The sequence below is a fragment of the Lonchura striata genome, chromosome 2, assembly GCF_050655825.1.
Source record: "Lonchura striata isolate lonStrDom1 chromosome 2, ASM5065582v1, whole genome shotgun sequence".
Lineage (NCBI taxonomy): Eukaryota > Metazoa > Chordata > Aves > Passeriformes > Estrildidae > Lonchura > Lonchura striata.
In genome coordinates, this window is record NC_140704.1 from 15,236,537 (window position 1) to 15,524,894 (window position 288,358).

The 288,358-nt window shown below is 41.6% G+C and overlaps 2 protein-coding genes and 2 long non-coding RNA genes across 50 annotated transcripts in view; 1 reads left to right on the forward strand and 3 right to left on the reverse strand.

Moving 5' to 3' along the window:
* Positions 1-2,102: 2,102 nt before the first annotated feature.
* SVIL (supervillin) lies at positions 2,103-135,143 on the reverse strand. 43 transcript variants are annotated; one of them, XM_085564401.1, is made up of 43 exons: positions 135,004-135,117; positions 129,260-129,400; positions 107,118-107,192; positions 67,267-67,333; positions 62,111-62,202; positions 57,281-57,338; positions 57,006-57,157; positions 55,924-56,590; positions 50,810-50,893; positions 47,954-48,838; positions 47,451-47,621; positions 46,801-46,835; positions 45,642-45,703; positions 45,148-45,287; positions 44,296-44,391; positions 42,814-43,066; positions 41,337-41,360; positions 39,864-40,317; positions 38,083-38,302; positions 32,667-32,796; positions 28,556-28,633; positions 27,868-27,936; positions 22,204-22,354; positions 18,329-18,412; positions 18,160-18,246; positions 16,928-17,105; positions 16,534-16,706; positions 15,506-15,661; positions 14,614-14,750; positions 13,950-14,097; positions 13,681-13,826; positions 12,687-12,862; positions 12,442-12,586; positions 11,669-11,945; positions 9,888-10,039; positions 8,597-8,702; positions 7,570-7,777; positions 6,629-6,762; positions 5,814-5,969; positions 5,268-5,411; positions 4,445-4,566; positions 3,511-3,666; positions 2,103-3,384 (listed from the first exon to the last, which is right to left on the reverse strand). In XM_085564401.1, exons 6-43 carry the CDS (start codon positions 57,286-57,288, stop codon positions 3,298-3,300), a joined length of 6,651 nt encoding a protein of 2,216 aa, XP_085420527.1. In that variant the 5' UTR covers positions 57,289-57,338; positions 62,111-62,202; positions 67,267-67,333; positions 107,118-107,192; positions 129,260-129,400; positions 135,004-135,117; the 3' UTR covers positions 2,103-3,297. The 43 variants fall into 43 exon arrangements, with proteins under 43 accessions (XP_085420527.1, XP_085420520.1, XP_085420512.1 ...); XM_085564394.1 differs by having other exon boundaries at positions 129,319-129,400; positions 135,004-135,058; XM_085564386.1 differs by lacking the exon at positions 129,260-129,400 and having other exon boundaries at positions 135,004-135,143.
* Positions 135,144-184,756: 49,613 nt separating this feature from the next.
* On the reverse strand, positions 184,757-202,631 carry LOC146768125 (uncharacterized). The gene is made up of 3 exons (XR_014950758.1): positions 200,745-202,631; positions 198,178-198,344; positions 184,757-196,707 (listed from the first exon to the last, which is right to left on the reverse strand). It is a non-coding gene; the product is annotated as an uncharacterized LOC146768125 (long non-coding RNA).
* A 20,269-nt stretch (positions 202,632-222,900) lies between these two features.
* On the forward strand, positions 222,901-242,618 carry LOC146768126 (uncharacterized). The gene is made up of 2 exons (XR_014950768.1): positions 222,901-223,042; positions 226,842-242,618. It is a non-coding gene; the product is annotated as an uncharacterized LOC146768126 (long non-coding RNA).
* Positions 231,196-288,358, reverse strand: part of JCAD (junctional cadherin 5 associated) — a 60,038-nt gene continuing 2,875 nt past the window's right edge. The window contains exons 1-4 of one of the 5 annotated variants that reach the window (XM_021543018.3): positions 260,008-260,128; positions 247,081-247,442; positions 237,067-240,722; positions 231,196-233,056 (exon numbers count right to left, since the gene is read on the reverse strand). In XM_021543018.3, coding sequence (XP_021398693.2) covers positions 233,022-233,056; positions 237,067-240,722; positions 247,081-247,382 — 3,993 coding nt within the window. In that variant the 5' untranslated portion in view covers positions 247,383-247,442; positions 260,008-260,128 and the 3' untranslated portion in view covers positions 231,196-233,021. Of the gene's footprint in view, positions 233,057-235,322; positions 240,723-247,080; positions 247,443-260,007; positions 260,129-274,061; positions 274,261-288,358 lie in introns of those variants that run through there. The other 4 variants (XM_085564633.1, XM_085564613.1, XM_077788757.2 and 1 more) reach the window with 4 other exon arrangements.

The window sequence follows — 288,358 nt, forward strand, 5'->3', positions numbered from 1 at the left end:
CAAGCAGAGTTGTGGGGAGCTTGTCCCACCAGTTGAAACCTCTATCCCAGCAGGGCTGTGCAACCACTGGGACTCACCACAGCAGCCTGCCACTGCCCCTTTTCACAAAAGCACCACAGGCTTTCAGAGAAGCTCAGAATCAGCTTTCACCAGTTCTGCACATGGGTCCACAGCTGGGAGACTGGTGGGAGTGGTGGACAGAAGAACCTTCTCCCAAACAATTAAGTATTAGTTCTGTTTTTTTCTCATTTTACCCATCTTTGGTTTTCTTTCCTCTTCTGGCTGCTGCATACAGGTAGCAGATTTTTCAGACATAATATTTTATTTGCCGTTTTGGCATACTGATGTATTCACATTTCCAGCCCATTTCACTGCTAACAAATCCTTATGTGGGTAGGAATAATTGTGTAATCAAGTAACAATAGTTTTAAGAGTTGGGATGGAGCAGTTTAAAACCATAGGAAATAGCCTGAAAGCTATGGGACTGACAGAAAACACAGAATGCCATGTTCAATGTACTATCTTTTTCATGTGCAGACTCCCTATACCAGAAACTTTGCCTAAACATGGAGTTCTTGGGTGTCTATTTCAAACAAGCAGAGAACACTAGACAACCCAGGCAAGCAAGCAAATGAACCCTGTCTCCTTATTCACACAAGACATGTTTTAGCTCTATTTCCTGTGCAGGGCTCTAAAACCAGTAAATGGTGTTGCTGTAGTGGATAGGGAAGGTAGCAGAAAGTTAAAGCATAATCTACAGGTCTGTCTAAGGCCTTACACTGATTTGCTTTTTGCTGTCAGCTTCACATTTCAGGAAAGCATTTTGGTAAGTAACAAGTATATAATGGATAATAAAGTATTTTCTGCATAACCTTAAAGCTTTCCTAGGCAATGTTATAAGCAAAGCACCCAGACTGAAAGTTGGGTTCTGTGTCCTGGCTCGTGGAACTGGACCATTAGATACAAAATAGTGTAAAATGTACAGGAACTCTGAGATCTGACAACAGTGAATTGTTTCAGTGCCTGCAGCCCTCTTGCTGGCTCTTCTTGTCTTTCAGCTGAGATTCTAAAGGCTTAAGAGGTGGGTGAATGTTGCCCTTCAGCAGCACTTGAAGGACTGACAATGTTTTCAAGAAACAAAAGCAAATGATACTACCCTGCCAGAGGAAAAACAAGGTCAATCATGCTATGCAAATCAGCTCTCTCTTGGAGAGAAAAATCAAAACAGAGGAACCTGCTACCCTCATGGTACAGACTGTACATGAATAATCAAAACCTAATACCTGCTTGATTTTATCACCAGGGAGGGTGAAAGAGGAAAATATATGGGTGCAAAAATGCTTAGATGAATACTGCAGTGACTTTAGAAACCTCTCAATACTTGAAAAATAAACTTGTCGCTATAAAGCCCTGCATTTTCAAACTAACAGTGTATCACATGCAGAAGGCAGCTGAGGATCTCTGAGGAACTGGCATCTAAACAGCTTTTTGCTGGCACATGTATAAGAAGCATTTTGGCTCTGAATACTGTACCTAACATTTTTTTGGTTTATTTCATTTCAGTTCTTGACAGAAACCCATACATGAAAGGAAATACTCCAGTGCTGAAAATTCACCTGTAATATCTCATGTCAGGTGAATAGTAGTTGTGTATTTCTACGTTTTTAATTCATTTACTTAAAGGCTTGGTTACGACTTACCGACTCATCTGTCAAAACAAGATTCACTTTAACTATGGAGCAATACTTATAGCAGATCTTGCAGAAATCCACACCTCACACATTCAAAAATCCCACTTCAAGTCCCTTGGCCTAGGAGAATGACAAGAGGCAGCAACAGGCACCACCCCAAGAAAAGCTAAAACCCGAGGTACCATGAGCAGCTCTAAATGGTTGCAGGACAGAAGGAAAGCTAACAGGAATGAAAATGTGAAACCCACTAGGATACCAGAGGAGAACCACACAACTTATTATAGAAATGCCACATGCCTGAAAAAAATTTCAAACCATAAGCAAATATTTACTCAAAGATTCTATTCAATGTCCTAATTAACTGAGTAAAAACAATTTTATCTTCAGTGCTTATTGAAAGAATAGACACAATTCTCATTTTAAATTCAAATTTTACTCCCAATTGCACAAAGGTTGAAAAGATTTTTTCAAATTTTGAAAACCAGCATAATAATTTTGGTTTTGTATACAAAACAGGGAAATTCAAAGAATACAGAATTGTGTGACTGACATGTTCCAACAATCAGCATTAAAGTTTTATCCAACTTTATCTCATACATTGATTGTTTTCTACATTATTTGCTTCTCAAATTATAACTCTGTACAATACCCACAGACATCAAAGGTTAAAATATTTTGAGAAAATACTATGTTATGGAAGGTTCTAATGCTAGTACAGGTTACAGTACAAATTAATGACAAGTCAGAGTATCGCTAAGAGTTTATTCAGAAGCTTTTACTTTTGGTTCTTATATCACAAAAGACATGTTCAATGTTTACAACAAGGATTAGAAACTGAGATGTTTTTATTTCTACTGTTATAAAAGTAACATAGAAGACCGTTCTAAGCCATCTTCAAAATGCAGACCAATCTTTTTTTTGTATATAAACTGTACACAAAAAACAAGGCACTATACATTTTTGGATAATAAAGTATAAAGGTTGATTCGCATAGTTTCTCAAGAAATCCATGCTATAAATACAAACGCTTTGTTCGGTTTAGCACCTGAAGCAGCACTGAGAACAATCATTAACTATTGCAAAGAGAAACTTTTCAGAATGCAAAGGAGATACATATTGGTGGTATAGCTAATTCAGTACAAGCAACTGCCATCCAGCTACTTTTCTGTAGTTTTGACATGGAAGTCTTGAAAGTGAATACATATTGCATTGTTAAATACATGTTCTATGTGTTTATATAAATATAAATTCTTTGTAATCCACAAACTAACAAAATAACACTTTACAAAGAGAACTTCTTTAAAAACAAAAATGGCAAGTATTGGATATAGCCAAAGGACACCTGCAGCAGTAGCTCAATTAACTACTGTTTAAGTGCATAGGAGAACAGAGCTTAAACACATCACTTTTAAGAGTCAAAATTTAATTCTTTTCAAAGAGTTCTCTTGGCCTTTTATTATAATATTACACACCTCCAGATAGGTAGTCACTAATAACTTTGGATTATTTTTATTTGCTCTGTAAATAAATGTAAGGTACAATTCTTCTAAAGGACATAGAAAGTGAGAGTGGACATCCCTTTAGTGCTCACTTCCATAAACACAGCTTAGAAAAGTCCTTTTGCCTTCTTCAGGTTAACTTGCTTCCAAGATGGCAGTGCATTGTACTCCTCTCTTGTCATCTCTAATGCAACCTGCATTTAAAATGAAAGGATGTACTGTTATCAAAAACAACTGATGAGTAGCACAACCAGAAAATTACTGTCTTGCATGGTTAGGCATAGATGCAGAGAGTAACAGTGCACCTATTCTCTCCTTACCTCAAAGTCCTCATCTGAAAGGTAAATTTCAAGCTTCAGTGGGTCAACTCCCTCAGGCAGAGGCCTAGCTAAGAGATCTGCTAATGGATACACTGTTTTACACAGCTTGGCCAGCACGTCCTCCACAAGTATTATCTGATTGGAAACATCAGCATCCTGAAAGGAGAAAACAGAGAACAGGATCACAATGCTGAAAGCATCAGCTGTGCTCATGGCCATCTGCATGGGATAACCTGCCCTGCCTGAGCACAAAGCTGTATGTCCAGGTGTGCACAGAGGCCAATAGATCTGTCCTACAACAATTCCACAGCAGAAGGACATCCTGTACTCCCAAAATCTCAGTTGAAGGCTGACATCTGTGTTTAGTCATGAAGCCAGCATTTTCTACAAAAGATGGCTGCAGAAGACTTACAAAACATAAAATGTCATTTGCTTTGAGATGCCCCTTGATTGAAAGCTTTTAAAGCAGCCACATGTGATTAGGCTGTGACTCTGAATCCCAGGTGAGGAAGTCAGTAATGAAGTCCTTGGAGCCAGCTTTGAAACGTGTTGTGCTCCCCTGCACTTCGAATCTGGGGAACAGACCAGAAATGTACATGGCTTCATGACTGAAACAGCTATTCTGTTAAGCTCAAACTCCAGCACATCTCTTTCTAGGAGATGATTCAGGTAACACTTTCCTTCTGTTTTTCACAAAAAAAAGAGTATGAGAAGTTACAAGAAAAATAAGAAAGCAATGCCTCTGATATACACACTCCCAGTCAGAATTTAGCTGTGGTGTTGGGATTTTTTGCCCCTGTGCAGGCTCCTGAACTGTGTTTCTAAGTTTATCCTCTGGATCTTAGGGCTTGACAGTGGAAACAACCAATGATATTGACAACACAAGACACAATTACTAGCAATAGGAAACAGATTATCCAATGAAAATATTTACCATTTCCGTGATCTCTGCGATGTCTTCCCTGTGCTCCCAACTTGGGAACATATTAGTGAATGTCAGAGGCTCTAGGCCAGCATGAATTAAATAGGATTTTGGGGGCTTCTTTACATTTTTTCCTAAAAACAGTCAAAATACAAAAAAAAGGAGGGAGAAATTACAGAAGGTACAGTATTTTGCAATCTCACCCACTCTTCAATGTTACTTCCTAAGGGTATTTAATTTTTCTGAAATGCTGAAGCAGCTTAAGACAGAAAGAATAAATTTTCCAGAATTTATTTTTAATTAATATGGGAACTTTTAACATGTTTTCCAGTATTGTTACACCTGTCTTTTATTGTATCTGACTGCAAAGATTAAAACATATATGCTGAAAATCCCCAACAGCTACTTCTAACCCAATGCCTTTCTTGTCTTACAAAAGCAGACTTAGAATAGAGTAAGCAGAGTGTGATGGTCAGAAATTAGCCAAATTCAGGTAAACGAAACCTTCTGGTATGCTCAGCAGAAGTGTCCTGCCAACAACCAACTAAGCTTAAGCTTGGAGGCTAAAGTGAGAATATTTAAACTGTTAACTTGTGATTCTGAGGTGCAACACAATAAATAAAGCCTTTCCACTGAGAGCGGAGTCAGTAGAGTATATCTCGGCAATTTGGCAACAACGCTGCTACTAGACAAATGGTTTGCTAAGAAAGAGTGAGGAATGTATCTTCAAATAAGCTGTTTTTATTGATAACATTGGGGGAGCACCTTTGAGCTCAGGATACAAGTGTGGACAGGTGTGACACACTCAGAGCAGCTGGGCACAGCAGTCTGTTACCTTTGCAGTACCGGAGCACTGTCTCCATGGCGCATTTCCTGTCTGTCGCCCACCTGATTCGAGCTGATCCAGTGATTTTGTTCTCCACAGGCCACCAGCCTTGCCACAGGTACACTTCACGGTGATTGTCAACAAGGAAGAGTGCTACACAATCAGAAAATAACGAATCCATAATTAGCTACTTACTAGTTTTTGTAATCCTGTGAACAGCCCCAGTCTTACATGCTTGTCAGTATCACAACAGGATCATTTCACATTTTACCAATCCCTTTGTTAATTATCCAGCTAAACTTCAGCTGGACTTTGATTCTCTGATATAAACAATGTATTTTTACAGCAAGCTTCTGGCATACATACATACACTTGATTATTTCTCAGCATCTTCATCATGGAAAAATTACTATTATTGCTTAGTACTGTATAAGCATCACATGCACGCATTTTCCTGAGATATCAAGTAAAAAGTGTTTACAATTACTGAGACACTGCCCAATTCAAGATACAGTCATCTGTTTTCTTGTTACTTAAATATTTTAAAGCACATACCTGGCTGTGGGGCAGTGTAAAGATCCTCTTGCAAGAATGGCATGGAATTGATGACAGTAGGGTCTCTTGAAGGGTAAACATACTCAGTGGCTGAGAATTCTCCTGATGAACTACTGAGGCTGAACAGGCGGGGTGTGAAATTAAACTTTCCAGGATCTTTAAAGAATAAAAATTAAGAAGAGTCACAACAAAAAATGTTAGACTTAATTGTAAAAACTAACAGTACACTTTAAAATTGACTGTCATTTTTTTGGGTTTTGAGAAATGAGGAAAGACAACCAGATGTCTTGAGGAACTAGCAACAGCTGTAAAGAAGTGGAGCTGAGTGGCTGGCTGCCATCAGTCTGAATCTGATCCTGTTTAGTTACTATCAGCCATTTCATAACCCGCTGTTTTGCAGCTTAAGTGAAGCAAGCTCATCACAGAGTTAGCTGACAAATTTTCCACTTGGTAAATCAATTCCCCTGCTACCTTTGTTGGCAGTTTCAAAGCAAAGGCTGGATGGGAAATGTGAGCAGAACTGCCTCTTAAATCCCTTCAGAAGAGAAGCAAAATATATTATAACAGTGTTAACTATTGCTCTGTGCTGCCTGAATACAGAGGGGCAGCAGAAGCGGGGGAGAACAAAATGAAACACTTGGTTTTCCAGTACGTTTCTTCTAGAACAGTATTACTTAACTGAGTGAGACTTTGGGAAGCAATTCTCTGAAGAACTCAACTACCAAAAAATTCTTTGGAAACTTCACATTAAATCTGACAACACCGTAGGCTAGTAGAGTAAAACACGAGTGCCAAATCCAGGAAGGCAGGTCTACCTTGCAACATGCAGTCATAGGCCTTCCGATCTCTCCTCCCCAGCGCGTCCCAGAATCCCAAGGGCTCTGACCCTTCATCACATTCATGAATCGTCACCTTGCTGCTGCTGTGCAGCCCTGCCTCCAGCGGACACCTACCAGACACAAAGGAAGAGTGAACCCTTATTGCTCCTGCCCCAAACACAGCTAACACAAACCTGCTGGCCACTCGCATTAGTGGACCCCAAAAGTATCCTACAGGCTTGTTGTACACTTCATGCCAACACAGGCACCTTGAAAAATTATCAGAAAACAAGACAGGGAATTTCAACAGCTATTCTTGTAGCATTTGGATCCCATTCCCAGAGTGAAGGAGATTCTCACCTGAGTTCTCAGTAAGGATTGTCACTGCCTGCTTTTGTAATAGCTGCTGCCCTCCTTGCATGCTTTCCCAAGTTAATTTCCTCTTCCTTCCTGAATTCTAGTCCTCCTATAAAATGCACTTTAATTTGCTATTCAGATGTTTAGCATCTCACTCGAAATGGAAAATGACTTTGTTTTAACTGTAATTAGTACAGTAGGAGGAAGATGGGTGCCCCATCCCTGTAAGTGTTCAAGGCCTGGCTGGATGGGGCTTTGAGCAATCTGGTCTAGTGGAAGGTATCTCTGCCCATGGCAGGGGGATTGGAGTTATATGATCTTTAAGGTCCCTTCCAATTTAAACCATTCTACGAGTCTATTAATAAATGCATTTGGCCTCCAGTGAAAGCAGTTACAGACAGGATATGAGTTTTCTCCACTCTACCAAACCAACCCTCACTCCTCCTCCTGACCAAACATGCACATGCTGCATTTGTACTTAGAGGACAGCTTTATTTATTTCAAATTTTCTTTGAGTAAGACTATTTCAAGTAAATTGGTAGTCTATATAATCATCTCCAACATACAGATCAGACACTCACTGTTCTTTTATTTTATTGGCTGCTGTTCTTCCTACATCCTTGGTGTGAGACTGTGCTTTGCAGCCATGCCACAGGTAGATGAGAGCTTTGTTGATATTGAGGACAATCATGGATGTTCTGGAACGCAGGCTGCTGCAGTGACATGCTACTTCAAGTAAGTTTCCTTCATTGGGAACTTCTCCTCGCACGCAATAAAGCCTCCAATCACCTGGAGCAGACAGGAACAGTGCAGCACTATTATAAAATCACATGGGACTGAAAATTCAAAACCTCTGCTCTGGAACAACTGTTCTCATACTGGATGAATTTCACCTACTGCATGCCTACATTGTGACAGAATGAACTAGCTAAGCACCACATTTGGCTAGCATTACTTCAGAAACCCTGTGCAGAAAAGATGCCTCCTAAAACCCTGCTAAAAGAGTACAAGTATCAAGCTTAACAGAGTAGAAGAGTCAAATTCTGCTGTTTCATATGGTGAGGAAGGGAAACAAATACAGTAGTCCTCCTATTCAGCTCCTCTTCCCCCCTGGACCTCAGGAACATAAGGTCACAGTCAAGTGAAAACGGGAGCATCTCCAAGCTACACTTCCACTGAAATTCTCCTACCTCAATAACCGCATTCAATGAATACGTGACAAAATGCAATGATAGGGTATTAAAACCTTAGAGCTTTCTTTGGAGCAGAAGAACTGCTCATAAAAACACTTTTCTTCCCCAGACTAGGTAGAAAATAACATACTTTAAAGCAACTGGGCACTTGGCATAAGTAAAACCAAACTAAAAAAAACCTGTATGTACATCAATACAATCAAGTATTCAACATGCTCTAGGGAGACAAAATCCATTCTCTGCCCAAAGAAGAAAAAGGCTACCTTGAAACAAAGCATTGCAAAGTTGTCTCAAGAGTTTCATGGCATTCATTTTTCTTTCCTACAGAGTAGGGTAGTTGAGACTGAATGCAAAGCCCTCCACAACAGCTAAAAAAGGATTTTGGGGCAGAAACTCTTAACTAACAATAATTTACTTTGTGCATTTTCTTCTTCCTCTTCCCTTCTTCCAGCATGCACAATCATCCCTCCTTGGAAACACTGCAAGAAGCATGGTGGTTCTTTCCCTTGAAGCACTTGTACCTGGAAATTGAAAGCACCACTCTTCATTAAAAAAATAAAGCAAGTATACAGACTCAGGAAAGCTGGTCTCTATGGATTATTAAAAATTATATAGTTATGGCCACCCACAAAGATGGCTTTCCTTCTACTTTACAACTGCTGACTATTATTTAAATTACCATACATCAGCATGCAATGGGTTCCATATGTGGCCTGTATATTAAAAGAAACCTCTAGCTGGAATCAAACAATTGAGTTTCAAAGGATAATGGAATACCAAATGAACTTTAATTTAAACTGGTTTAAACTAACAATTTTTTGAATTTTATGAATATTTACAGAACCTGTCCTCCTTGACTGATGTTCACTAAAATCATTATGGAGACAACATAGGAACTGAAGTAGGTTCAAAAATTGCTATAAAACTGGTTTCTATGATAATATGTATGTTCTTTGCTCACTAAACATTGCATTTGGAGTATGAAACTGATATAGCCAATTCCTAAATCAGCTATGTTGCAGAGACTCACACTCTTGATCAAGGGCCCTTATATTTCTCCTCTATGAACTTCTGTCTTGCTGGTCATTTCTATGCTCCTATTAAAAAACTAATTAAAGCAGGATCAAGGTACAGAAACTAACTTTAAACCACCCATCTTGTATGTTGGTAACATTGAAGCCCATTGAACAGCAAAGCCTAAGTCTGCCTAAAGACAAAGTAAATTAGCCTGTCCTCTCAGCTTCAAACTGCATTTGCTAGAATTTATGCAAACAATGCAATGAATATGTAATTAAAGAGGAAGCAAATTGAAAATTTCCAAAGTATTTTTTTGCCTTGGCCTGCAGAAAGTGCTTCTCCTTAGCACTAGGAAGAAAGTCCTGCTGTCCAAACATGTACTTGAAAGAATGGCATGAATCTGTGTAACTGTACTTCACCTATTCCTGCAGGGAAGGGAGAAAATACCTTCTCCTTCAGCCTTTTTCAGAAATATCCTTAGAAGCAGCATTTGGGAATGACAATCCATAAAGGAGCTTACGTGTCTCTAGCAATTGGAATAATGTCAAAAGTAATTTTAAGGTCTGACAACTTGTAATGGCAAGAACACACTTATAGAAAGGGAGGAGGCAAAAAAGATAATTCCTGTTTGCTGTTCATGACTATCCAGACAGGCAAATCTTACCAGGTCTGCCATCTAGGAAGCTCACCTGTGCTCCTCTCTCTTCATCAAGTTCCACTGTCATGAGTGCTGATGTTCCTTTCTCACTCACTGTGGAGTGCCTTCCTTGCCAAAAGAAATACACACATTTTTCTTTTCCAACAGCCCGTACTTGTTGCTCTCCTTTTTGTCTGCTTCCAACTGTGAAACAGAGAGCACATGCTGAAGAAAGTATTCTGGCTCTAGGTTTAAACAGCACATGGGTTCACCTCATCTGCCAGCTCAGCATTATCCCATCCAGAACAGGAAAGAAAAAATGTGCAATTGGAGGAACATTAGGTCTCCGAGCCAGAGCATCCCCATGCAGAGCTGGCATTGTTTCCTCAGGTGGATGTAAGCCCACAGGCAGAGATGTTGACTGAAGAAAGGGATGTAGAAAGACCTGGTACTATCTGGAGAAAAATAACTGACAGCATTTGAGCCAATTTGCATGTGAAATGGCATGTCTTGTAATATTACCAGAAGAGTGCATTATGGCTGATTTTCCACATTACACACTGTTCTTTGGCAGCAGGAGAGTAGCTGGTTTTTTTTGTTTTTCTTAAGAGTTGTTATTTAGTTGTTATGATAAGGAAATAATATTTACAACAAGTGACATTCACAACACATCCACTTACAGAATATTGCACTTTTTACAGTGAATAGGGAATGAACAGTTAGAATTAAATTAAAGATTTTAAAAACCCCAAGAGTTTTAAAACATATTAAAAAAAAAAAAAAGTTAAAACATCTGCCTTGATTCCAGCAGTGCTGAGCAGCATCCAACTGAAACACTTAGGAGAAAGCATCCTGTTTTTTTCAAGTTGAGAATATTCAAAACACTATTCATTTTAAAATTTATGGGTTTCATTCTTATCTATAGATTCAGCCCATAAAAATACTGCCTCTTACATAAAAATTTATTCTGTTTTGGAGTGATGGAATATGTTTTCATCCGTTTGGATTAGAAGTCTGTTTATAGTTCAGTACTAGTGTAACCCACTTCTCCCAAGACTTACAAGCTTTTGTATTTTTCTTGGATTTGCCAGTATCTGATCTCAACGATCCTAAGACCTACCTACATTTTTTTGGCTAAAAGCCTGAAGCTGTATAACTGTCATGGTGCTTTCAACTGACTTTAATAAACTGCTATTTAGAACAATCAGTTTTAGACTATTTGTTTTTAACTTACCACAAAAACCACCTATTCTTAGTTCAGTGCCAGAAGGGGGAGTTCCAATGGCCTTATGGAGCTGACTGATTCTCAGGCTTTGCCTGCTGCTCTCAGAACACTGCTGAGCCTCAAATCCAGATCAAAGGGTTTCCAGTAATAGCAAAAGGGATATCAAGGGCAATGACCTGGCAAGAGCTTTTCCTGTCATTGTTATTGATCTCCATAACCACCAAAGCCTACCTCTCTTGCAAGACATTCAGACCAGTGCCAGTAGTTCAGATGCCTAATTATGTTAGTGTTAAGCTGTGGGCATAATTCTGGCTTAGTGAACTGTCCTGTGAACATGTACTCCACCAATGGTGGGTAAAAGCAGAGATGGACAGCATTACATCTGGTGTATCAAAAGTAACTACAATTTCTTTATTTTCTACTGCTTTCTTTTAAACAAAATATGAAACTTTACATTTCAATGACTTAGAGGGGCTAAATTAGCATCCCTAACTTTTCAAACTGTCTCATATCTATGGAAATCTAGGTCTGGATCTCACCACTAACAGCAGGAGTTTTAGCTGCACTCCTGCATGTTTCAGCAGGAAGAAATGGAATTGTTCACTAACCTGTAGTGCTCACCATGTACTTCCACTTCACCACATATGTGTCTCCCTCGTGGAACTGCCCTATGCTTTGCTTAGGCAGTCTACTATAATCGAATTCCAGGATGTGCCAGACATCCACAGAGGCAGTGATAATTTCAAACTGCCTCCCATCTTCTCCTTCTACCAGTCCATAACCCCGGCCAATATTCATTCCATCCAAGACCGTGCCCACAGTTGTTTGAGGCACAGCTACCATTCGCATGACATCATACGGTTTAGAGTCTGATCTGGATTCTTCCTGTCAGAAAACACAGAGAAGAGATTTCTCTGAGCACAGCATTTTTTTCTTCTTGCCCCACAATTCCAGTCAAACATTTTGACTCCTGCATATTTCAGTACTTGAGTATCGTGTCATCATTTGAAGCCATGTCAATGCCACCTCAGCAGTATTCATTGAGCTGCCTGGATAATAGTAATAATAGTAATAGTAATAGTAATAGTAATAGTAATAGTAATAGTAATAATAATAATAATAATAATAACAACAACAACAACAACAACAACTACCACCATTATCATATAAACAACATATAACATATCATTATATTATCATCTATAAATAATAATAATATAAAATAACTCTGTGGGTTCACTGTAGGAGGTGATGTTCTGACCCCTAGGTCAAAGCCCACAATATAAAAAATGTGCTCTTGATCCCTGAGCACAAGCTTCCCTGGCTGCCATCCCAACTAAGTCATCTAGTTTGAAATACCTAGCATGCTTATTATATGCACCTTCTGGTGAAGGGATTCACTAGAATTCTTCTCATTGAGTTTCTTCAGTTCCGTCCAATCAAGAAATTTTTCTTTGAACAATATTGTCTCATTATGTTCTGTGAGTCTGCCAAATACAGCCCAGTCTGGGCGCCCTTGTCCCTTTCTGTGCAATGGAACAAAAGATATAGAATCAAATTAAACACTGTGAAAAGAGGGCAAGAAAACGATGTATCTGCAATTAGACTAAATTTGAGTTACAATACCTGGGTATGAGGGGATTGCATTCTCCGGGGTCCAGAGGATTTATATCACAATTGGAGTAGTCAAAGGTGCCATTCCACAAGTGTTTTGCCAGCTGGAATGCCACTTTTCTTTGTGCCAAAGTAACTTCTTTTCCATGCCATACATACACTTCACTGCCAAAATCAAACACCAGCACCTAAAATCAAAACCAAACAACAAAATAATCCATCTACCATTAGGTTAGGTGATACCCTGATCCTCCAGTTTCCTTGTGCTGAACAGAAACTACTCCAAATATGAGTTTCTTCAGTGACACTAACAAGTAGCACTGCAATGCAAGTAAGGAGAGGCCAATGGTCTGCATTGTGATGTCCAGCTTCTGAGGATGACTGGAAGCAAACAGGGGGGATGCTGTAAGGTGTATCATTAGATAGCTGAAGTCACTAGCAGATCAGAGAGCTCTTACTGCTACAAATCTGGTTCTGTGGCATGACTGATAGCTATCCAGTTTCAGCAGCTTTCTCTGACATTTAGACCTATGCCTTGTCCTACTGCCAGGGAAGGCTGACAGAACACAAAGGCAAAAAGGCAGTGACTTCAACACTTTCAAGAAAATGCATCATGTCCTCATTTTAGAAGTCTGTTCTCATTCTGACTTAGATGGGTGCAATGGTTGTTGGAAGAAGAAAAGTCAGCTAGGGATAGAAATAAAAGCAAGCTTTATTTTGTTTTGTTTTTCCCAAGTGTTACTTGTTTTGCACTTCATTACTCTGGGGTAAGCCACTGTTGACAAAAAAAGATTTACACATCCTAAAATGGTATTTTACTTTGAAGATAATGTGAACTAATTTCTTGAGACCTTGCAGCACACTCTAGACAGCAATGCAGAAGCCTTTCAGAAACACAGAGGATCCAGCTTTCAGCGATCCTCTCCACAAGCATTTGCAGTTACTGCAAGTCATTAGCAGCTGCATGTTCCTGCACCTACCAGAGGAGCAGTAAATGGCACAATACCTCTTTTGGTTGTAGCAGGGTACATTTTGGCACCTTTCCCCAGTAGTCATCCTCAGGAATGAGTTTATCCTCTACGAGGCGGTAAATGCAATTTGTTTCTATTATTGCGGCTTCATACATTTCATCTTCTTCAGGACTTCCAGCAGCTTAAGGGAAAGATTGTCAAAAATAACAAAAAAATTAACCTCCAATTATCTTTACTAAAGAGAACCAACTCTACTATTTCATTGTGGTAGAGCATCAGATACTGTAACTATAACAATGCTTACACTGGTAATTTGTCTGTCCACCAAGGAGTTTCCAGAAGTCTTTGGCTGCGTGGGTATGGGTATTTATTCCTTCTTCTATAGTCTGTATATAAGAAGCTCTACAGCCAAGTTCCCTCTTTGTCTGAATTAAAGTTGCAAGTTCTGAAGCCTAAGAGATTAACAGTTATCTGAACAGGATTGCTTAAGTCTTTGGAATACTTGTGCAATATTCTTGCTCAGAGAGAAGGCAAATGAGAAATAATACAGCAAATAGCAGAATAAACTATTATTATTTATTGCACTAAATAAACAGACATTAGAAGAAATGTTACAGAAATGCATTCATTCTTTCATTTGCCTTAAAGCAAGACTGCTCTCAGTGGACATAGGAATGAAAAGGACATCCTGCAATTCAGACTATTTTTTTTTTTAGTTCAGTCTGTATCCTGAGGATATCCTTTTTTCTCTTGCAGCTTCACAAACTATACACTCCTTCACAAATATCAGCTTTCATTCAGTGCATGACCTAAAACATATTTTCAGGAATCCTGCGTATCTCCCTGTCACGGACTATCAGTTACATGCCACTTTTTGAGAAAATTGGCACTAAGGCTCAATTTTATCAGACATATATGGCAAAGGTTCTAAAAATAAATAATAAATAAAACCTCACAACAGTACTGACCTTTGCTTTTTCTATGACATTTGCAAACTCTCCTACCCACAAGAAACACAAATGTGGAGTTAACAACAGGAAACAGTCTCCACTGTTCAGTGATGAGGCTCTTGGTTCAACTAATCTTGTTTGAACATGTCTTCTTCCTAAAGAGAAAACAAAGCTAATTATATTCCTTCAACCACTACTATCAAATGCCACGATCTAATTTGTTTTGAATGAAACACAAACAATCCCAGCACATGTAGCAAAATATGTGGAAACAGACTGTTTAAGAATAATTAAAAGACTACTACTGTGGAAAAAAAGTTTACTCACAGAAAACAAAATAAATGTTGTCTCCTATCAACTAATATTTCTATTATTTCCTGTTCTTGCTTTAACAACTCTGTGTCCTTCTGAAAAGAAATGAATTAAGTAAATGGCAGACAGCAGCAAAATCCCAGAACCTTTTACATTTGCTTAAGTGAAGTCATAGCACAATTTCTGTAGGCAATAAAAAGTTTTAAGAATTTAAGAATTTTAAGAATTTTTCTTCCCAAAACCTAGCTATTTTCAGAATCAGATATGTTACTATGCCCTTAAGGGTAAGTAGAGCAAGAACACTGTCATGTCATTTCCAAATTATATTGAGCACTGGAAGAACGGGACAATTAAAAAATTTTACTGGGGTAGCCAGAATATGGGAAATATTCTATTTTCTCTTTGGGAAACACACACCAGTGGACCAATGTTTGTAAGGTTTAACTTTTTTTACACAATTACCACTTATTTTTTCAGGTTTTGGACATAAATCCTGAAGATTTAGAACAAGTTAAACATCTAAATGTGGTAGCAACTCTCACATGTTACATTCAGCCTATTATTTATGGAAAGTAAAAGCAGTTCCAGCATAGCATACCTTTAATTTGCAGGAGCATTAGCTTCTTGTATGGCACAGCACTGTTGTTAGAGTTTTGCTCTGTTAGATTAACACTCCGCAGGCTAATGTTGCTGAAGTTCTCTTTGCTTGCCAGGCCAGCAAGGGCTACTTCTGAGAAATTTGAATTCGTAGACACTTGTACATAAAAAGAAATTGGAGGAAAAGACAGACATAAACAATAACAAAATTATAATTAAAAATTTGATTGTTGCATTAAGAAAATAATTTCTGCCCATTATTTCTAGTTTCTTTTTTTGTCTATAGCAACTAAAGACAAGACAAGATACTTTGTGAATTTCAGGGAAATTCTTCTCATGAGATGGCAACAAAGTATTACATATATAGCTAGCCTTTTCATCAATACAATTAATAGTTAAAGATGATCTTTCTTTACTCAAATGTAGTAAGTAAAACTTGTACCCCAAAATGTAAGAGTGGCTGGATAAATCTTTGAATAAATTTTATAATTATGCTTTTGCTATCTATCTGGTTGTCAGGAGAAAGCAACTTCACAAGTAAAACACCATGTAAACCCTGCCACAAAGCACTGATCCTTTATAGAAATTAATCATAAGGAGTCAAGAAGGCTAATTCCACTTTCTAAGAGAAAATAAAGACCCAAAATTGAGGCCATTGTATCTGACCAAAAATTCATCTACACTTGCCAACTCTCACCCCAGCATGATGAAATTGGATCTGCTTTCCTTGATCTCCTGTGCTCACCCTGCAGGCATCATAGCTCTCTCTCTCTGCACAAGGTCACTGTGCTAAAAATAAATAATTAAATCTATGTACAAGAGGTGGCTATAGGTAGCTTTCCCTGAGGAAATCACACATGCCCTTCTCTCCAGGCCTCCTAGACAGTCTACATTTCACCTTATACCTCAATCAATTTATTGCCACTCAGAGAATACATTCCCTTCCTTCGGTTCTGTTTTTTACATTGGGATTTTTTTTTAATTAAAAAGGCAAGATGGTGTCTTGTTCAAATCATCCTGCTAGCTTACTTTTTTCTACTTTCATTCGCTTTGACTCCATGAAGGCAACATTCAGTCTTTGTTCAGTATATTCATGAAGAATATCTTGTCTTGCTGCAAGCATTTTCAGGGGGTTTCTTGAGGACTGGACTCTGCGCGTGGGCCTAACTGCACGTTTGTGCTCTGCTACAGAAGATGTCAACCTGAAAAACAAGTACTGTTTATAAACATCAGGTAATTTTTCTAGGCAGAATCATCTAATGACAAGAAATCAGGATCAGTTCCTCAATTCAGGCAGGAGCATGATTTCAGAAGAAATGGACATGCCCAGTACTAAGATACCTAAAAGACGATTCAGAGCTGAACATTTTGAACACTGCCCTTGTGTCTGCATTCAAAACAATGGGGAAAAAGTAATTCTTACTTTGGTGCATAAGGATCAAAGATAGCATCAAAGTCCTCATCAAGGTCCAAAGGCACTGAGGAGGAAGGGAAATCCACATGGCGATAAAATTTGGAAAATGTTTCATCATCATCCAGCTTCATCACCTCTTTCACAGATCTTCCTGTAACTGTCAGCACTGTCTCTTGCATCCCAGAAACTGCAGGAAAAAAACACCTCACCCAATAAATAACCATACTAGATTTTCTAACTCTAGAAAAGAAAAACATGGCTTGCTTGGTAGTTGCCTGAGTAAATTTTTTCTTCGGTGTGGTGGTGGTATTTTGGTTTTTCTTGGTGTTTTTTTGTGCTGCTTTTTTAAATTGATGGTAGAAAAGTGTGTTGATAAAGAATATTACAACAGTGTAACTGCTACTCATATGCAATAATCATACGAAATAGTAGAGAAATAAGGATAAAGGAAAACTTGGATGCTATAATTGAGTTTCTAGAGTATGGTGATGCAAGCATTTTAAGGTTTTGTATATTTTATCTTGCCTCCAGCTGTGTAATTGCTGCCTTTGAAAAGATCTAGAATCACAAGGGGAAAAGTCACTACTTCAGACTAGTCAGTGTGGCACAGTCATTATCCTACGCTGCTGCCTCCTGTACTGAAATGTGAAAACTTTTGTTTATGATATCCGTTACACTACAAATTATATAAAGATGTAATAAAGATTTTTGTCTTTCAAATGGAGGACAGACATATGAGATGGAAACAGCAGACAACTCTAGAGAGCTTCGTAAATAGCCAATGGGCTGTACAGGGAAGCTGATGAGCTGCTACAGAGAGTCAATTTTCAAAAAAGCAGGAAAGGGAATAAACTGTGCTTGGGAGCAGCTTAGTATCCTATTTTGATTTTAATAGGACTCAACTACATTTAAAGATGTTTCACTGTATATGGCAATGTGGTTCAGACTGGCTGTGTGCTCTTAGGAAATTATGCTCTACAAAAGGATGTGTACATTGTTTCTAGAGAATTAAGAAAGTTATTTAGGCATCTGTGATTTATTCTACTGTACACTTGAAATTGTGAAAGGCTTTTCTTAAAATTTAGCAAAGACTGAATCACAAAAATAAAATTATCAGCAACTGCAGTCTGAGCAAAGAAATATTCAGTTTCTGCTACCAGATATTTTAACTAAGGGGCGCTTCAATCAATTTCCTGAAGTCAGAGAGCAGATACACTGCCACCCTTCGTAACTCTACCAACCTTTGTTATTCAACCTTCCCAAGAATGACTCCAACTTGTCAAGCTTCATATCTGATTCCAGCTGCATATCAGGCCTGGCTTCAATTTCTAAGCAAACCAGAAAGTAAAACCTGTTAATTGACAGGAAGAAAATAAACCTGAACATATTTCAGCCATTTTTATTCCTTACCTTCCAAGGGCTTTGTAACTGGAGTGGTGGACTTTTGCCGGAAAGGGGATGCTACTGGTGTTAGTGCACTTGGAGAAGCCAGGCCTGCACAGGGACACAGAACATAGAAAATGCAGCCATGAGTCAGCCTGTGTTTCCAACAGTGACAATAGAGAAGCTCTTTGGGGAAAGCAGATGAGTCTGGCTATTTCCTAGAGGCCAGCACACTTCCCCAGCCTCCCCAGCCATTGTATTAGAGATGGCAAAGTGTTGGAAAGGATGGATAAATATAATGGTCTGGCAAAAGATTTACAATAGTACAGCCAGGATAAAAACAATCCCCCCTCCTGGCTGGACAATACCCTTACCTACAAATAAGTCCAAAAGTCAAATAGACTGTTACACCTCAACCCCCAAAATGTATGGTTCATCCCACACCTGTAACCCTCCCCTGAAACATCAAGTACCTGTAACCCCATTGGCCCAAGTCTTGTTCCAGCCCACCTTGAAGCCCCCTGATAAGGGGTCTCTGAGGGGCTGGACGCCCTCTTGGATCTTCCCCTCCTCTTGGAACCTCCCCTCTCCTAGAGCATCCTCTCTACCCCGTCTCTCCCCTCCCTCATCCTCTCAAGCCTCGCCACGTGCTGCATCTGGCAGCTCCAAGCAAGACCTTTCTCCATCCCTAATAAACCTGATATCCTAAGAGCAGCCTTCAGAGATCTCTCGTCTCCATTCATCCAAACCGTCCTGGAGCCCAGCGTTCCCCACAGCAAAGGGGCCTGCCTGCTCCTTTAATCAACAGTAGCCTCAAAAACCCACCCATTTACAAGAAAAAAGCTTCATTTCCAAGTGTCTCTTAGCAAGCTGTCAGAATCTGAGGTATTGATGATTCTGAGATTGTAGAAAGTCTCTGTCTTTCTGCCCCGTTGCCCAAGAAGTCATAATTCGTCTGTGCTGGTTTCAAGGTTGTTTATTCTGTTTATCTCTAACATGTTCTGCTGCCCTGCTGCAGATCTGTCCTGCAGGGCAGCGTGTGGGGCTCTGCCCTCAGTGGGATGTTACAAACATTAAATACCAGAAACTCCCTGAGCTGGATTTACAATAACGTGCCAATATCTGTCACCTACGTTGGACAGTGTGTCCCCAGCCTAAACCAACAGAAAAATGCCAACACCACAGTGAGACATGGAGGGCATGAAGAAGGAGAAAAAGGACAAGACACACCCAATTTCCTCCATCTTGTCCCCTTTAGACCCCTAATCTAGAATCCTAAAATTTTACTTTTGCACCCATGCCACACTTAATTATTACTTATATCAAACACTCCGAGCTTGTAATTCATCCTGTAAGATTGAAAACTCTTTTCCATGGACAGAGATCACAGACAGTGTCTCTGGGGGCTCTGTCCAGGGGGGTTCCTGACCCCTGCCAGGGTCCCAGGGCAGCCAGGGCAGCCAAAGGGAAGCCCTGGATTCCCACAGCAAGATAACACAAGATATAGGCTTTCTCTGGAATACAATAATTTTGCTCCAAGATAGCAGCAGTTCATTCACTCTACATTTTAGCTTCCAGGGGTACCACAAGCTACATTTTAAGCATTTAAATACATGGAAGTGTTCTGAACAAAAAGATACGTTTAGCAGGGAAGTAACCATGATCACCTCTACCACCCGCTTACCCCCTTTTTAAAATTTAAGCACATCTCTATTAATAGATGTAACAGGATGTATCTGATTTGTGAATGCTGTCCCTGGATTTCCCAGGCCCCTTTGGGTTTTTAAGAATACATGGAAATTGAAGTAGAAATGGAAGTTAGAGTCTCCACCGTATCAAGCACTACCCTCTCCTTTTGTTATACTCTCCTCCATCCTTTTCAGTAACTATCATAAAGCAATTCATTCTGGACCCAGTGGAAAAAATAAGGATGGATTTTTTAGCTTTAGTTTTTCATGTGAATCTACACTGCTCTAATAAGAGAACTGCACTCTATTGGAGTCCTAGATTTTATTAGGTAGAAAAGCATACTGACGCAAACAATTGCACCTATTAACTTTTGCTGCCTAGGCTTTCAGTAGATGGGGAAATAGACATTTACATGTTTCTCTATTATCTATTTTCCACTTAGCCATAGCTTACTAATTACTGAGCCATGTAAGTTTAAGCCTTTAGTTATTTTGATCAGATTAAACCAATATTGTGCTGGGAGAACATACACTAAACATGTTTCCAATACCTTTACTGCAAGTTGTAGCAACATAATTGTCATAATTGTTAAACTCCAAGTTAAATTTGTAATATAACTAGGTAGCTTTTCCACAAGCAATTTTTCCCCTGTTACCTAAGAGACTCAAAATTCCAGCAGGTTTTAAGTCAATGGGTAAAGCCTTCCTCGAGATACACTCAAGAGGACACAGCTCTTAAGCAGCTCTACCAGCACATAATCCACAAGACCACACTGACAACTGCTTAGGAAAGGATCATCTTCCAATTAGGACTGAATAATTTTCAGCCATAAGAAGTAATTAAAATACAGCATCTGTGCACATGCATATAACATGTGTAATAAAATATTATTTTGCATTGCTTTCTCATAATCTCTTAAATTAAAAACTCATAATAATTTATTCTTTCAGGATATAAACCAGTAGGCATGTAACTAAAATCCCACTTCAGCTACTTTTATTGATTTCATTGTCATTGCATCACCTTGCTTCTTCAAAAGAATCATCATAGCACCTAAAGAGATCCTTTCAAGATAATTGTTTTTCTTATTAGAAAGAGCAAATGCTACTACCTTCTTTTCCTGTCCAAAGACCAATCTATTTGCAAAAAAAAAAAAAAAAAAAAAAGGCAAAGAGCAGGTCTGTGGACAACTAAACAGCTTTACTTGGTGACCCTCCAAGAAGGGTTACTCTGTAAATAGTGACCAACTGTCATTTCTAGCAGCAAAATTATGTAAAATGTAAGCAGCAGCTAAGCAGCTAAAATATGTTACTAACAGAGGTAATTTCTAATACTGTTTATCTGTTTTTCTGCCAACAGATTATGGTTTGGATTGCAAGCAATTACTCCTGTTGCAGTATTGTGCTAGCCCTACAAGGTTTTTTTTTAATTCAAGGTTCATTGTTTTTGTGTTTAATAATCAAGTCCTTGTAACAACCCAAAACCTAGTACTCATTAAGCACAAAAGTTCAGTATAGGTGCCTTCCTCCCAAAGCTATCATCTTCCCAGGCATGCTGTGTGAACAGCTGCATTTCTACCATGTTCAGCCTTCAGAGACTCCTGTCCACTTCAGAAGAATGATTAGATCTGGAAACAGTGACTGAATTCAAGAGATCCCAAAAAAGTCAACATTGCTCCCTTGTCATTTCTCCTCTGTGGTTTTATGCAGAACCAGGGAATCTTCAGCCAAACATAACACTTCAAGCTGTTGTCCAAGACAGCATCCATAAAAACAATACTTGTTTGCTAAATATTCCCAGTGATCCAAGGAGTGGGGGAAATGCCAGCAACAGAAACAACTCGATTTCACAACTATTCTCTAGACAGTGCAGCTGGGCTTTCAAAGGAAGAGTAAGTAAGAAAGAATAATCCATCTATGCCCTGTAGGTTGCATTAAAAGGCAAACCAAGGAAAATCCCTGTTCAAGTCATAGATTTCCACCAGCTAGACACAGCCCAGTGATAAGTGGATGGCAGTGCAACAGTGCAGAATAAAATGGATCAACACTACACCCACAAGAAACTAAAGCCTCAGGACACAATATTCAGTTGACGATAAACAGTCTTCCTCTTGCTAAATACAGATGCTGTTTCTGCATAGCTTTAGTTTGACTTTATTTTGGCTAGACAGATGAGGGGCGTCTTATTTATATTGGGATTATTTAATCACTGACCTTTTTTTACCATTCGGCCAGCTACAGTGAACTGTGTGGAGTCATTGGCTGCTCCTTTACCCTTGGACTTCCAGGCTTCTTCTCGAGCTGTTATCAGGTGTTTCCTCTCCTCAATGGTCATTTGACTCTCCTGGTTATCTGTCATTCTTTGCTTTTTTGGGGAACAAAAGAAAGAAAGAAATGTTTAAAAAACCTGCTAGAGACATAGCTAAAGACTGGCTGAACATTTCAGCTGTCAGATGCAGAGGAAAGGGAGTGGGGAACAAGCTACTGAAGGGAAGTCACACACAGCTTAGTGACCCTGCAGTGCTTCACTGTCTTGCTGCTCCATTACACTGTGAGCACAAGGCTTTGGTCTGTACAAGGTCTGTGCTCTTTGACCTTTTCTTGAGGCTACCAGCCACGGCAGATGCCACTCCTCTAAGCAAAGCAAACTATTTACTCTGTGTATGAAATAATTTTCCATGATTCTTGTTCTTTTGAACCATGACTTGCTACACAAGTCAGAACACTACTGACTATGAGCAGATGTTTCCAAGTGTGCAGATCTGCAGGTGGCACAGGGCAAAACAGAGAAGTGATGTAACTTCAGTGGCTGATTCATAATCAGTCTCTTACAGTAACTCAGTTCTCCAGGCAGGACTATCCACCTCTCCAGAGGCTGCTTGTTTTAGTTCTAAAGTCAGCTTGCTCTACTAAATATTTTTCCAAGACTGATCATCTCTACTACACCCTCTTTTTTTTTTATTCCCCTAGCTCACCCTTAGCTTTCCTTTCTTGCTTTAGAGCTGGGCAGCCAACAGCTGGAGTGATTAGAGGGAGAAAGTGCAGTATCTCAGTGCCCTTCTCACACAGATGGATTGATGATGGTAGTTTAAGTAGGAAAGAAACTGAATTTACATACTCTGCTGCAGCTAGGTCAGGCCAAAGGACTATTCCTTTTACATAGCTATCTTTTAAAACTGTCAACAATTCAGGGATTATACTGCATAGTAGTCAAACATAGAAGTATTTTTAATGCATGGGACTGTCAGCTCTAGAATTACTTCCAAGTTGGTGCTATTCATAATTTTTCCTCACAACCTAGCTGCTAGAATTGAAAAAAAACAAATTAAAATCTCAAGCTTTAATACCACTCTAGGTCAGAGAACCACAGAAGGAAAATGCAAAAGTATGCACCACCTTGTGAACATAAACATTCTTCTCCTTTCAAGATACAAAGAAGATATTGTTATTTTTTATTTTCTTAAAAATCAATCAGACTAAGTAAATAAGTCATTTTATATAAAAAACAATTGTGACTGCAGTCTAATACAGAGACTTTGTAGCTTTCAGCATTTACCAGCATCAGTAGACATCAGCCAGAAAAATAAGACAAGCCAAGAAAAGGTCTGTACAAGGACTAGGACCATGAGAGTCCTCCACTACTTCCCTCTAGTTCCATATATTTCTGCAGTAAAAATTCCTCTCCATTTATCAGGAAGGAGAGCTGGACAGCCAGACAATAGGACTGCAAGCCATGATAATCAAGATTAAATACTCTGTTTTTTCCCTAGAACTCTGAAACGTTCAATAGAAATAACAACATACAAGTCTATTCAGTATAATTTCTTCATCTGTCAAAGTCTCTGAATGCTTTAAAGAAAAGCACTGAAGAAGTCTCTTTCATTTCTACCAGTCTCTACCCATTCCAGTGTCAGCACAGCCACTTCTGGGATGAAAAGTTGGTAGAAAATACCACAATATAGTAAAGGAGGCCTGGGCACAAAATTAATAAATACCTAATGAAGCCACAAGTAAAATTTAATACAAACCAAATATTTTTAACTTAGTAAGGATGCTGACCTCCATTACAATATGAGGTGAGGGAGAGTCGGAAAGAAGTAAAATAATATGGATTTGTGTTTTTAACCTTACAGGAGTCTTAATTTTTTATTTTGTCTCCAGCAAATACCTGGAATTTCAGAGTCTATACAGCTACTGAAAATTCTGAAGATGCAGACCTAGAAATATGTGTGTTAATCACTACACACATGAATTGCCAGAAAGATTGTCAGTAATTCTGGAGCTGTGTCAAAGGATAAAAGAAAACAGCTGTCAGACAGGAAGTGAAACAGACTTTTTTTCTTTTTCCTTTTATTTTTTTTTAATGATGGAATATTTCAAGCTGTTCCATTGGGCAAAGCACCTTTGGAGTTCCTAAGACTGGGTACATTTGTTATACAATGTGGAGAAATTCCATACTAGATCTCTTCCTAATGCATGAAGACTCCTACCTTAATCTATTAATGAACAAATGAACTAAAAAATTATAAACTAAATAGACACCAAACAATTCCCAATCAACTTAATTTCCCTTAACAGTGCTGCTGAAAACCAGAAGTATATGACATGATTAAATAAATAATAATTTTCTGTAACTAGAAAGCTAATATAAGCCAATGCAACTGTCAAAAAAAAATTCAGAAAAAAATATACCTGCTAGTTGGGAACAGTTTAGAAAGCTTTCAGAATTGCCACATGGAGCATTTGTGGAGGAATTAACCAGTCAATACACATTATAGTTGGGAGAAAATATGTTAAGAAAGCTAAAACTCAAGAAGCTTCTAAGTCCAAATTTTATTTCTAAGATAAAAAATTTAGAAATTATGATATGAAAGAAGAACCTAAATTTTGAAACTGTAAAAAAGTCAGCCCAAAAAATAGTATATCAAGAATAAATAAAAATAACATATAAAAACTTAGGAATAAAACAGCTCCAATGCATTTTTTTTAATATTAAAAGAGTGGTTACTTTCAACGAAATATTTTAATTTATTGTGTAAAATAGATGGACGTGTTCACTGATACCTTAGACAAAAAAGCTGGAAAATGAGATGCCCCAAAACACCAGAACAATTTTTTTTAAAAAGCCTTTGAAAATGGGAAAATAAATAGGATAAAAGCTCAAATGTGGACAATATTTAGAAGTAAAACTAAAGCATGTAGGAACAGGTCACACAAGCTGTGGGTTGTTCCAGACACCTGTGGAAAAGCTGTTGCAAAGACAATCAATGAAGAATCAAATAACCAGCTTGTAATTAATGCCATTCCACATGGCATTATGGAAAACAGGTTTAATCAAAATGGTAAGTTTGATGAGCTCAAGTATGATTAAATATATTAACACTGTTACCTCTGATTTCTTTAATATATTTGCGTTAATCACAGATGACATTCTGAGGCAGGTTTTTTTGAGCAATATAAAAATATCAGAGCAGCTTACAGGCTGCAAACTGGTAAACTGACCAAACAGGAAAGAACCATGCAGTGATCTGATTCATCCCAAATTTGAACAAAATGTTGTCATGAACACGGAAAATGAAGGATGTAGTCTTATCCCCTGAGAAGACCCACATGATGACACCAACATAGAGAAGAATGATGAAGATACAGATGGTTGAAAAAAAAACAAAAGAGGATACCAGAAAAGTCTGGTAAATCAAGACTTTAAGAGAAATGCTATTTGAAAAGGGAAAAAAACAAAACAAAAACAAAAACAAAAACCAAACCAACCCAGCCAATTAGGAATAGAGAAAAAGAAGAGAGGCAAAAACTGCCATGGAAAGTTGTTCAGAACAGTTAATCTGTCCTGGACTAACTCATCCATTTCCAGACTCCATGCTTCTACCCAGGATGCTGACAATTTTGAAAGGTTTCAAGAAAGGGCTGAATATTAAAAAAAAAAGATAAATCGACCTCAGATTATATCAGATAAGTATGTATTTTCACTGAAGAAAGGGTTAAGAGTTACATTTAACACAGCAAGAATAATAACATATGAAAAATTATTTAATATTGCCAAGAATTTTCTGTAGGCAGACAGTTTAGAATTAAGACTGCGTGTTTTTCTAAAAGATCCTGTTTTTAGTCTGGGAAGGATTTATAGACTCAATGCAAGAACAGTTAGGAAAAGGGATTACTTTCTCCTACAGCTTGGCTAGGCTGGATGATGATATTGGTCTTTTCTAGCACTGTAACACATTTCTTGAGGGTATGGCAGGCACTACCCTGTTTATGCTAAGGAAGGGGCCACATCTAGGCAGTGCTCCTACAATTTTCCAGTCCAAGCAGGGTCCCCTTTAGGTCACAAGAACTGAAAGTGGTCTGTTAGCATGCTGGTGTGCTGTTTGGTTTTGTTGTTGTTTTTTTTTTAAGAAACAAGATAATTCATGGTTTCTACGTAGAAGGTTAAGACTGCCCTTACCTTGAGGAGTCCGAACCAAGAATGAACACAAAAAATCTGGTTTTCAAAAGAGGGTTCTATTTAAAATGAATGCTATGAATTACACAAATTAAGGATTCAAGAAGTATCTATTTGTTTTTACATACAAGTAACTTCTCTAGTTTAAACTCCTAAGACAAAAAAGTATAAGGAGAATCCAACAGTTGTTCAAGTATGGTAAAACATCTCTGTGTTGTTTTCTTCTGCAACTTTATATGGGCCTCCATATAAGAGAACATGGAGGGAAAACCCCATGCAAATGTATGCCTTTCTAGTCAGAATAGCTTTGAGGAAAACAGAACACACTCAACTCCTGTTTGGTGCAAATAACAAAGTGATTAACTGTGCCAGAAAAAAACCCCAAACAAGTCTGCATGTACCTTGACACTGTGCTAGAAAGAAGCAGCTTGCTAAGAGAGAAGGATGCAGCTCACCAGAGCCATGGAAAATGAACACAATTTTTGCTGTTTTCCATTTAAGACAGATGAAATGAATAGCTCATTGAAGGGCCTCCTGTCATTACTGGAGGGTTATCATTAAGTTAGACTATACTGTTATCTTCTAGATACCTAAAGCTGGTGAACTCTGTCCCAACCAGATAATAGGTGATCTGAAGTAAATAAGCTATATTAAATCCACAGCTTATAGGAAAGAGGTAGCCCTAACAAATGTCAAAGTAGTCCAAAATTTAATGTTTAATTAAAAATCTCATAGTAAAATATAATATTCAGAAACAGCTTATGAAAGTGAATGTGGAAATGGTAAATATCAGTTGCCTAAATGTTTGTAATATATGCAGGAGCCTCTTTTGTATTCATCATCCCAATCCTTGAATTCACTGCCATTATCCATGCTGGTCAGAAAGCTGCCTGCATGCAGCACAGACTACAGAAAGGAAGAGCCCAATGGATTCCCTGTAGCACAGGAACCACAAGTGTGAGCTGGGAGGCAAGGGACAAGCAGGTGTATCATAGCAGAATTTGATTTACATAGATCTATTCAGATCTTCCAGTCTTGTGGTTTTCTGAAGCTTGTTCCTTTGCCCACTTCTGCCTTTGCATTTTTTACCTCTGATCATGTGAACCAGGTATGGCTTGCTCAGATCAAGGTCTAGTACTCTACTGCTCAAAGAGAACTTTATTATGTTGCTCTGGCTATAGAAAGTTCATATTTCTCACTATATATTAATTCTTCAAATTGTCTATGATGGAATTGCAGAGGTACAGACATGATGTTGAGGAACACTTCACAAGGAAGCTTCTCTAACATTTACTGGAGCAGCAGCAGAACTCTGTTCCCAAGCAAACACAAATTAGGAATGTGCATCATCAATCTGAGTGTAACCTTCTGTCGCACTCCTCCCTCCAAAAATTAAATAGAAATTTTATATAGCATTTCACCTTCCATCTCCAAGGATGACGGTCATCAGAAATCAGAGAGCTTGATTCTTTCAAACTAGTACTACAGACCTTAAAGGAAGAAAGAGATAAGCAGGAAGATAGGATAGTCAGAGAATAGAAGCAGGATGTGCCAAGGCAAAAATCCTTTACACAGGTACTAGAGAAAAGCACTGTGGGAAAGTCATCTTTCAACAAAAGCATTTTTTTATAGTCAGTAAGTTAGATGATGAAATCAGTTAGAAAATGAAGTCAGTAAGTTAGATGATGAAATATGTCTTACATTGTACATGCACATTACTTACAGGGAGGTCAGGGTACACAGCATTTTATTCTAAAGTAAATGCTATGTAGTTCCATAGTTCTCCTTTTATATACCCTTTTTAGCAACTTACAAGTTTTCAGTATTATAATGAATGCAATAATGTTTCCTTCCTTTACTTTCTCACCTATACAGTCTAAAACAGATATAGAACTTTTAGAAAAGCAACCATAAGAGAAATAGTAGCACAATGTATATTGAAGAAGAGTACACAGGATAGTGGCATAACATTATGTTTCTTTAAAGCTACTTTTACCGAACTGGTTAATCAGTTAAGAGGATTATTAATTTAATACATTAAGAAAAACACTGGTAAAATGTCCTTACTTGAAATTGTTGAGCATTTAAATTGTGCAGACTTTTGCTCACCTGATTAATAGGTAGAAAAGGATGAAATTTATGGAGAGCAGGTATAACAGGAGAATAAGTAGAAGCATATACAGGTCCCTATGGCAAGGACAGAAACAGAGCAAAGAAATTAGGAAAGAACTGGACTGCCAGGAATGGAAATAGGGGAGAAATAACTCCTCTTTCCCTTATTTCTTACTAAATCTTTTCATCTTCTAGAAATGTTTTCCCTGTTGGAAAGCAGAGATCAAAAATGCTGTCATAATACAACAGAATGTTTACCAAAGCAATTCCATGCAGGAATGATCCAAGTTAGTAACAATATCACTACAGCTCAACAGAGAACAAAACAGCACAGCTGGAAGATACACCTTTTGTATGCTGATAATTTTTACATGTCTCTGTTTTCATGCACCATTAAATTGATGAACCATGTCAACCACAATGTGAATAATTCTGCTGCAAGTTTAATCAGATGCTGCTAAACAGCAAATCATCTATTTTCTGGATGAAAGGAAAGAATGCTTGCTGAAACTGGGAGACTCAAAAGCCATCTGGAAGGATTTGCTAAGCCCAGAGTACTCAGTGAAGGTGAGTTCACCATTCTAAACGCAGCCTACAAATAAACCCTGCCCCAGAGCTGGGCTTACCCAGAGATGATTAGATATGGCTTTATCAGCTTTAATTCTTCTCCCTTTCTGTAGGTTAAAGCAAATGGGGAAATGGCACAGAGGATGGATAAATACAGCTTATTAGAGTGGCTTAAAATGAAGCCTAATAATTAGTTTCAGCTTTGATGAGAATGTGATATAAGCACTTGGTGGATGGCATATATGAAATGGATAAAACTATTACCACAGCAAAAGACTACCATTTTATTGCCTAAAAGTCACTTTTCAAGGGCTTACCCTCTCTACACTTTTACACACTTCACCTCTGAGTAATTCTGAAATGACTGTTCACCCCTAGCCTTTAACACCAGCGCTGAGCTTCAATTTAAACATAATGCAAGAATGAAGTGTTTCAAATGTCAGTCACTGCTTTAATGCAACTGCAATGCAGCTGGCAATCACATTAATCAGGGACTCTGTTAAAAATGGTTCACTATAAAACAGAAATTTTTATTCCAATAAATCTTCTTATGTTGATATAATGGAAAGATTTTGAAGTTAATTAATTTTTCTACTCATGAAGAAATTCAACAAACAACAATCCAGCCTAAGATGATAGAAACAAAGATACTAAATCCAAAATATTTTTCCCAAATAAAAGAGATTTTTGTTCCAGTAAGGCATTTATCCAGTAAGACAGTTGTTCCCCTGATGTTAGAGCTATTCTTTGAATTGTCCAAATATGTTTTACCATATATATAAATAATTTAAGAAGTCTTACAGCTTCCAAAAAATTCTCCTCTGGTGTGCAGCAATCATCAAAACAGATGCTGGACCTCCAAGTAAATCTCAGTTTCCCCCTTCATCTGTATCTGCTTGTGTTAATTCCTTAGTCTCTTTTTTTTTTTTTCCTGGTGAGGTTGCTCTGTCAGCTTTCCCAAGAATTTTATGGTGTTTTTCTACAGTTTAGTCTACACACAAATGACTGTAACATATTTGGATAAATATTTCACCATGTAGACACCAAGCAGAAGCATTTTGACTAGAAATGATCAAACAGCACTATTTAAAGTAGCTATTTTGTTAAGAGTATGAATCTTTCCACTTTTGTTGTTTATATGAAATCTAAATGTACTCTAATAATGTCTAATTTCTGCAGCTGTGCTTCAATAATCAAATCTCCAGAATTAAGATAACTTTTTAAGAGAGACACACACAGACACACACAAAAAAAACCCTAAAATGTGTCTGACTACCTTATTAGGAGCACTGTACTGCAACTAAAAATATCAGGCATTGTTTTGAACCAGCAGGGCATGAGAGAAGTTTACACGCCCTTGCTGTTGATGCCATGATGTTGATGACTGCCATGTGTGGAAATTGTCTAACTAGCTCAAAATTCAGTAATCAATACAATTCCTCTATTTTTACTGTAATCCAGCAACAGAAAACACTTAAGATTCTCAAAGTTCTACAGACTTCAATAGCACAGTGATTCATGGTCTTCAAAGGATAACAGCCACCATACAGATTGCTTATTAAAACCAGTATTTCTAGTTTTAAAGGCAGCTGACATGGTGTCTTGTAAGTAAAGATGTCACCTTAGTAAGGGTTTACATATTTCTCATGTGTGACATAATGAATCAGCATCCCAAACATCAATATGTTCATGGAATTGTGTATTTTACACACCCAAGTTTTCATCCATAGGCAGACATGAAAATGCTTTGATTTAGGCTCTAAATAGCCAAGAGCTAATAGGAACTATCAGAGTGGGTGACCCAGTGTCACAGAAACTTCCCCTGCTAGCAGTGTCACTTCAAAGCCTATATCCCTCAAGCACTTCATGCTCCCTTACTTGCTTTAAAAGCCTGACTCTGCTTGCTGAGTGAAGTTGCTGCACATGGTAACGCAGCAGGGAGGATATGGGTGCAGAGGGGTGAGAAGAGAGAACAAAGGGTTTGTCTCTGCCTAAATCTTGGCAGCTGTTTAAAGTTTTTTCTTGGCCCCACTGTCTTTAGCTGGAGTACATTTGTTATCTGATCTCAACAGTTGTCATTTTGGAGGCTACCCTGTTAAAAATGTGACCACAATTTTGATTTCCTCCCTGGAACTATTTTTGCTTTAGGACGTCTTTCAAAGTAGCAGCTGGATTTTTGAACAAGTCCACAGGGCAAAACCAAAACAAACCCCACAAACCAAACTGCAAAAAATGAGCTTTATTCTTTTCTGTCCAGTTAACACAACTGATGACCCACATGTTCAGGCACAGATTTATCCTCAATAATGACAAACTGTGTCCTTACTTGTAATGCATTGATGGAACAGGAGACTTTTTGTTACTGTTTAAAAAAAACTGCATACTCTTTTATATACTATTTAATAGAAGTAAACAACTAAATAATTGGATCCAATGATTTCTGTCCCCACTAGCAAATTTTGTAACATAAATTTTATTTTCACCTGTCATCTGTGAAGTACTCCTACAGAAATTAAAGGCTTTTGAGAGCCTATTTCATTTGACTCAGAATAGAAACAAGTCTCCACTAGTCCTGTACTTTGAGCCAGGGGACAGTTAATTTTGAAGCAAATCTCCTATTCATCCTCACTTTCTGCATTTTGGTTTACACTGCTTACTGCACAGACTTTTGCATGAAACCAAGCCCTGAAGTGCAGTCCAAGATTCCCATGCAACACCACTTCTGCTAGAGGCAGTCAGGCCACAGGACCAGGCTAAATTTAGTCTGAAACAAAATTTCACTGAACCAAAACAAGCAGGTATGACACAGGTAGCAGATTCTCAGCGGTAATTATTCCAATTTGCAGATCCACTCTTGCTGAGCAACCTAATTTACTCATGTATAGACATAATCAGAGTGTGCTAACAATATGGATCTCCCTTTCCTCTACACCTTTCTACCCATCTCCCTCTCCATTCACTACTTGTTGTAAGACAGATAAAATCTTGGTCCTGCCACTTCTGGCTCTCCACAAACAGCAAAGATCATGCAAGATAACCAAAAGCCAAATGGCTCATGAATACTCTAGTACCTGCATTACCTCAGTGGCTCTAGGATCCCAAATTACTGGTCAAAACCCCAGTGTATGCACAGAGATAAGAGTGTGTTAGGAATGTGACATTTTTGCAAACTCACCCGTACATAAGAAAACATCGGAACTAAGTATTAAGACAATTTCAATGTGGGGACATGGAAGGGGCAGGAGAAAGGGCTTAAATCATTGTACCTGTACATGCTGCAGAAGCCTTACAGACCCACTTACTAATTCATTATCTTCTGATGTGAAGACACTGTTAACACCATTATACATCCCAGGACAGTGAAGACCTCCTCATTAAATAATCTCTCACATTGGGGGAATTGTTTTTTAAACAAGCCTGACAACAAGAGGAGTAGCAGGAGCTAGCAACTAATATTAAGCATGCCTGTCTACTTTTATGCATCTTCAAAAAGCAAAAGCATTTCAAGCAAGATGTTTTTCCCAAAAAGGGACAGAGTTACCTTCTTCAACAGCTGCTCAACTTCTTGCATCTGTGCACTACGATCAGCAACAGGCACTTTTGCATACTCCTGCTTTTTGCTGAGCCTGCTCTTCCAATCTTCTTCACCACTCTTCTTCAGCAATGCCAACCTATAAGGAAAAACATGCCAACAGGCAGCTTTAACACAGTCCTTTCCATAATCCTCAAAAGATAACTTTATTGTTTCACTAATGCTGCATTCAAGATAATCTGAAATAGGTTTTCTAGCATTACCTAAGTTATTTACATTTCACACACATATACAAAGCTCACAAACAAACACCAAACCTTATATTGTACATGTTGAATAGCAATCATCTCTAAAAACAGACATCCAGACCTGAGACAGACACTCCAGTTAATTTGTGTAATCAATGGAAATTGCCAATACAGTCAAGGGAGACCAAGGTACAATACAGATCGTCCTAAAGTAGATGTATAAAAAGGCCAGATTAATAACTGATTTTTTCCCCCTCCACTCTCTCACTAAGGCACAGAAATTTAGTAGCTTGGCTATGGATACTTATCCTGTAGATGTCCAAAGTTAAGAATATGTATCCTACCTGTGGTCTTCATTGTACTCATCAAAAAATGCTTTAAAAATTATTTTCTTTAAAGCCCAAGAAGAAAAGGTCTGTTCTGCAGGCACACACCAATTAGGTCTCTTCAGGCACATCAAAGGACAACTCTGCAGTTCCTGCTTTCATTACAGCTCCAGGGGCTGAGGTTACTTATCAAATTCCCTGGGATCAACTTTCTATCTCTTTGCTTTGCCCAGGCATTGTCATGACACAAATCAGCAGCACCAATGCACTAATAACCTGGTGCTAACTACCCTACAGCTGTGAAATCTATCAGCAACATCCAACTTGTTTAAAGAAGGTCTTATATTTAAAATATGGATTACCATTAATTTCAATAAGTGGGATATTTTCACAGCACTGTTTCCTAATCTTGAGCAAAATTCTGACTGGCTTCAGTGGGGACAACATGTAGATTTGTTTTGCTAGAATTATATTTGTCCATACAAATCCCTACTTTTGGGGATAGCGGAAGTCAGTCAGGAATATAAGTTCTATACAGGCATGATGATTCTTCAGTTTAATTTCTTTGGAAGTCAACATTTATATGAGTTTTCTACCCTTCATAAATCATTCTTACTAATCCATAAAACGTGTATCTGCAGCACTTTTGCAAACAGTTGCATTGATCTACTAAATAATTTTTTCTTTTAATTAAGTCTTATGACACACCTTTCTCAAATCTACAGCATTTCAGTAAGAATTATACAAACCCTTAACCCTATTAATATTTGAACAGGCTGAGTAGTTAAACTTATTCTGACCACAAGATATAATCGAAGTTCTTTTACAGAGATGTGATTACAGTCACCCTCACAGCAAATCTTGTCTGGAAACTCTGAGGAGAAGGAAAGGGTAGAACCAAGGAAATCTAGCCAGGAGCCAAGTTTCAGGCAGCTGCCTCCTGCAAAAATCCTGGGGGTGCAGCCATGCTACTGACCTATTTGGGGATGATCAGTCCAGCCTAAGGCAGTCACTTGAGAAAAACTAAGAATGCAGAAAACAGTAAATCTACAGAATACAACGGCAGTAAGAATGTTAGTATCCAAGAAAGCAGTTATTTCTTCTCTTCCTGCCCAGGCAGGCAGTGCTGGCAGGCTTCATGTTGCCTGGTTGCTTCATACCTCACAGCACAGGATGAGTAGGGGTGAGAAGGACTCAGAATAAGGAGCTGAGGTCATGGTCATTGTTTGCAGAAAGGACAGAAGATTTCACTGCCCAGAACTAATCTTCTGGAGTGCGTCCATGCATGTGTAAAACTGTGGAGGAGACCAAGATGGGACTGAATTGCCACCATGCAAAGAGTTATCTTCAGTAGCTGTGTTCTCTCAAGTCAGTTTTGCTCAGAAATGATCTGTGATAATTGAAGCTGGAAGGCATATTGGTCAGCTTTAGTCTAAGCTGGGTTTGTTTTTAAAAATGTTTACAGCTACTCAGCATAGCAGGCAGGGGAAAAAAAGTGGTGTTTTTTGTTTTTTTTTTAAGCTAACATTATCGCAGGATATCTACTCTAGACCTTTGATCCAAACAGCCTGCTTGATCAGAGAGAGAAAAATCTATAATTCTAAGAATACTTCAGTGTCTTTGGAGATTTTGTTTTCTTCTCTGCCATAAGGATGGTTTCATAGTAGCCCTCCATTCTTCACTGGTATGTGTAATGAAACAACTGACTCCTACAAGTGAGAACACACATTTGCCTGTTTTGAGCAATGAAATCACCATTAAAAATAAACATGTATGGCCTGTATGCCAATAAAAACTTCACTGCTGTGTAAAACCTAAAGCCATGCATTTCTTTTGAACACTGGAAGTGGCAATAAAGTCAGACTGCCCTGACTCAGCAACAACTGAATGGGGGACACCTTTTCGTATGAATAAAGATGCAAGAACTACTGAATTGGTTCCTAAAAGTAAGCCCACCAGCTCAGCAGTACAGAACAGCTGATTCTTTGGAAAGTCTTAGAAAATAAGGTGAATATTAGACCTAATCCTTAGATTTGTTTATGGCCTGCTGCTTACTAGTTTCACTGAATACCTCTAGTTTTCTGCTTTTTATAAATAATGAACAATCATCCATTAGTCACTTTCACAGTTTAGACATACTGCTTTTACCTCCAAAAGTTCATTTTCCAATATGAAGAAAATAAGTTCTACTCTTTTCTTGAAAGAAAAAGCTTTTAGTGTATCTGCCATCCTTGACAGCTTGTTCTGCATCCTTCTTTCACCTGCTACTGAGATAGACTGTGTGACATCAAGACAGAATGATCCTCATCCCAGAGGTGTCAGGGTGGCCTCAAAGCAAAAGCTTTCAGAGCTGAAGACAAAATGCTGGATAGTGAATACTGAAGGGAAACAGAAGTGAGATCTGAACAATGGTTTTGCCTAAACAAAAAGAGTTGCATGAAAGGCCTTGACAAAAATCCTGGCAGAAAATGTCCAAAATGACACATCTTTCTTCTGAGGCAATATTTTAATATCTTAGTTGTTAGTTGTCTCCTTGAGCTAGAATAAACTGCACATAGGCTTGGTTTTCACATGTTCTCCTTTGGCTGCACTTGACTGGTTCTTTTTGGATAAATCATAAATCCTGGAGGGCAATATGAGATATGTAACTACAGAAAGGAAGTTGATTGTTAAAAGAGTGCATAAATTCAATATAGTGGGAACCAGACTGTGAAAGAAAGTGCTGCTCAGGCATCCATACATCAAAAAAGGTTGAAAACTATGTTTAGGCTATGTTTAGGCTAGATTTTTCCTGAGAAAGTGAGAATGATGGTAATAGGTTAACCAGAAATTAATCAGATGCAGCTTTTTAAAATGGTGATCATGGCATGCAGCTGACTTCTACAGTGGAGCTGACAGGATGGCCTTTGGTCTCAATAAAAGCACAGAGACAGAAGAAGAGAGTATAGGTGTCTTTCCTCCTTAAAAAAACCCATTATTTTCATTCTTCTATATAATATAGGCAATTCTGAAAATGCCAGCCATACATCCACTCTACGAGGATAGTATTATTTCAGTGAAGCAAGTCTTTGTGGAAAATCACTTTCATCCAGACCAGCAATCATGCATCCTGCCCAAATACTATTTCATGTGTGGAAAAGTTGTTCTTCCATAAGGTGAAAGAATGTCTGACACAGCCAGAAAAATCCACTGGATGGGAAGATGAAGTTAGTAAATGTAAAAGGAAAAAGAAATCCAAGTGTAATAGTTAATCTTTAGCAGAAATGTTCTTTGATGTTTATGAATACTTGGCATGAACTGCAGCCAAGAAAAGAAACAGTGGTTGTAGTCTTTTAATTCTGGGACAAGAAGGAGACTACTGTGGTATTTTGGAAGGCTAAAACATTTTGATACGAGCTCAGTCATTTACAGATGTTTGTGGAATCAGGGTATACAAACAAGACAGAAGGTATTTTCTTTTGTCAGCTCTGGGACTGAGTAGACAGTCTCAGATTCCTAATAAAAGCAGTTCCTGATTGTGTGACTGACAGGCTTCAGTTGCTGAAGAGTTCAACTCAGCTGGGGCATTAAAGTTAGGACTGAAACAGCTATTAAAATTTGTCTCTTCCTTCCAACCTCTTTTTCTCCACCAGGATCAGGGATGGTAGATCATTTACCACCTATAATCCAGAAGTTGCTGGTCTTAAACCTCATCTGCCAAGACAATTGACTTATTTAGAGGAGGGGGATGGGGAGGGGGATGAAAGTTGCTTTAAACAAAACAACAGTAAACTGAAAAGGGTTAAGTACAGCCTTCAAAAAGGGCACTAGGACTGCACAGCTGCTGCAGCTGCCCCTGCATCTCCTTGCTTAAAGGGGTTGATAGGGAGTGAGGATACTCTGTAAATGAGAATGACTCACATACCTCCTAGAAACACATGAATTTGAGAAACAAATTTTGGAATTATGTTTAAAAGAAAAGAAAATAGATTCAGATTGCCTAATATCACACTCCCCTCATTAAGTGAGGGAATACTTTTACACAATGAAAGTTTAATCAGGCAGCTATTTTCATTTATTGGTTCTGCTCTCATGCAGAAAAACTGAAACAAAGATAGGCCAAATAATTGTAATTCACTCACTGGACTGCTACCAGTTTGGGACTGAGTTTATACTCTCAAAGTTTTAACTAAGTTAGGAAAACCTTTTCAAGTACTATAGCAGCTATTGGCACTTCAATCCTGAACTCCCACTCTCTGCCCAAGTGCAGGACATAACATTTTGCCTCAGATCAGAGTGCTCTTGGGTTGGAAAAAGTATTTCTAGTACTCTTATAAACCTGTCCAACTTACTATCCTTTTTAAATCCCTACAGGAAGTTCTAAGAAGTCAAAATGGCAACCAAGTACTTCTGAAGTAGTGGGGGAATATCAGAGAGAGTCTATCTGTGACTCCTTCTAGTCAGCTTATACTCCTGTAGACCAACAAGAAATGGTTATTAAAATAAATCAGAATCACATTACACCTGTTGTATAACTGAAAGCAGAACCTGGAGAAGTAGATTGAGTATATAAGTGTAATTAGAACATGTACATTTTTCAGGTTTAATTTTCTGAAATATTAACTGATTATTCAGGTGGCTCTTTCAAAATCAGGTTTTTATGTTCTCTTGAATGATAATTCTCATTCACCAGCATCTGCTTTATAAGCATGTCAGGCAGATTAGCTGCATGTTTCTGCTGTTAGTAATAATAAAGCCTAATAATCACTACTTAGCTTTTTTAGAAACAGTTTTAAAGCTTCTTTTTATATCATCATCAATATAATAACTGTTTTTATAGGGATCATTAAAAAAAGAAAGAAATTTAAGTACCTTTCCTTAATTGACATAGTTTTGCTGGAATTATCAAGGACATCCTCAGCTGTTTGTGCTTTGCTCTCTCCCATGGAAAACATCTCACAGGAATTCTTATAAAATTTGCCTTCCAATTGTTCAGAGAGCTCCTGCAGTCTACAGGATGCTGCAGCTGCAGTTTGTGAAACTGTCCTCATGGCTGATGTGCTGGTGAGTTCAGAAGAAAGCTCAGCGTGGTCTGCCCATTCAAAAGAGAAGTGCTGAATTAGTTCTATTCTCAAAGACACTTTACATTACTAACACTGAAGAAGCAAATCTGTATTTTAAACATTCACATCACATACTATTCTAACAGGGAGAAACTTCTGGCTGAGCTAGAGCACAAAGATCAATTGTGCAGCATTACTTGCTGCAGGGACTAGCCATTTGTGACTGATGTTCACATGAAGCCACAGAACATCATGTTCATGTTCAACACACAGGTCTGAACTCCACATGGGTGAGGCACAACCTGCTGCTTCCCTCATCACACCTACAGGAAAACGAACAGATGAAAGTAACAGGGAACAAAGACCAGGGGAAGAGAAGCAGACAAAAGTTAAACAAGAAAATTAAATATTTGGTAAAGCAGTTTAATGCTTGAGTAGCATACCAGGACATTTAATAGCTTAATAGAGGTATTATTTTCTAGGAGGGTGTTGGGGGCTCTTTTGGGTTTGTTTTTCCAAGCTGCAATTAAACCACAGGAAAAAACTGCCCTGAAGAAAGATAAATGCACTACTACAGCTATCCTTAAAGAAATATAAGTGATCTTCATTTTTCTTTTTGAAAAGTTATAAGCACAACACCCCTCTGATATATGACTGCTCTTATTACATTCCAGTGTCCAATTCCCCTGCAGTCATCAAAGGCCAATTGGACAGAATGGATACTGCTTTAGAGGAATACAGGCAGAACTGTATCTTTCTATGCCTGTGTGAAAACCATTAAGTTCAAAATAAATTAACTTCACAAGATGAACACAAAAATGCTTTTAGTGCTACGGGGTAGTGCGATCCTGTCACCCATGCCAATAAAAAAGGAAAGGAATAAAACATCCTTCTAAATTCAGGACAATAGGATTTATGAAATTACATAAATCACTGTTTATTTCCAAAGTACTTTATTTAAAGATGGGCAAGTTTATTTTTTAAGTTTAAATTATGCCATGCATATAAAAATGTAATTGCTTTGAGAATTTCCTGGTTTGTATTTCATCACCACATCAAAGAGAAAATAATACTAGTTTTGGAAAATTAATTATCTGAAAATTATCCACTCCTAGTTATGTATGCACATATGTAGGTAATTCATAACTCTATATGCACAATAAGACAAAAAATAAAGGCAGATAATTGACTCAGAGCAGCAAGTTTAGTTTGTTCTAGATTTTGGAGGGTAGGGGCAAGGGCAAAACCAGAAAGAATATATCTTAGCTTCAGCAGGTAATACCACTTCTTTCAAAGTAAATAAATCTGAATAAAACTGAGCCATCTTTAAAGACTGAAAAATTTAAGGAATAATAAAAAAAACCCCTCTATTTGTAAAACTTAACACTTGACAGATACTTCTGTATTTCTAAGCAGTGTTAGAAAAAGGAAATGTAACCAGTCTTGATAAAGCTTGAAACACCATTTGCTGAATGAGACCACATCAACAGCAAGCAATTACCAGACCTCTTTGCCAAGTCTTGCTTTTCATAACACTTTCCAAATCCACCTTTTCTTCAAAGGCCTGGCCTTTTTTGTCTTCCCATTTACCTTGCATGGCAGTATCGATTTCCTTCTGTTCCAGAGGCTGAAAAAGTGCTTGTGAACCAAACAGTTCCAAGCTGCCCTTCCTGAGGAAGCTGTATGTTGTCTCTTTATGGTGATCTCCTGTTTTTTCAGGAACGGGATGTGTGGTTTCATCCTCAAAGGAGCTGTACTTTTTAATTTCATTAGCTTCATGGGCTAGAAACCTCTTTCTTTCTTCTTCCTGTTTCTTTGATGCTGTTCTGCTTTCTAGTGCTTCCATTGAGGGCTGCCACTGCTCTGACTTGTGTGTGTGTTTTCCTGACGAGTCCAAGCTTTCTGCTGCAGGGTGGAACCTCGCGGCAGCGCTGCCTCTCCCGGGCAGGTCCCCGAACAACGGAGCAAGGGCAGAGGCCATGGCTGAAATTGATGTTGCAACTGCAGATGACAGGGGAGCGATCTTTCCACTTTCATTCTGTACCTATGAAGGGGAAAAAAACAAACAAACAAAAAAATCCAAAGAAGCCAAATAGGACTTACAAGCTGTAAAATTATCAATTCCAAAAACCAGCCTTATCACAACAGTTCATCCAAGGTATGCTTCATGTAAATATTGTGCTCTACCAGTACAGACTAGAACAGGTAAGGAAAGCAACAATGCCTTTGTTATTTGTCTGCAGATGGGTTATTCCACCCAAGGTAAAAACAACTGCATGTGAACAGCAAGACCTTTAGTAACAAGGGGCGTGTGTGGAACATGCAACCTGACATCGTGTCAGGGCTCAGGACCTGCAGCAGTGTGGGAAGGAATTAGTTCAGGTTCCAGATGCCGGCTGACATGCCATGTGCCCAGGCTAATCATCTCTGCATCTCAGCAGGACTCATTAGCTTTGGCACAGCTCTGCTCTTACACAGCTCTGCAGCTCCCAGCTATGGTGACCACTCAGTGCCAGGGAGAGACAGTTCCGTGCTGTCCTAACCCAGGGCAGACATTCCTGATGCTCTCTCCACATAAATCACCTTCACGAAGAACTTCTTCAAATATAAACATTGGCTGTCATGAGCAAAGTATTTGAGCCTAAGAAGCACATTAAAAATACTTCCAAATGTATTCTGCCAGTCCCCATGGTGGAACAATTCTCTACTCTTCTAACATAATAATTTTGTGAAATTTTCCTAGATGCAGTTAAGATGCATTTTTTTTCTGAGCTTTCCTTTATCTTCTCCAAAGAACACAAAAGCTATGAAACAGAGTGACAAACATGCCTCATACACATCTAGTGAAGGTTTTTTTTTTGTTTTCTTAAACTGCATAGCTAGTGAACAGTGTGCAAAAGGACAAAAAAGATCACACCAGTAGGAGGAAATCAGCTCAGAACCTAAAATGTGCATGCAGATTCCACAAAGCACAGACAACAGTCATTCATTAAGCAAACTGGAAGGCAGAGCAAAGAATATGTTAGCTCAAAGATTCCAAAGCAAGATTAAGAAAATAGTTACCAGTTTATTTTTTTTCCATTGCATCTATCAGAATTAGAAATTTAAAGGAGATCAGAAAAGTGAATTCAGTTTTACCTACAAGATATTTCCATTTTCAAATATTCATTTTAGGAATATAACCTCTAGTTATCTATTTTGATAGCTCTCTTTTGCTTCTTCCTAGATAAACCATACCTGCATCTCAAAACCCCCCAACACACCAATGAACTGTTCACTGTAGAAAGTATTTTTGAAAATACACTCCCATTGAGCTTGCTTCAGAGTCAACTCTTAGATTTCATTTGCTAGGTTCACAAAGATGACACAACATGCTTCCTCTGATTTTCCTTGCTTGCTCTCTAAGTCTGATAAAGTAACATGACTCTCACTTTTTCCCCATCTGCTTCAGCCCTTTTCCATTCACTGGCCCCCAAACAAGTTAGTGACACAATCACTAAAGAGCCAAACTGTGGCAGTGATTGGCACGTGAGAAGTGAATGGAAAAAGGACTATGTAAGGTCTGGAAATCTTGCTTAAATAAATCTGCAAGCATTTATTACTACTTCATGTGCAACCGAAGTAGCCATAAAGTACAATTGTAATCTGTACAGCTTTGCACCAATATGTTTAGAGAAATCCTGCTTTCTCACTATCCTGTTATAAAATATGGAAAATGAATAATCATAAATGAAGCATATAGAAAGAAAATGGTAGGAACTTTCTAATATTCAGATTTATCCAAATACATAGAAATATGACATGCACAGGAGTTGTGCTTCACTGTTAAAGTGATTTTTTTCAAAGCTGTGATGCAAAGGGATTGCTGTTTCTGCTATTGTGAAGAGATCTAAAAGACCACTTCTGGGCCACTTTATGCTGAGGCTTTACTAAAAAGACATTCCTTTGCAGTTCCAATTAGATGAAGTATTCCAGAACAGGAAGCCAAATTTCACTGCACATTAAATAATTTCTCTTTGACTTCCTGAATTTCAAAAGTATTCTGCTTTTAGGGAAAAAATACAGATAAAAATCAATGCCTCCTCCCAGAGGAAAATGACAGACTATGTCCTTACTAATAATGAAAATATATTGTGCTTTCAGGAAAGAGCCTGAAAATTGCACATAACAAAACTCCAGAATGCCCTGAAAATACACCTAAAGCAAAATGATGTGTGTCTCAGTTTTTCAGCCTTTTGAACAGGAATTTACTTTTAGACAACATGTAATATTCTAGTGGAAGTGACACACACTGTGAAAGGTACAACTTGCACTAGGCAGGAAGTTACTCTCAAATTACTTAAAAAAAAAAAAAAAAGAAAACCATATCAAAAAATTTGAACACTTCAGGGAATGTTCAATGTCAGAAGACAGCCTCCTGACAAACGTTTTCCTCTGTGTGTAGCTCAGAGTAAAGGAAAGGCCAGCCTTTATGGTATCTTACATTGAAGCTTTTTTTCACCAATAAAAAGAAATGCAAAAGAGCTATGATGGCACTTACCTGCTCAACTTCTCCAAGAGTGACTGGCTGAGTCTGGTAACGAGCATTCATTCTCCTGTGCCTCAGATCTCCCCGATTCCTTGTGGAGATGGCCCTGGACACTGGTTGAGACAGTTTGTTAAACAAAGCCATCTTTTCTGCCAAGCTTAAGGTGGAAGAATCTGGTTCCTCAGACTGATCTTGCCCCATCGCCTCTTTGGCTGCTCTTATCTCCTCTTTAGCTAAAATTTTTTGGTGTGCTGATGCCTGCAAGCTGAAGAAGCAGAACTGGAAATCAGTTTTGGAGAAGCAATTGTGCAGTTTTAAAATCTCAACCTGATAGAAGCAGAAGATCTGCACGTGAAGCACAATAGCCAATGTAATGTAGCAGCCTAAGTGGGTATGCAGTGGTTCAACATTGGCATGATAAATGCTAATTCAACAGTCGAAGATTTAAAAAAAATGTTACATTTTCATTCATGAATTCACTTGATTAGGACACAACATTTTTTACGAGGGAACTCAAGATTGAAGAGAGATTTTACAGACAATCTCTTTATACAGAGCACAGAGCTATGGAGAGACATTTAAGATGCTTTCAAGGTCCTACAGTGCAATTTATATAAAGTTCAATTTTATTGAAAGCAATTTGTGGACCATATATGACAAAAGACATTTAAAAGACAGACTTAAACTCCAAGTTTGTGCTGCTTTTTAGTTAGAATAAATTGCAATGACTCTTCTAATCTGAAGTGGAATGGAATTCAGACTTTTGTTTTGAATGATCTGGGATAAATCAATAACAAAAATTAGTTTTGAAACACAGTCCATTGATTTTGAAGATTGACCAATGCTGAAGGCAGACATATTCATTCATAAAAGCTGTAACTGCATTTGTCTCTACAATAAAGTATTTTATTCACCTTTACTATAAAATATTTTATCATTCAACTTCTTTCACATTTATGGAATTAGTAGTATTCTCTAATTATTTTTTTTCTGCCATGGCCTCTGCTAAAATTCTCTCATTCAGAACAATATTCTGCAACTTTACCTATAGGTGGTGCAATTTCTTATATTTTCTTTAATTTTGCAAGCTAAAAAAATACATGTAGAGACAGACAAAGGACATGTACTGCTTGTGAAATCAAGCACTCAGCTGTGCTATTTTCATCTCAGGATGACATTACCATACAAAAAAATTACAAGAGCAAAAAGAATCCTGCTAGATTTGCTCACATGCATGTTAATTTCTTTCAGAAAAAGAATATGCTTCTACAACAGGTTAAGTGTGGTTAGAAGGGTCCTGAAAACAGACGCTTGACAAAAAAAAAAGCTGCATTGCTTTATCATGCAAACATAAATGAAGGTGATGAATGTTTTAAATATTCTTGAAACAAGTATTCACTTGACACATTGAAAAGGCATTCAAGACTTTAAAGATGCATCTGCTATTGAGGAATCTTGTGCTCCATGTAACATGCATGTTTACCCCCCCAGTACCTGGTAGGTTGTACAGTGCTCTTAACTACAGTGGGACTAGGTACTCTTGTCACTACTGTGTGGGTATTCACAGAACGTGAAGCAGGGGTAGTTTCACTTTAAAGAATTGCCAAGGAGGGAAAAGTCACAGGGAGAGAGAAGAAAAAAGCATTAAGAAAAGCAATACATTAAGTGTTAACTACAGAAAAGACCAAACCAAAACAAAACGGAAAAAAACCAAACAGCAATCATTTTTAATTAACTGAGTTATCTGCTGTGACATTTGCAAAATAATTCCAAATACTTTGAAAGTAAATAAAAACCTAGAGGAACAAACAGGCTGTCTCTTGAAGTTATTCTTAACCCATAAAGTAAGTTAAGAGCTGAACATTAGGTGAACATCCATTCAATTCACTGTTGCTTAATTTCCCTCCCAAAATGATTTTCCCTTTTTCAGGAAAACATCACGATATATGAGTACAGTGCAAGAAAAGCATTTCCAAAAAGTACCTTTGAGATTTCAGGGTGTTAAAAGTTTTCCCCAATACATATACATTTCATAAGAAATTGTGCAGAGTTCCCTCAGCTCTAACTATCTTATTCATTTGGGTTATGAAACAATGCTATGATTAATCTCGTTTACCTAATCCACAGGTTCCTAAACTTCCTGCCAAATTACAGTTCATACAAGTTATGCTTTACTAGTCCCTCTGCATTTGAAAAGGAATTTCAATATAGTTTCCCCTGTGGTTCTCAAGGCCCTTAGCAATAAATGTTTTCCTCGCTGCAAAGTTACAAGCGCCAGAGATATGGAGCTTATTCCCAGACTGGAAAGCAGGAGGCAGAGGCAGAGCCAAGGCATGCAGCACTTACGTGGCTGCAATGACCACCTCCTCGCTGGTGATGGGCTGTGTGTGAGACCTGTCCTGCAAGCGCCGCAGCCTTCTCTCCACTGCTGAACTTCTTGTAGGTGGTTTGGGAATATTTTTCATTTCAAATGATTTTTCCATTTCCTAATGGGACATATGTCATAATTAAAACCATGGAAGAAAAGTTCTGAAACAATACTTTATTCTTAGCTTCCTTGCATGCACAGCAGTGAAGTTCCCAAATGCCCATATCTAAATTAGAAGCAAGATGCAACCACACAGTATGCAACATGGAGTTAAAACTAACTACACACTTCTCTCTAAATGACATTCTTAAAACAGGCAATAGGTCTACTGTGTAGGTAGGGAATGAAGTAAAAAACAAAAGTTATGTAGCTTGAACTTGGTTAACTGCATTATACTTTATTCTAATGCACTTTGGGTTCCTGTATTTGAAATGTTTAATTCAACCTCCTGTTCAGAAAATGCAATACTCACTCTAAAAAGGAGTCTCTTTGCAGCTACACTTAGTTTGGCTCGGTCATCCAATTTTTCTTCATCTACACAAAGAGGAAAAAAAAGGACGCTGAACATAATAAATCAATCTCATATTAAGAGTAATATTTTTTTTAATATGAATGATTACAAGCCAGCAAATAAGCTGGCTGTTTCTCACATTAAACAAAAAACTTATTGTGAACCCAGCTGTGTAAACTTTACGTGTTTTTACATGAATTGCATCAAATGAGCAATACAGTCTGACATGTAGTCTGACATGATTTGCAAACAAAAGACTTGTCTTCAAGACAGTTCAAGTAATTTCAAACTATCTAAACAACATCTGATGATTAATCAAACTTATTGCATCAGTCTATGAAAACACATGGACTAAGAAAATAAAGACTGTCTTAAGGGTGAGTGAAGAGTACTGAACATCTATCTTGTACTAGCTGGCCATTCTGATTACCTTGTGTCCCCATTTCTCAGAGGCTAAATTGGTATCCTCAGGAGCTGAAATCAGCATCCTCCAGATACACGAGCCAGCATCTCAGAGCTGCAAGGAATATCAGCTTTCAAATAGCATAAGGCATTAGATCTAAATATAGCTACTCATGAGATTACCTACTTAATTTGTGCCAGACTTGCCAAGGGTGACAGAGGGAAACAGAAGCAAGATGGCAGACTGAATTCTGTAATTTAATAACCTGCAGTTGCAACTTCCTTAGCCAAAAAACATGTTAGTAACATCAGTTTCACATTATACTAAAGGCTTTGTTACTAAAGGCTTTGTTTAAATTATAAGTCCTAGACCAGTGATTAAAACTGACCAATGATTAATTTTTTCCCAACAACTATCTTATTTATTGTCTAAATTAGGATAAAATCCAACCCCAACTATATTGAAAAGTTTCAAGCCATTCTCCACTTGACTCCCATTTGAAGTTGGTATCCACAGACAGACTTTTGGAATGGAAATGAGTTTGAAATCAACTCTGTAGCAGATGTGGCCCAAGGAAATGAGGTATCTCAACTATATATCATAGGTAAAGATATTTTCAAGTGGATTTTGTTTGCATTATCAAACAGTTCTTCAGTTACAACAAAATAAAACACATCAGATCCCATTTCTTCCTTGGAAAACAGTACAGCAACATACCGTCAGCAGTTGGTATTTCTGCATACAAAATTGACCTAGTGAAAAATTATCAAACAGAGAAGAGTTAGCTGGAAACAAGACATCAGAAATTAAATTCAAATTCAGTCTGAAGTAGCAGGACCTCAAAGTCTTAAGAGTGGGAGAAATTATCTCTTTTTCAAGTTTCAGCAGTGTCCACTTGGGAACATCCTTTAATAAAGCATAAATGCAAGCAATTGCAGCCAAACTTAAATACAGTCAAGCAAAATGATTTCTAGTTCACCTTGTAATAGAAAACAAAAGTCTATTATTTGCTACCAACTTTTTAACATAAAATAGGTATCTTTGGTGGTTTACAAAGAGAGTAAATGATAAAGCAGAGTAGATGGAAAGGAAATCCTTTATATAAAGCTAAAAGTATTTAACATTCCAACCAGACAACTTTATGATGATTCATTGTTTACTATTTCAAATGGAAGGAACTTGCAACAAATTGGTTTTGTTGGGGGAGGGGTTTGGGTTTCATTTTGTAAGAAGCTACAACAAATTGTTTTTAAAGACAAACAATAACCTTGCAAAACGTTTATTCTAATATGTGAACAAATCTTTTTCCAACCTTGTTAATATCCACCTGCACCAGAATGCTACACATAAGCTTTGTACATGCCTACCTATCTGTCTCCTTTCGTTCTGCTGATGTTATAGGTTGAGTTTTAAATCTCTCAGAAGTCTTTCTATTTTCACCAGGAGTAAAATAGCGCCTTGCCTTTCGTGGCCCTCTTTCACGGTCCCCATTGGCAGACACAGTACTACCTGCTGCTGACATCTCAAACCGAGAGTCCCTTTCAAATTGCACGACAGAGAGCACATAGGAAAGAAAATAGGAGAGAGAAGTAAAACATAGATGTAAGCATCTCAACAACTCCCCAGAGATCACTCTGCATGCTCCTCCGGTTCCATGCGCAGACGAATACATTCCAGCTACCCCACATCACAACTCGCATTAGCAAGCAGAAGCACAAAAGCAGGATTCAAACCATCTCAGCCTCCAGTACACACTGGTGAGAGCTAAGCTGTGTGCTTTAAGTGCCGAAAGACAACTGCTGTTGAGTGGGTGTAATTTTGCCAAGGACGTGCAAGTTTCACACGAAAATACGAGTGAAATGTCACCTACAGTTCCGTTTTCTTGTTGGCATTAGCAGACTCCAGAAAGACATTACGGAGCTGGGCAACAGAGACTTTTGTGTCAACCATGCCAATCTCACCATTTGGTGGATTTGCTTCCATGCTCTCCTTACTTTTAAAAGGTTCTAACTTAGTAGTCACAGTATAGTCAGACATGGAGCGAGTCAGGACCTTATGCTTTGTTGACACTTTCCAAACGGGAGCCTTTGCCTTGTCAGGCTGCAATAGAGATCCGCTCTGTATGTACATAACAGCTTCACTCCTTTCTACGTTCTCAGGGGTCTTAAACTGCTGCTCAGGGGCCTGCCTCTTATTGCATTCCAACTCCCTCTGAACTTCTGAGTTAACTTTCGGCTTGCTTGCAAAGGAAGAACTCCCCACAGGGGTCTCCAATTCTCCTTCGCCAAAGAGGCCTTCGTGGTTCTTCCCTTGCTTGCGAATCTCAGATGGCAGAATGGGCCTTCTGCCTTTGGAAGCCTGTTCACCCTCCAAGGAATCTTCTTCAGCAGGTTTTGCTCCATAACCAGGTGCTTCCTTCTTTTCACTCTCAGATGCAGCGGCTGCTGAGGACTTTGCTCCGAGGCTGACGTTGTCCGTCGGGAGGAGGCTGCCAGCAGGGCTGTTTGCTGGTTCTTCTGCTGCCATCAGCTGAGCTGTGTGAGCAATGCCAGCAGGCTGAATATAGCCATGGATTGGCTGGCGCACGGAACTGATGGGCTGATTTATAACCCTATCAAAGGCAGACGTTTCTGTCTGAAGAGGCATGTAGTGGGCTGGCACTGGATGGGATTTTCTCTGAGATACTGTGTCTGTGACAAGTTCAGGGCTTCCACGAGCACTTTCCTCTTTCACCAATTTCTCTCTAACTTTTACTCTTTAAGAAAGAAAAAGGATTAAAGCTGTGAACAGCAATACCCAATCTGGAAAGGAACACAGACACCTACTGTGGGTACAGACAGCAACATTACAGTGAAATAAAAACCAATACATGAAAAAAATAAAGCAATCTTATGATGCAACCCCTTCCTCCCCCCAAGTCTTAGCAGTACACTGCTCAAAAACAGTCAAGTGATTCACGGGCCATGGACATGCATGACTCCTGAGAAGGTAACTGCAAGCTCTGGGAACATAGAGCATGTTCTCATAAGATCACAAGTATGTTTACCAAACAGCACATACCCATAGTCTCAAACAAACAAGATGATTAAAACTGCTTTTTATATTATCAGAGTGTTGGGTTCAGCCTGAAATTGCAGCTGTGTATGCAGTCAGATATTTGAAGATGTCTAAAACACTGGGAAGCTTACATCGTACCAAGACGATGTGCTGGGGAAAGGGATGAAAAAAACATGTTCTCTCCACCTAGCCCATCAGACATTTTGCCAGAGACTGGTTTACTTGTGGTTTTGTATATCATTTAAGACATCTGAAAAATCACATGTAGTGTAACCTGTTTCAGGAAGTGAATAAAAACATTGAAAGGGCAAGTCCTAAACCCAAAAGCAAAACTATGGCATGGCTGTTGCTCTTCAGAGAGCTTGCAGGGAAAAAGGGATTTAAAAACTTAAACAGGCATTCTGTTTTAAAATGTTTCATTACATTCTAACATGCCAAACTTGCAAAAAAACACTTGTTCCCAAAAGTTACCTTACTTCAGTGTGTTTTCTAGAAACACCTCTGGACTTGTGCAACATCCATGCAAAACAGAATTTTATTTAACCTTTCTAATTGGAATACAGCGGCACAGTGGGAGGCAAGCACGTGCAGCTGGGGGCAGCCTTCGCTCTGGGGCTATTGCTGCAGGTAAAGCTCTCCAGCACTTTCACAATCCTGCTAGGCTCAGACAGCTAACAGGGCTGCAGATAATGCACACAGTATTAAAAATGAAAGCCCTGTACTTCCTCTCCTCCCAAATGGGAATGAAAAAATAATTTTAGTTTTGAGGAAAGAGAGAGAGTCAAGCTAGCAAACTACTGTTCGAAAGTAAGTAATCCAGCTCAAAGTATGTGCAATTCCAGGCTTGCTACCAACAGACATTTTGGAGTTTAGATTATTAAGAAAAAAAGTAAGATTCAGGGGAAAAAAAGGCAAATTATCTAAGTGAATAATTCAGGATATTCGAAGTTATTTGAAACACCACTCTTTCTAATATTTTGGTGCTTCTTACCTCTGACGATTGATGCACTTGTGAGGGGAAAGCTGCTTAAGCACATAAATTGTGTTAAATCTGAAGAAGTATTCTTTGAACTACATGTACCAAGCATTCTCCAGAACATCCACACCGATGTTAGTACTGGGTTATAGGAATTACTTTAATCAGGAACATGAAAAACAGTCTTCCTGCAATGCTTTTCATGGTGGGCTCACTGTATATGTTACCAAACCAGGAGAAAGCAGCTGCCTGTAGCTTTGATCAAGATTATGTTTTACTGTTCCATGTAATTTTTTTTACTTCTCTTGTACCATCTCCTTTGGAAGTCAAGGAGGTACTTGTAGGGAATGCTGAGATGGAATGGTGTACAATATAAAAATACGCTGGTTTGCAGAGCAGAAAATGAGATAAAATAAGAAGTTATAAAATCTAGTGGAAGCCAGAATGATAGCAGCTGTGGAAGAAGCTTGGGGAATTTTTACTTCTTCATCATAATACCAATTATTTCTAAGTTAGAATAAAAGCAGATGCTTCAGAAAAGTTTCAACATTTATTCTCAAAAAAAAAAAATCCACTTTCTTACTTGCTGCTGTTAAAGGAAAATTAAGGGCAAATGTTAAACATAGATAGTAAAAGGAAAGAAAGGGGGGTTTGTAGTCTGATTGTTAGCCACACAGCTATGTTTTATGATACCTGGAGGGCCAGCTGATAAGTGAAGGTGTGTCCCCTTCCGAATCTTTCTGAAGAAACCATTCAGGTTTTGCTTTCCCTGCACTACTACAGAAAACAGAACTTCAGGTAATTTCTAAGATCTCAACACATGCTCCCATTATTTTTCCCAATCTCCCTTCCCCACTCCTTTTTATTTTTGACTCCTCAGTTGCAGAGGACGGTTCTAGAAAACAAAAGCAATGCACACTAATCCAATTCAAAGGTGATAAACTGGGGAAGAAATTATTATATAATCCCACAAACATATACAAAGTATGCTAAGTGGTAAAGATTCTGCAGTGGTAATTTACCAAGTACACATTGTCCAAAAATTGAGAAGTGTAAGCAACTACACAACCTTATTTTTGAATTTGCCATTGTGGGTCAGTTTGTGCAAGGACATCTGAAAAAGTTGTTGTCCTTTAATTTATGATTTAGACTGGTAAAGACTGCTGCAACCAAAACAAAGGAGCAATAGGAATTTAATGAAGTGAAAAATTCACATGGCTACATCATATTTCCTAAGAAATTCTCAGGAGCATCTGGAATCCCTCTGTCCTCTTGTAACCCTGCATCACAAAGCTTCAAAAACGCCCACTTGCTTAGCACAAGTCAAAGACTGTGTCACTGGGTGATTTGGAAAAGTAAAAACTTAAGGAAAAAAGTGACCCCTAATGTAATCTTGCCTTGACTTTATTCTGTTCAGATTTTAGATTTGAAAGCATAGAAATAAAGAAGAGCTTTTAAAAGCCTTGCAGCAGTGCAAGAAAGGGAGTTTGCAAGCTTTCTACAGAAAGTTTCTCAAATACTTTCCTAATGCTCACCTTCACCTACAATCCCCCAGCAAGAGTAAAACACATCAAGTACTTTTAACCTTGCTAGCACAGCCTGTCCTGCCACATTAACATTGACAAACTCAGTCCCCAGAGGTGACAAGCATCCAGGATGCTTTCCATTACTTTTAGCTACATCTGAAAGAACATCTCCATTGGAGAAAAGCCATTTGGGATAAAAACCCCAAATTAATCTCCAGGTCATATACTTCAATTTTTCTTAGCCACTCTTTTATGAAAAATACATGGGAAAGGTCAAATCAACAACTGTTCTGGAGATAACAGTGCATTTGATGCAAGTAAGTTTAAATTTTGGAACTCACCTATTGTTGTCACTGAATCCAAATCTATCTTAGAGCAGCAAACACCAACTATTGAAACACCTTCTGTTTTTCCAAATGTTTTGAATCCCTAACGGAACTGACCAAATAGGAGGCAAAACCTTTTCACAGAAGCTGACTAGAAGCAGCTAGCTGGAATTGTTTTGAAGCACAGGAACTTCCTTCTCTCTTAATGTGTACTTTGGCACATTTTTATAGTGGGCACGGCCCAAGCAGCAATTATTTGTACTTGATCATTCATCCTTTGAAGAGTGCAATCAGAAGAACGCAAGCCACGTTTTGAATTTAATCAGCCATTTCAGGAGCCCAATGCAGGCAATGTCAGATGATACCCTCTCAGTGATGGGTAACTGGATTAATTATTAAATCTTAGTACTGAAGCACAAAAACTTTCATATATATTCCAAAGCGAGCTGCATTTATTTTGCAATTTAAACTCAGGAAATTTAAATTTAACAAAACTAATTTTATAGCCTGTATATAATGTGGAAGTGATTTCAGAACAGCAGCCAGCTGAAAAACTGGAGTTAGCCTTTTTTGCTCTTTGCAAATGGCTTTATAGGAGACCACCACAGAGTAACTTTAAATGGACTGCACGGACACAATTACTTTTTACCACTCAGAATCAGGGACAAGAGTTTCAGAGAGGTTATTCTTACATCTCTGAATATCGTACCAGGGAGTGCACACTGACACTGAAAGTGTCAGGGGGATTAAAGAATGGGCTCTTTGCAACATGGCTTTTAAAATACCAGCTATTGCCTACATGTGTATCCAAACAAGAGACCAAATCCTAGATTTAAACTCTGGCTGCTCTAAGCACTACATCACATCTTAGTGGGTGCAGATGGTTTCTTTCAGAAGACAGACAGCAATTAGGGGAAATTTGTTTTATGCAAATACTGACGCAAGCCGATCCAGAAAAAAATATTAAATTAGAAATAATACAGTCAGTAATTTGTATTATATTTTTACTTACTCACAAAATCACAGAATAGTTTGAGTTGGATGGGACCTTTAAAGGTCATTTAGTCCAATCACTCTGCAATGAGCAGAGACACTTCAACTATGTCAGGTTGCTCAGGGTCCCACTCAACATCACCCTGAATGCTTCCAAGGGTGGGGCATCTACCTTCTCTCTGGACAACTTGTGCCAGTGTTCTACAAGCCTTCTTGTAAAAGTTTCTTCCTTATATCTAGTATCAATCTACCCCTGTTTTAGTTCAAAACCATTCCTCCTTGTGCTATCAGAAAAGAGTAATGTCCCCGTTAAAAAGTCTATCCCAATCTCATAATCACCTCCTCCAGCACTGAAAGGCTGAAATCAGATGTCCTTGGAGCCTTCTCTTTTCCAAGCTGAACAACCCCAGCTCTCTCAGCCTTTCCTCATATGAAAGGTGCTTCATCTCTCTGATTATTTTTGTGGCTCTCCCCTGGACTTGTTCTAACAGTCTGAGTCTTTCCTGCGCTGAGGATTACAGATACAGTATTCCAGGTGGGATCTCAAGAGAGTGAAGCAGAGGGGAAGAATCACCTCTCTCAACCTGCTGACCAAGTTCCTTTTGATGTTTAGCTTTCTGGGCTGCTGATGCACATTGCCAGCCCCTCATCCACCAGTTCCCCAAAGTTCTTCTTGGCAGAGCTGTTCTCAGTCTCTTCAACCCCCAGCCTCTACTGGTACTACCGGGGTTTGCCCCAGCCCAGGTGCAAGACTTTGCACTTGGCCTTACCATGAGACTTCTCAAGTCCCTCATGAGACTTCTCAAGCTTGTCCATGTCCCTCTGGGTGACTATCCCATCCTTCAGGAGTGTCAACCAAACCACTTGTCTTGGTGTCATCTGCAAAATTGCTGAGGGTGCACTCAACCCCCTTGTGTCATTGAGGAAGACATGAAATAACCCTGGTGCCCATACAGACCCCTTAAGGGACACCACTTGCTACTGATGTCCATCAGGACTCTGAGCTGTTGACCACTACTCCCTGGATGCAGTGGTCCAAACAATTCCTCATCTACTGAACAATCGATCCACAGCTCTTCTATTTGGAGAGAAAGATGCTGTGAGGGATTGTGTAGAAGGCCTTGCAGGAGCAGACAGTGACATCTGTAGCCTTTTCTTTGCCCACTTATGTAGTCAGTCAACCATAGAAGGCCTGTCCTTCAAGGCAGGCCTTGCCTTGAAGCTGTGCTGGCCATCTCGAATCACCTCCCTCTCCTCCATGTACCTTAGCACAGTTTCTGAGAGGATCTGTTCCATGATCTTCCCAGGCACAGAGGTGAGGCTGACAGGGCAGTAGTTTCCAGTATCCTCCTTTCTACACTTTTTAAAGATGGGTGCAATGTTTCCCTTTTTCCAGTCACTTGGGACTTCACCTGACTGCTCAGATATCATGGAGATATATCAGCCAATTCCCTCAACACTCCAGGATAAATCTAATTGGGTCCTGTAGCCTTATTTTTGTTCAGTTTCCTCAGGCAGTCAGGAACATGATTTTTTTTCTTATAGTGGGAGGGACTTTGCTTCCCCAGTCACCACCCTGCTGTCCACCCACTCATGAAATGTGGAAAGAGAGGTTGCCATTGAAGGCTGAGGCAAAAAAGTAATTGAGCCTTCTCCTCATCTGTTGTTATTAGTTTTGCTTTGACCTTCCCTATCCAACTAACATACCTGTAAAAGTCCTTGCCATGCTTTGCATCCCTTGCCAAATTCAGTTCCAGCTTGCCCCTCCTAACCTCATCTCTACACAGCTGAGTAAGAGCCCCTTTACTCTTCCCAAAACTCCTGTCTCTACTCACTACTATGCATTTGCTTCTTTAATAATCCAGATTGGTGTCTTTCTTTTTTTTCCTAATTTCTCACAATTGGAAACTGAAAAACTCTTGTGCTCTATGGAAAGCATAAATAGCTTACACCAAGCATAAAAAGTTTATACCCGTTACCTCAGTTTCTTAAAACAGTCAACACTACTTAGTATTATGCACATATATTTAAAATTAAGTTCTCATTTACATCATTTTTAGTTGCAACATTTTAAGTTAAGGTTTTACAGTTATTCTTTTCTATCTATCCATCTACCAAGAAATTAAAGACTCGCGCTTAGAGAAAATCATACTTTAAAAAAATTCTTAGTCATACACTGGTTTCAGTCAGCATAAGAATTTGACAGTATTTCTATACCACACTGAGAAATTGTAATGTAAATTTAGTGGAAACTAATTTTTTTTTTTCCTTTTGGAAGAATCTGGTAATTTACTCTTACCATAGTAAATTTGTCAAGTCCAAAGCAATTCAGCATAGAATTTTAACTTTGCCCTCTGCCCCTTCATGCACATATATATGTGATATCTGAAAAACTGACCACAGTTCAAAAAGATTTTTACACTTTCACATCAGGAAAACAAATCAACTATTATTTCAACTGCTCAAGACACTCTTCAGCTTTTAAGTTTGCAAACTGTTTTATTTTGACAGAAGCCATCATAAAGACAGTCAAATCTTCACTGAGAAACAGCTTGTCTCTACTTGGAAGGTCCCAGCCAACAATTACAAGATATAGAAGAAAGAAAGTTAAAGACTTGCTCTAACAAGTTATTAAAAAACCAAAAGACAAAACCCAAGGAGAGTTAAAACCATAATTCCTTCAATTCTAGTTTGTCCTCCCTACAAAGGGCCTAATTTTAGCAAAAATTCTATAAATATAAAGTGACAAGGACATAGCTAATTAGAGAAATAGCCACTTCCTTGTATCAGACACACACTGTGATACAATAAACCCAACTAATCCAGTCTGAGACATCTAAAGCAACTAAATACATTCTTCAAGGGCAATAAATACATTCTCATTAATACTGTAGACCCTGATGCAGAAGCTGATTAAGAGAAAGGGATCTACAGCAAAACAAAAAACAGAAATCACACTTACCTTTGTCTGCTGTTACTGTGCAAGGGCTGGTCATTCTGCAAGTGGGTCGGTGAGGCTGCCCGCTTTGGTGAAGGGAGGGACTCTCGGGGGGCTTGCTTTGGTGGCATTGGCACTTCGTTATAGCAGGAAGAGTCTCGACCAGAAAGTGAAAGGGAGACAGAACTATCCAAGGTTGCTGAAGGGTCAGAAGCCTGTCTAATGGCACTGTCATCTGCTTTTCTAACACCCTTTTCATTTGAGAGGTCATCTTTATCTTCACGGCTGGAGTACTCTTTGGAATCAGAAACTGAACTCTTTGATGCCTTTGTCTCAGTCCTGGAAAAATAGAGGGTGCCATAGTCCTTGTTTTCATCATCTTGCCTTTCACTTTTCACTCCCTTTCTTTCCACGTTGTCAGGATCTTTCCTTGCCCGTGTATATCTGGGTGAGTAGTCAGAATCCAAATCAGACTCAAGAGATAATCCATACTTTTCTGCCAGCTGGCGTCGCCTCTCTGCTTTGTACCTAGCTATTCTCTCTGCTTTTGACTCTAGTTCCTGGACATCCATGTTTGCTGTACTGTACAAGGGCTCTGTATTACCTCCTGTGGTTTCTGATCGGTATCTGGATGATCTGGGGTGTTTCTCTACAGAAGAATCTGAAGTTTCCTCCTCTTCATTTGATCTTCCTGTCAAAAGTGCAACACACATGAGCAAGTCCTTTCCAAAACTCCAAGTACCTTACCCACCTCTTGAACTGAGTGAACTAAAAGCTTTCTTACAAAAAGATTTTCTTACAAATCAAAGTGACTGCACAGACACATTATATTTTTGCACTTTTGTCTCCAAAAGCACATAAAAACAATTAAGAAATATGTATTAGGAATAATTCTTTAATAAGTAATAGTTCTCAATTCAAATAGTTAATTTAAAGCATTAAGAACAATCAACATTTTTCAAATAAGACAACTGGAGACTTAAAAGGCAAATTTTAAAAACCCCAACAACCTGACAGAGCTCTTCTGTAGAAGATCTCCTAGGCTGATAGTCTAGCAAACATGAAGGAATTCAGCAGTGCAAGATTGACTGCCATGTGCCACTTACCTAAGTGAGGGCTGTAAGGGTCAGTTGCACGCATATATCTTGGTGTATCTTCCTCTAGCAAACGGTGTGTGACTGATCCTGGGCAGTTTTGTAGAAGCATAGGTTGTGTATCATTTTCAATTCCCTCTAAGCGCCTAGCTATTCTTTCTTTTCTGAAAAATATGTGAAAAATGTGAAAACAGGCATCTTGAAGATTGGAGGGCAGAATTTCTACGAGGAGGTAACAAAACAAGCTGTGTGTTTTGTTTTACAGGCCAAACACTTTTTTCCTTTACCTTTTCATTTCCAAAAAATCTCGGTTGTTTGGTTCAAAGAGTTTCCTTAACTCTGAAACTGAGACAACAAAAGATTATGTAGCTTATAAAACAGTAAGTTTCAGAAACTTGCTAAAATGCTTTAGAATAAGAAGGAACAGTCAAATAAAGTTCAGCAGTTTGAAATAGCTTTTGTTAGGAAATGAGCATTTTCCTTGTTTTCCTAGTTTATTAAGTTTGTGATTTCAAAAGTGCATTAGGCACATAGGTGTGACCACCAAGTACTCCTCCCCTCCATGTACTTCCAGGCTAATCCCAAATCCACTATGCCATCCTAGCAGTTTTCAAGAGCTAGTATGTACTGGACAAGTTGTATTTTGATTAGCTGAGGTCAGGCTAGTAACCCATTTCAAAACCAGGTAGTATGGAAAGTCTTGTTACCCTGCCTACTCAAAGGTCAGGGACTGACTACGTTTAAAGAGAAACAGTAAGGAACAGGTCTCCTCTTCCTTACTTTCCTCTACACCCTTATATTGACTAAATCCAAAGAATCCCAGTGACTCATTGCTGAAGTGAAAATTACCATGCACCATCATGGTACTCTTGCATAGTTAATCACTTGCTACTTTGCTAACTTCCCTTGTAGTTTTAATTGGATATGCTTTCCTGCTCTTCCCCTGAACTCTTTGCTGGCATTAAGTGCCAGCAGACAGCTGCTTCAGTCCACAAAATAGTAGTGAACCAAGGGGAGGCACGATAGATGAAGTAATGCCTATATATACACACATATGTGCACGTGCAAACCACACTGGAGCAGTGAGTGCCACACAAGTAAGTGCAGTGTGACTTCTTACCACCAGCAAGAGAAATTGTCCAGGCTGCCCAGGGAAGCAGTGGACTGGGGTGGGGTGTGCCTAACACACAGACATGCACATCCACACACCCCCGTATTGTGGCCTTGGCAAATGTGGTGCTGAAAGCTGTGTGCACCTATTCTTGAGCCAATGCACCTCTGGGGTTCTAACCCTGTTGACCCAGGGATCAAAAGTTAAAGCAAGTGAAAGTCTATGCCTGATAAATTGGCAGAGATTGCCATCAAAAACACCTGATGAGTCAGGAGTGTCTAGCTGACATTGTTCCACTGCAGAGGTAAACATACCAGCTTATTTTTCTTGCTACCAGATCTCATTGCTCTAGATATTTAGATAAGTATTATTGCAACACCATCCTTTTAAAGGTCAGATGCAACTTTTCTGCCTTCCCTCTACTGCAAGAATTGAACATGCATGGCTTGGTCAAGGTTCCAGCTCAGCTGATTCATCCAGGAAGTTTGCTGTACTCAATACCAGCGCTCACACCTCATAGATACTGTTGACATTGACTGTCACATCAACCTTATGTGCTGAAAAGCCTGAAAGCAGAACTACAGATAAAATGTGCAGGATCAGCAAGAATTAACACATTCTGAGCCTGAACCAACACCAAAGCAAAGATGAGCCCTTATGTTGTGTTTTCACAGACTTTTCTCTCAATGCATGAACAATTTCCCCTGGTGCCCTGTCTACTCAAGCTGGGCTGGCAATGGAACTGTATTAAACAGAGAACTTACCCATTTGAAACCAGCCTTAATTTCAGATCCACACCAAAGAAAATGATTTCTCATAAAGACTTTGCTCTCATCTCCTCAAATCTACTGTTTAATTATATTCCACTAGCTATTAGAGTTTTTCTGTTCCATCTGTTGGGTATGTATATACAACACTGTCAAAACAAAACCCATAATTGTCTGTCTTCACACAAGTCAAAGGCCTCCAGAGCTCAGTTACTAAAATCACATTTAATCCAAATCCTGATCCTTTTTTTCCTCCTAGTCACCAATTTATACAGTAACCAAAACCATCATCAGAGAACAGGTCATTTACACAGCTTCAGTAAATCTCTAAAGCACAGCTTCATTTATTAGTGAAAGTCTTCTCTCCCCCCACCCCCAGAAAAGGAAACTTGACTATAAGTTGTCCACATACAAGAAATGTGGAACATCCAAAGAACTCCTAAAGCATTAGCTCAACACTCTCTTGCTACATGCTAGCTGAAGTTCCAGAGATTCTACTACCACTTTGCAGTCCTAAAAAGAGCACTGGTCTAATGAAAAATGTCTCCCAACACCTCCCCAAACAACATGGGACAAAAATAGCATGGACTACTCTATGCTGCCTTACACTTTTTCCAAGCTTGAGATTACAGAAGTAATTTCAGCTAGGTTGGCCAACATCTGCATAATTTTTTTGTGAAAGCAGTTCCAGCAATATTCTTCTTTTGGTAGGGAGGGAAAAAGAAGTACAAAAAATAAAAAGCAAAACCAAAAGAAGACAAAATGCAGAAAATCTTCTAGTGTAGTGGTTTCTTTTTGTAAAATAAAATATTTTACTTCAGAACATAAAAACCAATTGGAGACATTTCTCTCCCAAGGACACTGGTTGGCCCTTGCAAATTTAGGTGACCATTTCTCTTTTTTAGTTTACAACTTGAGTATGTTGGTGCCAGCTACCATTTGTCCATAGGATGTTTTCCTATGACCATCACAACAACATGACAGCGCTAAAAACCAGCAACACTTCTACCTAAAAGGTAGCACAAAAATCTGATTCAGCACACAAGAAAAGACTAAGAAGCTTAAAATAATTAATTTCACAGTAAAAGCTCCTTATCTAGATTACTTCATGGCAACACACTTTGTAAATACCATTGGTCAGTTAAGGGCAAAAGGAAGAACAGCCACATGTCAGAAACAGCTCTGAACTTGAGGCTTTATTTTAGGATATTGAGCAGGATGCTGTGGTACGATACCCTCTGAGGTAAACTGTCAAGAGGCATCTTAACTTTGGTAATTGTAGTCCTCAAAACAAAATTTACTGTGGAATACCCTTATTTAGGAAAAACAGTATTGCTCCCCACGTTGTCCTAGAATGAAAAAAAAAATACATTTGGAGCGCATCTTTTATTTTAAAAACTCCTTAAATTAAGGTGGAATATTTCTTATAGAAATATATATTCATAGAAATCTTTCAGCAACCTGCTACAGAATATAAACATGTTTATGCTGAAAGCCTTTTCGACAGCTGCAGAGGGGACATGTGAATAAAGTTGTAGCCATGTGACAGCAGTCTTCTTTTCACAATACAGAAGCTGCACAAACTCAATTAAGCCTTCCAAAAGTTTATAATAGAGGGGGAGCACGTACACTTATGAAGTCTGGATAGACATGGATCAAAAGGTTACCTGCCAGAGGATTAGTTGCTCAGAGATGGTAAATAGCCATTGCAAAACAGGTACCACACATTTTCATTTTGTGGAAAATTTAATAGAACAGCAAAGCCTACCAGCCTCATTCCTACTTCCTCCTCTCCACAACTGGAAAGGTGATGGTCTTAAAACTAGGCTGGAAAAACATTTATCTTCAGTTTATGCCAGCAAAGGTGTATTGACATGTTCAATGCCCAACTGCAGGCTTCAGTTAAGTCTCTATCAGTTGAAAAGTAAATATATTCCTTCAATTTCTCAACATATGCAAACCTGGATCAAAATTAGGCTCTAGAAAATAACCTGAATTTTCAAAAAGCCCTGGACTTTAAGTAGTCCCCTTGGAATGCAACCAAAAGCTCCCGCTGCTGTTTCTTAAGTCTGGTACAAATCAAATATGATGCCTTCATTATGAGAATATTTTTTTGAAAAATAGAACATCCTAGAATAGAAATTAGTTCACTGAGAAGCAACTTACAGATAAGGCTTCTCAAGTGAAGGCTCAGTTAAAAGTTGCTGGCCACATGGCTGTAAGGCTAAGTGTAAGGAATAATGAGGGACTATGGATTATTACTGTCTGGTGCTCTCAGAAGCCTGTATTTTATAAATGCACATCACTCTATTCCAACATTTTGCCAACAGTGTTTTTTTTCTGAACATCTGTAATGACTATAATTAAAAGCAAGCATGCTTAAATAGCACTTAAATGTTATGCTGGAAGAAGTGTTCCTTTCTAGAGGAACTCTGCAAAAAATGACATTAAAAGAGCAAGCCAGTTCCTTTATGTTAGAATTAGTGCATTTAGTCTTGTAGCTTTGTAGCTTGTCTGAAAAGAGTAAATACCACCAGAACATAGACACACACAATTTTAATCCAAGTTCTGACATCCACAACATCCTTGAATGAAAGCAACATCTTTGTGCCAGTCGCACATAGTTCTTCAGTCAAACGTCACCCTTTGGAGGTCAAGCACATCATGATTTTCTCTAAATAATTCAAGAGAATTAATTCTTGCCTCTACCTCAATGATAAAGATGGAACTGCTGTTTTCTTCAGAAACTACTCAGACTAAGATAGACGTTTACAAAATGTAAAATATCCTCCAAATTAAACTCCATATGTACTGTAGGCCTTTTAGCATGCAAGACAAAAATTCAAGTGCAGTCAATTAGGTCATGCAAGCACAGTGACTCAACCAAAGGGGCCAGAAAAGGGCTATGACTCTTAACAAGTCAAGCTAACACTTTTGAACCCTGGATTAATCTAACTGTAAAAGGAAAGTCTCTGAAGTTTTGGTTTTCAACTACTAACCTACTGAAACCAGGTAAACAAAGCTGAACTTTATGAAGCAGGGATGTAGGAAGGTCTCATAAAAGAGCATTGTGGTTCAACCCGTTTCATCCTTCATGCTTCTTTCATACTTTGCAGGGAAAACTCATTTACAAAACATCTGTGCTCAAGTGATTTTAACTGTGCCTTGTACTTGCATAGATGAAACTTCACATGCTGTTAAATTACCACTTGTGCTCATAACATGCCTCCCTTACCTACCTTTGGGAAGTACTGCTAAGAGATTAGCATCAATATCCTTTGTGCTGTTCGCAAGTTCTTCTTTATCTTCAAATGAGAACTCCTTCTGAAAACTAAAAGCAACATCTGGTTTACACAACTGTGGATGTCTCTGCTACAAATCAAATAAACCCAAGACATAACCAATTTACTGCAAGATAGTCTAACGGAGGTACCAAAGAAAATATTTTCCCTAAGAATGAGCTAAGAAATAACCCAAAGAAACTCAGAAAGCCAAACCTAACATAATTTGAAACTTGTTTGGAACTGTCTATGACACATTTTTGCATTCAATTACTGACTGCTTTCAAAATGCTCTATTAAGCAAGTACATTGAAAATAATCTATATTGAATGGTTCTTCATAAATATTAAAATATGTCATCAAATGCAGTACTGCATGTACACTCCACCTAGAAGGCTTCTGCATGACTACTTTGTTGTTGTTACTGCACTGTTCTCTGGATCTTACACAGTTTATAATATGCTAATAGGAATTCCAGATAATTTAATTTTATACCATGTCTTTTCAAAGCAGGAAAACTGCCCATTTATATGAAACTAAATATTTCTTTAAATAACTTTGTTAAATATATCAATTTTAACTGTAAAATGTAGGTGTCATAATGGTCTAAACTAGATCCCAGCTGTCTACAGAGACTTTTTGGAGGAAGTGTTGTGTTCCTCCTTGTATAGCAAGACTTTTTTTTCTCAGTTAATAAAAATAGAGAACAAATTATTGTATCCAGCCATTGTGACTATCCCAGCTGGGCATAAGAAAACTTATAATGGTCTTACAACCTTTAGTAAACTGTGTAGACAAGCGTAACAGATATAAATCCTCACAGTGATAAAAGGTTCTTCATTTTGTCATAGTAGTGGTGTGCTGTATGATTTAATGTTATTCTGATAAGAAAAACTGCACAATCTTACTGTTGGGAAATCCTTCCTTAGGACAGATTTTAAATGGCAGCTTTTTTTTTTTTCAAGGGTATGAATTCTGTACTCACTGTTTCCAAAGAACAATTCTCATTGAAAAGAGTTTTAACATATAGTGACTAATGTTTCATAAGTGTTCCTGTTTATAAATATATTGTTTATAAATAACATCCTTTTTAAGATATTGAGGGGAGAATGAAACCCTTGAAATGACAGTGAAGAAACTGGGCTGTGTCACAACCAGGCACCATGCCACCTGCTGCAAATTGTCTCTAACAACTGCACTTGGAGAAATTATTCCAGGTAATGCCAAGAAAAGCAATGTTAGCCACTAGAGAAAATAACAAATAGAAGATGGAGAGCTGCAATAAGCTGTCCACTGGAAAGAACTGTGTGTCCTTACACAGCAAACACATGGTAATTGAACAAAACAAAAATCAAAACACAATGAAAACATAGCACACAGCAGCCACAAGCAAATGGATCCATGTGTAATCTGAGACTGAGCAGAGACTCAGACAGTTAACTGGATGTGTTTCTATGCCTGACCCCACACTGCCAACACTTTTAATTCTTACTAGTCTCACAATATATTCTTTTCTTACATACACACTTCTGGAGAACCCTGAATGGAGAGACACCCAGTCCCCATGTGAAAGCAGTTTCTACTCTTAGCTGAGGATGAGTTCTAAAAATGCAAATAATGTGGCCTAAGGCTATAAACCAACCCAGAATTTATTCTGCCAAATGAACTTAATTACATAAGACAAAAGAGCTGAAGCATCCATCTCATGACTTTTGAATACCTGGGCTTTATTTAGCAGTATCTCCACTTGCTCTCATGATGCCTGTGACAATACAGCACCGTAAGTTTCCCTAAACAAAATCCTTGTTTAAATGAACTGTGAGTGAACACCCACCACTATGCCTAATTCCCACGTGAATTTCCAAGGGTAAAATAATGGAATCAGGACTGGCAGTAGCCTGATGGTTCTATAAACAACCGTATTATTGGATTGCTTCTAAACTAGTTACATTCACTCCTGCTCCTCCCCTCCAGCGAGTTCTAGCGACTTTGAAGGCGGAGGTTCTTTAAACCTTGTTTAAATGTCTGTCACTGGGTTTCCAACCATTTGTTCTCGTGCCAGTGTTGTCAGCTACCTTGTTTATTTTTTTTTAAATGTACTCAGATTTCTCATGACAGGCTCTCAGTCTCATTGATTATCTGTTACAATGTCCTCTACTTATTCCAATTCTAAGTAATCTTTTTTTGTATATGGTGAACGGAATTGGGTTGATTCCAGACTTAGGTCTTAGCAGTATCTTATGAAAGTATGATTTTTTTAATAGAGAAAGCAGTTTACTGAATGCTGGGATCTACAACACATTTGCCTTTTTACATATGCACTTTATTGGTTAGTCATTCCTGCATGAGAAACTAATATGCAAAGGCTTTGCTTTCATCAGTTGCAAGTGACAGAAAAATTTATCAGCCCCCAATGCACAACTGTGCACTTAGTATTATTACATTACATCCTTTTTCTATTACTCCTCAAGGTCATCCAGTTCTTCCTGTATGGGAGCTCCCTCCTCCTCTATACAGGGGGTGGCTTGCAGCCTTTGCTCACTGGCAGATTTCATTAAAATTCTTTAAATAACCACAAACTTCCTAAGCTTAACCCTCGCTGCACTAGACAGCATTACAGGTTGTCTGCTTTGTGAAAGTCCCTTCACAGTTTCCCTTATGCCCTCATTTTCCACTTCCCACAGGACAGACTGTCAACCATTACTGTTTATTTTTTAAAGATTAACAATTTTCATATACTGTTTTATCCACAATTTAGGAGTTTTATCTCTTCAGAGACATTTTTTTTTTTTTTTGCTCTCTCTTGCTAGGCTGCAGGTGGAATTGCTTCTTTTAAATGTTTGCACATGAGAAAACTAAAATGTTTTAATCCAATACATAATTACATTGCTTTCCCATTCACAGAGGATTCAGAGACAGCACTGCTCTGAAGATGACAGAGTCAAGCCAAACAATTGAGTATTTATAGACACATACATCAAATGAGTTCTAAAAATGAAAGTAGGCATATTTAGGACATGTCACAGTCTTCAATGAGAACATTCATTAGTACTCTAAATTGAGTTGGAATGATGTTAAAGCAATTCAGTGATGTTAAGGCAATTCCAAATAGCAAAAAAAAAATTACACGAGGTACTCATCACCATTTATAAGTGTTTTAAAAAACAAATTAATAAGTAATTCCTTAACAAGACTTCCCTTTCTCCTCAAAGGGATACTTCCAAGCCTCTCCCTGCTTTATTAGTTTCTCTGCTGGAGGAGCAGTCGCAGCATCAATTCATTTGCTTAAGCAGAGTCAGATAGTCAGAGTTGGATTGCCAAATATATTGTACCTTCAAACTCATTCAAAACCCTTTTCTAGTAATATCACAACTACATCTAGTCATGCTGTAAATTTAAGTGCAGATTCTGAGCAGCAGCACTATGAATTTTTGCACTTAATAGCTAGGCTGTGCACATTTATTATTAAAATAATTAGGGAATACATGCGTTTCTCTAAATAAAAAAAAAAAAAATAACCGGATGCTTGAAAGAATTCTTTCTTGAAGTCCCTGATAAATCTGGAAATTGAAAGAGGAACTTATTGTCCTTCCCTTGCTTAAAATATAGCTTTTGATCATGACTGCATTTATGAAATGCAATCAACAGCATGAGGTTCCACCAGTTTGTTTCACAAAGGATTTGTGTGTGGCTTGGCCTCAGGTCCTCAGCAAACTCATTATACTCCCCAGTGTTCAGGAATTCAGATGATTCCTGTTAAAACACAGGCAATAATATTTCACAGTCTCAATAGTTTTCCTTTAAAAACAATGTATAATGCAGGATTAGTAGAGTACTTGACAGTCTCAGTAGTTGCATTGTTCTGGCAACTTCCAAAGTGCGAGCTGCATGCTGTACATCAGGGATTCCAGGCTGAAAACTTCATCTGCTCCTGCTGCTGCAGCAGCAGCATATGGTTTCTAAATAGCTGTCCCACTAACCTAGTTACATGCCCAAAAGCAGCTAGAAGTTAGATCCAAATGCCACTGGTAACACTGACCTGCCATCCCAATTAAAACTAGGGCCTATACTGAGATTTTATGATTGAAGTACAAAACCCATTTGTACACCTGCCTGCAAGGTGCTTGCTGTTCACTTTTCTTCTCTTTCTCTACCTCCAGGAGAACTTCCTTCCCTGGACTTTTATGTAAAAGGCCCATTCTGCAGTCATGTCCTTCTCTACTTCTCTCATCGCTACTTTCCCCTAGCTGCTTCCATAGCACAGTGTGCCTTGTGCACCCATTCCCTCCATCTTCTGCAGGACCTAAGAAACAACATGGCAGGGAACCAGGTGTGCTCTAGGTGTGTGCACTGACTGAAAAGAAGCTTGCAAACATGTGCCTGTGCACCTCTGGCAGGTGGGTTCATGTGCAGCTGAGCCAATGAAACAGCTGGTTCCTGGGGCAAGAGTAGATTCCCAACTCCTGACCTCCTCTCTGTGCCATTGTGAAAGAGTCCAGCAAGCACAAACATGGACACCCAAGGCAGCTGGAGCAAGGGTGGGAAGAGAAAGGGAATGTGACCTGCCTTCTTGCTTAACTAGTTAAATGTGTCCCCTTACTCAGCCTTGTGCAACTGTGCCCTAAGAACACAAACCACGAGGCAGCCACAGCCCTGCATGGGAGCAGCAGCACCAGTTCCAGTCCACTCATCTCTGCAGGGTCCTCTTCTTTTCGCCCCCAGACTGCTCCCTGCAAGGATGTATAATTAATTCACCCACTTCAGCCACCTGCTTTTACAGACAGGTAAGTGTTTCAGGCTGGCTCACACTGGATGTCTGTACTCTGTTCATGCCACGCAAGGAAAAATGGGCATTAAAATGGGCATTGCAATGGCAGGAAGCTCAGTGCACAGTGGGACTTTCCCCTTTAGCAATGCCAGCTAGAAAATTTAACATTACTTTAGAGGCAGTTGGTGTTTTCAATGCTTGATCAGAGCATCTGCTCTGTACAAAAACTTGGTCCTGTGAGAGGACCAATAACCACTTCTGACAAAAGAATAAATGTAGATTCAAGCAATGAAGGAAAATTACTGCACCCAACCCTCTTCACCGGGTGAGAAAAACTCAACCTTACCTTAACGCTCTCTTCCTTAGGAGTAGTCGTGAAGGCTTAAATCTGATTGAGTTTCCTTTGGCAAAATCTGTGAAATAGAAAAAAATCACACCATTGTGAAGATCCTGCAATAAATGGGGAACTTCTGGTACACTAGGTTATAGTTTCCAAGCATAGCCTTTTTCCCCTGCAAAAGACTGTGCAGAGGCCTTCTCTCTAAGCAAAGGAGCACCAGCTGGCATGTCCAAGATGCTGAAAAACCAAAGCTTTGCAAAAATGAATACAGACAGTAGGCACATCAAAAGCATCAACACTTTATGGAACATTTTACGGAACTGCCATGCCCTAATATTTGTGGTGTAGCAATACAGCCTGAGGTGGTCATTTAAACTCACTGTCTCCCAGTTTATAAAATGGGCAATGGACTTGTTTATGAAGCACTCTGCAAATGAAAAGTGCTGCAAGCAGCAAAAGTCTTTTTGGCTGCAGCCTGGCAATACTATAAAAACTGCATATTCACTGCAGAAGCCAAGAGATGTCCAGCTGAGGATTTGTTGCAACAGTATTACACCATCCATGACAGAAATATTTCTGAAGATTGTCTACTGTTTGGAAGCTCCCTTTTTTTTTTTTTCTGAATAGTCTTACAACATGTATTTCACAGAGGAACTCATGTTTACACTGAGAGCAAAATTGCAGCCTTATGTTAAAAACCATGTATGACAAAGCCTCTGGGTTCTCAAAACTGTGTGAATCATAATAAGCAATGGGCGACCTCCCCACACATCTCCTAGATTCAACTTTTTCATTTCTGCAGTCAAGTGCATCACCAGAGGGTCTAAATGATGACCAGTGGCAAGGGGGAACAGGGTTCCAAGCACCCTCTCCCTCCATTCAGGAGGGTGCAAGCAAGACACCCCAAACACTGCCAGCCAGGAGCTCTGGGACTGCTGTGCAAAAACACATGGAGCTACTGACAACTTACTCCCAATGAAAAATTGCCTTCCATCCCCATCTGTATTAAATCTACTACCCAAGACCCTACATTAATAAACAGTTGGTCACTGACACAGCAATCATTTTATTTTTCAAAAACAGACCTAGACTTTAGAACACAGTCCAGACTTTAGAGCATTTCAGTTGCAGCTACACTCCTATTACTCTACCTCAGAGCTGAGATTTAACTATTTCAAGGAAGACCTAACTGCAAAAAAATATTTTTTTGCTTATGCACAGTATTTTAAGTCTGGGTAGAATGTCTCTTATTTTTGCAGAAAGGGTTTAATGAAACTTACGACAATATGAGTCTTAATTTAGAGAATGTACATTTTGTCTAAGCATTTCAAAAACTTCTTACCCTCTTCCATTTCCTTCTGCCACCTCTACAGGTATAAAGATTGAAACAAACTTTTTAAAAGTAACAGAAAAAAAGTTTATTTTAACAACTTGATAAAGAAGCTTAAAATGTGCAAAAAGGCATTTTCTAGGCATCTGCTACAAGTCAGCGCAGATTTCAAGCAGCTTTGCTAATAGCAGTCTTCAACTTTAATAGGCAACTTTTCCTGTTTTTGTTAACATTCATTTTCTCTTTCCATTAATGGAGAATAAAGCACACAGATTACACAAAAACATCTTGTTAGATCAAAACAGAATATTGTAAGAAAAACAGTGTGAATGACATATAAATAATTATATTTTATATTTTACACTACAGCATTAAAAAGAATACTCTGAGCCATATGGATCCCCTAAAAAGGCAAGATTTACTTTGAGAGGACTATGCACTAACTTCCAAAGCCCAGCTCAGTATCAGCTTAGCTAATCAGAACCAGGCATATCTTAAATTTATAGCTGTTCTAACAGGATGCAACCCATCCTAGAATTATTGGCACTGGAACAGCTGTCCACCATGAAAACCACAAGTAGACCACAGAGAAATTCTGCCTAGCCCAGCCAAAATTGGGGAGGGAATATGAGAAGAGAAGAAAGGAGGCTGCATTGCTTCCCTGGGAGCAGAGAGGGAGAAGGGCTGCTGGGAGGGGCACATCAGCCAGTTTGGCTCTTGCACCCCTTAAACACATTCAGCAACATTCATACACACATCTTTAATGCCTCAAAATCATCTTAAAATTTTGCTGTGTTTCACAGGGGTGAGTCCCAATCTTCCCCCACATCCCAAACACAGAAAAACTTAGCAGACAAATTCCATTATGGAGTTTTGATATGTTATGTATTTCCTCCTGTTCAAATTAAACACCATGTGGGGGGGATTAAAGCCCAATAAAAACTTACTTACCACAATATGGAAGTCTTAAATACAAACACAGGAGGAAAACTAAACAAGTCTGCATCAAAAGACAATAAATATGCCCGCAAAAGAAACATCAGTTTAGCAGAGTCTTATTCAATGGTTAATTTAAAGATGAAAAACCACCCTCACTGTACACGATAGACAGAAGAAAAATATTTACAACAGCATTTTGTTCTGTTTTGTTACTGAAGAATTCTAAACATGTTCATAATTATATTATAGCAATTTAAAATATTTTTATTCAAAATTAAGAGTATCTTTACTGAAGTGTAAATCAGACTTGTTAACAAGTTTAACCATTTGTTCTGTTGAGTTCCCTCTCTCTTAGGCACAAACTACCCAATAAAACCACTACCCATAATTTAATATGTAGGAAATTTAAAATGAACACTCTGAAAAGAAAAAGTAGATATAACCTTCCAGCGCTACTTAGTATATTTAAAGGTCCTAAGTCGGTGGCATGCTAAGCTAATTAAAAGATCCATCTAATCGGATCTTTCAAAAGTGTCCTTTAGGAAATAACAAAATAGCCTAGGTGACTAACTGCATACTGATTGCTAAAGTACCTAATGCAGCTGCAGGAGAGACAGTCAAACAATATTTACACATGCAGACATATATAGGAGAGATTAAACACAAACAAACTGCATTTTCTTTTATCTTCTTGGAACCCTTACCTTGCTCCTCAGAGTATTTAACATTTCCCAAATAGCTGGAGATCCAAGGATTTCTGAACATGGTTGCAGAAACAAAGGATTCGGCAAAGAGAAACTACAATAGCAGCTAATTCTCAAGCAGCCACAGCCCTTAGGCCTGTCTGAGGAATATCGTGTAGAGATTTTTCATAGCACAGGACTGGAGCTGTCAGGCTATCGCGTCCCAGGGAGTGCAGTAAATGCAGAGCAATAGGCTGCAAGCCGGAGCAGCTCAAGCCAGTAATCAGATTACGAACAGAAATTAGGCACATGAATGCTAAAACAGATTGGGCAATGGTGATTGGGAGATTTCTAATATTACCACTTCAAAGATCCAGCCAAATCGCACATTATATTCCTGCAAAACGAATGCAGAGCCCCTGACTCCTCATTTTAAGAAACCAACCAAACAAAAAAAAACCCCAACAACAACAGAAAAAATGTCGAGAAGAGGAATAATTCCTTCATATCTCCAATCAGGATAAATTGCAGTGCTTACTTAAGAAAAACAGCACCCAGGCTGCCAAAAAATGGAGTCTGATAATCATAGCATTGTGCTTAAATGTTTTCCCTATTAGTTGGAACATTTAAAACAGAGAAGATTTATGGATAACATATGAGCAAAATTACTGGTGGGGGTAGGGATTTAAGAACAGACACCACAGATCCAAATATTTTAATTCGAGGCAGAAGGTGAAAAATTGCACTAAAGTACTGTCTAGCTACCTTTTCTTTTTTTCTTTTTTTTTCTTTTTTTTTTTTTTTTTTTTTTATTAAACAGGTTTGATGGATTTTGGATTTGAAGAGTTGGAATCCTTTCAGCTAATTTTGAAAGTCTGGAAATATTTATTTGCAATGGTGCAATAACTCTGGTTTAGTCGCCCACACTGAACTACCTGATGGTCTAACACAGATACAATGAAGCATTAAAATGTGTGATTGAAACAGGTCCATGCTTAACTTAACCCCATACAAACAAACAGGGAAGTCTATCAGCTTCCCTCCAACAGACTTCTTCCCTTCCAAAAGAACTCAGCTACTATCAGTATTACAGGCTGAGGGAGCTGGGGTGGCTCAGCCTGGAAAAGGTTCCAGGGAGACCTTAAAGTGCCTTCCAGTATCTAAAAGTGGCTACGAGAAAGCAGAAAAGGGACTTTACAAGGACCTGTACATAGGACAAGGGGTAATGGCTTTAAGCTGAGGAGGGGCAGGATATTAGGAAGAAATTCAAGTTATTGCAATGGATAGAAGAACATGCATTCTATCTTGTCTAATGCACTTAATATTTGTTTTAATATTTTTATTTTTAAAAACATAAATAGTGTTGGAGTCAACCTAATCAAAGCACCTTTTCTTAGCTGATCTTTCAACAGCCCAGAGTTCCCTGGAACGAGAGTCACCCAACACAAGGAATATGGCCTTGAGGCCTCTGACTCATCAAGCTTGAACTTCTCTGTTCAGAAATATTTGATGGTACATACCACGTTTCTTTTCTTTGCCTGTAACCTTGCCACCTCTAGTGTTTAATTCTAACCACTCCCAGCACTACCAATAGAACACAAACCAACACTGCTGTGCACTCCTGACCAGCTGTGGAGGCCTCCATGTACCTGAGCCTAATATATACAAAAAAATCTGTAATCTGTCGGCACTAGTCCAAACCTGCAATTAACATGAAAATCTGGTGCTTTTTGGCCTAGGCATAAGTGCAGGTGTGCTTAAAACACAAAATATGGGGCAGAACTAAGGAGCTGCTGGTAACAGTTAATGGGGAAATTCTGGACCAGGATAAGTATTGGTATAGCAACAAGAGACCCTGCTCCCAAGAAAACCTTCTTTCCCAACCCTGCCTGTCTGAACACTGTTTATCTGATCTTGTGAATAGAGGTATTGAGCATTTTAAAGCACCTGTAACTCATTTGGTACACAGTAAGGGAAGTTTCTGATAAAGCTCAGGTAAACACCACTCATTTGATAAATATTGTGTCTTCAATCTTTAGGAAGGCTGAAGGAGAAGTTAGACTTGAGAGCTGAGCTGATGCAATAGTTCAAGCCTGCCAAGAAAGACAGTCCTAGCCATCATTCCTCCTGCTGCAGAACCTCTGCTATGTCCTGCTCCCCTAGCCTGACAACTAAAGTGGTAGCAAATATTCCCTTGTATTTTTGCTGGGTGTGCTTTTCAGGAGATGCCTGAAAAGAACAAAGAAAATGGCACAAGATCTTATGATCAGGAAAAGGATCAACTTTTCTGGCTAACAAAGGAGGTGGGCTCAGCTCAAATGTCACCCCTCTGTCTGGCAGTGTCCCCTACAACAGAGAGGAGGGGTATGGTTGTTTTTGTGGAAGGCAGGGACAGGCTCCCCCATTCCTCTGCTATACATCATCCTCAACATTTTGTCCCAGTGAATGAGGTGCAAAAGGGAAAGCACAGAGAGCTGCAGAAAGACAGGAAAACTCTGGAATGCCTTTCACAATTGTGTAATTTTTAAATAGGCTCTTGCTTGTGCTGTTCACATTCTGCCTACAGTACACAGTAAGAAGCCATTCTCAGCAAGTGGTCTGGCTACCACCTGGGAAGAAATATCTGTGATAGGCTTTGGTGAAAATAGGACTCCTTTTCCTACTATATACATCTGGTCAAGAATCCAGGGGCTACCCCATGGAACCAAAGAGAGATATTATAGGGGAAAGTAAAATATTCAATTAAAAAAAGAATCTCTATCAAGCTCTTCACAAAATTACCTAGAGTTTGGCTTCGAAATCTCTTCACATTGGATGGAAGGTGATCACCAGCCATTGCTCTGTGGACAGGACCTATGATTTAACATTCCTAGCACTGCTGCTGATACTGAAACTGTGCTGCTGTGCAGAATCTGCAATCCCAGGGTTAATTCAGTGTTGATTCAAGATGAGGGGTATGTGTCAGCACTGCTTCCAATATTAAAACTCTGAGATGTTGGAGCCTTTGGGTATTACAGCAATGCTATGCACTTCACACAGATCATTTGGAATTCTGAACTGTAGGTAACTGACCACTTCTGTCCCTCCTTTCCACCAAAAAGGGACCACCTGTCACAAGAGGAGTCCCTGTGCTGGCCCTTAACCAGCTTTGGAAGTGGAGAAGACAGTGCAAAAACAGTAAGTCAGCAGAGTCAAGCAAGGTTATCAAGAAAAGAAGTCTTGGATTTAACATTTTGCTGCTTATTTGAAAACAGCAGATTTAAGAATAAACTTTTCCCAAAGGAAGAGAAATTAATCTCCAAATACTTGATGAAGAAAGGAGGAAGAATAGTTCGTCCTTCAAAAATGACCCAGTCTCCAGGACCTACAAGTGTGCTCAGCCAAACTACATTATCAAGGCTGTGTTACAAATCAGTAGTAATGTTCTGGTCCCCCTCTGCCATCATTAATTCTTCAGCATTAGCAGTTTCCAACATAAGCAAACACAGAGAGAACAACAGTTCAGCCATCAGAAAGGGGGCAGCCCAGTGGGAAGCTAAGTTTGCAGTCATCTGGGCTTAGAGCTGGAGGTTAAGCATGTATACATTTCAAATGTGAGACAGCTCATGAAAGACCAGCTGGCAGTTAAATGTTGTTCTGAAGCTTCCCACAGGAAGAGAAGGAAAATATCTTCCTTTTGTCTGGCAAAACTAATAGCTATAATCAAAGCTGGAGCTTAAACGACTTGCAAAACACTTCCCAACTTACAGGCCTGCCAGCCCCAAAGCCCTAAGGAGTTATGAACCAGGTCCCACCTAGATCAGGCCTTTCTTCCTCTTGAATTTTGATAACTTATGAATTTATATTTAGAAGTGTTTAGAAGTGATAAAGAGAGGTAGATACTTTGTTTTGACTTGTAGTTATCATAAAAGCAAAAATCAAAGAAGTCCATGACAGCTGTTTGAAGAAAACCTAAAAATAAAATAAAATTTTAAAGAAATCAACAATGCAGAGGAAGGAAAACCCACAGTGACTGCATGAAACTTTCTGCAAATATACTAGTTAGGTAAACAGGAATCTGAACAGTACAGAAAACTGAGATGATCTGTATAAATGTAATAATGAAGTGATGTTTTCATCCAGTCTTCATGGGTAGAGAGCCAAAGGAGCTCATGAATTTTACTCAACTGCTCTTTTGGCCAAGGTGAGCATCCTTAGATTAGCTAGTCAAAATGAGCTATGCCAAGGTCTGAGATGCTGTGGATGATTGCAGGAATGAAGGTCAGGAGACTGGGCTACATCAGACCACTCTTTTCCATCAGTCCATCCCACCTCCCCTCCGAGGCTACAGGCTTCTCGCCTATCCCATGCCACCCTGTCAGTTTTTGGTATGCAGGGAAAGCAGCAAGGCACTCCTTTTTCTTATTTCCCCTTCCTCCCAATCTCCAGCAATCTCTGCCAAGTTGTTCAAGAAGTCAGCCCAAAGCTGAAGGACAGGTCAAAAATCTCCCAGAAGATAACTTCAGTAGTACAATCACTTAAAAATTCAAGTCGTGTCCCAGCAGCCCACCTTGCAATCACAGTACATATTCTGTGCTGGTCAGGTTTGTTTTCTCCATCCAAACCCCATCTGTGTGGGGAAATGGTATTTTCCCATTTCTTAAATCGAGACCATTCTTATGAACTTTAAAAATAGGATAAAGTTTCCTGACATGGTGTCATCACTCCAGCGGAAAGCAAATATAATCCTTTGCAAATAATCATCCTGGCAAAATGATTTATGTTTGGCTAGTGATTGTGTTTTGGACAAGTCTTCAGTTTAACTTCAGCACTGCTTTGCTTGTGTAGCACACTTTAAAACAGGTCATACGCAAAGAGATGAAAAAAGCTGATTAGTAAGATTTTAAAAATGGGACTGAGGTTTGTAGTACAAAATGTGCTGAAAGAATATGGACAATCTTTTTGTACTGGCTGTTTAGTAATGTGCTCTGGGAAAAGGGAGAACAACAGGTATTTTTGTACCCGCACTAGAAATCCCCTTCCAATCTCCAGATTAATATTTCAGATTTCACTCCAGTCAATTTCAGGAACTAATTACTCCTAAAAGGAGATTTTGGTATCTTTCAGTTTTGTAACACAAAATAAGGACTATCCTTCCAGAATAAGGGACATGACTCTAATGTCCCCTGACATCCTTACCTCTCATATCACTGTTCGCAGAACTGCAGGACAAGACTGTAGCATAATTAAAAGATGTCCAAGGTTTTCCTCTTTAGGAGTAGGACCAGACTAGAGGAGCACCTTCAAGTAAGTTCAAAAGCCACATGCCCTTTTCTCATGTGGCAATCAGATCTATCAGCGGGGCACATTATCTGCATTCAGTCACATCTATTTGTCTCTGGGCCCAAAGCAGTAACAGAAGATGTCAGGTGTGAACACGGCCGTTTCTGCACTGAGCAAATGGCTGGAGAGGAGGATAAGGCAGGAACTCCTCTCCCAGCAATACAGACAATCTCAGTCATCAAGCAGCTCAAGGACTTTGAGGAGACATGGCGTTTTACCCAGTGAAACAGCACTGGAGAGCGTTTCACAGCACAGCTCTCTGTGGAGCAGCTGCAGCTCAGACTGTGAAGGCACAGGGTGAGTCCCATCCTTCACTGCAGTCATGAAGCCTCAGCTTCTTCTTTGCTATTGCAGTGGTCGAGAGCTTTGCTGCTGAGATGGCCTCAGGCTTAAACTGCTGCTGGGAGACTGTTAAACCTGTGTCCCTCAAAAACAAGCAGCCAAGGTTTCTAGGACGGGCTTCCCCATCTTCTGACACTTCTGATGTCTGCAAGCAGTACCAGGTTGTCTCCTTGTCTGGAGCAGCAGGTGGCCCCATGCAGTTAGGTGCCACAAAAAGCCCTGCCACACTACTGAGTTTCCTCCTGGCTGCTTTTGAACACCTCTGCACATGTATAAAAGCCCAATAAGGGAGCAGAGAGAGGCACACATACCCCAAGGAAGAATTTATAACAAGGCTCTTTGGCTCTTTGTGATAGTCATCTAAGGAAAACATGAATTTTGTTTACCACTGCAATGTGACATTCCACGGGCCACATCCTATCCCTGCATACTTAGCCTCAAATATAATTTTTCATGCCTCAGGCAGACAGCAACCTTGCAGGCAAGAAATCCATGACCCCAGCTCCCATTTTGTTTATGGCATGTTGAAATGCTTTCTCAGAAAATTAAATATTTATTAAAAGAAATAACAAAAAATGTATGCTTTATTCAAGAGCTGATGGTCAAGGTAGGATAGTTCAACTACAAGTACTGTCATTGCACTATGAAAAAGGTACACGTTCCAGGCTTAATTTGCAACCAGCCTGGCTAAGCAAAAATTAAAGAGGAAAGAAAAGCTAACACAGTGATGCTGCAGTTCTGGAGTCTGTTCTCTATAGAGCAAGCTTAAATTCATGGCAGCTATGGTGTTTTTCTCTTTATTGCCCTTATTCACTCCCAAGGCCCCTGCAAAAATCACCAACATTCTTGGTGCTCAGGGAGGTACCAGGAAGTTAATCACAAGTCAGGTCTGAAAAGCCTTCCCAGAGCTGCCTGGGAAAGTTTGCACAGCATCTGCTTGTCTAAATCTATGCAGATTACACTGAAGGAAAAACGTAAATACTTTTTTAAAGGCTTCTTCCATGTGAAAGTCAGATTTTATGAGGTGGGTGTGAAGCAACCTAGCTTAGTCCTGGTCTGTACACAGACAGTGGGTGCCAATATTCCTCTTCTTCTGGGAGCGAGAAAATTGATTTAGCCAGTAAAAATCAGATTTCCAATAAAGGGCATAAAACTGCATAATAAGAGAGGAGAAACAAGTCCCAAAATCATAAAAAAATATAAATTAGTTCCTCTTAGTCCAGTACTTCTCTGAAAGCAGGCAGTGCAAGGAATGAAGACACGCTTCCCAGCAAAGGCTCACAAAGTGTTTCAGAATATGGACTGACAGCATGAGCTGGCATCCTAAGGCTATAACCAGGCAGATAAAAAACACGCCAGGAAGAGCTCCTAACATTTACACACCAGGATTTCACTTTTCAAAGCCACCTCTAGCACAGCTGTTGACCGCGCCGGGCAGAGCGCAGCTCGGGCAGCAGCCGCGCCGCGCTGCGGGGCCGCATCCCCCGCGGTCTGCGCCGGATCCGCGCTGGGCTGCGCGTCTCACCCAGCACGTCCCGTCCCCAGACACGGCTCCGCAGCTTGCCTAATAAGGCCAGGCTCGAGTTGACTGGCTGGCTTATAGGTCAGCCAGTGTTTACCTTGCGAGCAGCCGGAGGCTCCCAGCCCTCCGGCGCTGCCCGGCAGCCGAGCCGGCTCTGCCTCCACCACAGGCAGCACCGAACTGCAGCGAGTGCCACAGTGCAGCAGCGCGGGGCCACTCGACTGAAAAAATAATCAGGATTCTCACTGCACGAATTGCTCGAAAGTAGGGCAGCAGTGTAGGTATCAACAGTGAACAGCCACCTTCGCAGCTCCAAGGCAGCAGACAGGTACTTGTCAAACACCACAGCCAAGGGAACTAGATGAAAGCAAGGCAGGGATACTCATTTGAGCACTACTATTTAATTTTTTATTACTCTTGATCAGTTATGCTGAGATTCACTCCAATTCAGACTGATGGCTTCAAAAGTAACTATTTACCCTCCACAAAAATAGCTATCCAGCCAAATAAAAAACTTCTGCTGCTGCTTCCCTCGTGACAGTCTATTTTCTCCTTTACACCACTCCTAAGACAACTTCAAGATGCTAGATTTGGATGCTGTTGTACCTCTTTCCCAGCAGAGTCTGAGGAAAGCCAGGAGAGGCTCTGTGGTTAGAGCTGGCAGCCACAGGAGAGCAGCACAGGTCACCTCCTACCACAGCAGGGGCCAAGCACAGTGGCTTTTCCCTTCAGGTCAGTACAGACAATGCATTTCCATCCTTCATCAAAACTACCTTGTAAGGTTTAAATACCTACCCAATACTATCAGATATAATGATGTATTTATCATACGATTCAGCTCGAAAATTGTCTTGAGCACAGGGAGTAAAACTAAACTATGATTATCACCCTACTGAAGTAACCAAACTATCACAGTTATGTCCAGTTCCTGCTATGAACCTGGGATTCATGGTATTATAATTTAAAAAATAAAATATATGGCCTATTCACTCTCAAAACAATACATTTTAAAAAGCCAGCTGATAGTTTGTAAGTTTAGCCATTATCATTTTGGGCTGAAGCTGTTCCCAGGTGCACACACAGATCTTGGCTCAGAATTGCTGACTTGCTCCTCAGTCTGTTCTCATCCAAAATACGCTTCGCTTATACAAAGAAATGGGGCACACACATTCAAAAAGGGGCCAGTCAGACATGATTACACAAAGGTAGGTCCTAAAATAAGCCAACTCACTTTGTGTCCAATTTGCTTAGATCAGCAGCACAATATGCTCTTATGAATATCAATAATGAATGCTGGAGGAAACTAAACAACACACAAGGAACAAGAAGAATTGCTGTGTGAGCATTAGACCTGTTAGGAGTTTTAGGAAGAAGTCAAGATAGTCAGGAACTATGAAAATCAGTCACATTTCACAGACTTTCAGGCTGGGATGAGAGAAAAGCTAGAGGAAACTGCTTTGCTAGAGGAAATGGGTTCACCCATTCATTTCAAGTCTCTCTGAATACACAGTGACAAATCCAAAGTACCAGAGGAATACTACTTGTCCTCTTGGTTAAAAAGGAGAATCTCAATAAACTTAGGCACATGTGGAAGGGAACACTCTGACATCCTCACAGGTGATTGCTTATTTGTCACCAGTTAATTTAGGATTGTTTGTGCAACTGCACATGAGCAAAGGTTTTCCAATGCTTTTATGCTTTCACTGTTTTGATTTTAAATGGGAGATAATGTTACAGCTGACTTTTCTCCATTTTAACACTCCCATTTTTCATTTTTGCTCACAAACATTATGAATTGCAAGACAGGCTTCAAGAAGGAATATTGGAAATACTCCCCTGTGCTAAAATGGGGGGAAAGGCAGAATTAACATTTTTAAAATCTGTATTCTGAATATTTTAAATGCAAAAGGATACCTAAGTGGTAGGGAAGTCACTCTCTTGAAGAAACCTGGCTTTTTCACTGCTCAGGACAAAGCACAGTTATTGTAGTCAGTTAACCTGCCTGGTGCAGAGCTAGAGAGTAAAGTTCTCATTGAATTTTTCAAGAACAGGCCAGAAAAGCAATTTCAGCAAAATCTGTACATGCACAGCAAAGGTGATGCTGCAAGAACAGAATAATGGCTCATGTAAGACCTCTGCTTAAATCAAGGCTGAAGCATATTTTCCACACTCAGTCCCCCAAAAAGGCCACCTCCTCCAGTGACCTTATAAGAATCAGCTGCCACCCCAGCTCTCGGTCACAGCAGAGGAAATTCATCCACCATGTAATCACCAGTTATGTGCTGCAGGCACACATTCACTGAGAAGACAGATGGGGTTTCAGTGAGGTAACGGGGAGGTGTTCTTTCCCTGGTCTACAGATGGTCAGTTCAAGCTCGAAAGTAAAACATCATGACTTCGTTGAAATGAAGTGAGCAGAGAAAAACAGCCTGTAAATGAAAGAACAAGGGCAGTTGCTTGGGGAGCCAAGAGTCCAGGTTCCCTGAGCCACCTCGTGAGCATCAGGGAACAGCCCCCAGGGCTGGTGCAATATTGATGCCCGTGTGATGGCTGGAGAGAAGTGCTCAGTCACACATCAGCTTTTACTGACACATGAAGAGGCTCAGCTGCATTTGCTCCAAAGTTCCTCCAATATTAGAACCACCATTTCCCAGCTCTACTCCTTTAAGTCTCCCTTTAGCTCTCATCCTTGTCAATCCCTCATTTCTTATTTTATTTCTGCTGCCTTCTGTATAGTTTCACCTTCTTCCTGTACCCCATAGTATTGGTAATCCCCCTGCATTTCTATTCTTCAGTGTTTCCAAATATACTTTCACTTCTCCCCTGGCTCTTCTGCTCTCACTGCAGATTCTCCCATTAGAGACCCAATCTCCTCACTAGCTCTTTTAACCCACTTCATTTTATCGCCTGCACAAACCCAGACATCTTTTTGAGAAGGGCTATGTTTTCCTTCTCCAGGAGATTTCAGTAAAGGTCTGTCCAACCTAGCACACTTTATTAGCAGAGAACTGATCACAGGAAACTAAGGAGCTGTTTTAGTGAGACCTGAACCAATTGCAGTGCACAAAGCTTAACTTCAGCAGCACACTGTGGAGCAGCCAATAACCATAAGGTCACAGTGTAAACATGCTGATACTCTTGGACATTTTTTTCTTGCAGGTAAATTCCCTTCATCAGTCAACTTGTTTGTCCCATGAATAGCATCAAAGGAATGCTGCACTGTTTCAAGAGCGGCACTAAGCATGTGTAATGGAAAGAGACATCCCTTAAAAAAGAGAAAAGACAGCTTAAACAAATTAAGAGCTGGAAAGAAAGAACTCCCTTGATGTCTTAATGGCCATTGGTTGTTCCAGTAATACACCAACAACCAGTTACAGAAAGGGGGCTGGACTGGATCCTTGCAATGCAAAGAAAAAATACCTTGCCTTGCAAGGTATTTGTCTAAAAGTGAGGCAAAACCCCTGCTGAGGAACAGTGTATAATCATCAAAATCATAGACAAGCACAGTACAGCGTCTCCCAGCACAGTGGGACACAGCCCTGTGCCAGGTGATGCTGCAGAATGCTCAGTCCCTGGGACCTCAGGAGGGGCTGCAAACCTCAGCAGGGAAATGGGGAATGTTCTGCAGTAAGACTTCTCTCTGCCACCATACCACCCTGTCTCCAAACACAGGACCTTGCGGTTCTCAAGGGAAAGAAAATGTTGCAAGCCTTGGGGAATTTTGGATACAGGCACCCTAAGAAGCTCCATTGTTAAATGCTCCATCATCCTCACTGGCACCATAAAGACTGGGCCCACAGTTTGTGATTCAAGCAAGGAAAAGCAGCCATTCATGAGCCTCAGTACCTTGACAGTGCATGTGCTGGACAGACACACATGAAATTCATGCACCGAGTTTATTGCCAGCACAGTGTCCTGCCCACAGAGTCTACAGAAAGGCATTTTTATGGCATGAAGACAGTCCTTCTTCCTACACCAGGGAGCCTCTGGGAGCCATTTGGGAACTTCCTTTTAGCCCACCAGCACTACTGGCATATTTACTATTAAGATCTAGATCTACATTCCACACAAAGGATGTTGAAGTCCAAGCAAGATGCTCATTTTCCTCATTGCCTTTCTATACCAAGCCTGACTCTCAAGTGCTAATGGAGAAACTGAATAAAATACAGCAGTAGAAGAGTTAAGTAATCCAGCAGCTTCTCTAAATGATTTAACAATTTGTAGTGCAGTTGAGCATACAAATAGATTGCTTTGACTTAAAAAAATCATGTTCATAAATAGTCAAGTAAACAAAAAAAAAAAAAAGGCTCAGTGAAGGCTATGTTTTAGGACATTCAGACTGTCTTGTAAATATACTGTTTGCCAATGGCTGTAAGTCAAACTGCAGCAGTATTTCAGACTGCCGTGGAAAGTATGCCTGCATTAAAACCCAGCACAAGAAACTTGAAATTCCTGACAGCATGTGGCCATGCATGAGATCACTGTGAAAAGCTGCATCATTTTCTTGAGCTCTTTATTTTTGTTTCCTGAGAAATTTGAAGCCATAATCAGCAGCTTATACCCAAAGTCCAGATGTAAAGTCAGCACAGGCTGGACTAAGTCCAGGAGTTGCATTAGTTAACAATATACAGGAAAAGAACAAAATCCTATCCAAGGAGATCTGGAGCACTAGAATGCTATTTAATGAAGGCTGAACAAAACTAGAGGTCTGTTCTAGTATGGACACTATACAGGAATTTCACTGGGATACAATAATTTCATTTTTATAGTCAAATTATCACTTTCCAGCCTCAAGGGTATGTGTGCATATGTGTGAAAGTATCTTATTAAACAATTTGGCATATGTAAGTTCTCAACTGGCTTCTTTTTTGAGAGCTTTTTTTGGCTAAGTATTATTATTTCTTGCAAGCATTATGAAGAACAGTGTTTGAGCATCCAATTTCTAGTATTTTCAAGGGTCTACATAAAACACATCTGCATAGAAACTGGGTTTTATGGGAAGAAATGCTCCATTGATTGGGTTTTTTAGATTTTTTTTCATCTATTGACTATTAGAATATTTTATGTGAGAATAAAAACACAACTCACTTATCCTGTCATTTTGTTTTGCAATCAGGATGCAAAGAACAGCAGAAGTCAGGTGACTTGGTAAGTAATCTCAAAAAATTACTTCCGAAAACAGAAAGGCAGGGTAGAGAAAAAGGAGTAAACGGAGGGATGCCAAGGTGAATCAGCTCTAGGAATGCCAGAAATCTACATTTAGTGTGGACTGCTCTCATGTTTTGTTTCAAAAGTTGTTTCTCTGTGGAAGTCGTACTGTTATGTTTCTTTTTGGATGAAGCAAATGACTGAGTGTGTTCCAGGATCACTACTTTGTGGAAAATACCTTAATGAGAACATTCAATAGCAAACATTGTCAAATATTGTAACAAATTTATCCCTCACTACACAAAAATAAAACTAACATTGTATTTTTATTTTCTTATCTACAGGGCTTAAGTGCTTCTGTTTGTTGATTCTTTTTTCCTCTTTAATATCCTCTATCATGAGAAAAACAAACAAATGAGGGCTCTGTACAGAATTTTTCAGTTTTTAAATTTGGAGACTGAAGCAGGCCTTTTGCTTCATTTCAGTTACCCTCATGAAGAGATAGGAGTTGGAAAAAATATCAGAACAGATTTGGGCTTCAACTGAATTGGAATAATATACAGTTAACTCATTTCTGTTGACTGAAATTGCTGCAATTAACTTTTTTCCCTTTCCCATCTTTAATCCCATCAAGAGTTATGCCAGCTAATTCTGTCTCTTTCCAAGCCCAAGTATTATTAATTAATCAGGATGAAGTCCTATAAATACTCATATTTCAACTTTACAGATCATTCTGGCTACCTCTGCCATAAATAAGAGCTACTTACACGCAGCCAATATACAAAGCCCTTATCTGTTAGAACTGAGCCATCACACTCCATTAAGCTCCAGTCAGATTACAGCTTTTCTGCAACTTGTTCCACACTACATATCAGTCTAATACTGCTACTCCTTTTTGGTCAAGTATTAATATATTAGTTTTAGCTTCTAATATTTCCTTCCCTATGAACTTGCTACAGAGAGGCCATACTCAGTACCACCAATGCCTTCAGTCTAAGGGTGTAGGTGTTCAGGATATTTCCTGAGACTCAAAAGACAAGTTACTAAGGACTGGCAATACTGCTAAAGTGGTAGTGGTGGAGAGCATTCACAGCTGATTACTGCTAAATTCTTGAGATATTTGAGAGCAAACTCCAAAAACCTTAGCTCCAATGCTAGCCATGTGATCGAAGAGTTCTGTGACTCAAGTAGCGCATGGAAGGGATATCTTAACATACTTTAATCTATAAAAGTTTCCATAAAACTACCTTCAAGAAAGCTAAGGCATAGCTATGCCAGGATATAGCTATGCCATATCCTACAACATCAAGGATTATGGAAGATGCTGCAGTTTCTCCCACTTGCTGTGTAACTGCTCCCAATACCTGACCACATTTTTCAGATTGTTGGTTCAGCAGGTTGGAGGAAGCTGTCTTCTGGCAGAGAAAGACAAATGCTAGTACAGCTATACCCTTTCCTGGCAAGTAATTTATCTGAATTAGATTAAGCTTTTCTGACCTCCTCCACCTAGCCAGGGCTTGGGTTAAATTCCAGGGTTACCTATCCAGCCCCTGCTGTACAAACGGGACACAGCTGAGTAAACAGCTCTGCCCTCCTAACATACAGCAGCGGGACTCAGAAAAATGAACAGGCTGATTCCTGGGACTCCTGACCACTACAACAGCATTAATCGTTTTGACCATCATAACTGATACTGAAAGTCAGTCTTGCATGACAAAGGCAGATACTATAACTTTAAAATACACACAGAGGTTAATTTAGAGAGCATTTGTACAGACAGCCCATTAAACATAACTAAGAAGTCAGATGAGCAAGAGAGAAACCTGTGACTTCTACTTGAACATATTTAATCTGTCATTGCTTTAATTATAATATTTATCAATTTAGGATACAGCACTACAAAAAAATATTGAAAAGATTTTTCTAAAGAGTACCATGTAGTTCTCCTCTGCCCTCCACAGTGTACAGTCCACAGTCCAATACATACTGACAGTGAGTGCATCATCAGATCGGTATTGAAATCACATTGATAAGATAACCTAATTCAAATCTTAGAAATAGCACATTTCCAACTCTGATAGCAGCACAAGTAAAGCATCTGTTATTCTACAAAGCCTTGAAACCTATTTTTTTAAACATTTCAACTCTGAATTTGGCTTCTGCTTGAGTAAGAGATCAGATTTTTTAAAAGCCCACTATCATTCAGAACTTTTTGTTAGAATAGATTCAATCAGATTTTAGAAGTAAATACTTTGTGCTTAAAAAACACAATAAATAACAGAGGTTTCATTGTGGTTTTTTTTTTCTTTCAGCCATTATCTCTACAAATATGAACTTGGTGTTAAGTAACTACTTAAGTCAGCAGTGCAGGCTAAGGATGGCAACCCATTGACAAAGAATGCCTGTAACTAAATTTGTCTGATAAAGTTCCTTTAGATAAAAACCACTATTTGTCTACAAATGCAGCAATCATTAATCTCAAAAATCCTACAAAACAAAAACCTTACAAAGAGAGGACAAAGAACTAAAATTTCCCATCCCCAAGATACTAAGAACAGTCATGGGCTCATCAGGTACTGGTTTTATAGCCTCCCCCTGCTTAACATGCTGTGAAGTCCTTATCTCTTTCTACAGTACAACAATCATCTTCCTACCCTCCCTCCTCCCCTGAAGGAAGATCATACCAGCTAGCTCCTCTTTGGCAGTTCAATGCATGTCTGATTAATCAGAGCAGTTTTTCATAACTTCTGTTTAACCTTGAAATCTGCTGCTTCTATTTCAGACCTGATGAAGTGCTCGTGTGCCTGCAGGCTTGGCTCATTTTTTCCCCCCATATCAGCTGGTCTAATAAATTACCTCTTCCTAACAACCTCATGTTAGCTATGTCCTTAGATCATATACAGCTAAACACTATTATGCCACCTCAAACTTGTATTAAACCATCATAAAGAGTACTGTTGGCTTAAGAAATAGTAAAAAAAACAAAGTCACTCAAACTACTACCTTGCATTGCAGGTAGTCATTCACCTTGCCCACTCCTCACATAGATGAGGTTTAAATGGTTGCCAGGAACATGAGCATTTTCTGTTGAAGCTGCTCTAAATGTATAACAAAATATATAGACTGGACATCTTAGTAAGTTTGAGGTGACTCCTGGCCTGATGGTTAGGTTCCCTAGCTGTCTGCCAGAGAGAATGAGTTTAAAACACCCAGTTTGCGTGATTGAAATTTTAAAGAAACTTTTTTGCCTAATTTGAGAAAAGGAAGGGGTTGGGAAAGGAGCATTTTGTTGCAGAAAAATCACTTCTTTTCAATCCATGGGTAAAAAGTCCTTTCTTTAAGGTCCGGCAGTTGGAGGCTTAACTCTGGTTTCAGACATGCCTTTATTTGGAAACAATGCAGGAGCAGGCAAGGCAGGGCTTTTTCATAGATGCTGCCTGGCCACAGGCAAGCTAACAACAACTTGGCAAAATGACAGGCAGCTCTGCACAATCAATACAGCCATGTGCTCCTGAAACAAAAAAAAAAAAAAAAAAAAAAAAAAAAAAAAAAACACCACCAAAAAACCAAAAAGCAGTAAGTGTGGAGTTTACAGTTTGAAAAAGCAAACAAACAAAAACCCCTTTCTAATTGCTTGTTAATCATTAAAGGAAAGAGGAGAAGACCAGAGCTCCATACAAACCCTGCAAGGATGCGGCTCCCCCAGCTGCACTCCTGGGACACTCCTGCCTGGAGCACAGTGCTGCAGGGTGCAGGAGCACCAGCTCCACACCAGAGGCCACAGACATGCAAGGCACAGGCAGGACTGGCCATGAAAGGCAGGGGGACAGGAGCTGGCTGCAGTGCTGCCAAAGGACTCGATGTAAAACTCAAGCTGCACACCATCAGTGTACCAAAGCACAGGGATTCGGGGCAGCTCCCACACTCGTGCTGGCACTTGGCTGTTCCCAGCAATACCTGCAAGATGGCTCCTTGAGATCACATCCCCCTTCTTCCCACAGACAGGGAGAAGACACTATTTTTACACAGCCACTGATCACTTTGACAAAAATAAATAGCGGTAAAACTTGAGGCCAGTCATCTTCCTGATACTCCTCTCTCTGAGGGACCTCGGGAACATTAGAGGCAGAGGAGACCAAGGGAGAAGAACAGACCCCAAGAATTTGAAGAAATAATCTGACCTCAAGTGAAAGATCATGATCTGCATTTTCTTTCTCCACTCTGCTTTCTCTCACACCAAGAAAAATCTCAGCTAGAAAAGCTGATATATCTTCAGAAATTTTTCTTTTGGAAAAAGAGACTCCATCAAGCTCCATTCAGGTTTTCTTCCCTATCTTCTTCTTCCCTAGTATTGCCAAGGTCAGATACAGGAGCTATACAAAAAGGCATGAAAGCAAAACAGAAAGAAGAGATATCTATTTAAAGGTACTTTCATCCTCTTCAGAAAAAACCTTTTTCTTCCAGAAGTTAAAGTTCACACTCTGCACAATCTTTAACTTGCACTTTTCCCTATACTCCTGAAGCATTGGCTCAGTGCTGCTGAACTGAGGAAAAATATTTCACTTCACTTGGACCACTACACTAAGTCAGCCTCTGAATTCCAACCTCTCTAGACCACAGTGTTCACAGAGACATTTAGCTTCTATGACAGGAATCACTCATATCCATCCTCTGATGCATGGCTGATATGAGAAAGAAAGGGAAATATTTATTGAAATATTATTTTGCAAAGGAAAAGCCTAGTTTTCCAACTAACATGATTTTTCTTTCTAGTGGACAGATTTGTGATGAAGGTTTGGCAGCTGTTCAGTTCTTCCTCTGTGATAAGTAACTTTCCTGTCTCCTGTATGGATGCACTCAGCACAGCTCTGGCTGCCAGCATGTGACATCCAAAAGCCTTTCATCCACAACAGTCTTGAACTTTGTTTTCCACCATTAAATACATCTTTCAGATGCATATTTTTATTTTTACACCTGATCTCATGTATAGAGGCCACATTGTTAAAGCATCATTACTAAGCAGGAAGAAGGTGGGCAGGATCCAGTTTCTATGGCACAAGTCCCTCTTGAAGGAAAAGGACTCAAGACTGAGCAGTGTGGAAGACCTCGTGCTTACTTTATCATGCAAACTACAGGATCAGGCAAGTGATAAATATGCTTTCCTCTCAGAGCACTCTGAAGGCCTCTGCAAAAAGGAACAATACAGCGGAACAGTAACACTAATTTCAGTAAGATCCCACAAGTTAGAGCTTTAACCTCCTGATTTTAGGGTAGCTATAATTGTGTTCAGCAGTTTTGCCCATTATACAATACTATAGGAAGAATCACAGAATGTTCTGAGTTGCAAACAACACACAAGGATCATTGAGTCCAGCTCTGAATGGCCCATACGGGGTATGAACCCACAACCACGGTTATTGGCACCCTGCTCTAACCAAGTGAGCTCATAAATATGAGGGATTGGCATTTCTCCTAGAGTTTTAATCAATGCTGTCAAAAAACACAGTAGCAACTGATTGCTGCCTTGAGTCAGTAAAGGCAGTGAAGTATTAGTATTCCCTGTAATAAGGCTCATGAACACTACAGATTGCATATAACAATTGGCAGTTTTCAAGAGAGCCAACACAGCAGGGCAGCCCAACCCTGCAGGGCAATTTATGACAAGTGAATAAGCCAGAAACTGAAATCAATTCAGTGAAAAAATAAGTTCAAAAGACAAACAGCAACTCAACCACTAGAAGCTGATTTATTTCCACAGTAGCTGAATGTAAATACTTCATTTTCCCCATTTTCCCTGCACTGCTAGACTTTCAGTTCAAGGAATAGATTAAGAGATTGAGAACCTACATCCAACACTGTGGCTGCCTCTGATTGTTGTATTGTGTTAAAACTATTGTGAGAGTATGTTCAGCCTAGTTAGCCAAGAACTTTACCACCTCTATAATTAACTCTAGAATCTGACATCATCATCATCCCCTCAAGGTTCTCTTAAAATTTTAATAGCCTGGTTTATGAGTATTCATTTGCCAGCATTACACTTCCAGGGATTTATGAAAACCCAATGGCATGTCAGTGCTCAAAGAGGTTCTATTACTTCTGCTTCTTCCACATTTATTACAAGTCAGGAAATGCACCAAGGCTACAGCTGATCCAACCATCTGGGTGAATTCACAGAGATTAAGAGGCACAGCAGACACCGAGTGCTGCTGCTCAGGGTGCCTATTAATCCCTCCTGTGGACGTGACACTTCTTCACAGGATTCATTGGTTCTAGGCTATAAAAACTGTTTCTTCCTTATCTCCTCCTGTTTCTCTCCTCCTACATGCCACTGCAATTACAAGCCAAGTACACAACAGCCAGCCCTTCAAAGGCTGCTCCTATGTAAGTGAACAGTTGCCCAAACCACAGAGTTTATCAGATGTGTACAGGCAATTATTCCCCACAGTCAGCTTGTTTCAGCAAGTGCTACAACACAGTTGGAGCTGGCACACTGCAACAGCTAAATAAAGTTTGTGACACTTTCCTCCATTACCAAGAGGCATAAACATTTCTTCTGTATCACAAGCTGTAATTTGACAGTTTTTTGTGTTTTCCAAATTGTGACAGTGCTGCAGTTTTAGGCCAATGGCTTGGACATTACTGTATGTCACAGACACGTGACCCAACCATCTCCAGATGTGAAGCATCTCGAGTTCTAAAAGGAGAGCTCAATAAAAGTTCACAGTGCAGGCAGATCAAAAGCTCTTATGAATCTGAATGGCACAACAAATATTTAGAGCACAGCTTGTAAGGAATATGAAATTCAAGGCTACATTTAATGCATTAAACCAGGTGTATATTAAGCCAGAATCTTCCTCCTAATAGTTATGCAAACTGTAAAGCAAAACTAGAAAGACATTTGTTTCATTTCTCCTACATATTCCTTAGCTGTATTTCTCCTTTGTCAGCAAAGAGGCAGCTCAGCAAAGCTCAGAACTACTTTTGTCATTTCCTGACAAAACAAATTTAGTTAGAACTTTCTGAAGTTATTGTAAAGCCTCACCTTACAACAATTTATGCAATTATGTGATTTTTCCCTCAGCACCACTGATTCAGAACAAACAAGGTAAGAGGTTTGATCTGTCATAAATGAACATTCCAAGCTTCTGGTTTCTGTTTCTGCTCAAAATATTTACTGAACAATGAAAAGTTCTAAATTTGGAAGAGTAACTTCCAACAGCACCATTTGGCAAATGCAATATTTAAAGGCATCTCCAAAGAGAACCTGTAGACAATTCAGCAGAAAAAAAAGAGAAGAGAAATGTAAATAAAGAATAACAATAACAAGTAATAAAAAGGATAGAATCCCTGAAGGGAAAAGAAGGAGAAATTAGAGGTCAGCAACTGAAACAGTGAAGAAAAAAGGTCAGAAGTCCTGAACGATGTAATCATGATCCTATTTTAAAAAGGGAAAGGCTAAAATTGTGACTGATACAATGGCCTATGGGCCAATCCAGAAAGTCTGAAGTACCATAAATAAAATGGCTTTGTAGAACATCATCACTTGTGCTTCCTCTGGCTCCCAGGTCACAGCTTCAGCCAGACTGGTGTTTGGGAAAGCTGCTGAGAATTCCTACCAGCGCCTGGGGGAAAGCTCTGCACTGCATGCAGTCCTGGACACTGGTCAGGGCACAGCAAGCACACATCACTGTGGGTGAATTACACTACTTCTGCTTGGCTTCTGTAGAGAAAACAGCTTGTTTGGATTTGTTTTTTAGCTTCCTAACCTTCTCTGGGGAGGGAATTATTTATGCTATGTCTTCAGAACACAAAGACCTATTGTCAAAATCACAAGCTGCCTGTTTGCCCTAACCAGGAGAGATCCTTTGTGGCACAGGGGGAAGGGGAACCTTTCACTTGTATAGGATCTCCCTTAGAAGCAGAATGGTTTTTTTTTAAACTATTATGATTATTTGAAAAAAACAAAAGAAGTTTAAAATCATTTACTTCAAGATTCTGACCCAAAAGCTTGATTGTAGCTTTGTTAAAACTCTAAAAGTAGCTGAAAAGAATCCAAACTGAGTCTGGCCTGCAAAACTCTTACAGCACCCTTTATTTATTTATTTTTAGTGGCTTGCCAGTTAAATCTCTAGCCTGCAATAAAATCAGGTTTGGGTAGCTGTCAACCCTTAAAGCTAAATAGCTACAACACTTGGCAGGTGGTTTTAAGAAAGACTTTTAGCTACAAAGAAAAACATGATGGGCTGGATAAAGCCGAATGCCCGATTTTTTTTGGCACCCAATGCTCTTGTAGGATAGAAAGCCATGTTGGCCAGCTTCAGGGACCTGAATGTGTACATATTTCCAAACATTTTGAGCCTGTCTGCCTTGCTGGGCCACCCACAGAGAGCACAGCTTGATGGCCATGGGAACAGTACCACCAACTACATTGTTTTTTACTGAACTTTACTGAATACACTTAACCTTCAGTGAACTGACAAAATTGCTCCTCTGTGGAGGAAGATCCACACATGTCTGCACAGCAGGAGATGCAGTGAGGCATCCTTTTGCAGGCAGAAGGGAACATCTCAGCTCCATCAGCTTTCATGGTCAGGTTTTGCTCACCAGTTTAGCAATATGCAAGGGACACACTTGTGCTTTGCTCCCTGGATAACAGTGAAAGTGCTTAATACAAAAATCTATGCTCATGGAAGCAACATAGACACCAGAAGACATCATGGTAATTCAACTAATTGTCACATGTCACAAGAGAGAAGCAATACAGAGGTCTTAATCAGCCTGAAGCTCACTTCAACCCAAACCACTCCTTAACTGCGAAGTTGAGCACCAGGTTGTGTTTCACAAACCTAGGCAAAGGTGTAAATAAGGAGTAAAACACACCCAGGTACCGGATGAGACATTGTCAGGGTACAGGTCATGTAAGTGAAGTCATGCTAGGGTGTAATCCCATGATGCAATATTTAGATTAAATCTTAGACTATCATCCCAGCATATCAACCCTGTCTGCTCCCAGCAGAGGTGTTTGAAGATCCTGTTTAAACTAGCTCATTTATCCAATCAAGACAGGAGATCCAAAATATGAGAGAGCTCCTCTTGTGACTCTTGGGGATGGTGCTGTGCAGGGCCAGGAGTTGGACTCGATGATGCTTGTAAGCCCCTTCTAACTCAGTTTATCCTGATTCTTTAAGTGCTTCCCTTGAAGGTACCTCTACCTTCCCATCTCAATGCCTGGCCCCTAATCCTTGATCTCTCTCAACTCCTGTTTCTCTCCTCTCTGTCTCGCCAAAGTCTTGCCCAGGGAGCAAGTGGCCTGCTGTGGAAGGCACTCATGACACCAGGAAGTACAAGAAAGTGAACCAAACAGCCTTTGATTTATCTGAAGCATTTGCTGAGAGGATTATGTGTGGAGTCACTTCTTTCCTGACAATTGACTTCCATGGAGTTGTGCTGTCATGACATTTCATTGTCTGCATTCAATTTCTCACAGGCACTTGAAGTCACTCCTAAAATTTACCCAATTCAAACAAAAATATTTGTACATTTAATATTTCACTACAAATGTGCTACTTCTGTGCTGGCTTCAATTAAGCTGTAAAGTACTTGTGATACCAAATATAATTCTTTCATAGTTGCAATTCAAAATTACGCCCCAGTTTTACTTATACCTAAATCCAAACAAGCCAGCACAGGCAGCATATGGGCTTTGATCATTCAAGAAAAGAGTTTACATGTATCTCAAATCAGAGGTGCAGAATTAAGTAATTTCAAGTAGAAGACTGTTCAAACTTAAGTCCTCATGACAATTCCAGAAGTATTGCACAAAGGCAAGTAGATCATGGGCAGTTTCAATACTGGTCTAGAAGACACAGGAGTAGACTTGGTCCAAGAATTAACACAGTGTCTTAAAATAAAAGAGGAGTTCTCTTTTGCATAACAACATTAGCCCAACACTCGCAAAACACATTTTCCTACATGTCTTACCAACATTTGCTTAAGTCTCTAAATCAAGCAAACAGGCTGTCACGAGCACAGTATGATAGACCTCACATCACAAACATTTGAATGTTGACATCCCACCTGACGAGGTGAAAGCAAAGCACTGAGGAACCTCACAGAGCTCACAGGCCCTCCAGTTTTTACCTCTTCTCTTGCCATCTAACCCGAGCCAACACAGCACTCCCTACTCACCTGTCCTGCACACTCACTGAGCCACTCTTGTCAAAGCCTGACTCTTCCTCTGCTACTAATTCAGCACCCACGCTGACACAGCCATGGAGAGCAGGTCTGAGCAACCCAAAGGACTTGGGAGGAAGTGGAAAAACCACTTCAGAGCAGTTTCCTGATCTGTGTGGTCATGTGTTCAACTCATGCTATTGGAGAGTGGTTCCAGAGCGAACTGGGAATGGAAAGGCAGGTGGGAAGGATTCCTAAATTCTTATTTTAAAGCAAGGTTGCCACTTCCACTATTCTTATCTGCCAGTTGAAACCATCAGCTGTCTAAAGAAGTCAGGACAACAAAATTGGTAACCCTGGCCTTAAACAAAAATGGAGGAGATCTCATTTTGAAATCTACCTACCTAAAGCCTCAATCCACTTCAAGACAGCCCTAAGCACCAGTCTACAAGCAAATGAATAGCAAGGACATCTCAGCCTCTCTGGCTTAAAGCAGAGCAGCTACAAAGAACACAAAGTCTCATGGATGATTTTATGATTTTTTTCCTGCAATTATTAATTGTTATGAATTCTAACTAATATGTCTGGAACACATTACTTACGCAGAGGACAAAATGTTGGACAGAAGTGTTGATACTATATTTTCTCCTTTGACTTAATACTTACAAATCCATATAGCCCGCAAATATACATAGTCCAATTAGCCAGAAACACGATTAACACCAGAAAATCTAGGCCTCTATGACTCACTCTGAGTAAGTGCAAGGATGGATCATTTTCCTTTGCCCACCTAAACATAGCTCTTACATATAAAGGGTTGTGACTTCATCTAATGACTGAACAGCAAAGGCTTCCAGCCTCTGATTGTAAGAGAAATGCTGAAATTTGCATACACAGGAGCTTTTTATTAACTTCACAGCTCTTTCAGCTCCCCTCAGAGTTCCTCTGATCTGAACAGTTATCTCTTATCTGGCACAATATGCTGTAAATGAGCATGCAATCATCAAATCTGTCCTTTTGAGCTGTGATGTACTTCAAGACAACCATTTCTTGGCTACTTTTTAAAAGAACTTAACCCAGCCAGGTTTTCTACATCTTAAACATGCTATTCCCACCACTGCAAGATCTCCATGGACAGGTCAGTCTTCAGATGCACACAACAATCAGGAGCCCTGCTGGAGTGTAGATTCCTACACTCCAACCCTGCTGGCCCCAGCTCTGAGCCTGCCTGGCCCTTCACTGCACCACTCGCAGACGCTCAGGGCAGCAACACATTCGTGTCTGCCCTTTGCAGGTGTGTACACACACATATCTACCTGCCTGATCCCACTCCTCCAAAATCCTTGGGAGATGTCAAGGGTAGATTTACATGTTATTTAATAAAATTTACCTTTATCAGCATATGTGGTCAGTTCAGTTAGTCCTTATTGTTCCAAATCAGCCAAAAAACCCTTATCCTTTCTAGAAATGTCAGCAAGAGGGGAAAGAAAAAAATAAAAATTGTCCACACATCAAATACAAACAATTTTTGTAAACAGATGTTTCTGCCACAAGAGTTTGGGTACAAAAACCACTCTAATCAGTTGAAACACCATTCTAGATGTTTTTTATATAAGCAGGATTGACCACAAGAAAACTTCTAATGGTTTTGTTCATTCTCAGTACAGTTGATTGACTGAAAATGCAATGTTGATTTTTTGCAGAGCCACAGTTTCCAATCATTCCACATATAAAATCAAAAAGCATTTTGACAATATTGAAACTATATCTATCCCAATTCCATTTGCAGCATACCTTTACATATCTGTGTACTGATAAACAGAGTATTTTAGTATGTACAGCTCTATAACCAAAACATATACTGTGCTATTTTTTAAAGTTTAATCAAAGTAATGGAATTTAAAGAAGTATAGGACACTTCAACCTGAGAATTTGGTTTTTAAATCTGTAATGCAGCCTTTAAAGACCTGAGTTAATTTTACAGGTATAAAATAAATTTTAACCATTCAAAACTCAACCTTCATCTAAAAATGTGAAGCTTCCTTACTTGCCAAGCCAACTCTTACTATCCAATCAGAATGAAAGGATGGGGGCTGAGCTGTGTTTTCAAAGTGTACAACTGTGTACAACTCACAGCTTTTGCTGAGTGCACCACAGGGAGTTTGAGTATGTTTTTGGCTTGAAACAGGTCAGTAAGAACTAACTCCAGGGGGGCATGCAGTAAGCTCTACTTGCCTCAGCTTCAAGTTGCTTAGAATTAGCAACATGAAAGCCTTGAGTCTGCTTTTCAAATGAACTATACACTCTGGATGTTTGACTACAATAAGAAATATGTAATTCAAGGTTAGCGTTACTCACCACAAAAAGTAGGTACTTCTTTTCACAATGAAGAGGTAAAAAAGTGAAATCCACTGCTGCTGGAGTAACTATGTTGGTTGTTCAGCTCCAGCTGCCTGTGTTAAAACATCTGGCATGTTTTTTTTATTGGAACTGAAGGCAGGCAGGTGTTACAATGACTGACACCAAAGCCAAATGAGCCCAGGTCTCAACTCCCAGACCTAACTTGTGGCTGCAGGCTTAGCCTTACCAAACCCTAGACACTGCTGGAATGCCAACAGCTGCCTGAAATGCTCTTTCAGTAGGATTTCCCCTGGCTTTCAGGGCCAGTTGCCACTTAATGGAAAATGACATTGACATACTGTCCATTTTTCACTCTAATACAAACAGTTGGGACAATTATTTTCTAAGAGTTAAAGAGTTATTCTAGCTGTCTCTGTGACTTAACTGGGCTTCTTGTCAGAAAGGGCAAGATTGAAAAAGTCACATGTGAAGCACATATGACTTGCAGATTCTCTAGATCATTTGGTGCAACTGTTTTGAAACAGTGATCCACAGTCCTTCATCCTTCCACGGAGAGCTGATGGGAGACAGTGATACCTTTGTTTTATTTTAGGGAATAGACAGCAATTTTGTCTAAATCTAAGGCTGATATAATAGAGCAAGAATGAAATTCTGCACATCTTTGCTGACTGCCAAGAGTTTTACAGGTATAAGCCACAAGGAGCACATTTGGCAGTCATTAACTCCACAGAAATATTATTTACTTCTCACAGTACTTTGGCACACAAACTCTGGATTGACACCTGAATGCAGCCCCTTTGTAACAGACACTGGTAACAGCATGCCATTTTTTAGAGTCAAACAGCTCGGTTCTGTAAGGAAATTGCTCACTTCCTTCATAAGGGTCTGATGGAGGCTCAAGTTGCTTTAGAAATGTCTCTGTCTTTAAATATTATGACACATGATGCTTGATGCAAAAGTTCCTTGTGATGATTTTTTTGTGTACATGAAGAGAGACGTGGAAAGCCAAATAATTTTAATCTGGGTCTTTGAAAACTGACTTTACTTTTTTTTTTTTAACTCTGAAACCTGGCATCATTAGAGCACAGAAAGACCATTCCATCAACTAAATTCAAATAAATAATCAAAGAGTTAATGCATAATTGCTGTACCCTCTGTACTGAAAGACTCCCTTCAACACACCACCACGTGAATCAGTGACATCAGATGCATTTTTATCACCAGTTACCCAATGCATTCTTATCTGCTTAAGGCAGACTCCAAGTAGAACATGTTTTGCTCATTAAAAATCACGACCTTCCAATGTGTCTATTAACTCTCAAGTGTCTGTCTGGGAATATAGCAAAAGCAGGGAATTAACAAGGTGAGACCATTGTGCACACTAATTCCTTTGTTCCCCTGCAGAAACAGAAGACAAACTTTTGCATTCAGCAAGAAAAACAAGCTGCAGACTGCAAGGCCTTTGCAAAGTGAATAATCTCAGCCACCTTGTTCCTGCAAACTATTCCACAGCTTTTGCCTCCTGAAAAACTACAGTGAAATTTCCATCCACAACAGCCAACACATTGGGGAGCAAACACGAACTCAAATAATGGCAATTTAAACTAAATAAGTTCGTGCAACTTTTTCCTCTGTTCATTATATTAAAGGTTTCATAGATACCTGATCTTATGAACTTTTCTAAGAAAGTAAAATTACAAGTTGCATTTAAAAACCCCCAAAACCACAAACCACAAATTCCACACATTCTTAACCATCTTTTGCATAAACAAATATACTAAACTATATACAGCTTTCAAACCACTTCATCAACATAGAGACAAGAGAAACCTCAACTCATGCTGTTTTATGAAGTGCAAGACAGACACTTTCCAGACAGAAAACTGGCAAAAGATTCCAGTGACCTGTCTCAATGTCGTGGTCACAAATGGCCCACCTCCACCATCTCTAAGCCTACCTGGACTCACTGTGAAGGAGCAATGTGCACTACCATTTTCATTTTCCTCTACCAGACAGTTCTGGGGAGTTCCATGTACACTTACAGTGTAATCTTTCTTTTCTGTATAAGAAAGTAAACATGGCACAGTTAAAGACAGATTAAAACTGCTTTATGTTTCCTCCTACCTTTACCCTATATAAAGTATCAAATAGAAAGAATTTAGTGAAGAAATGTCAAGCACACAGCTATAGTCCTATGCAATCCTCCTTCCTACTGGAAATTTTTGCTAAAAATGCCATTTAGCAACACAATCAAGACAAAACAACATGGGAGAGGCAGAATTAACTTTTAAAATGAGACAAGGAAGAAAATTTGCCTGTTCTAACAAGTTTAAACCTCTGCTGCACAAAGAGAAGCTGATATTGTTACTTTTCATCAATCAAAATGTTTCCTGCATTTCACCCTTAGTGCACTTAAGTCTGAAATTCAAGTTAAGAGCTTCTGCACACTCTGTGGTATCTAACTTCTATATCTGACATCTCTGTAGTCTCTTTTAAGATTTTAAAGCATTGACACTTTCTAGCAGGTTTACAGGAACACAACAGGCATATTAAAATAGTGGAGCAATTTATAGCAAATTGCTTTTAAAAATATAATTAGCAAAGGAAAAGAAAATCAGATCATATAAAAAAGGATGCTTATTAGAAATACTCCTTTTATTGGAAGCAATGTAAAAATATTTAAAACTCTGTACCAGACTGAAGCACAGATCTGTTATAGAACACAAAAATTAAGATGTCTGAAGGAGTATATTTATCAGACAGTTTCTTCCTAGCGCTCACTGCTTCTGCAGGTAGAATTGAATCTCCTATAAAATATGCAGATGCAGGTGATTATTTACATGTATCTAACAAAGTCTGTGGGAGAAAGATCACATATGGGGGAGTTTATTCCAATAAAATATTCCTATCACTAAACTCATAAAGTGGCTTTAAAATAGTAATGCTCCAGACATGTTCTGTTTTCTGGTATTCCCAGGGCTAAAACAAAGGTTTATATAATTCAGAATATAAATTCTAGATCCATTTGACAGAGAAATATAGATTTATACTCCTAATAAAATGGAAGGTGGCCTTAAATTGCTAGTTCCCGAAAGGGAAATTGAGAAGCGGAATTTTTTTTTGTCAAGGACACTATTCTTGTGTTTCTGGTGATTAAAATACAGCACCTGGAATATCCTTGAAGCAAGGAACCTTGCTTTTCAATCCACCTGTCCTTTATGATCCCCCCCTTTAAGCAGGCTGGAATAAACCCTCACATTTCAATCTGACAATGCTGCAAACTTTCTGAAACAAATGGCTGGAGGAAGTGCAAACAAAGATATTCCTGCAGGAGAAGAAGGTGAAACAGTGCCAGTAACTTCTGCCTCTTCTACCTGCAGTGTCCTGGTAATGTTTAAAACTAAGAGATTGGAAAGTTGGAGCAAGTTTTCCTCAGAATGCTCCAAGTCTCAAAATAGAGCATAGTTATCCAATGCAACAGTACTCCCCTGTATTTATAGAACTTCTTAAACACAAGAGAAAAATACCACTGAAAGTTTTGTTATTATAGAAGTGTTCTTATAGCCACTTGTAGGACTGTGGCTAAGGTTAACATAATAAAACTGAAAAAGAAAATAGAAACACATCACACAAACCAACCAGCAACAGGACTTTCTATTCATAGCATAATGAACTCATCTTCTAAGCAAAACCACAAGAATAAAAAGACAAAATGCCTTAAAGGAAGGCTGAAGGACTGGCATGCACAGGCTGGAATAAACCCACTTGCATTTCAACCTGACAATGGTGTGAATATTCACAATCAACTGGCTCAAGCAACGGTGTGCAAGCTGCCCGAGTGAGGTGCTACTTACTTCAGAATCCTGTAAAAAATCCACTTGTCTGCCTTTACACAAAGAGGACAGAAAGAAGGTGCAGATGCAGCAAAAGGGGTCAAAGTCTTCTCAAAATAGTTACTGATAATGCCTGCAGCTCTCTTTGGCCAAGTACTTCATAATTCTTGTTTGAAAAGTTTCTTGCATCAGCTAAGATTCTTTTCCCAAGAACCTAACACTCACCCACTTAGAAAACAGAAAAGTGACTTCACAAAAGTTACCAAATATCAACATGCCTGGCTGGCAAGTACATGTGCAGTCAAGATGATTCAGATAAGTCAGATAAATTTAGAACAGCGCTTTCCTAAAAGCATGCGTTCACCAAATGCAGTAAATATGCAGGAGCTATATCCAAGTGCTAATTCCAAACATCAGAGCAAAAAATTTATTAGTGAAAATCTCCTTTTAAGAGTTCGCTGCCATCTGAAGTCCTCAACAGTGTTATTCCTTGATCTGCCTTTAGTATTTCCATCCATCACTGGATTTATCCACATAAAAAGCTATAGGCTCTCCAACCTCTGAGGACTAAGCCAAATGCAGTGTGGCAACTTCACATAGGACCAGCCTTTTATGGTTGGAACAGTAGAGCTTTGATACAGCTAATCTACCATAAATAGCTCTTGAAACTCAGAAGGATCAAATCAGCTGTTGCAACAGCCCCAGCCTGTAGCTGCTTCAAATCCAATTACACTGTCAACTCTGTCTTGCAGCTCTCCCTTTTATTCCCCCTGTCCAAAACATTTTCAGTCCGCCTCCTGACAGAAATTAGAAGCTGCTAAGACAAACACAGCAGAATCAAACCCATTAAATAAATTTTGAAACAGATGCACAAGTATTCTTACAACTACCTTAAGGAAGACAAGTTCTGTTCTCTTAAAAAACAGCTTAAGTATTTGATGCCCATAAAAAAGAAGTTATCAGCTCCGATTTATAAAGCAAACACATAATTTAAAAAAAGCAAACAGTTCCAAGAGCAGCAAGCACAGCTTTAAAAGGTGGGTGAAACCAAGCAGATAAACTTCATGGAGCACTATCCATGTCCCACATAAAGGTATTAAGCACTGAATTGCTTGCATATTTTTTCTGTAACCTAAATATACTTGAGAAGTACTAGAATACCCTGTTATAAATCCTTGAATTACAATGTTTCCTTTCAGATAGTTAGAACCATTTTCCCACAAAGAAATAGAGAACTATAATTTAAGAATTCTTGCAGAATTAAAATCTTCCAAAATATATGTTTACTAACCATGTAAGTTGGTATAACTGAAAATTACCACTAGGAATACAAGAGCATAGTAATTACTGAGAAACCAGTGCAGTGACATTGTTCTGAGAAAAAAAGCAGGTTTGGATCCAACAAAACATAGGTGAGCAGTATTATCTTCATGGTTCACCTCACAGTGCAAAGAAACAGTGCACAATGCAAGCATGTAGGTATATGCAAATAAAAGGTATTTTTTCAAACATATATAATTAACATCCCACCAGTCTTTCCAAAACATTACATCCCAAAACATCAATTACTCCACTGCAGTACAGGAACTCTGGTACTTCAAAGGAGAAGAAGTGTCTTGTGGGCAAAGTCTGTATTCTCTACCTCCCACAAGCATGTAAATTCTGAACATTGCCAGGGCATCCTCCCAAAATCCTGGGCAGGACATCTACATCTAGGCATCCACCCTTCTTATTCAAGCAAGGTAGAAGAGGATTGCCAATTCCTGCTATGCAAACTGCTTTAAGGGCTTATAGAAGCTACTTTAATGGAAGGACCAAAATATAAAAATCATCAGCTTCCACTTAATGGAAAATTGTCAGCCATATACCATCTTATTCATCTTCCCACTTGTGTTAAATTTTATAATCTCTGTTAAAGGGCCTGGGTTTTAACTGATTTGCAAAACATGTAACATACCCTGAACACAAAAAAGTCACTAGTTGCCTACACAGACAACAATACAACAACTTAATTAAGTGTGGTGAGTGAAATGCTGTCTCCTCTAAATTGTGCATGGAGAACCCAGCTGGGTCACCTTCTGGAAGTCTCAGTAAAGTCAAAGAGCTATACAAACAGACATTTTTCTCTTTAGGACCTAGGAAATGCCCAACTGAATCAATTCAAATACACAAGGGACAGTGAGCATTTCATTAGCTGGAGTAAACTCAGCATGTTACAAGTAGACAAAACAGACCAGCAAGATCTGCCTAAGTTTATCATTTTGAATAGAGCTTGTAGAATATGTCACATTATGCTTTGGCATTGTGCTGAAAAAAATGTAGCTGAACCAACTGCTGACAAAAGTTCTACAGAGCTCTTAAAAATGCAGCAGGCATGCTTGCAGCTGGTATAGAGAAAGAGCAGCTGAGATCATGCTGCCACAGCACAATCACTGGTGCTTTATGCCCTATCCATAACCATTAAAATCCAAGGTCTTTTATTACTGTGGAATTTGAAGGATGCAAGTTATGACATGGAAACACACCCCCTCTCTAGACTCAAGACAAGGATTGCTTGTTTCTTTTATAGAAACCACTCTACATTCATTCTCCATATTATACAAGAAACTATGCTGAAGATTTCATGTTTGTGCCTAATTTAAAAAAATAAAAAACAAAATTCCTGCATGTGCTTTTTCATAGAATATAGACTTCCTTGACTACAAGCACATCAAACAGAGCTGCTTACAACATAAATACAGCAGTTTCTTCCTCTCCAGTACAAAATTTCAGTAAACACAGAGCAGAGGAAGCCACAGACAATACATTAGTTAACCACTATCCTTTACAATAAGACTAACATCTAGAACGTATCTTCCAGACACTATCAGCTCCATCATCAAAGAGAGGGAGACATCACACACTTCTCAGGCCACAGATTCTGTCCCATTGATGACAGAAGTACAAATTAACAGACAAGCTTTTGATTCTGAGGTCCTGCTTTGCAGGAGAGGATACGTGCTTCAGTGAGCAACAGTCAAGAAATAACACCAGGGTAACACACAGTGAAGTGCACACAGCGTGCAAAGTCTGGGTTCAGCATTTTCTTATTTAACAATTCAGCTTCCCAGTTTACAGATAGCTCCTTTTCAGCTGGGGGTGGGGGTGGGCAGGGAGAGACTTCCCCGAAAAAAAAGAACCCAGACAAATTTAATAAAAAGCGACTTACCAGCATCCATTGTTAGAATCATGACCCCACTTGTGTGTCCCAGGAAGCAGGAAGCCTTACCCATCCAGTGTGTGCGAATGACTCAGAAGGACAGCATGGCTTTGTTTCAGCTTATATCTTCTGGCTCATTCACCCCTCCTCCCTTTCGTGGGATAAAAGTGTTGCCTGTGCCTGGCCATCCCCATTGGCTCAGCTAGGGGAACCTACCCATTTAGCACATTCAAGTTTCTGTGAGAGCCTAAAATGACTCACAGAGGATTTTTTTATTTATCTTAAAAAAACACCAAACACCAACAACGTTAAAAAACCCAACTCAAACCCAACACAAACACTTTCTGTCTTGAAAGAGAAGGGAGAATAAATCATTCATTCTTTCACTATCAGACACAAATTACAGTGATGTTATTGCCATGGAGAGGAACAATTCCCTGCACTCTGAATTGAGGAGTAGGTGGCAAGTCAGGGAGGACAGTCCCACAGTCTCCAGTAATCCCCAGTTCTGCTGCATTGTCTGTCCATGGCAATGAAGCCACACGTTTTGTGTCAAAGCCTGTGCCCTCCAACCCCCTTTATCCTCAATGCAAACTGTATATAATGCCAAAATTGAGCATCTCCTGCTTTGCCAGGGAGGATTGTGCTCTTCCATTTTATTTTTAAGTAGGCAGAATAGTAAAAGATTATTGTCTTACTGAAAGCTCCTAGACTCTACAGGTTTAACTCTTAGTGAGGAAAATAAAGTTATATTTTCTTAATCCCCAGGATTCTCTAGGTGTAATAATTGCTACAATCTAGGCTCTGCCTGAAGAATTTGGAAAGCTGTTACAATCTGTTTGTGAGCCTCCTCTCTAGTGAGATAACAGCGTTTAAAAAAGAAAAATCTATCTGGTCAAGAGATAGCACAACCCATTGTTACCTTTGATCAAACCACAGGACAGCCTAAAACGTGCATTTGGGTGAGCAGCTGGAGGGGGGAAGGAATTTGTTTCTTTCTATATTGCAAAATCCTTAAGAACTTGGAGTCAGACCCCCAGAGGGAGGTGCTGTGTCTCGGCACCATGAACTGTCAGCAGATTTGTTCTGTGTCCTTAGGGGCTCAGCAAGCACCGAGAGTGAAACACCGGCGCTCCTTGCCTCTGATAAGAGCTACCTTCTCTAAATAAAGCGTGGACATATTAGGCTACTGTCTCACCACATTACTCACCACCAGATAACCTAAGATTCATAACTCTGTGATACTACCACAAGTGTATTTTGGAAGTGTTGCTTGTGGTTGTTGAAATAAACAGAGCACTCTCTCTCCTGCCTCCGTCTGTTTTTAGAAAAGGTATCAGTTGCGAGTCACAAACACGGAGGTTTGTAGACGCTACTGATGAAGTCAGAATCCACAATACAAAAAAATTAGCAAAAGCAGCACAATTGAATCATCGCTTCTCTTTGCAGTGTGGCTTTACAGCAACACACTTGAATCATTACAGTCTGGGGGGGAAACACATTCCTAAGGTTGAAAATGTCTGATATTTTCTGTAGGGCACTGACATAAAAGCTTTGGGAAGAGGCATGAGTAATCCAGATCCTAGAAACAAATAAAAAAATCTTTCAGTGAATGGAAATTAGGGACAAGAGACCTGGGTGGACAGGCTGCTCCTCAAAAGTCATACTACAGAAAAAAGTGCAGTGTCAGAACTGAACTGAATGGCTTCATCCAAAGTTTACAATTCTCAAATAGTCAGGACATTGTTTTGATCACAAAAAATAGCTAAGGACATTTGGCAACAGCCATGCAGAGGCCATGTGCAGAGATACATGTTAATGTTTGGGATTGATATCGGGCATAGCTTCTTTCTTACCAATAATTCTTAGTCTGAAGAAAAATGCAGCAGTAAGGAAGATGCTTTTGCACTCTTCCTATTCCACCCCTTTTCACCTGACATCTTCATTCAAAATTTCCAGTGGTTCAAATAAAATTCATGACAACATCAAATAAAATTCATGATAACATCAGTTATGAGGATGCCTTCAAGTAATGCAATCCAAAGACTGGGAGGAACTTATGGAGAAAATAGTATAACACTTGTTTTTACCAACAAGGTAGAAGGGGAAAAGCTGGTGGAGGGAAGACCTTTAAGTACAATTAAAGACCTCGACTCTCTGCACAAGACACCAGGAAAATGCAACATTAACATTCCTATCCTCAGGTAAACTGAGAGTGAGTAACACTGCCAGAGAGCACCACACAGAACAGGTCTTATGCTGAACAAATATATTTTAAGAAAAGCATTACCATATGCTGCGTAAGAGCAAACCACTTTTGACAAGATGTTATTTCCTGTAAGCTTGGCTTTTGCAAGAAGTTCTGTACCATTGTCCTGGGACAGTAAAATGCAGAAGTTCAAGCAAACTGTTTCCAAAACAGAAAAAAAAAAAAAAATAGAAAACCCAACTGCTGGGTCAGCAATGGATTGTGCAAAACTGCATGCACTATTTTTTAAAATAATGCAAGCATTAATAATTCAGCTTAAAAAGCATTTGAAAAATGAAAACCATAAAAACTGAAACCATAGTAGAGAGAAACAATCTTACTGATATCCTAGGAAAAAAGGAAATACATCTATTTGCCTTTAATTTCAGAAGGGAGAAGATGAAGTTTTCAGTTAGGCTAGCAAGAATATTAACCTGAAGGGGACTGATACACAAACATAGGATTTACAAAAGCTGAGCATCTCCAATGTTCCAATTCTATTCTAGATGGCAGAAATTAACCCATTCATTGTTTCCCAAGCTATATTATCCAGCAAGGGTTGGCTGAAATTTATGTAATTAAACATACACCAGTGCTAGAAGGAACACTGTATGTTTCCTCACACATAAGCAAGGCTGCTAAAGTGTCCAGCAAGAGAGCACATGAATTTTCACATGAAGCCTTGGCTTTGTTGACTTAGTGGAAGCTATGCAATACAGACAGCACATGATAAATGGTATGCTGCTAACAAAGTTAGCATATTATAAATTAAAAAAACAAATACCTGTCCATAAACTGTTTCTGTTGTAATCTTATGAAAAGAGGGCATAAATGACACACTTCCCAGACTCCAAAGTCAACTGGCCAGTCTTTGATGGAACCCCAGCAATGAAGTAGAAAGCTGGTCATGACCTCCAGAAATCACTATTTTTTCCCATAATTTTTCAGTCAGATAATATGAAGTAATTTCTTAATGAATAAATGTTATAAGGCAGTAACAGGTACAATAAATACTGCACAGAATTCCAAGATGCTGTGCAAAAACAAGAAAACGTTCATCTGAAGACTATATCCAAATAGCCCATGGGTTAGTTATCTGATATGGTCCAGCTGTGTCACATCAAGTGTTAAATTGCATAATGTTAACAAATTGTAGTTCTGTAAATTCTCCACTAAAATAAATCTGGTTTTTGTTGCTGATTTTTTTAAAATACAGAAGAATACTCACTGACACAGTCTAATAGCATCGTCTTCTGAAGTTTACAACCATTTCATAATGGTATATACTAAGAAACAAGTTCAGCAAGAAATTCTCTAGGTTTGACTTGAGTCTTTGTTGAAAGAAGTTAAGTCCATATTACCCTTAAAAAACTAAATTCCCATGACTGTTCACATCATTTTAAGTACCTGCATTAGTCTTGCACGAATATGCTACTTCTGCTCACCTTTATTAAATTATTCACTGCACAGAAAGCATGCAGCTAGTAACTGTGATGTGATGTGTTTGCTCTAACATTTTTGGGGGAAACTTTATTAATATGCTTTAATCCTGAATTGTCAAGATTCAGTTCATGTTTCCCATGATCATGCTCCAAGCTCAAATCTTCAGGAATGAAGGTTAGGTTTTGTGTTTCTACTGCAATGTCTTACAACTTTTCAGGCTTTCTAGCACATGTAAGAGTAAGCACTGTTCCAAATCCCTCACTTTTCTTCTTTTTAAGATATTAAAACCAGTAGAAGATGATTTCATTCAAATTTCCACTCTTTACACAGTGTTCTCCCAGACTTCAGAAGCTCTGACAAGTTGCAAGGAAAACAGCTCTTACATAATTCTGGAGCAACAGCTGAAATGGTCCCTTCCACATCTCTGAGAGAAAACTTAGGCTACATGTGGCAAAAGAACTAATAGCATGACAGCTCTTGTCTGGCAGTATGACCAGAATTAGACATCAATTCTCTTTAAGGAATATCAGAAGATAGATCTACATACTAATTTTGCTGATTCAAAACAACTGAGACATTCCTGATCACATCCAAGAAATCACATCTCTCCAGGAACCAAAATTACACAATTCTCCGACAGCAAGATTAATCCCACACTTCACAGACATTTTGCAAGCTCTGCCTTTGTGGGACCAACAGAACCTGCTATGCACTTCCACATACAAAAAGGTCCCTTTTGTTCTTGGTTTGTGCTCACATAGGGAAATACTTTTCCATAGCTAAGAGCTGATAAAAACCCTGAATCAAATCTAAACTGCAAATATTTAATCAAAAGTCTGCTACATGAAAGAAAGTACAGATCTGCAATTAATTAAAATATTACATTTGAAGGAATTGTACATGATCTAGAATGGTTGAAGCTACTCTGTTATACAATATTTGGAAGAAGGAATAATAGAAAGGCTGGAACGGGAAGTCCATCTTAGCTGCCTGCTGCCTCTCAGTGAATTCTCAGAAGAAGTTTCAGGAACTCTTATTGCTACATTTCTTCCCAAGGAAGCATTAGCATCTCCTTGGTATTTAAATACCAATCAGCTTTTCTGAAGTTCCTATGGGGTACTCTGGAATTTTAACTGTTATATCACTGCATTTTATTAAAGTACATGTGCACTAGAAGGCACACACAGATCCTCCTTTAAATGTTTGATACAAACACTTCCAGAAAAAAAAAAAAGAAAAAAAAAAAAAAAAAAAAAACAACAAACCAACAACCCTGAGCTCTTGGTTCAAATCTGTGTATTTTTTAAGGTTTACCTTAAATCCCAGCCATCCAGGCCTGACCCTCTAGGTACACCTGCATCACCTTGTCCAAGTGGCTCACAGTGCTTCCTACAAGAAACAAACACAACACGGGTAATTACCAAAAAGCATCCCAGGCTATGGCAACCTTTCAGAACTGGCAGGCAGAAGCACAAAGGGGAGGAACTGATTGACTGCAAGGGCTGATGTTGCTGAGGCAGCTTAGAGCATAATGCTACCTTGTCCATTCACACAGACAAGAACTGAATTTTTCCTCAGCCACCCCACAGGAAGTCTTTATTATTATATATATTCAGTCTTATGTAAGGTCAAGCAGCACTGGAGATAATAACAAAACCAGAAGCATCTACCAAAATACTATTACCCTCAAAATCCTGTATTGTAAACATCACTGGATACAACTGAAAAATCCAGTTCTCTTTCACACAAAGAGACAGACCCAAGACTTCTCCTAGTGTAGAGCACTTGACCTATCAAGCAGTTCTGCAAAAAGCACTCTCACATGGCCTGATTTCTGATCCCCATACCTTGAACCACAACTGGTTTTATTTTATTTTTTGGCAAATACAAAACACTTCTGGCTGTGTCTGTAGCATTATTTACTGGCTGATTCAGCCCATGTGGATTCTCATGTTGCTTAAGTGTTCAAGTTAGATTGTTTCAAACCAGTTGAATTATCCCAGCACCACACTGTCCTTAAAGATGCCAATCCCCTGAAAATATAAAAACTTAAAATAACCAACTGCTCTGGGCTTCTTACTCTATTCTGTACTATATGCAATTACTTCTTTCCACAGAGAGTGAAGAGTTCTCCAATTGAGAGCTGAACCACCTGAAGCAGTCTGTGCTATTGCACAAATTATTGCCTCCCTCCTCTTTCAGCTGCTAAGTAAAATAACATTTTTACTCTTGCTCGGCTCAGGCTTAGCTCACCTGCATATGTTTAGGTGCCAAATATACTGCTTTCACTTTCACAACTGCTTTATTCAACTTTTTTTTTTTTTTTTAATCTATTAGGAGGTACAAAATGAAGTCATGCTATCCTATGTGACTAGAGAAACAACTTTCAAGAGCAGTCAGGTCACTGCTCTACTTCCTGCAGCTGCTGAACATGTCAGACTCTAATAACAGCATCTAGAGAAGAGGTCAAAACAAAAATAATTCATTGAAAAGACAGATAAGTCAGAAATTGTGCCTGATTTGGGAAAAATTCTGATTTTGGAAGACAAGCAGACCCCCAAACACAGACAACCTTAGAATGCATAGGGACAGGTAAGGCAGCAAATCAACCTTGTCCCTAATGTTATATAACTGCTCACAACAATTGAACTAAGACGGTTTTTAAGATATACTCACATTTATCTTTGTATTTCAGGGAGGAAACTGGCTTAAAATTCCAAGAATATGGTAAACCACATGCTGTTATTTTTGCATTTCCAGCTTCCATTCCCCTCAAATGAGCACTCCTGCACTTTAGAAGGGTAAATGAGTGGGCAGTTCAATGTGGTAGGAAAGGTGAGGAAAAATGATGGTTAGCAAAGGATAGTTGGAAGAAAGATAAACTAGATTTTCACCATCACATAATTCTTGGTTCCAAATTCCTTCTTGCTGTTTAACCATAGGGTTGCCTGATTAGAAAGGAAGAAAATAGGAACAGCAGAAGTATATATCAGTATTTAAAAAAAAAAAAAAAAAAAAAAGAAGAAAGGATTTGAAATCCAGCTATCATTTTGGTCAACTACTTCAGAGATTTCCTGGAAGCAATTGTGAAGTGGGAAGAGGGGACATTTATAATGCACAGAACACATTAAACCTGGTGCACACTGCCACTGTCCCACTACTACATTTTCTTAATTCCTCCCTTTTTTTGGCAAATGCTACATTTTGGAACAAGAGAGAAGACTCGGGTGCTGCAGTTTTGAAGTCCTGCAGCTTTGAAGTCTACCCTTTTAAAGGAACCTACACTAACTGGTGTGAGTGGAAATATCACAGAGTGGTTTGGGGTTTTATATATATACATGTATTTGCCTATGTCACTATATGCAAAAGATCTTTGATAGTGTCAGGAGTCTTATGAGAAGTTTTGGCAGGAACACAATACAAACAGAAGACCTAACAAAAACAGATCACCTATCAGGAAACATTTGAGATTGAAATCAAAATGTGAGGACTGGCAATTGAATTCTAATCCTTTCAAGACTGACCTTGGCTGCAACTTCTTGCACTCTCTCTGCAGTTCATCTGAGAAATTCCTGGCAAGACACTTGAACTGTACGTCTGAGAACTCCTGCATTTTGAGAGTTTAGAACAAAAGCAGGAAAAGACACTCCAAATACTAATTTTTGCCATTTTAATGGACTCTTTATTACACAACAGACAGATTCCAGAATTAGTCTGTACATCATGAAGGAAAGAGACACAAAAATATCATTAGGACACTTCCTATTATGAACTAGAAAGAGGGGCTAGTGCGTAATCATCTCTGTTTAGCCACAAAGATCCATAATTTTTGATCCAAGAAAATAATCAAACTTACATTTCTTCTAGACAAATATTCTTCTAGGTGCAGGGAGCATCAACACTTGGACTTATTCAACACTTGACAGCTGAACCAAGAAAGACTGTCACCATGTGCAACAGGCAAATAGATGCTCTGCAAGAATCTGCAGTAACCCATCAGGTCGTTCACTGGGTTGGCTACAGGACACCTACACCACCTTCTTTTCTTCAAGATAAGCCTCACAGTCCCTGAGCTCCTACATGCAGAACAGACTCTGATGAGTTTCAGCTCCACTGAAACAAATTAAGGCTTCATGCCTTCAAGCAGAAAAGGACAGGAAAAGGAAAGCAATTTTTAGGATGCTTTATTTCTTGCTTGATGACTTCTATCACATCAGTTTTGCAAAGCCATCACCTTTTCAGTCTCTTGCCCAAACAAATGAAGCCTAACACCACAGAGAGGATTTGATAAAGCCCCATTCTGCAAAGCCTTGGTACATTTTTATTTCTTATAGAAATGAAATAGAAATATAGAAATTCTTGTGCAGTATTTCTTATACATTTTCATTTCTATAAACAACATCCCATGTTCTTTTATTTTTCTGAGGCACTTCAGAAGAACTCTACACAAGAGTTACAGGATACAGGCACTTTTGTTTGTAGTCAGTTCTCACAGAAAACATCCAAGAGCTCAAATCTACCCTCATGGGGTATTTCCAGCATCTTATTTAAATTGTCATTTGTGATGCAGCCTGCCCCAGGCAGCAAGGCTCTCCTTCAGTGCCATTTCACATCACATAACACTGCTGGAGCTCTGCCCTGGCGCCCCTGCCCAATGCTGTCTGCAGGAACAAACTGCTTTTGCACATTCCAGATGTTTAAGAAACATCTAGAGAACTGAAGAAGAGCTGCTGAGGAAATAATCTCTGCAAGTATCATGACAGAATCATACTTGACTGTGATTCCCTCAACAGCCAGAAGAGAAGCCACCCACCTGGAAGTTACCAGCTCAGTGTTCAGGAAGCTGACACCTACTCTAAAAATAATAGGTGCATGTGCAATTCTTCCACCATGCCCTTCAGAGGTACAGTGCACAAGCTAAGGATGGCTCCTGGCATATAGAAATATGAACCAAAAAGTCATGGCATGGCAGTGAAAGATGAATGTTTGAGGTGCACACTGGAGCAACTGACTGTGCACATTCCTGCCCACCACATCAAAGTGCTCTTGCTGATCTTTGCCTTATATTTGCTAAGCATGGAGAATGAAAAGTAGGAAGCTCAAAAAACCCTTTAGCCAAGAAAGTCACAAGACACTTCAATGTTAAGTTTTTTCCATAGTAACAGGCTACAGTTTCTCTTAGAATCTGGTTTCAAAGTCGATGAAATAGGATTCTGCAAGAAACTCTATACCACAGCACAGAAGCTCCCATCATACACTGACCTCTAGTGTAATAAAGACTCAAAACATCAAAAGTCTCTCTGAAGACTTAGAAAAATTATCTTTTTTTTTTTTTCCCAGCACTCTGAAGAATATTTTCATGCAATAAAACAGACTGAAGTCAGAAGGGCCTCCCCGGAATACTCTCAATTGTTTAAGAAAACTGGAGCATGGGGTAAAGAAGCTACAGAACTTAAATTGTTCAACGGATGTGAAGTTCCTGCTGTGTTTACATAAAGTAATTTACATCAAAGCTGTATTTAACTTCTTTGAACCCAGCTGAATTTAACACCTACGCGTTTTGAATGTGTAGAATTGTTTCCTAACTACAGTTTTACACAGCTAAATTAAAAAACATTTAAAGTTGAAATATTCAGCTTGGGCAAGTCCTGTATCAGACAGATCACATTTAGACCACCCCAGATTCTGCACAAGACTCTCCAAGTGCCTGTGGACAGGGTGGCTGACTCAGATGTACCTCCTGTGGCCAGCACTGAAGACTCAGAGTTTGCTGGAAGTGCAATACAGAAATCTGCATGAGCCCTCACTCCCTGAAGACACAGGGCTCACAGAGGAACGTGGAGGTGGCTCTGAGCCCAGGCAGACTGGGGTGAGAGAGGAGATGCTTGGTTTGGGTTAGCAGCTTTTGAAGATGGTAAAAACACAACCTACCAACACCAAACAAAAAGCACAAACAAAAAAATTAAGTTAATTTCAAAAACAGTTTCAAACAAAAATGGTTTCCCCGCAACTTTTAAGATTGAAGAATCTGTATTTTTTTATGAGCTAATTAGCTTTATGACAAGAATTACTTAATTAGAGCATAGCCAATTCTAAGAGAACAGAACAACCGAAATGGATACCCAAACTATTTAGGCATGTGTGCCACTTGTATGCCACTTCTGTCCACTCCCTGTGCACCTGCCTCTGGACAACAAATCCCAGAGATGCTTCCTTTACTTCAGACCATTTCTCACACCTCCTTAAAAAGCAAGGAATCATCCAGAGGCTGTTTCCAAGTGAAATGATATTTTCAACATGAGCAGGCTTTCCAAAGTCTGGCATATGTGGCTGTGGTGGAACAAGAGCTTTTACCTACACTCCAGAGAAGGAACTCACATAAAGTATCTTTTGAAAAAGATTTTTAAAGCCTCAGAAATATTAAATTTAAAAAAGAGTTAAGCACAGCATGAAAACAGTCTTCATAATGTATGAAGTATTCAGAAGTAATCTCAGAGGGAAATGTTTGAAATTAAATTCAGATCAACTAGAGAAGGTCCTTTACATTTGCAGTCCCAGACTTGAGTCTGTGAAGATAAACCAGGAAGTGAGCACCAAATTTTTAATATTGGTTTCTAGCTGTGAGTATCAGAACTCAAACTCTTATCTGTAATAACAATACCTAAAAGATAACTTTAAATGACTTAAAAAACCCACTAATTAATGATGTGTTCAAAGCTACACTATTTCAGACCACTTCTGAAATAAATGTAAATCACTAGGAAGACAACTATTAATATCTGCCACTTGTCTTCTGCACAGCAGGGAGCTTTTTACCAGACCAACACTGAGTTCCACCTCAACTAAAGTTGTGACCTTCGTCCTGACTTGGATTTTTGGATATACTATATCCTGCAATCTGAAACTGGCAGCATCTCTGTCAGAACAAGGTGATAGCACCAAAGTATACAGGCTGTAATGAAGCACAGCACCCTTCATGCAATTTGGTAATCACACTAGGACAATGAGGACTTGTAGCTCAGAATGCTCCAGGTCAAACCTTACCCATAAGAATCGCTTTTGTTTTCTTTACCACATTTATTTATTTTATAAGAAAGAACTCTCACTGCAGCTATAGCACAGAGACAAACAGAAGCATTCAGGATTTACAAGGATATTGGTCACCAAGTTAGATCACTTCAGGCAGAGTTATGACTAAGATTCATGTATTAATATGAGGGCTCCTGCTTTAAGCCTCTCAGCCATACTTTGTTTGCAATACAAGGAAGCCAACTCAGCCACCTACTTACCTCACATGCAGCCCAAACATCAATCAAACAAGAAACTACACTGAGCAACCTCTTTGCTTTATTAGAAATCCCTTTAGAGTTTAGCCTTATGCTCAACTCTAATTTCTATCCAGAAAACAGTTTACCACCAGCTAGGAAAACACAATACCACTCTCCCAGCTCCAAGGAAGGAAGAGCTGAGGCACAGAGCACACCAGACCCCTGAATTAGGGACTGGAGAACTGTGTGACCAAGCTCCAACAGCTTCACAACAGATCCTTCCCATTGTATTTGACAGAATATGTCCTTCCAACTATTTTTTTCTCTAAATTCTTGTGTTTAATTCAATGCATGTGGTGAGGGGAATGACTTTTAGAACAGTGATGTGCAGCAGTACACAGATGTTCCACATTTGTCATGTCACATGAACTTTGTGGCTAACACCCAACCTTCAAAAGTCAAAAAGCCTCCTACATAAAAATCCATATGATATATTTGTTCCTAGAAGAGCACCAGACAATATATTAGATTCTTGAGATAGGTTTCTCCAGTATTATCCTTTTTAAAAAAACAGAACAAAAAAACCCACCTGCAACAAGCTTTGATTCCAAGAAGTTTAAAAAACCCCAAACAACAAAAAAACATAACCAGACATAGAAGTTAAGTGGTGGGTTGACAAGATTTGTCACAGCTAGAAGAAAGCCCTTCAAATTGAATTAACTGTAGTGCATTGTGTAAAGAAAATGCACATATGTTATATACAATCATATCCAGAACATTTTTTGGCTAGCCCTTTTTCTAAAGAAACTTTAAAAAGACAGAAGTGACAAAGACAGATTTATAACCAGCACAGACCTCCAAAATCTTCACTCAAAAAACTTTCTTAGTTTCTTTCCTCTCAAATGAATTCAAACAGAAAAAGATAGCATAGAAATTGATGCCAGAATACATGACTTAAGCCCTCATACCCTTACTTTCAGCACTGCTTTCATAGTGTACATGGTTCAAAATGCTGTGCATCCAGGAATTTGTGTGCCCAGGATTGGTGAAATGCTCCATTCTAAAGTCTAAATAAAGTATTAGGCCACTGATAAAGTATCAGCTGCAGATTGTGTGAGTTATCAAGCACCTGTGATTGATAATTTTTTATAATTTTTTGACTGATATTTTTTCCAAATTGGCGGTATAATACCATGCAATGATTTGTTTCAGGCACTAACTCCTGAGCTATCTTTACTAAAGGGCAGTAGTTCTTATATAGAAATGTGGTGTAGTTGACAGATCACTACCTGTACAAAAATCACATTTCTAAGGGAAAGTTAGCTCGAGTTAATTATTAATTCCTTCTGGAATGCACCCAGCTTACACCTGAAAATCTACAGCTATGACCAGTTCAGTATGTTTGGATTTTGGCATACACTAGAAAGCATCTATTAATAGGAAGCACACACTAGAAAGCAGCTACTAATTCATACATCAGTGTTTGCAAACAAACAATAAATTCAAGTAGAATAAACCTAAAGCCACTTCCTGCCAGTTACTGCCTCTGGCAGACCTGTGGTCAGCACCCTGTGTGACACAGGACAGGTTTCAGTTTCCTGCTGACAGAAGCTTGCGCCACCTTGGCGAAGTCACCGGGGCTGGATGTGGCTCCATGGCAATCTCAGCCACTGCTGCCTGCCAGACTCCCACTCCTCTCCCTTCCCTGCTCCTCAGCGTTTGACCCTGCACTGACTCATTTCAGACCAGCAACCATAAAAAGAATTCAATTGCTCTGGTAGGTACTGAACACAGATGAGTCAGGGCAGGGTCAGGAGGGCAGAGCGGGGCAAAGGGGAGGCTGGTACATGTGGGTGAGGACCCAGCCAGCCCCCAGAACCCAGCTCCCAGCTCATCATTCAAGATAAAGGAGCTCTTCAATTTCACAGGGATCTGGTGAGCATAAATAACAAAAGGTTAAAAAAGCACCAAGATTCATATTAACTCACTGGAGCAATTTTTTAGATTATTTGTCTAAGGAAGGGAATTTTTTTCTACATAACACCCATTTTGGTGTAAGTCCTTGGCTTCCATCACTCAAGTTTCTAAGCTCTGTAGGGACTTTGAGTCAGAGATTTAGTGAAGTAAAACAAAGCTTACAGAGGAATCCAGAGGCTCCAGGATAGCTCTGTTTTGCAGGAAGCTCCAGTACAAGGGATGTAAAGGGAAAAGGCACAGAAAGGGCCTTCCCATACAAGATGACCATTTGCTGCTGTTTCTTTGTGTGACTCCTTCTGTATCTGGGTCTGCAGCCTTACACAGATTTATCTGAACAAGTACAAATTCCTGTATCATAAGTATGCATAGTGCTTTATCTCACCTGGACAACACCTAGCACAAACAAAAAAACAAACAAAATATAAGAGACTCTTGAGGATGCTCTCTAGATAAGGTGTCCCCAAAAGATGGAACTCGTTTCTCCTCTCTCAACAAATGGAGGAGACACAATCCATTCTTAAAGCACCCCAAAAGGAAGCCACAGCTCCCTATGATCTCCAGAGTGCTGGCTGTATCTCTGTGGCTGTTTGGGGCTGGCTGTCTCAAAGAGCAGGCAGGACAAGCCATTGGGATGAAATCCATCAACTCCATGGCTGAACATCTCAGCTATCTCTCTCCTCCAACACCCATGTTCGGAGGAGCATATTTTTCTGGTGAAACTGTTGTACTCTTCCTGGTGTTTCTGATGGCACAGCTGTCTTAGGAGAAGAATTACATGAGATAAATGGGATCAGAACAGAAATGTGTTAATAGTACCAAAGTAGAACAAAAAAGGTCACAGCAATGCTCACATTATTACCACAATTAGATACAGTAGAGAGAAAGTATTTAACAATATATATTATCTAGCAGAACAACTAGCAAAAAGCTCACAGAACATTTAAAGACTATTTTGAATAGATTACTAAAGTGACCTGTTGGAAACATGGTTAAAGAAATCCAGCATATATCTAACAATAAGTTTATTTCTTAAGGCATACTTTGTACAACTATGGCATGTATCACCTCACATATACTTTAAACAATTAAGTATTAACATTTACCCCTCTGCAAAACCTTAAGTAGCCTCTGGAGTCTTTAGTCTCCTTGTTTATTTTATGAAATCACATCACAAATAATCCAGCCTTATTCATGAGCAAAGCTCTGGAATTTTTCTCACTTAATAGTCTACATAATTATGGTAGAGATTATCTTGGCCTGGAGGTTTGCATAGTTCCTTGCTAACTGTCTCTGCTGTTAAAAAGTTTACATTGCTTAACAGTTTATTTATGGACTTAGGTTCTTTTGGTTTAAGATAACTGTCTCAAATTATACCCAAAGCCTTGGATCAGAGCAATTCTGTGGTGCACTTCACTGTAGCCAAGAGCAGTCTCGTTAGTCAGTAATGCAGCTGTGAATACTGTATGTAGAATACAATAGTTGGAATTCACTGGAAGCAATGACATTACCATTCAATTTGCCAGTTTTGCATAAACCTGTTCAGAATATACCTATGCTGTTTCCAGGGTAGTGAATAAAACAGTGGGGAGAAAAAGCAAGCATGATATGCAGATCTTGTAAAGGAAAGTTATATATGTTTATTACAACACAAGAAGAACTTATGGTAAGATTCTATATTTTCAGAGTGAAATAGTCTGTGCTGACAAATTCAGTTTTGAAAACAGAACCATAAGTACCATAAGTCAGAACACCAGGAAGGCTGGAAGAGCCACAGCTTGATTTGCATATTTAGTTGTTAGCAGCAAGAAACCTCCAGCAGAACAAGTGGCAGAAGAACATCTTTGCCTCATGTAACTCCTGGGAAAGCTGATTCTCACAGCACATTTACTGTGATCCCCACCTGGAGCCTTATCACTGCTGGCAAGCTCAGCCAGCACTGCTCTCCCCCACCACACGGCTGGGAAGGCATCCCAGCAAGCACAGCCCTCCCTGCTCCACAGGCTGGGGGAACTGCAGAGCAGGGACAGCAGCACATCCTGCCCTGCACAGGGCTGTCCTCTTGCTTTTCCCCAGCCCCATGGAAATTCCTGACCTGCCTGTCCAGGGCAGGTGTTCAGTCTGCCAGTCAGCCAGCAGCAGGCAAGTGCTTTCTCTGAAACATACACAATACATTATATTTCTTTTTTTTTAAATGGGTTTTAGGTAGCCATGTTTCACTTTGAATGAAGAGTGAGGTGATTTTCAAGGCTAGCAATGAGCCACTGAAAAGCTAAACACAGTGTAAAAAGGCAATGCCTTCTAAGCCACATAAGTCGCTTTGCTAATGCAAAAATTAACTATTTGCATCACTGCTGAAATGTATTTAAGTTAAAATGAATTTCCCTACTTAGAAGTGAAAAAAGAGAAGGAGAAAAAAAAAAAAACCCTTAAAAACCTCACAGCACAATACAAGCAGATTAAAATTTCAGGGTTTACAGCACATCTAGGAATCAACTCTTGTCTTCAGTATCTTCCTTGCAGTTTAGAGAGTACGTGCTGTAAAACACCCACTTGTCAGCCAAGTGGGCTGTGTTTGTTATCTCAGTGACTTCTCAGCTGCACTTGCACAGCTCTGCTCAGCCAGGCCTTGGTTAGAAACTGGGGCTGGGCTGTTTGCACCCCTGAGACAGAACCTCTGACAGGGGCCAGTGTGCAAGGAGCAGCACGGGAATCTCTCTGACAGAGTGCCCCAGGACAGAAACAGTGGCCAGAAACACAGACTATAGTTAGAGCTTCAGTCATGAGTTCAGAGGGCAAATTACATTGCTTGAGTCCTCACAGGCACACTCATTCCTTAATCTGCAGCTTGAATTCCTTCTACATATCAATTAGATATACCGGAATAAAAGCCAAGCACTAGCTGCATGAACTCGCCGATCTCACAAATACAGTTTTTAAAAAGTGCTGCAATTCCTACATGTTCTAGACAGTGCCAGAGTGGATATTCCAGTGATAAACAGTCCAGGTTTTACCCAGATCCCTGTGTACACCTGACTGTACATTCAAATAGCTTCAGCAAGATTGACTAAGATACACCTGGTATAGAAAAGGTTCCTTATATACCTGGAAATCATTCAAGTCACAGTCATCCATCCTAACACAGGCAAACGTCTAATGAGACTTGCAGTCAGTTGCCTCCTCAACTGTTTACATGAGCAAGAACAATTACAATTTTCAAAATTTTCCCATAAAACCCCTAGAATTGGAGCACAACTGTAATTAAATAAATGCCAATTTTAGCCAAAATGAAATATGACCTTAGATTTAAAGATTCATTATTTAATAGCTCCTTAACAACTAAAATGTGACATCAGAGATGGTTCCATTACAATGCCTCTCTTAGCTCCTTTAGCAGGGGCATTAATTATGCAGGACACCTTCTCAAAGGACTGCAAAACCAAATTATAATGTTCTTGTTGAGTAGCAACACTCATGGAAGTAGTATTTTATTAGCATGTAAACCAATGTCTCCTGCCAACCTAATAGTACTATGGAAGAGATTTCCACACATGCTTATTAGATTGTTTTCCAAGTCCTCAAAATGATTTTTTGAAACATTTCTTCAGACTCAGAGACATTTGCATGTTCTGACTTCATAACAATAGCAGCTTTTTCCTTTAGAACACACATTCCATTATGCAGATTACAGTTCTTAACCACCTCTTAAAAAAACCCCATATATTCAATAATTCATTATCACAAGGTAAATTTTATTTGATTTTCTTAAATAACCTCACTTCTCTGACTCATTTTCCTGCCATGTAATCTCCAAATTGTAATTTAAGTCTATGGCATTTTCAGTACATAAGTTTCAGGGTTAATACCAAGCACTAAGGTCTAGAGAGTCACTCCTTCAAGCCAGTCTGTTCTATTTCTCCAAAACAAATCAATTTCACATCCATTTTTATACTCTGTCTTCCTGAAATAGATGAGAAATACTGAAAATCAGATGCATCAATTAATTTTTAGACTGTTTACAAACACGATCTGGAGCACATTTTAACTCCAAAGCCATTAGTAGCATGAAGTATTCATTTCTTTAAAGATGCTGAACTTTTACAGGCCAAGAAGTGGAGTGATCACAAGTGTTTTCTACAGGACCACAGAGGAACAGAGCTGCTGCATTCAAAGACATAGAGAAAAGCTGACAGCAGTGTCAGCTCTGAAACTCCAGTTCATCACAAAAACCATTTCCAGTTTTGAACTTGCCAGTACTTACCCAGAGACAGGTGTCCATTTCTGCAGTTCAAGAATTAAGGGGGGAAAAAAAAATCTTTTTAAAAGACAGTTCTACATATAATAATCGTACAGTTTTGAACATCTAGTACTTCAGATTAGTCTGCTCTCAAAAATAAACGAGTCTGCTTTTAAAACTCTTAAAATGAATTTTGTTGGAGTTTATTTTAACCTCAATTTGTCTTTACTTACAGAGACAAAATTTGTTGAGACAATGTCATTCACTTAACTCATGCCCTTCCAAACTCATACTACTTCCCCACTCTGGCAAAATGATTGAGTGGTAAAAAAAAAAAAAAAAAAAAAAAAAAAAAAAAAAAAAAAAACCACAAAAACAAAAAAAAAACCAACAAAAAAAAAAAACCAAAACATATTAAAATGTGAATGCCCCTCTTTTTTTGGCCAGAAAAGAAAGATACTGCCAATATGGTGAAAGGAGAAGATTTGGTGAGGTCAGGCAAAGGTTGAAGTGCTAAATGAGAATGTAAGCTGTGCAGACTCATAAAAAAAGTAGTCACTTAAAATATACCTGCCTTCCAGCAGCTCTTTCCCTAAAGTTAGTAAGAGGTCACATAATTAGGAATCCTGTTTTCCTCTTCTTTTTTTCCACAGGCATCTCTCCTGGCCAGGTTATTATGTATCATCCTAAAATGCACAAACACATCACCAACTCCAACAGAGAACAAGTTACCTCAGTTATTGGGACCACTTGGATCAACTGGATGTGGCTGGTGTCTGGCAATGAAGTCTCTGGATTGAGTTCAGGAGGAACCCCCACCAAAGAAACTTCCCAAATACCCAGGAATCGATTAATGATAGAAAGAAAACAATAAAATCAAAATAGAAACAGCTGAATTTCCTACCAAAGGCTACAGTCACTGCTAACCACAATCTCTAGAAAGATTCAGAAATGGAAGGAACATCAAACGTTTGGTTTCCCCAGACAAGTCAGAAAGACATGACTAATCATGCACGATCCTTAACCAGTAGGTCCTGCACAAGTCCATCCAGATCATCTCTTTACAGTGTATTCATGACATCCCCCATGTTTAGATTTATCTCCTGTACCTAAGCATCTTGTGACAAATTGACTGAAAACAACTCCCTTATTAATAGAACTATTTTCATTAAAAATAAGTTCCAGAAGAATTCCTAAAGTTTTAAAAAAAGATATTTATCAAACAAAATAACATAATGAGGGACATGCTGGATTCATGTAGCCCATTGCACTTCTGTTCATCTATGTGAATTTTTAGAAATGCTCTGTTAGTGACCACACTGGAAAACAGAGGAACTGTTACAGAACTACAATGGTCTTCTGATCTGCAACACCTCAAAGCATCTCAATCCTTGACAACAACTGAGAATTCTTCACTGAACAATTATGGAACAAGACAGAAGACTTGCCTATACATGGGAGAGAGCTGTAGTTCCAAGGTCTTGCAAATGGATAGTACCAAACAAGAAAGAAACAGAAACAAAGCAAAAGCAGTAGATAAGATGAAGCAAGACTCTGAAAACACCTGAAACATAACTGTGAATCTTGTTAAGCAGGTGCACTCTCAAATATATTCTTGTTCTAAACAACAACATGGAATGCAGAAGATATTAAAAGGATTAAAAAAACCCAAACCAAAAACAAAACATAAAACACAATACTCAGATTGCCATGAACAGCCAAATAAAATCAGATCTTGTGCTCAAAGATCGAAGTGAGTATATTAATTAAATAAAATGAATAAAATCAATGGTGTAATTAACCCTGGAGAAAATATAAAGTCATATTTTTGAGCATAATCTGAACACTCCCAACCAAGTTCCAGAAGCACATTTCAGGATAAAGCTCCACCATGTCACATAAATCAAATTACACATGTTGGTACTGTGAGACATCAAAAATAGCCCTTAAAAAAAAGAGTGCTTCAAGCAGTGCTCAGCTAACAAACCCAGCAGCTCAGCTGAGCAGTGAGAACACCTTTGTTAACAATTAATACAGTGAAATCTCTGAACAACATGGACTTTGCTATGGAGATACATTAACTTTGAATCTAAATCTCAGATCCAAATTATGCAGTATTTTGGATGATAAAATCACCAGACAACAATGTAAAAACAAAAATAAAAAAAAATCTAAAGAGAATCTTTTCAGGACATTCCTCAAAAGAAAACCTGTGAAAAGGTTCATTTATAGTGAAGTTCATTTATATGTGAAGTTCATTTATATGTGAAGTTCAAAGTAGTCAAGCAATTGCACTCTGTTCATTGCCAGATGGCTCTGATATTTTTTATTTCATCTACCTGCAATGCAGAACAGCCTCTCAAATCTGGAGTTTAACAGTCACAAGTCTTCCTTTCAGACACTGGATGTACATCTACTGCCAGAATGACGTGAGAAATCAAAATATTTTCGTTTGGTTGTTTGTTGTTATTTTTTCTTTACTTCAAATACTTCAATTCAATACTCTATAATGAGGAAAAGGCTTCTTATCATGTAAAAGAAGAGAGGGCCTTCTTTTGTTTTGGTCAAAAATGCATATATGAATTAGCCTGGAGAATATACTGACAGTACAGCACAACCTCCTCTAAAATGCTGCAGCAATTCAACACTTGTGGCAAGCAATGGAGCCAGCTCAGGTGTCCTTTCTCAAGGAAGCCCAGCAATAATCTAGAGATCTTGTTCTGGGAGATGCTGTCTTCAGTCACAAGACTCTTGTACTGTGAGGAAGGTGTGCAGAGCCTGGCAGTTTTCCAGGCTGCACCTGGGATGCCATGCAGGCAGCAGGCAGAAGCAATAGCTCTGAGAAACTCAGCTGGCACTTCCTAGGAAGCCAAGGCACCTGGAACTGACCATCCATGAAGCTGTTCTGTTAAATGTGATTGCTTTGTTTCAAGCCAGTGTTTATAAATGACCAGCTTCTTGCACCCTATATTAAAGTGGTTTTGAGACTTTAAAAAAATCCTGGAGTTTATGCAAGTTGTCATAACTATTTTGTGGCCAAATATGCATTAGTGGCACTATTGAGCAGTTGCAGAAAAGGCTAGGAATCAGATCATGCTGGGAATGTTTCCAACCAGACACTTGTTTTCTGCTAACTCAAATAAGAAACTTATCTTCCTTGTGCCAAAGTAAATTCCCAGTTGCAAAACTAGGTGAAAAAGCAGGCCTTCACTGGTGATCACAAGCCAAAGCCATCAGGTTCAATAGCATGTATTACTATCTAGTAAACCTGTAAGCATTCAGCCCGAGTTTAGCAAAGCTTCCCAAAACCTCCTATGTTGTTTGCATTGACCCATGTATAGTTATTTCAAATCTCCTTAATATTTATTCCACACTCTTTAGTTTTCTCCACCAGTACAAAGAGACATGCTGTCACTATAACCATTCTAATTCCAAAATGCTGCAACTCAGCCTAATTTTAAAAGATGATGGATGGTCTCACAGCATTTTTACAATCTGACAAACACCATCTACAATCTTTGCTTAGTAAGAGTCATACACAGTTACAACCCAACACAGCCAAGCAACTGCAATCATTGCAGGCCTTTCCCAGCTGCAATTTTCCCTGGGAAGTGTAAAGCTTCCTTTAAACAAACAACATGTAAAAACAGTGTGGTATAGGAGCTACAAACACAAAGGGAAAAAATACAATTCCAACATTTTAAGCTTTAAATAAACACTATCTCAGGGTTCCATTTGAAAGTTTTTAGTTTGTCAAATCAGAACTGAGAGATGCCATCAGAAAACTCATATTCATCTAGGGATCCATGCTAGGCCAACTGAACTGTGCAGAGAACATCTTTTGTCCAGTCTGACACTGTCCCCATTGCACCAGCTCCCACATACCTTGGAAGTCTGACACCTTCCTTTGTTCACTAACAGCAGACACTGATCTACTGATCCAGCAACCAAAACCTGAGATAAAGCAGCTTACAAAGCTGAAGGAGTGGACTAGAACCATCCCAGAATAATCAGCACATGCATACAGCTGGGAACAGGAAGGAAAGAGGGAAATAGGAGGAGAGCTGTTAGAGTAATAAAATTTCATCCCAAAAAATAACATTATTGCAAGCTACAGACATAAAGGGGTTGCTCTGAAAACTGTGATACAGGTTTTAAAGCTCATTAAAACTGCCTTTACAACAAATTTTTCAGAGCAGGGTTTCAGTGGGAGAAGAGGAATCATTTATCTCGATTTAAAGTCTGCCATTCTAGAGAAGAGTTCTGAGGCTCCACAGAGTTTCCTCATTATCCTGTGCACAGAATACTTGATAATACCGTAATAATATTGTACAAAGTATTTACAATAAAAGCCTGCAAACTGAACAGCTGCTGGGACATAAACCAGAGTTGAGAGAGCAGCTAACACTGAGGATACTGGAAGGGAAAAGTCCCAAATCCCAAGGAAGTCAAGGTGCAAGCCATGACTTCCAGAAGCAAGGGAGGAAAGCGAGGGTAGGACACCAGGAGGATGCTGCTAGGGCTGGGTCCCAGAAGCCTCAGTGTGTGCAGCATGAGGCTCTGTTAACACTGTTTGTGAGAAACATGCATTTACTTTGTGCACATCCTTCCAGTACAGAAAGGTACACCTGACCAGAAAGAAAAGTTAATTTGTCCTAGTTTAGCAAATTATTGAAACTCTGCCAAAGCATTGTCCAGATTACACAAGACAGAGCTACTTGCAAGTTGCTGCTTTCAGAAATTACAGACTTCCAACGAGTTGTTTAACTTCTATGTTATTTTTAGGTTGTAGAAAGAGCAAGGGCTACATAGGTAGAGCATAAAGGCAAGAATTGTTCAGGCCTGGGGAAATCAGACTCTAGACACATCATGACAGATGTCCTGCTTTAAATAGCAGCAGTAATGTTCCAGTACTTGAGAACCCAGCTAACACTCCAAAATAGTAGAAACTATAAAACATTGATGAAGATATGATAAAGCTGTTTCAAACAAGTAGCCTGCACTGAAAAAAAAAAAAAAAAAAACAGAAAAAAAGACACTTTTAGCACTGCTAGCTTATGTGATTTCCTACATCCCCACCCATTGTCCTTTCTTCTGTCATTAAAAAAAAATAAAAAGAATGTGCAGTGTAATTTGAGTGCTACTTTTGATAGTGTGTTTGAAAAGAACAAAAACTAAGTAAAACTTAGTTAAGAAAGGGTTTTACTTCATGTGCAGTTTGATCATAGCTTGCATACCAAATCCAGAATAGGGATTTGAAAAAAAAAAAAAAAAAGAGAAGACTGAAAAAGACTAGCATAAAGAAAAAGAGGGATGTTCAGTGAAGTTATAGAAGTAATTTTTCCAGTCACCTGAAACCGAAGCACCCAGCCTGTAGCACACATCACATACTAGAGGTGTACAAGTCACACTGACATAGCACAGAGGTGTTCCAAGGAGTGCACACAAGCACAGGGTGTGTGTGTGCATGTGTCTGTGTGTGTGTGTGCATCTGTATGTGTGTATGTCTCTGCGTGTGTCTGTTTGTGTCTGTGTGTGTGTGTCTCTGTCTGTGCACTGAGTGATGCTGCTGCTCTGGGAGCTGCCCCACCACCAAAGTGGGGCAATTTGAAGTGCACCAGTTTCAGAAACCCTAACAAAGCAACTCATCAAACATATTGCTGTATTTAATACAGGGATCATGTTCACTTGCTGCAACTGTCAGACTTGAGGGGGTAAAAATAATTGAGCAATAAAGATGGTCTCAGGCTTGTTGGCATTTGAGAAGTATCCAAGTCCCAGCAGCATGCACGGGGACTACAAGTGACTGGAAACATTTGAGCAAGTGATCTTCTGTTTATCAAAAGAGAAGCATTTCTTGGAGCAGCTCTCCAGGGGACATACAAAAAAAAAAAAAAAAAAGACAAAAAACCCCAACAAAAACTAGAACATTCTGAACATTTAATACACAAAACTAATGACTGTTTTACAAGAGTTAGAAGTTTTCCGCAGTAAGAATTTGTGGTTTCCTGTGCAAGGAAGAATGCCAATTCATACCAACGTGTTCATGGAAAAAGTTTTTTCAGGGCTTCCTCAAGAAACAAACCTCTGTAACACCAAGATTACTTGCTTTGTTTCAAAGGTGATTGGCATGATTTTAAGTTCTCATATTGGTCTTTGCATAAGAAACATTTAATGAAGTAACATTTGTTTTATTGGAAGGGTAGTGTCTTCATTTGTATGTTATTCTAGGAATCTCATAAGTCATCATAATTTTTGAAGGCAATAAGGAAGGTGCCTCATTTCTTTATTGCACTTGGAAAGATCTTTCAGCTGAAGTTCAACACAAAACCAATTCCCAGCTTCCTTACTTCACACACAAATATAGGCCTTTTGGGTTTTGCTTTTGATGTCAGCAGCTCCTTGCTGGCAAACACCTCCTGGGAATCCAGAAAAAGCATGTTTGACCACATATTGCTTTAAAGATTTCTTTTAAAGGCTACTAGGTCCTCTAACAGGAGGTCAGATGAAACAAAATCACTGGTAACTTCTTTTTCACAGCTCTCTCTTACTGTAAGGCAGGTTAGGTTCCCAAACCAGGCCATGGAAATTTATATCTTACCTGGAATGTTTAATCTGCCTTTTCCCTGCCCACACAAATCCCTTCAAATTATCTGTGGCTGGACTATTCCAGTTGGGTACACCACACAGTGCACTTCAGACATGAAGTTTATTACAGAAGTATAAGCTGGGCATTCCCCTCTTAAACCACAAATTTTAAGAACCTGAAATGCATCCCTAGCAGCAGTTAGCCATGCTATAGTTTGCTTTTATTAATGTAAGCCCTAGAAAATTGTTTAGCCAGGTTCAGTGCCTCTTAAATTCAAAGTTAATTTTACTCAACACAATTTATTTTCAAGCTAAAAGAATTAAAATTGCATTCCATACCAGGAATCCATATAAACAACTGGGTTCCCATACACCAGGCTTTTGCTGGCAGTAGGAAGCCACAATTACTTTGTTGCCAACCCACAAAAACAGTACAAAAATAGGTATTTGCATGCAAGTTGTCGAGTCATGCATGCAACAAATATTATGGAGACAAGACAAACAAGTGTATTTCAGGAAAAACAAATCCTTTGCCTGTCAACAGTCGGCACTCTGCAGTACAACAGGAAGGAAGAGGACGGGCCCAGGGGGAGCATCCAGAAGAGGTTTGGTGCAATCCCATGGTCAGGGTGTTTATAAGCTCTGCAGAGTCTTTACTCTCTGAGCTTTGCAAGGGTCAAGTGTTGTACAAACTCCTTTGAAGTAATATTTGTCACAGCATATACTTCAAACCACAAACGACAGAAGACTCTGACTAAAGTAGTTTAAGCCTAAATGCAACAGCATGTTCCAAACAGGAATACCTCAGCTACGTTTTGTGGAGTAAGGTGGGAGAAGCAGCAGTCCTGGTGCTGTTCAGCAGTTTACAGCTAAATGCTGATTACAGATGAGAGCACAGCCTCACAAACAAGGCAAAGCATCCAGAACTCAAGTAGCTGTAACAGGCAATCCTAACAACAGAGCCTAACTAAGCCAGATCCTTATTATTTAAGTAAACATACTGTTTTCTTTTTGTAATTTTGTTCATTATTGCAACTTTTGCCTAAGCAACCTTCTTTCAAAGCCTTGAATCTTTGTCTCTATCTTGTCGTGATAGAGACAATTTGTGCAGTCTCTGGGGAGCTGTGCACATGGCTGATAAGCTACACATGGGGCAGAGACTTAAGCCACACAACCTGTGAGACAACAGGTACCCAAACTCATCAGTGTGCAGGACAACCCACACTAAGAGCTGCAATGATCACTCTGGAGAGAAATAACTTTAAGTGCCAAAGTTAAAGATCATAACTCTCATAAGCTTGCAGCTTAGTGAAGAAGCTCTGCCACTGCTCTATTTCTGTCTTTTTAAACTGACACATACTATAATTTTTAGTCCCAGAAAGCAGTGGAAGAATCAGTGGAGTGAGGCAGGCACAACACCACTTACCACTGAGCAAAGGAAATCATTAACAGCAACAAAAGGAAACAAAGGTGGAAGGGATCAGCTCAAGCTACATTTTCAGAACAGCATTTTTTCTACTGCTAGAAATGCTTCTCTCCTGTGCAATCAACAAGGTTTCCTCCTTCATTAAGCCTTAGAGTTTTCAGCTTTCCTGGAGTTAGAAGGTATTACATAGACAGACATGTCTTTAAATTGGCTAGGAAGCCAATTTAAGTTTAGAGGAAACTTTAAAATAAATATTTTCCCCTGTAGAGGATGGAGCAAATTTAAGCCAAGTAAAAAACACTGGCAGAACCTTTTATTTGAAAGAAAGAAAGAAAAACACCTAACAAAAAGCTTTCTCAAATGCTTTATTTTTATGCCTTCCCAAAACATTCACCAACTTCATTAAAAACAGTCTCAGGAGGTGGGTGAGACGGTAATCCCTTCTTTTTCCCCCTCTATTATTTTAAACATATTTAGCCAATTTAAGGCCATTTAAAATCTTTTCACTTCACTTCTCACCACATTCTTAAAGAAATATTTATTTTTCCTAAAGCCTTCAATAATTGAACACTAATCACTAATCAGACACTGTCTTCCTCCTCTGTTCAACTGAGGACAAACCAACACTTCCTTACTTTCTTACTTCTCAAAATCCACTTCTCCCAGTCTCCTCTATGTCTATTCCCTAAACTCATTCCAAAGGGGTTTATGAATTAACCAGCAGCACTTCAAAAAATTAAAATGTTAAGATGCTCTCCCTAACTTTCTCTGGAACAGAAGCTCCCTCTCCATTCCCTACCCTTGTCTCCATGCCCTCAGTGTCAGCTGTCTTCCTCTATTTTTAAAGCATGGTCAATCTGCTGTTCTGAAAGAGAAACCTTGTTATCTGTTTTCCAAAGAACTGTTCATACATGTAATTATTAAATTCAGAACACACATTCATTTCTGCATTTTCTGTGTTAGCTAGGCATTTTAATCTAATATCTATCACTCTGCTCAGTGAGCATAACTAGTATGATCACTTTAAACTATAAACCTGTATTTCTGCTATGACTTCAGACAAATAATGATTTAGTGCTCCAACACCGACTTTGAAAAATTAACTTTCCAGAAGACAAGTGCAAGCATCTAGTCAAACAGTGTTCCAACTTCTTTTAAGACACTTGCATTAAAATGGAAAAGTTCAAACTCTGAGCTATTTGGAGATATGAAAAACAGATCCTGAAACATGCCAGCTTAAATCAAGAGACTTTTTTTAGGGTTTTGCTTTTGTCTTTACAGGTCAAGGCTCTATTATGAAGCCAGAGTCATCCTAGCATAATTTAGGTAGTGTTGATGTTTAACGTGAACATGAAAGCTACAACCAGCAAGGATAGAGGTGAAAGGATGGGGAAAAGAAGAGGTAGAAAAAAAGAAATGTATTTACAATCACCTGGAAATTTCCTCTCTGAATAATAGGGCATTCAGGCCAGTTACAATGGGTAACTTGGACCCCGGGGCAGAGGCAGTCTTTTCTGCTATCAGGAGCAAGAATACACAAGTCGCTCCCTTCCAGTCTCCTTCACCATGCAACAAATAGCAAAACCATGAAAGAAAATTTACATTTTTCAAATACAAACTGCATTAAAAATTATTTCAGGTGAATACCTGATGTTTCCCCTTGTATGGGAGTAAGGAAACTAATCAATGGCACCAGCTCAAGCCTCTAAAAACTTAACTTTATCACTATCTTTAGCAGTCTCTAGCAGCAGCCAAGGATACACTCCTCCTCACCCCAAGTTTCAAATTGACAGGTTAAGTGGTTAGAGTAGTAACTTTAGTCATGAACAGAATTATCTCCTTTTTCCAAACGAGCTAGAATTTACTCTGACTTTCAACTTCTGTATCTCCAGGCAGATAGCTATGGATTCAAAGCTGCAGTAAGGAGTTCAGTCACACAAAACATCTTCCAGACATTTCTTACCACTTTCATGGAAGGGAGAGCAGGCTGGAAAAGGCAGGTCTCAGCCTGTGGCTCCTCACCTGGACTGAGCACTCACTGCAGATACAAGATCCTGCAGGGCCCCTGCTCCTTCCTTGACACCCAGTCTGAGCAGTGCTGCCACTGAAACAAAAGTTCCCAGATCAGTAAACAAAGGGTTGGCTGACAAGAGAGCACAGGATGCCTTGTCAAACTGAACATTGTTCAGAGAAGTGGTTAAACAAATGAGCTGTTGACATGGCTTTAAGGCACACCATTTTGTAACCCAGTAATTTTGGATTAGTTACCGCTACAATCTGTGGCTGTATACGTGAACACAATTGTATTTCGTGTTTGTTTCAAATCTACAAAACAAGGGTTTTTATGCAATCTGTTCAACTAATGACAAAGAAAACTTCTAACAACTTCGATGTGGTACCAACAGCCTGCTTTTGTTTTAAATCCATTCGAAGCAGGAGAGGGGCTCACAGCATCTAACATTTAACAAGTCAATTTTATCTCCACTAATACTTAACACCAGAGAAACAAATGCAGCTACAGTTGCCTGTATTAAGCAGCTGGCAAGCTCAGAGATGGAAAAGTTGCAGAACAGCTGGGGAATGCGAGACCCTTTTGAACAGGCTGCTATATGATCCAAAATAATGGTACATGTTTACACACAACACAATGGCAGCAACAGCCAAATGCAGGTCTAGCGAATGGACTACAGCTGCTCCTTCCCTCAGACAAGCCCAGCAAACAGATAAAAAGGAGTTCATATTCACAAAATATGGCTTTCATCTTAAAAGACAGCAGTCTGAGCTTCAAAATAGACAGCTGACCCTCCAACTGGACCAAACTGTACAAGATTCTGTATTAGAAGTTACCCTCTAAAACAAATCTGGGTTAGGGTCACAGAGCTTTCCAAGCTGCTGCTACTTTACCACCAACAGTTTCCAGCAATGTGTTACTCAGACTAACAGGTTGCCATCTAACTTATAAAAAAACTCCTCTCATGACAGTATTTTCCAGGTAGAGTTAGGAAGTCAGCCATTTACAAACTCGTTTTAACATCAATTACACAGGACGTAGCTTTCCACTTCAGATGAGGACAATGCATATGCTAGCAAAGAGGGTGTGAATAAACACAGGCTTTACATCTTCTTGTATGTTTTTTTACACTGGTGTTGCACATCGGTGTAAAAGTAAGTTGGCACCTGAAGACAGCACATCCCACTGCTCACCTAGACAGAGGGGTGGCCTTTATTTCGTGCCTACTTATGCAATAACTGATAGCATGTTGCAAGGAGCACTCGCTTGTTTCACAACTGCCATATGAAGATGACAGAATTTTGTACATTACCTCGTACAAAAATTGCATCACCCGATTTCAAGTGATCTTCCCAGTTTTCAAGTCTCAGAAGCACAGTATCAGCGGTACCATCTGATTGCTCAAGACAACCCACAATCAAATAGTGCTAAGGAACTGGCTTAATTAATAGAATTAATTAATATAATTAATTTATGTCATAACCAGATCAGTTCTAACTATTCCAGGCACCAAAACAGAGTTAGTAATGGAATGTTTCGACTCATTGCATCCTGATTAAAACTAGTGCAAGTCAAAAGAAATATTTTTTGACTGAGAGAAGAAGACAGCATTGAAAGATCTCCATTTCTGCTTCTTCTGCACATAGCCATTGAAGTTACAACCCCAGTTAAGAGCTACTCAGAATAGGATGGTTAAAACTGGACAAAGACAGCTGTGATCATAGCAATAACAGATGCAGACACAATTTTTAACTTCCTTTGCTTTTACAAAGAAAAACGCCACTAACAGCCATCACAGAAAGCAGGATTTTGAAATATGGGTTGTAAGACTACCTCACAACTAATGGGACCCTATTAATGGCAAATGTATCTCTCAGCACACTTAAGCAACAAAATGCCACATCTGTACACTTCAATTTCAGATTAAAAAATCTTTCTAGTGAAATTAATTTGTGAATTAAGCCACATTTGTAAGGAAATTCCCCATATTAATAAAAAAGGAAAATAAGTTGATCCTTGAATCATATTCACAGAAAAGCTGCTTCCTGTACCAAAACAGTACTATGCCAGGTACCCCTCCTGCAGTCAAAGAAGTGATGGGAACACTACCTTAAAATCCTACCATCTGTAAAGGTAAGAGCACAGATTTGCATTTCCTGCTGCACTGACAGTGCACGGATACAAGTGCTGCTGTGCTGTGACACTGGGAGTGATGGTTTGTATCCCCAGGGGACCTCAGTGAGCTCCAGAGCCCCATTTGCTCCAGGGGCTTTTTCTCCAGGGTTTGGAATCTCTTCTGCAACCGAGACACAGCCAGTTTTGAGCAAATCCCACTACTCTAGTGTCTCTAGAATCTTGTTCTCAAAATAAAAACTTAAGAATGGAAGCTTAAAACGTTGCAGGATGTGATGTGTCATCACATCAGCAAAGCTGGGCATGGTTCAGTAAACAGATGATGTTTAACTATTACAGGTAATGCACTGACAGTCAGCCCACCTGAGCAAGTGATATGGGACTGATCTAGACCATCCATAAGATCACTGAACCTCTCCCAAATTACTCTCTGTACTTATCTTAATGGATCTCTCTTTCAACCAAGCTCACAATAACCAAAAAAAAACCAAACCCAAATTTTAAAACCCACAAAAGAACCAAATAATGAGTTTCTTAACAGCTAGTTTCCACTGAACTAATTACTGCTTTAAAGGAGAAGATATTTATCTTAAAACTCCAATATTGTACTTAGCAGGTACAGACAAAATAAGTGTACTTAAAAATCATTATTTGATTTCACTCTCTTCCTTTGTAGCCAAATCATATACTGTAACTTATTTTCAATTAAAAGAATGAGAAATTTTGTGTGCATGAATGGGGGTGAGTTTCTGGATTTCTGAGAAGTTTTTTTTAACATGTATTTCACCCGTGGATATAAACTTGGGTATTTCACAAGACAATTAACTACCACTGGTATTTGCCAGAGAGGAACTAAGAAAACAAATACTCTAATAGCTTATTCCTGATTTTTTTTTACTATAACTGCCCACAGAGGTTGTTTTAGAAATTGTTGGGAGGTACATCTACACCAAAGTGTACTTGCCATAACAAAGATTTCCCTCCATGTAGATCCCCTGACAGCCATGTCCCAACAGGCTCCAGATTGTTCATACACATACCATGTATTGTTCAAAGCAGACTTGCTTTAAGCAAGATTAAATACCTGTTCAGTTTGAACTGTCCCAGTGCCAGGGTAAACTACACTAAACTAGTTCAGATGATTATCCTGCTGGGCACCAATGGCCTTTGAAACTCCCAGAACCCCAGAATCTGCTGCTTCTGGGAATTATGCCAGGAGCTGTGGGATAGCTCTCCACAGAGGACATTACAAATTAAATATTTTAGAAGTGTGCCTGTGTTTACATGGAGCAAGGCTGGAGTTCAGCATATGAGTCAGCATGGTTTGCATCCACTCAGAACTGAGCAGTGCAGTTGGGAACTATAAATTTTCCAGTGAAACAAAGGGTGTGAAATGATTCCCCCAGGGGAATACAGTCAGGCCGCACCTAGCAAGAGCTAACACTCACCTGAAGACAGGAATTTTGTTCAGAGCTTTATTCTGAAAAACCCCATGACTTTCCTCTGATGACTGCAGAAGTTTCTACACAGGATGGACACTCTGATCCTGCCTGTATCAGAGAGGTTTGTGATGATACCATGGCCAGATAAATTCACAGGCATGCACATCCAGGCTATTATACAACCCTTTAGGCATTACAATTAACTACTTCAAAGGGAAAACTGAAGCATATTTCCTATCAGGATAGCAAATCAAAATTTTAACTGCATCTCACTTAACACAGTTACATGCAACAAAGCCTCCACACAGATAAACAAAGCAGAACTGAAACCGAGCAAACTACTCTAAAGCATCTCACCATGCTGTTACCTACGGCCAGATGCATTTAAGGACCAGGCCAAAACCCTCTCATTGCAGCCTCAGGGGGCAGAGGAGAACAGGGTGACATCTCAAGCCCCTCAGTGTCCCACCAGGGAAGAATGTCTCTTGGCAAGAACAGCTGTCAAGCCTGTGTTTCAGGAGCAGGGCACATTACCACTATCCCTTCCCAGTCTCCAGAATAAGCTCTTCTATCTCACGAAGGCTCCAAAAGGACAACAAAGAAACCAGGACTGTTTCTCTGAAAACTCAGGCTGGACCTCTGCCACTACTGGTTACACAGAGCCAGAGGACAGCCCATCCTCACCTCGAACTGCACTTCCAGGTCTGAGGCAACACCTCAGTGTAGTAACACTGTTCACAGCCCTGTTGTCATAAACCTCATTAGCCACGTGCATCAGGCAAGAGTGGTTTCAGTTTTCCGGTGGCTGTTGTTTTCATTTTGAACAGATGAGATTAAGATATTACAGGCTGAGAACACTCTACAGTATGATACAGTCTGGCTTACTCTTCCAGAAACACATTTGCCCATTATATAAATAACCAGACTTGTTCAGAACATATTCCGTATCAGAGGGACTGCTTGCACTGCTAGAAGAAGGAGGTACCAACCAGGACAAGAGTAATGTTTTTCAGTGCATGAAATGCTATCTGAACTAGGATCAGTCTATGATGACACTTATAACCGTCAAAGACACAATATCAAAACTAAATGAGTAATGTTCACTTCCTATTTTCATTCCCAGGCTTCATGATGCTGCTCCCTGCCAAGTAATAAACTTGAGTACACTCAGTCTTCAAAAGACCACTTTATGTCCCTCTTAAAGAAGTCATAATCCATGATCGTGATCCATCAGGCTACAAGTGTTACTAGTAGAATGGATGCAAAGGTTAAGCAGTCAGCTCTGCAGCACTAGGTATCCATGCTTTACAAGCACTGCACTGATAACCATCGGCATACCCTACTCATTTTTCTCCTATTAATCACAATACCACATTGTTTCCCCCCCCTTTCTAAACGTCATATTGTTTTCTGGAGTTTGGACGAGTCGAGGCAAGCCAGAGCCCCACTGCTGAGCCATTCAAGGTGAGTACTCTCCAAACCAGCTCGGCGGCTCTGGGCCGAAGCGGTTCCGTGCGCCACTCAACAAGTGCCCTGTTGATTCTGTCCGCCTTTCCCGGTATCCTACCGAGCTGCAACCAGCCAGCATCATCAAGTCCCTCTTTCTTTACATCGCACGTGCGCGCTGCCGCCGCCGCCGCCGCCGATGCCTTTCCTTTTCCAGTTGAAAGAAGAGACAAAACTCCACCAAACACTTCTCAGCCCCGCTGCGATGCGGCCCCTGCGCCGCGCCCCCCGCTCGCTGCTCCCGCGGGCGCCGAGCCGTCCCCGCGGAGCCCCGCGCCGCCGGCGGCCCCGGCTGCAGCGCGGCCCCGGAGCAGGTGCTCCGCGGCGAGCGGAGAGTGCGGGGCGAGCTCCGCATCCTCTCGGGCTGCCGCGCCGGAGAGCCCCGAGCCGGAGTGACAGCGCGGCGCCGGCGGGGCAGCGGCTCGGGGAAGCTCCGCGGGCAGCTCCGCGACCGCGGGCGCTGCCCGGGAGCGCGGGGAGCCCGCGGCGCCTCCGCCGCGGCGGCAGCGGCCGTGCCCGGGGGCAGCGGCCGTGCCCGGGGGCAGCGGCCGTGCCCGGGGGCAGCGGCCGTGCCCGGGGTCCCATCCCGCGGGGAGCGCGGCCGCCGCCACTCACCTCGCACCCGGCGGCTCGGGGGCAGCCGCTGCCTCCGGCGGCCTCGCCGGTCAGTCAGTCAGTCCCTCAGCCCGCCCGTCCGTCCGCCCGTGCCTCCGGCCGGTCGGCGGGGCGGAGCGGGGCGGGGCGGGGGGAGCGGCGCGGCCGCGGGGGGCGGGGGGCGGCCGCCTCCTGCCGGCGGGGCCGGGCCGGGCCGGGCCGGGCGGGGCGGGGCCGGGCGGGGCGGGGCGGGGCGGCCGCGGGGGTCGGCGCGCCCCGGAGCGGCCCGGGAGAGGCGGGACCGTGCGGAGCTCCCGGCCCCGCGCCGCACGGACCGAGCCGGACCGAGCCGAGCCGAGCCGAGCCGAGCCGAGCCGAGCCGAGCCGAGCCGAGCCGAACGCGCTCTCGTTCCCGAGCGCCTCCCGCGGGCTCCGCTCCGCGCCTTAAAGGAGCCGCGCCCGGCGGGGCGGGGAGCGGCATTTTTGGGTCCCTTTCACTGAGCGTGGCCAATGAATGTTTAATTGTTCCCCCAGCCAGAGAGCTCCGGTGCAGCAAAGGGCTGGGAGGGCTCGGCGGCGTCACTCGCGCACGGCTATGGGAGCTCCTGCGCTAGCAGCGTTTGTGGAGAGTTTCCCTGCAGTGTACGTTCAGAGACACGCGACTGTTCTCTTTATTAACTTGCACGACCTTTCCAGGCCGTCCCAACCTAGTGGAAGATTTTGCTTCTGCTGGGCTGCAGCAGATCCTGGAAGACCTTGGGGAGAAGGCTCTCTAAAGGAGCAATTCCATAAATGTCCTGCTCCTTCCCTACTGCTGGGGCCACATGAGATAAAAGTGGGGAGGTCATAACCACATTTCATTTAGAGGGTGAAACTCTTTTCCCTCAGATGTATTTATTTGAAATCAAGGCATCATTAGGAAGGTGGAGGAAATAACATGTTACAGACTTCATCTTTGATGCAGTGGTGTTTGTCCACGCAGTTAAAGAGAAACATAGCATTGAAACTGACTAATGTTAATATGCAGTAGTTAGTACAACTAATGATATGGTAGTATTCAGTACTACTAATTAATATTCTATAACTAATTGAAACTGACTGATATTTTCCCAGAGGGCAGAATCTTTTTATCTTCGTTTCACTTCAGTCTTTTACTTTAATCAAATATTTTGTAAGTGAATTACATGGATAATTCAAGACCTGCTTGATCATGTCTTACAAAGCAACCTGGAACCTGACCAACAACACAGAGAGAATAATCAAAAATCTAAAAATCGTTTGAAGAATGTGTTAAACAGGACCACTTAGGTAGAGGATGCCCAGAACCAAACACGATAACATGCTTCTGTTCCATTCAGTTGCAGAGAAGAGCTCTCTTCTCTATATCTGTGTGAAGTTTCTGCAGAGAAGCAGGATAAAATCTTAAGGTGTGTAAACGTACTGAGATGAGGCAAACCTAAAAAGTTTCCAATCAACACTCAACAAGTATTTTACGAGGCACACTACAAAACCTCTCTGCAGCACCACAGCAGCTTTGTGCCATAGAAGAATTCAGAATGAATATTGAGGGCTTAGTTTGAAACATCACTGGGCTTTATAGCTTTGTGGCAGGGAGAATTTTCTTAATTGCAGGATAATGATGTGGTGTGGGCACATGCCTTTTGCCAAGTGGTTATGAATTACTTTGTGCAGATACATTAAACCCACATCAAATAGAAAGCATAGACATGTCCTTCCAGTCTGAAGGAGAGAAGGAAGAAAACTGCCATGGAAAGGAGGTCAAACATAAATCATAGCAAGGTTAAAAGCCATGGATTAAAAAACTGATCTTGAGAATACGTTTTATCCTGCTGCCTTTCAAGAAAATTTGTCCTGTTGTTCAACACCCCTATTTGAAACTATCAAAGGCTTATCTTTCCTTATGAAAAAAAGAGGCAGCACCATCTCACTAGAATTGTCAAGGTTTAGAGATGGAATTCTGATTCTGAAAAAAATGCCCTTTAACACAGGCCTGAGAGAATTGTCCGAGGGGATAAAACTGTAATTGGATTGCTAAATTTGCTTTTCTTGTAGATGGCATGAAATTGTTCTTATTTGTTTTCAAATATCAGAATGGTTTCTTGATGGAACTTTTGTAACTGAAAACCTGCAATCCATTTAACCAGAACTCTGTTTTCACCTGAGCTCAGAGCTGATTTGTGTGTCTGGATTTAGCTTTAGGCACAGTCCCTGCCATCTTCTGCCAGAGATTTTTCTCCTGCAAACTTAATCCATGATCCAGATACATGATTATTTCAAATTTACATTTCAAAAGGAGTAAAAGATTGATTTTCATTCCAAGGGAGAAGAGGGAAGCACAATGATGTTGTTGAATCTTTTGTTCCCAGAAGAATCGGCAAAAAATTAACATTATTGAAGAACTATAATTTGGGTCAGACCAACCATCTTAATCCATGTCTCCTATTTTCTACTCTTTTTTAGTGTGTTAGACATAAGCATGTTTGATTTATGACAAGAGTCAAAAACATCTGTACTTTGGGGCACAAGCAAATACTCATTTGAACAATGGGCTCCCTGGGGAGGGATATAGAAAAGAAATGACATTTTTTTGCAAAGAATTCAGTGTTTTCCACTCCATAAAGTATTTTGCTTTGTTTTGAAAAGTGCTCTGCAGAAGACACAATGACAATCCATTATAAAGGAGTCCAGCAACTTTCACCTTTATGTGACTGTGTGTCTGTGAGCCAGGGTAGCACTGGGGAAGTGCTGATACCATTTGCTGGCCTTGGAGTGACCCACGTGAAAAGAATTGGTCATCTCGGTCCCATTGGCAGCATACAAGTATTCACATCTTAAAAACATTTGGAACTTGTTGGCAGTCTGAGGCCTTGTCTGTACTGAGGATTAGTTCTGATTTCAGGAATTATTTTAGCTTCTGGTAAAAACCTACCGTAGATCAAGTTGTGCAAATTGTGATCTGTGCTGCCATCTGCATCAATGAATGGCTGACGTGGGGATTAGTTCTAATTGCAGATGAGGTTGAAGGAGAGGAACCATGTTCTGAATAATTAGATATTCTGGATCAATTCTCATGATGTGCTTCAGTAGTTTATTTGAAGTTTTTCATGAAAAAAAGTGTGAAAAATATCAGAAGATCTATATCTGTATGGTTTTCAGTTCAAGCCTGCACAGACTGGAGATTCAGTTCTGTAACCAGATGCTGTGCTGTATGTGCATTGACATGACTAGAAGCAGGCTTGCAAGTAACATTTAAAGTCACTAGTAAACTTCTCAGACCTCAGTGAGCCAGGTCTGGGAATGAATGTTGTGCCCAGTCCTTTTAGGCCATGATCTTGAATCCAGACATCTCTGTACTTGAGGGCCTTTCTTGCCAAGCCTTGGAGCTGACCTCTGGGGCTGAGCACAGTTGACACACAGTGACAAAGATCTGCCTCACTGTAGAGCCCAGTGTAAACTGCTAATGTCAACAGAGAGGCCAGAGTAGAGAGACAGAAATAATGTCTATTCCTGTGAGCTTCCCACATACAGACAAAGCAGAAAAAAATGTTTAAAGTAACAATCCACATTTCAGCTGCTTCTCTAAATGAACGTATTCAACAGTATGGCAGTCTAGTAGCTTTCTGTGCCGGTGGTAAAACTATGCCAAACTACAGTAAGAAAGACTAGGGTCTTTTAAAATAAGGTGTGAAAAACTATGTAGCAAGTGTAGAATTTTAGAAAAGAGCCAAAGCCTCTGTCCACCCTCAGAAGAGCAAAAATGACAGAGCTCTGGCAACCATAGCAGCCACCACCGATTTATTTACGAGTTCCTGGAGCTGGTCCAGTGTAATTATGGGCCTGAACTCCAGATCAGATTCACTTGACATTTGAGAAAGTCTGTGGAAAAGCAGTAATAATAAACTGATAATAACCATCCATCTCATAAGCAACAAAAAATAAAGAGAAGAGAAGGGGCAGGTGGGGAGAGGGGGTGGCAACATAATCCACAAAAAAATCTCCTGTTTGTCAGGAGATACTTTCAGTGCAAACTCCCATGTATTTTCTAAAAGGAGCTGTGGAGAATGTTGGAGCAAGTCCTGCCTTATGTCTGTGCTATTGCAATTATTGCACTGGAAAAAAATGAAAATAGGGGGTGCAAAGGAAGTTGGGATAAGTTAGGACAGCAATTTCTACAGGTGGAGTGCATATTTTGTGGCCCACATGGCATTTATACAAATATGCTCATCACCTAAATCATCTTACCAAGAAGCTGTTGAGTTTGGAAAAAGATGTTTGAAGAAGTTGTGCTGCAGCATATGATTTGTTTTAAATTTCATGCACAGTATAGAAATACATTTTTTGTGCTTTACTGTCGGTCTCTGATTCTGCTTGCTCATTTTACTGTATAACATGGATGAGTACCAGGGTTAAAAAAAATCTTTGTATGTAAAAACGTCTGAAGTCTTATATCAGGATTTATATTCCACTTTTCAGTCCTTTCTATTTGAATCACTTCCTGTGATTTTTCAATTGAGGTTCTGTAAGAGTGCTTTAAAAATCCAACACTCTGGGTATTTATAAAAAAAAAAAAAGTATTTTTAAAGTAAAGTAAGTTGGTTAATTCTGCTGAATGAAAAAGGCTGCTTTTCTGGGAAGAAAGAGGGCTGACATTTAGTTTACAGTTGTCTGAAGTATTTTGTTACAGGTGATGGAATTGAATTGCAAGTTATGAGTGAATGCTTAGCAAAGCAAGAACAATTAGTTACATTTATGCTACATGTAAAAGCTTTTCTTTATGTAGGTTTCAGAATGTATCCCCTACATATGCACAGGTACAAAGGACTCCACACATGTAAAATGTTTTCCTCAGAGGAAGCACTCCAATTAGCTGCTTTCATCAAACAACAGCAAGCAAATGTCAGAGTTCCCTGGCAATCAATACCAAGGCCAGTAACACGAGACAGTGTCTGAGGGAAAAGGAACCCTGGGTGAATGAATGGGGTTACTGGCCCAGAACATGCTGCCTTCAATGACCTGCTTTCCATGCTCACCTAACTTCTCAGGAACTTCTGCTCACAGCTGGGGTGAGGGGCTTCAGGTCTGAAGGAGAAGGAATATTGAAAAAGGGTCCCAGCTGTATTGGGAGCAAAAGCAGTTCTCAGATGCCTGGTGCATGTTCTCTTTTTCAGGTTAGCACAGGAGTCACACACACTGAAGTGGTTTATCCTTTCTCCCTGGTCTGACAATGGTGCCATGGATTTCTGCTTAGGAACTATATGTAGAGCTGGGTTTGGTTGGTTGGTTGGTTGGTTTTTAATTTCGCTTTTTATTTAATTTCTTTATTTGGCATCTCTTTAACACATTAGGTTATTGTGTTATTTCTCATAGGTCTTGAGGAGGTGACTTAATCTGAGGCACTGGAATAAGGTCGATAATAGTTTGATTTATACGCTAGAACCCTTTTTTCTTACCTACCATATCTGGATTTTACCAGACTCATTTTTTTACGTTCTTGGCAATTTTGTTGGGGATGAATTTGAGAATGCTGACAATTGTCTGGAACAGTCTCACCAGAATAGCAACTCTGCCTGAGCCACTGGATATCTGGAAATCCTAGACACATTCATGTGCAATGCAGATCAACTCTATAAAGTCTGCAGTACTTCCAGTGTTAAATCTTCCTAGCATATGTTGCCCAGATGAACAGCACAACCCATACTAAACCTACTTACTGTGCAAAGTCAGATTAACTGTATAATTTATGCACTATACCTCTGCTATTTGGACATGCCAGGCTTATGGCGACTTTCTGTTCTTCACATGCTCATGGAATTCGACAGAGTATTTCTTTGATACAAATAAATTGTCTTTTTATTTACTTGTTTGCATGTCTCCCCACAGTGAGACACTGTTACCTGGAAAAAACTGATTTTTGCTTGGAGTCAGTCATAAAATTCAGCAAGACTGTTATAGTTTGAGGATGCACCCAAACCACTGAATTCAGTAGAGTGTTGGAGCACAGGGTCATGCTGAACAAAGCTTCCAGCTACTGGCAACATCTGAAAAGCATCAAGAAAAAGCTGAAAGCCTCTGTACAGGTCCTTCAGAAAGTGGCTGGCACTGACATACAGATTTCAGAAAAGGCAGTCGGCCTGTTTGTCACAGCATTTTCTTCACATTATTTGGTGTAACAGTTCTCACATGTAGATCACAGTTTAAAAATACAAAATTCTAGTGCTTCTAGAATAATATGTGGGATTTTGACTGTCATTCCTCAGCTTAGACTTCCAGTACCAGACTTAAAGCAGATATTAAAATGCAAAACAATTAACATGCAAGAGGAACAAAGTTAGTAATTCCATAATGACTAGGAACATCACCATTAGCAATCTCATTTCGCTGTTCAGCAGAATTTAGAGAGTTACTGACATAAAATATTCATGGTCCATAATGCTTAAAAGGAACTGGACAGCACTCAGGGGCACCTCAGTGACTGCACAAGCTGCGTGTCCTCTGCACAAACACGGTGCAGTCATTTATTTATCTGACATGTGCCACAGGCACAATGGAGATGATAATCTCCAATGTTAATGGCTTTGAAATATGCAAGGGACCTAAAAGCAATTCCTCACAATTCCTCAGCCTGCCAGCCTTGGCAAGCTGTGTAATTGTGGCATGAATTTGGAGTCTGTTGTGGCTTTCTGTAATGGCACAGGCAACAAAGAGATGGAGCAAAATCCATGTGGATCCATTCACATGCAGGACTTCTCCACATGGAAAAAACCCTGCAGCTTCCTTGGTTTCAGTCCTTGCACTTGTGTAACTGAGCTTGCCAGTTCATTGTTTTGCCCATTGCCCTTCCAGCTTCTGTTTCCACAGAAGAGTTGGTGTTCTCCAAGGGTTGCACTTCTGGTTCCAACACTTCAAGGGACTATTCAATTTATAAGAACATATGTAAATAAAAATACTAGTACTTTAAGCAGTTCGCTCACAAAGTCTTAACATATATTAGCCTTTCTTGAAAGCCTTGTATGAAAGCAAGGTCTTGCAAACATCTACAACTAGAGCTTTAGCTGCTTCAGTGTACCTAAGCTTTGATTGCTTGTATGGGAGAGCATGAGAGCAGAGCTCCCACTGGGAGTCCATTTGCTGCAGAACTGCTTGGGTTTAGAGAAAGGATTATTTTGCACTACTTTGGAGTAACAAGGATTTTATTTTACATAGTCAAGTCATTAAACAAGTTGTATTCAAGGGAACAACAGTATTTGGGAATGTCAGTTTAATTTTTTAAATTTGCTTCCACTGGAAAAATAGAAGGAGGAGAATCAGAAACACTACATGTTTAATGTTATTATATTTTTAAGTTAAATGTTTTGACTTTCCATTTGAAAGTGTCAGGTCAATTTTATAGTTGGTTTAATTTTTAAAAGAGATGCAAACAGTTAAATAAATTTAAGCATGAAACAGAACACCTTGTAAAAATCATAACACTGAAAGTATTAAAATTTTCCTTTTTTTCAAAAATATTGTGGCTCACTGAATTAGAATTCCATGACCCATTGTCTTCATGGGACAGCTCTGGCCACTGCTCAGACATCCAGTAATCCTCCACATGAAGTTGTGTCTTCATCTCATTACTGGAGCAAGAGTCATTGTGGCTGAAGGAGATGGAAATGTATGGTCCTGAATGATCCACCAGCAATAACAAGTTTTCTGGAGCACTCTTGTGCTTAAACACAGATTTCCCATGATGTTCCACAACTGCAAATAGTTGGAAATATGTGAAAAGTACAATCTTTTTAAATTAATCCCTCCCGAGTCTTATAGCTGCCAGTGCCATATAAACATAAAGTGTGATTAATGTTTACATTCCCAAGGAAAGCCTGAGTTTGTTGCAATATTTCACTCGGATCCTGCAGTTTAATAGTGCATTCATTATTTATTTTCCATCTTAAAGTCATCTGTCGGCAATAGCTATGAGGGCCACAAAAAATCCCCAGAAACAATGGAGACACTCTTATGGGCAATCCACATCAAAGGGTAAAAGACTGTAGGGGTGGAAGCTGGAGCTGAGAGTGACTTCTGTCTACAAGAATGAAAATGTTTGCAATATCACTTGCAGTGTTTGTCTCAGAAAAACTACATGGGACCCATCCTCCTCTAGGCTACATCTCATCTGTGAAATAAAGATCTCACTTTTGGCTTGCCTGAAGCAACCTTTCAGAGAAATAAAATAAGGTTATTTGAATAGGAAAGCCCTAATTTAAACAAGTAACACTCTATACAGTTCAGAGCGTTTTCAGCAAACTGAATTGATGTAGGAAAAAAAAGCTAAAAAGAGATGTTTTGTCTTGTAATGAAATGCCCCAACCTCTTTGAGGCCCAAATAAAACTTTCAAGGCAGAAATTTATAGGAAGACAGATTTTATGAAGCAAATTCCTATTTACTACTGAGTGATATAGATAGTACTTTGGTGGCCTAGCTATTTGTTATTGCACTATTGTATTGTGATATTTCAAAGGCATCATCAATGTCACTATGTTGAAGGATGTAAATATTGTCATCAATATAAACTAATTTTGCTAATAATATATCCATAATACTAATAATTTCTATATTCACTGGTTGTCTACAACATCACTCATGTAGCAAGATTAAATGGAAAACACTGTGGGCCATCAGATACAACTCCCAGCCACAGAACTGGAGGATAGTGTGTCTTTCAGCTGAAAACTCAGTCTCTGGTTGTACACAGTTGGTGTGAGAACCACTGCACACATCTCCAAAGCAATCCAGAATATTGTCACTATATTGTAGGGAGTAAGGCAGAAGGTAAAAAACGTTCTAAAAGATTTGCTTGTAAGTTCATTTGCAGTGATGACAATTTCACACACTTTTCCTCCAGCCCTGGAGATATGTTTGCCAAAGATCTGTGTCTGGTAATAAGCAAAAGCAAAATGGGAAAACATAATCCCAGCAGTAACACTGTGTCAAGGAGTAAATTCCATAATGATGATAATTTTGTAAAGATCAGAAATTACTTAGCCATAAAATATATACTATAAACCAACAGTTAAAATACCTCAAATCGAGGACAAATTATTTTCTGCCTTCTATTTTATTTATTTATTTGTTTGTTTATTTATGTCCTAGTTGAACATATTTGTGTAATATTTGAGAACCCTAAAAAATACAGTAGTAATACTTAGAATTAAATAGTTGTAGTGGAAGATTTTAAGTTAAGCTAAAGTGATTTGCCAGCTTTATGCTGAGCTCACAAGCTATGGTTGTAGCAAGAGACTGTGGTACTTAGGCTCTGGAATTGCTTCGCATTTTCTTCAGGTACTCGAGGTTCTACCAAGTGCTGTAATAGCTGGGGGATGGGTAAAAATATTTTAAAAAATTAAATGGCTGGAATACAACATGATCTGGCAACAAACCTCTCTTCATTGATACACTCCAATGTCTGAGTACTGAAGTTGGAGATGAGCAAGGGAGGGCCTTGGGTAAAGGTGGGAAAAATCCGTGAGCACCAGTTGCATTAACTCTGAACCCCATCCTGTTGCTGTGACTGTGTGGAAGAGCCAGAACAGAACCAGCCACACAGGAGGTTTTTAAAAGCTCAGCAGGCTTTATGTCATGGGAAAGTCATAAGCATTGAGCTGCCAAACTGCACTCTGAGACCTTTCTCCTGCTGTGAACTAATGGCTACATAAGGTACAAGGCGGTGGAAAATCAGGTTCTAAAGCTACCCCTCATTAACTGCAAAATGTTTGCATTTTAGCCAATTAAAATGTCTCAGTGTGTTCAAATAATCTGTAAATCCACGATCTTGAAGCCTGTCCAAAACCAATACAGAAAGCCAGTACCTGCCACAAAGACATCACAAGTCAAAGAACATTAAATGTGCTGCACAGGTCTATATAATGAACACATTTGGGTGGGATTGCCTGTAGGTTCATAGATTTGGCCTGGTTTGAGCAGACTTAGCTCACTGTTTTGGAAACTGCATCCTCCTATAATAGTGTGGGATCTTCTTCCTGTGCTTCTCTGTGTTTCTGTGTCAGGTAGTTACACCCAGGTCCAATTCCTTATATTCTTATTAATCATTCTCTCTAAAGCAGATGATCTTCCCCAGTCTGATGTATTTCATTACAATGCCAGTGAGCCATGACAAAGCCATAAGAATGTTATATTTTATGCTAAAAGCAGCAACAAAAATAATAATACTCTTCCTTGTCAGTGCTTGCACCTATGAATAGATGGAATTTATGGTGTTTCATGTGTGCAGATCAAATCAAATCAAATCTATAAGCATAAGTGGAGAAAATTCAGATAACTTAGGAGAGACTGAGTTACCATAATGAAAGTACTTCTGCAAGGCTACCAAGTTATGTTTCCCAGTGTAAATAATGCAAATAAATATGGGGGGTGGGAGAAAAGTGTGAGATAAATGAGATAAACATCTCATTGATGGAGACAGTAAGTCAGTAAAATTGTTCTTCAGATGTCCACTGCTGTCCTATCTTCTGCTCCTTTGTGACCACTGGGACCTGAGTGGAAATGAGTGAAAGTTGGTGGAGAACTGAAGTTCTCTTTCCACTCTTGTAAGGACTTTTAATGCTGCAGGAAAAAAAGCAGAAAGTGGCAAAGGAGCAGCCTGCTGCCAACAGCATCTGAGATGTTCTGGTTGGTGCCAAGAAGGTGATTCCAGGGCAAACTTCTTTCCAGTCCCATTGAGCCAGAGATCATCAGGTGAGTGTGCTGCTACCTTACATGTAAAGGATGCCAAGTACAAGATGTGAAAAACAGTTATATAGCATTTGTGGTACTCTTTCATAAAATTTATTTGAAAACAAAAACAAAAGAATACTTTTAAGCAGTTTTCAAATCTATTCCTAGTGGTGGGAAAATATTTTCTAAATGTTCTCCATTTTGAAAATGCTGAATCATCAGTGTATGTCAATGTGGAAATTTCATACTGGAAATATTCTTGCTCAGTAAAAGGAAATTTGGTTAAGGCTTATTGCAAATGTCTTAGGAAAATATTTTTCTTATTTATTCTTCTTTCAGAAGAGATTTTTTTTTTCTTTAAAAAAGCAAGCAAATAAGCAAAAAAACGGAACTGATATTTTATTGAATTTTAACAAAGTTATATATTTCCATTGACATGACTTTTTTTTAACATATTATTTTACAGAAATTTACAAATTCTCTGATCATTTTCTCAGTCCAAACCTGGATATGTTTCAAAATGTCAGAATTTCCTGTGGAACAGAAGTTCCAGTTCTGCCATAGTCTTCTCTGTGGAGCCTTTGGACTGGGAAATAGTGGTTAATTACCTTAACCCAAATAAATCCAAACTTGCAGGAAAGAAATAAATGGGGAAAAAAAATGTTGTGAGAAGAAATAACTTGGGCAGATTTTTATGATGAGCATGTCCTCAGTAACTCAAGCATACATGCAATAGTCCCTGTGACAGAAGCAGTTCTTAGAAACAAGAGCTTTCCAACAATAAACCTGTGTCTGCCCTCAGACACCGTTGTGTCAAGGAGACATCACTGGTATGGTATGAACCACTCTTCTGGTCACTTTTTTCCTCAGGCTGAAATGAGAAGATAGATTTTGTTTAAATCTGTGGCAAAAATAATCACTCATAAAATCATGGACTATGAATGTAACCATTTGGGGCCTTTTAAAGCTGCCTTGCTTTGCTTAGCTGTGCTAGTTCAAGTGCTCATTACTGGCATATTCAAATATTCATCTACAAGCTTGGAAATCCATTCTCTCTCTGAACAATTTATTCACATAAAGCCCGAGACTTTTATTTTTCCAGTAAATTTAACCAGTGATTTCTCGTTCTCTTAAATCTCTTTTCAGGAGATTAAAAGACAGAAAATCTAAGTAGGATATAACATCATAAGGAATTCACTTTACTGATCTTGCCTAGGAAGAGTATTGGTATTTCAAGCCATCTGACCAAATCACTTCTCATTTCTAAAAAATGCCTTGATCAGATTTTATGCTGTAAAATGGACAAAGAGGAAGAGATTTGTAGGCAATACTAAATACAGCTGGGTGACTTCTGTTACACCAGAGACCAGAGAGAGAATTGCAAAGATTAGGAGGAAGGTTCTGTGCTACTGTAGCTTTTTTTATTTTTATTTTTTCAAAGTGAAAAAGGAACCAAAATAAAGTTCTTGACTTTGTTTCTTCTAAGAATATGTAAATCTGGATGCACAAAAAAGTAACATACTATCTACATAAAGTATTTCCATTTCCTGGCTCCACCTATCTGAATTTACTGGATTTTGGCCAAACAGTTGTAACTGCCAAATTTCTCTAACAGAAAATCCATCTGAGCAGAATTTAATATTGGCAGAGGATGTTTGGAGACATGTGTGAAAAATTACAGACCCTTTAAGGGAAGAAGTCACCCAATTAAAAATGTGCAGAAAATAATCTATCATACATTCCCATCAAATCCCTTTTGATATCAAGTACCAAAATAATGACTGGATCAGAGCCCATTTGAGTCTAGAGCTGGCTGAACTGTTTGTTATGGATTTACCATTATTTTTGGAAAGGGAAAAAAATGTGAATTGAGCTTTTTAATGTTTTATTGTTGCTTTTCACCTACTTTCTTTGTGGAATACCTTGCACAAATTATTTTCAGTCCTTTGGCTCTTTGAAGCAGTTTCCTTTGAGCATGTCCACACATTTATCTGTGTTGTGTATTTGTACTCTCAACTATTGTTTTCCTCCAACTGGATGACTCTTAAATTTAAAATAGAATCATAAATCAGGGGATAAAAATACCAAACTTAACATATTATGCTTGTAGAGGATAATTACTTTTCTAAAATATATTAAGGTTAGTAACCACAAGCACTTGGAGGAAATGCTAAATAAGGCAACAGATTAATATTACTACAAATTAACAGAACACATTCTTCAGCTTATTAGCAACTTTCTTTGCTGAAAGAAAGTTGCTAATAAGCAATAATAAGGGAGGGCTGAGCAAATTCCCTGCTAGGAAGTTTTTTTTGTGTTACTCTGTAAATACTGACTCCACTCCACACACAATAAGAGCGATACTGGAATTGTAGAGCAAAAGTCAGTGCAGTAGATTTTTTTTTTCTGTTTTGCAGATAAATAGAAAAGCTGCAAAATAATTCTTAGAAGTTCTTTTCCCCTGTTTCATTTTGTAATTATCATCAAAACACTTTCTTCTTTAAGTGGCACCTGTTGTAAAGAGAAAAAAAAAGGTCAAAATAATCTCCTTATTTCCAAATTCAGTATTTCATTTTCAGCATTCTTGAACAGAAAACTTTGTGTGGCATCTATTTGACTGCTGTAAGCATCATTACCCCAAACACACACATATCTCTGAATAAAGTGATTTGACATCCATACATGTCTCTTTCTTCAAATTTGCTATAAGAATGGAGTTAGACAAAATTCTTAACTCAGATTTGGCTACAGGCAATTATTTTTCCCCAAAAAAACCCTCATCCAATCCTCCCAAACCTGTTTTTCGGAGTAAGCTTGGAATTACTTCACATATTGAACTCTTAAATTCATGATTACTTGACAGTTCAACCTGAATTATTCCACATATTTGGTCCAACCCCACTTCTGAAGCATGCCCTAGAGAGAGAAATGATCATATAGCACTCAATTCTCCATGTCCATAAATATTTAAGTTCTATTTTTTCATCCCAAATTATGTCTGCTTTATCATAGCTTCAGGGAATGTTACAGTTACCCTTTGCTCTGCTAACCAAGAAGAATGTGCCTATTATTCCCCACATTTCTTTTGTGAAGCTATTCCCTGTTTCTGGGTGGATGCAGGAAAAGTGTCCACCTCACCAGATGTATCACTGGAAGTCTGAATAAAAACAGGCCAATGAGTTTCCAGCCTTGTATCTTCTGTGATTGATTAAATACAGATCTGTGCATTCCAGAATGGAAAACAAACAAAAACAAGTCCTTCAAGAGCATCTTCTCAAAACTGCGTGATACAGAGCTGAGAAATTATTCTTACATATGGTAATGAGAAATTTGCAAAGATCTTGGCTTCATTAGGAAGCTGCTGGACCCCACAAGCCTCAGGCACAGACTGTGACACATGGCAATCCAGATACAACCAGTAAAGATGAAAGGACTTTATAATAAGTATATTTTGTGTAGTTTATATTCCTATATTGGCAGAACTAACTACTTCTTGAAACAATTAAAAATATTTTTTTCCTTGCACAATTTGTGGTATACCTGTCCCCTTGTGTCTGATTTGGTAACTAGTTCCAATATTTTTCATAGCACAATTTGGGTTGGAAAGAGCTCCTGGAAGTCATCTGGTCTGATCCCCTGCTTAAAACAGGACTAGCTTCAGTATTCAATCAGGTTGCTCAGGGTCTCATCCAGTAGAGATTTGAGTATCTGCAAGGATAAAATCTCTGCAAGTTCTTTGTACAGCTTGTTCTGGTGTTTGGCTGCCCTCAAGGAATATTTTCCTAATCAGAATTTCTTCTTGCAGTTTGTCTCTGTTGCCTCTTTGACCTCTAAGATAAGTATGTCTTATCTTTTGTATTAAACCACCCAGTCTCTAGCTAGGACAGAAATTAGATCCCCACTTTCAGCCTTCTTTTCTCAAGGCTGGACAACCTCAATTGCCTCAGCCTTTGCTTTAAGCCACGTGCTCCAGCCTCCCAACCATTGTAGAACTCTATGAACAGATGTGATATTTTTCATATTTTCTGCAGTCTCTTAGTGTTACCACTTTAAAAAAAATCCCAAACCCTTGAAATTAAAATGCATTTTTATTTGTGTAAGTTCCAATGCATTTGCAGTAATTTGATCATCCCCAAAAGGGAACTGCTTGAAAAATGGAACCAGTTTTTCTAGTCATCTAGTCTGATCTGTGGAAAAGGACTTACTCCAATGAGGCAGCCAAATTTAACAAGGACAAGAACCAGATTTAGTAACCATATCAAAAGCAGACATGCTTTCAAGAGACTTAAGACTCTTGATACCAGCCCAGGCATCAGCACAAGCAACTTCCTAACTCCTGGTTTAAAGAAGAATATATTTCTATTCTAAAATGGTTCAAAATTAAAAAAAATAGGAATGAGTGTGTACATAGGGTTAAAAATTACATATACATTTTTGAAGCCATGCAATGAGGGAAGGGCAATGGCAGCACAAAAAAAAATTAGGCCAGGAAACCTCTTTTTGCCAGAAACTACAAAGAGCCCTGACCAGGTTGGGGCCGGTGCTGGGCGCTGCCTTCGTCCTGCAAGCGCTTCCCCACTCCCTGCAGCGTGGACAGAGCTAACCATGCCTTTGGGAGAGTCCCGGAGTGGGTGCTCCTTTTTTGGGGGACAACTGGGAACCAGCAGTTTCAGCTCCCTGCTGGTTTCTCTTGTGCTCCTGGCAGGGAGGGCTGAGCAAATTCCCTGACCCCAAAAATGTCAGCTGTGTGCCAAGGCTGACCCGGTGCCAGCACTCTTCCTGTAGCTGATGCTTTTATTTTATCCTCCTAACCAGTGACACCGCCCGTATCAGCTGCAGGGGAGAAGGGAATCTCTGCCAGGTGTGGGATTGTTTTTCACATGTAGCAGGATTTGAATTGTTGATTTAAGGAAGGAGTGTTGATTATTTGTGTCATGATTCTGCCCATTTGGGGACCAGTGGGAGTCCTTTCCCATCAATTTAGACCAGATGTAACTACTGGGGCAATGGGCACAAAGAGGAAGTCAACATCGAGCTGGCTTAGTAGTGGTTTAATCTGACTACATTTCAAGGTTCTCTGGATTTATGCCCAGAAAGCAAACCAAATATATAATGTAAATTACTAAGAAAAATACTACTATCAAATAATATATTATATAACTATAACAATATAATTTATTTTATATTTTAGAACCAATATATGTAGCTAGATGGGCTGCTAATAGCCCAAACCTTTTCCCAGGTGTTCTATACAAAGGCAGGACTTCTCTCCTGCTCTGGTGAGTGTGCAGCAAGTGCAGTTATGGTTAATATCTGCCCTGCTACATATGTATTATGCTATTGAAGTGCACATGTGCAAGATTATCTCCCAAACATTTCATATTTGCATGACCCAAGCCAAGAAAAAGACAAAGCAGTGCATCTCCACCTGCTTAGTTTATTTGGAAAAAAAGGCTCAAGGCTCTTTCTGCAGTATTCTGTTAGTTCCTTGCTGTCAAGATGGTAACATCTTTCTTTCTTTCTTTCTTTCTTTCTTTCTTTCTTTCTTTCTTTCTTTCTTTCTTTCTTTCTTTCTTTCTTTCTTTCTTTCTTTCTTTCTTTCTTTCTTTCTTTCTTTCTTTCTTTCTTTCTTTCTTTCTTTCTTTCTTTCTTTCTTTCTTTCTTTCTTTCTTTCTTTCTTTCTTTCTTTCTTTCTTTCTTTCTTTCTTTCTCTTTATTTCCTTCTTTCCCTCTCTCCTTTCTTTCTCCCTCCTGTTAGCCTTGTCACTCTGCCTGTTTTGTTTTAGAAAAGAATTTATGTAGAAGGTTCCAAATGATAATTATCTGGGGAAATACTTGTGTTCTCTGGAAGCCAGTATTGTTAAATACCTGTGGATTTACTTCAAAGGAGAGGAAAGTCAAAATACAGAAACACTGGCAAATTAGCTCATTTCTAATTTTCCTCTGCCTATTTTAGATTTGTAGCTACAGACAGACATTAATGTAGGACAAACTTTGGCTTAAGGAGACACCATTATTTCTATGAGACAAGGGTCAGAAACAAGCTCTGGAAACCATTTGTCAATAAAACCCTGATAAAACTAGGAAAGTATTCATGTGGTTTGTATTCCCACTAAGTCTTGTAAAGCCCTATTTATCATGGTGACAGCCACCAAATAAATTCTACAATTATAAAGGGACACTGCTAAGCAGTTTTGACACTGCGCTGTTGAGTTGGAATATCAAACACTCAGCTGAGCCATGTTCTGGGAAGACACTAGAAATATCTCATTACCACTTAGTGAGGGGCAGCATATGGACTCATGTAAATGAACTTTACTACACAAAAGTGAGGTACAGAGCAAAGTAACCAACAATGCTTGCCACCTGTTCAGCATGAAAGGATACCTTGAAATTAAAGGAAAGTGGGAAAAGGAGTCAGATGTAAAGGATACTTTCCCTGAAGATGGTTTGCAGTGGGTCCTTGTCCCTGGAGAATGATAGATACATCTTACCCAGGCAGTGACCCTGCACATAAACAACAGTTGCAATGTTGCCACCATGTATGCAATTCCTGATAAGTTTAAAATATTAAACAGCTGGTCATGGGAAGAAGAGCACCAACAGCACTTGAGCTGACTGAGAGAGAAGACTTGGCCCTCTGGTTCTCTCTGGCTTTCTTCTTGTTGAAAGGCTATTAGGGAAACTCAGGTTGTCTTGGATTTTGGGTCAGAGAAAGGCCAGTTTCTCTGCCCAAAAATCATGAGATTGCCTGATATTCCACAAGAATTTTCACCAAAAGAATCTGTGCCAGCTGCCATAGCAGTTTCAGGGCTAGTCTGTTCAAAGCTCTGCAGAGGCAAGCTGGTTGATTTTTTTCCCTGGTTGATTCTTTTCCCAGGCCAGGAGAGGAGCCAGCACAGACCCCTTCTAACAACTGTGCAAAGAAAGAAACTGGAAAGGCTGGTATCCAGCATTGTTTTAAGTAATGAGCTCTAAGAAGAAAGGGCAGCCATCAGTTTCCTGCTCTGTTGCTGTTGGATGAGTGGGCTCAGCTTTTCCTCTTGCTCATCTTGTGCTCCTTTGTTTTCCTTCTTCCTACATCTCAGAGTCCTGAGTGCACTAATAAGCTTGAATTGACCCCACCTTTCCAGTTATTCCAACAGTCCCTCTTGTCTCCTATTTCAATAATATTTTCTCCATGACATCCCCTGAAACCAGGTTTATGTAATATAAGTACGGTAAATGAGTCAGAAAGAAATGGGGCTAACAAGCCATGCATCTATCATCACCCCCTCTCTTGATTTGTCTCTGGTATTATATCCCACAAACTTGACCATTGTTTGCTCTTTCAACTTGCAAGTTATTAAGGCCAGGAACTCTATCTCTGCATGCATTTGGACAGCACACCATTCAGCAGGGACCTAATTTCTGTTTGGGGCATTGCTATTACATTAATTACAGTAACTGAGAGTCTCAGGTGTGCTTTGGCTGGAGTTGAACCAAAGGAAAAATCAAGCCTCTGGACAATAAGAAATGCAGAAGCTTACTCAGCCCTGACAGTAGAGTTTCTCATTTTTGCCAGACTTGGAATAGCCATTTGTATTATTTTCCTGAAACAGTAGAGCAGATTCCTTGTAGGAAGCCCTAGGGGTTCTAGCCCAAGGTTTTCCTTAGCGAGTTGGGTAAGAGCTGAAGAATGCCCCAGGGACACCTCCTTAGATCCTTCCTGGTATACCTGGATGAAAGACATCTGCTGAGTATTCCCTAATCCCAGTTGACCCACCTGCAGTCAGAGTCAGAGTTTTGTTCTGTCCAGAGCTTTACCCTCCAGGTCACCATGTCAAGACCATTTAGTGCCCAGTTATCTTCTGCAGAGAGCTTTTAACTCCAAATAGGGGTCTAGTGGTTCCTTTGTATTGTCACTGCACATCCAGATATGACTGGAATTAAGAGCCTTGCCTCCAAGGCAGTTAGATAGTCTGCTATCAGCTTTTAGAAAAATAAATTCTTTTGTCCACACATCTGCATATATTTTGTCAGGAGTGGTGCCTCTATTGCTCTGCTAGGCAGTAATCTCAAGCCTGCACCTTGTAGACTGAGATATATTAGTGCCACTTTCCTCTGTACACAGCATCAGTCACTTGTGTGCACGTGTATGGCAGAGCTGCCCGAGCAGCAAGTGACAGCTCCTTTCAGTGTGGTGACAGGGAAGCAGTTTAAGGTTTGTTTAAAGCTCACAATCACTGGCTTCCCTTGGTTTCCAGTTTCAAGACTGGAGTTGTTGAGCTGTTTTGACACAGCAGAATGTATCGAGGCAGAGAGCTAAGATGATGGGAATGCACAAACAGTTAGCAAGTTCATTAACTCACTTTCTGGAAATCTGCAAACAGGGCTATGGACTAACCTTGAATTCAGGAGACCTGGCTTATTCCCATCTCTCTGCTGCCTGCAGCCCAGGCTCCTGCAGTTCAGCAGCCTGCACAAGAGATTTCACTTCTCTGTTTTATCTCCTACTATGTTTGTTCTGTAGATAAGCAGGCCTGGTTACTCAACCTCCTTTGAATTCCTTTTTCAAATATGAAAACACATTCACAGAGAACTTGTAAAATGGTCTGTAAAGCTTGAATGGAAATGTCATCCCCACACTTACCAGCCTAACTCAGAGGAGAACCTCTCCCTAAATGGTCACAAAGTGATTTGGCAAATCAAGTCAGACAATAGAAAAATGGAGATTTTAGTTTCTGGATGTGTTCTCAGAAGATTAGATCCTTTTCCTAATTCTGCTTTTGTAGCTGGAATTGGCCTGAGGAAAATTGACAGCTTTAGAACCAGAGGTGGGAGGAAAAAGGGGATCTTGCTGGCACTGTGAACAGGGTCAGCACTCAGCTTGAGTAGGACCTGCTTTGACCTTTTCTGTCTCTCTTTTGGAAAAGACAATTGGGTAGAGGGAAGCAGCTTTGTATAACTTTTGAGAGATTTCTCAATGTCTTATTGAGAGTTTTCTCAAAAATTTGAAAAAGTTGCCACAAACTAAGATAACATGGGAAACCCTTGCACCTTAATCACACTGTATTTTCCGAATTTGTTTAATGATTCATTCTATTTAGCTTCTCCTTTGACAGTGGTTAATGGCAGATATTTCAGAAAAACATGCAAATAACTTTATAAGTAGATAGTCAAAGGTTAGGCTGCCCAATGCAAGTTTCTTCCTAAAGCCAGGTAACGTACTGATGGTCAGTCCAAGAAGGTTTGTTTCCCCTCAGTCGTGTTTCAAAAAAGGTGCAATGATACACTGATTCCATAGATTGCCTAATCACCCACTGAATTATTTGTTATTCCAAAGTGCAAATAATTAGAAACAGAGCAGGAAGGAATGTTTTGAACTGTGTTGGTTTCTAACCTACTCAGATGAACCAAAGCATTGGAGAATTATTTTAAGTGTCCTTCAGAGGGAATAGCAAGAAACAGAGGGAATAGCAAGAAACAGAGGGAATAGCAAGAAAGTGTGATTCTTGTAAGTAGTTAAAGTTGAATCCATTTTGGGGGCCATGACTCTATTGTCTGTGTGCTCCCCCCTCATTATATAAAAAAAAAAAAGAGTAGTCAGAAGCAGGTTTGGGTAGTTTTCATAGTTTTTACAGTCTGGGCTCAGTCAAGTACCTGAAAGCTAATATTTGTTTGGCATTTACATATACCCCATATTTCACCAGATGAAGAACCAGTAAAACACTCTCTCACATAACAGTTTTGAACTCTCTGACTTCTGGCAATGGCCAGAATCCCTGCAAAGTGAACTTTTTCTTGTGATATTTCTGCTTTTTTGGTCCTCATCCCAGAAGGAAAAAAGAAGCATAATAAACATCTAAAAACTTACTCATGGGAGTATTTCAGGTGCATTTCAGTTACAGTCTGCCTCTAAAGCACGGTCCTTTTCTAGAAACATCCTTAGCTGATGACACTGACAGCCCATGGGATGGGGTAGCTCTCTGCAGGTAGCTACTTCAGCTGCTTGTGGCTGACAGGAGTTTCTCTCTGATGAAAGAGAAATATTCCATTTTAAACATTTTTGCTATAACTATTAGAGGGTTTTTTCTCATTCATAGTTTGCATCTCTCTTAAAACAGACATTAGCCGTAATTGTGTTATCTTCCTATTTACCTCTTTTAACCAATATATTTCTGAAGACTTGAAGAAGGGAAAAAAAGACCATTCTCAACTTCTCAATCCTTCTAAAAAATTTCACAATAATAATGTCCAACCTTATGATGTTACTGTAGCCTTGAAAGGATCATCTATGAAGGCATGAAGTCAGAAATAACTACTAATCAGTAGCAACAAGCATAACTGGTTGGTCACCCTTGCCTGTGTGTGTGCTCTGGAGACAACAGTTTGTCTCCAGTGAAGCCTTCTAAAGCTTACTTCTTCTAAGCCTTTCAAGGCATTTTCTATGCCTTGATGCTGTGGCAATGCCCCATTTGTCTTGTGTAAGTGCACTGTAACCTCACTGTAGTGACTTTAATGTAAGTTATTTCATGAACTACCCTTGGAGACCTAGTTGTCAAATTATTTGGATCTTACAAGCTAGTGCAGAGAAAAACATAGGCCAGATAGGCTGAAAACTGAGCTAAAAGGATTATCAAAGGTGGTTCATAGGCCCCTTTCTGCCCCTGCCTGGTAGCCTGTGCAGAAGCTGCTGTTGGCCCAGAGGCACAGTATCATAGGCATTTAAGTTTCTGTGCCTTTGTAAGAAATGAAGAAAATTAATAAATTTTGGGAGAACAACAGAATATTTAATAGAATCAGATCAATAATTGGTTCTAAAAGTGAATTTAAATTCATTTGTGGTGGAAGTTCACACCTTGAAAAGCTGCATCTGTCTATTCATAGGAGATCTCCCACTGCTAGATAATTTCTTTGTGTAAAGGAGATTTTTCCACATATACTAATTCACCAGCCACACTGGGACTCAAAAGTAGTGGCAAATTATAAGCAAGGTGGCAGGGGTTTTGCTTCTACTCCAAATTCTGTTCAACTGCCTCAGGTTTCTCCTGCATTAAATATTTTGGAGCCTCAGACACCAGCTGGGAGTTGGGCAGAAGAAGAAAGCAGAAACACAAAAGTTAATGAGATGCTGAGCTAAGTTGATGTTCCCTGCCTAGGTAAGGGAAAGAGACCAACTCTTGCCATCACCCAGGGATTTTTTAGTGTAATACAGCCTTTGGAATTTATAATTCAGGCAGCTTGGGATAATGTTGTTCTGTCTTTTGCTATAACGATCTCCCAGTGTGATAGAGTTACAAAAAGGGCAGTACATAATGTCATTCACATTCATGTTTTCCAGGCCAGTTAAACAGGCTTTCATTTGTTTTAGAAGGAATCTATTCAAACTTTGGCAGAGCAAGTCAATAATTGTGAGTTTCCTTTCTTCCTCCCATTTGGAATCCAGTTTGGATCACGCACAGAGATGATGGTGGGGGAGGAGAAAAAGGGACCTCTGAGAAGTGAAATGCCTTCTACCATTAAATGAAGCAAAATGATCCCATTTCATGCACTGCCCTCCACAGCAAGTGTATTAATGCAGCACTTCTCCCTGTAACAACAAAACACAGAGGCCATTGCTCACCCTGCTGCAGTCCCAGCTCTGCCCCTTCTCTGAGCTGTTTTTTATCCATCCTCTCCAGACAGATGCTCAGGCCCCTGGAGCCATCTGTTCCAAGTCCTGATCCAGATTTCTGGCCCTACTCTGCCTCCTGCTTCTGGCATCTGCTCTATCTCCAGCATGTTCTGGGTGTCACTGCTGCTCAGCTGTGCTCTTCACAAGACACTGGTTTGTTCTGCACTTGCACCAGCAGCTCACTGGACCTCTGCCTCATTAGCAGCCACCAGGTTTTAGCACTCTATGACTGAAATGAGCTGAATCCTGAAGAAATTAGGCAGATTACATGTAAAACAGTGCCTACATTTATATAAACTTGTCAAGTGGCCTCCAGCTGGTAGGTGGTAAATGGAGATGGAGGATACAACCCTAGGAGTGCAGACTCAAGGAAATACAGAAAATTGTTGTGGAACTTTCAAAAGGCAGCTTCTGCTCCCCAGACTCTAAATGAAGTCTAGCAGTAACAGAGGTGTACCAGAATCTTTATCAATTGCCCCAGTTGGGTGAGCAGTTCCCACATGTAGAACTCATCATATGAGCCTGGTCTTCAGAGGATTTTGTGAATATATTGGTGAGCTTTGAATAAAAACCTAATAAATTCCTTGAGGATAAAATGTAATTCATGACCCAATCCTTTTTCTTATTTTAGTCACTGAATATTCACACTTTTCTTAGTGGCAGGTTGAAAAAGGTACACCCAGGTAGCATGCACAAAGGCAGGGTAGTTGCTGTTACCCATTTCACTCTGAAAGATTAACTATGAAATCTTTGCATCACTGACCAAAAACCTCACCCTCACTGTTGGGAAAAAAGGAAGAAAAAGAGAAAGCCCAGTAACTAACAAATCCTCTCCTAAATTTAATCTCTTGTAGGTTGGATCCTCAATCCATCTCTTTTGTTTATGCCTCAAGTGTAAACCTCTTCAACTCACATTGTTCTGCTTCAAGAGCTAATTCCATGTGAGTCATGGTTCTGGAATGCCAATAAATATGGCTGTAACCATGCTTTAGTTTGTTGCTGCAGCTCATTTTGGCACAAAATTAGACCGGCTCTTATCTTTGTTTCTGTAACTTCTAAAATAAAAAAAAAAAGGAGCTACAGACCTGTTTGTGGCTTTTGGGTACAAAACAGGAGAAAAAATTTAAACCAACAGAAATAGTTCATGCCTTGTTAAACCAATCCATAGAGAGATGTGTGTCCTTGCCTCTGAAGCCCTCTGAGTGGGAAAGTCTGTGCCCTCTACGAGGACAACTCTTTCTGCTGAGTAGCAGAGTATTGTTATTGCTAATTGTAGTAGGAGCAGAAGGGGGAGGCCCCAGTGGGACTGCTGTTAGGTAGGGGTGTGTTTCCCCAGATCTGTTCCAATGACATTTTTATGGTTAAATTTGTTGTTCATGGGTTACTTACAGAAATAAAGAGTGAATATCTAATAATCCTGTTTCCTCCCTCCCCCCGTCCCTCCTTCTTTCCTCCTTCTTTCCTCCTTGCCTGCCTCTCCTGCCTTGTTCTTTTTCTGTTTCAAGTATTTTTTTTTTTTTTTGCATTTGTTTCTCAAGAACAAGTTGTCAAAAAGTTCTTCAATTGAAATGAAATCCTAATCAGAACCATAGCAAAACCTTTTCCTAATAGGGTTGTCTGTATCAGCTAGTTAAGGCTGTTCCTGGGGCCTGGAATGCAGTGCAGTAACTGAGACATCTATTTATAAGCTAGCTGAGAGATAATTGTGTTTATCTAATATTTAACAATTTGTATGAAATTTTACAAATAAATCAGTCTGTTGGATATTGGCCTAGTATGAATGATTTCTATCCAAAAATACAAAGCAGAAAATCACAGGCAGTGTAACATTCAGTCACAACTGGTCCTTTGCAGCTCCCTCTGGAATTCACTTTGGTTTACAGCACGCTGAGAAAAGCAGGGCTGTTTAGGCTGCAGGTTCCCAGGCCTGGCTTGAAGGGCACTGAACCTCAGGACACTGGTGCTGTGCTGTGCCCTCTGACCAAGGACTGCAGCTGGCAGTGCTCAGCAGGGGAGGCAGGACATCCCCAGGACACTGCCCCAACACAAAGCAGATTCTGACTCTTCACATACTGCTTTGCTCTTGAGCAATGCTTCTTAATGAATGACCCTTTATCTTGAAATTGCTTCAAAGTGAGTGATGCTGGCTGGGAGCCAACACGTTTTCTCAACTACTGTTACATTGTACACATCTCTCTTTTTAAATTTATTTTTAATGACAGCAAGTTCTTGTTTCTAACTGAAGTAACGTGCAGCCCCAAATCCAGTTTTTAAGCCTGGGTGCCTAAACCTGTGTTTATTCTCTTAACAAGAGTGAGTATCATTCACACTTGCTTCCCAAAGAGATGCAGGTACACATCAGTGTTGCTTCCTGATGACAGATGAGTGTAGGAGGTCAGCTGCAGGGTAGAGCAATCCCATCAAATAAGGAAGGACACAGACTTTTCTTTTCTTGTTCCCTGTGAGAACAGAATTTCTTCATCCATGATGTCTACATGAACTTGTCACAGTTTCACTGCAAGCTCCTTGTTAAGATTTAGGTAAAGGAAATATATTGCATTTTGTTTACAGCACATGATGTATTCAGGCCAGGGGAAGATCCCATTAAATCTACTTATACTGGGTTTATGCTTGTGCAGTACAATGCTTTTACATTGTTCTCTAGGGAGTTGTGCTGGGATTGTCATTGATGAGAACAGTGCCCTTCAACTTCCTGTGTCTGACAGAACCCCATTTCCAGCAGCTGGGTGGGCCACAAAAGGAGCTTAAACAAGACTCCAAAAGATATTCAAATTTTAAAGAAAATTACTTTTTCATCCTTCTGTTGTGAAAGTTATAGCAAATGCAATACAAAGAGCATTATCTTTTTCACTGAACTAGTCTAGTGGGAAAAGACTTATAAATAACTGCAAATATATCACTAAGTACCACACATATAAAATTTATTTTTATGCATGTGCATTAACATATGTATATATGGATCTATAGTCATATGTACTGAGATGGCACTGGAATTTCTGTCCAACACAAAGAAAACCATTCTTTTTTTGAACATTCTGTGAAAATTTGTCTCCAAAGTGGAACCTTCCTTACAGTATAGCTTGTTACTAACCTTGGCTACATAAACAGTAACTATTATCTTTGTCATCATTGAAAGCAGCAGCCTAAAGGGGTCTAAAATTTACTGACAATAAATAATTTAATTACCTTAATTGTTGTAACTTGCAGATCAGTCAGCACAGCATGCCAAGAAAAGGTCCATATCATGGGATGATAAAAGATAATGTCTGAGTACAAGGCCACGCTGTGCCTGAGAGCTCCTTGACTCAAGTGCTTTGCCCAGATGAGCTCAGGATGTTTGATCCAGAGCCACATCCACGTCCCTGCCCTGCCAGCAGCTCAGCCCAAGAGCCCAGCACTGAGTCCTGGCTCCAGAGGCCCTTCCAGCACTGACCTGCAGCAGCAGCAGCCAGGTGAGGACCAAGAGATTTCTACATCACTCAAAGTCAAGCTCAAGACTGCTTTTGATTGATCTGTTTCATGTGTGAAATTCCTCCTGGTATATAACCTAAATGATTCCAGAAATATGATCCTTCAGTATCCTACCACCTGTTGTGTGATGTATAGAGACACTGTAATCCTACATTCGCCATCAGGGGAACATTTTCAGGCATCCAGGCTTTGATCTGTACTTGGACTATGCAGATGTTTCAAAATTACTCTGAAGGTAATGGTGAGTGTTTCAGGACACAGCTTTTTGTTTGGTCCTGTTGGGCTATTGCTTGGAGCCTCCTTAAGAAAGGACCCAATGTCAGATCAAAGACTATTATAGCACACAAGGAACAATGGGTTCAGGAACTGCTACCAACTAGCAACTGAGGTTAAAATAAAGAGTGGAGGCATTTTTCTCAACCTCATTTGAAATTGTTTGGAGTAATTCTCTCGAAGTTCATTGATAAAAATAAAAGTCCCTTAAAGGCTGCCAGTTCTGTAGGGATCCCTTTTAAGTCCCATTGTTGTTGGATATCTGATGAGGACATGATGATGTGCTAGGGGCAGAATGGAGATAAACTGATCTAACTGCTCATAGAAGGACCACTTCTGCTGCCTCTGACAGCTGTAAAGAGCTTCAGTGGTGACACCCATGGATTTCTTCTGGTTAATGAGGAGAGAGAATGAACCCACTATATACTCAGGCAGCATGAGGTGGGAAGGGAGTCATCCTTCCAGCATGCAGATGTCATCACTTGATCCTTCTCCCATGCCTGATGCCCTCTGCACTTCTGGATGTTCGAAAGGCAGACTGCAGGTTCCAGGGTCAGAAGGCCTTGAAGAAGTTTTCGTAGCTGTGGCACTGCTTCCAGTCCTGCTCCCAGCTTTAACTGCAGTGCAGCCAGCCCTCCTCCTGCTTGTGGAGGTGGGCTTGGCCCTTGTGGGGCTGCCTTGTGATGGCCTTCACCCCCAGGAGCTGCAGCAAGCTCCGAGCCACCAGGGATGCTGAGCACGCAGGCAGACGTGGGGAGCTGGGCCAGGAGTGGCCCCAAGGTTGTGCACACAGCCAGGACATGAGCTTGGGTAAATGGGCCTGGGTCCAGGAGAAGGACAGGGTCAGGGATGCCTTGTGTTTCTGTGTTTGTGGGAAGTGAAGTAATGTGTGCAAAATTCCATCACGCTCACTTAACTTATTTGAGACAATATCACAAAGATTCCATTCTGAATGCATCCAGAGCCCTGCTAGCCTTTATTCATGGTAACATGGAGTTTCATTCCAACCTTTGATGCACTTCCCCACTCCCTCATTATTTAAAGTGTGGTTTTGCTCTAAAGACTGCCTGTATAAAATTGGCATCTGCTTCCTTAACAGATATATTCCATGTGTGAAATCAGAATACCGGTCTAGTGACTTCAATGGCAACAATTTTTTTCACGTGCTCCTTTGTTTTGTTGGTGGTAGAGAGGCTGAGTTGCACTGTTGAAATCTCAGGCAACAGCAGTAATGCACTTCCCTTTTAACCCTAAGCTTTTAGTTAAATCAGGAATAGTGGACTATTTCCTTTAAAAGAAAAAGTGACAATGAAGAAAGTCCTTTTGGTACACATCTGTTAATGCACTAAGGGTATGGACTGGTCACAAATCAGAGGAAAAATCAGACAAAAGGGGATAATCTCTTGTTTTACACTTCTAACCCAGTCAAACCTACTTTCTTTCTTGCAGAGCTTTTTATACTGCACTATTGGGATGGGGTTTTTTGAGGGCTTCTTTTACATCTTCTCTGCTAGCTCCCCTTGGCTTCACGGCCTCTTTCTCAAACACATAAGCCTTTGTGAAAGAGAGGCAGTAAAAACTCTCCCCCCTTCTATGCCTCATGTGTACTTTCATCTGGGGTAGTGACACATACTTGTGTTTGATGTGGAGGTTCCTGTAGGTTTAATTATATGATTTCTTGTGGAATGCAGTCATTTCTTCAGCTATCAAGTGGTGGTCACTGTGTCTGGCCAAAGATAGTATTAAACTTCATTAATTCCTGCTCAGTCAGATTCTGCACTCATTCATCACTCTGCAATCCCATGGAAGACAAAGAGGGTGCCTGGTGTGGAGGAATGGGGTACAATGACATGCACCACACAGGGGTAATGCAGCATAACCTGGTCTCAGGCTGTTTGGGGCTGGGCATGAGACATAAGGAGGGGAACCTCAGCTTGACTTTCACATCTAAAGTGAATCTCTTTGCTTAACAAATCAGAAAATCATGAATATCTGAAAGAGAACTTTGCAAAAACAATCAGAATAATGGTATTAAACAATTCAGCGATCTTCCAATATTTCACTTGAGAAATCTAACCCAGGTTTTGTGAAATTGGAGGAAGCTGATTGTTTTCTCTGGAAAGGTTTGTTGGGGGGCAGGTGGGTTTAAGGAAAGGTAAGCTCGCTAACCAGTGAGCCTTCATAAAATGCTTGTTTGACATATAGGCACCAGGGATGGTCCATATTTTCAGGCTGATCACACAAATAATGAAACATCTTTTTGGGTCTTACTTGCAATTAAACAGAAAGCATGCAAAGAATACAAGAAATTTTCTCTATGTAAAGACTTGGAAGGCCTGGCAGCTACAAACCTGGGTTCAGCTCCATTCCTATTTCCCTGTCTGTTGTAGAAGAGCATCCCATGCAGCACTGAAACCTCCATGTAGGTCACCTCCTCCCTATAAACCTGGCAGTAAAATAGGTGCCCTCAGCCTGAGCTGCCCTGTGCCCCTCTGAGCCATTAACATCTCCCTTACATGGTGTGGGGCTTAGAGCAGATGGGGCTCTGACTAATTCCATCTACACTAAGTCCCCTCTTACAGTCCCTTCCACTTTATGACAGACTTTATTACTGCAGCTGTGTGCTGGACTCATGGTTTCAATGATTTTTCTGTAATACTCTCAATCCCTTCCCTGCTCGTTGCTCTGACTGATTGGTTCCTTACTCTCACATTAAATTATGTTACATTTTTCTGCAACAAACTGCATTATACTGTATTACAAGCTGGTATTTACCATCTGCTGGTTCAATCTCACTAACAAGCCAAAGCCTTTTGAATAAAAGGCATTTTAGTTTGTACTGCCTCTAATACCACTATTCCCTACAGACCTGAAACACATAATTATTTCATCTGGCATTCTGCAAATAGATCCAAGATGATGCCAGGACATCCTACAGAACATATCTGTGGTGAAATACTTGCAGGATATGGCCTTTCCAAGGCAGACAGGTAAGACAAGCAGCTATTGCAGTGTTTTTGTTGCCCTCTTACAACAATTAAAATCTCCTTTCACAAGCGCACTCTCCTTCCTTCTCGTAATCTGTTTTTTGATGTTGTTCCTGGTTTGATCAGTTCTAGAAACCAATTACCACAGGCTTTCCCCCAGGGGACTGTTAATTGCTAACTGCCTCAGAACCACTGGACCATTACGCTGACTGTATTTTTTTAGGTTTCTAAAAGATACTCAGTATCACCATCCACCAATTTGGTACACATGAACCTAATGGAGTGCTGAGAATCCTAAATGTTCCAAACCCAGAAGTCTGCAACTCTCTTCCCACTTCCCTCTGTAATGCCTGGGAGAAATAAGCCTCCCAGCCAGGTTCCTCACGTGGAGAAAGGTAACATCTTTCAGTGTCTGATTGTTCCACTGAGGCTGTTATAGCTTTGTTGTTTTCATTGATCCAAATTTGAAATATAAATCAGCCTAAACGATAAACTTCTCATTCAGTGTTGGGCAATGGCAGTGGAAGGGAAGGAAGGGTTGTGTTGATGCTCAGAAGTGCTCAGGAGTTTGAAAGCATCTTCTTATCCCCAGCTGAAATGAGATTGTTGTGAATTGGGACTTTGGGAGTAAATGAAGAAAGGCTAAAGGCAGCCCCAGGCCAGGAGGATATTGAGAAGGTCAAAGTAGAGCAGGTACCTCAGGCTTTGTTATGAATTCACATGCAAAAAGCCTACAGCAAGTCACCTCATTTTAAAAGGAGCTAGTAGAAGCTAGCTGCCCAGGGCATTTGTATCTGAGACTTGGTGCAGATTATTTCTTCATGCTAACAAATGTGCATTTTCTGCTGTACATGAGAATGTGTAGCCCTTGAGCCCTGCTCTGCAGCTCCCTTACCAAAAGGGCAAGGGTAAACCTCTGCTAGTAGCTGTGCACAGCAACATCTGTGTGAGCCCCAGACGTGGCTGCATTCTCCTCACCCTGACTTCCACGCTGCTCTACGCCTCTTGACTGTGCTTGCAGTGTGGATTTTTAAATGGCTTGAAGTGTTATTAAAGCAGGACTTGTAAGGAAAGAAATAGCTTCTGCAGACTGAGGGATACAGAGTCCACAAAAGAAAACTGTCTCTCAGCAGAATAACTGCATGTGTCACACAATTCCTTATAAATATATCTGTGCCACATGATAAAGCACCACCACATTAATCTGATATATTTCAACTAGTTTAAGGGTCCAGTGTTTACACTGGTTGGCTAAACAATATAAGCTTACACATTTAAATATAAAAGTATACCACTATATGTAATAATAAAAAATATTCAAATATTTTATTATTATAATACCACATTATAAGGTGTTGCTATTTCATTTAATAAACATGTAAATAAAAGCATGGGTGTGCTTTGAATTGTTCTACATGCTTCTGTTGAAGAATAGGGGCTCAGCCTTCCCCCTTCAGCTGTGCAAAATATGAATAATAATAAGCACGTGATTTTTCTGCTCACTTGAGTTCCACCAGTGATTATGAGCAACCCAAGGGATAAGGAAATGAGGGAGAAGAGCTTGGATAGAAACTTGGGGGCATGAAGGTGAAAGGGTTTCTAGAGGTTTATGCAGTGCTTTGGAAAAGTTTGCAAAGAAGCTGTGGTTTCACATTAGTTCCCTTAATCATCTTCAGGCTGGGAAATGATAGGGAAATATTGAAAACTGCAGTGACACCAAGTGTGATATGCTCTACAGGAATATGCAGTTAAATTTACTGAAGGGAATAACATCTTCCAAAGGGCTTGGGAAATCAATTCCCAAGCTTGTTTCTTGGGGACGGTAACGTGGAATTATCATGACTCAAATATCCTCTGGTCATGTTCTTTCAGATGTTTCACTCAAGAAGAGTTTGATGTTTAGTATCAAATTTACTTATTAGTAGGTATTTGACATTGCATGGAATTCTGATATACCAGAGCGATACAACAATGTCCTGAAATCACAAGGCAAGCACAATAAAGCAAGTTGGATATACAATTGGCTCTCTGGCTGAGAGCAGCTAGAGCCATTGCTCCCTTCAGGGTCCATTTTGTTGGCTTTTAGACTCTGTGTGGAGTTGAACCACAAATTGGTTTCCCCCATGCTGTTGTGGCTGGCTCAGGAAGACAATACGACCTGTTAATCATTTTAGGAAAGGCCATTTTCACAACCAGTTGGCCCCCTCAACAGATACAGATGTTTATCTAAAATGTAGGCCACCCTCTGGCCCTCTTTAAGTCCAGCTTCCTGTACTACATCTGTGGTCACTTCCTGTGTGGTTTTCTGAGCTTCACGAGCACATCATCCTCATCTATCTTCTTCAAGCCTTCTTCCATGGGTGAGTTTTGTTAATTGCCCATGGAAGTCCCCAGTGCCTCAGAGCAGGCAGTGGTTCCACCCACAAAGAGAGCCAGTTCATGCAGAAGGCATTCCTGCTAGCAAAGGACAGAATCCACACTCATATGCTTTAGAGACAGGATCCCACCATCTAAACCTAATTTTTAGTTGTCATTAACCAAATAGCATAGGCTAAACTCTCAGTTCTGGTGGCAATCAGCAGCACCAGCCTGACCCTGTGCCCTGGGCACTGCTCTGCCTGCCAAGGCAGCGTGTTCCATCAGCAGCCTCTTCTGTAAACTGTGCCATGCGCTGTGCAGCTTGAGTGCCTGCCATCAGAATAATAGTGTCCAGCATTTTTCTTATGGGTGGTCATCTTTCTGGGTTTTGTAAGCCATTTTCCCCGTCTGGAGACCATACATGGCTAAGATTGATGTATATTTATTTTCAATGGCCTATTTGCTAACCCTACAAGACTGTGCATGAAACACAAGGTATCCAAAACTCCTTTATCCCAGGATGAGGGAGGAGCAGGGGAAAAGATTGAAGATTAAACTAGTGAGACCAATATTAAGAATCATTTTTTATTGCATTCTTTAGAGTGAATACACTTTTACAACACATTTTTCTCCTAAATGATGTGTTCAGGCAGAGGCCCAATGTTGTAAAAAGACACATAATTGGCACTCAAACAGGTCTGAGTTATTGCTTGGTTGGTGTAATTTTACACCTGTCACTGCCCATATATTTAGAAAGAGTGAAAAAGCCAGAGCTGGGGTTGTTTCCCTGCTGGTTGCCTTCAGGCCGTGCTGACATGCTGGCTGAATTTATAGCGTGCCTTTGCAGAGTGCAGGGCCTGCAGAGGCCAAACCAGAGCTCACCTAAGGCACAGCCTGGAGGGGCTCAGCAAGTGCCCCGGCTGCAGCCCCGCAGGAGCTGCGGGTTTGCAGGCTGGCCCAGCTCCCCCTGACACACTGGTGCCAGTGTCCATCCCAGCGGGCCCCTCCTTGCCCAAGGCCAGTGGGCAGCAGGCTGAGATAGCCACCTTCTAAGGGCACCTGTACTAGACAGTTCTGTGCTGGTTTTCATTTGGTTTTGGTTTGTTTTCTTCCCTGAGATCTGCTGAAAGTACCTAGCTTGTGACCTCAGCTGTTTTTCTTGAGTTTAAGATATGCAAATATAGTAGAAATACAAAAGAACTGCCAGCCAAGAGTGCACAGACGTCAGTGGCATTTATTTAGAAGAATAACAGTGCAACCCCAATCCTCCCTAATTCATCTTCTGGTGGCTGGGAACAAAAGGCTGGACAAGACCAGTTAAAAAGCTTGTCTCTCTCCCTGCTATCAGTTTTAGGGTCCAAGTGGATTGTAGCTTGCCCCAGCCTGGTGAGCTCCTCTGCCCAGAGGCAGAAGCCCCTCTGGGAGTCAGAGTACTTGACCAAAGTGCCCCAGGAGCTTGCTGCAGATGTCAGCCTGGGGAGGCCAGAGATGGGGAAGGCAAAACAGCTGGAAACTCAGCTCATGATCCCAGCTGTGCTAATCCCCTCAGCAGAAATATTTGTCCAGGTACCTCCGGGCCCTGGACACTGCATCGTAATCCTCCTCCTTCATTTGACCCAGACTGATGATTACTTTTTCATTCTTCTTCTTCTAGTTAGTGAGTCAGAAACAAGGCAGTTTTCTGCAGAACTCCAGCAATGATTTTCCTCAGAATCACATGAATCACACATCCTTTCACATGGTGCAGCTGACCCCAGCAATTGTTGTTAATGCAGCCATGGGTGGCAGGTTCAGCACAGGCAGCACAGCTCCTCCTGTGCCAGGCTGCTCAGAGTCCATCCTGCACTTCCCAGGCAGGCTGAGATCCCTCTTCTTCTTCCATGATGGAGCTCATGGCAGAGAGATTTTGAGCTCCAACACAACCAGCACCACTTTGCAGCTGTTTTCTCATCAGATTCATTCAACTGAAGTTGGCCAAGCAGCATTAATAGGTTGGAAAATTGGTGTATCATCCATTTTTAGTAGTCATACAATGCTGAAAAAAGGCTGGCCTATGTGGCTGTAGGGCTGATACACCTCTAAATACAGCCTGTTCAATCAGATACAGAGACTTTGATTTAAACATCATGAGATTTTATACAATAACTTACTTTGGGTACTTTTTCCTCTCAATTTCTGAGTCAGTAATGATATTAATTTCACATTTTCCAACTGATTTTTTTTTCCTGCTGTGCTGAAAGGAAGAAAATTGTGTCCTGTGAACTGATATTTGCATTTCTTGCATGTCCAGATGGTAAGACTCCAAGGACACTTGAAATGGCAGAAACCTTGTGACACAGCCAGGCTATGAACAGGTCCCCTGAGGCCAGAGGGGAGCAATGCAAGAAACAATATTGCACACACCCTATTTTGTCCCTTCTCAGCTTAAATTTTTCAATTTCCTGTGGCCTTAAGTCACATAAGAAAAGGTATCACCCCCCCACCCCAGCTGAGCATCATTGCCTTAGTGTCATATTATATTCACACTTGGGACAAATATTAGAGACCTGGTTTTTGCATTTTTATCTGTAAATTCTAGCCTAGAAATTTAGGGAGACCTGCAAGCCCAAACTACTTAAGAGGAGGCCTTTGAGAGGGAAAGATTTCCCAGCACAAGCTTTCTCACTGTAAAAGGCTAAAATTATTACACTCCTGTGATTTATAGTGCAAAGGCCTTCAGTCTTACAGAGCACCTGGAATATTCAGCATTAATTCAGAAACAAAGCTGTGTGTTACTGATAAAGTGTATCTCTGAAGAATCTGTAGCATCAGGGCACCTATTTTACACACCAAGAGATTATCCTGAATGTGCTACTAATTTAAATCTATTTGCTGTTGGCACAATTCACAAGCACGAAATTAATGCGGCTGCAACAAAGCCCTCTGGCTGCTCCATCAATTACTCCTCATTTTCTAGCTCTGACTTGTATATGATTATGTCTTCCCTGAGAAGATGAATGGAGAGAGATGAGAAAAATTTAATTTATGGTTTCACCTCAAATTAAGTCTTAAGTGGCATGTATTTAATATTTAGCATTGCAATGCAGCTACAGGTACAGTGAGGTTCTTCACCACACAAACCTCCTGTGAGAGATCCCCGACCATCTTTACCTTCACCCAGATGTGCCATGGTTATAGAATGCTTCTGAACTTAACTGCTCCTCTCCTTTCTCCCTGACCCTCAGTTCTGCCCTAGAGGTTCCCCCACCTCTCAAGCCCACAAAACCAGTCCTGGGCAGTGTGTGTCCCCTGGTCTGGGGAAAAGCTGCTGTCTGCTAGCAGAGCAGGCCAGCCCTGAGCCCTGCATCCCTCTCTTGAGTTTCCTTTCCTGTCCAACTGCACACTTCACTCCTCAATCCATGGCATGAACAATAGAATCAGCATTAATAAAATACGAGACCAAAGTTAGAGACATGGAAGGGATTCCTCCTCTGATCCTGGTCTACTTTAGACATGTGGACACTTTCTGGACCTGTAGTTTCTGTTTGGGTGCTCTTTATGCCTTTAAATCTGTCCATTTGGCCTCCAGTTTGTGACTGAGCCGAGACTCTTGACAGCTTCAGGTATAGGTGGGTACTTGTAGCTCTGGTGTTTTTAGCCCTGAGAGATATCCTCAATTTGCTGTCCTTGAAAGTTAAAACCATTTCCCTGTTATCTGACCTCATGGGGTTGCTGGTTAATTTTTATTCTTTCAGGGGCAACTGGGCACTGAAGCAAATAAAGCCAAGGCTTCATTGAACAATTTCCAAAAGTGACAGACTTGCAATAAGAAGCAGCAAGGCCCAATCCCCACCTGGGACCTTACCATCCCTGGCACCTGCAGTCACTGTTTGGCATGTGTTTGAACTTATTTCTGGTGTGCAGCCTTCCCTTCTGTCACTCCTCTTCCAGGTAACATCTCAATGTCCAGTGTATATCAGACCATGTTTCAGACACCTCTGATAATGCCCTGCATTTCAGTTCTTCCTTTTTGCCTGTTCTTTTCTGCTGCTACCTGAGGAAAATTGTTTCACCCTTTACAGACACATCATAGTCCTGGTGTGTGTGATTCATTGAGCTGCATATGGTCCCGTGCAACTGTCCCTGCAGGAGCAGACCCAGGCTCCCATTCTCTTTCCTCTAAAAAAAGATATGATGAAAGCATACCAGAAAGACCAGCAGAACATAACAAGAGATAAAGTCCCTGTCATCAAAGCCTCTAGGCAGATGTTCCTTATTCTGGCAGCTTGTGCAGAGAAAATGCAGCCATGGCCATTGGAGAGGGCAAGGTTAAATGAAGTGTACTGAATGCATTGCTGGGAGAGGCCAGGGAAGATTAGGGGGTTTATGCCTTTTTTTTTCCCTAACAATCTCACACAGCATCTCAGCACTGTTAGTAAGTACCTTGTGCTACTGTGGGAGGATTTAACATCCCAGACCTTGCTTTTGGGGCACGCTGCCTGCCCCTGGAGACAGCCCATGGCTCAGGCTGTCCCCAGAGCAGCACTCAGGATGCCACAGGACTGAGCTCTCCAGCTTAGATCAGCAGGAGCAGTCCAGTGTAGCATGAAAGCCAAAACATGAAGCTGGAGGAATGTACACAAAGGAGAAAATCCAAACCAGTGAATTTTGGGATAACTCCTGACTGAGGCTCACTGGAAATGTAATCATGACCCAGGCTCATTTGCCAGCACTGGTAGCTGGGACAAGTGTTTGGTGTCATCTTTTTCTATCACCAAACGAAGGCATGGAGATATGCATGGAATAATATTAAGGGTTGATTGATTGCAGATTAAGAGCCTGAATAAAAGCCTAATGACGTCAATGGAAAGATTCTCATTGGCTTGAGTCAGCCTCAAGATGCTGCTTGGCCGATGAAATGGATTTTTTTATTTTTCAAATACAATCATTACAACATAAAAGCTCCTGTTGGACAGAAATATCTCACATAAGCAGCATTAAAAAGAGGTCTGAAACAAAAGGATGGATTTAGATGCCCAAGACTGGTATTTCAACATGGACGTAAGTACACGTGATGTTTCATCACAATGTACTTCACTTTGCATCAGAGAGGGAAAGCTCAGGTGTGCTCAAATCTCCCTCATAAATTCTTTATAAAGTTTTTTCTATGCTTCCAAGGACCTGCCTGTCACTGGGGAGGTCTTTACCAGCCCAGGGTGATCCTTGCAGTCTGCATGCTCACAGGAGTGTGTCATGCTTGGCACAGAGGCATCAGCTGCAGGAAAAACAACAGCCCTGTGCCCTCTTGCTGTAGCATATGCTACCCATAGCAAACACACACACACACAGATATTCATACAGCTTAATGTTACAGGTTATTGTCCTCTTTCTTCAAAGCTAAGGAATTTTCATGAAGTGTGTATACATCTGGTATCGGATCAATTCAAGATCATGATAAAGAGATTATTCATAGCTCCACGCTGACATTTGTTTATTGTATAGATTACATCAGCATGCCAGACATTGCTTTAACTCAATATTTCCCACTTTTATTACATTTGTGATCCTTTATATGGCCACAGAACAAATCATTAAGGAGGATTCCATGAAGGCTAATGAGTACCATAATACTTCTAAGTCTCACATATACTCTTTAGCTGGACTCAAATTCTTTTCATCTGTCAAGCAAAGTTGCAAGAAACAGGAAATAGTGTATGTTGAATGACACATTTGCTTGTAATCTCAGATTTTGCAAATCCCTACGGTGTACCTGTGTTCCCCTTTTCTTCACTAATGAATTCTGACACTAAAACAGATGTTGCCCTGTAAATTCTCTTACATTATTTTATTTCCCAGCAATGCTGACTGCTACAGATATATGCAGTAAGAGGTAAATGCTCGAATATTGGACACCTTTGTCATATCTTTCCTCTTCCCCTCCTTTGCTCCTTGCCAGATCACGGTGGATTTAATCCTGCATAATGCAAGGGTGACAAGGGAATTACAGCTTTTCAATATAAAGCAATGATCAAATTTCTATAATTTTCTACAAATAAAGCATTTCATTGAATAATTTTCTAAGGTGGGAAGGAAAATGTAACTTTTTGTTACATTCTGAATTTCTGTTATATTTGCAGTTTTACTACCATAGCATGGAGCTGGACCTGAGCCTGTGCCCAGGCACAGATGCCAAATTGGGAAAGCAGCTTTGCACTGCCAGGCTGCCCAGTCTCCTGTGAATGCTCCAGCAGTGCCTGTGCACCAAGGTCCCAAACCCACCAGGGACCACCCAGAATGGCACTGCCACCACACTGGCTGCTGCTGACCCAGCCATTCCCCTCCACATCGATTTGCCCTAGCCCAAGATCCAGCCAGCTCGCCCCGTATTGTTGTTGGGGCTGGAGCATTGTTTCACACAAATTTATAGATTTGCTCATAAAATATATCTCTTTTGAGTAGCTGCGGAAAGCAGCCTTTCTACCAGGGGATTTGCTCTAGCCAATTTTCTTTCTGTGTACAAAATTTTAAAGGAGAGGTTTATTTGTGCAAAGAAGGAAATGGATTGCACAGGCTCTGAAACGTTTATGTAAGAGACTTCACTAACCCCGATCTTAGAGTAATTGGCTAAATTAAGTTGCCTCAGATTTCTTTGCTACATGGCATGAAATGCGCTTGCAATTAAAGTACAAATGTTGTGCCACAGAAACATTTCATGCCTCTGTAGAGAAGATCTGACAGTGGAATGAGAGGCTGCACAAACTGTGTAAGGTTGGTCCTGTGATTGCCATTCAGTCTGTCCAGATTTCTGAGAAAACACCCGTTTGCCAGATGAGAACTTATTGTTCTGTTTTTCTTGAATAACCCTTATTCTTCTCCCCACTCATCACCTTTCTTTTCATTTTCTTTCTGTCACCCTTTAATTTTTCAGAACTTCCACATTTTTATAATGTCTTGAAAGCTTAGGGTAACAAGGGTAAATTTTAAAAAGTGTGGAAAAGTGCTACTTTGTGGCCACCACTTAGTCTATTATATTTGGCAGGAAATAAGAAACTAAAAGCTGAACTACTAAAAAGATGAAATACTTCAAAAGCATTCCACAAATTGCAAAAAGTGTAAAAAAATATTCACTTCAGACTTTGCAAAATGAAAATATTTTTTATTCCATTCTGGTTAGATTTTTTCCTATCTGATTTCTTATTGCAGCAACTAAAACTCATGGCTGCTTAGTCCTGAGCTGTCCCTCAGCTGTGTGGGCTGCAAGAAAAAGGTTCACAAGCATTTTTGTGGATTTTGCTGGAGATTTGTCACCCCTGGGAGGAGAGACATGGCTGTTTGTCTCCCATGGGTAAGGCCATGGCAGCCACATATGGAGGTTTCCCAGGAAAATGCATGGATTCAGAGTGATTCTTGGAGGTGTCCTTCCCTTTTTATCTCATGGCTGGCACTGAGTTCTTGCCCTTTTCCTCTCCCCTGGCTCCCCTGACCACTGACAGTGAACATGACTGCCAGGGACCTGCAGGGGTGGTGGCTGTCCCTTGATCCATCACTGTGGCATCACAGGGCAGCGCTGAGTGAAAACTCTGTCACCCCAGGCTGGGATTCACGAATGGCAAGAGGTCAAGGCTCTGCACTGCCCTTGGGAGCCTTGTTCCCATTTTAGTTTGAATGTGCAGAGGTGAGCAGCCCTGGTGAGCAGATCCTGTTTGGGGACAGCTCTCCTATTGAACTGGGTCTCCCTGTGTGGGTAGTCTCAGTTCAGTCAGAGAGAAAATGAAGGTTTCTAACCAGGCAGAAGCCTGGGAAATTGTTGAGAAAGAATGTAATCAATTCTTTATCTCTTTTGTTGTTCAAATTGTTTATAGAGAAGTTCTTCCACTGTGTGTCATTCACTGCACACCAATGGTTTAAGTTGTTTTTACTTCAGGACCAATAGAATTGGTCTAGACGAAGCTCTCTATAAAAAGAGCGGTGTATTTAAAATAAATCAGAGTTCTACTCTCAAACCTTCTGATGTAGAGTCATTTCACACCATCCTGCCTCAACAGCATCACCCTGGAACCAGCTGTCCCCTGCCAGGACCTCTTGCCTCTCCAAACCAGCGATGCTGAGGTGCAGGGAGTGAGGAGAGGCTTGAAGAGGGCTCAGCTCAGCACAGCTGTGCCCCAGCACGTGTCACACATCCAGGGCAGCACCTGCCCTGGCCAGGGCTCTCCTGAGCCCAGCACAGCTGTGCATGGGCATGGCTGGGCTGTGGGAGGTGCCCTGATGCTGGCTGTCCCCAACACCCAGGGACTGTCACCTGCCCTGGGACGGGGTGCCTGCGTCGCTCGGAGGGGTGAGAAGCAGCACAACCTGATGTAGCCATCAATCATAAATAGGTGGCACAGAGAGGATCTTTCCCTAAGGGTCCTCTGCCTGCAAGCACTGTAAATCCATGTTCCAAAGCCTTCACTTCCCTAAAACAAATAAGAGTTTTGCCTGAGAAAAGGATTGCCATAAAAACTGAACTACTGCTGCAGGATCTGCCCTTTTGGCACCTCCTCATTTTGTCTTTGCTGCTGCCTACACATGCTCAGGGAACACCTCCAAAGCCCAGGTTTTGCTGTGTTTGGCTGCTAGCTGCCAGCTTTCCAGGCTAAGATAGTATGTGATTTGGCTTAGGGACACATCACATGTAGGTTTACATCAGAAATGATAGTTTGCCAATTTTAGGTATAATTAACAGACCGGAAAAAAAACCTAAACAATAGCTTCAAGTAGCCTCAAGCCAGCTTGTGGGTAGAATATTAAATAGACTACATTTTTTCGGAGTGTATAGAGAAAATTAAGTCTGTGGCTGGGGAGTGGCTCCAGACAACCTGAGGGGAGCTTTGAAAGGCTCATTAGCTTGCAATGCTGAGATGAAAACTTTGCATTCATTTGGATTTGGAGCCTCAGGAGTAATTCCTGGGCTTTCACAATTAAGACTTAGCCCAGTAGCTTCTGTACTCAACTTGAGAAAGAGAGAAGATGGCAGCTGCTAGTGTGAGGCTCATCAGTGGCTCATGACAGCCTGTCCTGCCCCCTTGATTAATAGGATAGTCATTCACATGAGATACTCTCTGGGGATCCAGGAGATTTGGGTTCAGTTGTCAGCCTTGCTATGGATTCCAGGGAGTCTGGCTTATCTTTTTTGCAATTCCCTCTCTCTGCTTTGTCAGGTCTTCTGTGTTATTGAATGTAATGACTTCAAAGAAGAAAGAAACTCTTCTGGAAAAAGAGGCTGTCAGATCTCGATGCCACTTGGAACTAAGAAACACTTGTGAAATAATTCAGCAGGCGCTGAACTCAGTGTCAAGTAGACAAAAAAAAAAAACAAAACAACAAAACAGTGTAGGATTCAAAGCAGAACAAGAACAGAATGCAAAATATAATAAGAAATAATAATAATTTATGTGCATGTGAAGTTGCAGGAACTCAGAAAAATAGAGGGGAAGATGTTTCAAAAATCCTTTATCTCTTCTCTGGCCTCTAAAAGTTTCACCCTAAAAGTATTCACAGATATTTGTGCTGCCTGCTCTCAAAGATGTCCACTCCCTCTGTCAACACCACATTTCCATGCCCTGCTTTTGAAAATGACAAAACATGGCATTCAGTGCCTGGCTAAAATGAAGCTGCTTGCCCTCCCCTACAAAGCCTCCTATTTACCCCAGAGGGAAAATTACTCTATTTCTGACACTTCCATGCTGAGTGCTATTTTTTCCTTGATAGTGATTTTTTAAAAATTGAGACTATTAAAATTAACTACTAAAGATAAAGCCTTGCCTCTTTTTCTTTAATTAGTAACTACCTGGTTACCTGGTTGCAGCAAAGACTGATAAAAAAAACTGCAATAAATTTAAGTCTTTTGCCAGCAGTTGCAACATCATTGAGCAGTGAAGCAGGGCCTTTTTCTTTCTACCAGTGCTTCTATCAAAGGGATTCCTCTTCCTCTAGATATCACCTGGTAGCTACAGCTTAATGTGTGCTGTGATTTTCCTTGCTGTGTCCTCTGGAAGGACCTGCATGTCCCCCAGGCCCGGGCATTCTGTCAGCCATGCCAGCTTGTTGGATAAATATGCTGCTTCTCTGTGTGAATTCTGGGTCCTGGACATTGTAGGACATCACCAGTTGCAAAGCCATCACAGTCTTGCCCTTTGTTCTTGCCTCTCTCTTGCCTCAGCCTTGCCTCGCTTTTTTGTAATTTATACTTAATTCACACAATGTAGTTTCCACAACTTTTGTTTCCCTGTAGCTCCAGAAGCCTGTTTTAACCAGGCTAGTCACCACCCTAATCAGGATGTTAATCTTTGAACTCTTACCATGACTTTCTTGAGGAAATGTCATTTCTTCTTAGTCTCTTGTCTTTCTTCTGTCCCCTGGAACCTCTCAAGGAGTTATTTTCACCATTTTTAAACCATCAGATACCCAATCTCTGCTGAAGAAGTTATGTGCAGATCTTTTTCATTCCTACTCCTATAAAAAAAAGAAAATCCAGACAAACAAGTAAAAAATGAAGATATTTTCCTTATCTCCATGAAAGATTCTCTAAAGACTGGGGAAATTTTCATCCCTGAGTCTTAGGGATGAACAAATAAAATTTTAAAAAAGTAAATAAATAATATAATGGAGCTTTTCAAACCTTCCGGTAGAACTTAATAAACCTGAGTTACTTAGACACATGTTTATCATACAACTATTTTTAGGAACATGGTATATATCAAGGATTGTAAAATTTGCTTGCATTCTTGTGCAGACATATTATAAGGTGTGAGAAGAATGTCCTAGTCAACAACTGTGCTTTTATTTCAAAAGCTGGAATATATAATATATTTATATTAATAAATATAAGAAAAGCCAGTAAGTAAAAAGATGTTTCAGGAGGAACATAAACAGCTAACCCAAAAGTGTGAGTTTTCATTGCAGAGGACATTTTACTTCTTAGAGGGTTTTTTTTTTTTCATTCCAGAATGAATATTGCAAATTAATCCTAATTATGAAAAAATACAAGATGGTTAAAACACCTTCAAATATCTTATACTAACAAAAATTAAGACTTTGATTGAAAAAGCTTTTGGGAATAGGTTATAGCTCATAATACAAAGAAAAAGACTGATGATGTCCAAATAGAAAGATGTTCAATGTTATGAAAATTATATCTCCATTTTTTCCCCCTTCTGTTTATTTTATTAATTGAAGGCCAAAAGTATTCTCATGATAATTAAATATAGTCAATGTTTTGCAAGTAAATTTTTTCTATTGGAAGACTTCCAGCCAAGTCTTCATTTCAGTTCTGTAGAACACATAATTTAATTTTCCATCTAGTTCTATTCTATTTGATGCATTCAGATTTGTATTAAGCTCTCTATTTATTGTGGGTGACATGTTTTATTAATTTAAAGGACAACTTCTTTCTTCCAGTTTTCTTGGTGCAGTTTTGCAGCTCCGACCCACAACCTGAGTCCCAGATCCTGATGCTCTTGTTTTTGCTCTTGCACTGTGATATGACCTATCTGGTGCTTGTAAGTGCGAGTCCTCTGGGGGTCAGCAGGCACATGGACAGCTAATCTGGGCTGTAACAACATGGATGGCCATGGATGGACACTGTGTTGTGGCCACTGTGTGTTCTCCAGCCCCCAGCCCCTCTTGATGACAGCCCATGAAATGCAGCAAGGTCCATCTGCAAATCTCAAGGTGGAATTCGGCCCTGAGGGCCAAACCCCTAGAAGCAGGGTGAGGGTGTCTGATATCTTCCTGCTGTCTGGTCTGGTCAATGAAAGGGGTTGGAGAGCCTTTGGTGATCACGTTTGGGCATCTGAAATTCCTGTCGATCCATCTGGTGTATTGGCCTGACCACTAAGGACCACAGAGGGCCTTGGACACCTAGAACACCTGCGGGCACAAGTCCTGCAGACAGGATGCAAACTGGATTAAGTGATCAAATCTAGGGATTGTGGATCTTATTTGACTTCAAACTTTCCCCTTGCACACAATGCAATGGCCCAAACCCTTCCAAGAACCTAAAACAAGGATTAAACCCCCTTTTCCCATTCCCCTATTGGACGTGTAGATCAGAGCTGCAGAGCCACTGTGGTGAGCTGGTTCATCACAGTAGGACCCATAAAGGAACAAACTGGAACAGGGGACTGAAGACTTAAAACTCAAGGTAAAATACAGAGAAGTCCAAAGCACATTAAAGATTTTATTTTCAGCCTTTTAAGGCTTAAGAATAATCTTCTTTCCTCATATAATTTCACTATTTCAGATAGATAGAAAGTGATAGTACAGCACATGAGGGAACTTGGGTTGCTGCAGGCATGGAAGTACCAGCAGCCATTAAACAGAGGACACAGCAGTATCTGTGCAGCAGGAGCTGTAAAAGGAAGGAATAGTCTGTTTCTTACTTCTTGTCCTCATTGGTTTGACTTTCTCTACCTTTATTGTGCTCTGCACCAGCAATGTGAGGGAAATCAAAATACCAAAATTCACATAGGCACGAGTTATTCATTAGGTATTCTCCACTGGCTCTCCAGAATTTTTAAGAGGCACTGGCTGAGGACAGATTTGATGTTTCTCTAGTCTAAAGGTGGACACAGGAAAATTGCTGAGCAATCTACCGCTGGAACCAGCAACAAGTAAGACAAAGGGAATGTTTTCTTCCACTGCCATTGTTAAACTCATGTGTGAACAGTCTGTCCTAGCAGTTGAGAGTTCTTCAAGGCAAACCAGTGCTGGTTGTATAATTATTGGCAAAAAAGAGTCTCACTACACATCTCTCTGGCTTAGCTACAGGCCTGATGAGGAAACCTCAGTGAGCATCTCTTCAGCCTCTTTCACATCACACGTTCCTCTCCTACTGCTGACAGCTGCAAAATAAACATGGGGTCTCAAGGAGTGGAGCATGTGAGTGTTATTTTGGATAGAAATTTGGTTCCAGTTAGAGGTCAATATTCCCTCTAATGTTCCCCTAATAATGTTAATATTTTTCAAACTAATAAATACCCTCATGAAGGAAATCTCTAAAGAAAATTGTCCTTTACTTTTTTAGTTGCTCAGGAATTGTGAGAAAAAGGGACCCCAGGACACCCAGTTCAAGCTTCTACATGGCATTTAACTCAATGTTTGGCTATCTGAACAAGCCTTTTTTTCCCAACTTACTAAATGCCATGTACCTTAAAACTTGCAACTGATTCAGCTGCTTATTCACCAACAGTATCATTACTATTCTCATGTCATTCAGCTGTAACAATGAAGGAGGGACAAATTGCTTTATCACTTTATCAGAAAGAATGGTTATAGTGCACCCAAAGTCTGATGACTTTTACTGTCATTACAGAGGAAGAGGCAGGCAAGACTGCTGACAGCTTTCTTGCACACACAACTTGCTGAACAATTTCCATATGAGCTTTGCTTGTTCTCAGCCAGTCTGTGTTCCATCTTCTGATGGAAATGCCCAAGACCTAAGACACTGCAATTCACTATACACTTTTGACACTGTTTAACATGTAAATATAGCACCAGTAAAAGCCTTCAACACATTTCAGAAAGGAATCTCCTCATCAGCTTCTTGCTGTGAATGCAAAACCAGGTAATTAGAAGACTATACCCCCATGGCAGATGGTGCACAAAGAAGATTGGTAGGAAAATCTGCTTCAGTTTCTGAAGAAGAGACAGATGACACTTCTCATACTGTGCATGTACCAGCCACAGTCATCATCTCAGAAGGAAATCAAGGAATGGGTACACAGTGATGATGGAAACCTGATGTTCCCAAATGCAGTAAATCCAAATGGACTTGCAAACACCAGGGAATTGTACATTTTTTAATGCTGCTACACTGTAAGACATATAATAAATATAATAAATGACACATTTTTTTACTGTAGAAGTCATGTCTTTATTCTTGTGCCAATTTATGCTCATCCTGTTCTTTCAGACATGCTTGGTTTTACTTTGTTAGGCTAATCAGTGGCCTATATTATTATTCAAGGTCTCTAAAGTGGCATCTTTATGCATATTCCCAGGATTCATTTTTTGGAAAGAAGAATGCTAAATTTTCCTGGTTTAGACAAGGAAATATTTAGAAGGGAAAATGAAGTATAGCTTCCATTCTGTCTGAGAAAAAAGATTATTCTGCAAATCATATTTGTACTTTTTGTGTATGGAAGCAGCTTTGCCATCTCAGTAAAACACAAGAAAAGCTGTTTTATTCTTGTTAATACCACACAGCATCTTTTGGAACTAAACAAGTCCTCCACCATGCAGAGGGGACAGAAAAAAGAGTGTCTATTTTTTTGACCAGTTCAGCACTGTCTGTGTATCATTGCCCAGTGAGCAAAATTGCCAAGTGGAAGGTGGAAGGTGTGTGGGGGGCCATACCTACACACTGAGCCTCTCAAGGAGGGGCTGCTTTGCACTATCTGGATGTGGTCCCATGTGCTGTCAAGTGCATGTCTGGAGTGCATTCCCATTTGTTTGAAAAATTATCCAGTTCACATCTCCAAAGCCTCTTTCTCATCACAAAACATGGCATATAGAGATTTTTGCTTTGAAAGTCTCACCCTGGTCTGCAGTAAGTTGTTAATGGAGACACAGACAGTTCAGGGATCCCTCACTGTCCATTTACCTGGCACAGCAGAGACACTCAGAGATCTGAAGAGCACAGTGAAAACCCACTTTTATAACATATCTGGCAGTATTTCCACAACCTCACTGTTGTAACAGAGAGGCATATTTGTCCAGCTTTAATGATGATTACCTCCAGGTCCATGAAGTCTGGCTCTTTTTATTTCCTTGAGCCACACAAACCATCTGTGACTGCACAGAATACAAATTAAGGTTATTTTATATTCTACATCCATGTAAGGGCATTTGTCATGAGGTCCCCCCTTGCAGAAACCAAGGGGTTATTGGCACAGACCCTGAGCAGAGCCAGCTGCCTGCCCCACCAGCACCTTGAGGCTCACCCATTCCCCTGTAGTGTCAAGCCTTGCCAGCTGAGACCAGGCAGGGCTGGTGACTGATTAAACAGGGGTGATGGAGTATCCAAGGAGGCTGCCAAAATGCCTCATGATTAATCAAAATCTTAAAAAAATTCAGGGAATCTGAGTGCTGCAAAACCTCACTCTGTTTTTCATCTCCTGAGAAGGTAAACACATGAGCTTACTCCACACCAGAAGTTAATCAGCTCGGGAGACCCTGGAGCCAGCAATCCTTGCAGCCATTCCCAAAGCAGACCCGTGTCTCTTTTCTAGTGCACACCCTTCCGGACCCTCCTGAGGCACATCCCTGAGCTCGGCCCCTTGTCCCTCTGCCCGGCCATCCCCACCACCTCCAGAGCCATGGCTCTCGGGGCTGTCGCTGAGGCTGCCCCGGGAGGTGCAGGGAGCCGCGTCCCCATCGCTGCACGGGCAGCAGATACACCAACAAACACCCAGCAGCAGGTACACCAACACCCAGCAGCAGATACACCAACAAACACCCAGCGGCAGATACACCAACACCCAGCAGCAGGTACACCAACACCCAGCAGCAGGTACACCGACACCCAGCAGCAGGTACACCAACACCCAGCAGCAGATACACCAACACCCAGCAGCAGATACACCAACAAACACCCAGCAGCAGGTACACCAACACCCAGCAGCAGGTGCACCGACACCCAGCAGCAGGCACGGGAAGATGGGAAGCGCCGAGCATACCTCAGGCGGGGGAGATAATCTCTCTGGCAATACAAGTGAGAGCAGCTGAGTTAGGTCACAGTGCTTTAAGTGAAATCCTGCTCTTTTCATTCAGAGGTTCCTCCATGCTCTTTTCTTCCTCTCAAGTGAAAAAGCTCGAATTATTCCTCCCCCTGTCACCGAAAACCATCACCCTGATGGTTCCAACTATCTTGGAACAGGGCCGCTGACTGCTCTGCTATTTATTCCAAGACACTAAGACCAGAGACCCAGCAGCTAGCATACCTCAAACACAGGCAAAGGGCAGGCAGGAGCTGCCCTTAAATTAGGAACATAAAAGTTGTAATTTTGGACAGGAATATGAGCTGGTAATACTAGTTTTATTTGTGGTGGGATTGACTGAAGGAGAAGGCGAAGTCAGGACACTTTGCCTGGGGTCTTCTTGCACCCCTGACTGTCCCCCAGAATACTTCAAGAAGCCCATGCTGTGCTGAGCAGTTTGCTAATGACTGTAATGATTGTCAACTGCTTTATTTTACACACACCTGACTTGAAATTTGCTGACTCTGCAGGTTTGCTTTTTTTCCTGCCCAGCAACGTCGGTCACAGGATGCTGGAAGCAGCTGGGAAAGCAGCTGGAATGCCAGCCACCACCCAGGGTCAGGATGTTGTGGGGCTCATTTCTGCCCACAGCTGGCTAAAATACCCCGTGCTGCAGTGCTGGAAGACGTGGAAAGCTCTCTGGCACATATGGGCTGTGATTTCTGCTTACCCAGACTGAATAAGCAAGCACCAAGACAGAATATAGCATTTTTCTTAAATTCAATAAATAATTCAAGTTTTCATGTCAGTGCTTTAAAACTTAAAACAAACATAGGGGGAGGTAATTTGCTGCATGGCAAGAGATGTAAAATCTTTGGGCTTGGGTTTGGGAGTAAATGGCAAATGCTGTTCTGTGAGACCACAGACATTGACACATGCCTGCAAGCTGCTGCTCTGTCTGGGTCCAGAAATGTGAGGGTCAGAGCTGCATTGCTCTGGCATCACAGCCATTCCTGTCTTCTTCTTTTGATCTCCTGTTTGCTCAGTTTCCCATGGCACTTTCTCAGCTACGCTGTTTGTGACCACACTTCTTGGGGTGCATCTTCTCCCCACAGAAACGGAAAAATGGAATAAAATTAAAATAAATTATTTATCAAAGATTTGCTAATTTCTAGAAGGAGACAGACCGGAAATTTGTATGTTGGTCCTCACTGACACTGTAAATAATGTAAACTCCTTATTTCCTCCACAGCTGGCTGGAAGCTGATCTCCTTCCACACAATGAAGGGAAATGTAATTTTCTGTTTGTTCTGTTGTTGGAAGTTTTAGTTTTTACAGCTGCTATTTGACTCCCTCTACTTTTTATAATAGGCTCTTTTTTTCCTCCTCATATGCAGGTTGCCTCCCTAAAAATAAACCTTTGGAAGTTCTGCATCACAGTCCCAGGCTCTCAGGTCCATGCTTGCAGAGGGGCTTGCATCTGGAAAGAGCAGATGAATCATTATTCTGGGGTGCACCTCATGCCCCATCTCTCCTCCTGTCACTTCCCAGTGCAGACAACCCCGAGGGACTCCTCTGAAAGATGATTTAAAACAATAACATCAGTAATAGCTGATCTGGATGTGCCTCAGATTTTTGCTCTATGATATAAATACTTTGGACAAATGTTTTGAATTATCTGTTTCTAGAACAGGCTCTGGTGAATGGTTTGGGGTAACATATTTGCTACCTTGAGCCACACAGATATCTCTGCCACACAGGTATCCCCTGCCCTGCAAGCCTGGCTGGGCTGCAGCACAGCCTCTGATGGCACCCCACGGGATGGGCACTTTTCAGGTCTTGACATTCTCAGCTCCATTCCCGTGTTTTTCTCAGGATGCAGCAGCATCTTGTTATCAATTCTCTCCACATGAGAAAGTTCCCACACCGTGGAATTTGATCTGGCCCTCGTAAGGATCTCACCTTTGTTCCAGTCTGCAGACAAACAGCCCCAGCTAACAAAGTCCTTAGTGCCTTACAGGACTAGCCCTGGCTAATCAAATGGGGAACTATTTAATCACTATAAGGCTGCTATGTAGACACAAAAGCAAGATTAATAAACCTTTGTTGAGCCCAGGCTAAGTCAATAAAGTGGAACTGATTGGAAGCTAGGACAGCAGCCAGGTAGTGATTAATCTGTATGTGTGATGTAGTTTAAAGACCAGCTGTCACTTGAAACCCATGCAGATGCATGGGGTGTCTGGGAGGGCACCACAGACTTACCTTACACCCTGCACGGAAAGCAGGAAGAGCTGCATTCTTTGTGATTAACCCAGCTTGAACTTTGAAATCTGAGACCCAAATATTTGCAAGAAAATTACAGCTAAGAAAAAGTGTTGGTGTTCAAAAGGTCCTTTAGTTCTACACTGTGGGACAAGCTTCCTATGGGGCTTGGGGCAAGACCCTTCTCCTCCTGGGACTTCACCTTCCCATATTCAGAGTACAGTTCTTCCCCAAATGAATTTCCTTTGCATACCTTATTTCCAGGGCAAATCGGTACTCAAATAAAAAAAAAAATAAAAATAAAAAAAAAAATATATATATATATATAAAGTAGTTTTCCTTTATTTCAAAGAAGAGCACAGCTGCCCAGAGAAGTAGCAAATATTTCCAAGCTCAAAAGAAGTCTTCTCCTAAATACTAGAAGTGCTTTGTTACCCAGCCTACACAATTATTGTAGAAGACACTAGTTTTCAGGAATTACAACTTCACAGCTCTGAACTTCATTTATGGGGAAAGAAGGTCTCACATTCTGAGGGCTTTAACAGAGCTGTTTTCCTTGGGATTGGCTGGCTGGTAAAAGAATCCCCTTTCCTCACTCCAGAGAATGATCAGGGTCTCCAGAGGACAGGGAGGGTGAAGGATGCGGTGCCCTGGGTGAGCTGATGACCCAAGGTGCAGCATTCCCACCTGGAGGCAGCTGTGGGGAAAGCCCTGGCGAGGGCACCACGGGATGATCCCACCCTGCATCCACAAGCCCCTGGCAGAGCAGAAGACTTGCTTTACCCTCGTGAAAGTGTTTTAACTTAGGATAAAATATTGTTTTAGCCTCTGCCCTGCTGCTCAGTGTAACTCCAGCATTAGCTTTCATGGCTATAACAAACCTCCTAAGCAAACAGCTTTTAAGCTCTGCTTCCAAATCAGGCTGGATAAGGAGCAAGCAAGCTCAATTAGGTGCAGTGGCCAATTCATTGTCACTTCCTCTGCCTCTGCTCCCCTGACCCTTGAGAGAGATAGGATTTAGTGCTTCCTCTTTACAGCTTCCCCTGAACTGATGGATATTAGTCCCTGCATTTGCGTGGATACTTTAATTGCTTAGAGCCTGTTCAAAGCCTCTGGGATGTTTAAATCTGTGGGGTCTGAGTGGAATTCTTCCCTGGAGGAGGTGCACAAGGTGCTCCCAGCTGTGTCCCCCATGTGACAAACAGGGCTGAAGAAGTTGCTTTGGCAAGGTGGCAATGGCTGGTCAGACTCCAGGGTGGGGACGATTCTCCCCCAGTCCCTCCAAAGTGCACAGCTCCAGTGACAAGCAGGGCTAGCAGGAGGGGAAGAGGGGAAGGGAGGTGATGGAAACTTCCCAGGGCAGATTTATTAAAGAGCCTGAACAGTCTCTGGTACATCCAAGCACAAATAAGCTTAGCAATGAGAGCCCTGTTTTGTCTCATGACAGCACCTTTGAAAACATCTCAAACATTTGTTTTCCTTTGTGCAGCCTCACATGCCACCACCCAGCACCAACAAATAGGAGCTCCTCACTTTTTAAGCACAGCCTTATGAGGAAATATTGTCACAATGAGCCACAGCTCAAGCCCAGCATAAGGAGAAAAATGAGCACAGGAATAGCAGATGAGTGAGAGTGTGTGCAGAAAATTGCAGGGAAAAGGAAGACAGGAGCAATTGCAATGGCTTCCAGGAGCCCCATGGGGAGAAGAGGCTTTTAGATACTGGTAAATTAAGGAGTTCTCTTAGGAAGAACGTGTGGAGTTTGTAAAAACTGTTTTATGACTCTTTAGACAGAGATGACCATCAAAAATGAGCAGGTACACTTTTTTATGAGGTATAGTGAATGTTGCTGCTGCTGCTGCAGCACCTTCCCCAGAAGGTGTGCCCCAACATGGTCTGTCTGGTGGGGAAGAAGCTTTGCAGAGCTCATATGAAATGTGGAGCCAGAAATCCTGACCCTTGGATAAGTATCTGCTCTGCTTGAATGGGCCTGACTCTGGAGAACAGGTGCTCAGCATGCTCCAAAGCTCACATCTACTGGAAGAAATGGCCACTACTCATCCCAGGTTTTGCACATCCTGGCCTCAAGTCTCAGGCTTCTCAGGAGACTCTAATGCCAAGGACAGCAACACTGGTTGAGAGAAGCAGCTGATGAGCACTTCACATAGCCCCAAAGCTATGGTCTTCATGGGACAGAAGATCAAACTAGCTGCAAATTAGGTATTTAGCCAGTAAAATTTTGCCTAGTTGTCACTTGAGCCCATAACCATGAATTAGACAAAGACACACAAATCCTCAGGGAACAGAGCTCCTAATTGCTCAGAGCAACTTGTACTCAGAGCAGTGTATATCTATACTTTTCTCCTTGCAGAATATTTCCAGGATCAGATTTTCTCTCTGTGGTTTAGTTTGTTTTGATAACATTCACCAGCTTCTTGGTAGGATGAGATGTGGGGTAGATCAAGAGCTTCAGATTTCCCTGATGGGAGACATGTATGAAGTTTTGTCATTCTTAAAACTGCAGGTTGGCATTTCAAAACTTCCTCTTAGGTGCCAAAAAAGCGGCTACAGCCTCATCAGAGCTTAGATTATTGTGCTGTCTATGTGTAAGGACCTCCATGGACAGATATTCCTTGCCAGTTTCTTAGACACTTGAACTTCAATATCTACTTTTGAATGTTTCACCCACACATGGGTGAAACCACATACAAGGTCAGAAGAAAGAGGAAATGGGAGATGGAGGGAGGTGGGGAAAGAGAAGATTAATTTCTTCTTCCTGTCACAATTCTTTGATCTCTCAATATTGGCTGTTATCTCAACATCAGGATTTGGGTTGAAGGTTTACAGGAAAGTCATGTAAAACCCTTCCCCTGTTCTGAAGAAATGATGCATGAGTGGAAATAAAAACATAAATAATCAGCTGGGACCAAGACCACCCAGTGAGTTGGCTTTTATTCTGGACCAACTCCCTGTTCTGCATTTGTGAATGTCTTTTTTGTGGGATCCTTGGCTCCAAGAGATACCATGACCTACCACTGCTATGCTGATGACAAATTAAGGCCTCCTGTGCTTCATGTGCTGAGCTGTGCTGCTCTCCCTTCACCAAGTCTCCTCCAGAAGTAGTCAGGAAGTTCCTCAGGGTGGAAAACACAGGGCAGGAAAGTTCTTTGGCAGGACTTACTCCTGAACACAGCAGACTGACTTCATCTCACTCAGCACAAGCTGCTGGAAGTAACTGCTGGGGAACAAGTCCTTCCCATTGCTATTGTCACCAGAGCAAGTGAAGAAAAATGAAAGAAGTACCTAGGGTCTTCATGATCTGTGGCCTTTTGGAAGGTGAAATGAACCTTGCTCTCTGGAGCTTTGCAGGTTTTGGCCGAGTTTGCTGAGAGAGGAGTTCACTGCCACCCTTTGTCTCCCAGTTTGTTCTTCAAAACTTGACTTACCTTTTGGGAGCTTCCAGTGTAGCCCAAAGTACTGTCACCTGGGTTTTACTCTGCTGTTTGTACAAGAGGGCTGGTTACTCCTAATTCCTGGTGGTTTGAGAGCAGCTGGTGCAGCTTTACAGGAGCAAGTGCTGAGCGCCCTGCCAGGGTCACTGTGCATGCAGTTCAGCTCAGAGCTCCCCAGTGTAGCTGCAGCTGCCTCCCAAACACCACTTCAAGATCCAGGAGAGGCAGGAACACTTCTTGGGCTGTACACAATAGATGCAAATTACAGGACAATTTCTGTCTCCAGGAACTCACAGTCACAATCTTGAGACAAGATTGCAGTGAGAGCTGTCATGACAACTGGGGACAGGGGGAAAGGAGGATGGGAATCAGGAACTTTGCTTCCATGCTAGCCTTTTGGCACACTGCCTTTTTGCTAAAAGCAAACTTTCCTTTTTTCTGTGATGATCTCCCAGCACATCCCACTTCAGTCCTGTTTCTCTCTGTCAATATCTGGTGTTTTTATTGCATTTCTAGATACATAATTCAACATGCGGTTTTAATAAGCAGTGGGTATCTGTACAGAGTGGTTGCAAAGAGCATCTGACTGATTGCATTGCAGAAGGATGCCTGGAACTGGGGCTGTTTTCCCAGATCAACAGAGGCAGGGCATATTTGAGACCATTTTTTTCTCCACTCCTTCTCATCACATGCTTATTTTCAGGACTCAAGGTCTGGACAAGCAGAACATCACAATGTCAACCAAGGGAAGATGTAAATCTCCTTAAGTAATTTTTAATGAAAAAAAATACTGAGTTTCTCTGAGTGCCATAGTTTCTGGGTGGTTGGTTTTGACTTTAGCAACCCACACTTTAAGCAAAATTTTACAGTCTTAATATATTCCAGATGCTCTCCTAGTCCCAGATGAAAGTTCTGTTGTCATTTACTGCTAATATTTTTGTCAGCAGTAGAATTTTATTGTAATACCCCATCTTATTTGTAGTCACTATTAGTCATGGGAGAAACTTCCTCTACAAGTAATCCTTGGGTCACTACTTGAGTGTCCTGTCTTACTCTATTTTATTAAAAACCATTAACTGCTTGTTGTGTCCAGGACCTGTCTATATAATGCATGTATACAATGACATTTTACCTGATGAAAACCATTTCCTTCTAGTAGTTGGACTAAAAAAATATAAAGTTATACTCTACAATAACAATAGCTGGCTTTATAACAGCTCTCTGGTGAAAGGAAAACAAGAGATTTGCTTTGAAAATAAACCTCCATGAACTTGGATCGACAACAAGGGACATGCAGGTTTACTGCAAAAACAAGTAACATATTTCATGCTGTTAATCTTTGATCAGAGGGTAGTTTCTCACAAGAAGAACAGCATTTAAATGTGGCAATTTTGATCCTTTATAGTGACTGATGGTCTGATTAAAGAAGGAAAAAGATTTGGGGAAACAGAAGAGCAGATTATCAAAACACAAGTCTTCTGGATGGAAATCTGAGGACCTTCATTATTAAATGAGAAGCAGCTAGAGTAAAAAGAAAAGTCACTACATGGTGGGCTCCACATGATATTGAGTTTGTATGCAAGTTGGAAGCCATTCTGCTATTTTTTCCCACCACTGTCTCTGAAGATTACCCTGGATTTTGGAAAATCAAGTCATGTTGCTCCTGCTTTCCCCTCACTTCCTTCCCTGAAGGCTGAGATGAGCCCTGGAGATGCATGCTTTTCCAAGGCTGTGGCCAACTCCTGGGCCAGCAACTCAGCAGCAGCAGCAGGGTTCTGCTCTTTGGGAAAGGAGTCTTGTGCAGTCTCTTGGCAGCTCAGGGTGCAAACAATGCCTTTTTTAACAGAAGTTTCTTTTTAAGTTTACAAACATGGTGACAGAAAGATTCAAAGGGCAAGCTAAAACATTATTAGGGGATAATTATTATCCAGAGACACCAACTCAGATGGCACCAATAATGACATATGGATTTGTCATGTTTCTTCTGTCCTGTAGCTGAAGCTATGGCTCTATCTTCATGAAGTGGTGAGCAAAAAAATCATTCTCAGTGCAGCAGAGCTCTTCCCTGTGTGAAGCTCTCCACAAGAACACAATGGGAAAGAAGGGAAGAGGGTGATATTCTGTAGCTATAGTGGTGTAATGAGCCTGCATGTCATCAAGGCCTGAAGAGGTCACCACTCATCCGACTGTCACTGAGACACAAATAAACTGCTTCTGAATTTCTTTTGTACACTGGTGCTGAGCACTGCTGACAATGTCAATGGCCGCATCTATTTAGGGACAGTGAAGCTGCATCTGCAGGTGTTCAGCAGCTGAGTGAATTTCACAGACTTGCATTAGAAGGAAATAGACCTCATTAAGTGGACTGTATTTTATATATTTCTCCTCTTTCACTTTGGCATCATCACCATCATCCATGTGTTGTTATCACACGAGCCCAAAACCTCCTGCAATGCTGACTGACAACACCAAACAGTCATGGCAGAAATTTATGAAGCTCTGCTCTTTTTGGGCACTTGTGGTTAAAATGGTCATGGGAAACCTCATCTCTAGCTACACTGAAATTGCACATCAGTGTTACTACTGACTTAAAATCCAGCAGACTACTGAGCTATCCTCTGACAATGAGCAGATTACATCACCACTGGATATTATGTACTGCACCATCTTTGGACCCTTTATGGCTCGAGTTGCTCTGATATTTTTAAGAGGGAAACCTTCTAGGTAGCTGAAAACTGTATGATAATCTGTCTTTTCTTTCTTACTTTCACCAAGCCCCATGTCTGTAAGCTGATGGCCACGATGTGCTTGGCACTGCAGCTGTCACGCATTGTGAGCTGCATTGTATTAGGAGTGAGCCAGGAGAAATATCAGATTTTGCTGGATGCAGTTCAGCCAATGGGCTGAATTGCACATGATCTGATAGTTAGCATCACCTCATGGTGCATTCATGGGCCATTGCTCAGCAACCCCATATATACCATATTTCTCTTGTGGTCTCAATTCACTCTTACTCCTTCATATTTCCCTTTTTGAATTTTATTCTTTTAACCACACCTGTCACCCGAGCCCTGTAGACCATCACCCTCTGGAGCACCCTTGAGCCCCTCACTTTCAACCTGTGTTCCCCATATAACAGCTGGGGTGATGGTAACTTTCAGTAAGTAAATTACTTCTGTAGCTTCTGTAGATATTCCTGTTTGGCAACACAGTGGCTGTGCACCACAGCCTGTATTGGCTGAAAATAAGGCACAAATGTGGAACAACTCTTTGTTCAATAGGATAGTCAGAGGCACTGTATTTCCATTAGAGATTATTCCTTTCCTTCCTAAATATATATTGCTACTGCCCTTCAATATAATTCAGGGATTTTTTTAGGAAGTTTAAGATGTAATAGACAATTTTAGTCTCTGTTGGTTTTTTTTTTTCAATTCATAAAACTGTCTGTAGAGCTCTGCTGCAGCCTGTTTAGACAAAGAAAATATTATTTCTGTTCCTGCACATGAAGAGAGAAAGGGCAAACAAAACTCAATGTATTTTAATAAATTGAAGAATATGACTGAAAGTAGAGCTTAGACCAGTCCCTAGTACAGTTTCCTTAAACATGGAAAAGCTACTTGGTAATTTGATTTCAATCTTTCGTCAGAATTTTTTCCATGAAAGTGGTAGAAATGATTAATGAAATTTTGTTTGTTGCAATAAAAATGTGAAGTCAGGTATTTAAAAACTAATATATACATGGAATGATTCTGCTTAACATCTTTTCTGCCTTGTCATTATGCTTTTAAAATATGACTTGAACACAAAAGAATTTGCTATTTTTGTTCTTTCTTCCTTCTACAAGTTGTGTGCAATATGCAAGTTCACTAAGAGCTCTTCAAGACCCTGTCCCATGTCTACAGTAAGTCAAATAACAATTGTTACTACCCTCAATTATCCACACAAAATGTATTTTTCTTTTGCTTTTAACAGTGCAAAGTTCTTTGAGGGCATGTCTCTTGACAGGACAAGAATGCTACCCCAGTACCCACTGTCATGAAAGCCATTTACCTGAGAGGTAAATTGGTTTATTTGAGTAGCCCAAAGTGCTCTGACCCAATTTTAGCCGTGCAGCTTTCTCTCCTCTGCACTGCTTGCATGAGTGGCATCACAGGCCCAAGTGCCTGGTCCAGACTGCCATTGCCCTTGGTGTTTTGGGACACCAAAATGTCCCCGTGTTGCACACATTGAAAAGACAACCCCCTGCACATAGGATTCATTGAACATTTGCAAGAAAACCTGCCATCAAATGCAGGAAGGGAGTATTTGCTCTTTATATACCCTGCAAGAAATCTTCTTCCATTAATGCCATTCTTCTACCTGGCTTCCCTCTCAAAACAAAGGTCTGCAATATTATCATGTTGTAACTATCAAAGCCTCAAGCCCCAGTGGTTCTCATTTCAAGTGTGAAAAGCATAATGAAAAATGGAGACCCTCATTTTGTGCTTTATTTTCTCTGAAATTAAAGTCTGTAAAAATGCTGTGATTTTCTCCCTATTGAACTCTAACACAGAAAATCCAGCTTAATCAGCAGTTCAGCAGCCTGGTGTCACCATGTGAAGTCCAGCCAATTCTTCCTTTCCTTCTCATAACCCATGAATGAAATAAATGTTTTCTGGTATAAATATCTGGTGTCCCCCTGCACAGATAGTCATGAACTGCTCTGCCAGCAAGTGATCTAACTGGACTGGGTAACTGCTGAACACCTACTGGGGCTTTTCCCCCAGGGCAGGCAGTGACCTGCAACTTAGTCCTTTGAGCAGCCCCCAGGTCTCATGTGACAGGGAGGAGGAGCCTCTTTGGGACCCTCATCCTGTTTCAACCTGAGCTTTGGGACCCTCAACCTGTTTCACATCTGACCTGGCACATGAGGTGGAAAGGTGGTGGCTGGAGGGGAGGAAAGAAGTCTGACAGGCATATTGCAACCACACCGACATCATTTCCTTTGGAAATCAGGCTTGTCAAAAAGTGTACAGGTCTTCTTTTTCTAGAAGGATTTCTTTCTGCAGCTGCTAGAAGCTTAAAGAAAAACTTCATCCCTCTTGGATTCTCTCATTTTACCGTATGGACATGTATGTGACTAATATTCTTCTTATTGTACATTGGCATAAGTCGTGGGTTGAACTGGGAGCTCAGGATACAAGTGTGGAATTGTGCTGTGCCAGAAGAGCAGCTGTGAAGGTGTCTCTGTGGAGCAGTGGACTCCCTCCTCAGGGGTGCAGCAGCCTGTAAGCACCCCAGGTGGGGCTGTGCCCAGGGGCCAGCCATCCATCCTGCTCATGGAGATGTGAGAAAGGCTGCTGCTCCACAAGAAAACTGAGGGTGGTTGTCACAAATGTCAAGATAAGGTACACTGCTTACAAAAGCCTCTACCAGAGGAGCCAGGGAGAAGGGACCGTGTCGTGTTTTTAATTCTAAATTGTTTTTATTCATACATATGCATGAAAAAGACAGAAACTTACTTTTATTTTTAACCCAGATAGACTTTAAGCTGTATAGAATGGGTACAGCACACAGAGCACAAACTCATGGCCATATAACACGTAGGAAATTAAGGCTATGGGGCTGAATTAGAGAGGCAGTGCCACTGCAGATGGGGTGAGCGGCGACCCTTGGAGGGCTCAGAGCCAAAGCTGCCTAAGGAGCTGCACAGATGCCACACTGAGCAAGGCTGTACCTCCAGCTCTGCCAAACAACAGCCTTCAGAGCAGTCTGTCCAGGTGCACTCTGCAGAGCTTCTCTCATTTTTTTCCTGCCCAGTAGACCCATTCTGTTTCTGTGCCAACCACAGCCAAAAAGTGGTGCTTCAGCACAAGCTCTTTGGTGAAATGAAGCCAATCACCCCAAGTTTGTGGCATACAGTACGCTCTCTCTGCCAAAGTGGAATGCAGTTTGGAAGGGCAGAACCTTATCATAAACAAACTATTGTTTTCTGTGTTTGAGTACAAGCAGATTAGTGATGAATCAGCTTTTTATGAATGCCCCTCTTCATCCCTTCTCTATCTCTCACCTGTGTCTGGATTTCAAGACAGATCGTGTAACTTCCTTTGCAACTTCAGTTCCTATTGTTCACTTCTCATCTTGCCACTGGGAAACACTGCCAAATGGGGCAGCTCATAAATAATCTTTTTCTTACAATTGCTCAATGATATGTGCAGCCTATAAACAATCCCTCAATGTTGAATAGGACCTAATTCAAAACCTTAAGCATGAACAGAACACACTGAATAAAGACAGCTGGGTTATAGGTTCTGCTACTTTTGTAAAACATGCTTTATATTAAAATAAATACATTAAATGTGATCTTAGATATGATCCAAAACAAAACCAATGCAAAGTACAAGTATGAATTGCCAGACACACAAAACTATCAGTCAGATGCATAAATGGGTAAGTAAATCAATATGCAATTGTCATTTCAGGTTTAAAATGTATAATGTAATGAAATTAGAGGCATTACAGAAGATTCTGCTTCAGCCTTACTCTGTTCCAAATTCATTGTTCTGAAATAGTTCAAAGTTTCCTTATCTGAAAGTAAAGACTAGTGTAATCAGCAATATGTTTCTGCAAATGGCATATGCAGTTCCTCAGGACTTGCATCATTAGGGTTGTGTTAAAAAAGCCTGGATACTGCAGAGTAAGGATTTTTTTTTTTACAGAATGGAACCCTATTAAAAGACAAATATTTCTTCCCCCCTGAAGGTCATGGGAACTGTTTCCCATAGAGCTTTGCCCAGGAGTTTCTAATTAAATGGCAACCATTTTATTAAAATATCTGTTTTCTGTCAAGGAAACTTAGCACATCTTTAACTGTCAGAAAAGGCTACACAAACATGTGCTATAGTAAAACACAGAATCCATATACATTTGCTAATAACATGCTCTGACTCCACTGATAAAGAGAAGTTTATCAAGTCCTGGAGTTACCACTGTCACCATTAGGGAGCTTTGCACTTGACTAGAGCTGAAGACCAGGAAGACATACTGCAGGAATAAAGTTATCTCCACCCTCACCTTAAGGTTAAACTGTGGTAAATGACATTGTGTTTATTATTAATTTATTATTTTGAATAGTGCCTGTTATGGTAGGAAGATAGGGAGTTTTTTTCTTAATTGCAAAAACTGGTCAAGCAAAGATGCTGGATTCAGACCTTGTGGGGTCCCTTCCCACATCAGTACCAAGTCACTTCTTCATCCTGGCAAGGCACTCAGCTACTCCATCCTTCCCACACTGAAACTTACACTCCATCACCACATCTCAGCTCCTTCCTGAGCTCCCACTGAGATTAGCTCCTCACATGCTTGCTCTCTTTTACTCTCTCTTCCAGTATATATAATTATTTGAATTTTCTAACAACACACATATGTTATTATATATTTAAAAGAAGGTAACATCAAAGAAACAGAGTTTATACTGAGGGCAGAAGGTGATGAGGTATTTCCTGGGGAAGTTCATGCTACGGTCTTAAAGCTGTAAGATATTGTTGTTTTGGGGAGATAAATCTTTGGTAACCTTAGTGGTTTATGTAAGTTCATGTGATGTGTGATGTTCTTTAACCAGTGCTTAGAATGCAGCATGAGTTATTTGGCTGGGATTTGTATGGCAGCACAGTGACAGGAGAGCAGAACACAGACTGTAAATTTATGGTGCACAAAAGTTTCTGAAGTTCCCACTTGGAAAGACAGAGTTCTTCAGCACAGCACAGACACCATTTGATACACCTGCCCTGAGGCACTGCTGAACCCACCTTCAGCAGCTTTTGCTGTCAGGCCAAAGATTGCTTCCCTTTGAGTTTGTGCAATAATTCAGTAATAACTGAGTACCAATTAAAATGCTAACACAGTATAAATATTTATTGCTGTTACTGAGTTTGAGAGACAATTATTAAATTCATGGTTATGGATTGCTGGAACTGGAAGAAGATGTTCTGTGACTGCTGAGGCACCCAAGAAGTAGCAGAAGAGAAGGCAGGAAAGATTGGAAAGATCCTGAACTTCAGCAGAGGTCTGGAGAGAAGGGAGTCCCTTGGTTTGTGCAAACTGTCATGAGCCAGGACCTACCAAGAGACAAAGGATTAATGAACAGGCAGAGAAAGGGATGTCAGGGTCAAAGCATGGAAAATACCATGGAGAAAAGAGAAAGAGAGGCAGGAGTAGGTAGAAGCAAAACTGATGCCATACTGAAGCAAAGAGCACTCAAGCATTGTCCTATAGATGGACAGTTTCCAGGTTCTTCCTTTAATACAGGATGAAGCCATTTGTGAGGAGGGGCATGCAGGGATGTACAGCCTGAGGTGGAGTGAGAGCATTTTAGCACCACAGCCGGGAGAGCTTTGTAATCCTGCCAGAAATTTCATATAAAAGGGCTGTATAATACTCCCTTTCTTATTATTGCAAACAATAAGAGAGCTGCTCTGTATGCTCCTACCTGGCACACGGTGAGGGACACACAAGGAAACCATGAAAGAGAATAAGCACTAGAAGGAGCCAGATTGAGCTGTCTTGTTAGAAAGCAAAAAGAAGGAGCCCTAAGAATAACATTTGAAAAAGCAAAAGGAAGCAGAAAGCCAGGAGGAGTTGGAGGTCACATCCAAACTGGGATGCAGACAGCTTGGAGAGCAAGCCAGGCAGAGCACTGCCATGTAGCCTAACGACTCACCACCAGTGTGCCTGGGATATTTCCATGAAACTTATTTCTTCTGTAGGGGACCAAGGAACTGCTGGTCTGGATCACACTCAGAGCCAGAACCTCCTGTGGAATGACGTGGAGGAAGGAACATTAGGGAAGGAAGCTGACGTCAGAGAAAAGATGTTGCAAGGAAAGGTTTCCCCAGGAGTGAGGTGACATTCTGCCCTATGGCCTCAAAGTTGAGATCCATTTCACTGTTTAACTCTAGAATGTTAGTGGTCATTACATGTTTTCAAACCAATACTTATTGTCTGGAAAAATATATTTGAAGATATATTTTTGAAAATATCTTTAATAGAGCACACCTTCTAATTCCAAAGTATAGAAACTACCAAATATTTCTTCTGTGTCAGGAATTCTCACTTTCCCCCTGGCTTCTCATCCCAAAGTTGCATTTTTTTAGCTGAAGAAAAAGTTATTTCAGGATTAGCTGTAAGAAACATCTGAGATGATCCCTGACTGAGCTGTAACCCAGCCCTGTTTCCACAGAAGTTCCTACTAATTTTACATGTCATGCTTTCCTTTTATTATTTAAAATATTTTTTTCTAGTAAGAAACATTCTTATATTTTATGCTGAAATTAAATTTTCTTGGAAATACCTTTCTAATGCACTGCATGGAGATTTTTGATTCTTCTAATTCTAAGGAAGATTTTAATCTGTAGTTATTATTTTTGTTTCATTTGGCATCTACATTTGGGAAAGAGCCAAGGGAGGAAGTGACAAATCCATCAATGTAAGACAGGAAACACTGATTTCAGGGCTGTGCATATCTTGTTAGGAGTTCCTTTTCCCTTTGGCTATTTTATATTAACATCCTTTCATGGGATAGTTTCTCCATTCACATCATTAAGATGTACCATCACAATATTTATTCATCAAAAACTGACTGGAATAAGTCTAATCTTGCCTGTTATATACCTCACCATGTTTACACATCACCCAAGGCAGCAGACCTCCATGGGACATGGGAGCATGACTGTGGGTTAAACAAAACACAGTAATACAGCCTTACCAAAAGAATGAATCATTTGTCTAATTGCTATCCTGCTTATAAACTATTTTGCCTGGAAGACACTAAGTCATTCACAAATACCACCTTGCCTGTGTATGTTTCTAATAATTCTGTAGGATCTTTCCTCCTTTGCATGAGGCACAGTGGAAACAAGCAGCAGTCACTCATTCCAGCACCTTCCTCATGAAAACACCTGTGCATTTTAGCATTAGAGCAAGGGAACTTTTCCATTTGCTTCCCTTAGTAGCAACTGTCAGTGTCTTGAGATCCTTATTACAGAAGAAAATCAAGTAAGAATAACTGCATTAAGTTATTAAGTTGTGCTTAGCAAAAGAGAGACTCTTTGCCCTGAATGGAGACTCAGAATAGCAATAAAAACATTGCAAAACAATATAAATACCAGTGTGATTAAAAAGTCTCCTCCTAAAGCAAACAAGTCAGAGCACACAGAAGGAGTGTCACATCTAATAGCTGCCCCAAGTTGCACAATATCTAACATCTCTTACTAGGAGCTCTCACCATGCCCCAGAACAGCTTCCACCAAGCAAAAGGCACTTTAGCCCCTAGTTACTGGTCCCATGAGGGCTTGGTGCCTCCGTGTGTGTCCTGAGTCTTCCTGCTGCATTGTAACACTGGCAGGGGAACCACAAGGCTGTGGGTGATCAGCAGCAGAGCCTGGAGCGAGGCTGTCAGAAAGAAAAGGAAGATTTGGATGAGAGCTGCCTTGAACCAGAGCCAGCAGTCCAACCATGGTACTTACACAGTAAATAACAGTGATGACAACTTTGCTCACCTTTCAGCACTTGCCCCTTTTAAACAAATCTGTAATATCTTGTGCCCTTACTATTAACAACGCATCATTGTGGGTGTTGACATTTAACCTGTTTGTCAACAGATCCATTTACATCTCATTTCGCTGGCACCCCATGCAAGAGGCAGTAAGTGAAGAGCATTTTAGCACAAGTGATGAAAGATGTCATTGCTGGTGCCCTTTTGCACTGCCTGAACTGCCATGAAGTATAGCAACCATTAGTAACAAGGATTTGAGTGCAATGTCTACTTTCACCCAGCAAGGTCAAAAATTTATGGTTCTGACCTTTTCTCTCTCTGATGGAGTGGGCTTGGGTCACGTTTGCAAGAAATGACATAAAGTCAAATGGAGTTGATGCAGATTCAATGTGAAGTAATGAGGAGAAAGGATTCCACCTTTCCCTGATAAAAATTACTTCAATACCTTTAATAATGAGGGCCATGAAGTCCCACAAGCTTTACAGAAAAGGTTGTAAGGTTGTTGAGTGTTTCAAAGGTGCACACAAGACAAGGTAATTGTTCCAAGGAGATCTACATTTATTCTTATTCTCTGGTTTCTCAGATATTTGCTCAAGGTCTCAAATATTTGCTTCAAGAAAAGCAAGTCTTGTTATGGCATAAAGGTCTGTGTTAATTAAACTGTAAGTGCTGTGCTCTTAGCAGGCTATAAACCACTTTGATTTTGTTTGTGCTGGTCACTTTGCACACAAGCTAGAGGGATTCACAAGCCCTCCTGCTTCATTTCCTGATCTGTCAGACTGCTGGACAAGCCTTGGAGGTTCAATGTACTTCTCATACTTTTCCCTCATTCTTATTTTTAAAGCCAGCCAGAGTTGAACTATTCAGTTGAGTTGCTTTTCAGCACAGGGTCCTGTGACATGCTCAGCTGCTGTACAGTCTCCAGCACTCTCCTCTCACTCTGTCACCAGCAGCTCAGCATGCAAGGAGCAGGAGTGCTGCTCACACCAGTGATGGAGGGCAATTGCCCAGCCATGGGGAGGAAAGGGGATTTTAGGGACTGTTGGCTCCTCTCTAACTAAGCCTGACAGACAAGAGTCACAAAGTTCAGCCAAGATCAATCCTTCTAGTGCTTATGACAGACAGAGCGGCTCAGTGAGAAACCAATTTCCAAATAACAAGTTGCCCTGCAGTCTCATTATCTGGAGTGGGTTTTTTTTTTCTGTTTTTCCTCTCTCTTTGGTGAGTCTTTTTGGTGGTTTTGGGGGCGTTTCTTTCTGCAAAGAAGGTCAATGCCAGTCCAGCTGCCTCCAACACACCTCACAGCTATGCAGAGATTCAAACATATATTGTCTGTGAGGCTGTAGTGCAGCTGGCATTTGATTTTTGGTACATCTTGGTTTACTTGTAATTTATTTTCTATCTGTTCTCCACAACAAGACTCCACTTCGACAAGAAAAGATTTAGAGCAGTTCTGGACACTCCTAAAACACATTTATATGAGAGAGCTGCAGATTTTCTGAAAAATTTTTATGCTGGTAGCCTTTTGGTTTTGTATCTGTAGATGCTCCCCCTGGCTGCAGTGCCACAAGGCAAAGCAAAAGTAGTCTTCCTTGAAAAGAATCTTTCCCAAACTTTCTGCTAAGGATGCGTAACTTCATCAATTCCTTACATTTTAGATCTGAGTTTGGGACTTCTTCCAGAAAATATAATGCCTGTTTGCATACAACCTATCTATTTTAATGGGCATACAAGCTGTCCTCATTGCCAGAGACTCCAGCAAGCCCTGTTGTTTAACAGTGTCTTTGGAAATACCAAGTCATACGTAAGCTATGAAATAATTTGTTATTGTTATATAAATATTTCTAACACATTTGAACACTAAGCAATTAATACAAACACATTTTGTCTCCTGTTAACTGAATCCCTTGGTATCCCACGTCCTCTCTGTGGTTCTTGTAGTCTGACACGAGATACAATTTCTACCAGCCTGCCCAGGGCAAGGAAGCAAGAAATAAGTTAAATGTTGCAAATATTTTCTTGCTGCTTGTTACTTTTACAGAGAACTTTCTCCCTGCTGTGCAATTTCATTTCAAATTGCTGTCCAAATTTCCTCCCCGATACCACAGTATGCTGCAAGTGCTAACTAAAAGAAATGCAGGATTAAACACAAAGAGAGAAGACAAATAGGGGTTAGAAAGGATAACAAGACAAATAGGAATAGCTGTTGCAACAAGGGCTCTAATCCCAGCAAGACCACTAGGAAACAACATTGTATCCAGTCATGTTCCTTGTCAAATCTAATGGATTATACCTACCTCAGTTTCTCCTTATATAGATACTTCAGATTCACTTTGTAGAACCATGAGGCAGATACACTAAACACCTCCCACTGGCCATTGGGCTGTCCTTGCTGCATCTCATGACCTGCCTTGCATTCCACTGTGATCCTCTATGTCCATACTCAGCCCTTCCTCTCTGGCCAGGAATGCAGAGGCATGGAAACCCTCCTAACTATGGGGCACATTCAGCTTTGCAGGTACATTCCCAGGACTGGGGATGCTCAGCAGCATGTTGTTTTTGTTACTACAGGTGGCCAATATTTTTCCAGGCAGTCTAACTCCTCTGACTGTTAGCTTTGTATGGAACAAGTGGACTCCTAGAAACCATAAGAAATTAGAATCTTTTAAGTTTTTCCATTCCTAGATTACCACGAGACCCAGCTCCATGCTTCTCTTCCTTGGGGTCTCCCCCAGCCTGCTGAGTCCCTTGGGCTTAGGGGATGCCTGGGATATCATGTCTTAGTCTGGCATGGGAGCTACACCCTGACAGTGGAATGGACCTGTGAGCTGCTGCTGTGAAATGTACTTACCCCAGTGCCTGGTTTTCAGTGAAAGTAAGGGTCAATTTTGGTTAGGGTTTTTTGTGAATTTCTTTTCCATATTAAAAAAAAAAAATAGTTTCTACATCATTATGTAATTCTTTACCTGCTTGCTGAATATCAGCATTGCAAACCTCACCACTACAGGAGCTGCAGGGAATTACCACTCCTTTCAGAACATGACACATTGCTCAGAAATACAATATTTAAAGCATGGGTTACCCCACTGAATATTTTATTCATTTTGTTTTGCTTTTTGCTTAGCAATTAGGAAGTGCCCTTTTTTTTGTGTTTTGGCAGGATTTTTGTAGTAGGACACACTACCAAAAAAGGCAAGAAAAGAGCTTTCATGCCAGATAAGGGTTTGCTTTTTAATTTTCTAGCAATGACAGTCACAAAATAGGGCTATTTCAGAGGCAGGCAGTCTGGAGTTTGGTTAATCAGGAATAAAAAAAAAAATCTACAAGCAATAACTTGCTTTTGTAACAAAGATTACCTCAAAGCCAGGAAACATTACGCAGTAAACCTCTCCTTGTTTTCATTTCAGAACAGTTGCTAAACTGCTGCCTCTCTGTACTTGAAAATAACCAGTGCATGTCTTCCTTTCCTGCCATCCTCAGGATGCCTTCAACAACAGATCAGCTTCCCTGCCTTAGACCTGAGCTGCCATGCACATTTGTCAGTGGTTTGTGACCTTTTTTGTTGTTGGTCTGGAAAGGAAAGGTGGAAGAGCTGGGGGAAACCAGCACCATCCCACTCTCCCAGCCACCCCCAGAGCAGATTATTTTCTCATCATTGCATGACTAATACAACCACAGGCACTTGAAGTGCATGGGAATTTTTCCAGCTAGTGTTCAGAGAAACCTTTCTTCTGGGGAGGGTCTTATGATGTATGAAAATATTTTTTCCTTTCAGTGAAGGGTTGGCTGGCACCATCGGTGTAGCATGATGGGCCCCAGATCTGGCATCAGTGCAAAGTGACTCTTCATTCTTGAATCCTTCATATACCTTGAATTTCCCACCAAACAGGGTACACTCATGAAAGTGACAGTCCATGCATTTCTGCATTTTCTCAGGCACGTCCTCTAGTTCAGCTTTGCCAAAAATGGCAGAACTGATCATTTCAGAGCTGCTGCACAAGAACTCACAAGACAGAAAGAAGCTTTGCTAGGCTGTGCAATACCAGCACAATACCAGCAGCATGTGGTGGCAGCTTATGAGGTTGGAAGGAGCCATTTTAACTCTTGTACATGCTGACATTGCATTTTCAGCTTCTCTTCTGGTTAGCCAGGAGCCTGCAAGTCCCTGAGCAGGGTTAACCAGATCCCTGCTGGGACCCTCATTAGGAGAACTGAGGCATTGCTGTTTCTTCTGTGCCTCTTTTTACATCTGTTTCTCTGTTTCTGAGAAGTCTTGCCAACAACCCCCCAATTTATTTAGCTCTCACATCTGATTTGATTTGAAGCTTCTCAGGCCCTCACTCTTGGGTCTGGCCAGATCACTGGAGCAGAAGTCACAAGATTTCTTAACAAGAAAGCAGCAATAAAAAAGCTGATTAGACAAAACTGCTGAAAATCTTCAAGAATTAATTTACAGACTATATCTGATTGCTTCCCAGAATGGCATCCTTCCAACTGCAGTGTCCCTATCACTCCAGTCAATGCTGGGACAGATTAGGCACCAAATTCCTGACAGCTGATACAGTGGATTATTTATATTTATGAGAAATGTTGCAATTTGGTAGGCTTTGACCATTCCTTTGAACTTTGGAAGTTCATATTGCCTGGCAAGTTTGCACCTCTGTGAACAGCTTGGTACTGTTCAAGATCTACATGACCCCAGCAATGATACCTTTTATTTATAAATGTGACCCATGTGTGCTTCAACTACACAAGCTTAATAAAAATCCTACCCCAACCACAAAAACAGAACAGCAAATTAATTACTAACATTGTCTCAAGTGAGTTCTAAATAAAGGACACTGTGGTTGTCTTCAAGGGTGATATTTTAGGTATGAAACACAGTTTCATGTTGGAGATCCTCCACTCTGTGGGGCCAGACAGGCTGCTGGCACACAGCCTTGCCAGCCCAGTGGGAATTCAGTTTTGCAAAAACCTCTGAATGATGCTACTAGCACCAGCCCACAGCTGATGTCTGTGAGAAGGGAGCATCACTGGCTGGTCTGTAAGATAAATATGTCAGTGAGCCTTACAGAAACACTGAAAAGTCTCCACAGGATAGAGTGGCAGTGTGTGGCTACAAACCCAGCTACTGGTCAGTAAAGACAAGACATGGGCCAAACTCAGTCTTTATGCTCGTGAAATATGGGGAAATTGTAGTTAACCTTTGAGGCCTAATTCCTGCAGACTTACCTTCTAACTAGCTTCACAATGCCCAGTCCAAGTTAAGGGGAAAAAAAGGATCCGAGGAGTGAAGAAAAAATTTCTCATGTCTGACTCTCCACGTTTTGCAGAACAACTTAACGAAAATTACAGTCAGTAATTGTTCAGATTGTAAATTGAACCTTTGGTTCAGTTTGTAAGTGGATCCCTGGTATTAAAATACAGATTTAGTACCAAACTTGCAAGATGAGATTGTTTTGTTTGACTTGTTTCCTACGGAGGTCAAAGACAGGCAGTTATTTTCTTTTACAAATCTAAATATGTGTCAAGTGATGGTTAAAATAAGAAAATACCCTAGGAGCTCTGATCTCTCTGCATAGGCACAAATCTGGATTCATAGGGGAGCTGTATGAACCTGAGCGCAGGTCAGCAGGGGACGGGCGGGATGCAAGGACAGAGGGGGCAGGAAGAGGAGCATGGGCAGGAGCAGGAGAAGGAGCAGGAGCAGGAGAAGGAGCAGGAGAAGGAGTAGGGGCAGGGGCAGGAGAAGGAGCAGGAGAAGGAGCAGGGGCAGGAGCAGGGGCAGGGGTAGGGGCAGGAGCAGGGGCAGGGGTAGGGGCAGGAGAAGGAGCAGGAGCAGGAGCAGGGGCGGGAGCAGGAGCAGGAGCAGGAGCAGGAGCAGGGGCAGGGGAAGGAGCAGGAGCAGGATCAGGAACAGGAGCAGGAGCAGGAGAAGGAGCAGAGCAGGAGCAGGAGCAGGAGAAGGAGCAGGAGCAGGAGCGGGGCAGGAGCAGGGGCAGGAGCAGGAGCAGGAGAAGGAGCAGGGGCAGGGGCAGGAGCAGGAGCCGGAGCAGGAGCAGGAGCAGGGGCAGGGGAAGGAGCGGGGCAGGAGCAGGAGAAGGAGCAGGGGCAGGGGCAGGGGAAGGAGCAGGAGCAGGAGCAGGAGCAGGGGCAGGGGCAGGAGCAGGAGCCGGAGCAGGAGCAGGAGCAGGAGAAGGAGCAGGAGCAGGGGCAGGAGCAGGAGCCGGAGCAGGAGCCGGAGCAGGAGCAGGAGAAGGAGCAGGAGCAGGAGCGGGGCAGGAGCAGGAGCAGGAGAAGGAGCAGGAGCAGGAGCGGGGCAGGAGCAGGGGCAGGAGCAGGAGCAGGAGCAGGAGCAGAAGCAGGAGCAGGAGCAGAAGAAGGAGCAGGAGCAGGAGCGGGGCAGGAGCAGGAGCAGGAGAAGGAGCAGGGGCAGGGGCAGGAGCAGGAGCCGGAGCAGGAGCCGGAGCAGGAGCAGGGGCAGCAGCAGAAGCAGGAGCAGGAGCAGGAGCAGGGGCAGCAGCAGAAGCAGGATTCACAAAGGCTGAGCTCGGAGCCGATCTCTGCCCGCGGCCGCTCCCAGCTGGGACAGCCGCGGCCAGGCCCGCAAACCAAGGCCTCGTGCAACGATTCATTTTAGCAAGTCCAGGGCACAGTTACTGGGCAGCCTAAATATAGCGCTACCAAAATGGAAAAACAATCTGGGATCAGTCGGGCGCAATCACAAAGGTCCCCGCACCTCGGCGTCGGGACCGTCCCACGGGCGCGGGGCGGCCCCGGGCCGGGCGGCCGAGCCAGGGAGGCGGCGGCAGAGCAGACCCGAGAACGAGCCGGGTGTCCCCTGGGAACACAGCGAAGGGTACCTGCAGGACTCTGAAAAGCCAGTTAGCTTCGACCAGAGTAATACTGTAAAGAAGAAAATAGAATCTGTAGAGAAAGCAAATGGTAATTACATGTTTCTATATCTCCCGTTCTCCAAAAACTCTGAAGCAAGATGTAGAGGAAATATGGTTTTTACTTGTGTAAGCAGTTCTTAGCCAAATGTCCTCTCTTTCATCCCCTTCACTACTTCTCGACAAATCCCTGCTCACACACAAACAAGGCTGTTGCCATAGAAGTCTTCTTGACTCGGTTAAAAAGCGATTCAAGAGGATCACCCGGTGGCTGAACGGGCTTATGCGGAGAGTAAAGCAGCAGAAAGCAGCCTCTCTGCTGGGGCTGGGGGAGAGCCCCGGCTCTCCTGTTACAGCTTGCCAATCCTGGTCTCTGCTTTTGCTCAGAAAGTGAAGCTGAACAGGAAATTATTGTGCTGCATGACACAGAGAAGTACATTATGAAGTATTACAAAGATTATGTTTATAAAATCTTATTTTACCACTTTACCAGTTAAAACCTTTCGACTTGTTTTCTTAACATCATTTTCATTTCATGCAGTTATTGATGTTCTAATGCTCTCCTCCTCCAAAGGAGAGGATCCCCTCCTCTTGCACTAATGCATAACCTCCGTGTCTCCACAGCAGCCCTGGGGCTGAGGGAAGGACAGGCAAGTCCTGACACAGGCCAAGCATGGGGGAACCATCCCCTTGTGCCTCTTCCCTCCTGAGCCCACGGCAGAGCAGAGACCCAGGGGCACGTGAGAGGCTCTGTGGAGCCAGTGCAAAGAGCAGGTCAGGAGGTTGTAAAGCAGGGGGCTAAGAGGGCCCTTCCTCCAGTGGGTGCAAATGTGCTCTCACCTCCTTCATCTTTCAGAAATGGTCTGTAGCTAAGTGCTGGTATTATGAGAGGCCCAGTGACACTGAGAGTGCAGTTTAAATCAGTTCATCCATTTCCAAGAATAAGGCTAAAATAAAATATACTCTGCTCAGCCCATTGTAAACATTAACAGCCTCCTTTGTAGCCTCTCTGATGACCCTCCTCCTACCCCGGTGCTGCAGCAGCGGTTTGGCATTGCCATTACAGATATATGCCCTTCCAAGAACATTCCCCAGGTTAAGGGTAATTCTTGCCTCGGAGATTTTGCACTTCTCCCGTGCTTTATAGAGACAGAAGCTGCCCCGCTCTCGAGGTGCCCCAGCAGTGAGCTTGCCCCACTGCCCTTTGCTGTTGCATGGCACTGGCCCAGACATGCGCCACCAGAAGCCACGTTCTTGGTGCTGCAGGCACAGCCCCGTGGTCCCCCTGTGCCAGGCACACGCTCCCTCACAGGGTCCCAAATGTCCCTTTGCCAACAGAATGACAAGGGTCAGAATTCAACATCCTGCCTTTAGCTGGAAGTAAAGGACAGAGAAATCAGTAGGGTCTGCCCAAAGGGAGAAGGGAGGGATGATGAAGAGGAAGGAGCCACATCTGTTAGGGTGGATGGGATATCTGGAGAAGGCAGAGGACAGCCACATCCTCACCAGCTCCACTGGGTGCTGGCAACTGGCTGCTGAGCTCCAGCTGTGAGGTCTGGGGTCTGAGTTCTGACCCTGCCCTAGGTCATAGGACCCAAGGTCCTGGATTACCTTATGAGGAACAGGATGAAACCCACCTCCTGATTTGCTGTTGGTTAATTAGGCTTCTGTGCCCTGGGTGGGACAGAGGTCCTGTAGGAGATGGACCACCTGGCTGTGAAGGATGTGACACAAGGCAGCACAGTAGGGTTGCACAGGGGTGGGTACTGGCCTCTCCTAGCCTAGGGGCTTCATTTGGTAGCTTCAGTATTTAGCTGACATATTTTTGTGTTATTTTAAAACACACCCTGAAGTTCAACACAAGGCGCTGTCACAGCACTGAAGCTGAAAGGCAAGACAGGGCTCATGCTAGATCTTGTGTGCATGTGGATCTAATTATCGGGGGGGGGGGGGGCATTAACAGAATTATCTCTGCCAAGGCTTATAGAACTCCCAAGACATTGTCTGAGAAAACTATCTGACATTTTTAGAGTGTTAAGGCTGTGGCTTTTTCATAGTTTTTTAGAGCTAAACATGTGGAATGCATACAATATATTTCTTCATCCTAATTAGCATTTTCATTGGCTTAACTGTGCCTGGCCCTAATAGTTTTAAGAGGCCCACTGATTCCACACACACAGCAGGAGGGCCCCAAGGAAAACAGATACACAAAGACAATGCAATTATGCAGGATTTTAAGCAGCTTCCACTTAACCAGTGAGTGGTGTAATACTAGTCTAAAAGCTTCAACCAGCCTTTGAAGTAAAATTTGACTGCTGAAAGAGTGAGACAGAGGGAGGAAGAGGGAGAATAAAAAGCCCAGAACAGACTGTGCAGACTGGAGCCGCATAAAAACTGCTGATCAAACACTTTGATTAGTTGAGTGCCATGATTTTAACTGAAGGAGAGCTGAACCTCAGTTTGAAAGTTATTTCCTTCCCAGCTGCAAACTCAAAAGATCACCTATCTACTTGGTATTTAATTTGCAATATTGATGTGCCAAGCTTCTCCCACACACAGTAAATCAAGGAGCAAGAGCTGAAGATAAGTGCCAGCCCATACGGACAGTGACCTGCTTCATTTATTGCCCAATGAAGTGTGTCCATTTTGCAAATAGAAATGACATTTTCCTTGCTTGGTGGCACTAAGTATCTTATTACAGCAGGACTGTCAGGCTCAGAGACCTACTGACAGCTCAGGATAGAAGTGCCCAGTGCCCCTAATGGCTCTAATTCAGTGAAAGCCAGAGTGATGCAGACATAGACACTCATATCTCTTTAAAGAACAGAATATACTGCAGTCATGCCAGAAATTCTTTTGTTTGTGAAACAATGTGTCTGAAAGGGAAAGGAGTTTTGGCATGCTGCCCATGCCAAATGTGAAGTGCTTTGCTGTCTTCTGAAAGCAAGCAGGTTAATCCTGGGGAGGTGCACCTTCCCAGGCCTGTTGGGATGTAGCAGGTTTGTTAAACCCAGCCTTTGCCTCTGTTAAGACAGACAGGCCAGAACCTCAAGAGATGAAAAGCAGGAGATACCTGTTCCATCACCCACAGCAGCACTTACCCACTAGGAGCTGTTGAACAGCTAATCAAAAAAGGCAAGCACTGACTGGTCTAACACTTGAAACATCGTGTTCCCTTCCTGTGTCGCTGTCATTGATCCTCACATGCTCCAATGCCTGCAATCTTATTTTCATGTGAGGCTCTGGATAAACTATCGCCTGTGAAGCCGAGCAGGGTGATGAGCATGTGATGAGGTAGCCCTGTAGTGTAGCACTGTCTTTCTCAGGCCAGAAGCTTTGTACTGGATTTCAAAATGCTCAGGACAAAGATTTTCTGGGCTCTGCTCTATCTGAATTCTTCTTGATCTGCTTGCAGCTTTGTTTTACTTTGTTTTTCTTCATTTAGATTCAGCATTAAGTTCTCTAAGTGACTGAGTGCTTTAGTTGGTTATACTTTTGCACATCTTTGCATGCTATGGCCATAGTTTTACAGAGACTGTAGTTATTCTATGCAGAATAAGCTATTTTTGATCAAAACAATAATGCAGTGTAGGGGTGGACAAGTAGGTTACAACATCTATGGAGAAGTGGATGTCTGTAGCACAAGATGCACAGGCATGGGATGGCAGAGATGTGGCACAGGCGGGCACTGGTGATCCCACAGCTATGAATATCCCTCCCTTCAATAAAATTCAAGTAGAGTTAGTTCAATGAAGTGTGGAACCAGACAAACCTGATTTTAGAGTAAAATAAGAAATAGAAACAGTACTAAATGTATGTAAAAGGCATTACATATAATAATAAGAGCACATGGAGCTGCAGACAAGTGCAGAAAGAGAAAGGTGTGAAAAAAGCAAGTTAGAAAACTTATGAAAGCTACTCCAAGTGGATCCCAGATCAAGAAAGGAAACATCAACCTGAACATCAGCTTGAACATCACGATCCTCCTTGCAAAACACTCTGGATGTCCCTGACTCGCTGTTATGCCCCAGCCCTACCAGACTGAGACCACCACTCAGGGCTTGGAGGAGCAGCCTGACACCAGGAAAAGGAGTAGAAATCAGGTGTGTGTGAAACAATTTTTACTGCACTGTTATTCTTTCTTTCTCTGGAATGATTAGATCTAGACTAGCAGTGATTTTCAAATTACTGTTCAGGTTTCCAGTAGTATATGGTGAGCTTCTCCTTCACCTGCAAGCAAGAATTTTAACATAAGAATTTCTGGAATTAATTAAATGTGGTAACATTAAAATTATAGAGAGGCCATGGATAGTAAAGGGTCTACTGATCTCTAATCTTCTGTGGGTTTGCTCTGCCTGCCACAATTCCCATGACTGAGATGTGGTATGGGGTGGCTTCTGGAGGTCAGACGAAGCATGGCTGGGAGCTGCACAGCACAGCATGTTCCTGGGTGAGGGAGAGCTATTTCAGCAGAGAGTGGCAAGCTTTCATCCACCATGAGGAAAAAATCACTGCCTTTCCCAAGAAAGGGGATATTAATTCCCTCAGGTCCCACTGAGGAAACAAAAATCCTGGGATGGATGAACCACAACACACATTATTAGTGTTAAAATACTGAAGATCAGGCCAGAAAATGCTATAGCCAAATTGATTTGGAAAGACTAAGCTGGATTCATGAGAGGGAGCCTAGGAGAGGATGGTATGTGTCTAATTTGTAAATTAGCCCAGGCTGCATTGATATGGAGACACTAGCTGTCAAATCATTCATGGATGCATGGAAAACATTTAACATGATTTAACAGGACTTTTTGAATCAAGTGATCTTGAAGCTTGTTTTTCACAAGACCTTTGCTGATGTTTTCTTTATGGACCTTCCCCTCTGTAATTGTTGCCAAAACTCAGCAGGATGCAATTTCTTTTTCATGTTCTCTGGAATGTCCCCACTGCAGTTCTGTGGGGCTAATCTAATACTAGCAGGTATCTAGTCTTTAACAGTCTTTAATCAAGTCCCTTTTTTTTCCCCTAATAATGAGGAAAGAGGTATTTGCAGTTTCTGAGTTAAGGCACTTAGGAAATAGCGAGTGCAAAAACCCAGAGGCTTGGGAAACCTGGGGGCCAGTGTTCAATGCATTATCATGGAAACTGCATTGCATAGAGCACTGACTCCAAGTTCTGTAATCAGCTTTTATGAACTCCAGGAGCTGCAGTGTGCTTTGAAAACTGACCTGGATGCCAGATCCAAGTTTGCCTAACCAGCTCAGTGGAATTAAATATACAGATATCATCTAGCTTCAACTGAAGCACAAGTCTGTGGCAAATGTGCAAACATTTTTTGAAGGCCATTGCCAGTTTTTCAATATCACAGTTTTTAGTCTAATGTTCAGACCTATTTCACCTGCTTTACAGCTACACAGAAACTCTGGTCTTTGCTCCAAAGACTTTATTTTCTATACCTATGGATCTCATGCAGGCAAGTCTGATGCTAGAATTAATAGTCCACTAATGATGTTAGCTTTTTCTTTTCAGCAGATGCTGATGCCATATTTCTGCAGCCAAGTTATCTATAGCATGATAGATAATTTTGCCTGCTTCTAGTTTTCAGGTAATACTGGGAACATTGTAGATTTAACCAAAAGAACCTGACATTATTCTATGGTTTTGTTCTTGGCATTACTTTCATGGCTCAAAAACACTCTCAGTTCCCAGCTTTCAAACTCTTAACAGAGATTGGTTTGGGTATACCCAAAGTTTCCAGTCTCCATCATTATGTGTCAGCTTCATTCAAGGGATAGGTGGTTTCCCATTACTTGCTGCAGAGCCTGGACCTTCTGTGCTGCCAGCCCAGCACCAGGGTTTCTCTCAGTGTCCAAACTTTGCCTTGGACAGGGGCTACTGGGGAGGACAGAGGAAGAGGGAATATCCTTCACTGAGTCTTTCTGGGAAGCAGACTAACTGTAGGACCTACTGCACTGCTGAATTGCCCTCCCAAAGCAGCTGTGTGGAGGAGGGCAGGCACAGTGGCTCGCCTGTCCTGGCAGACAGAGGAGCTGGCACATGCAGCATCTTTGTGGCACTGTCATGGTCCTTACACAAGTTGGACTCTGTGCTGTCAAAGGAAAGTGCTGTGGAATGTTTTCTGGTGGTATGTTCCCCCTCCCATCCTGGCAAGATAAGTCACAGAGCAGAGGGAGTTCATTAACTTCCATGTCTGTTGATCCAAGCAAGACAGAATGAACTAAGACTGATTTTATTTGGCTGGAAAGGGCTGAACAGCAGCTAATATTAAACACCACTCATGTGAAGCAGGGACATTGGTACTGAAAGAATGATAATTTAATGTGAACAGTAATAAAGCCTTATGAATAATGCATTTTAAATTATTACCTAGATATTGGCTGGCTGGAGATCCAACCTTGGCCCATATTTCTCTGGCAGTATTTAACCTTGTCACTAATTTAGGGAATTAGAGGCACTTGAAATCCTAGCTGGAGGGGAAATATGGGTAGACTTCAAATACAATCCTTGCCCATTCACTCACTGTTTTCTTTGTGCTTGTATAAAGGTGAGTAACAGATAAAATGAAGTCTTTGAATGAAGTCCATAAAATTAAGTCTATACTGAGTCTATGGCCTCTGCACACATTGAGATGGGAAGTGCAGGAGCTCTTTTCCTGTGTGCAGCACTTCTGCACTTCATTGTGTCCAATGCAGCAGACAGCAAACTCAGCCTCTCTCTTTTTAACTGTAAGAATTTAGATTGGGATTGACATAGAAAACACCCCACTAGCCAGAATTTCCCAGGCAATAGATGGAAGACAACACTGTAAGACATAGGTGTATAAAGGGACATCACTTTTCCCATTGACAGCACAAGTAGCTGTATCCATTTCCAATATCCCTAGTACTTTGCAGGTACCTCCTGCACAGCTGCTTCTTGCAGCACTGCACCTCTAACAAGTGTTTTAGTAACACAAGGTACAGCTACAGATATTTCTGAATGAAGTGGAGGTGTGGATTTACAGTGTCAGTGTAGCTGCTAGTGGCAACTTCTTCCTCTTGCCTTTGAGCAAATTTCCCTTTATGGTTAGGGAACTTTTCGCTGGCCATAGACTGTGAATGGGATCTTGCTGTGGAAAACATGATGTGATGTACATGCATCTCCCCACAGTCACTTGCTTGTATAACTGTACCTTTAGAAATAAGAGATGCAACCCAAGTAGGGTTTGAAAAGAGTCCTGCTGCTGCCCAAACAATGCTTTCAAAGGACTTTCAAACAGTGTGTCATGAGGGATTTTTAATTTGTTTTGCCATGCAAACCACTGTGGCACCCATTTCAGCCTGGGTCTGAAACAGATTTTGTGGTTAAAAACACTGTGCAGCTGTAATACAATAAAAAAGCAGTTCCTCTGACTAAAGCTGGCAGCAGTCCTACGGTCTTTTCTCTTACTTTCTCAGCCACACCCTTCCCTGAAATCTCCTTCTGGGTTATGCAGCTGACCACAGGTCCATGGGGTTAGTCTATAATGGCAAAATTATTTTCCAGAACATTTACAGTTTGATATCTAGATAAAGAGTGACTAATTTTTGACTCGTGAGTAATTCCTGACCTTACTGATGTGCCCCTAGCTGGTTTTCAGAAATTGAGCTATCAGGGAAAATACTCATCCTCAAATTCCCATGAGCCATAGATGTCGTGTGGCTGTCAAATGCACATCCACACATCCCTCCCCTGCTGCACCCCAAAATGCTGTGGCCCTTCAGAAGCTGAAACATCTGCAGATTTCTCCTGAGCTGTCACACACAGCTGTTACCTTTCTTACAACTGTACACACAGTTCCTGTACAGCCACCTCTCCCCTGTCAAGCAATGCTGTGCAGGACTGTGCATTAATTCATTATTGCAATAGGGTTAAGCAGAACAGATATTTTGTGCAGGATGTATACTGTTTTCATCACAATATTTTGAAAGTAAGGGAGATAAGGGAGTAAGGGAGACATGAGATTATGTATTTGCTGCAACCCAATAAATTCCCTCTTTTTTGTTTTAATAAGAAAACCACAAAGTCTGCAGCTAAATATTCCTCAGATTTTTAAAAATTTCACCCAAACCAAAGCTCCTGTACAAGCCAAGCAGCTTCACAGAAACAAAAGCACTAAAAAATTTGGATCAATAACACTGTGCAGGAGCCCAGTTTCAGATGAATGTGTTGGAATTGTTCATACTTTCAATATCTTTTCCTCCTTACCTGTAGGAAACCATGTAACTTAAGGAAAGAAGATGGAACAACACATGGTACAACATGGAAAAACTTTAGTAGTTCTCCTCACTGCTCAAAGATCTCCCTTCAGCAAACTTGCAGTCCACCTTGCAGTCCACCTTGCAATCCACAAGAGTGCCTATGTGCTGCAGTAGCTCTACTAGACCAGCATCCACTTCAAGTGATGAAAATCCACAGGAACAGGTGTCTCTTGCCCAAGCATTCCAGTAAGTGAAATTTATTGTTTTAATATTCCCTTCTCCCATTTCTCAACCAAGGGATCTTCCATCACTAAATCAACATGACCCAGACTGGTGCAGGAAGACAGAGAACAGGACAAGTGCAGACTCAAAAACTGAAATGGAGTCAAAGAGGTCCTCTGCAATACTGAGTTTTACTGTGGTACCAAGATGACTCAAGAGAGCAGCTCTGGGAGGCCAACAGAATAAGGAGGTAGCAAGAAAACCTTATTACTAGTATCAATATGACAAGAACAGCTGAAAATCATCTTAGACCTGAGGCAATATGATCCCTCCACCCCAGTGCCTTTATCATTACAATAGTCACAGATGAGGGCAGGGGGGTTTAAGGGTGAAAATTTGCTTTGTGTTTTGCTGCTTTCTCTGTTCCCAAGGCCAGAAAAGATAAGAGCATCACCTATCATGCGTCAGTCCACTGGCAATTTCTCAGTGCTAAAGAGAAAACTGGGCTTGGCAACACCCTGTGTCTTATGGATGCTACAAATTTACTTCCCAAGGGAGAGGATAGAAATAGCAGTTTCATCCTTCCCACATCACCTGTCCATGTGGGAGTCACTAGATCTGTCCCTCCCTGTAAGTGGCCCATCTAACTCCTGCAGGATATCTGGAAGTGTTTTATTCCTGGTAATGCTGAAGGAGAGTAGTGTCTTATGGTATGTACTGCACAGAAACAGGGTAAAAAAAATGAACCAGAGGGTTTACAATGTAATTAAAGGGTTTACTTCTTTACATGCACTGTAAAACTGAAAATCAGGCTAGGTGCATTTGAAAACAAAGCAAACCAGATAAATGTGAGCTGTTTCAGACTAGACTATGGTTATATTTATGTAGGAGACTGAACAAACAAATTAATGGTTTTTTTCTTATAATGTTAATACTCCCAAGAACACTGGAAATCCCAGCAAAGTCATCTGGATGGGGATATAATGCAGTGCAGATGTGAAAGTGCTTGAAGGGAAAGAGGGAGCATCCAAGCCTTTCCCAAGACTCCCCAAACACCCTTATGACAATGATCTGCCTCAGTGTTGTTGTTGGAATGGCTCACTCAGCAGCCGTCACATCCCAGCTTCATAATTGAAGCTACAGGCCCAATTCATTAAAAGAAGATTTACTGGTGCTAGGAGGGTTTTGTCATAGATCTTGTTTTCATAAATGGGTCTCTCTAGTGCATGTGATTTACAGAGAAAAGAAAAATCTGAATTATGGGGAGAATTGCATATGAGCAAGGTTTTTGGAGTGAGAATAGTTTAGTGTAGAAGGAATTCAATCTCCCTTTTTGCCTGCTGACATCCCAGGAGATGTCTCAGAAAGAGGAAACCACACTGGGCTTGTTGTGGTGCTCTGCAAACCACTCTGCTCCTTCTACTGTCCTGCGTGCCCCAGCAGCTCTAGGGGAGCTGGCCAGGGGTGAGGGAGTCCCACTTCCCACTGTTCACTGCCTCACCAGTGTAGCTCTCCTGTCTCTGAGAACCACTCAGCTAAGCACTGAGGCCCTGTAGATGTCTTCTACACTTGCAGTGACTTTCCAGCCAGGCTTGCAAGTACAGCCCAGCAAGATTAGCAAGGGGAGCTGCAGCTCGAGTGCGAGTGGCTGTGAGAGCCACAGTGCAAGAGATGTACGGGACATCTGGGTATGGCATAATAAATGATAATGGCAATAATGAATAATGGCATACTAAATTATAATGACAATAATAAATAATGACATAATAAATTATAATAGCAAGCAGTGACCTGGTCAGTGCGAGCAGTTGAATTTTGAACATGTCTCTCCAAGAGAGGCTCTCCAAGAACCCCCCTCTTTTCATTGCCTACCAAGGGAGCTGATAGGACCCAATTGAGGTGAAGTCCCTCCATGTGTCCTGATTCAAGCCTAATTGCAACCTTGCTGTTCTGTTGCCCATGAGGCACAATCTAAACAGCTATGTACAGTGCTGTCTGTATTGGCAGAAGCAATGCAACAACTCCATCGAGGTGGGGAAATCCTGAGGACAGACCAAAACTCTTCTAGTACCCTTCCCTCTCCCCTAAAAACAGTTTATGCCTATTAACCTTTATGTCTAGAGTACAAAACAATTGAGTAAAAATTCCTGTCCTTTCACTGAACCCTTTATATTTGTTATTAAAAGACAAGTAAATTATTTTATTAAAAATGTGGAATTTTTTTTTTTTTTTAGTTTTTCTCTCAAAATTCATAAAAGGCTATAATGTGATTAACAAAGCCAATGACTAATATATAGCTTAGTATCAGACATGTTGGTACTGGTCAAGGTCCACGACAGCCAGGAGTTAACAGACCTATAGAAGTGAACAAGGGAAACTGTTACTTGTTTTGATTATGATGTGATGTTATAAGTATTTTGCTCTTGCAGAGCTGATATGCTGCAGTGACCTACATGTGACACACAGCTCCTCCAGAAGGTGTCCTGTATACAACCAAGCAATTTCCCTGGCCAGATCTTGTATGTACAAATGATTTTCTGGAAACTTTCTTTCACATCTTTATTTAGGGATATCATATAGGCCAAGAAAGTTAGTTGGTTTTTTAATAAAAAGGAAGTGTGAAGTGAAGCATTTACTGCCTTTAAATTGATCATACTTGTCCAGGAATCAGGAGCTGTTTTCCAGAGGCCCTGCAGATGTCCAAGTGCACATTGAATTTGACATCTATTGTTTATGCCAAGCAGTTGATTTTTGAGGAACAATTGGAAGCATTCACAGAAAAAGGAAAGATTGGACCTGTGCAGTGGAAGTAATCTTGCACAAACCTGAACCTAGATTTTACTTGCCCAGTGGGAGAACAAGGTGCAAAACCACCCTTATGAGTTATTAATTAATTCAACTCATTTAGTGCCTAAATAGTGCATTTTAGATATAAGTTGCACTTAAATTGCTTTTGACCAAGGAATTATCCACTCAGTAATTTTGATTAAGTAAAAATATTGTAAATAGTTGTAACTTGATTGTGGTCAATTCACAAAGAAAATAAAGGTAAACTGTCCAAATATTATCTTTATTCCAAAAAGTTTATTCTGTTCTAATCACATGGTAACATTCAGGTAAATCTATTAAATCCTGCTGGCAAGCCATCAGCAACAGAACACCAGGAAAATCAGCCTTGATGTTTCAAATCCATGTTTTTCATTTGCAAACCAAGAACCATGTAGCAGAGGGGAAGAACCTGAATTTCAAATGCAAGCTGACTGGCAACAAGCAATTACTTTGGACAAACTCCACAGCAGTTGTTCCAGGGATCCGATGACTGAAAACTTTAGTTTTAGGTCAATCATATTTCAAAACCCAATTTCAAGGCTGGGCTTTTTCTGTGTGGAACAGTAAAACTAGGAAGAGATTAAGAAACCTGCCTAATAATTAGCATTCCAGCCTGTCAGAGTCATATTACGGCACACAGAACTTTGATTAAATGAACAATCCAAAGGTTGCCAAGATAAGGATTCAAAAGCCAGGCAATACCAGAAATAAGGTCATTATGCTCAATTTCAGAATTTTGAATGACAGAACCCTGTTATCCTTCTGTGGGAGTCATCCCTCTCCTCCACAGAAAACACATGGTCTGTGCAATTAGCATGCCCATGAATGAAGATCCCATCTGTACTCACCAATATAAATCATGACAACTGGATCTTGCCAGAAAATTGATTTTTCTGTTTGATGTGTGTCTTCCCTGATTTTTAAGCCTGACACCTCACCTGCCCAAAGTACAGCTAACCCTGCCTTTCAGTGGTACCACCTACCACTTCAAACACTGCTTGAATGAAGTACCCTGCATCACCTGGGACTGATGGACAGGGACAGTCCATCCTTTTGAGGCACTACTCTCCTTTATATCCCTGTCCTTCCTGGCTGCAATATGTGCTTCCCTTCTGTTGGTGCTAAGATGGACTCTGTAAGGTTCTAAAATCACAGTCTAAATATACCTTGAAAATTGCCCTGTCTTTCAAAGGCTGTTCTTTTTCTCCATGTCCTGCATTATAGCAAATTTTTTTGCTACATTGCAAGCCTTTTCCAAAGAATGGAAGATCTGTCAATCATTCCATCACCCATACAAGAATGACCATTCAAGAATTTCAGGGCATGAAAAAACCAGCATTTTTTGATCCTTAACTTGGATCTTGAAAGTAACTTAAGCTGGATGCCATGGAACATTTTAAAAAGACTGTCAAAATCACAAACAGAAAGACTAAGGATTTATAAAAGAGAAAATTCTTCAGCCCAAATAATGAGTAGACTTGCTATTTCTTCAAAATAGAACTTTATGTAAGACTTAAAAGCATTTATCCATATAGGGCTCAAAGCTAATAAGCTAAGGACTGGTGTATTTTACAGATGTAGGACTGCAGGGAATGCTCTACATCTTCCTCTAGACATTCACTGAGATTAGACTGACACCAAGAGTTGTACTGAACTAAACCCACAGCCAAAAAGTGATAGAGTCTCTGGCTTAATGTGAGTAGCAAGTCTCTTCAGACTGAATTGCTAGATTTCTGTTCTACACTAACAATATGTAGAACTAATTCACAGACCATAACTGGCCACTTATTAGATTAAGGTGAAAACAAATACTCATATAAATCACCTTCTTTCTTCCTACAGATAACTTCTTTAAGATGTTATTGTTCATTTGTAGAAAGCCCTGTCTAGAAGAGAAAGGAAAAGCATTACTTTGACACTACCTGTATGAGTGTCACCTCTCTTTACCTATTTTTCTGAAGGCTAAAATGTGGGAACTGAAACAGAAACTCCAAAAAGGTTCTGATTTAGATACCTAATGTAAGATATGCTTGAATATTTATCATCCCAAATTATATTTCAGGTTTTTGGCTTTATCCTCATGTCTATTCTTTTGAATTTACTTTTCACTGATACATGTTTTGCCTAAAGCCTCTTGCACTGCAGGAAAAAGAGCCCCTCAAAACTGGTTTGTGTAGATTTTTAAACTGGCTTACATGCTAAGCAGCACACACAGCTGCAGTAAAGGGCACTAGGCTTTTGATTTTAAAAAGAAAAAGAAAGAATCTGAGTTTGAAGAACACTCATTTTATGCAAATAAATCTGTGGAGAAAAACGGTGTAAGAAAAATCCATGCCCTTTAGAGACCTGAGAAAGCAGCTGGCGTGGCTCTGCAGGAAGCAGCCTGCAGGTGCTGGGAACTGGCCAGAGGGTCAGACCTGCAGCTGCTGGACTCAGACCTGGCCTTTAGCACATGGGAGCAGGAAGATGTGCCTGAGGAAGCAGTAGTTGTCCCTGAAGAGAGTTCACCCCTTCCTGGCTCCAAGCAGAAGGGGGCTGCTTAGCTCTTTCCATCACATGCAGATTTCTATCAGGCTGGATTTTGTGTTTTTCTTGTAAAAAAATTACTTAATTTGAGAAATATTTATTTGAAGGTTGTGTCTGGCAGGCATTTCCCTCTAGGACAGACTGTGCTCTGATTTTGGTCAGTTCAGTAAAAAAAAAGTCAGATAAATGCCTCTGGAGACCTGGAGAGACTGACACATTACTCATTTGAAACAGGGGTAGCTTCTTTTTGCAGAACTTGTACCTTTTTCTGCTTGTTTGTTTGTTTGTTTGTTTTGTTTTGTTTTGTTTTTCCCTGCTATCATGACTGTGGATTTCTCCCTCTTCAATATCTTTCATATGAATATCCTACCTTATCAAAGGCAATATTAGCAGCTGACAGGAGAAGGGGAGATAAAATAAGTGCAGTTGCCACCCAGGTATATCTGCTTACTTGCCCTTCATCTCCTTAGTCTGTAACTCCAAAGGGATCAGCATAGGTATAAAAATTTATGCCATGCTGTGTGACTTGCTGTGTGAATTCCAAGGACTGTGTAACAAGCCAAGGCTGACACACTGCAGACAATGTGATGGCACTGCCTGCCTTTTCTGTCACTACAGAGAAGGAGGTGGAGCAAAGCATTTGCTCATCTCCCAGGAAAGAGAGGATGGTTAGACAGCTGGAAAAACAAACATTTTAAGAAAAACAGATGGCATACAACAGAGAACACAGTCATGAATATGTAGTGCCAGTACAATATTTTCCTACTTTCAGATCTCAAAATGCTTCACCATTTATAAGATAGGAAGCACACAAACCCCATTGTAATGTTCACCAAATGTGCTTACATCAAAATCAAGGGTGAAAAATTACCCCCATGCTACTGCACTCTTTAAACATTTATTTTTCTTTCTCCCAGCTCATGTTGTGACATGTTTCAATATAAATGTTCCTGTCCCCATAACTGAGGTTCACTGAGTTCAAAGGTTGGAGAAAATCTAAGTTAGACTTGGAATTGAGATGGATTTAAGGAAAAAATGGTGTTGATTTGGCAACAGCTCTTTCAAGCTTCAACACAAAATGTGTAAGTGATGGGTGAGGTTAATGAGCAGCTGAACAATTAATTATTCTATTCAGTGGGTGATCCCAGTCATCCTGGAACAGAGTTCCCCATGAAAAAAATGCCAAGACACAGCTTTCCTCATCCAGCATGAAGCTAACGTGCCTAATCCCTTCCCAGTTATTCTTCAGCCTTCTCCACCCAATCAGCAATGAAGAACAAAGCCAACCTCCACAGACTTTTTAGCCCTCAAGCTATTTTCTGTACAAGTGTGAATGTCAAATTTGCTGGGTCTGAAACCACAGGATTGGGATGGGGCAATTCAGCTGTGGTATCAAAGATAAACGGGATTATGAGTTATATGCTTGTGACTGGAATATAGGAAGTTTAGCATGAAAAGAGCTGCAGAGCTCTGGATGCTAGGGTTTGGCAAGTGGAAAGAAACTGTGCTTGAAGCAATTTTGAAAACAGTATCTTATTGCTCTGCTTCCATGAAAACCATCATTGGAATAAACCCCATGTCTTTTGAAATATTCATTAAAAGTCAAAGATTCTCCCTTGCCAGAAGAGTCCAATAGCCTGAAGTATCTATGTCCAACCTCATAATTTGGGTTTGTACCAGACAGAGTGTGTCTGCCATGCATTGACTTTTATTCCTTTCTATTAAAGTTTCAGGGGATGTCTCTGTCTTTCTTTCTAAAAGAACCCTATGTTGTATTAAAAAAATCGATATTCAGTAGGACTAGTATAAAGTGTGTCTGTATAGGCTATTAGTTAATGTAGACTGAAAACTGATTACTGGCATTACAGTTTAAAAAGAGGAAGGAATTAAAAACACAGGGTTTTGGCCAGAGTGCAAACTCTAAATGAGATCAAGCCAGGTATGACACAAGGGCAGAGAGGGATGGCTATGGGAGGGCTGGCAAGTAGGAGGCTCTTAAGGGGTTTGCTAAAAAGTCAAATGTTGGTGATGTTTTTTTGGCTGAGATCAGAGGTGTTTTGTTCAGAACCAAGAGCACAGGTCAGTGAAGTAGACATGGAAGTTTTCAAAGGTCAGTGGTAGCTGGTGAATGTGGTGACATTGCTGAGTAATTTCATTCATGTTGTGATCACTTCCTAATCCTGGAAAATCCTCTTACAGTGACGTTGCAGGTCCCCCTGCCTTTGGGGAATCTGCTGAAGCAGACTCACGTGTCTCAGGGGTGCTGAAAGGATAATCTGGTTGATGGCAGTAGATGGACTGGCCACCCAGAAGCAGCACACCAGGTGCTATAATGGGTGCCTCTGCAGATCTGACCGGAGCTGCTGCAGTCAGGTACATCATCCAGGCATCCCTCTCCTAAGGAGAGTTAAAATGGAAGTGGTCCAGCACAGGCATAATTGGTACCTGGTGTAATTCTTGGGGTGCTTTTGTGCAAGGCCAGCATACTTCAGTGATACTTGTAGGTCCCTTACAACTCAGGGTATTCTATGATTCTATGACATATGCCTCACAGGTAAATCCAAGGAAGTGTGAGCTCTATTGAAAGGTTATCTGAATTTTTTGTCCCTATCCAGGTCTGCCAAACGATGCTTCTAACAGTCACAGCTAGACCAACAAGCCAACACACTTTATATACCTGGCCTCCCTCTACCCTCACCTCTCATCAGCTTTTTCTGCCCCTTGTCCAGGCTCCAGCTCAACAGGGCTTGGACCCAACAAGTCCTACCTATCCTGCCTGCCTGCCGCTCTTCCCAGCCTATCTCTGCATGCTAGGCTTTCCTGCCTCAGCCTGTTTCAGGCCCGCTGTGCCGCAGCCCGTGTCCCGCGGTGAGGGTGACGGTGGGGGTGAGGGTGAGGATAAGGGTGCGGGTGAGGGTGAGGGTGCTGGTGAGGGTGAGGGTGAGGGTGCGGGGGGGGGTGTGGGTGAGGGTGCGGGTGCGGGTGAGGGTGAGGGTGAGGGTGAGGGTGAGGGTGCGGGTGCGGGTGCGGGTGAGGGTGAGTGTGCAGGTGCGGGTGAGGGTGAGGGTGAGGGTGAGGGTGCGGGTGAGGGTGAGGGTGAGGGTGAGGGTGCTGGTGAGGGTGTGGGTGCTGGTGAGGGTGAGGGTGCGGGTGAGGGTGAGGTTGAGGGTGGGGGTGAGGGTGAGGGTGAGGGTGAGGGTGAGGGTGAGGGTGAGGGTGAGGGTAAGGGGGGGGTGTGGGTGAGGGTGAGGGTGAGGGTGAGGGTGAGGATAAGGGTGCTGGTGCGGGTGAGGGTGAGTGTGCAGGTGAGGGTGAGTGTGCAGGTGAGGGTGAGGGTGCTGGTGAGGGTGAGGGTGAGGGTGCGGGTGAGGGTGAGGGTGAGGATAAGGGTGCTGGTGCGGATGAGGGTGAGGGTGAGGGTGAGGATAAGGGTGCTGGTGCGGGTGAGGGTGAGGTTGAGGGTGAGGGTGAGGGTGAGGGTAAGGGGGGGGGTGTGGGGGCGGGTGAGGGTGAGGGTGCTGGTGAGGGTGAGGGTGCGGGTGAGGGTGCTGGTGAGGGTGCGGGTGAGGGTGAGGGTGAGGGTGAGGGTGAGGGTGCTGGTGAGGGTGCGGGTGAGGGTGAGGGTGCGGGTGAGGGTGCGGGTGCGGGTGCGGGTGAGTGTTTGGGTGCGGGCCGGGCGCGGCCTCTCCCCGCCGCTCCCCGCGGCCGCGGCAGCGCCCCCGGCGCCATTCCCGGCCCGCAGGTGGCGCTGCTGCGCCGGGCCCGCGGCCGGGCTGAGGCGGGCGCGCCGCTCGCCTTCTGCCTCAGACGAGAGCACCGATATGGGCAAAACAGCAGCGAGATGAGTTCTCACTGAGGAACAATCTTTTGCGGAAAAGAAACAAACAGGTAGCCAGGTGCGGTGGCAGCCTTCCCGCCACGGGAGCGGCCTCCCGGACGGCACCGCCGGCCGTGGGGAGCACGGGCAGTCCCCGCGGGCTGTACAAGGCTTGGGGTCGGGACGCACCTGAGGAGGGGGCGGGACAGCGGCGCGTCACATAGCGACATGAAGTTAAGGCAGACACACATCATAGCCGTGACTTTTGTCTCTGCTAACGTGAGGAGGGTCCCTGAGGAGGACGTGGAGAAGATCTGCTGCTGCCTTCCCAGCGATTTCTGCTGAGGAGCACGGCGGCACGCAGTGTGAGAGGGGCCGTGCTCAGTGCTGGGGCACACGCGAGCCAACAGCCACAGCCACGCTCGGCTGGGCTGCGGCTGCTGGGAGACCCGAGCTCGCTGCAGCCGTTCAAACAAGACGCTCTCCTGAAAGCAGCCTGGTTTTTCACTGCCCTCCCTCACATAATTGAGGTGATTTCACCCCCATCTCAGCTCTATCTCTTTGCATCACCACCCCACAGCTATTACGAACTCCTTCAGTTATTTATATCGTTCAAATTTACTGACACTGCCTAAAAAAACCCTCAGGGCAGAGTTTTAGGAAATTGGTCAGAAATCTTAGAAACTGAGTCATTTGGGATGGGTTGAACTTTGCTTTTTTTCCTGCAGCTGCCTGCTGTGTGTTTGTCAGATAGGGATTGAACTGAGGAAGGGTCTTGGAGTTCAAGCGCCTTCCCTGCTGCAGCGTGGCACAGGATGCAGCTTATCACAGATAGCAGCTGTGTGTATCAGGGGTCTCCGCTTCCCTCTCCCATGCTGTTTGCTCGGCTCCCTGCCTCTCCCGTGCCCGCTGTGTGAGAGGGTGGGCTAAGGGATGGATTTCAGACCCATTAACAGCTTTCCACACAGCTAAAGTCAGTGTCACGGGGCACATCCTGCTGATTCAGCAGCAGAGGGCAGTTCCTATCTCAGGGGGAAGGAGAATAAAAAATAAATAAATCTGCTTTGCCTCAGGAGCCATGAGTTGCACCTTTCAACTCTGTCGAGGTGAAATGTGGACTTACATTACAAAACTATACTGCTTCACTTGCATAGCTAAAGCAGTGTAATTTCTAAGCCATTAACAAAACTGTACAGATATAAATTCAGTCCCCAGCATTTATCAGTCTGGAATAGACACTCCATAGAGCTTTGTCCACACCAGGATTTGGTGGTTTGAAAGGTTGAGGGTGGGCTTTTGGGGTGGGGGCAAAAGGGGATTTGCAAAGACCATTTCTGAAGGTTTGAAATCAATCCTCCATTGCCTTGTTATTCCAACTACTCCCAAATACTCTTTCAAATCTTAGCAAATACATTATCCAAGGATTATTAAAACATTGAAAACATAGCCAATAATGTTTTGATAATAAAACTGCAGTAATAGGCACAATGTTCTCAATGAACATCCTCTTATTGCATGAGTTGACAAAATCCCTGAATTTTGTTTTTAATTTCTCCAGGAGAATAAAGGATGATTTTTATATAAGGAATGTTTCTTTTTAAAATCTGTCCCAGGAACCTGGTGGCCTCTGTTTGACTGTTCTGAATCTCCTCCCTGTTGTGCCTGTGACCCTTGGGGGCAGGGAAAAGGTCTCTGTATTTTTGGCATGGTGCTGATATCCTTCAGGGCACTTGGCTGAAGTGTCAGAATTGTATGAGAGCTGCGTAGGTTAAGGATGATGTTGCAGGAACATGGAGGTGTGTCTGCTCTGAGAGAGAAAAGGAGCTGGAAAGTAATGCAGAAGGCAAAAATTGGTTTGTGGATACTTTTCAACCCCAGGCACTCAGGAGGAGGCTGAGAAGGGAAGGAAATAAGAAAAGCAGCATATCATGAACTGAAGAGAGCAGTGACATTTTACAGCAGCCGAAGATCCCCTCCACAGTGTTTGTGCTCCTTTCATGTGGTGTTATCAGAGCTCTTTGGAAGAGTTTATTATCGTGTTCCCTCAGACAGCAAGCAGACAGCCATCCTGTGACCCACATCCTGAGTTTTACAGCCCTCCTTGTCCTGTGCCATCTGGGGTATTTATAGTGTGACCCACCACTGGGAGAGCAGAGGACTTCCTTTATACTCTAAACATTATGCTACAATAATAATGAGAAAATGGGACAAATGACAAGCTTTCCTGCCCAAAAAATGTCATAACCCCCTGCCACTTCAAATTACATGAGCTGGCCAGGTCACCACGCGCATGGCTCTGTGGGTTTCAGGGTACTGGTGTTGTTGACTTTGCTGAAAGGCTAAAGGCTGTACCTGGGGCAGTACATGGAAGGGAAGTCTGAATACACTGCAGATTAAATCATGTAGGGAAGGGTTAAGAGGAGAAGCTGAAGCTCCCTGGTTAAGGTAACATCTGCCCACCCCTTCCCAGGGACTGGCTGTCAATGACAAAGTGAGCTACATACAGCTGGCCTGTAAATACACTGCTACAGAGCATAGTAGAGCACCTCAAAGAGATTTTAGGGTATTTTTCTTTTATTTTTTTCCCAGGAATTTGCCTTGATCTTAATTATTGTTACAATAAGTGATCTTTTAAGGGATAAAAGGAAGGAGTTGGCTTCCTTCCTTTCTGCATCATCTCCTGAGGTATCACACTTCTGCAGGCCGGTGCTAGCACCTCACTGCATAAATGATGCAAAGGGATTCCCTGGCCTGTTTTTCTTTCCCCCAAGTAAGGGACGATTTTGAGAGATAAAATAGCTTTAACTGAATGTGGTAACAAAGCATTGTTGCCCAGAAAGGTCAAACAAAGGGGCTGTGAGAGGTCAGTGGGAGAGATAAAGAAGATGAGGTGTGTGTAGAGTAAGATAAGAGCTGAGGGTCTTACCCAATTATCAAGGGTCAGGCATGTGTGGGCTAGAGTGGCAAAGGGCGAGTGAGCTTGTGGCTCTCCCAGTTAGTGCTGGAGAGGGGGTGAAGGGAAGCAGGGAAGCCGTGCATCTGGGAGGGTTTTTGATTGACTTAGCAAGGAAACTTCTGAGTGAGAGCTGAGCAGCCTCTGCTCACCCTTAGCTATCACTACACTTTCCCACTGATGTGCTTTGCAGGCAGGGTGGGCCTGAGCGCCAACAGATTTGTTTGGCAGGGGTACAGACTGTGCTGTCCAGCCCCAGACCCTGTCTGGTAGCAGCAAGCAGAACATGTGTCCCCTGGAGCATGGCATGAGAGTGCTGGCTAGGTGACATCCAAGAGCAAAAGTGAGAGATGTCGACCTGCTGGAGGGGCTGGCATCAGCCTTGATACAGCAGAGAGGGTGGGTGGTAGCAAGTGCAGAAAGCTCCAATGCTTTCACCTTTCCTAAGAAGCTGAGTGTGGGTTCCCCAACATATGGCCAGCCCCTTTCTTCGAAATGTTGGGTCTCAATGTAACAGGAAAGTTTGGACCCTGAGGACTTCTGCCTTTTGTAGCTAATAGCAAATGGGCCCATTCTATTATGTACATCTGCAAAAAGTAATGAACAACATGCTTATATTGATTCAGGGGTCAAAACTAAAGTAAAGAGTAGAGACAAAACCTCCTGTAAATCAGCAAATGAAAAGAGCTGCAAGCATTCTCCTACCAGTGGAAAAAAATGTAGGAAAATTGGTTTCTAGACTCAAATTGGATGGAAGGTGGGATTATGCTGGACTAGAGACTTTTATTGTTCAAGCAGGTGGGGAAGAAGAGAGTATAGTGAGATCAGGTTGGCTGGATGATGAAGAGGAGAGCAAAACTGCCAAAATTATTTCTATCTTCAGCCTCCCCAGATCTATTGGGTCTTTTGTTCCACAGGTTTGTTGGTGACATGTGAGAGGTACTGGGATGAATCCACTGCTTCTACACAGCAATACATGTGAGTGTGACAGTAAGTCTAACCTGCTTGTGAACCAGTCACAAAAGACAGAGCTGCATGTTCTAGCCATGAGCAACCTACAGTTTTGCCTAGGGAAAAAAAAAATTGTATTAACTTGATAACTTAGCTCTATTGAAGTCCTATCAGCACAGATACAGAACATGCCATTCTTTACTGCAACACAGCCAAAGTAAACTATCCCAGTGCCATATCAACTTTTGGAAAGGGAGGGGAAAACACTGACATGGAGTGGAAAATGTTCTGATGGCGTAGGTTTGGCTGGAGCACATGGCTGGTTGCCAGGCAGTAAATGAGGAATCTGCCCTTGAGAGGCAGAACACACCCTACAGGTAGCAAACAAACAGAACACAACCTGGAAATTAATGCATCTGCTGGTCTGAGACAGTGTGGATATGGAAAGAAATTCTTTAAAAGAAAAAAAAAATCTCATTCTATAGACACCAGGTTTGGAAGTAGCAGACTCCTGGAGAATACTGCAGCCTTTTAACACTTCACCAATACATTTATATTTCTTGAAGGCAGTGCAAACATCAGAGCACATGCTCCATTTTGCCTCATAACTACATCAACAACATCACTGAGTAGTGTACTCATGCAAAATCTTTATTTGGAATATGTCTCATCTTGAATAAAAGCACCCCTCTGGTTTACTTTTAAGCGCAGAAACAGGATTTGCATTGTGCAGAAAAAAATACAAAGAAAATTCTTAAAACATGTTCATCTTCTGGTATCATATAAATAGTATTATAATTGCTTATGCCTATTTCCTCTATTTTTATCCCACTAAATCTGCCTGTGGACTAGTGAGAGAAGAAAACTAAGGAAATGACAAAGTATTTGTTTTGGAGAAAGGCTACAGTACCTTAAAAGCCAGTGTGGAGAATTATCTGTATTGTATAAGGACAAAGACACATGGATAGTGATTAACTATCTAGCACATATATCTCCTTGTTTCCCTTCCAGGTCAGGAATGGCTTTCAGAATGGTTCTGATTATTTTCTCTGCTGATCCAGAGCTCTAAAGAAAGCTGAGATTGTGGCTGTTAGGGGTAGAAAGTTCCTCCTTCATTTTATAATATGTATGTTATTGTGGTTTCTCTTGGCTGGGAAATTTCATTTCTATTTCTAATCTCAGCCATGTGTCGGTCAATTCTGATTTAAGTTCCCTTCACCCTCTCCCTGCTGTGCAGCTCTGCATGCCATATTGCAAACATATTTTTCAGCATGGGTGGGAGGTAGCACTGTGGTTTAGGCTTTGCTATTGATATCAGGATTTCCCTTTTTCTTTGTTTGAAACATTTTTTTTCTTTGAAAATATAATTGACGGTAAACAGGTTTCATTTAGTCCACAGGGAAGGGACAGTGAACATTTTCATGCAAATTTGAATAAGAAATCACAATTTTTCAATTTTTCTAATTAATTCAGTAATATATTCATAATTTCATGAAATCTTCAGCTTGAACCTTTATTTGGATTATGTAGAAGAATAGAAGTCTAAATTTTGTAGACTCCACTTGTAATTAAAACCCACTCCAGTAAATTAGGGCTCCAGCACTGTGGCTTATTGCCAGTGGAGGAAAATTAGAGAATTGTTTGATCCTCAACCAAGAAAAAAACCAATGTCTTCCAAAAGGACAGCTTCACACAAAACATTCAAAAGTCTAACAAGCTGTCAGTTCTCTCCATTCTTTTTAGCACTGTTTTGTCTATCTTCTTTGAGCTGAAGGCTCCTGCCAAGTAAAGATTCATTTCTCACATATACTTGCCTGTACGATTTTGAAGTTGGACAAAAGGGCCCACTTAGCAATTGCAAGAAGTTTTATCATTTAAAATGCAAGAACATTTGATTTCTGCATTTCTACCAATCACTCCACTGTTTTTCTTTTCCTTTTGAAAAGAGGCAGTGAAGAACATATCAACATTTTAACCCAAAGAGAAGGTCAAGCACTATAAAACTAACCTTCAGCTGGCTATCCATGTGGCAAAGGCAACAGAATGTTGACTCTAGATATTTATATTGATTTGTGATACTAAACAGAAATACTTTGCAAAATTCCAGTATTTATCCTTAAATAAGCTTTGATAGGACTGATTATTTTCTCTGGGTGAGAGGTTCATTTTGTGACTTTACCAATTTAAGCACTGCTGTCCTTCCTGTCTTCCTGCTGTCATTGGATGTTTCAGTACAAAGACTTGCTCCCCACATCAGGAGCTGAGTCAAGGAAACTTGATGGTTTTGATACATGATGCTGGTGTTTTCAATAAAGACAAACCAGTGATATGAAACACAACAGCCCTTCTTATGCCTGGGGAAGACTTCTCGAGTTAATGTCTGATGAGTGACGCTTGGTCAGGTGTACTGTATCACCGGGCATTTCTGTCACTGGAGGTCTCAAGTCATTCAGAGGCATTTCCCTCCTTTGCCTTCACATCTCCTCCTTTAGCTGTGGTGGTGGTGGCATTTCAAACACGGAAGAGCTCTGCTCAGACCGCACTTTGTCCAGTTCCAGACGACTCTAGGAAGGAGGATGCGTGGGACCCGCAAACAGCGTTTTTTCAGGGAAAGCAACTTCCTGCTGGCGCTCGGGAACCGCAGGAGGGAGCGCGCTGCCCTCCCCAGATGAGTCGCCCCCGGGCAGAGCCCGCCCTGTCCCCGCTCCGCATCCCAGTCCCGATCGCACTCCCGCTCCCCATCCCGATCCCAATCCCGCTCCCCCTACCGCACCGGGAGAGGCCGTCCTGCCCCGTCCGCGGGGCTCGGGCCGTTCAGTAGCCCCGGAGTTCACGGGTGGCTTCTCTTCCTCATATAGGAGATAGGAGCTTGGAACGTCGTATTCGTTTTTATCTCCCTGCCACCAGCCGCTGTTACTGGTATCAGCCCCTCAGGATGTGACTGTGCCTTCTGGATTTCAGCAGGGTAAAGGGAAGGAGATGGCAGGTCCGCTTTAGCCATCCAGGTCCCGAGCATCCCCATTAAACATTTTTTAAAACGTATGGATCAGTCAGGTTTGAGGTTTTTTTGCACGAATTTCTGAGAACGCTCATTAAACCAGTATCTTCCCCCAACAACCGCTTCCTCAGCTACAACAGCATAGCAGCAGCACGAGCTAGATACACAGCACGTTGCAAAAATGTATTTTTTGAGGTTCTAGCTCTGCTCTTCCCCCTAGGATAAAGGCAGAGTTCCTCACTTTTCACTGTGCTTGCATTGCACGAGGGACTGGAAGCAGTCTGCTGCATCCTCCACCTCTGCACCCGCTCAGCCCTGAGCTCCTGCTGTTGCCATTACCAGTGACAGCTGTTGCCAAGACAGTTTTATGTACCCATTGAGACAGGCAGTCGCCATTTACTGGTTTTTAACCATGTCTGTAATAAAAGGGGCTCTCTGTTTACTGCAAACTGACAAAAGGTTTCTGGAAAGGCAGTTCAGCTATGGTACAATCCAGTCCATTCCAATAGCTGACCCATGGCATCAACATTGTAGAAACACTGAGGCAAAATTGTTCAGAAAACTCTATGAATTTCTCAGTTGTCTGTATCATAGCATCAAATGAAATTACCAGTGTTGTTAGAGGAACACACCATTTCTAAAAGAGTACTAACTCTGCTCCTTCATCCACTGGTCAGTCATGTACTACTACAAAACAAAACTTACCTACTTCTTAGGTTGTAATTTTTTGGTTTTGGCCAATAAAACTCCCTCTGCAATACTGTTGCCTCTTTTCCTTTTTCTGTCTTTTTTTCTTTTTTTTTCTTTTTTTTTTTTTTTGTGGTTTTTTTCTCTTTTTTTGGTGTTTTTGTTTGGGTTTTTTTTAAGATCTTTGATGCATATGTGCTTTGGAAAAGTAATTACTTGACATAACTGATGAAACAGACACATTGCAGAATCAATAAACCTATTCCTAACAGAAGAAAATACAATGCACAGAAAACTTTTGCTCTGTGTAGAACTGAAGGTAATAGGAATGCTTATATGGGACAATTTACAGTTCTTCTGCAATCAAGGTTAAACTGAAACTGTCAATTAATTGCTATGAATCTCAGCTTCACTGGTTAGTGGGAAGATGAGAATTGATGAAGTTCTTTCAGAACTGTTTTTTATGTGCAGTATTCAGAGTGGGGAGAAACATGTTTTGTAGCTATTTACAAGTCCCTGGATGTCCTAGATGGTGATGAAGAGAGGTGAATATCTTAAGAGTGGTAGGAACAGTTTGTCAACAAGTATTGCTACACGGCATGTGCAAGAGTTAATAAAATAAATTATACACCACATTTTCTTTTCAAGCAAGCTTTAAATAGTCCATATGTAACAGAATCATGTGTTACAGACAAGAAACTCTTGCTGCCAAAACACAGGATGAATGTTTTTCCCAATCGTTCTTTCCAAATTACAGACATAGGAAAAAATATTTCAAGAAATTACAAGATTTTTAAAAATAAAATTATGCTAAAACCCAGAAAAGGCCAATAGAATAGACTGGTGAAGTACATGAACAAGTCATCAGAAAAATATTAGTACACAGGTACTTAGAAAAAATTTATAGGAATGGACATAAAGGTTTTTAAGACAAAGATACTTAGCAGGCTAATTCAGGATCAAAGGGCAGAATGCATAGGCTTTATTATAAATTCTGTAATTCATGCATTTGTGTGTGCAGATAAAATATATTTAAAGCCATGTATTTAAATGCCATCAAAAAGACACCTGAACTTCTCCCCAGCAACACCTGGTGACTTCAGGGAAGAAGAATCCAGTTTTGTTTACTTTTGTGCACTGGCCTAATGCAAACTCATAATCTGTAAAAGGGAACAAATACATGAAAGTGAGCAGGTATTTTATCTGAGCCACTCGGCAACACTGGGACAAAGATCCAAACCCACTTTTGGGTAATCAGTGTCCCTGGGATGGAATGGCAGCAGCACCAGCCTGGAGAGTTCTCGGTGTGTTTCAGAAAGTGGGTCCAAGAAAAATGATCCAAGGGTTGAGTGGGAAAAATTAGAAACTAACCCTGTAGTAGATAGATGGATAGATGCTAGATAGATAGATAGATAGATAGATAGATGGCTTTTTTTCAGAGCAAAATAAGGTAGCACTACTGAGTAAGTGGCAATATGGTGTGTGCATTAAGATATACAAGTGAAATCTGCTTGGGGCACCTTCACTCAGAGGAATAAGTCTTCTTAAAATATAATAATAATAATAATAATACTTCTTTATACTTGCCACTTGTTAGCAATTGTTTACAACGTAGAAAAATAGATAGTATTCTGTAACAAGAAATATAGTTACTTTGTTAAAATGGGCTATTTTAAACCAGCTACTATTCTTTCATATAAAGAATTTCTAAACAGCAAAACAAAAACAGGTAATACTGAGTGCAAAACAGCCAGTGGTATACTTTGCATTGGTTTGAAACATAGTTGCCAACTACTATAATTACATATTCTGTACACTGTACTACAAAAGTCTTCCATCTTTTAGAAGATTTTGGGTTTTGTTTTTCTTCTTTATAGGTGGCAAGTAAGTATTTAATCCAAGTAAATTCAAACTCTCGAAGTCAGAGAGAATTTCACAATCAGTCTTTGCTACCATTTTTTCACATTCCTTCCCCCACACAGTGCAGCAGCACTTTCTACTTATGGCCAAAAACCCCTTAAGTTAAACAAAGTTTAGAATGTAGATACTCAGAAGTTTAGCTTATAGATTCACATTCTTTTAAAAATAATTTCACAAATTTCCCACGTTTACATTTACACCAATGTAACACCTCACATGATGCATTTCATTATCCTTGCTAAAGACTGAAATAAAGTTCAGATGAAAACTCTTTGCCAATTGTAGGTATTGTCTTAAACACTACAAAGCCAGATGGTTCCAATGTAGAAGTCATTTTTCTGTGGTCTGTGCAACAGTTTTGGACATGAATAGCTAATTCCTAGTGGCAGTGGTAAAGGCATTATCAGTACACCATGAACATCACAAAGGAAACAATTTCCAAATGTTAAAGAACAAAAATCAAACAAAAAGCACCCAGAAAAAAAAATCAGTGAAACATTCTTAGTTTAGCAAAATTTCTCTATTCTCCTCTTCATTAATCTCACACCTTTTCAACTTTGGTGGGGTCATATGTATCTGGAAAAAAAAAAATCAAGAAAACACTATTAATAATGTATTGTGAAATATATTCAATATTTCTAGTTGTGGAAATGACACATCTTTTCCCTGGTTTTTATTTTTAAAAAAAAAGAGAAGGTGATAAAGCTTGCTACATTAAAGATACATATTAGATTCCTAACTCAAATGCTGTATTTTTACCAGTATAATTGAGGAACAACTCTGATCAAACGCATGAAGACAGAATTTGGGAAGGCCTTGGGTAGGTAGGAACAAGCACACTGAATGCTAAGTGATTAGTTCCAGTTTTCAGGTGCTTTGACAGGAAGAAAGAGACATAAGATTTGCTCCCCCTTGTACTGAACACTAAGGACCAGCAAATGCTTTAAGCATCCTAGCAGGGTGTGTAAGGCTGGCTGAAGGAGTGATTATGCCATACAGTCATCAGGGTCTTTTCATTTGATTGCAAATCCTTAGTTTCAGATTAATTCAACAGAAAACAGGAAAGCACAGCTGCATTGCATCACTATGGTTAGTCTGTCTTGCTTCAGTCTGCAAAACTGCAGCTCATGTTTCAGCCTTATTCACTAAAGCACTGGAATGGCTTACTAACACTCTTCTTCACTTCCAGCCTCCCTCCTGCCAGTTCACAAGACATGCCACAGGTTGTTTTTCCTTTTCCCAAATCCCTGAGGACACTCTTCTATCAGATTTCTTAATTGGATTTATCCCACTGTTGGCCATGAGGTGAGCAGACACGAGCCTTTTCCTTCACCCTTGTCATACTGGGACAGGATTGCAACGAAAAGCCTTTGCCCTGTGAGGTCTGCCTGCCCAGTGCCATCATGCAGACACCTGAGTTGCCCTTGATGTGCAGGGTCATGGCCTGTAGGAGCCAGGGCTACCTAGGGAGGAGTGTGCAGGCGCAGAGGGGCCCGGACAAACCAGTGCAGCCATGCTGCCGCGTGCTGCTTCTGCTCTTACACAACCTGAGTAGCTGGGCTAACCTTAAACGTCCCTCCCGTAGGCTGAACTCCCACTGCGCTCACATTTAAACAGCTGAGCATGAAAATAATTCCACACACAAATATCACACTTTGGAGTAAAACATTCATCCTCAGGACTTTAGTGTTGATGTGAGTGAATGTCTTCATTCAAACACAAAAAGTATAAAAATCCTCCTGGGAAATTTTTGCTTCTATGTGCAAGTGTCCATCTCCTAAATCCACACTCATGTCAAGAGGGAACTGTCTAAAAAAGGACTTCTGGATTTGGCCCCAGTGGGTAGATTTGTGTTGCAGAATCTTTTATCACTTCTCTTGCCCACCCTCCTCAAGCTGCTAGTCCAGCCAAGAAAGGAGTCTGTGCCAGCAACACCTATGATTTCTGCTAAACCTTTTCTGGTATTTCCAAACAGACACCACATGAATGCAAAAAATCAACAGGAATCAAGTTTTTGAGAGCTAGTGTGCTCTAGGATAATGCTGCATCTTTTTAAGCTTAATGCACTGATGGCTTATGAAGATGTCTCTAAAGTAGTAACATTTTTTTGATTGTAAATATTTTGCCATCTAAACTGTTAGAAGATAAAATTTTGAAGTGTTCTGTGACAGGTCAACCTAAGAATAAAAATGGATTTGCATTTCAGAAACCTGATTTTCCTAAGGCCAGACACCTTCTCATTAACAGAATTCCCCACAAAATTTCAGGTGCTCACTGTTTCAGGGAGTGGCAGGACAGCAGTGGGGAGGAAGGGAGAAAACCAGGCCACAAGACATGGAGCCTCTGCATGGCTCACTATATTCCCTGAAAGTTTTCCCATGGCCTCAGCACCTAAACCAAAGACACAAAAGTGCCAGACTGACAGGCCAGGTCACCCTTTTGAGGGGGACAGACATTGGAGTTCTAGCACTGATACAGAAATGCTTATTCAACATTTGGTTAAACTCAGTTGAAATGCTCTCTACAGAAACAAAGCCAGATTAGCAGACTCATGTCTTCAAACAGCAGAGGAGAAAAGACATCCAATGCATTTGGGAACACTTAGAGATGTTCTCCTAATGGCAGTATTTGCATGGTAAGATGAACTTCTTGTACTCAGTTTTGGCAGGGCTCCTACTCCGAGATGACTGTTCATCTGCCAAGCTACATTATACATGTGAAAGCCTGTTTCTGCTAAGGGCTGCAGCCTCTGTGGCAGGACCAGTCTGCAATTATAAGACTAATATCACCCTACCTTGCTCCAAATAGAGTGACCTTTTAGAATGGAATATTAGCGCTTTGAAGCAACAAATACAATGGTTTCTCAGGATTAATTCTCTTTTGGGCTTTCAATGGTACCAGTGAGCTATTGTGAAAATTGGAGTGAGATTTACAAGTGGAAAACACAACATGAGGTCTTTTTACAAACATGAATCTAAATCCCACTGTAAGGTGAAGCTTTTGGGACCAGCAACAAATCAGGGTCTCTTTGGATGGGAAGAGGCCAAGAAGCCACCTGCCCACCCCATGTGAGTCACCCTGCAGTACTGGACATGCACAGCAGGAAGGGACATTCATGCCATCCAAACATGGGGAGGGCTGTTATGGCTGTGAGGAAGCTGCTACAATGGGAACACACTGCAGAATATAAGCCCAGCATTGTCAGCAAGAGGGATAAATTTAGACCTAATTTACTGCAGAATAAGTCTCCAATAAAACACACACAATCTGTTTTGATACATCCCTGAAGTCATGTCACCACAACAGTTATTTTCTTCACTCCAGCAGAAACCCCAAGGGAGGAAAGCATATGAAATGCATGTGGGGCATACTAGACCTGATGGGTACAAGAAAGCTGAATCAGTCTGTTTAAAAAATCTGATCTGGAGAAATACAGTTCAGAGCAGAAAGAGACAAAGATGCAGGATACAGAAAAAACACGGAGAAAAAGGCTTCAAGGCTGCAGGATTCAATGCTTAGAACTCATACAAGCATTTCTTTTCAGTTGGAATTGCATAAATCCAGTTTAAAGAATACCTAATTTAATTTCAGTCCCTCTGTACTGGAAAACTGTGAGTAGATTTTTACCAATAACGTTAAATGAATAACCTGTGCAAATTTCAAGGCAAAGTGTCAGCTATAACAGAAAGGATGGAAAAAGGAAGGAGGAGATTAATACTAATTTAACAACTTTCACACTCTATGTTTGCTCACTCCAATTTATTTAAGGGACTAGGCAGGTAGCTTGGGAGATTTATCTCTTTACCCAGGTCTATAGCAACAACTGATTTTCAGTTGTTAAATAAAATGCTAAATGAAAATGCTTTAGAGAGGGAATAGCTCATGTTACTTTGGGGATGCATATGGACTACACAAGTTTATATGTTTTAGAGAGATCAGAAACACCAACAGATAGTAAAAAAAAAAAAAAAAAAAAAAAAAAAAAAAAAGGTGTTCACTGAAAAAGTCAACTTTCCATTTGTCCTGGGGTTAATAGTCATTCTCAGCATCTGATCTGGAAAATATTCATGAGAGAGAGAAAATTTCCAGGCCTCTATATGCAGCCATTTCCCAGAGGCTTCATAGAAGAACATCAGATTTTTATTTTTAGTTTCTTCTGAACTATGATATAGTATGTGTCTACTTAAGTACTAGAGAAGGAAAAAAATTGGCATTCAAGGAGCAGCTATGATTAAATCACCACATGTTCCCAAACACTGGCATTAGAGTGACTGTCTTTGAACTCCACTGTTTTAGCCTGGCCATTCCCTGAAACAATTAGACAGAGATAAGACCTTAGGGAGCACTCCAGTCTCTGTGAATGAATTTCTCTATCACAAGTGAGTTTTACAGTAACAATTCCTAAAATGGGACCGGAGAACACTCATCTTTTCCACAAGGAGAGCAAAGTGGGTGGCTCCCAGATGAGGATAGTACCACCTACAGCCTGTTACTATTTGAGAGCATTATGTGGGCTTAAGCAAACTGATCATGCCCATTACATAAGAAACAAGAACCCATCTGGATCTCCCATAACAGGGTCTTACCTAATGAAAAATCTCTGTCGATCTTCTTCTTGTCCATTGCAGCTAAACATCCATTTTCACTGAGAGAGATAACACGCTTGGAAACAGCCCCTGAGCTTGCCAGTTTGCTTCCTCTCTCCTCTGGTACCTTCGACAGCTTCTCCTCATCCACCTCCTCTCCCGAGTCTGCGCTCTTAATGCTCAGACGTCTCATCCGCGACACGGAATCAACTTCTTTCATTCGCACCAAGCGATCCATGGCAGTCCGGCTGGGTGGAGATGTGAGCTTGCCTTGAAGTGTCTCTATCACTTTTGAGGTGCTCCTCACTCTCTTTTCTGAATGCTGATAAGCAGTGGACTTGCAAACCAAGTTTTGGTCCTCACCTTGGCTGGGACTCACAGGATGTTCAAGAACTTGCTCCGTTACCAGTGGTTTAGCGCTGGCTTCTTGGTGAGTGGCCTGGCATTCAACAGGGTATAAAGATCGCCCTCCTGCTCTGACAAAGAGAGCACTCTCTGTCCAGCCACACTTTCGTCTGCCTTCATAAGAATCTTCTTTTTTTCCTTCTTTGTTACTTACTGCGCTCCCTATCATTGATGACTCAAAGTCCTGAGCACCATTTGAAGGGCTAATGCCTGGGTGGGCCCCAACATGGTCATCTGGAAGGAGAGACTCCACTGCTATATCTATACCTAAAATTCTTGCAGCTCTTGCCTGCAATGACTCATTCATAGGGATTTCCACTGCATTTGCATCTGAAGAGTGATCAGAGTTGTTGGCACCAGCTTCTGGGGCCACATCAAGTCCCACTGACCTCAAATCTGGCTCAGAGCACCTTTGGTTCCTCTTTGTTAGTGACAATCGTACTACTGACCCTCTCTCTAATACCCTATCATTTGTGGGAGTTGCGCCTTTGCTCAGTTTAACAAAGTCTAGGTAATTTTGGTCTTCACTCATCTCCTGCAAGACAGGGTTATTGAAAGGATTACTGTGACATGAACTACTTGGGCTACTGGACAGAACTCTTTTGACAGGGCGCTCATGAACTGGCTGTTTGCTTTTTCTGCTCTTGGGTTCCCCCATCCCCATTTCTGCTATCAGACTTTCATCTGCTGGCCTGACTCCTTTACTGCTCCCTCCTGGCTTTGATAAGCCTATTGACCCAACACATCTTGGCTCGCTACCATGTTCTGTCCCCATGCTCCAACTTTCAGACTTACTTTTAACCCTTCCTGACCTAAATACAGGCACCTCTGGCACAACCATTTCTGACTTCCCACCATGTTTTGGCTCCTGGCTTGATTTCTCATTTCTGGACTCCCTCCTCTGCATAAAGGCACTTGCCTGCAGAGAAGCTGCAGCACTTTCCAAATCTTCTTCACTACTTGTGCTCTCCTCCTGCCCTTGCAGCTCCTTGTTAAAACTTTCTAGCTCACTTATTGCATCCCAGGGACGGCGACTTACAGGTTTCAACAGGAACTGCCCAAACGGTTCTGTACTGTTGCAGGGACCACCGGGCTCTCCCTTAACTACATCTCCCTTGGAAAGAAGGCCATTTTCCCTCTCTTGGATAGGCACAGGCTGGTTCTGGTGGGCTTTTGGGGAGGGAGACTGAAGGACTGAGGCAGCAGTCCTGGAAAATGCACTGTTGCTTGACTGGCTGAGATGAGTCTGGCCCTTCATACTGTAATTGCTCTGCCTGCAGCCTCTCTCGTCAGAAGGTGACCCTGTCTGTTTTGCCCCCATTGTGGATGTTGAACATCCAGGGAGCTTTGGAGATAGCGGTTTGCTACTATCAGGCTTCCCAGGCTTTGTACCATGGAAAAATTCTGGGCTCTCGGGTTCTTCAGAGAAGCTGGTCTGTGTCTGCTGGTCTTTGTACTGATCACCTGGCCAGGAGCCAGAATATTTGAGCTCTCTGTGTTTTGTAGGCTGAATAAATCTGAGGTCATTCATTTGTTTGAACTCTTCTGGTCTCCACAGCTCTTGTTTTTGTAACTCATTTTTATTGGTCATGCTTCCTGTAAGCGCTTGTAACTCCAAGTCTGTTGAAGACATACTTAAGAGACTTTGTTCTTGCAAAGCCCCATTGTTACCAAACCTATTCTTATCAGGGCTGTGAGTTATGTTGTTGTTCCTATCTGTATCTGGCAGATTGGATTCTGATTTAACTGGGATGGAGACCAAACAAAATATAGTTTCATTCATTTTTTTCTTTGAACTCTTTTTGCTCCGCATCCCAGTTCCAGGTTCAAACTTTTTCACTTTTGTAACAGTCTCACAGGTGTTGTCCATATGTGAATTTCTTACAGAAAGTTTGCCTTTCATGTACTCTGTGCTGGCTTCATTACGGGGGCTGTGATTAGTTGCTCTACAATTATCTCTTTGGTCCGGCAAGGCACAGTTTTCCTGATCTCGTATGGACGGTGCCAACCATCTGTTGCTATGGGTGGAGCTGTCAGAAGTTCTTTCTCCCTTTGCAGAACTGGACAAGTTTGATGCATCCACAAAGGCACTGTTGTACTGTACTTCAAGATTTCTCTCTTGCAAAGAACCAGAACTGGGACTACATGCATTTTCAGTGTGGTTAGAGTTGCCCTGCAGACCTTCCAGTGGTGCAATTTTAATATGTCGTATCCGAGGATCATCAAAGGGAATATACTGAACAGAACGCAGGTGGTCAGCAGGGCGCCTTGCATGGCTTTGCTTCTCATAAGGAAAATGGTTGTCTTTGCAAGGGTCACCCCCCACTTCCAAAGTATTCATTGCTGGTCGTTGGCAGGGGACAACCCGCTCTGCAGGACCCTGTGGATCACTGCTGGCGCACGTGTTGGTGTTAGGCACTTCACTGGGGGAATGTGGGGTCACGTGTTGGTGCGGTGGGGATTTGTAAGAAGGAGGAGGTACGTACACTGGGGGCTCCAAACCAGATTCTGGAATGCCAGCATCTTGCCTTGGCTCATTGACTTTGGCTAAGTAGGAGACAGGTTCCTCTTTCTGGTAGTGGTCCTGGAAACCCACGGTTTCTGCAGGTGCCCTAGTCTGCCGCTGCAGTTCATAGGATGGAGGCTTGAGAGGTCTCCCATACTTGGGCTTCACCAGGGGAAGAAAACTGCCTCCTGTTCCATGGTGCTTGGCTGGTTCCACACTCAGTCTGTTTGGGGGATAGGAAGGGGTTTTAGTGACGCTGAGCGAGTTGTTACTGTTGGTCAGGGAGGGCATTTCCACACACCTCATGCTCTCTGGTGAAAGGACCCTTGGCAACGACTGCGATTTCCCCCTGCTGTGGCTGCTGAGTACGTTGTCTCCCAGTGTCAGCGAATACAGCTCTTGAAGCAGCTTCTCCCTGTCACCCTCAGACATTTGCCTCCCTACCCTTTTTGGCTGACTCCAGCTCTCTACTTCCAGACTTTGCCATTTGCAGTCGCTGGGCACTTCACAGCTTTCCTGCAAGCCGCTTCTTTTGACATACCCTGCACCTGTCCCCACCTTCAGCTGATTCTCCTTGGGGTGCCGGGGTGCCCCTGGGGCTGCAGCCAGGCCTTTCATCTCCACACTGGCCTTCTGGGAATAGCCCAGCAGCACACTGAAGTCCTGTCCTCGTCTTCTCCAGTAGGCGAGATCTTTATCAGTCTTAGGCTGGGAAGACCATGCTAAATGAGGCCTGTCATAAACCCTGGAAAAAAAAACAGTGTCAGAGGCAGTGTGCACAGGTGCCTGTTCTTTCTGCCATGGGTAAAGCCATTAGGAGGTCAAATGATGAGTTATGCCAATGGGGTTTTGTGTAATCTATTTGCAACCAGATGGCAATTTTAATGAGAGGATTTAAAAGTCAGTCAATTAACATGGGTAAAGGAAGGGAAAGAAGCTCTTCTGACATGTTGTTAGCTATGCAAAGATGTTAGAAAGAGTGACAAATGCACAGTTACCTGCTGTGCAAACATGCACAGCTCTCCTTGATGGACAGTAGAAAACTCCGTGCTCACAGCAGGGGGCTTGGAACTAGATGATCTTGAAGTTCCCTTCCAACCCAGACCAGCCTCTGATTCAAAGATGCCATTCTAAAACCAGAAGTGACCATCTTAAATTACTTCTGTATCCTGCTAAATCAAAATCTATAGATGTAAGGAGATTACTGTGGTATTCAAGTTTAATAGGATTCCAAGGAGCAGAGGCAGGGAGAACAGGTAGGTGTCTGTATGGTAGGATTTCATAAGATATAGTCTGTAAGAAACATGATCTGCATCCTGGTAAAAGTGCTGAAATTAAACATGTCAGTTCCTGAATTAATTCTTGTTCATCATTCTGAGGGAACAAATTTCTTCTGGGTGCTTTGGATTAAATGACACATGTCACAACAATGGTGATGTATCAACACAGTTCTGGATAAGACAGAATCAATATTTAAAATGTAAAATACTTCAAAAGAAGTATAAAATTCTTAAATAAAAGAGTCTATCAGTGAAATATGAAAGACATTAGACATTGTGGATTAGAAATTCAGAACACAGATTTACATGAACATAATAGGTTCATTGTCTGTTCTGAACAGAGTGTAAACTATTTTATACATGTCTGCAGAAGAAAATTGGCACCCTTCTATATAAATAATTAATTTTCTACTTGAATTGCATTCTGCTATTCTTGTAAGTAAGGTGTCCAACAATATAACTAACTGCCTTTACACTATGTGACTGCCACCAGCCTAAGACTGGAAAGAAAAATCAAAATTGACAGAAATAGGACAAGTATGTAGATAGAATCCAAGAATTTCTTCCTCTTCCCTCCACCCCAAGGTATATAAACAGTGTCATCTGGCTCTTTTTTACTAAAAACAATGATCTAGTTAAATAAGAGTTTGTGAAGACATAATACAAGTCAAAATTTAGAATGAAAATTAAGCCATGCAGATCCATGGCACTTTTCTTTTATGAATATTATTTTCATCCTATGAGTCTACAAGTTTAATAACCAGACTGGGATAAGGAGCATCTTGTTCATATTAATTCAATTGGATTAAGATTGAACTTCTGAACAAAATGTTCTGCCTCTGAAGCATAAAATACAGTTTGATTGCTGAACCCCAAGAAGGAACAGACATCTCCATAAATCAATGAAATATAACAGGACACTCCTATATCAGAAGCTGATTGTAGTAACAACCAACACTTCCATGTGGAAACATACAGCTGAGCAAATGCTGTCTTCTACCTTTTCATCTCCTCCCCATACTGTGACACCATTTGTATCTGTGTTTACAAAATGAAGTGAGAAACAGGATACAGCAAGAGTGAGGAGAAAATGAACAGGTTGCTCTTTTTGATTGATTTTATCCATCATTGCAAAAGGGTCTACAGAAATTGCAGGAAGTACAGTCGCAGATTCCAAGATCAGAAGAGACCATTATAATTATTTAGTTTGACATCTTGCTCAGCACAGGCTATCAGACTTCTTTGAGATGATTCCTGCTTAAGAGGTAGCATCTCTTAGAAAAGCACCTAAAAATTCTGATTTTTAGATTTCCCGTGATGTTGCAAAGCTTAATTCACCATTAAAAAAAAAAAAAAACAAACACAAAGTAACCCAAAATCCTTTTCAACAGAAAGAGAGAAAGCTCCTCCATTTATTAAAATCTGTTTAAAAGGCTAAATTTATTTTTAGAGGCTAATAACTAGGGTCCATTAATGAACTTCAGAACATGATAAAAACTGCCATGTAACCTGTACTATGTCATCACTGCCACATGACAGTAAAAAAGATATTTAGAAGGAGGCTTTTAGAGCATTTTAAACCTGATCCTAAGATCTACTCATAGGACAGACAGTATCTGTCTCTCTAAGTCCTGGCTAAGGCACTAGAAGTGGTTACACAGCCAGGCTCTGTCAGGGACGCTGTAAACTTCTGAAGATGACACTGCACTGTGTGTGGGAAAAGGATACTCCAAGGACCCTCCAGTGCAGCTCCATCCTGAAGTCTACTCTCAGTGATGGAGAGCAGCTCCTGCACAGCTGCATGCAGGCACTGCAGGCAGGCAGTGGTGGAGCACAGCACAACCACACTGCTGGTGGCCACAGCTGCAGCAGAGAGTGCCTCCCTCCAGGGCATGTGGCCCTTCTGGGTCTTGCAGTCAATGAAGGGGTGGAAGGGGAAACTTCCAAGAGCCACTCCGAGTTTAAAATGCTTCACTGCAGCCTCAGCAATGCTAGATCTCTGAATGATGAGTACCAGTCATGGTGCAGTATTTTGTGCCCATGACATACCACCAAAGAGACTTCACAGCCCCTCTGCACAGCAGCTCATCTCTGACTCTGCCACTACACAATTCTGTGTCGCTCCAGGATGTGCTGGTGCTGATGCACAAAGAAATGCACACCTGGACACAGCAGCTTCCATGTGCCTGATAGCTGGGGAGGAGGATGGAACCAAGGATGGAGCAGTCCCATGGGACCAACTGTGGAGATTTAAGTTCAAGGGACAGAGTGGTCCCAAGGGATCAAGGAGGTGGATTTTAGCATTATAAACTCTTTTGTAACAGGCCTGCTTCTATTGAGTATCACATTTGCTCTCATAAACTGCTTTGAATTGATTCTATATAAAGTTAGTTTAATTCAAATGGTTTAAAATTCCCAAAACTATTTCTAGCTTTCTGTGAATTTTAGGCCTTTACAAGAAATGAGGCCATCAGTCTACCTGCACTGGCTGTATGACCACATTTCACTGAGCTGTCTTGCTCAGAGCCATGGGTTGAAGCTGCCCTTTTCCCCTAGGGTGATGCTGGACCAGCAGGACCTCACATGATGCAGATAATGGGGCCAAAAGTGAAGGAGTGTGGCACAGGCATTGAAGTCCAAACCCTGCAGAATTAGGCCACTGCAGGGCTATGCAGGCAATGTCTGACCCTGTTGCTGGCTGCCAGCGTGCAAGTGGCAGGTGTTGGGCACTCAGTAGCTCATCCTGCATGAGCTGTAGGCACTGGTGCAGCCTTTGTGCCCAAAAGCACTGTTAAGAAAGCCAGCAAAGTGGAAAAATTTTCAGAGGGCTGTTCTGGACACTGGCAACTTCTGTTTTATTTTGAGATCCTATCCTTACATACACTCTTCTGAGACCCAGCATTGGAAAACACCAGTATACTTTTCTATTTGTTCCAGCAGGTGATCTCATTAATGATGATATCTATTTATCACTAAATTTGCTAGTTACTAACAAAGTTCCTCCCACACAAACAACTAAGCAAAGTGCTTCTTCTCTCTACTTAGAACAAAATCAGGAGGGAGTTCTCCTGTGAAGAGAGAACTCTCATCTATACACCCACAGGATCAGCTTTCCCATTTTCTTTGATTTGTCTCCTCTTCAAAACCTTTACTGTGTGGCCTCTGAATGCTCAGTTAAGCAAGGACAGCCAGGACAGCCCTCCCACCATCTGCTCCCTCACATTTTGCCTGAAGAACAACAGGATGGAGCCAAACACCACTTCCTCATTCCACTGGGGCATCAACTCTCCCCTCACAAGCAGCAGGAGCAGTGGCTATGAAGCCTCTCCCTTCCTCAACAAGGTTTTATTAGAGAAAAACCTTAACAAGCAGAGACAACAGCATCATCCCTTGCCATCACAAAACACCACAAGCCCTGCAAACCTGCTTGCAAAGGCAGCCATGAAGCTGGCAACATCACCCACTTCCATGGTGTATGGGAGATGACTTGTTCTACATCAGTGGTGTAAACAAGAGTAGGTAGATGTAGGTAATTTCCTGGACAAGCAGCTTAAGCCATGCTCAGAGTTGCTGAGGAACTGTCACCATCTGTGAAGGACACACATGGCCTGCTCAGACCCTCTCCTGCTCTGTGCTAACTGGGAAAGGAGCACCAGGATATGGTGGCAAGAAGCCTGCAATGCCCAGAGAGTTATCTTGTTGGGTGGTCATCTTCTCTTTGGGCCCAAGGTCCCTGCAGTGTGCAGTACTTTCCCAGCCTGGGAACCAGAAGCCAATTTCACCAGGGCAGTCCAGAAACCAAGCAGCAAGATCAAAACCTCTGGTGTAGATCACCATGGCCCACCTGTCACAGGCCTGAGCATGCCCAGCTGGGCAGCCACAGGTATCTTCTCCTCAGCTTTGGAGCAGCTCACACACACGGCAGCCTTGTGACTGGGGAGTGCACCTGGAGGGGCTCAGGAGCTGACTCGAGGTGCTGCAGGGCTGTGGCTTCCTGGATCCAGCCTGGAGAGCTCCTTCCTCCCTTCCCAGACCAGCCCAGCCACAGCTGTGTCATACTCCACACTCCCAGGCATGGCAAGGAAGGGACAATACAAAGGTTTTTCCAGCTGCTAGTGCCTTGTGAGAGTTCCCAGGAGGCTCACTGGGAATCAGAGTTTGCTGTAACAGTAATAGCAAGAAAATATTTCTATTTTTATGAAAGTGTGACAAAGCCATTTTCAGGGTTGTGTTCCCTATTTTATGTGAAAAAGCCACTCTTAAAAACCAGGATTAATATTTAACTATGCTGTAGACTGGCAGGTCTCACCCCTTACATTTAGGAAGAGTATTTAAACTGTTAGAGAGCATTATTTGTATTTAGCCAAGGCCAGCAATTACAGATACAGAGATATCCAAGATGTGGGGCAGATGTGTGAGCCCCTGCAGATGCACCAGGAAGAATGGGAAGCAGGGAGGCAGCAGCCCTCCCAAACCCCTGTGCATCCACACAGGCTCTGACTAACAGGGTGCAAAGCAGCAGTGCTGTGGTAGCTTCCAGCCTTGCACAGCAAGATCTTCTTTACAACAGTATTTCTCCACACTAAACTGAGCATCAGCTTCAGCACCACTGCACTCTCTCTTCCCCTGCTTCAAAATATTTTTCCCTTTCATTCTTTTTCAGTATCTTTCCTCACTTTTTTTGTTGTCCAGTCTACTTCATCCAAAACACACCAGAAAGGAACCTCCCAATTACCCTTATATCTGTGTTCTGTACTTCCTTTAGAATAGATGGCTGTACCTGGAGACCTTCACCAGGACTTGATGTCCTATGACTGCTTTAGAGGGCTCACATCTCTTCCTGCCCATTATCCCAACTGGCAACCAGCAGCCATTCCTGCTCCAGGCAAACAGACTCACAAGGGGAAACGATGTGAAGGGAAAGAGCAGACGAGCCCAGGAGTGAGGGGACACATGGCTTTGCCACATGTTACTGAAGGTTTTTGTAAGAGGACAAGCTCCCAAGGTGACAGTGTTTTGCCCTGCTTTCAGTTTCAAGCCCACTGAGCTGGGAAGGGGCTTTTCCTCGTAAACCATCGTCATACTTGGGCTGGCTTCCAGTCCTGCCCGAGCCCCTTTCCTTTGTTCATCTGCAGCCCTCAAATAGCTGCAGAACAATGGCCGAGCGTCGGTGTGTACACACAGCTCTTCCTGCCCGGCCGGCCCCAGCCCTGCTGCGCACGTACTCGGCGTTGGGCAAGCCACGGCTGTACAAGCACCTTTTCTGGAGTGACAACAAGAGCTCCCACTGGCTTGCAGCTGTTTTACAAAAGAAGTGCACAGGCACCTTCTCATGTTTACTCCACAAGAACAGCCTTAGGAGAACAAGCGAGTCTTCAATGAATGTAGGAAAAGCCACCAAGGGTTGCATGTGGCTGAATTCACAGTAAAACCTTCTGCCACAGTAAAAAAGTGGCAGAAGAGGCTGGGTGCAGTTTTAAAACATAATTGAAAAATAAGACCTTTTTCCCCATTTTTTCCCCCTGTGGTAGAACTAAGCTTTCCTAAGTCCATCAGAAAGACCTTTCTCATACAGACCACATCAGTAAAATATATTTTCCTACACTCAGCTACTTCCCATTATCCCAGTATTCCCAAAGGTCATTTTCCAGAAGAAGGTGAATGGATGTGTCACTTGATGTGGACATCCAGTGGAAATGTTTACTAGGATGGGAGCAGGAAAGGATCACAGAAAGATGGTGTTAAGGGTTAGGGTCGTGATTAGTCATCTGTCAAGACCAAAAGAAAGAGAAAGCAAAGCCATGGCATGATGCTGAAACTTACCCCCCTTCTGAAGTATGAAAAGTGGACAAACCCTGAAGGTCATGGTGATAACCAGGACCTGCTTGCCTCCCTTGGCTCCCATGGCTGCTTTCAGTGCTGCTTGAGCTGGTTTTCACCAGAGGTTTCTTGCTGTAGGCCCCAGCTCTGGATTCTGCTTCAATCCCATTCAGTGCTGTTCTCTGAGCAGATCTGTTCCCTGTGATTTCATGCCGGTATCCATCATATCTGTTCTCGTATGAAACAGAGGGATTTTTTGACAATTTGTATCCATGAGAAATCAGAAGGTCTTCAACACTGAACATGTTGTGCTGGTTTCACTCACAGCTGTGCCATCAGAAAGTTCTTTCCAGCTGGACCCATCACTACAAAACATAACCAAAAACAATCAGAAGGCCGCTTTAGACAAGAAAAGATACCTTTGATCAGCTGGTAGGCTCCTGAAGCTAGAAGTCTCATCTCTTACTCAGTTTTTCACCCTCTTAATAAAATAGATGAAGCAAAGTGCATGCAGATGCTGATGAATCATGTGCTGTCCTTCCCTAGACAATACACCTCCCTGCACTCAGCCAAGCAGCAGATGCTGTGCTGCTGCTGCTGACTCAGTCCCTTTCACTCAAGAATTCACTGGTGATTGCAGCTTTCAGGTTTCACTAATGCGACCTCAAAATAAAAACTTTGCACTGGAGGTAAGCCTACAGCTTGAGCAGGCATTTCCTTAGACAACTGTTTTTCTCCAGTCATGGAGAGGTGTGCTCTGTATTATGTTTTAAGTTGCTGCAGGAGGAGGGGGTGGATTACAAAGCAATAAGTATCTCCCTACAGCTCTGCATATTCCAATTTAAAAAAATGTTCACATGAACAAGGACAAAATATGCATAAGAACAAAAATGAATTATGCAACCACAGGAGAAACCCAGGTAATATCATACGATACCCCAGCTAAACAGTCTTTTTCACAGATTACTTTCTTTTCCCCCTGTGTTGGCCTGCTGCAATCCTCAGCCAGAATAAGACAAAACCTAAGATTTCAAGTATGCTGTTTTTACAGCAAACTTCCATTGTGTAACATGACTGTAAACAACACGTGATGCCCATGTGTATTGCATCTCAAGGATCTGCAAGACACAGGATGGTCAAGATTTTTCTTCCCCAGTGACAGACCTTAATTCTGAACTGACTAGAGCAAAGATCCAGCAAACTGAATTAGCTGGCTGAAAACAGTCTCTATTGTCTATACCACTCTCACAGCTTATAATGGCAATTATAGAATATCCATTCTTCCAGAGTTATAAAATGTGTGGAAGGTAACGTTCTGTTCTGAAGGTTGTACAAAACAATGGACCCACTCTGATATACTCCTCCCTGTTTGAACTGTGTTAACAAAAGAAATAAATTTTAAAACGGCGGATAAAAATGTAAAACCCACAGAAATAGATTTATGAAAATAAAACCACAAGATTATTTTCCCTCCACGAATAATTAATTTAACACATCTAGTGAGTACTGTGTGTCCTCAGTAGTAGCAGGTCCACCTGAGGATCATGAGCCCTGCACTGGCAGCTGCTTAAAAGGCGACTGTCTCTGCAAAGATCATGACACAAAAGTGCATTTTATACACTGGTCTTTAATACTCTTCTTGGGCATGAAGAAAGGGAGAAGTCTATTCACTACTGTTCACAAGGATTTCTTTGAAATGGAGCAACTACTGAGATGGCTGTTCTATGTTTATTAGTTCTAAATCTCTCAGGATACATATACACAGAAGTGGATGGGTTGGCATGCTATATAAACCAGTTTCTGTGCTGCACCATTCTATGTATTATGGCACTTTCTCCCTATCCCGTGCCCCATCCATTTTCTGTCCCACCTTGACTCCTGGATGCTGTGCCAGCTCTGGAGCCAGTCTGACCAGCTGCTCTGGGCCAGCCTGGTGCAGCTCCAGGTACCCAGGCACTCTCCAGCTGCTGCTGCACTGCCCACAGTGGCCATGGCACTCACCCAAGGAGAGCTCACAGTGCACAAAAGCAGGCACAGTTGTTATGCAGAGCCACAATTTAACCTGGAACACTGCAAAAGTGGCTTTCCACCCTGAGAGCCATCTGAACACCTAAACCCGTTTGTCCCTAGAGCTTAATGAATCTCCTCCCTTTTCACACATGTAAACTACACACCCTTTAAAAATTGAGAAATAAAGCTCTGTGCTGAAGATATTAGCCCCTGCTAGAACAGAACTCCAAATTCTCAGTAAGAGCTCTGAATAGATGAGCCAGCAGTAAGTACAAGCAGGCAGAAAGCAGGGAGGGGTGGGACCCTTCCCTCATGGAAGGAAGGGAAGGCTTTGTGGGTTATTTTTGAATGCTGACCTAAAAAGCTGATTTTCCACCCACCCCCTGCCCAGACTGTGCAAGGAACCAGGTATGAGCAGAGCAGAGGGAACAGCTGGCTGCTAGAGCTGTTCAGCTTCTAACAGGAGAAAGATGCAATGTGACTACCATAAACAGCAGAAAACCCATCACCACTCACAGGTGCAAGGAAGAAATGTGCTTTTCCTGCTGTTAGAGGGCTGGCTGGGAGAAGAGTTTAACCCCCTCTCTGCCGCCCACTGCAGCCATCAGTGAGGCAAAGGTGCGTGGGTGAGAAACCGAGAAACCTCCAGCCCATGGGGTTTCCTCTGATCCTTCTTTTGGCAGCAGTGGTGAGGAGCAACAAGTGGAAGTGTGCCATGAGGAACTGGTATGACTGTCTCTTCCTGCTCTGCAAACTCCCCATGTGTGGAAGGGGAAACCCCATGGTGTTATGTGTGGTGGGGAGGCCCATCTGGGAGAAGGATGCCATCACTATGCCCATCGCAACACTGCAATGGGAACAAGCAAGGGGGAGAATCCTGCTCCGTGCTCATGGTACAAGCTCCAAGGAGCCAGCAGCAGTGGTGGCAGGTGGCCACTAGCTGGGACATTGTCAGGACACAGCCTCAAAGAGCTGTGCAGAAGTCATGGGGAAGTAGCATCTCCTACACTGGACCTGATCAGGGGCAGGGAAGCCAGAAGTCCTGCCTGATCAAAGATTGTAGGACATCAACCATGTCAGCACCCATCATCTGCAAGGATGCTGGCCAGCTTTCTGAATCTGGCTAGAGTTCCGGGACATTAACCTCACCCTGCCTTAGATAAATAAACCTAAAGAATAAAATCAAAGGGATTGGATTGGCAGCAGTAACAAAACCATTGATGCAGCATTCCACGTAAATAATCTGTCAGTCTGGACCACAGAGTAAAGGCTGTGCAGAGCTTCTAATTTGAGGGAAGATCAACAACGCTGCAAAACAGTTTGTTTTTCCAGCCCTCATTTGTTTTGTTTGCCAATGACATCAGTGCTTTCTGATAGGATTTGCTTCCTGAGGATGCCTGCTATCTTGCCAGTGTTTCCGACTTGTCCCCGGCAGCCGGTACAACTCTGCATTACATTGGAAACAGGGGCCAAGCTTTTCTCTGGAAACTTCTCAACAGCACTCTCAGATGCAAAGAAACAAGTGTGAACGGCGGAAATCAGCATCAGCCCCCATGTAGGCAGACACAATGGAGACCCACAGCCTGGGCAAGCAGAACACAATGGGATCACCAGATGGAAACGGCATCAGCGCACCTCACCTTGGGGTGCTCATTCCATGAGCACGGATCTCACCTCCGGCCTGAGAAAAGCCCAAAGCACTCCTGAAAAACACCCTGAAGAAATGGTGCTAGTTTCCTCTGAGCTGCTTCTGGAACTCATTCTCAGTGGGGGAAACACATTGTTTGCTATTTATGAGCTGTCTTTGTCTGCAGCTGTTTTCAGTGGCAGGGGTTCCCAAGCCTTGTTATTTCAGGTGGGTACCACTGCCTTCTGTATGATGACCAGTACCAGTGATGATGAATGCCAATACCTGCAGCAATGGCAGAAGCAGATCTTACCTCTGTGCTCTGAAATGACTTGCATGGCATTGAATGCTCCCTTCATGGTACTCTGAGCAGCCCCTAGGCAGGCTCAATCCTTTAGTCCAAGTTCCAGGGAGTGTCCTGGCACAGCAGCCACATGTTGGGTGGGAGACCAGCAGTGACAGAGGATTTGGTTCTGGCTGCCCTCTGTAACATCTCTCCTGCCCTCCAGTATTTGAAATGTAGGGGAAGGTAGTAGCCCTTTTACTGGTTGAATACAACCCCTGAAGTTATTGAGCATGATTTGCCTTCCCACCTCTGCAGAACTATTTATAACAATAATAAAAATTATTCCGTACAACTTTCAAGAAAAAAAAAAACATCGAAGGAACATGATTTATACTGCAAAATGAAGCACACAACATCAAGAATTGCCAAAATCAAGGCACCCTGCATGGACACACAATTTGCTTCACTCTCTAATTACATGACTTGAGGCTACTGAATTCTGCAGGACTCTGGCCTCGACTGGTGTGCAGGCTAGGTGATGGCAGCTCTTCCTGGGCTGTCTGTACAGCAGCTATTCAAACACTGCTCTGAAGATACAGTTACTAACAGGCATCTGAATTACAAAGAGTATTATCTAGATGGGTCACACTTTCAACTAGCTTATCTTCACTTACGTCTGGGTGACATTATTCTCATTTCATATCAGACATGTGCCAGACAGAATATTTATGCAGACAGACTAAAGTGAAACAACCCTCTCCGCTCTAGACACCCAGTATAAAGTACTTACAACCTGATTTTTTGAAGGACTCAGCTTTAAAAGTGAATTAGGTACATTCAAAGCAACTGCTGCAAGAACCTAGCACCTCTGCACATGAACCTAAGTATGCCAAATAGCTGTCCACACAATGAAGACTTGGCATGAGTCAAAAAAGATAGTTGCAGTAATTTATGTACTGTGCTTTCCTTCATCCCTCTGTCCATCTAATCCAACACCAACACTTTTGTCCAGGAAGCCCCATATCCCCCCACCCCTGTTAACTTCTCACCACCATGTACCCCAGTGCCTTCATATCCCCCTTCCCACACTCAGAAATCCTTCTTGCTATCCTCCCCTCTCCTCCAGGATCCCTTCTCTGCCCTCCTGTCTCCTGGTCCCACCAGTTGAGCCACTCTTCCCATACAGCCCACCACCGTGGCAGTCAGCCCGTCCTTCCTCCTGCACTCCTCACAGCTTCTGCTGGCCAGTGCCCAGTTTGCATCCATCACCCCAATTTCTTCCTTCCCCTCCTGGTGAACACCTATTGTCCTGTCTACACTTCCAGCAGAAGAACCTCTGTGCCTGCTCTCTGCTCCCAGGTTTGAGACCCCATCTCACCTATACCTGGAAAAAGCAGGAGCTGTCATGACAGGGATGATCCCACTCCAGCAGCACAGCCCTGGGCCAGGGCTACACAGGAATGCTCTGCTGGCACATGCCTTGGAGCAGCAAGGGCATGAGCACAGGGCTGGGTCACCAGTGGGCTGCTCAGCACCAGAGGCTGGGGTGTGCTGATGGATGGGGAGAAAAGTCTTCAGAAAATGGAGTAACTCAAAACAGAGATGAATCTGGCAAGAACACGCACAGGTGTCTCCAAGCCTTGTCACCATAGATCTGTTCTTGAACATGATGGCACCGCAGCTTTTAAGCAAAAAGCTGAAAGATTTATTTTCTTCACCCTTTCTAATGTGGGCAAAACAACATTCCTTCTCTCCACCCCTCTAGTTTTTCTTGGAAATGGTTGAATTGGTTTAGCTGACAATATTAAAATAAACCTAGCCTGAGAGAGAGACACAACCTGAAAGTCTCAGATCAAGTGATAAAAGCCTGTCAGACTAGAGCAATGGAAAACAGGTTCTTATGGTTGTTTCAATACTAGATGATGCTACTTACCCTGTCTAAACATAACCCTGAGCTATATCCCAGAAGAATATCTAAGGCTTTGGACATTTTAATTGCTCCTGTTTTCTCACTCTGGCTTCGTATGAGTGCATATGAAATAGCTTATCAAAAGCACATTAAACAAGGTTTTTACCTTCCTAATTTCATCTTTTGCAGGACAATAAAGTCAGATGGGACTGTAACCAGCAGGATGCGGTGGTGCTGTGCATGCAGCCACCCCAGAATGCCATGCCCCTCCCTGCCTTCTGCTATGGAAACAACCAGCACCACATCCAATGACTTGTAGACACACGCTCCATCAAGAAAGATGAAATTAATGTGTTTGAAGAGCCTTCAACAATAATATTCACTAAGATCAAATGTTAGCTATTTAATGCAAAGATAGTCAAGAACCCAGGAGAAAGACTGGAGAACATTAATGCAGCTTGGATGTATCCAACTCAGTGGGGGTTAATTAAGCGTAGGCTAGGAGTAAGGAAGGAGTAGGAAACTAGTCAGGGCTGCCTACTAGCTATAAGTAAATACCTTCTAGAAATCCTCAAAGGATGAGTGAAGGGCAAACACATTATCTAACTTCAAACAAAAGGGGGAAGGAGACAGATTTGGGGTCTCAAAGACAAAACAGCCTTGCTTTGATATTAAATCAGACAAATTATTATTCAATTCCCCTGTAAATACTTGTTGCAAGTGTTGATTTATCGGGTAGAAGGAGGGAGTTAGTCTGCGATCCAAGAAGAATTTCCACCTCCCTGCTTGCCGCCTTGCACTGCAGCTGCATCCACTCCTACATGATAAAGTCATGAGAAAACAGAAAATACAGACTTGTCAAGAACAAATTAAGCCTAATCTATCTAATTTTCTTCTTTGACGGAGCTGGGAGCAGAGTGACTAGGGAGGAAAAAACAGCAGAAGTCACACTTGGAATGAGGAAAGCCTTGATGAATGCATGTGATAGTCTTATATGCAAACCAGGTGAATACAATTGAGGGATAATTTACTGTGGGCAGGCATACAAATGCTTCAAATATGTACTCAAGGAAGAGTGGCAAGTCTAATATCAACCTGAAAAGATATATAAGAGCTGTGCCTGGGGTCTTGTTCTACTCAGTATTTCCATTAATGACTTGTAAATTAGGAGGAAGATTACAATTACAAATCTCTATGGAATGCTGTGAGCATTTTCAGGGATTAAAATTAGAATAAAATCTTAATAAATCAAAGACCCAGTCTGAAATGAATGATTGAGAATTCAATACAGGCAGGTGTAAAAAAACATGCTGAAGAAGAAGGATGTCATGCAAAACAAAAAGGAGCAATACAGCAAAAGAGTCTCTGGGGCTACAGTCACAAAGAGCAATAACATGATTTGACTCAATGAGCTCAGAGACCTTTTCCGAGTTTAACAATTCTATGGTTTCATGATAAGAGCAGTGCAGGGCTTGGTAGACAAAGGTAAGTAAGTGTGGAGATATCAAAAGGAGCATCACACATCAGGGTCTTTACTCCTCTCAGCCCTGTATCCAATTTGTGTCCTACCTCAAGCAAGATGCTCACAGGAATGATAAAAAAGTGTGACCCCCTAGAGAAGAGGGTACAAGAAGTGGGCTTGTTTAGTTGGAAGAAAAGTGTGGAGGAATGAGGGTGAGAGAATGAGAGACTATAACAAGTTTTAAATATGTCAGGCTGCTAAAAGGCTGCAATAATCTTGTCCTGCTCCCTGCAGATTTGGATAACCAAAGGGACTGACTTAAGAGGCAGCAAGGGTGATTTAGATTAGATATTAAAAGGAACTGTCTAGCCATAATGATAGTCATCGACTGTTTATGCTGGCAGGCTGTGAATCAATACAGGTTTTCAAGAACAGACTGAATGAACATCTATCAGAAGTGGTGCAGATGAAGCATGAGACTTTTTTCCTGCCTCAGAAACAAGGGATTTGGGATGGAAACTAAGCTTTTTAATATTCTTCCTCTACCTTCCCCCCAAAATATGTCTCATTTTGTTGGCATGCCCCACACATTTCCAACAAAACCAAAACTCTTTCTACAAATCTCTTGGTGTAGCCACCTCATCTCAAATACAATGTGAGTTTCCCCTCTGTCCCCAGCCCCGCTGCTACAGCTCTCCTTGCCCCCTCCTCCTTTCCTGACATCTCTGCATTGCAGGGAAGAGTGAGGGGGTTGCTAAGGGGGAGCAGGTCTGGCACAGGGGTAGAAAAAGAAACTTTGCTTCTCCTCCAGGGATGGGAGGGGCAGGGAGGCTGAGACACAAAACACACACCACAGGTTGAAGGCTCCTAAGCAGAGAAGAGGCAGCAGATGAGCGGAGGCACCAGAACGGGGTCCTGACCAAAGGACTCTGATCAGATCATGGACATGCACCAGGCAAAGCTTCAGAAAGTTCCCGGTACAGCAGTGCTGTACTGGAGGCTTCAAAGCTACATGCATAACCATCTCTGCAGACTGCACAGGAGGAAGATGTGCCAAAGTCGTTGCTGGAAGATAAACCAGCTTTATGTTGGTTCTGCATGTCTTCCCAGGCCAGTCCCTCCCATTCACCTCAAAAAAATATATGAATTTCTGTGTTCAACTCTCATTACCTACGGGCAGGACAGTTCACATTTTTTCTCTAACACAGAGATTTGCAGACAGTGAAAATTACATCTCACATCCTCTTTGCATTCTTTGAGCAAAAAGACCTCACTGAAATTCTGGAGGACCTGTGCCAGAGAACAAATTAATGATACAATGTGTCTCCAATAAAATTAGGAAGTGGGAAGGATGAGAGGAACAAGTCTTGAAGAGTTTATTTAGCTCTCAGAAAGTAGCTATTCCTGTCTTGTATCTCATCGGTGCATCTGCAAACCCACCATGGCATGAGAGAGAGTGCACAGCATCTCCTGGGGCAGCTCTCAATGGGTGAGGGCTGCTCTTCAGGTGCTGTCTTTTGTTAGGAGGTTTCAGACTCTGCTTTCTCACATTTGCCAAGAAAAAAATGGTAGAGAGATTATTTTTATTAAATAATGTGTGTGTTTGAGTATTGGGTTCACACAATGCTGAAAGACACGTCCAACTATGCATGGATGGGTGTTGGTATCTGAAATAAGTTTGATTGTTAAATTTGCCATGGACCAATCCAGGCCTGACTGAGCACTGATAGGCTGAGGCTCTTAAGCATCCAAATAGGTGTAAACACATAACAGGGAGAGAGGATATGTCCAAGCCTGTACAGATACCACTGTCTGTATTAGCTGGTTTTCAAAATGTCAACAGCTGGCTTTCACTGATGATAGACCAGCACATCAGTCCACTGAAATTGGCCCAGATTTTTTTCAGAGAAGGAGCAATTGTTAAAAAACACTCACTGATACTCTATGCTCCAGATATAACCAGTCCTTACACCAATTGGCAGCATATGGTATATTTCCTCAAATGACAGCTTTTGTCTGTCACAACAAGAGAGCAAAATAGTACATTTATTACATAAAGTGTAATTAGTCAACTCTTTGCCTCCCAAAAAGGAACTGCGGAAGAGGATGTTTTTTAGGACTCAGATGAATGTTTCCATGCTGTTTACAGTTTTGGAGCAGTTCATTCTGGTAGAACAAAGCACAGGGAATCACATTTGTTGTTCACATCTTAAAATCAAGATATGGGCTAATCATCCCACCTAAAATACCTATGGACAAAGGCCTAATAAGCTACTCCCACATTAGGACTTCATGGATAAGTATTATTTTTTGTATTTTTTTAATAGAAAAGCTCTCCATCTGTACAAGATAAAAGAAAAAGAAATGAAAAAAGGATCTCAATAATAACTGTATTTAATCTGTCAAAGCAAAAATTTTTAATAAGGGATCTATCACATGGCTGGACTTCTTTGAGGTGACAGTGACTTGACTTATAGGGCCTGGGCTCTGTGATCAAAAGGATTACACACATTAGCATCCTACTAATCACAGCAGGGCAGGCTGGCCCATCAGGCCAGGACTCATGGAGGAGGGGTCCATAAACAAACACTTTCTACTGCTCACAAATGTGGCTGGGAGCAGAAGTGTTCCAAGGTTGGGGTGGTCTTCTCTTCTTTCAAAGAGGTAAGGATTGTGTCTTCTGGAGTAAATAAATTCTCAGCATAGTCTTACACATCTGTTTGTTTACTCATTTTCAGACACTACCATCCTCTCCTGTGTGTTATCCCCTTTATATTACCCTTGCATGTATAATCAAATGCCCTCTCTTCCGGGCTGACCTTCTGCTTCTTCCTGTATTACAGACGCCTTTGATCTTTCTTTCTTGGATCCGTGTGTCCTGACTGGTAGTCTCAGCAGGATTTCTCCCTGACCCCTTGCTCCACCAGAAAATACATGCCAAAGTAGCTTTTTAATGCACTAGCATAGAAAAAAACTAGACAGATGCTTGAGAAGGCTACACACAATCAATGCTGTGCTGCTGGAGAACTGTGTGTGCAGAGCAGGACTGCCCATCAGTAAGGTAAACCCAGGCTGGTGAAGGGTGACCCACTTCCTAAGCACAGAGAAGCTCCCTGGACCAATAAGGTGAGCAGTCATCATCACAAGAGGGAAGATGGACCATCCTGAAATTTCAGAAAAAGTTGTTCATTTATCCCCCCCTTCATCACACTCTTAGTGACTTACAGGGTGCTATGAGCATTTTCAAAAAGCAGAACCCAGCCTTTAACTTTCTTTTCCTTTTTTCAGCTATCTCAGATTTTTTTTCCCTTGCCTCACCATTTGAGACAGTCCAAGTTATGGCTGACAAATTCCATTAATATCCTAACTGTAATACTCTTGGGCAAAGAGGCTCCTGCGGCTTTTCGTTCCCTGCAGGCACTGCCAGTACCAGAAGAACTGAGGGTTATTTCTAGGTAGATGTGAAAAGATTCCATCACTTCACACAGAGACCTTAACAATCACATCGGGACTGCTGAAAGGCTGACCAGCCCCTTCCTTCACAGCTGGAACTGGTGAGTAAGTTTCCCCAGCAAGCCCAAGCCCACTTGCCCTTGCAACAAAGCACAATAACAAGATTGCAGAAAGCAAGATAACCCTTCCACTTAAGGATTAGGAAACAACATCTGCTAAAAAACAAATAAACTGGTATAATGGCTTCAGCAAGAGACCCAGAGGATTTTAGAGATGTAGCTCGGTCAACACATTGTGAACGGCAAATTACAAGAGAACAATTGTTTCATACCAAGCTCTCCCACCCCTGAACTCCCTCAAGGTTAATTAGGATGGCCTCTGGCCAAATTAATTATAGGAGAAGATTTGGGCAGGATTTTGCTATGCACTCGTAACTAGTTTCAAGGTGACCAAGAAGTTCAGAAATGCCTCACCTTCCAAGCAGAGCTTGCTTGGCAAAAAACAAGCTCACATGTGCCATGTCATTCTTCTGACAATCAGGAGAAACACTTAAAAGTCATGTTTCCCTAACTAACAGCTAATGCAGAAGAACTTTCTGCATCCTTCCCACTGAACAATATGCCCTTGTTTATTTTCTGTGTGCTTTTTAGGTCATAAGAGGCCAGTGAAGTTATGCATCTAAAGAACAATATAGTACTGTAATATGCCAGTTGATACACACAGCCTGGCAGACCCTGAAAGATCCGTCTTTTCCAAGGGCTGGCAAATACATGTTGCAGCGTGGAGAAATACTTAACATGACCACAGAAAGGAAGGATGCAGAAGAGCCCAGCCTTTGAAATGACAGACTAAACTGGTGTTTTAGTTGGTATTCTAATGTGCCCTGATGGCAGAGCTTAGAGATGATCCTGCCTTGAGGGGCACAGCCATGCCCAGCTTTTCTACCCCCTGCTCCTACTGCCCAAAGCGTCCCTGGAAAAGGGAATAGCTGGCAGGACCACACTTTTTCCTCCAAGTGAGTGGTAGAACTGCACAGCATAGTCGAGTAGAGCAGATCTAGCCTCTGTGATTACAAACCAAGTGCTGGCACAAATTAAGGCTCTGCAAGTCACTGCATCTCTGATCTGTAGAGCCCTTCTCTGTCATTAATCTGATATTGTTTAGTGTGAAGCCGGAAGGTTGCTATTTTCCATGTGTCTGTTACCCACAAAAAGCAACAGCCATTCTGGGCAGAATCGGAACTTCTGAAGTAACAATGAGAAACTGCTTCAGCTCACGCAAAGAAGTGCAGTTGAATACTTTTCAGCAGGACACAATTCTCATTGTCACTAGCCAAGATTTAATGTCTTGACTCTGTGAATCAGACTGACTACTTAGAACAGTTACATCGTGTATTCACTTAAAGACATGGGCTGGAGTAACTTAACGTGTAGAGCCTGTGCCAATAAAAAGCCGTTATTCTCAACTTTTGACTGAAAAAAAAAAAGAAAAAAAAAAGAAATAAAAAGAAAAGAAAAAGAAAAAGGACCCAAACAACCACCCATCCTTAAGAGATGCAAGAGTCCTTTGGCATAGATCCAGTGGTAGACTAAGGCCATGATTTGCAATTCTGAGGCAATTATGAAATGACATAACAGCACAGATCTCCTTCTGACAGAACAGCTGGGTTTTTGTCTCCTATTCAACAGGACATGGTTTAAAACAACCAGCAGAAAGTAAAATAACCCAAAGAGCCATTAACTACTGTGCAAATATCGGAGTACAGATAAACACCAAAGGGGACGGCACTTGGTGTTTCAGACCCTGGTGCCACATCCTCCCGGGTCGGTGGGAGCCGGCACCGAGCCCGGCCGGAGCCCCGGTCCCGGGCGCAGGGGACCACAGCGACCGGCGGTGAACGAAGGGGAGCGGCTCCAGCGAGCGGCACCGACCAACTTCCCCGGGAGCCCGGCTCAGGGCGAGCTCCGGGGGGATGCCGGCAGAGAGCCCCGCCAGAGACGGCGGTCACGGGATGGGGAGAGAAGAACGAGCAGGTGCGAAGGATGGGAACCCGAGGGACGTGCCCCCCACTGCCGCGAACGCCGTCCGCTCCCGGACACCTCCGAGCGCCGCCGTGCTTCCCTGCCGCGCCTCCTCCAGCCCCGCCGCCCCCTCCCCTCCCCTCCCGCCCCGCCGGGACTCACCGCTCCGGGCGCGGCGCAGGACCCGCGGGTGGCGGCTCGGGCCGCCGCGCTCAGCGGCCGCGGCTGCGGGAGCGCCGAGCCCGCGGCGGCCGGGGCGGGCCGGGGCGGGCCGGGGCGGGGCGCCGGGACCGTCCCGCCCTCCCTCCGCCCGTCCGTCTGTCCGTCCATCCGTCCGTCCCTCCGCCCCGGCCCGGCCCGCGGGGCAGCGGCGCCCCGGGCGCTGCGGGAGGCAGCGGGTTTGCTGCGGGTTTGCTGCGGGAAGGTGAACGCTCCTGCCCTCCCTCTCTCTGCACAGATGAGCACAACTGATGGCTCAGCTGAGATGAGCGACGTCAGCTTTCTTAGCACAGGGAAAATCTGCAGGAGGGAAGAAGGTTTCTATCGGGGATGGAGAGAGACACGAGCAGACCTTTCCAAAACTTGCTGTTCCTGCTGGCACCTGGCCATGCACTCAAAGGGCTCGTCTTCAACATGGTTTTCATACGTTTTTGAAGCGTTGTTGGTTGTCTGCTTCCCCACCTTTCCCTTCCCCATGATCTATTCAGCCTCTAGAAACAGGTGAATAATTTGCAAATATATTTGGGTTTAATGACACTCTCAAAAAAAAAGTATGTTTGTGAATCATTTACTGTACTAATTGGTTGGGCCCATCAACTGCTTGCCCTGTCTTAATTGACTTTTACCCCAGGCTATCAAAGCGCTTTTACACATGTTCATAAATTGAGTCCTATTCAATATGTGCTCTAGTTAATAGTGAGAAAACAAGGGCAGTAAAGTTACATGATGAGCCCAAGGTCATGGCAGAAGTCTGCAGGAGAGCCCAGAACTGAATACAGGTTTGCTGGTGCCCCAGTTTCCCAGGGCTCTGGGAGTAATTGTCATTGACCTGCTTTTGTATGGACATCTCCTTTTGTCTTCCAGCAGTGAAGGTGTGAGCCTGCAGCTGCTGACACATGATGCAGCCACCAAAGACAATGCCCCTGGCAGCAGGCGGACCTTGAGCAAGACCGCTTGCACCCTATCCCTGCAGGGTACCTGCAAAGTTCTTTGTGTCTTTGCTGGTTGGGAAACTCCTGTATTTTCCTGTGGTGAACTCTTGTAGCTGACACAGCAGTCATTCAGTAGAAAGTTTAAGTTTTGTCACAGAGCTTCATGTGGGTGTGACTATAGCAAGGGTTTCCATCAAAGAAGCCGTGCTGCCACAACTCACAGTTTATTATTTAAATATCTTGACTCTGACAGGCAAATTGGAAGTTCTGAGTTTTTAAAGTACTTGTCTCCTCTGTGTTGTTAGAAGAAAATTTCCAGAATGATTTTCTTGTCTGCATGTCTTCAGCTCTGTTTGTTCTCATTGGTTGTAGAAGACAATCCTGTTTAAATTCCTTATTCCCAAGACAAAAGCATTTGCTCTGGTTGGGTAGTCACGCTGTACCTCACAGAGCAGGTTCCTGTTCCTGGAGCTCATGACTCTCCATTGGGAAAGCTGCTTTGGCCCTGGATTTAGGGGATGGGAAGAGGTGGGGAGGAGAGGAACAGGCTGGACCATATGAAATAGGACCATTTACTGAACAATGTCAGAGTGAAGGGACATCTTTTTGTCTTTTTATCACAGCCTGTATAGCTCATGATAAAAGTACACAGGACAGCACATCTCAGAGCTGCCTCTCTGCACCTGGGGCTAATTTTTGCTGCATCTCTTCTGAGAACACTTTGTGGGCTGCAAATGGAGGTGCAGTCCCTGGAAGGAGGCATTCCTGCAGATTTGTCTGGAGTCCTGCAGTGACTGAAGATTTCCCCCAAGTGAAGTCAAAGGACCCTGACATTAGAAAAAACAGAGGGAAAGATCCTAAAAAACTAAAACAGTACCCATGCTTCTTCTGTTACAGAGAAAAAACTGAAAACATGAGCTGAAGATAGCTCCACAGTCAGACACCAGAAAGCAAACATGATTTTTGAGACAATAGGAGGGATGCCTTGGGCTGGATTCACAAATGATGACTGGCAGCCCCAACTAATGTCCAAAGGGGATTGCCCAGAGGGTTGGTATAGCACGTTAGTCTGTGATTTGGGAAGTCTGAGGGCTGAGCTTCTCAGCATCAGTGCAGCTGACAGGAACTCCCTTTGCTCCTGCAGCATCTTGCCCTATGCCTGTTGGACAGCAAGTTCTTTGGGCAGATGTTGCTTCCTGTTTTGCCTTTGCCCAGTGCTGGGATCACTGGGGTTGTGCTCTCAGGTTGCTGCTGCAATGCCAACTGTGACTGCCAGAGGGGCAAAGATGAAGGAAAGCAGAGGAGGCAGGAAAGCAATTCTGCCTTTTGGTGGTCAATGTGCACAACTGATGGAGCACTGCTCCTCTGCAAAGCCCACAGTCCTGCAGCTGCCCGAGGAGATCTCCTTCTCCTGGCTCTTTCCAGAGAAGCAGACCATAGTCAGACACTCTTGAGTTTAGAGCTTCATCCTTAAAAGGCTAAAAGAACTAAATGTGGCTGAGAGAGAAGCATACAAATGGAGTTTGCAGAGAAAAGAGAAAAGAGCACCAAAGCCGCTTACTGTCCTGCTCTGTAGGACTCTTGAGACAGGTAATAATCAGTGTGATGGGGCAGGGTGACTCAATGGGGCAACAGAGGAGAGACCCATTATTGTCCCCCTGCAAGGACGAGAAGGGCAAAGGAACCATGGATCAAAAGCTGATGATGGCTCTCTGTGTGAAGTTGGGTATCTGGACAGGAGCACAGTGGGGCTGCATGAACCCAGCAAGAGCATCCCTGTGTCACAGCAGGCAGGCTCAGATCAGGATCCTGTGGGACACAGCAGAGCAGGTCTGCGTGCCTGGGCAAGCAGGGAAGCAGGACTTGGCTCCTCAGGAGCTGAAGAGCAGCGCCTGCAAGTCTGGCCTGCAAGTGGCCATTATGGACAGAAATTGTGGAAAACAGAACCACACAAACATGAGCAAGACAGGCCAGATGGGGGAAATACAGATGAATTAATTTACAGGGAAGGGAAAAGGAAAAACACAGAGCCATACTGCACACCAGCCAACTCTTTAGCAACAGCACTGCAGCTTGTCATCACTGTGCCAAGTGAATGGGAAGTTGTGCTCTGCTCAATGCAAGTTATTGCTGCTTTATGCCTTTATAATTCTCCCTGGCCTTAAAACCTCCCTGACTGGGAGTCCTCTGTTTATGTTTTATGTCCCATCAGCAGTGTCGCTGCTCAGGATCAGAACTTTCCTGCCATTCCTACAGAACTTGTCATGGGCTTGGAGCCTCATTTCTGGAGTTGATCATTCATCAGTGCTTTTTACAGTGAAATCAAGCATATTTTTCATAATTTGGTGGGGTTTGAAGTGATTAGGTGCATTAATTATTCCCCAAAAGACTGTAACAGGTTTTGTGTTAGATCCAGTTTCTGGAAAAATATTTAGGAACATATGCTGAAATCACCACATACCTGAAGTTTACCATAACTAACTAGCCACAGATGTGCTATTAAACCCCTGGTTATTTATTCCTCTTGTCCATCCTATATGGCATGTTACAGCCATAAGATATTAAACTTACTTAGAATAGCTGCTAGTCAAAAATAAAATAGCTATTACCTTTTTGCGAGAAAAAATTCACATTGTCCATCCTGACAGTAATCACTTGTTTATACAATTGGCACCTCTTTGTAGCTTGGAACAGAGAAACTTCAGATATTTTACTGCTACATCAAGGGAAACACTAAGCATTGCTGTGGAAAAGGAAGGTTTTCATTTGCCAGTTCTCTGGTCTTCTTTAGCTGTATTTTGACTTGGTATTCAGGGATCCTTTTCTTGAACTGCTTTATTGCTTCCCAAGCATCCCAAAAGAGTAGAAGGGGTGGGTGTGTATTGAATAGAGGGGTATAGTTCATGATGTCAGGTGGTGACCATTCTGCAAAGATTATTTAGTTCACAGCAATTGCTGCCTGTGCAAGGTGTTGGGCCACAGGCTGCTGGGGAGCAGAAATAGTGCACTGATGGAGAGTATTTTCCTTTAAGTGTAAGGACTAAGCTATCAGGTCTGTCAGATATACCTTGAAGTCCTAAAGTATGACACATGAAAGTGTGCTGGAGGGAGGAAAAAAATTGGGGAAAAAAGCTAAAAATAAAAGACCACTTGACACAGAGGAAGAGTACGCCCATATCGTGTGAGTTCCTGAACATTGTGAAGACTGACAAAAAGGCTGAGGGGTGTGGCACACAAATTACTCTGCAGAATTTAGCTGGTTTACATTTGGGAAAATTAGGTGGTGCTTCCAAAACTTTTGAAGTGCTAAATATTGTTAAAACAATCCTTACAGCTCTTTCATTCAAGGACTTGGCTCAGGGTACTCAGAAAATAACTAATGAGTTTCTCATCATAACACCCAAGAGAAATGGGAAGTTATCACAGTAATTACCCTGTCACCCAGCTGAGGAACAGAACAGTTAAGCCTTGCTTTTCAGGGGTGTTTCTTGACCGAAATATTTGTACAGTCATTCAGCTGAAAAGCTCTTGAGAAGGATTAGAAGCTCCAGCTGGCCTCTCAGCAAGGTGTTGAGGGAAGAGTCATCCCCCAAATTCAGGGGAAGATAAAAGGAGAAAAGTTATGCAGCAGCAAGGCATGTTGGTGTTGGATCTATCCTACTTTTCTTAGCTTAAAATTTGAATGCTTTCTACTTCAGAGAAGACTAATTCCTGCATTTGCTTAATAATATACTATAGATTTGACAGTATATGCATTGTGTACCAGGGTACAGAGTGGTACAATCCAAAATGTTATGGCAGCTCCATCCATCTCCATCATGCTACACATGGAGGCTCAGCTGTGAGTGCCACATTGGCATTCCTACAAGTGGTGTTAGCTTCACTTAATAAGGAGGGAAGACCCACAGACACTGGGAAGTGACACATGTGCAGCTGGGAAAAGGTCTTTTTCCAAGTACAGGTTTTAGCTTGATTTATGTAATAAGAATAAATTAGTAGGAGCTGTGGATCTCATTAACATCATTGTATGGAATAGAACATGAGGAAAACAGACTTCAAATAAGCTGAAGCAAGAGCAGCCTCTGGTCAAATCTCATGAGTTACCACAACGTATTGATGATGTCTGTGGAAATGCCCACCTCACATTTAGTTGTGAATGCTCAGCAGCCACTGGGTCATGCCTGATGTCCAGTGTAAGTCCAGTCAAGCACTGGGTTCCACCCTGTCCTCCCATCAAACTCAGCTCAGCACCATCCTGCTGTGACTCCAGATTTCCTGTGTCAAGTTCAGATACTGACCTCTTGGAGTTACAGTGAAGACTGAAAAGAAACTGAGGTTACCCACAGGCTTTAGCTAAAAATTCTTTGCCATTTGCATTAAATAAATTTTCAAATTTACTTGGGGGGAAAAAGAAAAGAATCAACTTCATCTTCAAAACAGCTGCAATCATATTCTTACTAATACAGATAATTTAACTTGCAAATACATAATGGGTACTGACCAAATCTTTATTTGGGAGAATAGATTCTGAAACAGTGGAGAACCTCGGGGAGGACATGCACAAGGGCCAGAGTGATAAAGATATGTGAAGTAATGTAGAAACCATAGAGGTCTTTTGGGAATGTCTCCTTCCTGTCTTGAACATACGTGTATAAAAAATAAGATGGCAAACACAGTACAGATAAAACCATTCTTATTTATTTACCCTGATATGTCTAGGCTGTGAAATCACTGCTAATAAGAGACAGCTGAAGCCCTGGGGTTTATTAGAAACAAAATCAAGTATATACTGATGGCAGAAGAACCTATAGCTACAGCAGTAAATATAAAGAAACAGAGTCTGGAAAGGTTTTAGTCTTCAAAACTTTGGTCAGACTGTAAGTATTGGGAAGATAAAGGACAGCTGCTCTGGAGCAAGTTACTCCCTTCTCCCAAGCCCAGTCACTGCCACATAGAGAGGCTCCGAGGTGCTGAGGCACCTGTGTGCAGCTGGCAAGGGCACGCAGCAGGAGGGGCAGCTGGGTCAGTGCCCATGGGCTGTGGGCCTGCCATTGCCACAGTCCTCCTGCTTGCCCCCAGGAGGCTGGAGATAAACACCTGTGGGTGACTTCCTTCCCCCAGCTCTTGCCATACTTTGGGTACCAGTCAAGGTGGAGCCTCTGCAGTGAGCCCTTCCCTGGGGGTGCAGACTCCCCCAGGGGGATGAGAGCATCCTTGAAACTGTGTTTTAATGCACAACATAAACTCTCGTTTTATAAATGCTTTGTGTCACAGTTTCTATGAGGTCCATAAGGACTGAATTAATAGCTATTTGACTGATTTCAGCTTTTAGCTGTGGCAATATAAGTTTTCAAATCTTAAGTTTCAAAAGGCAGCACTTCCCTTTCTGAAATACTGTGTCTTTACAGTGGATCTACATGAGCTGGTTTTATGAGATCAAGGGGAGAAAACTATCTGCAGAAGGTTGTCTGGGTTTTTTTAAATAGGAGAATTTGAGCACAGTAGCAAGGACAGAGAGTGAAGAAAGCCTTGTTTGTAATGAGAGCAGTCAAAAAGTTCAACAAGGGTTTGCAAGACCCCTTCATGTCAGTGCATTCCCACAGAGAGCCTCACCCAAAAAGCTGAAATTAGTCTTCCTTGGTTAAAGAAAAAAATAGGAGAATGGCTTGTAATTTTTGTACCAGGAGAGCTATGTGTATCTTCCAAGAAACAGCCCCTTGAAGACGTGACTGTCATGCAGGGTTAAAGGCAGAACTCCCACAGACGGACGAGCCTTGGCCGCTCAGCACCCCGCACCAGGCATCTGCCTCCTGGGGCCAGGGGATGCTCCTGTTATCTATCCAATACAGAGCAGTGTGGTGGCTTCCCGTATCCAAACACATCTTGACACTGGAGATTGCACAGATCCCAGGGCTCTGGAGGGAGGCCAGGATGTGCAACCTCCCAGAGCAGCTCACCACCACGGGAGCGGAATCCTTATCAGGGAGCAGGGACGTGTCACGGCCGTCTCGGATGGGCCGCAGGGTCAAAGGATTATGACTCAAAGCCATTCTTCGTAGTAAAATCTTTTCTAAATGCCTGACTACGCTATGAAATCACACAGGGAGTGTCCTGTTATCTGCGGGGGTGGTACAGACCCACCTCTGCTTCATGCAGAAAACCAGAAAAAGGAAAATACAGCTGTGCAGAGCATCTCAGCTTTCCAAGCTGCTTTCCTTCCTTCCTACCTGCTTGTAGACAGGTTTAGCACAGTGAGTGGGGATATGTTTCAGCCCCACAGTAATAAACTTGCCCTGTGCATGTATATTTTAGTCTCAAATTTAACTTTTATTTTCTCTCTTATTCTTTTACATGCACTTCTGCAGATACTGATGTCATCCCCATTTCTTATCTACTCTCCACTGGAATTACTTTTTGAAGACGTAGGAGAGGAGATACTTGTTTGGAAAAGTACTGGTACCAAGAACTTATCTGAGCAGCATTGTGGAAACAGTTTTCTTGACAACCTTTTAAGTTACATCAACTGTGCAAAGGATTGCAGCACCAACACCAGAATCTCAGCTTGCACTGGGCTTCATTTGGATTTAAAAGTCATTGAAATCCATTAGTTATGTTGTTGAAATTTATACTGATATTACAAAGAAATCTTTCTTGGAAGGCAGAGAAATCCAAACTGTCATACCAGAAGACTTTCCTGATCAAGCTGAATTTTTCTATTTCTTTCTTTCCTTCCTTCCTTCCTTCCTTCCTTCCTTCCTTCCTTCCTTCCTTCCTTCCTTCCTTCCTTCCTTCCTTCCTTCCTTCCTTCCTTCCTTCCTTCCTTTATGCCTCCCTCCCTCCCTCCCTCCCTTCCTTTCTTCACCAGAGACAAAATGGAACTAAGCACCAAAATAATAGAAGAAATTTTTTTAGGCAAAGCCACATTCAGATTAATCAAAAGGCATCCATCTGCATTTTACTAGATGGGTTTGTTCTGAGGTCACCTTATGCACAATTTATTCAGCCCCCAATTCACCATAGGACTTCCAGACTCATCTGTGGAAATAACACCTCTACCTCACCATATTTTCCCTAATTCAGATAAGAAAAAGACACCACAAAAAGACATCCTTTCCTTCCCTGGATCAATCTTCACCCCTACCATTTGGGCATAGTGCAGCACTGTGGTGCAGAAGCATCATGCAGGCATCCCTTAGAGGAGACAGGCTGTTTAAAGACCAGGGTGCTGTGGGACATTTACACCACACACACATTTCATTGCATCGCCACTGTGCACAAACCCAGACACCCCCTCAGGCAAGTCCCTGCTGTGGGGGTCCCACGTTCCCCTGTCTAGATGTGAGACCTCATAAATTCTGCCTTCACCTGACAAAGATCTGAACCTGGAAGGAGATCCTTTGTTCAAGCTGTTTTGGAGTGCTCTGGGAGAAAAGCAGCCAGCCAGCCTCTGAATGAAAGGAGATTAAACACTCTCCTGCATGTGCAACTTGCAGCCAGGCAGCCTACATCAGAGCAGTCAAGCTGCATCCACTCCAAGGGGAAAGTTAAAATAGAACTGAAACTTCTTACTTCAGCTCCATCTTTTGTTGTGCCCTGCAGGCAGTGTTCACCTGAATGTGTACCCTCCAAAGTCAGAGTATGCTTGCCTAAAGTGAAAAATGGCAAACACAGCCCTATCTTTTTTATTCCCATCAACCTCTGTTGTCCTTGTTTTGAGCATGAACTTAGTGGTCATGAGCAGCACCACTGACCATGTAGTAACCATGTTACTTACATATTTCACATGGGAAGCAGAAGAGCGAGTTGCAAAAGTTGTTGGGCCCTTACAAGTGGCCACTGCCTATTTGAAAATAGAGGCAAACAAACCCCTACAGAACTAACAACACTGCTTTAAGATGCTGTTCTCTACCTGCCAGGATCCACCTTCCCCTCTAACAGAGTCAGCTGTATGGATAGTGGGACCTGCATGCCCATTTCAACACCAAGTCAGTGGTTCCAGCCGGGATGGATTTCTGGACTGCACTGGGCTGAAGGTTTTGCAGTGAAGGAAGCTCTGCTGAGGGGTGTTTCCTTGTACAAGTGAAGGAAACAGCTTGGGGCAATGACACCATAACCCAGTACAGCTGTTTCTGCAGCCACCATTTGTTCTCATTCTAGGATGCATTGCAATAGCAGCTTGGAGCATGCCTGGGCTGTTGTTAATGCAACACTCACTCAATGAAGTGTTTGGGATGAAGTCCAAAAAAGCACTTAGGTGCCTAAATCCAAGACAGTGATTCACAGCTGCCAAAGGACTTAGGTTCCCCCCTTTGTATGCCCCTTCCCTGAACCTCTTTAAAAACCTGGACTTTTGCAGAAGGTTGATGCTAGGTGCTGTCATCTTGACTGGGCTTGGCCACCAGAGCCTGCCTGCTGTGTCTGTGCTGTCCAGCAGATGAGGTGGCTGTGTTTGGGATACTCAGACACTCTGTGGATGTGCCAGAGCTCTGAGTTCAGCAGCCACAGCTGCTCTTGCTCAAACTGTGGCTAATGCTGGTTTTCCCAGCTAGCATAGCCACTGTGGGGCTCTTTGCAGCCAGCAGGTCATGAAGAGAACAGCACAAAGGTAATTTTATGCTGATGAGGGAGGAGGCCTGGCTTGAGTATGTTTCCCCCATGTAACACCCTCCTCCTCCCAGTCTCTAACTCCACAGCAGAGGTGATGAAGATACCTTTCACAGAAAACGGGTGGTTTCTCCTCCACTCTTCTTGCTACTAGTGGCCTGATAGGGAATGGTGGAGTCAGGTCTGATATCTGCTGCTTGTGTGGAAACTGGATGGGTCATGGGATGCCAGGCTCAAGTCCACTCATACTGCCACCTACCAATAGAAATCTATACACTAGTAGCTTAAAAGCATTCCTAACAAGGTACAAAAATCCTCCAATAACCAACTCCTCTATTATATTGCAGAGTATATCTGTCCATGTGCCTCTTTTCTAAAGACAGAGCTCAAAATAGCTACAGAAATCTGGTTATCAAATTGCAGTGACTTACAGGGACTGAGAAAGAGCATAGTTGCTCTTCTATTCCATACAGCTTATTCACCTTGCTCTTGAAAAAGCCATTTACTGCCAAGAAAGCTCTGAGTAGATGACAAATTGAGGCACACCATTCCCAGTGCTGGGAACTGGTTATTTGGGATGGCAGCATCCCCTGCTGCGCTGTTTGGGTGCTCTGACATCTTAACTACATTCACATGTCTTGCCATGAGACCATGACGCTTTGCCAGGTTTCTCCTCTTGTCTGATTAAGCAGTTAGGGCTCCGTGTGACAGACACTTGCACTTTTCAAATATAAATCTCAGGTAGGGCTCTACATGCACAGGCTGTTTTCCTCATTAAGCCCTTCAGTTACTGCTCTTTACCTAAATCCAAGCTGGGCTGTAAAAGGCTTAATCGATGCAACACATTCATTCCTGATGATGTCAGGGAGCCACTGTACCCATCTAACAGATGAGCTGATCTGCTAACCAGTAAATTTGGGATGACAAGAAAAGTTAATCATGTTAAACCAGATACCATCAGCACCCTTCAGTTCTGCAAAAATGATCTAGTTCTTCAAAGAGCTATTACTGAGATGTGTAAGGAAAACATGAGATCTGAGCCACTTCCTGCTCTAGCCTTCTGCAGTTGGCACCTCTTCCCACAATCAGGAGAAGAGCCCAATGTGGAAGCATGTTTCTGAAAAGATTTCAAGGATGAGATTTGGTATCTTCTCTGCCTACATGTGTCCTCAGCAGGAAAACTGCAGAGCAGCAGAAGAGGGAAGATGAGAGCTACTGTGGGACAGAAACTGAATCTCCTGTAGATCTGTCCATCCATGTGTGTCTGTCTGGGCCCCATCCTCTGGCCCTGCTGTGATCTGTATTTCAAAGGGGCCATGATTCCTTCTCAAATTACTGCTGCTGGCAGAACAGCAGAGCTGGCAAGCGAGCTTTCAGGAATGTCTTTATCCTTCACGATCCATATGAAATAGGTCCAAGTAGTAATATTTTTGGAAAGCCAGATATACAGATTTTGCAAAAGTTGGGAGCAGCAAAGCACAGTATTAATAAAACAGTCACACTGCTCTTGGTTTTGGTCTTATTGTGATAATTATAAGCAGAAGTTTTCTTTTGTCTGGTCAAAGATTCTGCTGCTTCAAATTTAGAGCTGCCAGAGACAGCTGAGCAAGAGGGCTTCATTCAATGGATGGCATTATTTGCTTCAGCGAGTGGCATCACTCTGCTTTGGTAGGATCAGTGGAAGAATAAAGAGGAGCTTATCTGAGGATCTACTCTCCCATCTACTATTAACACTATTGTAGCTCAGAGTAGCCTACCAATAGTGTCTTGGCTTAGACAAAAAATTGATTTATTCTTTTAATATATATAAGCATATACATCACTGTATACAATGATGAGAGCTAGAGCTACTTTAATTGTAATTTTTTTTATTAATGCTGATTTATTTTAATGTGGTACCTTCAACAGGGAGAAAAAATGGACATACTCTCAAAATACTGGGAATTAGATACAAATAAGAAGCTGTTCATAATTGTCTTTTTTTATGCTCAGCCAAACATGAAAAAAGTGCCTTCTGTCAGCACGAACCTGCCTAGGAGTGGGGATTTTGATCTGATGGTCAATAATTTTCTCTTCACATTTTCAACTGGTAAGTCACAACAGCTACCATTAAGAATCAAAGTCTTGATTCTCCAGAGGCCAAAGCAACCACCATTTCACCTCATTTGTAATTTAACAGGTTTATCATTCACACTATGATGTCTCTTTTAAAGGAAATCCCAGTGGAATTAACCAGTACTCAATTTCAGGTGCAGGAGGAAAATGTGCAGTGGAGCATATTTATGCTAGAGACAGACTTTTGTGCCTGGGTACGCTGCAGTGGATATTGCTGAAAAGGGCAGCTTTTCTGCAAAGTTCTGTTATATCCCTTCAGCAGGAAACAATTATCTGTAATACCAATTTCCCGCAGAATTTTGCAAATCCTTCCCTACAGGGATTTCACCTTTCTTTGTTTCCCCTGTACAGCACAGAAAGTCTGACTGCAGTGATACAAACTCAGATCTGACTCATTTTTATTTTCAGCCTCTGGCAGCTGAAGGGAATAATCTCATTTTTAACTAGAAGGAGACGAGCAAACAGGGTAAGGGCTGGTGATCTGAATCCCCAGAGGACCTCCAGAAGTGCCTTCCCACTGTGTCCATTTTGTGATGAGATGCCCAAAGGGAGGGGTGGAGGATGCAGTGGGGTGGTCCCTGCTCTAGGGGCACACATGCCTTGGAAGGAGAAGGGGTCCAAATCCAGGCATGCCAGGGCCCCAAAACATCTGTGGGAAGGGGCACTGTCATAACCAGTGTGTGCCTGGAGACACCCCTTGCAACACCTGCTGTCACCCCATATGTTGTCTGAAGACCATGAAATCCCCATGGCAGAGCCTGTGGCTGCCTTGAACCACTTGTCTTTCAGCTGCAGCATAGAGGTGTTGTGAGGAGGATTACAGCCATGGTAACCAGGAGTCAGATTTTCAGCAGTTTTCTGCTTTTTTGTCTTTGTCCCTTCTTCCAAAGCAAGACATCTCCCAGCACACCTTCCTGACAGTGTGGGCACAGCCCTGCCTGTGCAAGCAGTCCTACAACCAGCCTATGTCACATGGGAGGAGTCTTCCTTTTTTTTCCACCCTGGAAAGAAACTCTGAGCTCAGTGTGGAGGTGCTCAGATTCCGTACTGGGCAGGACAATGCCCAGTATTGCCAGACAATGCCCCAGGGGAAGAGGATGTATGGGTTTCTCAGGGGAGGAGGCCATACAGAGCAGGAATGCTCTCCTCAAGCACTTCAGCAGGGGTATAGGAATGATTCCTTGCATAATCCACTTTGTTCCATCTCTTTGGACATTTTTAGAGGGCCTTGGCTATGTGGCTAGGGATGCAGGTATGGTGAACAGGGATGCCCCATTTTCCTGTCCCCAGAGTCTGGAATCCCAGCAGCAGTGGGACCTGGCCCACTGACTGACAGGTACAAGTAACAAGTTGGATTATTTAGCTGCATTTCCCACCAAGAGGAGGCTTGTGACGTTGTGCTGTCAGTCCATCTGCACCAGACAGAGTGTGGCTCTGCTATAGCCAGAGGTGTTCCAAGGCCATGAAGTCCCCAGGGGTTTGGGACACATGAGGAGCTGGCTCTGCCCAGCACCAGCTGCCCCTTGGCCAGGCAAGCGCTGGCTGCTGGCAGGGCAGGGGGCTCAAGGCAGCAGCCGAGGCAGCACCAAAGGCCAAACCCTGCAGGAAACCCATCTGACAGGCTCCCAGGAGCCACTCCATCACTGTTTGTCCCTCTTCATCCCCAGCTGTTTATTAAGTCCAGCTCGGCTGACCTGACATTCAGGTAAGCCAAATCTGATTTTCCGGCTGAGGGAGCCCTCAGATCTTCACCGTTTCCAAACAGATTTCATCAAGGAAATCAGCATGCCCAGCTGCCAGCTAGAGGAAACTCAGACCTTTGCAAAGCTCTGGCTGAGAAACAGGGAGGAGAAGGAGCACAGGAGCAGCCCTGGATACAGCACATGGCTGAGGGTCTGACCTGGGATGTCCCATCAGGTCCCGTGGGTGGCCCAGGGTGGAGCTCCTCCCCTGCACAGTGGGCACAGGGGGATGCTCACCCCGCTCCAAAATGCAGAGTGCACCAGTGATGGTGGTGTTGAGGTCCTGGGGCCACTCTGGTGAACTGGTTCAGTAAGGAAGGAAAGGCAGGAGTGACCCAGCCTTTGGGGGTACAAGAGAGATGGACAAACAAAGTGAAGAGACCTCTAAAATATAAAGAATACCCTTTGATATTTTTGAATTGTTATGTACATATTCAAATTTCTTAAGGTATTTTGCTTTTCAAAAACTGTAGACCTAATTTACAGCTGTCTTTTAAAAATATACTGTGAAATACTTGTTCAAAAGCAACATTTTTGTGCAACAAGTGACTTAAAGAAAAACAGTGAAAAATTTCTAGTTCTGGGAAGAAAATTTTTCACTCACAAAAGTCTGAATAGCTCTCCTCTCCACTGCAGATGCTTTCAGACCTGCTTAAAGAATGTGCATGTGCATATGGAACTGCGATTTGCCATTCTTTGGGATATCTTTGTTGTTGGCCTTGAAGCTGCAGGAGAGCTGCCTTGTTTCCACGGTAGAAGTGAGTACAGAGTAGGCTGCCATTGTCCAAGGAGTATGAGTATTTCTGTGGAGACACACAAACCCACAGCACAGAAGTTTAAAACTATGGAGCAATTCTGCAGGGCTGTTAATATAATCTGATATTCAGCCCTCAACATCCATTTTTATTCATGGTCTTTTTACATGTTAGACATCTCTAGCATTCTTTAACAAAAAAAACCTTTCCTTTCTCTCTTGAGATCTCAGATGAATGGGGTAAAAATGTCATTTTCATGATAATCAAGGTCACCTGCAAGGAAAGGGTAGGATCTGGATAAATTAGCTACAGCTTGGCAAGAGTGGGAATATCCATTAAAAGTTTATCTTCTTAATTCCAGAGTTCAGGTGATCAGTGTCAATTTTGTAGAAGCTGGGAGAGAAACAGCCAAATGAAAATGCCCCACCTTGCTCTTCTTGCCCTCACTTTGCTGAGCCTGTAAAAGGGGTTGGTAGCACCAGATCTTGGCATCTTTGTGAAGGATTTCTGTTTTTCAGTCTCAGAGTTTAGTTGTTATTTGAACTGGAACGTGTTTCATTCACCTGCAGCATAGTTGCAATGTCCCGTGACGTGCCACAACATTTACAAAAATCAGTGGCAGTCCAAGTCCTTTGCTGACTCAGAACACTCCTGGCTATTTCCGAGTGCCATGGGAGAAGCAGGGATCACAGCCTTCCTCCGCAGCACATCCTTCAGGAGGATGTGATTACTGAATTGGGGTTTCTGCTGGGTGTGCTCTGACTGACAGCCAGAGCCAACCCAGCCTATGACAGCTTTGTAATAGTGGAAGCTTATCTGCCAGCAGTGCCAATAAAAATAAATCACCTACTTGCCTTATGCTCTGAGTAGATTAAAACAGAGTCAGCAATGGTCTTGTGTACTTCTACACTAACTCAACGCCCACAGCATTCCTTTTTTAAAATCAAATTGCAGGATTTGAGAAGGCTACTATGTACTGGAGTATGGAGCCAAGGTTCAGTGGGTATGAATTATGAGGTTACAATACATTCATTGTTTGTTTAAATACTGGTTTTTCAAATTAGTTTTGCATGTATGAGTGTAATGTTCTCATTGACTAGAGCAATGCACAACAGACCACCCACAATTTGGGAGGGTGCCACGAGTTTGTCCCTTTGTGGGCACACATCACTTAGTTTTTCATCCCCATTCTGTCTATATATCCTCAGCCTGGCCTTTCTTGTTCCTTCTAGATGAGCTGGAAGCATATGTGGATCACATAATTTTCTGTGGTGACCTCATATAAAGCAAAAAGATGATTTTAAATTGAAAGTCCTCGAAGCCTGTCGAGTTGAGACCTGTGCCACTGATCCAAAATTCAGCTTTAGCATTTCCCACTCATTCAGTGTGGGAGTAAATCAAAATTTATTCCTCTGAAGTCAAAGATTTACATAACTTTAAGGCAAGGATGAGTGAGCATACCTCATCTGGCAAGGGGGAGCCACACAGCAGGTTAATTTTTTTATGACATACTGGGATCTCAGCTGCCTTGCTGTAGTTTTGTCATCGTCCCTATTACCAGTCCTCCTACATTCATAAAAAGTAAGAGAGCAGGCAGCCAAATACGATACACTGTGTGGAGGAATTGCTTCCTCTCATGTTGCATTGAGATAAAATTACATAACTCCAAGCCACCAAGGGCACAACCCCTGGCTGTATTTCCATCTGGAACATATGTCCTTGCCCCTTCCCCCAGCACTTGCAGGGGAGATGCTTGGACAGGTTGTTATTTATGTCGGCACAAACTGGTGGTACCAGGCACGTCTCTGTGGCGGTGGAGGGAAGCATGAGCTCCAGCATCACTGTGAGGCATATGTATGTGATGAGATAATGGACATCTGGCAGCGAGGAGCTACTGGAGCTCCATAAATCCCTTGGCTTGTGGTTCTGTGCAGAAAAGCTACCTCCAGCACAGTATATGACTGCATAGGCTTGAGTAACAAATTAAAGATTGTGTTGGTCCTTACAAAGCACAGGGCTGTGTGCTGCTGCTTTTGGATCCCCAGATGTCCCCGAGGACACTGTTGCCTGAAGAGAGAGACAGGGAACCCTCAGGTATTTCAGGACTTGCTTGTAAATCTCTAGGCTTTGTTTGCTGCTTCACATCCCAGGATTTTAGCTGGGCCAAGCAGCTCAGCATCTGCCCTTGGGCCATGTATCCCACCTGAGACCCTGCACATGATGTGTGCTGCCTGCACGAGTCTTCCCCCAGGAGAGCCCCCAGCCCACACCACAGCCCTGTGACACATCACTGCCAGCACCTCGCTGTTCAGGACCTGCCCATCACATTTTGGGCCTGAAGAGATGTTATTGCCACATTTCCCACTTCTGGGACATGTGAAAGGGGTGTTCAGGTCCCAGCTTCCAACTGCTGTTTAGGATATGCAGCCTAAACCCCTGTGTTATTAACTCAAGGTTAACATATAGTTATACTTATTCCAAATCATGAGATTACAAACACCATTAATATTCACCACCAGGGAGGAGCCTGAGAGAGGCAAACCTGTGGTGGAACATACAGCACATTCAATTCTGTGATGGGTCATTGCCAGCACAAGATCACTTGGGAGGGGTGCCGGACAAAATTAAATTCTCTCTTGCAGTGCCCTACAGCTAAACTGACTTCAGTTTGTATCCCCATGGCTTTATGTGGTAAATTGGTGGGATATTTGATCTCTAGTACCAAGAATAGGAATGAAGTGTCTGATTCCAGTGCATGATATTCTGCAAATATCTATTTGAGTAGCTAGGTCTGAGTAAAAGAAAAGAAATCAAACAGAGGGATATGGAAAAATCTTTTTATGCCTATAAAAGGATCACTTCAAAACCACAGGATTTTGTATAGGAACCTTTTTCCTTAAATAGTAGAAACAGTCACTGGGTGCATTCCATCAGTGTAAAAAATGGGGGTTAGAAAAGAGCTGCTGTGTACAATAGCAGTTTCCTCTCCTTCCATCTCTTCCTTTCCTCCCCCCACCACACATGTACCTTGTCTTAACCCCTGAAACTGTGCTTGTAAAAACCATGAAAACAGTATAATTATTATCTATATCTATCTATATCTATATTTATACACATAGATATAATCAAATCCATACCCATATATAAATATGTATATGCTGTGTAGTTAAAGAGGAACTGCATGGTAGGATTTTTTGTATTCTTCATGAAACAGCTTTCCCACAAAGATGAACAAAACTTGGCAGTAAATTTTGCTGGGTTTCTAGAACACCAGCTCAGGCTCCTCCTGCAGGTTCACACCTGCAGCCTCCTCCTGCCACCAGCAGCCAGAGGCAGGACTTTGAAACCCAGAGCTCTTTGGCCATGGACCAAATCCTGCCAGGCAAAACCCTGCTGACATCACGGGGATTAGATGGGTGGCTAACCAGGACAGTGGGATTTGTGTCAATCTTTTACTTAGGGTGCAATGCTGGGTCCCTCAGTGGTCTGTGGGGGTGCTCTGGGGCTGTGAAGGCCCTTGGTGTCCTCGGGGGTGAGCAGCTATGGGGGTGGCACTGGGCTTGGGGACATCCTGTGTGTGCTGCCATGGGAAGGAGCATGAATGTGGGAATGGCTCTCCCAGGGCACGAGACTCCAGTGCCCTTGGAACAAGGGTCCTTCCCTGCCCTTTTCATCTTGGGGGTCCCAGGCTAGCAGAGGACAGGAGGGAAGAGAAGATTTCTGTGATTCTGGGGTTCATTGGCCCCTTTGTCTCAGAGTGGGTTGAGGAAAGGAATGAAAATATTTCCATCTCCAAACCAGAGACAAGCTAAGTAGAGACTGAGACCTTTTAGGAGGGATTTGTGAAAAACCAGGGTGGTGTCTTTAGTACTCTGTAAGAAGGGTCTTGTGTTCACATTAATGTGATTAAAATTTCATGCAAAGTGTCCCCAGGGACTCAGGCTGGCTCCAGTCCATCATTCCACCCCATGCCTAGGTGAATCCTTACAGATGTCTGGATAACCTGTTCTGAAAAACCTTTAATAGCAGAACTTCCACAGTCTCCTGAGACTAAGTATTTCAGTGTTTTACTACACTTACTAATAAAAACATTCCTTAAATTTGTGTTAAGTCTTTCTTAACTCCCTCCCAGCCAGACCCAGTACACACCCTGACTGAAATTTTAGCATGTGGCTAATATCTACAGCAGGGAAAGAGACCAGTTTATTAATTTTCTTGTTGATTAACCCTTTATGTGCTTGAAAGCATTTTTTCCTCTCTTTATATTCCTGTTCTTCAATCAAACCCAGTTTCTTTTGCCTATCTTCCTGCACATAATTGTATACACCTTTTTGAGGAATACCATCTCCTTCCATAAGAAAAATCTTTAGGTGAAGTCTCACACTAGCAAGGGGAGCTGAAATGAGGGAAGAGAGAGGTCTTACAGGCTATTCTATCTGTGTTATCTATCTATCTATCTATCTATCTATCTATCTATCTATCTATCTATCTATCTATCTTATCAGGCTATTCTACAGATATTTCTATCTGTGTAGTTTACAGCGAGGTTTGGGGCTTTGTTTGCAACAGAATGACATTTTAGGTGCACATTATGGGCAGCCCATGACCCATCACAACCCGTGGGCCTTTGGGGCACCCCACACAGCCAGTGCCAGCTTGTCTCAGGGACACTGGGGAAAGCTGTGCAGGCATCCCTCCCAAACTGCATCTCTGAGGTTTTCAATCCCTATCTCCAATTGTCATTCTGGCAACCTAAAATCAGAACAACACCTGCCATAGCTGCAACAAGCATATTACTAATTTTTACATTACCTAAGTGTCACTGAAAATGTTGGTTAGTTCTGTTGTTAGTTCTGGGATGAAGGAAGACCCCCCACAGTCCTATTCTAGGCGCTCCCTTAGCAGGGAAGTATTGACACCTTTCACATACAACTTTTTAGTGGCTTCACCCTTCCCACAAGTTTGACTCGAAATTCTCATTTCTGCTCATTTCTGTTGCTTGCTTGTGAAAGGGATGACAATGTCATGGTTGCTAGAAACCAGGAGGGAAGTGTGCTGTGGCGAGAGTGCACACCCTTACTCCCACTCCGTGTACCGATCTAGAAAACACCTCCTGAACATTTTTTAATGTGACCTGGCAGAAGACCAGGGTAAATGGCATGTTCTTTTCCCAGTGCTTTGGCCCAAAGTGTGTTTCAGAGGCTTAAAAGAATAGTCAGTCAATTAAATGTGATAAACGAGGCCATTTGTCACCAGCGTTTTCTCTTTTCTTTAAAGTATAAAACGAGATAATGAGCAGGGCTTGAAGAAATCCTTTGTGGAGTTGCAAGCCAAGGTCACATGATATACAGAACGGATTTTCTGCCTCTCCCATCATGAGAATGCGATCTGACAATACTCCCCCTCATGACACAGAAATCAGACACAATGTTAGGAGAGAGGGGAAAAAATCACTAATGGTTGAAAAAACAGTGACATGTTGCAATGAAGATAGGAAAAAAAATGCACTTATTTAAAGGCAAATTTACCCCCACTGCAAGCTTCCTGTTGTAGGTGCTGGTCAGTAGGAACAGTAACACGGAGCCAGCTGCACAGTACCTTCATCTTACAGCAAAGGCTCGAGCAGCAGCGTTACCAACACATCACCTCCTCAGCAGACAGCAGGGTACATTCCCAGGGCTGGCAGAGTTTGGTGGAACAGATGGGTCACCCCTTGCCCCAGCAGAGGGGAAAGGACAGAGCTGAGATGGGCTGTGGGAACTGTGGGGTCCTGCAGAGTGTGAGTGAGCCCCAGGGCCTTGGGGCTCCAGGTGTGGGAGGGTATTCCTCCTGTAATGCCCACAGGTACATCCAGCACACTGGGACACCCCACTCAGTGACAGCCACGTAAGCAATGCCACACAGCTCTGTGTGGCACACAGCCCACAGGAGTGTCTGCCTTAGTGCAGGTTTGTATTTGTGGCTGAAGGCTAGAGCTGGATATGAATCCAGAGCTGGAGTGTCTCCAGCTCTCTTTTGAAAAATAACACCTTTCTTTCTGGCAGGTTACCAGAATGTGTTTCCTTCTGCATGCTGTTCTTTTCTATCATGTGTGTCTAGGAATTAGGAAACATTTACTCCAATGTATGAGACCTCTCTGCACCTGTGGAACATGCACATATTTACTGTACTGACAGCACTTTATGCTGCCCTGTATGCCACCAGGTCAGTGTTACCTCTGAACCCTTTTCCCATCTCCCTTCCACATGAGCCTACTTGTGTAAGAAATTGCTCTCTTTCTTTTCTTCTTTTTCTTAACCCGTTTTCTCAATCAATCATAAGTTTATACCGAATACATTGAGGCAGGAGTGCCAGCAAGTATGGTTGTGCACAAACAGAAATGGATATTTGAGGAGCTGAGAACCACTGACAGTTGGTCTCTGCAATCTATGCTTTATTTATGTCTGCACTGTGCTGTGTTGGCAGGGTTTGATTTAGCCCTGGGATGAAACCCCTGAGTTTTTGCAAACATGGACAGCCTCACACATGCCTCTGACATTAAGTAACACACACTGCAAGGAAACATATATTTTGAGAAAACTACCCAGATGCACCAGCAATGGGAGGTGTTGAAGTATTTCAAAAGACTAAGAATTAAAATCTTAGAGAAAATGCAGGTCAGGAGGTGCCAGTCAGGCACCAAACAAGTAAATGCCAAACAAACAGTTGAGTAATCGATTCGGCACCAGGTTAGACTTAAGTCCATGAGTTTTATCTGATAATGGACTGTGTGCCTGGCCTTTGGCAGGGGGCTGTGCAGACGAGTGCCCCTTCAGCACCTCAGTGACCCAACAGCAGCAGCCTAGAGCCAGCTTCACCCAGCTGAAGCTTTCCTGCATCATGGTGGCTGCCACAGTGAGGCTCTGTGATCTTTGGGGGTCCCTTCCAGCTCAGGATATTTTATGATTCTGTGATTCACATCAGTGAGGTCTGTGCCTGAGGCGATTTTTCACATGAAGTTTCAAGAGACATGACTGGATCCTGTGCTGTATTAAACTGCTGGTAAGAGCAGTTTGTCTGTCTCTACCCCCACTAGAAGCAGGCTCAGCCCCAGCTCATGAGTTGCCCTGGCTGTAGTTTGCTGAAAGGGTGGGATAATCCTGCCGAAGCTCTTGGTGGGCTGCCCGTTTCCTCTCCTTCCAACTCGCTTGCTTCCAAAACAAATTCCTGTTGCAAAAATTCAGGTCCTTTCAACTCCACATTCCTTCATATAACACAATCCCTTTGAAAAGGAGGTGAACTGGTACAACTCAGTGAACTCAAAAGGAAAAAGATCCCAAATAATTGTTGGAAATCATTGGAAACAAATCTCTCACAAAACAACATGTTTCCGGGTGTTTCTGATAGCAACAGATAGCCATGGTCTGTTTTCAAAAGCATGGAGACTTACCATGGGCAGACAATGGAACTGTGGGACTCAATGCCAGAACCATTCCCCTTCAGACAGCCAAAGCTCCTGGGATGGCTGCCTGCAAGAAGAGGTGGTCATGTGAAGGTGCTGCCACCATCCATGCCACCAACAGTGAGAGAAATCCCCCTGCAATCTCTACGGCCCAAGGAATCAACCCTCAACCCCTTGTGCAGCAGAGACTTTTTGGCATCCATTTAATTTGTTTGAGTTTAAAGAGGAGGACATGGAGAAGGAGGGGAAGGTCTGACTCCCACAGGTTCAAATTTACTTCTTCAGAAAGATAGCTTCTTTGCAAACTCTTTACACATTCTTCTTCCTGTTATCTCTACAGAAGGTTGAGCATCTTTAAAACTTCATAAGCTTCCCTTAGGGAGGCTTGTTTTCAGATCCCTTCTCAGCCCAATTTGGAGCAGGGTCATCAAAGGCAAGGCAAATACGGTCCCCTGTTAACTTGGATCCATTTGGAGCTGGTCTGGGCAGTTCCAGCTTGCCACGATGTTCACAGTCTTTAGAAATATTTACTTATCTGACCGACAAGAGAGTTATTTAATAAGTTATGATGTCTGCAGTTTTGTGTAAACAATTTACAGTGCTGTGATTGATGCTGGATGCTGTTTGGAGAGAGGCAAGATGGACTGTATATATTGTGCTTCAGTTTGGAGAGTTCAGGCTCAGGACTGGGCAGTAGTATACCTAATAAATAACAGTAGTTAAACATTGGGACTTTTGCTGCTTCAGTGCTCACAAAGCCACACAAACAGGGCTGAATTAAACCAGAGCAGAGGCTGGCCATGCAAACATCTGAGACCTTTGCAGGGGTGCCTGATACAGTGGTCACAGTTCCTGCTTCTGCTTTTGTCCCCAACCCTCCAGCACTCACTGGGCAGAAGGAAACAGCTGGATTTGTGGGTAGGACAGCCAGAACAGATGCAGAGCATCACACTTCAAGCTGCTTCTCCAGATCTAGGAGGGTGAAAGTTGGGAAGCGAGTATAACCATGTCCAGGAGGCAGCTCCAGTACTTGCAAGAGTAAAGTGAAATAAGTGGGTTTGCTTCTTATGACACAGCTTCAGGCCATGTTACATGGTTGGTTTCCTCAGTCTTGCATTTTTCAGGGTCTCCCAGGGGCTTCTAGTATGAGACAAGATTCTTTTGCAGTCCTTTGGGTCACAGTTGCAAAGTCTCTTTTTTGAGTGAACACCTTCCATTACAGGTGTGTATGATCATGAGAAAATTGGTGAAAGGGGTATTCCCATCTCCAGTGGAGTGACACAGGAGTGTGACTGCTATGAGTTAGGCGTGTCTGCAGCTCAGCTGGTCAGACTATGGGCAAGCAAGAGCCCTCATGAGACACCACAGCACAAGAGAGAGGGCACAGGCTAACGTCAAACTGAGAGGAAGTCAGAGGCTTTCATTCAGCTCGAACTAGAAACAAGTTGTTTCAGTTCTGAACCATCAAAGTATTTTGTTTCTGGAGTTAAGCAACCTGGACATGTCTGAAACAAAAGTTTCAGGATCATGCAGTTCCCTAAAATTTTCTGTAATTTGACTTTCTGACATGATTGTGGACAAAGGCATGATTCTCAGAAGTCCCCTGAAGTGGAACTGCCAGGCCCAGTGGCTATGAAAGAGCTGAAGGGCAAAAGTTTGGAAGGAGAGAAAAAACCCCCTTTCTAGCTACCAAGTAGCTGTTCATATTGACTGGTCCAGGCAAAAAATTTAAAAAAACCCTTTATTCTGGAAATCCTATTTCAGACACATTCACTGCCAAAGGTTGACTCCAGGTGCTGTGAGGAAATAATGGCAGGAAACTAAAAGGAGGAAATTAACCCTAAAACTGACACAAGATGTCTGAGTGGTTGAGAGCTGGATAAAAGCTCTATGTAGCCATGGAGAGAAAAATGTGGTTCCTCTAAACAGAGACAAGTAATGAAGTATTGATTTGAAATTATTGAACTGTGATACTTCATCCATGTTGCTGACCATAGCCTTGCCTAATGGAGAGAAAAGTACAAGGAGGTCTTTGCCATTCAGACTGGAAAAAGGAAAGGATGTCTGAGGCACACGTTCCACATACTGCATTCACCATGGGAGGAAAGTAATGCTCAATACCCTCCTGATGTTCAAAACTGTTTCTGCATGCATCTTCAGCTGAGAAAAGGCTGATTGATCTCCCAGCTTTACCTCTAGTGATAGCACTAAAAAGGGCTGTATCTTTTTATTTAGTGGGTTGAAATCTGCACTCAGAACAAGAAGGATCTCAAGCAAAATGCAGCCTGCCTCTTCCTCCCAAGGGACCATCCAAAGACATATTGCACTTAACAAAACAAGTGAAGCTTTTGGGGGGACCTAAGCAGCAGCAGGCTGATGGCACCACTCTTTGTCTCCTTGGAGATATGTCTTGATGTAATTAATGATAAAGAACTAGGGCAAGAATAAAAATGATTCAGAGAAGCTTTGGTATTTCTCCCCAGTTCAGCTCTATGATTAAACCCACACAGAGCCTCAAATCAGGAGATGAGCCTCAATTATAGCTAAGGAGCAGCATAATGAATTAGCTTCTTTGTACTTACTTTAGCTGGTGAGTAACTCAATTTCCACCCAAATCCATGTTGACTATGAAGATTTAGCCAATAACTGATTCATCAAGATGCTGGAAGAATGTAGAATAACAAGTGCAGAAGAAGGGCTGTAGCTCTTCTCCACTTCAACATTGCTAATCTAGTGCAAAATTTTTAAGATAACTTTAATACTACCTAAATGTTGCAATGTTCTCAGGCTATGCTTTTTCCCTTTCGAGGGACCCCTGTGACTGGGATCTGATAGTATGGTCCCCTCCTTCCTGCCCCCATGGGGTTGGTGGAGGGCCAAAGAGCCCTCCCTGTTCTGAGACTAGATAAGGCCCTGTCCCTTCCTGGTTCTCTCTCTTTTCCCCTTCATCTCATGGAATAAACAGCTTGAACAACCACATCAGGGGAATTGAAGCCTCTTTGGAATCTTTGCCCAACTCCTGACCTGCCTTCCCTCAAGGCCCTGTATATCTGGGCTAGCCTGGTGATTTGGGGGCTGTGAGAGATAGGCATGTCACCTACACTTCTGTGTAAGTCCAGCTTTACCAAAAGTTAAATGCAAAAAAAAAAAGGCCTGCTAAATGAAGAGTTTGAATCCTCTCTTTTACATATAACAACAAAATATTTTCAGTTGGGATAGTCTTTCTTAGTCTTTCTTAGTCTTTCTTAGATTTGCAGACTCCAGCCAATAAAGAGTATGTTGTGTGGTTTATGTATTTTTAGGGTATTGCTCAGAAATTCCCAGAACTGAAGGTTATGAAGTTATAATTTAAATACTATTGAAAAGTTGCTGCTACCCAACACACAGCAGCAGGACAGTGTGCCTGAAGAGAAGGGGAAAAGGTGGGTATGGCTGGCTGTGCATGACCCATCCCATGTGCTGGCCAGTCTCTGATGGACACACAGTCACAGCCATGATGGCAGAAGGCTGCACGTGGCAGTGTGGGTTTGCTATACACCCCTTTTGGATTTGGCTGAGGGTCAGGGATGGCAACTTGGGTGAGAGTTTATTGTGCTTGGTGGCTACAGAGCTGGAGCCACCCTCTGTGGTGGGATACAAGGAGCTGCTGTCTGCTCTCCAGGAAGACAATGCCAAGGGCATAAACACCCATCTGGTAGTAGCAGAAAAGAAGAGAAAAGAAGTTCACTGCTGAGGGGCAAGACATCTAAATAAAAGTGAAAAAATACTAAAAGGCAATAAACAGTTTGAAGGGCTCCATAAGTTTGAGGCTGTTAGGAACCTTTGTGTGTCTTAAGTCACATACATACACTTGGATTATGGGATTCACAAGGGTCATATAAATTAATTGATACAAAAAGGATGTGGGGGAATCACAACATCACTGTGGGAAACATGAATTTATGTCTGGGTAGGGGTTTCCCAAATTCATCAGTGCAAAAGGCTGAAATGCTCATCTTCCTCATCCTGTGCTAGCTTCCTTCTTTTGATAAAGGTAAGGCATTTTTGCCTTATCAGAAATGAGTACTTCTTTCCTGATGACTGTGTATTCACTCCCCTTCTGCACGGCAATAGAGCACATAAGTCACTTTTCCAAAGTGTCCCTGAAATTGGAGGATTTTGTAAGGGTCACATAGCCCAAATGACAAGGAAAGGTGGATTTCATGGATGCATTTGAAGACTTGGCAGATCCCCTGTGTTGAGCAAGACTTGATTTACACAAGAGAACACTGTTTGGATTACCAAGATGGTCACTACAGGAGTACTCAGAAAGGGCTATGCCTTGATAGGAGACAAAATCCGTACATCCATTCGTAACCAAATTTCTTGATGTTTCACCCTAACACACATCACTGCACAGCAGAATAAAATGAAGACATATTTATATTTGAAATGCAACTGCAGGAAAGTAGCAACCTTCTGTCAGGTCTTGGGTTAATTTGATTCTCTCAAGCCACAGGATCTGAGGACCTCAATCTTACTCTACAATTACATTCAGGAACGCAAGATTCTGGCATGGATCAGGACAAAAGATTTGGCTCACACAATCTGTGGAAACATTGGGGTATGCAAAGTAGGTAAAAACTGATAATTTGGGGGGAAAATAGCATTAATTTCTGAGACAAAACAATTCATGATTCATGACTAATTGGAAACAAATGAGTAATATTATTACACAAAAGCCCCATTTTGTTCATTGAGGAACCACAGAATCAATTGCATGTACTTTAGTTTCCAGCAGAGGCAAAGTCCCAAGGCACAGTGTTGTGGTTGTTGAACTAGTCATGTTGTACATACTGGTTTAATTCACACCAAAACTGTAGGAAGAACTGGGATTCTCTGAGTGGAGTCTGAGTCTCAAGTAGGTCAAACAATTCATCAGGCAGTGAAGGTTTTGGGTTAGCACTCATGAGGTGACCTGACTCTTGCCCTGGGATGTGTGCAGTGCAAGGAGCTGGCTGCACCAGCTGGGGTGGCAGATGAGAAGGCAGCAGATCTTTTACATCTGTGAAAGAAACCTTATGCACAGACGTGACTGCTTCATTCATGGTGCTGCTCCCTACTTATAATCATCTCATCAAAGTCCTGAGAGCAACATCCTCCTGCATTTATTTATTTTGTGACAGCTTCCACAAGGACATTCCCAATAAGTATATCTGGTCCTTCAACTGCCAGTCTCTACTCCACTTATCCATATTTATTCAGCATCAAACTTTAGGGACATCCATTTTCTACTTTGACCCTTGGAACAGAAGCCCATAAGTATCCACCACTCCTTTTCCTTTTCTGTTTCAGTTCTCCTGCAAATTCCTGCTTATAATTCCTGGTTGTGACATCCTTGACTAAGGCAAGGCTATTAGTGTGCAGCAAGCACCGCCTGCAGCACTGGCCAAAAATGTCTCACAGCTTCTTAGGGTTCCTTCCGCCCTCCATAGCTGGCTCTAGGCAGCTCTGATCTTCTCACCATGTTCTCACAGTTCCTGTCCTTCTGTTCTTTGTTTCTACACAGTCTCACAGAGCTGGGTCCTGATGTGCGCATGGGGCTCCCAGGAGCTGATGAAGATGACGAAGCTTCACTGCCTGTGTTTGTAGAAGGAGAGGCTGTCCAGGCTGCTCCATAGTCTATAGTCATAAAAGAAGTGAAGTAAACCACCTCTCCCTGCCACTCCAGCAGGAGTGGAAACAAGCAGACTGCAGCTCCCTACCTTTCGATGTGGAAATCACGTCACAATGAGCACTGAGATTTTGCCATCTGTCTCCAATGTTGCATATGCATTGCATACAAAAATAGGCTGTAAGAATACTGCTATGACTGAAAAATCCACGAGGCGAGAGATGCCAGAATTAGGCCTCCTTTTCGCTATGTGTTATGGCACAATTGTTAATTAGATGAACACACAATATTTGCCAGAGGTCTCAGCTTTATCCCATGGTACTGGATGGACTTTTATCACTGGAGTTATTCTGTAGAATTCTGGTTTTTTCCTTAGAGTTCAGTGTAGTCCTAGGCTTTATTTTCTTTCCAAGTTCTCCTCAATAAAAAATGACTGATTTTCCCAAAATTTGGAACTACAATGACACATTTCCCTGTAGTACTTGGGTTCTTCTAGTACTTCTGACAAGGGTGGTGGTTGTTTAGCCATTTTATTAAAATGGAAACAGAGACAGGCATGTAAGCAGCATCTTGACTGCACCAGGCACTATTTTATCAGGATCTTGGTCACTCATCCCAGCTGTCCCCGGGGAGATCCCAACAGACATGGTGCTGTGCAGGAGTGTTCATCATCAGTCATACTGGACATTCTGGAGGTAGAGCTCCCACTGACTCCCATCCCAGCAGCAGACATCAGGAGCAGGGTCTTATGGCACGTGCAGACTGTGGAGCACCCCACAGCCACAGGCTGCAGACTGGGGAGAACCTCAGCAAGACCTGGCACAGAAGACTCTGCTGGGAGAGTGGGACTGAAGCCAATGCTGAGGTAGCACTCAGAGTCTCAAAAAGGGACCAAGGATGGGGCAGCTGAGGTTTCATATCAAGCTCTGGCATGCCTAGACTCTCCCTATGGCTCATCCCTTGACACACACCTTCCCAACCTGCTCCCAAGCCCCCTGACTTCTTATTTGTGCCATGTGCTCCTCATTCCATTCCCAAGCAACCCTCCAGCT

Bases quoted from the DNA above. Each gene is read 5' to 3' on its own strand.
- SVIL (XM_077788771.2), bottom strand. From the start codon at position 102,185: ATGGGTAAGGCTTCCTGCTTCCTGGGACACACAAGTGGGGTCATGATT. The intron at 38,303-39,863 runs GTAAATGGGAAG...TTGAATGGGCAG, and splicing joins AATCGATACTGCCATGCAAG to ACCACGCTGAGCTTTCTTCT. The intron at 5,412-5,813 runs GTATGTGCTTTA...CTGATTGTGTAG, and splicing joins TTACACTGCCCCACAGCCAG to CACTCTTCCTTGTTGACAAT.